The 285493-nt window shown below is 48.9% G+C and overlaps 4 protein-coding genes across 5 annotated transcripts; 1 reads left to right on the top strand and 3 right to left on the bottom strand.

The window, feature by feature from the left end:
* Positions 1–10262: 10262 nt before the first annotated feature.
* LOC149350740 (uncharacterized) lies at positions 10263–11320 on the bottom strand. The gene has a single exon (XM_089575563.1). The coding sequence runs from the start codon at positions 10962–10964 to the stop codon at positions 10263–10265; it is 702 nt and encodes a 233-aa protein (XP_089431689.1). The 5' UTR covers positions 10965–11320.
* A 6635-nt stretch (positions 11321–17955) lies between these two features.
* LOC149350739 (uncharacterized) lies at positions 17956–55446 on the bottom strand. Its single transcript, XM_089575561.1, has 8 exons — positions 54871–55446; positions 50249–50374; positions 49735–49933; positions 48896–48954; positions 46001–46362; positions 43639–43699; positions 37172–37350; positions 17956–19026 (listed from the first exon to the last, which is right to left on the bottom strand). The coding sequence occupies exons 1-8, from the start codon at positions 55444–55446 to the stop codon at positions 18756–18758; spliced, it is 1833 nt and encodes a 610-aa protein (XP_089431687.1). The 3' UTR covers positions 17956–18755.
* Positions 55447–95691: 40245 nt separating this feature from the next.
* Asciz (ASCIZ zinc finger protein) lies at positions 95692–101804 on the bottom strand. Its single transcript, XM_089579858.1, has 3 exons — positions 101517–101804; positions 99863–100080; positions 95692–97612 (listed from the first exon to the last, which is right to left on the bottom strand). The coding sequence occupies exons 1-3, from the start codon at positions 101637–101639 to the stop codon at positions 96271–96273; spliced, it is 1683 nt and encodes a 560-aa protein (XP_089435984.1). The 5' UTR covers positions 101640–101804; the 3' UTR covers positions 95692–96270.
* Positions 101805–102277: 473 nt separating this feature from the next.
* On the top strand, positions 102278–276847 carry spir (spire type actin nucleation factor). Of its 2 annotated transcripts, XM_089579856.1 has the most exons (16): positions 102278–102618; positions 168688–168722; positions 202489–202779; positions 203750–203875; positions 204063–204140; positions 210428–210589; positions 214514–214600; positions 219919–220045; positions 264897–265000; positions 266188–266311; positions 269165–269349; positions 271318–271455; positions 271567–271668; positions 272351–272466; positions 274488–274915; positions 275781–276847. In XM_089579856.1, the coding sequence occupies exons 1-16, from the start codon at positions 102360–102362 to the stop codon at positions 275807–275809; spliced, it is 2391 nt and encodes a 796-aa protein (XP_089435982.1). In that variant the 5' UTR covers positions 102278–102359; the 3' UTR covers positions 275810–276847. The 2 variants fall into 2 exon arrangements, with proteins under 2 accessions (XP_089435982.1, XP_089435981.1); XM_089579855.1 differs by having other exon boundaries at positions 274488–276847.
* The last annotated feature ends 8646 nt before the right edge of the window (positions 276848–285493 follow it).

Genomic DNA, 285493 nt, shown 5'->3' with positions numbered 1-285493 from the left:
ACGGACGCTCACTTTGGAACGTGTCTTACGAATTAGTCGAGGCACGCCAAATATTTCAGGGTCCGCGAATATTACGATTAAATCTGCAGAGCACCTGTCACCCGCCGGCCGAATCCCGTAGCCCAGTGGGTAACCACGCCAAACTACGTAACGAAAAGGACGGCCGTTAGCCAAACTGAAGAATGACAACACGCGTGGCGCTTGAACGCAGCAAGACGGCTGACAGTAAAATGTTCAGTGGTGCTCATAGAGGCAGTTTGGTAAAGCATAGAGGTTTTAGGAAAGCACTGACCAAACTATAAGGGTGATGACGGCGCCAGCCGTCCCGGTTAGCTCAGTTGATAGAGCTACTGCTATGGTGAAGCGCTGGTTCCTGGTTCGAACTCCTGACGAGGACAAATTTTTCTAAGTATGAGGTTTCTGGGGAAGCTGTATAGCTTTCCTTTGTAGCCGTATGGCTGCGCTTGGGTGGATACCAATAAGAAACTACTGCCTTTTTACAAATCTGCTACACCTTGGGGAATTCCCCTAAACATTTCATCAGAACCAACGCTGATGTGCACCGGCCAACTAGAAGATAGCGTGACACTGCACGTTTCTACAATTGCATGGTCGCACCTTCTCTAAATAATCATATTCCGAAAGGTGAGCTCGGAATGTGAGCACGGCCTCCTGGCGGGTTGGTCGAGTAGCCACTGAATAAAAGGTTGTTGATTAGACGAACATGCAGATGCCGGCGGATGGCGGCAGACGCTTTGTCCATCGGGCGGATTTGTGCCCTAAAAATAACGCATGAATACGGCGGTAGTAAGACCCCCGGCTGACGGCTGTCGCAACAGAATGCCCGGCCATTATCGCTGTGCATGCGCATGCCATCCAATATAATGCCCTAGGTAAAATCGTGTGCAATATAATTGCAGGCAGCTTGCAAAGCTACCGCCACGCCATTGCTGATGTGAAGTACATCCGCGGGAGGAAAGCCAAGCGCATTGACCGCGTTCGCTTGTGTACCACCGCATCGTTCTCACATCGTAAATTTGTTTTCCCCAGCATTTGCCCAGTAACAGAAGTTACATTTGTTGAAGCTTTAATGTGGCCCAAACCTGAACGATGCTATACTGCATTTGCTGTGTGGTTGGATGACCAGAACATGAGGAAATCCTACGCAAATATGCTAAAAAAAGGTATGCAGGTTCTACACAGTGATAGTACAGCACAGATGGAATGAGAGAATATGAATTTGAAACGGTGTCAGGTAGGAGAAAAAAAATTCTCTGCGTTATTTACTGCGTACTCTCGAGAAGTATTCAGAAAGTTATCTAGATCTAGCTATAAGATTTAATAGAGAACATTTTGTTAACCTCTATATGGTAGATCACATTGCCCTACTAAATGATCCAGACGATTAACCGCAGCTCATGCTTCAGAGTCTGAGCAGAAGGAGTAACGGTAGGCTTAAAATTAACAAGAATAAAAAACAATATTTAGTAGTCTACACTCTTAGAAGTAAAGTAGTGCTGAGATCGCCTTTTGGGTAGAGTGTACGCTTGTCCCATATTTCACTAATCTTCCCAGAGTCGCCGCACTCCTGCTAAACCAGGGTGGAGTGCACGCCCTCTGCAGGAGTGGATGTACTACTCCATCTATTACGAAACTTTTGAAAACGAAACTGCAGCTCAGCGGGGAATCCAATCGCTTTACCTTCTCGCGTGAGCCGGGCGTGCTATCACTTGGATATCGCTTCCTTTCCCTTATTGCCGGACTTCCGCAAATACTTGTTACAGAACATACAGAAAAAGAACAGTAAAGAAAACTGGTAGCTCTCATGGGACTGACATCGCAGTTTTACAACTATTTATGGTCCATCAAGGGATCTACCCTCGACAGTCACTGCGGCACAAGCACTACAGTCGGATACAACTCAAGAATGCAGCGGCGAATGCTCTCAGAGGAGGTTCTCTAGCCAATGGCCTCGACCGGTTCTCATGACGTTGCGGTTAATCCCCAAGCGTGAAATTGCAATCGGCTGGCAGGTTCCTCCATGAAATGGAACTAACCGCGATGTCATGACAATTCGTCTATGCCGTGCCTAAGGACATAAAACTAAATATTTTGGCTTATAGCGACAGAGCTATAATTGTTTCGCAGAAATTCCGGCAGTTACAAGACGGTCTCTCCACATGCACGTAAGTGCATGCTTTCGTTGAATTGTACTCATTGAGAACAATAGCTCAGGTTTACCACTTTTTTCGGCTGCTCAAACGGAGGCTACATTCATCGGACTCAGCGACGAACCTGTTTTGCGTGAGATGCGGGTCAAAGGCGACCCTAAAGCTCCGCTGCATTACAGCAGCGAAGAAAATAAACATCATCCAACTCCCTTTGGACATGCAGAGAGTGCACTGGGGTGACGCCACCAGAGATCAAATTGCCCAAATATTTGATATTTTCAATATTCTTAATGATTTTATATATTATACGCGCATTATTCAGTAGGCCAACAGTGAATTTCGTTTTGTGAAAATGTAATATTCCGGGGAAAAAAAATATGAACGACGCAACAGCAGAAGCAGCGTTTTCGCGCACAGCTCAATTTCGAAACTTTGCAGTGACGTAAGAATCAAGATATTAAAGTCATGATGTATATATATATATATTGCTGCTAAAAGTACAGGTGAGAAAGAATAAGTCAGGCTTGTTTCCGCTATTGTGGGAAATTTGCCGATTCCTTTAAAAACGGTAGTAGGGTTTTAACGTAGTTAAACCGAGTATACGAGCGAAAGCGTATGATCAGCCTCGTTGGCTCCTGGTTTTGCATGGCTGGGTCATCGGAACATCTGGCGACGATATTACTTCGATAGTAGTAATATTTGATGGAGACGACGTGCAGTGCTCAGCGCGAGGGAGTGTTGCTGTTGAACACTAGGCGTGATCGGCTGCGGCGATGGTACAGTGCTCTCGTCCACAAGCCAGCGAAGCCGATCTGTTTGCGCCGCCACGGCTTCGAAACCCAGGCGTAGCAATATTTATTTTCTTTATTTATTCAAGGTCGGGCTTCAGCTATGAAACAGCTTTTGCAAGTTTGGTCGGGAAGCAGAGCTTTCGCAATAAAAATATCTAAAACGGCACAAGTCTCCATACCCAACATTTCTGGACAAACCATTTTTGAGCGACAAACCGTTTATGAACGAGATTTTCTCGTGTAATGTACGATTTAACTATAACAATCAATATATCCGCAGATCACCCGACGGCAGTCTTGCATTTTTTTTTTCCATTAACGTTTTTGCTATCGTCAAAAGCGTTCCCCATTGGTTTCCTATGCGAGTCTTAACTGTTCGATGCGATCGAAGGAAACACTTTAAAAGAAAGCTTTTGCTACATATCAGAAGAATGGACCATTACCTTCAATTACAATTTTCCAATTTTCAAAATTTTTATGCGAGAATGTTGGACATAATAACTTCTTTATTTCCAATGATGGAGGAGACTGCAGATAAAAGTCGCTTTAGAGACAAGCGTCTTGATAAGGCAAGCAACGATTGCGCAGGAAACAGACACACATAGCAATTGACATCATATGAAATACGAACAAAAATGAAGACAAAAAAACGAAAATTGCATTAAAAATGCTTTTCAGTTACGTAAGAAAGGATGAGTGACAAAAAGTTCACGCAATGCGCGTACACGAGATGTATACAAATCAAGAACTGATTTTTGAAGAGTATTTAAAAGTGTTGATAGTTTGTATGATATTTTCTGGGTAGAATAATTGGTTCGCGGAGTGACCACATTCCACTGTTCCGTGTATCTTGTGACGTAAGAATGTGTGTTCGCGGTAAGATTAGATAATTCATGAATAAAATTTGATTTTTCTTTTACCTCCCGCTTGGAAGCTTTACTTAACTTGTAATTAGAAAGGTTAAGCACGGGTATTATATTTGTTTTCGAAATAAGTCCGATGGGTGGGCATTGTAAGGTAAGTTAAATAGTGCTCGAACAAATTTTTGCAACGGCTTGCAACGCGCCCGATGTAAACCAACTGAGGTTTTCGCTTTATAGTAAATTAATGAAACATTACACAGAACATCCAATTTGCACAAAGATTCGGTGTACTTTGTTCTTTTGAACGACATGTAATGGCATCTATTTCAAGCACCACTGAGCTCGCGCTGCTTCAAGAACTGAGCTCCTGCCACACCTCTTGCGTTGCAGCTCATACTGAGCGCGACAGTACCTTTTCAAGATTCGTACGTGATGTGGTACCCAAACGAGCAGACAGTAACATAGCGTAGAAACAAACAGGATGTTATTAAGAAGAACCTTTATTCTGTAAGGTAAAAGAGCGCTCAGGCGTATCACCATACCAACTGCACGAGATAATGAGGCATTTTTGTATATAGTAGTGAATTTAAAAAATCAAAGAAAAATTCATCCATAATTTTTATTAAACATTTAGAAATATGTCTCTAGAATGAGGAGATAAGGAATACGTAAAACATGCTGCATTATGTTCTTAGAAAGTCGCTCTTCAGACGGTGCAAGTGAAAATGCATACAGCCCGTAGTCGAATGTATTGTTGTGTGAATGTGCACAGCAATGTGAACAAAATCTCAACTCTGCTAACAAGATAATAGTGTTCAGAGGAAAGCCTGTTACAAATGTTTGGATTTAAGAGGACAAGCCAACCACAGACTGAATCATATACCTTTGTTGCACTGTGGAATTCTTATTGTTCGCTGCAGTGTGCGCAAACAGTTCGTTAACCCATGAACTGCCAGGCACACTGACTTCTTCTGCTCACACGCTTTCTGATTACCTAAGCACTTCTCTTTCTAGTGTCAAAATCAAGGTCAGGGCTCGGCTACTCACTACCTGGTACACATTACTCATTGCACAAAACGAATAAAGCTTTCCAAAAAAAAAAAAGAACAGAGCAGGTTCCTTACATAAAACTTCTGTAACCTCAGACATGATTTCCCACAGCCCAAAACACTAAGTTTAAACACAGCACATTACAAAAAAAAAACGCAATGCTCGTGTTTGAGGCGTGCATGGCGAGCCGGAACTCAGCTGGGCTCCAGTGCACAGCGGGGGATCTGTGAATGCAAGTGGCCACAACCATTTCAGTCAATCCAAGCAATGAGGAAATGGGTTCATATTAAAGATGGCCTCAGCCTCGACAGGTCGATGGTCACATCGATACTGCAGGAATCTCAGAAACGTCGGCATTGCAGAGCCAACCACCATGCAGCAGTGTGTAGCACATTTCAAGGAATTAAACTAAGCCTTGTTAGTGTTGTTTGGAACATGTGAAGGAATAGTTCTGTCCCAACGATGAAACAAATGTGATCTGATAAATGTCTCGGGAAACTTAGCTCTTCACTGAGGAAGGTATGATTATGAATCTGTGTATGAGCAAATAAATTTAGGCACGTGGAAATTGCAAGAAGGACTGAGAAAATCTTGGAAGCATGCTACATTGCTGGCACATAAATTCTTGTAGGCCCACCAGTGCTGACACTCAGCAGGCAAATAATAATGTTCGTAGCAGACAGTCACAGACAAATGAAAGTATCAGATGAACTTTGTGGGAATCCTGGCTTCCCGCCGTTGCCTTTGCGCGGCTGTTGCCGGCTTCTCGCGTTTTCTCCTCTTTACCTTGCTCCCGCCTCAGGCGGCGGAGAGGCGGCTAGGTGACTAATCACTGTAATTTGGCCACAGTTCCGCCCCGGCTCCCCAAGGACCTTTGCCATTGGAGCCTTTTGGCGGGCAATCGGGACCCGCTTGGGCGGCCGTGCGCCGCGCGACCGTCCGAGCGGAGCCCAGAGAGAGATCCCTCCGAGACAGCGTAAGGTGCGTACGCCACTGTTTATCTGAGCCGGCCTTTGCCGTTCGGACCAGTGCATACTCGAGCTCGCCAGCAAGGGTCCTCTGACCTGCAGCGGCTCGAGCCTGTCCAGCGGGGTCCAGCGAGCTCCCACAGGCGTACCTTGCGTTGATTGCCCACTCTCTCTCGCGACCGGCCCAACGGTCGACATGAGAGAGAGATCACAGCACTTCCGCGGGGGCATTCTCCTGCAGCGGCGTGTTAGCGGCGCGCAATGCTCTAGTCGCTTCGTGCGCACAATGTGCATGGATGACATCTTCTGAAAGCTGCGAGAATGCCTCATCAAACTAACTGGTGCAGCTGACACCAGGAAGCGCTGCTGAACAACTGCTCGACGCTGATAAAAACGAGTTGGCAACAGCTCTGCAACAAAAGCATAAAAAATCACTAAATCCAATTTTGTGCCTTTGATCTCCCAATCCAAAGGAACTGCTAGCAACACCACCAACGACAGAGACAGGGCGAGTAGCTGATTGAATTGGAGCAGTTTAGTAGCTAAGTGGTAGATGTCATGGCCCATGATGTGCTTATCACTGCATTTCTCTGATGACAGCGGAAACCAAGATAACGCTTCAATTTGGAGATCCACAGCGTGTAGATCAGCATTTGCCGAATACTGATTTAACACCGCTATGCAAAAAAAAAAAAATTATCGGAAGGGCTTCAGATTCAGAATAACTTTATTGTTTCAACCGGCCCCCCTACCTACCCTCTCCGGCACGGCACGCAGGCCTCCGGGAGAGGAGTAGCGGGTTTATTTACTTGACGCTGCAGCTGCCAGTTGGGTCAGTTCCTTTTGCACCCTAGAATCTGGGCTCCTTAATGCTTCATTCCGTACTCGAACATCTTCATACTTGATTTTTCCTGGAGCTTTTTCGCATTTTAAGATGATGTGATCCATGTCAGCCACTCCTCCGCAAAAGATGCATTGTTCTTCTTGGCTTAGTGCTTTTTCTTCTTTTTCTTTTTGGGTTTGGTCTATGCCCTTCATATTTCTCAAAATTTTATTTTGTTTTTAGTTATGACTCAATATGAGTAACTTGCTCTGCCGACAATTTTGATTGGGAACCAAAGTGTCCATATCATAGTGGCGCGAGTGGCTACTTACTTTGAGAAGCAAAAGTACGTGGCATCACATCAAGTGATATACTCATGAAATAGAGGCATGTGAGTTGGCACACATTAGGGCATTGCACACTGTGAGACAGACGTAACGAAATTGTGGCGATGATTCTGGAAAGTATTTCGAGTTCGTCTGGTGATACCATGCTACAACCCAAACCGAAACTTACTCCTCTGGCGCTTCTCACCATCATACAGAGGAAGTTGTTTTGAGGCACCAGTTCTTCGTAACACAGATATTATTTAGTGCGCGCGCGCGCACAGACACACACACACACACGCGCGCACGCACGCACGCACGCACACACACACACACACACACACACACACACACACGCACACGCACACACACACACACACACACACACACACACACACACACACACACACACACACACACACACACACGCACGCACGCACGCACGCATACACCGATGACGCTTCCAAAGTGACATTCGCACTGCGCACGATGTTTTCATCCAGGTTACCTGTGCCTCTGGCACACGGTCGTAACCCGAGCACCCATCATCACACAAGACGCAGAAGGCTGGCGACGCTGCTGTTGTCGCGACAGAAAACAGTCCGACGGCCGTGACGCCAAGATTGTGTCACGTTGCACTCACGGCAGTTTTCAAGCACAGTACATGCACACACGAACCGCGATCAAAATCGGTAACTGATACGTAGCAGAAACGATGTCGTGCGCTCGCCTCGGTCGCGATCGCTCCAACCATCGCAACGGACGCGACCAGCTGCGCAGTGCCAAGAACGTGGTCGAACGGTGATGGCAGAAGCTGTGTGACAACCCTCTGATGCACTCGCGGTAAGACAGGACGTACTACGTCCGCCGCTATGGACGAGGGTGGCCCTTGTGAACACTCTCAATGTTCGCTTACACTACTCATAATTACCCCCGAAAGCAGCACATTGGACAGCCGTCGTCGTAGCTCAGTTGATAGAGCGCCGGACGCGAAATTCGGAGGTTGTGGGTTCGGACCCTGCCGGTGGCATATGGTTGTTTTTTCTCCCGCTTTTATTAATCTCCCATTGATATAAAATTACAAAATAAAAAAGGGCACCCCCTATGCCCTTTAGTTTCGGTGGATCTTCGCTTCCGTCATGTATGCCATAACGAGCACCTTATTTCCTTTCACTTGTATGCTCTATGACTGCAAGATGTGCGATTTCTATGACTGTGAGGGATGCGTTCTTCTCTCAAAGCGGAATCCGCACACGGACGCCGCAGCTTTGGGGGTGTAAATTACGAAAAGTACTTGTAGGTGGTCGTGTTGGTGCATATGTAGGAACAACATAGGAGAGCAAATATACGAACACGGGCCTAGTAAGGGAACGGGACGTCAGAGGGACAAGCGACCTGTTCCCTCCCTTCGTCCGTGTTCGTACTTTTGCGCTTCTATATCCTTCCTAAATTATGACAGTCCGGGGGAGCGCGAAGCGCGGAGCAAGTTCCGAGCGGAGCGCGTGGTCCCGGCTGCATGTTCATCTCCTTTTTGTTGTGGCTGTCATTTTCATTTGGAAATGTGTAACTATGGCCGCAAGGGAAAAAGGTGGCTTCGCCAAATGCAGCCGGTGCTTGCGGGCAAACAACTTCGCGGGCACCGGCGTACCACTGATTGGCTCAATTTTGAAGGAAAACAAAGCGAGTGGCTCACAGAAGCTCGCCTCTGTGTGCCACTCTGCTCAAGTTGTTTTTACCGGTGCAACATGAACCAAGTGTTCTAAGATGTAGCCTAGACAGTACATGCAACGTGCCGCGGGATCACTGAATCATCGGAAAGCTCTTAGGACTTCGAGGCAACCACAATCTCCGCAAGGAAGGAAGTGGCAGAAACAGCGGTTTGGCCTGTCCAGGCTCAAAAATATTGACACCATTCTATTTCAAACTCAGCTGTATGTATTCCTGTTTTTCCCCTGCAACAATGTCTTCGGGCGCTGGAGAAACGAACAATTAATTAATCTGTGGCAAATTTTATATTGATAGTAGCATATCAGACTTTTTTCGAGATCCTTACACCATAAAGATACTCCATTGTAGTCATCATCTCTCGGAAGTCAACGACGTATGTCGTCGTATGTGAAAATGAGGACTGGCGTATTTACCTGCTTGACAGCGAGAATGTTATTCGGCTGGAACGTGAGGTGGGCGTTCCTCATAATGCTCCATGCGCGCAAGTGCAGTTTTGCGGGGTGTATCTGGGTCATGGACAGAAGCGCTCCGTGCCGAAACCGAAAATTCTCTCAGTAAGATAAAAAATTTCCCTATTTCAGGTCCGTTTTCCCTGTGGCAGCTTGACAGCTCCATCAATTTAAAAAAAGTGAGACAATTTTGGCTTTTATAATTTTCTAAAACTCAGTAAAAGCTATCGTTTCGCCAGATTTTGCAGTCAGTTGAACTCACGGCGTAAGATTATATTTAGGTGCTGACATTCCACCCGATCGCCTGACCAGATCTTAATTTTGAGGCTCTTACTGCTTCTTTTGAACGCGGACAGATGGCGCCAAACCATGTGGGCTTGTTCGCAGTCACCCAATGCATCGAAATGGCTGAAAGTGAAGAACGACTACTGTGAATGGCGTTTTTAGTCATCAAAGGGGGCTTGCGACAATGTAAACCACGCCCTGTTATGGCAAGTTTTGGAAAAAGAGGGTGTAGATTGTGAAACAATATGATAACAACGTAGCTTTGAACTGGCAGAAAATGGGAGGTGCAGAAAGAGTTGAGGTGAAGAAGGTACTTAGGCAAGGTTCTCCTTTATCGCCACTCCTATTTATGCTCTACATAAGGGAGATTTAACGGAAGGAAGAAACGAGCGAATTAGGCTTTACTGTGTCATGGCGGCGGAGGGGTCAACGTGATACAAGCCGCATACCGCGATTGATATACGCCGATGACATCGTTCCTCTAGCAGACGGCACGAGAGGCCTGCAAGACTTCGCAGACATTGGCGGAAAAGAGGCGGAGGCTCTAGGACTAAGATTTAGCGCTGAAAAATAGGGCATCATGGTTTATAATGATGAGCCTGAAGCGTACAAGTATCTTGGTATAGGGATAAAGATGGCAGAGACTACGTGCGAGACCAAAGGGAGCAAGTTATAAAGAAAGCAGCAACTCAGCTGTCATGAAGAGGAGCGCTCTGGGGATATAGCCAATACGAAGTTATTTGGGGATTCTGGAAAGACGCAATGGTGCCGGCCTTGACGTTTGCAAACGCTGTAGTGTGCTTGGGATCTAACACAAATTCGGCACTTGAAATAAAGCAGAGGACAGTCGGTTCGGCTGCTGCGAACGCGGTAACTGCGTTTCTGAGCGGCATGGCATCCGATGTTTTTCGACCTTTTGAACGCTCGCAGCCGATGACTGCAGCTCAAGTGAGTATTTCGTGGCTTCTTCGATACTGTTTGCAACAGCCAGTGCACGTTCAAGAGTGAGCGAAGTGCCTTCAAGCAGTAAGCGTTCCCGAAGAACAGGGTTGCACGTTTTCGCTACAAGTTGGTCACGAATAAAATCGTCAGCCTGCTTACCGAAGTCGCAACTTAATGCCAGCTCACGCAACGCCGTGACGAACGCTGTTGCAGTCTCCCCGGGCAGTTGGGTGCGTTGTCCGAACCGATGCCGCTCCACGACGACGTTCGTTTCAGAAGTGAAGTAAGCGTCCAACGCAGCCACAGCTGCATCGTACTCGTCGCTCGTACCGCTTCCTTCCTTTCCTTCTGTAGGCGGCGTCGACGATTTCTCCTCGGGCAACGCGTAGTACAAGCGTTGGCCTTCCACACCCAAACAGTGCAGCAGCAAAGCTTTACGGCGCGCAGGTGGGTGAGCGTCGCTCCCGGACGCCAGGAGATAGTTCTTGAAAAGGCGGTGCCACTGCGTACAAGGAATGGCGGGCTTCCCGGGCGTCGGCAGGAACTCGGGCGGTTGATGCAGGCTCATTGCTTCCGCGTTCGGTTACTTCACCACTCGTCGCCAACTGTTGTATCCCTTACCGTTGGGGAACTGCCCGGCCCGACTGCGCCGGAGCAGCCGGAGCACCACCACGTCAAGCCCCCGCCACGTACTTCGACCAACCCTTTATTCACAGTTCATGATGAATATATATACAGATGTACGAGTCAGCTGACCAGATAGGGCGCGTGCCTATCTATTTCAGTAATTAAAAGTTTTCACCACCACCACCAGTCGGTAGGCTTGCGTTGGGGCACATGGAAACACTACTAATGAAGCAGTTCAAGGTGATATGGGGTGGTGAATATTCGAAGCGCGTGAGGCAAAAAGTAAGGTGCAGTATTAAGAACAGTTGAAGCATATGAATTAGAAGCGATGGGCAGCAAAAATTTTCAGGTTCTTATACTGGTGCAGTATCGATACTATATGGAAGCGAAAGCTCGCTAATAAATACAAATGTCAAATCGATAGTAAGACCTCCTTGAAGCAGAAAGTACGACCCTCAGAAAATACTCACTGGCAAAAGAAAATGGTGAATAAGCCGACGTTGGAGTTCTATAGGACGGCTAAATCTAAGATTAAAATGGAAAACTTTTTACAATTCCAAAGGGAGTAGGCCAGGGCTGGGTGCTTGAGGACGAAGTGACACGGGCAAAAATTTGACGCAACGGATGGCGGTTGCTGTTGCTGCTTTCAAGACTGGAAAACGATAGAACATATTTTTATCCAGTGTAAGACCCTCCAACCCACCGTACTCGATGCGGCTGAAGGAATCCGCGAAGCAATAGAGTTTCCGGATAACCAGGAGTTGCACAATTTTCAAAATGTAGAAACAAGTAAGAGGCGGCCAGATTGAGGAGGTCAAGCAAATTTTGAAATGGGGAGATAATTGCCAGTTAATCTGAAGATCTTGAGGACGCTAGGAATTAATAGGTAGAGATTTGTCACCACCCCGATACAAAGGGGAGGATAATAATTTTGCGTCCGCCTGCCTGCCTGTGCCTGCCTGTGCCTGCCTGTGCCTGCCTGTGCCTGCCTGTTTTCGCCACGACAAGCGAATTTTCCCGCATCACCATCTGCCACTGGAAACACCGTTGGAAATTTGCAAGGGCGTTATACATTTCTCCATGCTAGGCCTTTTTGCGGACAGAAGCCTCAGAACTCACTCAAGGCACCACCGAAGCGCGCGACCTATTTGGGTATGCCAAGGTAGATATCTCGGATTGAGCGCGGCGCGGCCGCAATTTCCGGCACAATTGGCGCCTAAAGCGGAAACTTAATGATAATGATTATTAAGAACTGGTTCCTCAAAGTCCTCAATAAAGAATTTATTCGCAGGGAAGTTTTTTTTATAACTCGCAAGACAAGAGGTAAGAAACAAGAGGTCGTGTGCCGGTAGTGATTTGGCCATTTGCAAGGTGCTGAGAATCCACGCTTGTTCGAGTTCTTCACCGATATCGCGCACTGCACAAATACCTAAGAAAATTCACAAGAGCTTTATAAATTTCTTCTTGCGAGGCCTCTTTGCCAACAGAAGCCTCAGAGCTGACTCGAGGCGCCAATCGAAGAGCGGGACCCATTTGGGCACTTAAAGGTAGATATCTCGGTTTCAGCACGGCATGAGCGCTCTTTGCGGCTAAATTGACGGCTAAAGCAGAAACAAAAGAGCGATAAAAATTAGGAATTGGCTCTTCACTGTCCTCAGTTAGCAGCTATTCCCAGGGAAGCCTCACTTTCACAGGGAAGCACTTGACGCGCTCGAATAATTGGGGCACGTGAGGGAAGTACAACTTTACGGCACAAAGGTCAGCTGCGGGGCAAACAAAACATTAACAAAGATGAGGGAATCTGTGTCTTGTTTGCTGTAGTTGCGAATAACTGCTCTCCAAGGCCCTGAAATGGGGATTCGAGCACTTCTCACACGGTCAAGATGGTGGGCAAAGGGCTGTACGCTGAAGGTAATGTCTCAGTAATCTCGCGCTCCTCTGCTCTCGGAATAAACCATGACTTGACGTTCCTTTCGAATGTGCGTTTACGGACATTTATTTGAGGGCAGTTTTTCGACGTCGAATTTGCCAGATTTCGACGTTATCAACAGTCATATCACCGATGATGTGCGATATGCAATCCCTCTAGTACGTCGTAACCGAAAGCTGTCCCATTCACCCACCTCACAAAATCAGCGTTGCCAAGGGGCCCCCGAGCTGACAGACGAGAGCACAAGAATGTGGGCGTGTTGAGTAAAATGCCGAAGACTTGTGTTGGGGGCGGCAAACATTTTGGCTGAGCATTGTAGTGCCGGCGCCCACATTTCGCTGGCTGGCCTCTCTGGAAACTAGCGCTGCGCGCTCGCCGTCGCTCAAAGCAGGCCCAGACTCTCTCGGACATGTCGCGACGTGCAGCGTGACTCATCCCGCCACGCCGGCGCCGACACGGACCCTTCCTCCTTCCCTCCTCTCCGTCGGTGCGAACTCCTCCGACGCTCGTCGGCCGTCGCCTCTCGGCCATTCTTCCAATTTGAACGGTAGCCAGTGCCCTGGCCTGATTGGAGGATTTGAACTGCTGGCTGCCGTAACGGACACGGGCGGCTATAAAAGCGGAGCCGCGCTGAACCCGCGCAGCAGACGGGCAGCAGAAGAGCCATCACGCCGGAGCTACGCTCGCCGCCGGGGCCGCCCTTCTTCTTTGTGCTAGCCCGTGGTGCTCTTGACCCTTGTATCATGTAAAAGCCCTTGTACATACTGTACATAAAAGTCATTTGCCTCACCGTCGCCTCGACCGTTTCCTGGCTGGGATGCCCAGTCCCAACAGCATGTAACGCCCAATTTTCGCATTCTCTTTATTCCTGTAAAGGGTGCCGTGCCGCAGCAGTGATCATAGTGCAAGTGAGCCAACTTTACCAGTGTGTCAGAAATATGCGTCTCAAGATTGGAGTGCGGTTTTCGTTGTTAATAGGTTCCTTCATCATTCAAAGGGAGAAAAATGCGAACATAAATACAACGCAAACCAGGACGCTGTCAAAGTAAAGAGGAACGCAGTGGTATGCAGTGACGCAACCAAGACTGTGACGCTACCATCTGTGGCATAGCGTTCCGTGTTGTGTCACACGATTTCCCTTTGCATTTAGCTTACATGTGCTAGTCCAGTTGGAGGTTAGCTTGCGACAGGGATTCCAACCGACGGCATATGCGTCTTCAATTGTATGCCTCCCCAGGTTTTACCACTTCCCTTAAGGCGCGGTTGAGACGTGAGACAGTCACAGAGCCATTTTCTTTCCTAAAAAACCAATTTTAATATTAAAATTGCGACGCAACTGTTTGTCGTACACCATTGCGGGTGGTGTCATACGGTTTCTCGTTCTATATTGCATACGTTTCTTAGCCAGGTTAGAAGCCAGCTCGCGAGAGGTATCTGAACCGAGTGTCCGGGCGTTTCACTCGGACCTTTATGGAATTAAGCTTCCAATTGTAGAATCAGCGTACGGAAGCGCGTCTTCGTTTCATTTCCCAGTGTTTGGCAACCTGCGTCCAGGTCGAACACCCACGATGAAGCTCTAATGATTTTCCCTTCACAGCACGTAAGCAGCCTTAAGAGCCCTCTGAAATTTTTTTTTGCCACACCCATCATCATCATCAGCTTGACTACGCCCACTGCAGGGTAAAGAACTCTCGCATGTCTCTAAAGTTAGCCCTGTCCGTTGCCAGCTGCGGCCACAGTACCCCCGCAAGCTTCTTAATCTCATTCGCCCACTTGACTTTCTGCCGCCCCTGCTTCGCTTTCCTCCCCTTGGAATCCACTCCGATATCCTTAAAGGGCAGCTGCAGCACTTTGAGAATTTCGCGATATTCAAGGATTCAAATCTATATAGGCAGTAGGTAAATCATACCAAGTGTTTCTGCACTAGCGTTGAAAATAGATATCTGCTGTTACCTGTTCCTCCCCAGCTACTTTCCCCCTTTGCATTGCTCCTAAGGCTTTCTTTGTTCCTCTTTTGTTTCTGTCGGGATGTCCCATTGATGTGCTCTACTGCATCTCTTATTAACGTTCTGATTAGTTTGGCTACTGTGTAGGTTTGGGCGAAGCTCTCCGGCTACTTAAACTATCTTATTCATATTGCTCATGAAATTTCCCTCTTTGTCTCTTAGCGCATGCATCTGGTTTTTACGTATACTTAGATTTTTCTTCGCTGCTTTTAGTCTACGTCAATTCTTTAAAGCATGCTCGATTTTCTCTGTTAAACTTCCTTATGTCGGCTACCATGCACTTTGATAACTCAACAAGTTCTATTCTGTTCGTAACTTAGATGCTTTCATGCTTCGGCGTTTCTTAATCAGATTTTTGTCTCCTGAGATAGCTTGCCGGTATGCTCTCGGACCATCCTACCGGCTACTTCTGTGGTGCACTCCGTAATGACAGCCGGGAGGTTATTGTTCATTGTTTGAACATTAAGATCGTCTTCCTCAATTAGAGCCGAATAACTGTTCTGCACAAATATCCTGAATTCCTCTACTTTCCCTCTTTCCGTTAACTTGTGAATGGACTTCCGCTTCACTAGCTCCTTCTGTTCCCTCTTCAAGTCTAAGCTAATTCGAGACCTTACCATTCTGTGGTCGCTACAACGCACCTTTTCGATGACCTCCACATCCTGAACGATACGAGTGTAAGCGAATCGTTTGAAGTCTATCTCATTTTCAGTCTTCCCATTGGGGCTCTTCTACGTCCGTTTTCCTGCTCTCTACTCTGCGGAAGAAGGTATTCATTATTCATAAAATATTTCTCTCTGCTAACTATACTAATAACGCCCCCTGCTATTCCTGCAGCCTATGCCATAGCCGCCTACCGCCTGGTCTCCGGCCTGCTTCTTGCCTACCTTCGCATTGAAATCGCCAATAAGCACAGTATAGTGTGATTTTACTTTGTTCACTGCCGATATTCCACGTCTTCATACAAGGTTTCAACGATATGGTCGTCATGGCTGGATGTTAGCGCGTAGGCCTGCACCACCTTCAGCTTGTACCTCCTATTAAGCTTAATTACAATAGCTGGCACGCTCTCGTTAATACTATAGTCCTTTTTATCGGGCGAGGGAGTTGTCGAAAAGCCTCCTCTTTGTATTGTCGGAAACTGGTTCCACCGCCGCTTCCACCGTGCTAGCGCGAGGTGCTCACGACAGTCCAGTGAACAATATGGCAGCTCCCAGGGAGCCCTTATTGCAAAGGTCTATAGAACTACTCTCGTCTGTCCGCTAATCCACGATAGCACAGTACGTGCCCGCCATTTAGTACTGTATACGCCTCAACAGTCCTCCTAACCTCACTACGCCCTATGACATCCCATTTAATACCCGCTTGTTCTTCAAAAGCACTGCTAGGCTAGCCTCACTGGATAATGTTCTTGCTTTAAACGTTGCCCGGTTCAATTTCCGATGTCGGCTTATCCGGAGCCAGATATTTTTACCACCCTTCTCTGCGCTCAGGTCTGGCCGCCGTTTTGGCAAGTTGCTCCGCAGCCGCTGGGGACTGAGGGCTAATTGAGGGTTAATTAGTTTGTTCAAAGAAAGTTGTGACCAAGTGCTACACCAGGGTAGACAAATCCTGCTCCGGTGACGGAACACGTAGTGGTTCTGGTCACCGAGGTCGGGTCGCACCACAGGCCCGGTTGTGCGACCTCATCGACACGCTGAGTTTTTTTATTGCGAAATCAATACTACGCTCACTAACAGCCTTTCGCGTAACGGCGGCCGGTAGCCACGTTTGATCTTTAGAATGACCTCTGACGTAGCAACCGTCGCGGTGGACACCTGAACCGCACCGTACACGAAGGGAGGCAGTGGGAGTGAAAGAAGAAAGACGAAGAGGAGCCGTAGTGAAGAAAATGAAAATTCTATTTGAGGAAAAGAAATTACGCAGTAACTGTCTCGCATCTCTCGGTGGACACCCGTCATCCGTTTGCAGAGGAAGGGAGTAAGTGGGAGTGAAAGAAGGAACACAAAGAGGGCCCGTAGTGAAGAAAATGAATTAGAGCAAAGGAAATTACGCAGGAGGTTGCGCCGCTGCGCGGAGGAGTGGCCACAGTTGGCACGATTCTAGCGCAAGGACGGACACCGCGAGCACGGACGGACACCGCCAGCATGAGCCATTGAAGGCTTTCGCCTTAAAATGAATTAGAGGAAAGGAAATTACGTACAGGCGCTAGTGACGCTATAGCGTGACGTCATACCAGGAGTGATAGACGAGCTACGAACTCGGCTCGTTGGGTAACGGCGGCCGCTTGCCACGGCGCGCCGCGCTCTTCCCACTAGAGGCGCTGCGTATGCAGTATAAAAAACCTTCTTTCGCAACCTACCAGGCTTAACCAAAGCTAAGCCCCCGCCAATTTTTTTAACCCAGTGGAGAATTGCGGGGCACCGGGATTCGAACCTCGGTCCTCTTCCACGTAAGGCGGATGCTCTACCTCTTCCTTTTCATATTTTTGCAATAATAAACCACTACTACTACTTCCCTACAAACAAAGCTATATCTCAAAAAAAGCTGTATTGAATTAAAAACACTGGGTATAAACCACCTTCACGTGGCAATATTTTGAAGTAGATTTTTTCACGTGGCGCTTAATTGAAATACCTCGTAGGGTAGAGAGCGAGCTCCGTAGAGAGGTGGGGCGATCAGGACATGGGGCAGGGGGGGGGGGGGGGGGGGGGGGGGGTTACGTGCAGGGCTACCGCACCGGATGCCCTACACCCTAGTGAAGCCATTGCACATGCAGACTGCAACTTCGTGAAAAGTGTCCACTGTTCTATACGTTCGACGAACAATCAAACAAATATAAATTGAGGAGGCCACTTCAATATGCACAGTGCATTTTTTGAACTTTACTTCCTGGGACATCAGTGTGGTTTTTCAACAAAAGATTTGTCGCTCCTGGATAGCAGTCTCGATGAGATGAGGAGAGAGAGAAGGATGAGGGAAAACTTTGGGAATTATGTTACTTGATGGGTGAAGAAGAGATGTAACTGAGCGGTCATTTAAGTGATGAAGTAACTGGGCAGAAAACAGAACGCAGAAGACCATTGCTCCCACTGGCAAACGAACCTACATTTAAGTGCACCGCATTTAAAGCTACTTGTCACATGGACGGCCCAACTTTCTTCGTGGCTTCTGCTCGGGTTTTCTGCTTCAGTCCAAGGGCACCCCCCGCAGGGAATGTGAACCAGGCGAGCACAAACGAAGGGAAGGAGGGCGTGCTGTGCACTAGTACACGCAAAAGTTCTTGGTGCACTGTCTAAGGCGTTCAGTGAGGACAGTTGTCCGAGATAACAGTATTACTGTCAAAGCCTTCTCGGTGACGTAAGCTCGATTCAAAAGCACTGTTTATCCTGCCCGTCGTTGTGACGCTGCTGGTGCGCGCGAACTTCTCCGCGAGCAGTTTTTGTGGGTGATGGCAAAGGACGTGTTCCACAGTCATCCCTGTAGATAGAAACGCACAAGAAAGACTTATGCAAAAAAAACTCTTGGCCTTGAGGCATTACCGCAGCGCAATTAACACAGTCACATTAAGAAGAAACACTCGCACACTTGGACGAGTGCTGCACTCACAAACAATGTGTCGCTTCTATGCACTGTAGTAGTCAGTTTCATCCCCTTGTGAAAGTGACATTTTGAGTTAGTGCAATCCGATGTGTGTCTCCACACCGGCCATGGCAGCTCAAACTCGTGGCTGCAGTGATTCAACACCTGTTCCCGTCTTTCATTGCAGCGCTGCAGCGGCGCCTCGCATCAGTTCTCACAGCCGTTCCTCAAGCTCCTTCCGCCGAGTAGCTTCCTCCTGTAGCCTGGTAGAGAGAGTGCTCACTTCAGTGAGCGCATCCTGCGCAGCCTCTTCGGCTTCTTCGCGAGCTTTTCTCTCGTCGGCCACCCTTTTCTCCGCGTCTTCGAGCAAACGACGAAGGTATTGAACTTCACTCTCTCGCGCAAAGTCCGCATCGAGACGCTGGCTACAGGCCCCCAAGTGCTCCTCGGAATCTTCTTTCGGGGTCTCTGAATGGCTTGTTTGCCTGAGAAGAAACGAAGTGTACACATTAGAGGACACCTCGAAACAGCTACTTGCAATAAAGCCTGCGTCCAGGGCTGTCTGCAGTTGTGGCTAAGGAAATCAATGTCCTGCATCAGGATGAGTGAATGAAATGTAAGAAAGGGTAGTAAAAATATGCAAAATGTACTGCAGTTAAAATTCCCGATGCCCATTGCAAAACGGAAAATTTAGTGTCAGTCTGAATGTCAATTCACGCTATAGTAACTTGCAGGGAGTAAAAATGAAGGCTGGCGCCTAATCTCTCATGCGAGCGTACGGCAAGCTATAGTTCAGACCGACGTTAAGCCGTAAGCAAAAAATACAATTTAAACGCAGCCATTTTATAGCATTAGTAAATACGCACTGCGAGGACGTCTCTAAAATTCAGAGTTGACTGAATTAAGGACTCTGATAGTTTTTCACCGGACGAAATGGTAGAGTGCTACTGGTTTCTCTTGACTTATAACAATTAGTTGAATTAATTCTTAGTTCGACGCAAACTCGTCTGCCGAGAGGAATTATAGCATATTTATTTATTTATTTATTTATTTATTTATTTATTTATTTATTTATTTATTTATTTGTTCATTTGTTCATTTATTTATTTATTTATTTATTGATGAAATACTGCGGACATTTTGTATCTCCAAGCATGAGAGGAAAAAATACATAAATGAATACAAGCGATCGTCATCTTCAGAAAACACCATACTACATAAAACAGAAAAAAAAATGGCTGAGGCTTAGCTTGGTTAAGCCTGGAGAATGCGAAGCATCATCGTGTCGCGTAATTTGGAGGCGCACAACTACAGCCACGGCGCGAGGTGGGCCCCCGTTTCTCCACTGTCGTGACGTCATCGTGTCACGTGGTGTGGCGTCATCGTGTCACGTGATTTGGAGGCGCACAACCACAGCGACGGCGCGAGGTGGGCCCCCGTTTCTCCACTGTCGTGACGTCATCGTGTCACGTGGTGTGACGTCATGTATCACGTGATTTGGAGGCGCACAACCACAGCGACGGCGCGAGATGGGCCCCCGTTTCTCCACTGTTGTGACGTCATCGTGTCACGTGGTGTGACGTCATGTATCACGTGATTTGGAGGCGCATAACCACGGTGAAGGGCTGAAGTGGTAGCTAAAGTAGTATGCTTCGCATAAAAACAGCAAGTGCATCTGTAGAATCCATACAGCCGTACGGAATAACACGGCAAATAGACACTACAATATTATACAATACGAAAATTTTCAGGGGGCACTTTGGTGATCTAAATTGCGATGATGCGAAAACCTTTCCTGTGGCGCTGTCGAGCGTCCTTACGCTAGACAGGGAGAACTGCATAAGCGATGGCAGGAAATCGGCGGAGCATATTGGTTAGCACGCTCGGCTATGGAACGGAAGGAGGTGGTTCAATTCTCGCCGTGCACAAGATTTTAAGATTTTTTTGCCGATTAATGACCAGTTAGTCATGACTTGTGACTAGTAATGACTAGTTATGACTCACTACAGATGTAATGGACGGACGGACAGAGTGATGTCGCGAGTATGAGCCATTATAAGCTTTCGCCATAAAACCGCCACGGTGGCTCAGTGGTTATGGCACTCGGCTGCTGACCCGAAAGACGCGGGTTCGATCCTGGCCGCGGAGGTCGAATTTCGATGGAGGGGAAATTCTAGAGGCCCTGAATTGTGCGATGTGAGTGCACGTTAAAGATCCCCAGGTGGACGAAATTCCCGGAGCCCTTCACTACGGCGTCCCTCATAGCCTGAGTCGCTTTTGGACGTTAAAACTCCCATAAACCAATACACAATACAATGACCCATAAAATGCAAAAACGGGCACTCGCCAAGAATGCCGAACAAAAACTAAAAAGATGCACAGACGTTTCGGCGCCGCTACGGCTGCCTTGTTCACAATGAGACGAAAAAAAAAACAGATGGCAGCTTGCACCACAGGGATGCAAACTTCGCTCTTTTTATGGGGGCATAAGTTTGGGCTTTGACAAAGCAACTTTGTACTTCAAAACAATGCATAAATTTACCTGATTAAGGTGCAAACATGAACCTTTCATGCTAGGCTGTGTTTATGCCATCCTAGCATGAAACTTGAACTTGAAGCACGAACTTACCCCTCTTAGAAAGAGGGACTGTTATACCTAGCTGGCATAGAGTTGCTATGTCAGTGCAAGTTTCTACTATTAGAAGCGTAACAGTTCAACTGTCTACAAGAGCATAAATAGTCAAGTCTCCAAGAAACAGCGTAACCTTAGCCCAAAAGAAGGTGTCAGCTAAGTGACTTACACTCCAAAAAGACTAAGATCACTTTTTTTTTTCTAGAGTGAGGGAACATAAAGGGTAGCTATCGTAGTAGGACCCAACTACCAAGAATTCGAAAGCCTTTTCCTCCAGAACTGCACGATACTGGAGGCAGAAGTGGCGGCGATAGCCCTGGCCATACAGCACGGAAATGCTACCGGCCAATCCTACGACATCGCGACCGACTCACAGGTAGCTTGTCGGCTCCTCTTTGCAGGCAGAATACATAAAAAATTGCTCCCTCTAGTCACGGGCCACCCCGAGTCAAGTACATCCATCAAGAAACAGATAACTTGGAGCCCCGCACACTCATGCTTGGAAGGGAATGCGATCGCGTTTGGCCTAGCTTGAGGTTACACAAAACCTATCTCATCCAACCATTCACTAATACAACCCATGTCCACAGTCTACAACACTAGACTCCACCACCAACGCCTCATGAGTCGTTTCCAACCACCACCTCACAAATAACTGACTGCACAAGAAGCTAGAGACTGGAGACAACTCCAGGCCTTCCCCAATCGACACAAATACAACATTATATTCCCAGAACCATACCGCCCCACCTGCCTATGGTGCGATAATCAGCCCACAGTCTACCATGTGACATGGGGGAGCATCGGACACAAGCCACCTCACCTCCGAACAACAAATGAACAGCCTCTCTGTCCAGCTCCGACCTTCAAGACCGACGCCAACTGGTTCGTCAGAGCCGGGAGGCAGCGATGGCCACAGCGGCCCCGACCTAAGAACTCCAACCACCCCTAAGACCTTCGAACCTTTCCTTCATTTCTGTACATAATAAATGTTTACTAATAGTACGCCCGTTCGCACGCCACTCTCCACGTGACTGCGTCTTTGGTTGTTTTTGTTTTCCTGCGCGCGGGAGAGAAGGCCCGAGGGGTCTGAAGACAGGAAAAGTCATGCAGGCCTAGGACAACACCCTCTGGAGAACTTAGGCCTTCTGGTTGTTCCTTCTCCTCCTCTTGAGCTATGTTCGCGAAAGAAGCTCACAGATTAGTTCCGTGCAGCACGTCCCGAAGCTACGAAGCGGCGCGCGGGTGTTCCAAATGTGGCAAGGAAGGTGCAGAAGTCCGAGAGGGGACGACGGCGACGACAATGTGATCAGTTCCAGAAAAACGTAAGACACCCTTTACAGCTTGGCATGCAGCGACATGCTTTCAAACGCACTTTTTTCTTCTGAACATTGACCGTTGTCATGCCGGGAAACCCGCCCGGATTCCAATTCTGCCGGCCGCTAACTTTCTCCTGCGAGCGTCCCTTTTGACAAGCCCTGGTGCTGCGCCGCAAGGCACGCGCCCTAACGCTCCCTGACAAGCCACGATGCTGCGCCGTACGGCAGCGGAGTCCTAGGAGAAGCATCTGCAAGCAACACGCCTGGACCTGTCGCAAGAGGCCAGACAGCGAGGCGCCAGATTCCTTCTCTCCCGGACGCCACCGCGCGCGGCAAAATTTGAAGCGGTTGGCCCGCGCGATCGCTGATTGGTCCTTTCGGACTGCCGTCGAGTGCTGCCTTTGGATTGGCCAGTTCTGAGGGGCCACCGTTCCTCAGGCTATAAAAGCCCCAACGCTGCAGCTTGGAGGTGTGTGACGGTGTGACCGAGTGACCGACCCACCGTGAGTCGAGTGCTGCTCACGAGTGGAGTCGGATGGTGTGACGTGCTGGTGTCTCGCTCATCGTCGCTGTGCGAGAACAGTCGCGTTGTGTAGCTCTCGGCCCCCGTGCCGATGTTGAAGTATATTATGTCCTGTACATAGTGTATAAAGCGTTTTCTTAGTCTCACCGACGCCTGACTCGGAGTCTTCGCTACCGCTAAGAGAGTTGGCAACGCTCAGTCACGAAACGGGTGGCGAGCGCAGCGGGACCACCTATATGGCACAACATTGGATGGCAGCTATGGGATCGACCGACATCAGCTACCTCGGCGCGGTGAGTGCCTGAAGTTTTCCTCAAACGCCAGACTTTCTCTAACACAGGTTATAGTAGCTTAGAGAAAGAATTGGTGTAGCATTGCGTTAACCTTGTGTGTTTCAAGCCTAGGAAGAGTGTTTTGAAAACCAAGGGATGCTGAAGGGGTAAACAAGGCAGTGTGTGAAATTCTTGCGCGTACCTAACTAGTAGCGATATAGTAGTGTACGGCAAGTAGTTTCTAAAAGGGCAAACAGCAAGAGGCAGTGTGAACGATGGAGAGTTACAAGGTTAAAGAACTTCTCCAAATTTGTGAGGAGTTGGGCATTGATTTGGGCTCAACAAAAAGAAAGAAAGCGATCCTTGAGGTCATGAGGACTGCGGACGTGACGGCTGAGGAGGCCGAAGAGGCCTGGGCTGATATCAATGAAAGGCGTGAACGGGAGGAAAAGAGAGAAAATGAACGTCGCGAGGAGGAGATGCGAGAGCGCCAGGCGCTTAGAGAGCACGAGGTTAAAATGAAAGAGCTGGAGCTCCGAAAAACCTCGCCAGCGCCCAGTCTTGCTTCTACGACGGTTCCCTCTAACGCTCCAAAAATACGCGACCAACTGCCGCCCTTTGTAGTCGGCGAGGATATGGCTAAATACCTCGTTAAATTTGAGCATGTGTGCGAACGGAATGACATTGAGCGATCCCTCTGGGCACAGAATCTGTTAGCCTTGCTTCCCGGGGAGGCATCTGACGTGATAACTTGCTTATCGAAAGAGGCGTTTGAGAGCTACAGTGATGTGAAGGAGGCGCTATTGCGAAAGTACAAACTGTCGCCCGAAGCTTTCCGGCAGAGGTTCCGGTATGCACAGAAGGGCAGGGAGTCACATGTTGACTTCGCGTTTCGTCTAAAAGCCGACCTGGTTGAATGGCTGAAAGGCGAAGAGGTTTACGACGACCGCGATAAAGTCGTCGAATGCATCGCGTTAGAACAGTTCTACCGTTGCATTGATGAGGATGTCAAGCTCTGGCTGCAAGATAGGCTAAAGGAGGTTAAGCTAGACAAGGCAGCAGAATTAGCTGGAGAGTATTACCTCCGCCGCAGCTTGCACAGCAGGGCAGTGCGTGTAGAAAAAGCAGATAAGAGAGACGGGTTTTCAAGGAAGCCCGACGAACGGAAGCAAATCAAGCGTCGCGAGTTTCGGAAAGACGAGTCCCTTACCAAAGAAACTGCGAAGGAAGGGCAGAATGCATCTCAGAATGCTAGCGATGGTCCCAAGCAGCGAAACGATGCGATGCGTTCTTTTGAAAAACGGAAGCCGTTAATCTGCTACAACTGCAAAAAGCAAGGGCACATCGCGGCGAACTGCCAAGAGAAAGTTGCTTTTGCAACGATACGGGAAACAAACAAAAACATGCGACTGTTGGAGCCATACATGCAGGAAATTAAAGTAAACGGCAAGAAGTGCAGAGCACTTCGGGACTCGGCAGCAACTATGGACGTCGTCCACCCGACGTCCATAGTCTTTCTTTCGTCTCCTCTAGTGACTTTACAGGAGAATGCGCTTGGATACGGCAAGTGGCCGAGGATGAGAGTGTCTGCTTACCGATCGCAGCGGTCATCATTGAAGGAGAGTTTGGAAAACTTAACACAGAAGCCGCTGTGTCTGCCGCCCTTCCGGAGCACTTTCCCTACCTGTTCTCAAATAGCTCGGAGCAGATGCTGAAGGATCAGGGCAAATCATTCTTTGCCGACGTGGCGTACATGGCCCTCACGCGATCCAAAGCGCGCCAACTGTCGAGGGAACTGGACTTTGAGTCGGTGAACGAACAGCCGTGCGGCACGCGGAGCGATCAAGGTAACTTGAGTGGCGGGCAGACACGGGAGATGCAGAGCTCGGAGACTGGCTTGGGAGAGCGTGGTTTGGACGAGACTGAGAGTGATACGTGCACTGCTAGCCGCGATCTAGACACGACGCCGCAGTTAGGCGACGCGGGCTCCATACTCGCTCCGGTTTCTGCCGGCTGGCAGGAGCTGGCCGCAGTTGAAAAGGAAACGCTCATTCGCGAGCAGCAGCAAGATTGCTCAATAGCCGATCTGATGAAGAGCGTCAAACTGGGAGTGGAGAAAAAGAGGGTTTCATTTTACGAGAGATCTGGCTTATTGTATCGCTGCTACACCGATAAGCAGGGACGCAAATATGAGCAGATTTTGATCCCTCGAAAATATCGCTGTCAGTTACTGGAACTCGCGCACGAAAATGCGTGGGCAGGGCATCTTGGCTTAAAAAAGACCAAGGCTAGATTGGCTCAGGAGTTTTATTGGCCGTATTGTTGGAAGGATGTCGAACAATTCGTGCGATCTTGCGAAACCTGCCAGAGAGTGGGCAAATCCACTGACAAGTGGAAGGCGCCGATGAAGTTAGTGCCAGTCATAGCAGAACTTTTTCGGCGACTGGTAATTGATATTGTAGGTCCTTTGCCAGAATCAACGAACGGGTGTAGGTATGTTCTGACGGCCCTGTGCGTCGCGACCAAGTTCCCGGAGGCGGTACCACTTAAGGAGCTAAATTCTTCCCAGGTCGTGGACGCTCTGCTCTCAATGTTCGCACGCGTCGGGTTCCCTTCTGAGATCCAGTGCGACAATGGCAGCGTCTTCACCAGCTGCCTAACTTCTACCTTTTTGGAAAGATGCGGCATTAAAGTGGTGCACAGTTCTATCCATCACCCGCAGTCTAATCCAGTAGAGCGAATGCATTCGGTGCTGAAGCGCATATTGAGAGCCCTGTGCTTTGAGCGTCACTGTGACTGGGAGGCCTGCATTCCCGCCGCTATGTTCGCCTTGAGGTCTGCTCCCCATGAGAGCACAGGTTTTAGCCCCGCGGAGCTCGTGTATGGCCGAAGCCTTAGAACTCCGCTGCGCATGTTGCGAGAGTGTTGGGAAGGCAGTGATGACGACGCAAATGTAGTCTCCTACGTCCTCGACCTTCTTCAGAGGCTCGGGAAAACAAAAGATATTGTAGAGAGGCACATGAAGGCGGCGCAAATCTTGTCAAAGGGATATTACGACAAGTCAGCAAAAAAACGCACCTTCGAAGTGGGTAGTCAAGTGATGTTGCTGCGTCCGTCGAAGAAAAACAAGCTCGAGGTTCACTGGGAAGGACCCGCGAGGGTTGTATCGAAGCTTTCCGATACCAACTACGAAGTGAAATTAGGGAGACGGCCCAACAAAATTTATCACAGCAACTTGATGAAGCCCTACATTCAGCGTCACGCGATTGTAAGCATGACGATAAATGCTGCCGATGAGGAAGGGGCGGAAATCCTGACGACAGCTGACATGAAAGATTGTGGTTTAGAGCTAATGTTGGAACAGCTGACTTTGGACGCGCGTCTAAGTACCACCCAAAAGGAGGATTTAAAGGGAATAGTTTCCGAGTTTAAGGAGGTTTTTTCGAACCGTCCCGGAAAGACCACGGTCTTAGAGCACGACATCGAGCTAACATCTGAGCAACCGATCCGCAGTAAACCGTATCGTTGTTCACCCGTGCAGAAAAAAATCATGGCTGAGGAGATTCAGCGCATGCGTGATTTGGGGGTTATAGTGCCAAGTGAGAGCGACTACACATCGCCCCTGATACTTGTTCAGGTTCCGGGAAAGGATCCGAGGCCATGCGTCGATTATCGGCGTCTGAACGCGATCACCCGAGATCAGACATATCCGATACCGAACCTAGAAGAAAGAGTGGAGACGGTGTCGAAGTCAAATTATATATCTACGCTAGACCTCGTGCGAGGCTATTGGCAAGTACCCCTTACGGAACGGGCTAGCCGTTGCGCCGCGTTCGTTTCCCCGTTCGGAACCTTCCGCCCACTCATGCTGAGCTTCGGACTTAAAAACGCGCCGTATTGTTTCTCTAGCCTGATGGACAGAGTGCTTCATGGTTTGGGCGAGTTTGCATTGCCATACCTCGACGATGTTGCCATCTTTTCGGACACTTGGGAAGAACATCTCGAGCACTTGCGAGTTGTATTGTGCAGGTTGAAAGAGGCAGGCCTCACTGTGAAACCAGCTAAATGTCACCTAGGTTGCGGTGAGGTGACTTATTTGGGCCATGTGGTGGGGCGCGGCCGGCGTAGACCTTCCGACATCAAGGTAGCCGCTATTGTAAACTATCCCCGGCCAACCACTAAGACGGATATAAGGGCTTTTTTAGGTTTAGCTGGATATTACCAACACTATGTGAGAGACTACTCTGACCTTGCCAGCCCGCTAACAGACGCGCTTCGAAAATCGGAGCCCGTTAAGGTGACGTGGGACTCGAAGAAAGAAAATGCGTTCCAAATGTTGAAACAAGCATTGAGCCATAAGCCGGTTCTAACGGCGCCAGACTTTTCGAAAGGTTTCATCATTCAATGTGACGCGAGTGATCGCGGAATGGGAGCGGTGCTATGCCAAGAAGAGGCTAGTGGTCATGAACGACCAATTTTGTATTTGAGTCGCAAACTAAGCTGTAGGGAAGAGGCATACAGCACCTCTGAAAAAGAGTGCGCCTGCCTTGTGTGGGCAGTTCAGAAGCTGGCTTGTTATGTCTCCGGTTCTAAGTTTGTTGTGGAAACGGACCATTGCCCTCTAACCTGGTTAAGTAACATGTCGTCTAAAAGCGGCCGTTTCCTGAGGTGGAGCATGACCCTCCAGCAGCACAATCTGGTTGTCCGCTATAAGAAGGGAAGGTTGAACGCGAACGCCGATGCTCTAAGTCGTGCATTCTAGGCCTCGCTTCTTTCAGTGACCTCCTCGTTACTTACCTTCTCTCGCTTTGCAGCAAACTATCATGTTCGAAGGAAGAAAGGGGCAAAAATGAATGACCTCATTTGCTTCCTCAGTAGTGTGTTTTCGGTCCAAGTGATTTCAAGGGGACCAATCTTATTTTCATTATTATTGTTGATTATTAAGTGCTCCTGCTATTTTGATGTGTTGATACTTTGCAAAATGGTTGTTTGAACCTTGTGTACCAGATCGTACACATGCCTCTTGTTGCAGCGGGAATAAATGGGGACATCAATTTAGTTTAGGTTAATTTGGATTATGGCTTCGTCTGGTGTTTGATGGGAGACAGAGGGCACTTGCTTGTGTTGGGTGTTGCCTTTTGCCGGTCGGTTTTGTAGTCTGCAGAACGACCAACCATGACCAGTGGCGAGAAGCAAGGGGATCGGAACGACCTCAGCGAAGCTGGTCGAGGTGCCTTGGCGACAACGAGGTCAACAGAGCTCCTGGCCTGCGAGTGGGACCTGGTGCTCGTGAAGTTACCTGGACTGGACGTGAACTTGGAAGAGCCTGACGAAGATGCGCGCCTGGCATCCGAGCCACGTGGAAGCAGCTCGTCTTCCCGGCGCCTTATCTGATGGCGGGGATGCTGTCATGCCGGGAAACCCGCCCGGATTCCAATTCTGCCGGCCGCTGACTTTCTCCTGCGAGCGTCCCTTTTGACAAGCCCTGGTGCTGCGCCGCAAGGCACGCGCCCTAACGCTCCCTGACAAGCCACGATGCTGCGCCGTACGGCAGCGGAGTCCTAGGAGAAGCATCTGCAAGCAACACGCCTGGACCTGTCGCAAGAGGTCAGACAGCGAGGCGCCAGATTCCTTCTCTCCCGGACGCCACCGCGCGCGGCAAAATTTGAAGCGGTTGGCCCGCGCGATCGCTGATTGGTCCTTTCGGACTGCCGTCGAGTGCTGCCTTTGGATTGGCCAGTTCTGAGGGGCCACCGTTCCTCAGGCTATAAAAGCCCCAACGCTGCAGCTTGGAGGTGTGTGACGGTGTGACCGAGTGACCGACCCACCGTGAGTCGAGTGCTGCTCACGAGTGGAGTCGGATGGTGTGACGTGCTGGTGTCTCGCTCATCGTCGCTGTGCGAGAACAGTCGCGTTGTGTAGCTCTCGGCCCCCGTGCCGATGTTGAAGTATATTATGTCCTGTACATAGTGTATAGCGTTTTCTTAGTCTCACCGACGCCTGACTCGGAGTCTTCGCTACCGCTAAGAGAGTTGGCAACGCTCAGTCACGAAACGGGTGGCGAGCGCAGCGGGACCACCTATATGGCACAACACCGTGCATGTGGAGTCCACGCCTCGTTCTGCGTTTGCGGTTGTGTGTCCGCCGAGATGACGTACTAGCTACGAAGCGGCGCGCGGGTGTTCCAAATGAGGCAAGGAAGGTGCAGAAGTCCCAGAGGGGACATGTCTTCACTGGAACGGAATGTGGGTTACGCTCACGCCTGATATGCCTAACAAGTGCTGCGTGCCCGATTTCCGGGGCAATTACAAATCGAGGCCCAAAAATCAGATTTTCAAGTCTCCACGGGATGAAGAAGCACAGAATGTATAGATTAGAGCGACACCACGAGCGAATTTCATTGGTAAGATGTTCGAAAGTTCTTCAAATACTTACCTTAGAAAAATACGATGCACATAAACTAAGCGCTGTATTAAAAAATGTGTCTTTAAACCGAGAAGCTTGTAAGAATTGCAAGGAGCGAATGCAGCCTTGCAAGAGGTAACTCCCTTGCCGAGTTACAGCTGTTAGTTAAACAAAAACTTAACTCCACTCTAGGTTTGCGAACTTCACTTCATTGAGGCCGACATCGGGCTTCCCACATCGACGAGCTTACAGGGCACACCACCACTGCACCGCTTTCGCACAGGCGCAATCCCTTCAAAGTTTCCATAATACTCAAAGCGATCTTTATAAGCCAAGCACCTCAAGGGATGACCCCGACTCGAAGCGCATGCGTCTTGAGGCTGCTGCTTTGATGAAAGGGCTTAAAGAGTCTGCTGAAGTATTCCGTAAAGAGCAGGAAGCAGAAAAGCTTCTAAACCTAGAAGACTTCACGGAACGTGTAGCAAGCAAGAAGTCTACATTCTGCAGCACGCTATTGAAGAAAATGATCGCCTTATTTTACTGTACATTACAGAAGACGAAGCACCATGCGTGCATAAAATATTCAGGTGCAGTAAACGCTGACCTTAGCATCACAGTTTACTTTGTAATCACGCCGATAACTTAAATGGGCACCAGTTCCTCCATTCCGACTGTAGCAAAACAGAAAGTGGTGATGGATCAACTTGTGAGCATTGAAAACAACAGAGCCGACCTTAGTCAAAATCCTAAATCCGCCAACGAAGATATTTGCAAGCAGATTCTTCCGTTTGCTATGTTGTAAATAAGTGGGCTGCGGAAGTGTATATATTTGCATTGAAAGCGAAATTATTCATATAGAACATAATTATGATTTTTTAAATACACTCGTCCCCCAAAACACTGCTTCGGAGTCGTCCGGGGAATGTTAAGAGGATAAAATAAAAGGGGGATGAAGATAAAAAGAACGACGCCAGAAACCACACTGCCTTTCTCTCTCACCCTGTTTTATGTTCCCACTCCTTTGCGGGAGTGCTTAGTCGGCGCTTACGCAGCTGTGAAGGTAATCGATTATATTTCATTTTTCACTATTGCTGAGCTCCATAAAACTTTAGGTAGAAAAATAAAGAGGGAATCATTTTAAAACATGGGTAAATTTATTTAAAGTAATGCATAAAGAAAAATGTTTACTGAGAAATACGAGAAAGTTCAACGCGATAGAGTTGGTGACGTCTGTTTGCAGCCAATGCCTCTAAACAAATGCCACGTAAAGTGCCTGTTCATCATTCCAGCGTTGTAATTGAAGAAAAAGTGTCGGATCAATGGAAGCTTATTGCTCTAAGGTGATCCCAGCAGCGATTCCTTCAACTCCGCCGTAAGTGGCAGCGACTGTGGGCCACGTTTCGTGACTTCACGGGAGTAGTGCACAGGCCTCCTCAAATTCTCTGTAATAAGATACAACTTAAAAAAAAAAACAGCAGTTGCTAACACTGGGCCGCGGTCCGCAGCGTCCTGTATTACTCCGCTGGCCAATCACAACGGTAAACGAAATCAGTTTTTTAATGTTAGACTATATCAAACCATCCAAGTATCAAAAGTTTCGAGCTTCTAACTTTTTTCTTGCGATTAGGCTCTTCTTTAGGGCACGGCGGAGGCGTTGGAACCATGCGGCTAACAAATCCGTTCCTGTTTTTTGTCCAGGCCGTGTTTTTCGTGAACGTGGAACCCGCATCAAAGGGGGCGTACCACGACAGCACTGGAAATTGGACCGACCATCGTGTTTCCGGCGTGATTTCTTCATCGGAATGCATCGCGAAGACCAAACTGATAGGACTGCGCAACTGGACACCACTACTGCATGCGCATCGCACGCCACCATCGACTACGTCACCAGTCACAGCACATAAAAGAGAAGCTTCTGCCCGGTTCGCGACCAGTGGGCACGGCGGAGGCGTTGGAACCATGCAGCTAACAAATCCGTTCCTGTTTTTTGTCCAGGTAAGAGACAAACAGCCTGTTTACTCTTACCGCAGTGACAATGTGTGCCTACTGCTTCTGCCGTGCCCACGGCCGTTAGTTACGCTCCTTACAGCAATGTATCATTGTTTTGTTGACGTGCTTGCTATGTGTGGTGACGTAGAACCAAACCCAGGTCCTTCGACACAGGAAATGCTGCAAACAATAATGGAAGATCTTAAACAGCTGAAACAAAATACAAGCTCTACTAACACGAGACTGTCTGCTATCGAAAAGAAGCTAGACGATATTTCCTCAACGCTTACTGACTACACCTCTAAAGTAGAATCACTGGAAAAAACTGTCGACAGTCTACTTATGAAAGTAGACGACCTAGAGAATAGAAGCAGGCGGAACAACCTAATTGTGTTTGGCGTTAAGGAAACCGAGGACGAAACGCCCCAAGACCTTGAGAACATGGTTTGCAAGGATGTTCTTCTGGACCGGTTGAAAATTTCGGATGTGGCTATTGAGCGTATCCATAGAATAGGGAAGCCAGCTGAGGACAAATGCAGACCAGTTATCTTTAAGCTAGTTGACGGGAGGGTCAAAGAGAGAATTCTCAAAAGCTGTAGAAATCTGAAAAACTCAGGCTATAGTATATCCGAGGACTTCTCCCCTCGCGTTCAGTCAATACGAAAGAAGCTTTGGGAAAGTGCGAAAGAGCAAAGGTTGAAAGAAGAGAAGGTCATGCTCAAGTTTGACAAAATTAAAATAAACGGCAAACTGTATCGATGGGACGACGCCCGCAATGAAAGAGTTCCCTGCGCTCCAAAGTGATGGTCTGTTTCCAAACTCGTGTCCGCACAAAGTAACACACAGAGCTCAGGAGCACTAAGAACACAGACATCCTTGAATTCCTTTTCCGTGCTTAACATTAATGCTAGAAGCATAGTAAATAAATTCGACGAACTTGAAAGCCTCCTCTTCACACACGATCCTGACGCTGCTGTTCTGACAGAAACATGGCTTCATGATGCAATTCCGAATGATGCAGTTATCACATCCGATCAATACGAAATCGTTCGTCGCGACCGCACTTCAAGAGGGGGCGGTGTCGCTATTGTGATAAAGAAAGGCATTGACTATACGCTGATACCGCATCACACCAACACTGAAATGGTTTGAATTGTTCTCCGTCTTCTTCAGCTTAGTCTTTTAATAGGTGTTATTTATCGACCACCGAATGCTGATACTTCTGTACTGGACAACTTGCACGACTTTTTAAATGAACATACAAAGCGCTATAGCCATGTTTTCGTATGCGGCGATTTTAACTTGGCAAACATCAACTGGGATTATCTGTGCGATCAAACTTTGTGTGCTAACTCGGATGCTTTGCTCAGCATTGCTTTCAACTATAACTTTGTTCAGAAACCTAGGCGCATTACAGAAAATACCAGTTCTCTTCTTGACCTAGTATTTATATCGGACCCTGTTAGTCAATTGGGCTTTTCGACAGATGTCTTTCCCGGAATATCAGACCATGAAGCGGTGCTCTTTAAAATCGAATTGCTGCGACCAGTAATTGTTCATCAGGCAGGAAAAGTGTTTCGCGACTTCAACAATGCTCAGGATGAAAGCGTTCTAGATCAGCTTGAACTTACGTATGAATCCTTTGCCAAAAAATACACTGATGGGCGTACAAGTGCGAACGACTTGTGGTTAGAATTCAAAAGTACGGTTCATCAATGTATCAACAAGTACGTGCCGCTTAAACATAAGAAGCTGAAAATGGCGTGTCCCTGGATAACACGCGAGATCATACAGTTAAAACGTCGCGTGAAGCGCTTATCAAGGTCAAGCAATACAGTTGGTGGTGCTTTGCCGGCTCTTCGGGCTGAACTGCGTTCAAAAATAAAATCTTCACGGTACCACTTTTTTAATGTCAAGATGCACAATTTTCTAAGAACTGACCCCCAAAAGTTCTGGAGGCATCTGTCACAGAAAAAAGACCCGGTTAACAAACTTCTCCTTAAAAACACAGTTGTTACCGACTCCCTCTGCTTAGCGACTGCCTTCAATGAGCACTTTTCTTCTGTATTCCTGAGTAACAGCAACTCAGTCTCCGAATCTCGAACTAGCCATTTCAATCTGCCAGACCTAATTATTAACGAGGAGGGTATTGTTTCGGCTCTATTGGAGTTGAACACAAAAAAATCCTCTGGACCAGACGATATCCCTAACGCTTTTCTGTACAGATATGCTGAGTGGTGCGCTAAATACCTTTTCATTATTTTTGCTGAAAGTCTCAGGACAGGAGAAATTCCAAACGATTGGAAAACAGCAAAGGTGGTACCCATTCACAAATCAGGAGACAAGCTTTGCGTGAAGAATTACAGGCCAATTTCTTTGTTATGTACGTCCAGTAAGGTATTAGAACATTTTATTTTCAAGCACATAAGTTCATTCCTAGAGGGAAGCGGTTTTTTTATTGAAAGCCAGCATGGGTTTCGGCAAGGCTTGTCGACAGTGACGCAGCTTATTCATATTACAAATGAAATTATGATGTCGCTAGACAATAATGGACAGGTAGATTTAATTTTCATTGACTTCGAAAAAGCGTTTGACCGGGTATCGCATGGCAATCTTTTGTTAAAAATAAGGTGGTGGTTAAATAATCGCAAGTAGTACAATGGTTAGATTCCTACCTTACACAGCGGCATCAGTTTGTTCAGATATCTGAATCTAATTCCACAAAAGCGCCAGTACTTTCAGGAGTTCCCCAGGGCTCAGTCCTTGGGCCGCTTCTCTTCCTTATTTATTTGAACGACCTGTCCTTCAACTCACGCATACGCTGTCGGTTCTTCGCCGACGACTGTGTTATATACCATAGTATCACATCAGTCGAAGACCAGGCACTCCTAACCGACTACTTAACAGCAGTTTCCAGCTGGTGTTGTACTTGGCAAATGGGTATAAACAGTTCAAAATGTGGAAAAATGACAGTAACACGAAAGAAACAACCGCTCCAATGCACATACAAAATCAATGGCCTTCCGATCAACTCAGTGACTCAGGTGAAATATCTTGGGGTAACCCTGACATCCAACCTGAACTGGAGCGTACACATCCAGTCCATTGTCTCAGCAGCGTCCAAAAAACTTCGGTTTTTAAAGCACCGCCTAAAGCATTGCACGAGCAAAACTAAACTGACAGCATACACATCACTTGTGCGTCCAGTGCTCGAATACGCCGACGCTGTATGGGATCCGCACACAAAAACGGATATAAAAATTCTTGAAGGCGTCCAGAGGAAAGCACTCCGGTTCATTTACCACGCTTATGGTCGGCAGGTCTCGGTATCTGATTTGCTCAACAGATCTGGGCTTCCCACGCTTGAATCCCGTCGAAAGCAGCACCGACTAAAAATGTTGTTCAATATCATACATAATAAAACAAAACTGAATTTTCAGAGTTACATGCAATACAACACAACACGCCCCACCCGTAACAAACACGACCGGACTATCTTGATGCCACGATGCCGAACAAAAGCATATTCTTGTTCCTTCTTTCCACGCACCATTTCCGAATGGAACCGACTGCCAAGCGATATCACCAACCTGGTATCTTCAGAATCTTTTTTGTCTGCTGTTTCGGCTCATGTATCGCAGTAGCGCGTCTAGTACACAGTGTATTTCGATTTCCTTGTTTTTATTCTGTTCACTTAGTCTGTTTGACGTCGGATGATTTGCCTGTACTTTTTTGCTTCCCGTTGGTCTTATTGAATTTTGTTCTCGTACTGTAATCGCCCTTTGTTGCTGTTATTTGGTTGTTACTACTTTGTAATTTTTCTTTTTTTTTTCTTTGTGCACTCCTGCCTTGACCGCCAAAGGGCAGTCGGCAGTATTTATGAAATAAATAAATAAAATAAATAAATAAATAAACAAGAAACGTTTAAGAAGCGGACCATTTTTATGTCGTGGAGGAATTCTGCGCGCGTAGGCTGCATATGGGCGGAGCTTCACTGCAGACTTAGGTGGTATCCGACTATAGCGGGTGTTGCCTAGGGGCCCGCATTTCATTTTTTTCTTTTTTGTTGTTGTTGTTCGGGGAGGAGGGGGGGGGGAGGTTCTGTCTTTCCAGCGCCTCGGCACGTGCGCGTGTGGGCAGCCAAGACAAAGCCAAAGCCCCCGTACCCAATTTATAGCCAGTTCACGTCCTGAAAAACGCAGTAAGACTGACGAGTTCACTCCGAAGAGACAGGCTCCGCTTGAGAGAGCGCTGCCAATTGGCTGTTATCTCATTCGATATGAGTCGGGCCTTTAAGCATCTGGTATGGAGCGTACACTATGTGTGTGACGTCACTGTCCCGTTTTTTCGACAGTTTTCGGTGCATCCGAACCATCAGATCCACTTCCGGCGTTTCGACCAATCAGGTGTGGCAGCTGTGGCCAATTGTGACGGTTTCGGTTATGACACAGTGTGAATACGAACTACAAACATGAAAGCTGATGAAAACTTTTGAAATCAAACTGCATACAGCGTAGTAAGCTGGGGAAAAGTCATAGAGACGACTTTTTGCAGTCTGACTGCCTACTGCCTAAAACGTGTCCGTATATGCCTATCGATACGCGATGATAAACCACGTGTTTCACGGAAGCCCTGCAGTAATGTTTAAAAATAGGCCTTTTTGCGTGTTGTAAAGGCGGCTCAGCGGTATAGTAATGCCAGTGTTGGCGGGCGTTAAAAAAATGTGAATCATGTTAATCAGCCAGCTGGCTAAACAAATTATAACAGTTACATTTTTAACTATTATAGATAAGCAGTTGGTCGCAATTAGCGATTTGTAGCTGATAATTAGCAATAGCCATGTTTGTTTTTAGAATTTCAATAACTCTATCCTCGGCGCTGTGGCGTAAGAAAATTCGGCCGTTTCTTGCGCAATTCGAACATCGCGTAAGCTCCGTCCGCGCTGCGCTGCTCGGCGCTGTTAACCTCTCCAGCCGAGGCGGAGAAGAAAAGGTCACGTGTCACACGCGCCCCTGAGTGTCGTTCAATGGAGGGCGGCGCTTTGCGCGCAACGCAGGCGCGTGACTTTCGAATTGCGCGAGAAATGGCCAAAATGTGTTGCGCCACAAAGCCGAGGGTAATCGCGTATTCAAAATTCAAAAATCTGATACGGCTGTTACTAATGGTCAGCTACACATCTCTTTGCGACCACGTGCCTGCTCATAAAAGTTATGTTAACTAATAGACTTTAATTGACCGCCTTACTGGTTAACATGATTCACCTCTTTTCTGACATCCACCAACAATCCAGAGGAAGCTATCTGTTTATCTCAAAAATTCTAGTTTTAAACTTAGTGAAGGGCTTCCTTGAAACGCCAGGTGTAATAAACATCACAGCCTCTCTCTCGGTTTGTTGCCCTGCCCTTGAAAAAAAAAAAAAGCAGCAACTCAAGCAACTGCTCAGAAGACCCACAAAAGAAGAAGAAAAGGGGGAGAGGATATAATGCTCACCGGTGGCAATCACCAAGGGCCCCTCCACCGCTGCGTGCATCTGCCCCTCCACCGCTGCGTGCATCTGAACCCTGTGAATGAACGGGTGCATCCACATCCGAAAAGAAAGCATCCGCTCCTTGAATGCGGCCACGGACGTCGGTCACGGAAGCCTCAGCGCAGCTGGGGCGACCGGAAAGCTGGAAAAGCAAGGAAGAAAAAGAAAATATCGTTCCACTTGTGAAACACATCAATGCCAAACCACAGTGATCGCTGACTCTTACTCTGGAAGGCAGAAGAAGTGCTAATTGAAGGAATTTTCTGCCACCATTGAAACGGGGAACAATTGAGTTTGTGCATTCATACAGAAACGGCGGTTCTGATCTGCTCTGAAAAACCAGAGATGCAAACATGGACGAATTGATCTAGAGGATCTTTCCAGTCCTGCCAGTATAAAAAAAAAAAAAAAAAAAACTCTAAACGTTTCCTTCGGATAAACACGTAGGATGAAACCATTACAAACATGACTATACGTTGTTGGCACTTTTTAATTGCATGGGTTAGTAACTCCTGTTAATCTCATCCTTACTACAGAAAGTTACCAATAACTCAACAATACCAGCGGCAAGTTTTTGCTATTGTCTTTCGGTAAGGCTGAACCAACCACTTGAACAAATCTCTTTATAACAAGACAGCCCGGAACTCAGCGCGCGAGCCTGAGAACACAGGCGAGCGATGATGACGATGGGTATGGACGGGTGAAAGAGGTGTAAGTTAGCGCACCACGCTCAGACAAATCCCCCACGGAGAGACAGACTTCCTGGCCGCGGTTTAGACAGGAGGGGGGTGGCGGGAGTTTGGTGTCATGCGCGAGACGTGCCACGACCTCTTGTGAGCGTCGACGACAACCGGGCGACGCTGTGCGTGGGCACAACGATGTAGTTCACGGGAGATGTTTGTTGGAGTTCCGTGCAAGGTCCAGTGAAGTGGTGGAGAAACTTCTCGCACACGACAGGGATGCAGACGGGTGTCCAGAGGAGAGCTTCATCACTCGGATAAAAGGATACGAAGCGGTGGTGCTGGTCAAACAGCATTTGCGCTCTTCCTGAGCGACTTCAGGGTTGACGCGGGCAAGTTAGCGACAATGGGCCATATGAGAAGCAAACTGGTCGCCCAGAGATGTAGTCGGAGAGGCGAGAGCAGAGAAGAAGGTGGTATCGATGACCGAGGAAGTTTGACGGCCATAAACAAGAAATAAAGGACAGTAACCAGTAGTGCGCTGAACTGCTTAAATTTAGGCAAATGTGACGAAAGGCAAAATGTTGTCCCAGTTCTTATGATGAGGACATGCCTATGTCGGACAACGTGCAGTAAAAGCGCTCGATGAGGACATTGGTCTGAGGACGATAGCTAGAGGTTGTCTTGTGGACAGTGTTGGCGGCGCGGAGGACCTCCTCAAGGACTTGAGAAAGAAATGCTGCCCCACGGTCACTGACCAGAATATGGGGAGCACCATGGTGCTAGATATCTTGCGCAGGAAAAAGTCTGCGACTTCACAAGGGGCACAGGAGGGAAAAAGGGCGGTTCCAGTGTACTGCATTAGATGGTCAGTAACGGTGACAACTCAACGGTGGCCGGCTACCCTGAGAAGTAGGCGATGAAACAAGTCAATGACGACTGTGTCAAGAGGCACAGATGGGCAAGGAAGAGGTTGCAGGGGGCCAACAAGAAGAAATGTTGACCGCTGACGATGCTGGCAGGACGCACAGGACGATATGTATTTGGCGACGCTGGTACAAACTCCGGGACAGAAGTAGCAGCCTTTGATACGGTCGTACATTTTGTGGTGGCCTAAATGACCGGCACTGGCGTCGTCGTAGAAAGCCTCCAAAACTAAGGCGAAAAGAGCGAGGTACAACGGGAACCAACCGGTGACCCGTAGGGTGGTAAGTGTAGCGGTGAGTGTTCCGGGCTGAAATCGAAACATGCGGAGCTGATGTCGCAAGCGACTGTTGGGTGCCGCTGACTGATCGCGGAGACGAGCAGTGATCGTGCGGAAGTGGGGATCAGTCGGTTGCAGGGACCGGCAATGTTCAGTGGAGCCATAGCGACGGGTGCAACATCCAGATGATCATCAGAAAGCTGTCGTGAAGGGTAGAGTGTAGGGGAGGCCGCAGGTGGAGTTGCGGGAGCTGAAGACAACGGGAAGCGAGAATGGGGTCTGAGAGTCGAGGGGTTTTTTATGCCATATTTGAAGGTGATAGCGATATACGTAGCACCCTGCGGCATAAGACGGCCTGATAAGTTATTTAACGACGTCAGCCAACCGAGCGCGTGATGATCTGTGACCATGGTGAAGTGGCGGCCGATATTTAGGGCCGAAACTTTTGGATTGACCAAATAACGGCAAGACATTCTTGTTCCGTAATTGTGTAGCTGCGCTCAGCTGCAGTCAGCGAACGGCTGGCGTATGCCACAACCTGTTCTTGAGAGACAGTGTTGAGTTACAAAAGAACCGCGCCAATGTCATGTCCACTGGCGTCAATGTGAAGAATGGCGCACGCTGCTATATCAAAATGGCGCATCGCAGGCGTTGAAGTGAGCGCCTGCTAGAGGATTTGGAAGGCCTGCTCACACTCATGGGACCCCACGTATAGCGCTTCAGAAGCCAAGAGGTCGAGTAGCGGGGCTGCAGTGCAGGCAAGGCTCAGGATAAAACGACGGAAGTTTACGACACCATGCCAAGGGAGCCGCGGAATTCCTTCTGGCTGGCAAAGTGGCGCTTCTTGGTATTTAACTGAAGACCGGTTTAGGCAGGGCACGTGAGAACTTCAGTGAGACGGTGCAAGTGCTGGGCGAACTCAGTGTATGTGAGCCGGCGCTTCCAAGGCTTAAGCGTGAGTCCGGCGTTCAGGAGAGCTTGAGCTTCAAGGCGCACCAGATGGTCAGCAAAAGTGCTTGCGAAGATGACAACGTCATCCAGATACACGAGACACGTCTGCCACTTCAGCCCGGCCAGCACAGCATCCATGAATCGTTGACATCTCGCGGGCGCTGTACACAGGCCAAACGGCATGACCTTAAACTCGTAGAGGCCATCCGGTGTTATAAATGCGGTCTTCTCTCGGTCGCGCTCATCAACTTCAATCTGTCAGTATCCAGTCTTCAAGTCTATGGACGAAAAATACCGGGTATGACGGAGACGGTAGAGGAAGTCATCGATGCGAGGCAGCGAATACACTTCCTTCTTTGTCCCCTTATTGAGTCGCCTGTAGTCTACGCAAAATCGAAGTGTTCCGTCTTTATTCTTGACCAGTACTGCAGGTGCGGCCCACGGGTTGTTGGATGGCTGGATGACGTCGTCGTTTATCATTTCGCGCAGTTGCTTCTAAACGCGGTGCGGCGGTGGGCAAATCAGGTGCGTTGCGGCGTCGACAAAAGAGATTTAGAATAGGGGGCCTCAAGGCTTGGGGACCCCAGAGAAATAGCGGGCCCCAGGGCTACATACGAGTGCGCCGGTGAGTTTTAGAATACGGGTCTCCCTTACGCAGCGGGGCCAGGCTTCCGTTTATTGATTGCAGCGCAAGGCAAACCAAAAAGATACTTTTAAAAGAGATTTCAAAATATGCTTTTATTTCTTCATCAGAAACTGTTATTATTGCAGACACACGATTTAAGAGAAAAAAAAATATAAGAAACGTGTGTTTTTACTGACGCGGGAAACCCCATTTGAACGTTCCGCTAAGTCACCTTCATGGCGACCAAACAATGCGTTCTCGCTAAGCCTAGCAGCTCTGTAAATACGGAAGCGATATGAAAATTAGGCGCATTTCATCGCTTAAGTTTTGTGGTGCGGGCATCTTCAGACAAAGCGAGAGCTTTGTCCGCGTTTCGTTTGGTGTGAACTTAATACACCGAGTAGCGGCAACAACGAATCGGTGGTGCAGCGAGAGGCCCCGTTTCGACGGGCGCCGCCAATGTAAAGCCGCGTTGCGGCACACGATTGTTTCAACCTCGCGCCCTTTCTGACGTCCAACGACGCGTACTCGCTAAGCATAGCAGCTCTGGAAGCACGGCAGCAATCTGAAAATATGGGGTGATTTATCGCTAAAATTTTGCAGTTCAGACAAGTTCAGACAAAGCGAAAGCTTCCTGCAGCTTTAGTTTGCTGTTAACATGTGGCACAGCGTAGCGGCGACGACGAATCGGTGGTGAAGCGAGAAGCCTCGCATCGACGGCTACCGCCATGTTGCCTGAACGTAGAGCCTTGTTGGGGCGCACGCTATTTCGGTGGTGCAGACGAAATCCCAGCGATGTCATCACTGGTTGACCTCAATGTGGTGGCAGTTTTCCCGAAAACACTCAACGAAATTTTGAGCAACCATTAGTCATTCATGCATACTGTATTCGGATGGTGTCATAGCATTTCTACTTGCATACAGCTTACATGTTTCAGTTAATTAGAGGCTAGCTTGCGACAGGGGTTCAGACCAATGACATGTGCACTTTCAATTGCACGCTTTGTAATAGCGTACGCGCTCACGTTAACCCAACACGCAAGCCGGGCCTTGCGTTCTGCTCATGTGCACTTCGACGCCCCAAACTTCTTAGGGACCCCAAGGGTTGGAGCACCCTATTCGAAAACTCCCTAGATTCTGTGCTTGGCGACGAGCGTCTGGCGAACTCGGGATGTCGTCGCGAAACATTCGGGGTACCCATGCAAAAGAGAAAGCAGGTCGCAAGTTTGGAAAGGCTCAAGGTTGGGATCGATGTCCAGGAGCAACATTGTAGGGTCTCGTGACCCGGGCGGGGCCTCCTCCTCTGGCAGCGCAACAGCTTCGCGAAGGGCGCTAAATTCATCCATTTCGGTTATATACTAGCTACCCATCCCGTCAGGTGCTGGGGCTCGTTCCTGAAGTTCGTCACGAAGATGTTGGCACGCCCACGTTGAACAGTTGCGATGCCTCGCGCAACACCGATTGGCCCTAGTGAGTAGCATCAGGAGACTTCCTTCCAGAACGCCTTAGCCATACGCGGTTGTATCGGCTCTGACCGGCAGGAAAACTGCCGACAACGGCGGAAAGTGAACATGGTCGGCATAAACATTCAGCGTAGCCCGGGAGGCCCGGGAAGGTAATGGCGATGAAGAACGTGCGTGGAGGGTCAACCTGTTCCGCCCGACATCGATTACGGCGAAATATACGCGAAAGTAGTGTGACGTTCCGTGCGTGAGCTACCAGGGCCCATACCTTCGGCGGAATTTTCTCTGTGCTCAACCGTGAACAATCAACAAGGCCGACAACCTCGCGACGACCATGGGAAGTGGGATGCTTGGAATGCCCCTCCGAGCCTCAGCGGATTAGTGTAGCAGGAATGTCTAGGGCCATTGTCAGCAGTAACCCCAGCGAAATTCCTTGAGCGGAGGTGACCACTATAGCGGCGAAGGCCGGGGACGCGCCGGAGGTATTGTCCGAGCGACCACAGCAAAGGCGCCGGCGGGAGGGAAAGCCAGCCCAATTAGGCATGCCTGGCCGTACAAGGACAAGATAAAAAAAGCTGCCGGCGGGAGACAAACGACATTCCAACGAGGGATGTCGGGGATGCCGCAGGGCGCCGCCGTTGAAAGGAGGAAGAAAGAAACATTCCAGTCGGGAAGACAAGAGATCGGGCGTGGCCGGCGGAGCAGATATAGCTGGCGAGTGCGGACGAAAGGCACGCAGAGGACGAGATCGTTCACGAAAAAGGGTCCTTCAGCGCCGAAGCCGGACGGCGCGCAGCTTCTGCCAGCCACCGACGGATCGCAACTCCGGAGACCATCCATCGCCCCCATGACGGCGTCGCCACGTAAGCTCGGACACCCCAGCCTCTGATGTACCATGTATAATTATTGATTACATCATTTTGTTTAAACTGAGCCATACGGTGTCTTCTTGCCTCTCCGTCCCGTGTGGACCTGCGCATTATGTGGGGTCGTCACAGTAGGAAAATAATATACATTCTTGAAAAATACATTCATGAAGGTATGAAAATAGAATGACGTGCCGCCGGCGACATCCAAACTTATCCGCAAGTAACATATGGTGCCCTAGGAACTAAGCTAGTGCGGCGGGTGTCTCACCTACTTTGGAGTGCATTTATGCTACGCATAACTTAAACGCGTGTGCTTACCACTGCAACCCCGCGACCATGTCGGGGTTGGCTAAGCATCGATTGCGAGGCCGCGCACATTGGACATGCAGCGAGTGTCACAAAAACTATAAGCTGTTGTGACCGGTACATAGGAGCATAAATTCCCATTTTTTCACAAACGATAGACGCAAGATCTACGCGCACACGCAGACGGCACGCGTTAATAAAGAGCCTCGATGTCGCAGCTCAAGCTTACGTGAGACCGAGGCCGAAATAATCCAGCATGCCACTTGTACCAGTCGCCGACCTCATCTCTCACAATGAGGTTGTTCGAGGCTGAGCCACGCGCGGCTACCTACCTGCTCTTCTTCGTCATCTCCGCCAGGGTCTTCCTCCTCAGCACCCGCGCGCGCCAGACCACTGCGAAGAGAGAGAGCAGACGCCGTTCACAGGCGGACACGCAGACGCGCAGACGCTGTCACGTACCAAACACTGAAGAAACAATGAGGCAGCCCCAGAATAGCGCACGCATGCTTATGTACGCAAAACGCAACAGTTGTACGAAAAAAAATCAGCATAGTGGCGCCACCTGGTTTCTAGAACGGAAACCTTTTTGTCCACAAACCGACGCTACTCTTCGGCCTCGGAGCGGCAGAATCGTCACTCGAAATTAAAAAAAAAAAAGAAAGCAAATGTGCTGCTCATGGCTTTTGCAGTGGGTGAGACGAGGCATAATGAAAGCCCGATACCTCATTGATGACCAGTGAACAATGTGAGCTTGGAAAGTAACAATGACGAATTCACTCCGAAGCGAGGGATCCTGCTTCGAAGTGCGCCGCCATACTGGAAAAGCTGCGTACTCAGAACTGGCGCACGCTAAACTCTGGAAATAGCGAACGTGACGCGAGCGTACGTTATGGCTCGATTTAAAATAGCGTTTGGCGCTTCCGCACTTTAAAGGACGCCATACAATATGTCTATATGCCCATTTCGTACCATGGCACTACATTCCACAGCGTCAGAACGTCGGCTCTGCAATTATTGCAGCCTTGGTGCCGCTACGACTAACTACTGAGATGGAGAATGCTGGAAGTATTGCACTTCAGATGAAGAGTACAGGCTTCCCATTCATCACAGGCTACAGGGAATGGTCGTTGAAGGCGAGGGGGAAAAAAATTCAGGGGGCACTTTGACTGTCTAAAGTGCGTAGAGGCGAAAGCGTTCTCCGCACCCCTTTCGCTGCTTCTGTGGCACTGGCGGCGTCACATATAATTGAGTACTAATTCTTAAGTGATGACAAATCACTAATTAATGGTTAATTACAGATTAATGCCTGAATACTAATTAACTGCTAATTAATGACGCTTAAGCTTCGCCTTTAGGAGTGGAACCCGACAGCGTGTTGTAGCGCCGCCAGGGAGTCCACGGAACGGCACCACCCGTTCGGCGCGATGCCTTGCCCTTTGAACGCAACGCTTTTTGAGGAAAAGAAATGGCGCAGTAATCCTCCGTCATCTCGGTGGACACCTGAACCGCACCGTAGAGGAAGGGAGGAAGTGGGAGTGAAAGAAGACAAAGAGGGCCCGTAATGAAGAAAATGAAAATTGTATTTGAGGAAAGGAAATTACGCAGGAAGTGTCTCACATATCTCGGTGGACACCAGTCAAAATTCAGGGGGGCACTTTTTTCACCTAAAGTGTGGTCACTGATGTGTGGTTAAGATGTTAAGCTTCGCCTCTAAGAGCGGAACGCGACAGCGTCTTGCAACGCTGCCAGGGAGTCCATAGAACGCCATCGCCCATTCGTTTCTACGCCTCGCTCGTCGGTAAATTGGTTTTTTGAGGAAAGGAAATGTATGTCTGTCATATCTCGGTGGACACCTAAACCTCGCCGGAAGGGAAGGGAGGAGGATGGGTGTGAGCGAAGACACCGTATTCACTAGACGCGCCTTTGTTCATTCGAAACCTTCGAGCTGGCATGGCGGAGTGGATAGCACGATCGTCTCGCACTCCGAAGACCCGGGTTCGATTCCCGAGCTCGACGAATTTCCTACTCGGTTTTATTTATTTATATGGCCTGACTAGGAAAGTTAATTAGGGTAATTGGGCAATTAAGCAATCAACTAAGCTCAGTCTCACTTACTTGGGGAATCACTATACGATCCCTTCAATTGGTTGCATGGTTACTAGCCAACGTACAATTAGCCCCGTTTGCAATTCGCGCACTGTGACGTCACGACCAATTGAAAAGCGTGACATTTCTGTCGACAACTGCTGCTTACAACGATGAGACATTAAAGGCTTTCGCCTTAAAAAAGCCAGGACTAGGTATCACAGAAAAAGGCTTTGTCCATTTCTTTTCCAGCATAGAAATGTTGCTCCAATCAAATAAGGGAGCAAGTGATTGGAAGGAAGGCTGTGAGCTTGGAAACGGCAACCACACAGTGGTGGGCGCGGTATTTATCTTGTTCGTTTTGGTTCAGACTACGTTTTCGATGTGGTGTGCACGGCGCGGCTTCATTTGTACATATTGTATGAGCCAGAGGTGCTAAGCATGCAGCACACAGGGCGAGATCAGAAAATGATGTGACCTAAAAAATCAACAGCCTCTCAGAAGTTTCGTCTTGAGTGCTGCGAAGGTATAACGACTGCTCTCCATTAGGAACGGAGTTCCAGCAAACCACGCACTTAACAAGGGTGCGCGAAAAAATGAAATCCTTACACGGGTCGCAGAAGGCGCTGCGTGTTGGCGAGCTCCCGCTCCAGCGCAGCGACGGTCTCGAACAGCTCTTCCGTTTCAGCTGGGTTCAGTGCGCCCTTGCATGCGCCGGCTTCCGGCGGGCAGTCTGGGTCGCTGTCGTCGCTTCCCCTCCCGCGGTTCATCCACACCGTGGTGAGGCGGCGAGCTGCCCGGCGGCAGCGCTCCTCGCGCGGCACCACCGGCACCGGCGGCAGCTGCGCCTCGCTCAGGGACGTGGCCGAGAATTTCAGCGCCTTAAGCGACTCCTCGAAAGTGGACAAAGCGGGCGAGATATTTGTGAGCAGGGCCACTGCTGCGCCCGACGCGAAGAACGGCTGCGTCACCTGCAGACACACCGGGAGCGGCAACCCGATGATTCATTGTACCACCCACCTCGGCCAAATTAAGCTGAATAGAAAAGCTCAGCGCAGAAGTACGGAACTGTCTTATATAATGAGCTGTCGAGGATCTTATATATAAGCTATCACGGATAAAGGCACAACTTTTAGGCATATATCTGAGGTGTGGAAGACTAGCCAGCGATAAGCGCAGCTGCCTCCGTTTGTCTGATTGTGCTGGACTAAAAGCTGCTTGTAGCGTATCGCGGAGTTGATGCATATCACAATTAGCAATGGCAACACCGGGCTTTCTGACGAAGTGAGGCCTTTACCTTTTTAGGGTCTCGCTTGGTGCGATGAGGGTGAGGGAGAGTAAAGGTGGTGGGGTGAAGGTGAGGGAGGGTGAGGGCGAGGGTGGAAGACCCGGTCTCTACTCCACTGCAGCTTTTGTTGGTAATGCACAGCCAAAGATATAAAGCGAAATGCACCCTCTCAGAGATCCCAACGTTGATGAATACATTCCCTGGTTGTACTTATCATTTTTATCTTAAAACATATTAGTCTTAGTAATACTTGTTGCTTATGGCGTATTTCTAACATGGCTGCAAATTCAACGCTTGAGCGCCAAGGGAAAGACAGCTTTAGTAGAACGTTCTTGCGGGCTAGTTGGTTCATTTGAATAAGGGTAGTAGGTTTGCGCGAATAGACATGGGCAGTAGACATGGGAACGAAAAAGACTGCACTCATGGTGTCGTTTTCGACCCTATGTCTGCTGTCTTTGTCTTATTCGCGCAGTCTATACCTTACGAAAGATAGCTTCTTTAGTTAGTGTTTGAATTTTCTACGCTTACATCCGTCGTGGGTGTGAGACACCTTGGCCCGGCTCAAGGCGTCTGTTCTCCCCACTGAGTGCACCGTGTCTTAAGGAAGAATAAAATGTATTCATGGAATGACACAAGTGTGCAGAAGGTAACGCAATTCCGGTGTACCCTGTCGCGGAGCTGTACGTAGGGATTACGAGCCATAAGTGTGACAAAATACAGCGATGTGGTTGTTTATTACTTATCTGATGGTGTTGCCCACGCGGCGCCATGGCCTCGCGATGTGTACGCGAACGTTCTTTTGCTGTGAGGCGGCTTCTCTTCTTAAGACGCAATATGCTAAGATGAAGGAAGCGTTCCAGTTTGAACGCTCTCGGTGAAGCACGCATTCTCCACTGGGGCCAATTGGTTTCAAGTTTCAAAGAAACGGCATAAGCAAGCCCGGTACGCTTCGCTATATTTAAGCAAAGCATCATGCCCACGTGCGTGTGCGAATGGAAGGGAAATACTGAGGAGGAGACCCAGTGGGTGGTCCGAGCGACACTGCGTGAACGTCAAGCGCGCATTGATGAAGAGATCCGTGGGAAACGACGGTCAGTGCTCGTCCCATTCCCTCATACTGTGTTCGTATTTGTTTGTGTCCTGTGTCTTTCCTGAATATGCACCAACATGCCCAGCTACAAGTTCTTCTCGGTCATTACAACGTCGCGAAAACTTTTTTGGCCACGTCTGCCCCGATCAGACGACGCAACTTTAGACGAAAGTTAAAGATCTGCATGGCTTTAAAAGTTCCAGCCCTTCGCGGCGAGGGTGGAGCGCCTCGCATTGCGGTTACGTTTGTTCGACGGCAGCGCCGCCAATCCGGTCGCTTCGGATAAAACGTCGCGCCATTCGGTCCTTTGAGTGGGAGCTGTGCGTACGTGCGATTGACTACGAAGTATACATAGAAAAATTACTCTTTGAATATAATTTGATTACAAATTAAGTGCTTGAAATCGCAAAAATGTAATTAGGTTATAAATTATAACACAAATTACTGCATGCAAACAATGTTATTACGCTAGACGCTCGGAGGTTTCGTCTGCAAAATATTTCGGCCCACATACTGCTATTACGAGGACCCTTTTAATTTGCAAGTATCTGATTAATGTTTTATTGGTGCATGCTGTCCTTATTCTGTCGTACAATTAGTGCTTGTAATTATCGCCGTAACTGCTTCTGCGTTGAGTTCTAAATACTGTTGGCGTATGTTATTATTCCCTTTTGTACACAGGGCTACCAATGGGGTGACTAATTTTCGCGGTGCTTACAGGTACCAACGAGATACGAGGTGCTTACAGGTACCAACGAGATACGATAATTTTAGAGCACACGTTTGCATCCAGCGCATGCCAAAATAGCCGGAGAGTGATATTTCGGGGCGTAACACGTAACTGTGCCGTTGTTTGGCGTGTTTTATGCTTTTATCACTCAGTATTATCAGCACATGTTGGCAATGAGGAAAGTTAACTCGAATTTTACAAATGCTGAATGTTAGGGTAAGGGTCGACGAACTGAAGCGAGAGCAATGGTGGAACAGAAAAATTTTGAAAAAAAAAGAGAATGAGGGCGACGGAGAGTGGAGCCTTTAATTGCGAGGGTGAGGGGAAAGGAAAAAATGAGGGCATTTTACCAATTCTGAACACTAGTGCTACGACTCGAAAACGCATTCTCTTCACAGCCACGCAGCCGATGTGTAGCTGTGCAAAGTAAGCGTACGCAGCTCCCCCCTTCCTGGCTGCGACAAACACTCAAAACGTCAAACAGGTCAAACAGAGCTCTGGAAATACGTTCACAGTCCTCGGAGGAGCAGCACTAGGGGAATTTTCTCTGAAATGGGAAAGTGAGGCACCCTAAACTCATCTCCACTGCATCTCCAAGCATCTCCTCCTAGCATTTCCACCATGCTGGAGGTCATCCGGGGTCAGGGCTCGGCGAGGCATGTGCAGCTGATACACGACCCTCGGCCAGCGTTCTGTCCCCGTGCTCTGTCTACCATAGCTTTTTTTTATTTTTCATAATACTTGCTCTCTGTGCATCCCTCGAACAGACGGGCTTGACGTCCCGCCTGTTCTCCACCAGGTAGTTATACGTGCAGTGACTGAACGCTAAGCGTGTGCTACCTTGGACCACGATCAGCTGGACGCCCCCACTCCAGCTGTTCTGTGCATTGTGTCGTGCGCGTGTGTGTGTACTGCGCTCAACCAGAACATCACGCGCGCGCGACCTGTACAGTGGTGAGCAGCCTTGTCTAGAGCGCTTGAGCAGTGCGCACTTCGTAACAAAAACCGAAATTAGAGAGCAGCCCCTCATTACAGGGCAAAGTTTTCGTGCCTGCTTTGTTTACGAGGCTATCTGGCGCTACTTCCGTGCAAGCGTTGCAGCTGGACCCTAGAGGCTGCCACAAAATCTGGATTTGTTTGCAAGGAAGTGCACCGCCCGAGCGCTCTAGACAAGGCTGCTCACCACTGTACATATGTCAATATGTTAATATGTAGGTAGACTTATTACACTTTACCTCCCCCTCTGTCCTTCTTCTCCTTCTGCTTCTGCTTCTTCTCCTTCTGCTTCTTCTCCTTCTGCTTCTTCTCCTTCTGCTTCTTCTCCTTCTGCTTCTTCTCCTTCTGCTTCTTCTCCTTCTGCTTCTTCTCCTTCTGCTTCTTCTCCTTCTGCTTCTTCTCCTTCTGCTTCTTCTCCTTCTGCTTCTCCTCCTCCTTCTTCTCCTCCTCCTTCTTCTCCTCCTCCTTCTTCTCCTCCTCCTTCTTCTCCTCCTCCTTCTTCTCCTCCTCCTTCTTCTCCTCCTCCTTCTTCTCCTCCTCCTTCTTCTCCTTCTCCTCCTTCTCCTCCTTCTCCTTCTCCTCCTTCTCCTTCTTCTCCTTCTTCTCCTTCTTCTCCTTCTTCTCCTTCTCCTTCTTCTCCTTCTTCTCCTTCTTCTCCTTCTTCTCCTTCTTCTCCTTCTTCTCCTTCTTCTTCTTCTTCTTCTTCTTCTTCTTCTTCTTCTTCTTCTCCTTTTCCTTTTCCTTTTCCTTTTTCTTTTTCTTTTTCTTTTTCTTTTTCTTCGTTTTCTTCGTTTTCTTCGTTTTCTTCTTCTTTTTCTTCTTTTTCTTCTTTCTCTTCTTTCTCTTCTTTTTCTTCTTTTTCTTCTTTTTCTTCTTTTTCTTCTTTTTCTTTTTCTTCTTCTTCTTCTTCTTCTCCTTCTTCTTCTTCTTCTTGCGTTAACGACTGTAGCGTCATCTCGAGTAAGGAAACTGACCAACGATGGCACTTTGTTTTAAGTGGTACGCACGGCTCGTCCTGACGCAGGAGGAGCGAGATTTGCAGGGCTCTGTGACATTTTAAGGGTTTGTCGCAGACAGGTGAGGGGTTGGCACATACGCTTCCACTAGAGTGTTGCAAAGCACATTACTCTTCTGCAGAGTCCCCCATTTAGCGCAGAGCAAGAAATCAGCAGCGTACGCCGCAGTTATATTCCTCAGCTATTTCTCCGACAGCACACACTAACCCCGTGTCGCTAAAAAAATGCCAGAAGGTCAGCGCCCGATATTTCTTTTGAGGCGGCCGACTGGAACTAGAAGACTTGAGGCAAGTTTGAACGACTTAGAGTGGAGAAACCGGAAGCTAAATCTAGAAATTCACGGTGTTGGTGTTTCTAAGAATTAAAATTTGCTTCTAAAAGTAAACTCTGTTGCCAGTTTGATTGAGGTTCCTGCACTTGCTGAAACAGACGTCGCCGCTATTCACCGCCTCCCATACAAACCTGGAAAAATACCAGGTATAATTGTTCGGTATATCAGGTAATCTATCAGAGACCAATGGCTGAATAACCGATCTAAACTAAAAAAAAGAGAAAACTAACCTGTTCATCCAAGAAAACATGACCAGTCAAAGCCGGCAACTGCTTCGAGAGGCTAAGGATTGGCCCAAACAAAACGAGTCCAAGTACGTGTGGCACAGGAACGGAAAAACCTTGCTGCGCAAAGCCGACGGTGACTCCGTGGTAGTAGTGCGTCACAGGTCAGACCTTCCAACCTAAGCCTGCTCACTATAGACCATGTCAAGATTAATTTTTCTTAAAAATGGCTAGTCAGAGTCATATTCTCCCAAACGAGTTAAACACCTTTGTCTCGAGGCACCATGCTGTTTCACTGAAATGCCTTCACCTAAACGTTCGCTCGCTCTACAGCAAAGAAACCGACATAAATGACTTCATCACTGGTTTTAATTTTTTGTTTGATGCAGTCATGCTTAGTGAAACTTGGTGCAGGGATGACAGCGAGCTGCCCAATTTTCCGTCCTACCAGTCATACAGTGTGAATCGAACAAATCGTCGGGGCGGTGGTGTAATGCTGTTGTTAAGAGAACATGTGAACTGCGAGTTGCTTTCCGACTTTTGTATCTGATGTGATGATTTTGAAATTATAACAGATTGCGTGAATGACTATACGTTTTCTGTTTGCTACAGACCACCACATGGAAACCTTTCTAGCTTCTTTTCTTTTTATGAACAGCTGTTGTCATTTACTTCGGAAACTGGTAATTACTTGGTGTCTGCCGGGGATTTCAATATTGACATGTTGACCACCTCTGCACCGAAAAGGCATATGCTAACCATTTTAACCTCAAACGGATATGAAAATGTCATCCGTGCGCCAACTAGGATCACAACCGAAAGCGAAACACTGCTTGATCTGTCTATCACAAATGCCGATTCAACAAACGCTGCTAGTGGTGTAATATCATACGACCTAAGTGACCACCTTCCAATATTTTTTCTGTTAAGGAAACAATTTTATAGCAAACAAAAAGCATCAGTACGTTTCCCTCCAGACACAGACTGGTTTAGATAGTTTCAGAGCTGAGTTACAGCGTTGTGATATTAAGGAAATTCTGGAAACAGATAACGTAGAAATCGCGTACAGCAAGCTTATTGATGAGATATCTCGAATATATAAGCGCCATTTTCCAGAACAGAAGTTTAAACTGGGTAAAAAAATAAGAAAGCCATGGATAACTCCGGAATTGTTAAAACAAATAAATTGTAAAAATGCACGCTACCACAAATTTATTAAGACCAAGGATCTAAGCGTATTAAAGGAATATAAATCATTGAGAAACAAACTGAACAAAAAATTAAAAGTGCATAGGAAATTCTATTTTCATGCCGAATTTGAAAGCTGCTCGAATAAACCTCATATTTTATGGCAGAAGCTAAATACCCTCTTGAATCGTAGCAGGTCACCTCCGCGTGTAGAAAAGCTACTTCTTGGTGGCAAAGAAATATCGGGCAGTGCTCAAGCAAATACGTTTAACGATTATTTTGTGGGCTACTCCAATGGCTGTGCATCGACTGATACTACTGCCTGATAGAAATCAATTTTCACTTTTTTTCGCCCTTTTACGGAACTTGAGGTACAGTCAGTTTTCCTTTCACTTAAAATAGCTCAAGTTGCGACGTAAAAGGCATGCAGGTCCGGCCAATCAAATATGTGCTCGATATTCTTTCTCCGTATCTCACTTGTATTTTTATTATGTCTTTGGCGAGCGCTATCTTTCCGAGGAGGAAGCAGATTGCAAGAGTTTCGGTCCTGTTTAAGAAAGGTGACGTAAACGATATAAAAAATTAAAGGCCTATTTCCATTTTACCGGTGCTATCTAAGGGATTATAGAAGCTAATACATATGCAAATGTCTAATTTTTTCGATAAGCATGATCTTATTTCCTCTGCCCAGTTTGGATTTAGAAAACGCCGATCAGCGGAATTAGCACTACTTGAGCAAAAAGAATTTATTCTGTCGCAGTTTGACAACAAGAATTTTGTGCTCGGTCTTTACATAGATTTCACTAAAGCATTTGATTGCATCCATCATTCCATATTACTTGAAAAGCTTGAGACTTACGGCGTTCGAGGACACAGCCAAAATCTCATAAAATCGTACCTAGATCATCGCCATCAATATGTGCAAATAGAGAACTGCCGTTCAGATTTGAAACAAATCAACAGAGGTGTTCTTCAAGGCAGTATTCTTGGCCCGTTCCTTTTTATAGTCTATATAAATGACTTAGTTCATATCTACAGAGATACAAAATACATTTTATACGCTGATGACGCTAGTATATTTTTTTCATCACCTGAACCTAGTAGCCTTCAGAATAAAACCAACTCTGCTCTAAGATCTCTTCATAAAAGGTCCGCAGCAAACAGTCTACAAATTAATGCAAAGAAGACAAAAGCTGTAATTTTCAGGCCGAAATCGAGGCAAATAAACAGCAGTCTCATCAGCCTTCTTTACTAGAAAGCAAAATCGAAATAGAGAGTAGCGTTAAAATACTTCGAGTTATCTTCACACAGAATATGCTTTGGGATGCGCACATTGAATCTGTTTCAGGGAAGCTATCTCGTGTTCTTGGTGTGACGGCGCGACACAGAGCTATATTACCTTTCAATATAAAGCTTCTTATTTACAATACTCTCTTTTTTTCTTCTTTGTATTATTGTGTATTGGTATGGGGTACAGAGGTGTTCTTCAAGGCAGTATTCTTGGCCCGTTCCTTTTTATAGTCTATATAAATGACTTAGTTCATATCTACAGAGATACAAAATACATTTTATACGCTGATGACGCTAGTATATTTTTTTCATCACCTGAACCTAGTAGCCTTCAGAATAAAACCAACTCTGCTCTAAGATCTCTTCATAAAAGGTCCGCAGCAAACAGTCTACAAATTAATACAAAGAAGACAAAAGCTGTAATTTTCAGGCCGAAATCGAAGCAAATAAACAGCAGTCTCATCAGCCTTCTTTACTAGAAAGAAAAATCGAAATAGAGAGTAGCGTTAAAATACTTCGAGTTATCTTCACACAGAATATGCTTTGGGATGCGCACATTGAATCTGTTTCAGGGAAGCTATCTCGTGTTCTTGGTGTGACGGCGCGACACAGAGCTATATTACCTTTCAATATAAAGCTTCTTATTTACAATACTCTCTTTTTTTCTTCTTTGTATTATTGTGTATTGGTATGGGGTACCACGACACGTATAAATCTTGAAAGAATACGTATACTGCAAAAAAAATTCTTCGAGCACTCTTTAATGTACTGTATAATTCCCATACTTCAGAGCTATTTTCGAAAGCAAACATAATACGCGCGTTTAATCTTTATAAGTCTGGCGTTCAAACGGGAGGTGAAAGAAAATCTCAAGTTTTTTCATGAATTATCTGATCTCGATAAAAAGACACATTCCTACACCACCCGTTACACAGAACCGAGGAAGGTGGTCACTGCGCGTGCAAATTATTCTAGGCAAAAAGTGTCATACACACTGCCAACCCTTTTAAATTCATTCCACAAATCAGGTATAGATTTTCATACAATTTCTGTACGAACTATACACGCAAACATTTCATTAACAATCCTTGCTTACAATAACAACTAAAAGTGTCATCTTGCCTTTTGTTATGTTTACCTCTTGAGACTATCAAGTGTGCGTGCATTAATTTTGAATATTGTGCTTTCTGCGAGTTTTTTGTTGTTGTTGTTGTTCTATCGCTGCCTGCTTTGTAGGGAGGCTGCGGGCTTCAGTCAAGTCGCTTGTTGTCAAGCGGCTTTTATCCGCAGTCTCCCCCATCATTGATGGAAATAAAGAAGTTATACCTGCGTCAACTTGTTGTCTCGGAAAGGCACAGGCCCCTTCTTAGTCGTGTCCTTGGCCCTCATGGCTTCCAGGCAGCGGCTCAGCACCATCAGGGAGGCGTTTATGCAGCCGGCCTCACGCAGCCGCTGCCCGCCAGGGGCAGCTTTTTCCGGCTTCTCCGAAGAAGCCAGGTCCACAAAGGTGAACACAGTCACATCCCCTGACGGCGGGTCATCGCTGCCGGTTGCTGAAGATGTCACAAGGCGCATTGTTATCACAATGTGGCTCCTGCTGAGCCTCCGTCCCAGCGCCACCTCGGCGACAGTTTGGTTCCTCCTGGCGACACAGATCAAGCGATAAGCTTCGTCTGCTGAGTGAACGGGGACCTCGACAAGCCCCCGCACAAAGACCCGCTTGAGGGCGTCCTCCCCAAGCTTAAGCTGCGCGCGGGGCTTGCCTGGTTCCCTCCTTGCCTCCCGGAACGGCAGGAGGAGATCGAAGATCCCGTCGTTGTACACCTCAAACGACGATATCCATATCATGGCCTGCGTGAAGAATGCCTTGGTCAAAATTCGGCACTGCGCTACACCGCGCATTACAGCCCAGCACCGCCCAGGTTCACACCAGCGTGTCGAGGAGATTGCGCGACTCTGCTCCACTCGCGACGGGCGTGTCACCCCCGCAACCAAACGTGATTTTGCGGGTGAGGAGCGGGGAACCCTTGTAGCGCCTCTCCCCTTGGCGTCCGCTCTCCCGCGCTGCCACTTCGATCGAATCGTGCCAACATCCTCTAAAGATAGAGTTACCATATACAGTAACTCTATCTAAAGATGATCGTGCTCCCTTCATGGCGATGTCAGCGAAGAAGAATGAACAAAACTGCGATCTCTTTCTAAGCTTCATGTTTTTTTTTTTCTCACGGTCCTACTTCAATTAGGCAGGGGGAGAGGGGGGGGGGGGCTGCTTCAACATCGAAACTGAATTTTCTTTATGGCGCCATTCAGTGCCTCTTCGGAAAACTCCATGACAGAAGCGCAATTCTCCAGATAAAAAAAAAGAAAACGAACTGCGTCTGCAGCACATGTAAGTGCACGTGCCGCCACTGAAGCCTACATGCGTGAACACGACCGCCTAGATCGGTCCCGCGCAGGTAAGCGGGCGCTCACAACGGCTTAAATTTCCCGATGTGGCAAGAATCAGTCACGTGTGTCATTTAATGCTGTGCCGTTGATTGGCTGAGTAGTTCTGCGACATGATGTCGCGTTGCAATAAATCGGTCGCCGAGCGACTGAACCAAACAGTCGTTGGCGATTACTTAGGGTCCCCTCTGTAATTAACCTCGCTATCCTCTCCCTGTCCCTTTTACTGCCACAAGCCTCAGCTCGCGTGCTTAAGATATTTTCCTCCCGTTTCTTGCTTGTTTTCACAAACCACTGTTACTGCCTGTCAGGGGTTCCCCCACCATGACGAATAGGTTTGATTATGCCGCGCGACCTCCGCGACTCGCCAGAGTGAATGTTCCTTAAAGGGCTGTGAAATTCGTTCTGAGAAAGTAGGTAAACCTGCTCAATCCCTACATTGTGTTGTCATGAAAACGAGCCGAATAATGCACTTCCACATGCAGCAGAGAACCCACAAACGCACGCGAAAGCTACAGGCGAGCTCTTTCCAGCGACTCTCATATTCGCGCCCTCATCCATTGGTTAGACGCTTTCAGACGTCACACAAGTACCATGGCCGCAGCTAGTCAGCTGCGTCGCTTCGCCAGGTCAGAAAGCTCCCCCCCCCCCCCCCCCCCCCCACACACACCCGGGGAATTCCCGCGCGCTTCGGGAGCCGGCGGTGGGGCGGAGCGGATGGGTCCGGCGGATGAGCGCCTACTTTTCAGCGTGCAAAAAGCTGACGAGAGAAGAGGAATACGCGCGAAAGCGTCGAAGTTCAAATTTTCACTACAGACAACTCGACCAGGTGTAAGAAACGCCAGCCAGTTTCGATTTCAACTACTTCAGCGCCCCTGATGACTGAAAGAGACCTAATGCTAAAAAAAAAAAGAATAAATCCTGGACAAGCAAGCAGCGCCGCAGGCCGCGGCGGTGGCCGAGATAAGAAAAAAAAAAAAAAAGCGGCGGCGGCTTAGTTATCTGAGGCACATGGAGACGAAGCGTTTTTGTTATCGCCGGCGGTGGTTCGAATTCTGCCTAGAGATGAGTTCTTTTCTGCTGGATACCGATGCCATATAACGATACGACTTGGCTTTCCTCCGGCCGCTATGGGATGAATGGGCGCCGATGTTTGTATTGGCTGGACAGTGTCATATATGGAAGTCTCCTACCCCTGACTCCGCTTCTACAAAACGCACCAAAAAAGTTTTGCTGGAGGATATTCGTGAAGCGGCGTCGTTTAACATCCCAGGCATACTGTACGTTCATTGAGTGCCATTTTCAGAGCCCCTTTAAAGTGCGGTAAGATCGTAAGCGGTGGGGCGCATTTTCCTGTCTGTACGCCAGCATTGGGTAGAAGGAGCTTTCGGGCTACTTCCCTTACGTCGAACTGCGCAATCAAGACGGAGACAAGATGATAGAAAGACCTGCGCATGTGATGTACTTTCTTCGTGTCTATCTGGTCTGTGTTCCCCGCTTATTTGCGCACTTATTTGGGCAATGAGAGAGCGCGAACGTTTTCTCATGAATATGTCAGTGGTGGCGACCGCAGCTCAATTTAAAGTTACAGTCAGCAGCTGTCTTTTAAATGTTCTTTTAAATGCATATGAACAAAAATAACCAGCTTGTTATATACTGTGTTTGCACGATTTTAACCCGCATCTTTTTTTCAAATCAAATAGGTGTTCAGATTGTTAGAACTGCATTCAGAAACCAGGTATTTTTCTGATTTGTGAACGCAAAATATACCTTAGCGTTTCAATTGCGGGCGCGTTAGGATCGTGCAAATACGGCATATATGGAGCAAGCTACACTCCATGCTCGACAACTGCTTGCTCCAGCTGCATGAAATTACGCTGACAGGTTCCTTTGCACGAAGCTGCAGAGAGCAGTCAGCCGCCTTCGGCACCGTCCGACCGATTAGTTGTGGATATATTGCGTAATACATTGTGTGCATCCTGCTACATCGGCAGCGAGATCAGGGTTAAAAGAGTAGAGACCTAAATTTTGGGTGCGTGTTTTCCTGCTTGTAACATGCGTAACTCGTTAGTGTACATTGATTATCACGTGGTATTCATTTATGAGCGCTTATTAATTTATAATTGGAATTCCCTCTCATGCAAATTCGGTTTCAACAGTCGAATTATGGATGAGACGTCGAAGTTGCATACAGGGTACGCGAGGCATTAAAAAACTGTGCTATAATCTCTGCTTTGTTGTTTTAATTCACAACAACGCTAAAGCCTGCCTGCTTCAAAATCTAGAATGACAACGAATGAAGAAGCAGCAATTCTATTGCTGTTTTTCCATGCCTCACGTAACCTATGCGGAACTTGACGTCACAGAGCTGTTGAAACCGAAACAGAACAAGAGAGAAAAATTCTATGATAAATTATTTAGCGGTTGCAGGCGAATACCGGCGACTTGGCGATCTATGCATAGTAATGTCTTACCCATCACTGAGAAGAAAACACGCCACCAAAATTAGGTGTCAATACTCAGTGAGTATTAGAACTGACTGAAGTTCTGAATTCGCTGTCTAGTATAGCGACGATAGCGCTTATGTTCTACGTGCACGCGCGCGCCCATCACACAGGCAATGAGTACACAGCTGCATGCAGTATTCGGTATTAATTGGGCTGTCCGTAACTTGTGCCCAGCATCAAGACTTCCGCTGCGCTATTCCTCTAGCGCACGGTATGCTCTTCTATCGCTTTTTATTTACAAGTGAGGCGCTGTTGGCATGTAGCCCTGCAGTAGGTGTAGTACGGATTAGTCTTCAGTTTTTTTTTTTCCTTTCATGCGAGGGGTCGACGAGTACTGATTACACCGTATGCGCACTTGTGCGACGGCCACCAGCAGACGTACCTTCTTTTCGCGGTCACCAGGGCTGTTAGTAAGAAGAGACTCCAGTGGGTCCCTCTGGTTTTCAAGTTCGAAAGCGCCGAATCCTTGCACCGAAAGCGCTGCTCTCTCCTGAAGCAGTGTGCGCTTCCTGGCGAGGATTTCAGCTTCTTCATCCTCGGTCAATGTGGCCGTTTCGTCAAAGTGTAGCGGTCGTACTCCGCCAGCGCGGCTTATCTGCGCGACGAAATGAACATCATACAAGTGGAGAGATCTTTCGCCACGCACGAACAGAAAAGGAGAAGATAGAAGACTTTAGCAAGTCCATGGTTTCAGCGTGCAACTATCATGAATCCCACATGATAAAGTGTTGCACGTAGTAATAAAGTTGTTTTTAACTGTGGCACATATTGAATCAGAAAGTACAGAAATGACAGCGATGAATATTCACGGGCTCTTGTTTTGTAACAGTAAATCTCGAACATGCATTTGCATGCTGGCGCATCTAATGTGACGCACACATTTTCCTAGTTATTCTAGAATGATACACTAATTAAGAGAGCTAGTTTGTTTCGAGGAACAACGTGTAATAATATTTTCAAAAAAACTGTGTGTGTGTGTGTGTGTGTGTGTGTGTGTGTGTGTGTGTGTGTGTGTGTGTGTGTGTGTGTGTGTGTGTGTGTGTGTGTGTGTGTGTGTGTGTGTGTGTGTGTGTGTGTGTGTGTGTGTGTGTGTGTGTGTGTGTGTGTGTGTGTGTGTGTGTGTGTGTGTGTGTGTGTGTGTGTGTGTGTGTGTGTGTGTGTGTGTGTGTGTGTGTGTGTGTGTGTGTGTGTGTGTGTGTGTGTGTGTGTGTGTGTGTGTGTGTGTGTGTGTGTGTGTGTGTGTGTGTGTGTGTGTGTGTGTGTGTGTGTGTGTGTGTGTGTGTGTGTGTGTGTGTGTGTGTGTGTGTGTGTGTGTGTGTGTGTGTGTGTGTGTGTGTGTGTGTGTGTGTGTGTGTGTGTGTGTGTGTGTGTGTGTGTGTGTGTGTGTGTGTGTGTGTGTGTGTGTGTGTGTGTGTGTGTGTGTGTGTGTGTGTGTGTGTGTGTGTGTGTGTGTGTGTGTGTGTGTGTGTGTGTGTGTGTGTGTGTGTGTGTGTGTGTGTGTGTGTGTGTGTGTGTGTGTGTGTGTGTGTGTGTGTGTGTGTGTGTGTGTGTGTGTGTGTGTGTGTGTGTGTGTGTGTGTGTGTGTGTGTGTGTGTGTGTGTGTGTGTGTGTGTGTGTGTGTGTGTGTGTGTGTGTGTGTGTGTGTGTGTGTGTGTGTGTGTGTGTGTGTGTGTGTGTGTGTGTGTGTGTGTGTGTGTGTGTGTGTGTGTGTGTGCGCGCGCGCGTGCGTGTGCGTGTGCGTGTGCGTGTGTGTGTGTGTGTGTGTGTGTGCGCGCGCGTGCGTGCGTGTGCTAATACAAAAATAAAAAAGTCAGCAATTACTTCGCCTCAGTCGATCTGTTGGTGGTGAGGTTCGATCTCCGCTGCTCACTGAATACACTCAAATAATGTTTAATCACGTTAGGAATTAACTTTGAATCTGTTTCAGATCGTGTGGAATGACGTTTCTAATCTTAGCACCCGTAAACTGCAGTCCCGCAGCACTGCACTCCAAGAAACAATGAAACTGTATGACGCAATGCTTATAGCCTGACGGGGAGAAAAAGATAAAATGAATGCATGAAAGGGATGGCTGTGTTGAGTGACGTCATGAATAATGGCAGCCGTTCTGAGTTAGCTGAAGAGATTAAATGGCGGAATTTCTTACGAAACAGCTATATTATTATTATTATTTATTGTACCCTCAGGGCCCGAAGGCATTACAGAGGGGAGTGGGGATACATAAAAATTCAGCCTAAAGAGCAACAAAAGGTGAGAAAACAAAATAAACCAGGAATACATGACAAAGTGAAAACACAGGAATGCAATGAGATTAGAAATGCAGTGGGGATACATTAAAACAGTGTGTAAAGAGTGAAAGGTAATTTTTATACAGTAATAAACGAGACATACTCAGAAAGAAACATTAAGGACTTTACGAAATGCAATATTATCAGAAATACCTGCGATGTCTTGGGGAAGGTGATTCCAGCTGACTGAAGTTCGTGGTATGAATGAGTCATGAAAACATTTGGTGTGACAAGATGGGATTCCAACTTTATGACGGTGATCAACGCGTGCCGATTTGTACCATGGTATTGAAAGTAACTTAGGTTTGAGAAAGCTGTTGTGGTAAATTTTATGAAAAAGGCACAATGAGGTTATTGATCTGCGGTGGGAAAGAGGTGGTAGGGACAAACTTGATTTCATGGCGGTTACACTGGTTGTTCGGTGATAATTAGAAGGAATGAAACGGCATGCGCGGCTCTGCACAGCTTCCAAATCTGAAACGAGTGAATCGATGTCAGGGCTCCAGACAGATGCAGCATATTCTAACTTGGACCGTACCAATGTTTTATAAAGCAAGAATTTTATTGAACTAGATGAACGTGAGAAATTTCTGCGAAGGTACCCAATCATGCGATCAGCGTTATTTATTATGTATTCCACGTGAGTTTTCCAAGACAGGTTACAAGAAATGTAAACACCCAGATATTTATAGGATAACTCTGTTTCGAGAGACACGTTGTTAATGTGATAAGAAGAAGGGGCATTAGAGAGACGAGAAATGCGCACATGTTTACACTTATTAATGTTTAGTTGCATGTTCCAAATAAAACACCAGTCAAGTACCTTGTTAATATCGGATTGAAGAGAAGAGACATCATTACCATCTTTAATTTCGCGGTAAATAACACAGTAAATAGCAGTAAATAGCGGTAAATACCAAAAAGATTAATTGAAGAGGAAATGTTAGCCGGTAAGTCATTCATATAGATGAGAAAGAGGAGGGGCCCAAGGACTGACCCCTGAGGCACGCCGGAACGGACAGGCAAAGAATGAGAGTTTATATTGTTCGCTGTTACGAATTGTGAACGGTTAGAAAGAAAGCATTGTAGCCATGCAAGAACATTAGGGTATGTGTTAGGTTGGTTGGTTTATGGGGTTTAACGTCCCAAAGCGACTAAGGCTATGAGAGACGCCGTAGTGGAGGGCTCCGGAAATTTCGACCACCTGGGGTTCTTTAACGTGCACTGACATCGCACAGTACACGGGCCTCTAGAATTTCTCCTCCAAAGAAATTCAACCACCACGGCCGGGATCGTCCTTCGCAGTTAGAAACAGCAAGATTGATTTACTTTTGAAGTTTTTCAGTTGCAGGTCTGTAACTGCGATCCACTAAGACATGTGTCAGGTGCGAGCGTCTTACCTGCGCTTCATATACGCAAAAGAGAGTGCTCAAAATTCGCGGCACAATTCCTGGGTCTCTGTGGCTTCCGTGCAGGGTGTAAGTCTTTCCGGAAAGTGCGGGTCCGCATGCCAAGATGATCACGTGCTGGCGGCTGACGAAACTGCGGAGGGCTTCTGTCATAATTCCGGAGTACACCTCCTGCTGCGTGCTCTCTTGCGGGAAAACCTGGGCATGTGAATAGAGTTCTTGTTCACGCTATATCATCGTCTGCATGATCACAATAAAAAAGATGTACAGCTGTTGTTTCAAAATACAGCCCATGGTCTTTGTTTACAAGCCCTTAGCCCCACAGGATGTACTAAGCTTCGGAGGGGTGGGACGAGAGTTCCTCGGTTGCTTGGGAGATATTTTCATTGTTCACGATTCAAAATGAGCCACGCTGCGGGGAGAAGCGATCCTGGTGGGATGTATATTTTGGATGAAAGCTGTACGGCTCGACCGTTGCATGACAGCTGGGAAGAAATCTGTTGCAAGGCTAGCTTTTAATGATTGAAGAGTTATTTCTCCCATCAGCAAAAAAGCCGGCGTACGCCATCTATGGCGCGAAATTCGGAGGATACCAGAACATCTTTTGACCGCGGCACCGAATTTCATTTCGGTGCCGCGTCATCGTGGTGAATGCATCTGCGCATGACCACCATGCATTGCTTGGACCTGTGGATGAAGATTTTCGCCCTTGGCAGTGCCTGCGCCATCAGTCTAGGTCAACACGCGCAGATTACTGTGCACCGGTATCCAGGTGGCGACACAGTGCAGCCAATCTGTAAATGGGCCTCGCGCTGGCATCGCATTCACTGGCACGGCAGCATCAGAAGCATCCGGAAGAATGATCCGTTCCGGGTGCATGGTGTCCCATGAGTGATAGTGGTGAATAGATAATAAGCAAGGTCTTGTAACATAATAATGGGGTTGTGCATACAAACTATGGCAGGCACAATAAAAAGGATTTGTTACAAAGTACTGCTTCAGTCCGATACAGCTTAACTCTACAGTGAAGCTCCGCCCACATTCAGGACCACCACACAATATCTTGACGACAAAAATGTCCGTTGTTATAGCTTTTCTTTCTGCCTAAATAAGAAGCCAATTGCGGGACAAAATTTTGGGCTAGCCCCGCCGCGGTGGCTCAGTAGTTACGGCGCTCGGCTGCTGACCCGAAAGACGCGGGTTCGATCCCGGCCGCGGCGGCTGAATTTCTTGAAGGCGAAATTCTAGAGGCCTGTGTGCTGTGCGATGTCAGTGCACGTTAAAGAACCCCAGGTGGTCGAAATTTCCGGAGCCCTCCACTACGGCGTCTCCCATAGCCTCAGTCGCTTTGGGACGTTAAACCCCAGTAAACCAAACCAACCGAACCAAAATTTTGGGCTTAAAACTTTGAGGTCCCTGGCTTAAAACACAACATAAAAGCTAATTTTATTTGCTATTTGTGATTAGTTCGCGGAGTAATTCAGGACGCCGCGGACTTTGGCTCCCTGCCACCAACAGCTCTTTTTTATTAATTTTGTCCTATTGTAGATAATAAATAACTTTACTGTAAGAAAATGGCAAAACATTTCAGACGCAATACTTGAAATATATTTCTAATGTTCTTTTACAGCTATGAAAGAAACAATAACGTTTTCAACATTATATTCGAATAATGCTCGTTTTGAACGTTAATGTTAATGCTACAACATGGAACAGTTATATATACCATCTGACATACGACAGTTGCACAATAATCACTACAGACATGAAACTAATGCACATGATACAACGCATAACGATATTTGTTAATTTGTAAGATTAAAATAACGTTCCTATGCAACACGTAACATTACCGCAACTTACACAACAGTTTTATAGCATTTAATGTTTGGTACTACCTGGGCGCAGGTGCCAGTAGACTATATTCGTTGACCCAACACGGTGCGAGATGTGCTGGAAACATACTTTTTATATTACCTTACAATTGCGCAGCAACGTTGTGGTAATGTACAGCGTCACCAGCTATCTCTGGTGCCGCAAAACATCGCTCTCCTACGGCGAATTTCTTTCAAGCAGAAGGAGGAGTGCCAACGTGACGCTGATTACATGCTTAAAATTGAGTAAACAACCTTGCAAAAGTTAACATGCTACGTAGAAAACCAGCGAAAAGGACGCGTTCACAAGGAGGAGAAGTACACAGGACAACGCTGGAAACACAACAAACCAATGACGTCCTGCGGCGGAAGATCGTTTTTTATGCAGTGGGAATAAAACCGGGCTTTGCAGGAGAGGTAGGCGATGATGCTTCTTGAATACTATGCTTCCTTTCTGGGCATCTTCCTACATGTTCAGCCTCCATCAGACCATTGCCTTCTGCGTCAGCACCATCGCCTACCTCTCCTGCAAAGCCCGGTTTTATTCCCACTGCATAAAAAACGATCTTCCGCCGCAGGACGTCATTGGTTTGTTTGGTTTCCAGCGTTGTCCTGTGTACTTCTCCTCCTTGTGAACGCGTCCTTTTCGCTGGTTTTCTACATACCATGCACCAACTGGCCCAACAAGCTACGCTTCTTCAATATTAGCATGCTACGAAATGACGTAGTGAAATGCCGTCTAAATCACAGCAGAAGGGAAGTTGAGACTAGGAAACTTGACATCACAGTTCAGGCTTTTCAGGATCGACGCCATCAATGAGAGCGCCCAGGACATGTGGGGGTCTTGAGAGTACAATCAGCGAAAGATTCGAATTTGTTCATCAAGTATATTTTTGCACGGGCTGCACCTCGTGTTCTTTGCAGGCAAGCAGCGGATAAGCGGCTGACAGTGAAACAGCTTAGAGTGAAACAGTTCACCCATGCTAAAAACTCTAGCGCAGACTGGAAGGAATGTCGCCGGATGACAGCTGCTCTGGAATTCGTTCCAGCGTGCTACTGAAATGGGCAGACGTTAACACACGCAGGAACAGAGGGACTGCACCTTATAATATTTCAACAATAATACACAAAGTGATACACACAATGGAAACAGAAGCTTCACTCAGCTGCTGAAAAACCCTTAATGCTCAGCTACCAAAGCTGACGCAGTAAGCAACAGTCGAGAAGCAGGGGCCTGTCTACTTCCTTCGCCGAAGCCTCACCAAAGGTTCACAGCGCTTGGGCACCATACTCGAAAAAAGTATCTCAGATGCCGATATCATATATCCCCCAAAATTGTATTTCGGTTACCGATACAAGATACCGAACCAAAATTGATTTCCATTACAGATACCATAACAACAATTCTGGACAAAACGCAATTTTGAACGGCAAAGAGTTTATTAACGCTACTTTTTCACATATTGTAAGATTCCTCTATAACAATCACTATCTACGCAGATCTCCCATCGACAAGCTTGAATTTTTTTTTGCTTTTAATCTTTTTTCTAACGTCAAAAACGTTCCGAATTAGTCATTCCGTTCAATATTCCCATAACCGTACCCTACAATTACCCAATTCTCAATTTTTTTTTTCAGATTGAATACAGACTAGATTGTTTCTTTTTTACAGCAGTATACAGCAGTATAGCATCTGATATTGCAACTACACGAAACCCGACAACGTGTGCGTTAACTACTCGTATACGAACTGCTGCTGCTAACAAACAAGCCAAGGTAAACTTTGCGCCACTTTCGAGCTCACAGGAAGGCCACTTATGTCACCGAAAAATTATTGTAATCCTTCCACGCGAAGTAACATTCGCCGAAAAAAGATTTAAAATTACGCTGTGAAATCAACACCGAAAAAAGCCCGCCGAATTTTCAAAAAAAAAAAAAACGAAACTGAAAAATCCAACCCCTTGTCCTATACTACAAAATGGCATCGGTCTGCGTACGTTTTACAATCTGCGACTAAAGCACGAAAACCAATTGGGGAAAGAGTTGAAGTGATCTCCAATTTAGAACATACTGCAGAAACAGTTTTTTAAATTGTTTTACTTTGAATCCCCCCCCCCCTCTTTTTTTTCTATACGTACAGTGAGTGGGGAGATGCTGCCAAGAGCCTTTGAGCTTCCAAAGGTTAATCGCGAACACACATTGACCCGATGCCGATAGACTGTCTGTGAAAATCACCGTATGGCATCACCAGACCGCCAATGAGATCGATGGTCATTGACTCAACGGGCACTGAAAATACCCTTGTGACGGGTATCAGCGCAATGTAAAGGGGAGCATGTAAAGTTTAATCAAGGAAGTAATTACTCATTAACGTCTACCCGAGCGCAGCGACAGGTCCGGATAGATCGCTTGACTGAAAATTACTCCATCATGGGGAATTTCTCTGAGTACCAAATCGACTAACCAGGCCAAGCGGTGGACCCAGTTTGGGCACCGGACCCGAACGCATTTTCCTCGCCCGCGAAAAGTTGGGGAAAGTAGCGTAGCTCTTCTGTTGAGACCCTGGCTGCTTGCTAAGGCGGGGGACGCGAGGAAGGGTAGTCAGCTGGATTGCTCTTTGGATTAGAAATTTTAAGCGATAGCTGTGTAAGGGACTTTCGTTTGGGCAAACTGCTTTATGACCGCTGTTGATGTAATGTGTCTTTGCCCAAAAATTTCAGCGCATGCTTGCTGGCGAGAAGAGACTGCTGCCAAGGCGGTGTTCTCAGCCATGAGGGACATGCGGGCGGGGAATAGGCCCTGTTTGCGTCTGCGATCTTCAGTGTTCGACTCCTGATGCTCTCGGGAGCCTAACGTGTGCCCAGATTTCACTTTGCGAGGCTCTATACGTGACACGGCTTGTGAGCACGCCTCCGGAGCACTGAGGCAGCACGCAGTGCAGGACCCACCTTATGGAAACAAAAACACTTCGTCTTCTGGTGCTCTGTGGTGGTCGTGGTGGTAGCCACCGTCGTGTCGTCCAGTTTGTCGAAGGCAGGCTCCTTGTACGTAGCCCCGCCAATCCTTGGCCTAAGCCTGAGGTACATTTTGAGCGCGGCGCCTGTAAATAAATTGTTTCTCATTCACAGAATGGCAGAAAAGCGTGGCGAAACGAGACAGCAATGTGCGCATGCGAAATGCGAGAGATCATTCAAGAGACAGACGACAACGACAAGAGTCGCCCAACTCATCGTGAAGATACTTTCTCAGAAGCATGTTATAACTTTTGTGGTACACGCGAGTTTCTGCAAAAAAGAAACGGGGTGATATTTGCGCACGTTGGCGACAGAAATTTAAAAGGGACTGCTAAGTTTCAACAAATGAAAGGCGAATTCAGACTTGCCGAACAAATGTTAAAATGCCGGTATGGGGTATGGGGGTGGCGGAGTGGAGGGCTTCCGAATTGTTCAACCTGGGGTTCTTTAAAGTGCACTGACATCGCTCAGAACTCATTCGATTTTGCATCTCAACTCCATCCAAATGAGGCGTCCGTGGCCGAAACTCTATCCGGTGGACTTGCGCCCAGCAGCTGAACGGCAAATCTACAGCGGCGGGCGCCAATGGAAAGGTAACCGTACTTCTGCTGAATGGAAGCTCTTCTTGTAAAGCATAGGAGTGCATAGGAGACAAAATATCAAATCGAAGTCAGAAGTGCGGAGCAGTTTGCTTCAAATAATTATGTTTGTAACGTAGCGCGCCCCCAAATCTGATAAATTATACCGTATTCACGTAAGGGTGGGTAGCTTTTGCACAATGCAGCTAAATCTGCAATCAAATCTGCAGCCCAGGAGCATATGACAAGTACTGTATTTTTTTTCTTCGCTTTACATTGCGTTTTTAGTGCAGTAGGAGAATTCTGCCTAGGTTTCCAGTATCACTTCACTCCGAAGCTCACGCTTTACTGACAAAGAGCAAGCAGCTTGTGCCGCATGCCTAGTCTACCTTACAGGGGAACTCTCAAGAAAAAAGAACGTCCCTAGAAAAGTGAAGCTGACAAATATTCAAAAGCGAAGAAAGTGTGCATACTAATATGACCTGAAGCTACGATTGCTGAGGTTCCGCATTCGTACTGCTGCATCGGTCGTAGACGCACGACAGTTGCAGTTGTGCCCATGTCACACTCGACCACGTTCTCAAAAAAACAACCCCCCCCCCCCCCCCCCCACACACACACACACACACAAAAAAAAGAGAACGGCTAGAATGAGCAGCAGGAGACGACTTCTTTCCGTCGGACACCAATCCGTTAAAAGCCTGGGTGCGCTACTCCTTCAGGCTAGAGGTCTCCTTGCGTGTTGTGGGATACGCGTTTATCCCATTTCCTCTACCAGCCTGCGGCAAGCGTGTGAACGCTACAAGGCGACGTGCGCGAGCCACCAGGCAGCGGAGAAGGGCGCACCCGCGTGCCCTGCCGTTTCTGGATGCAACTGCGGCGGCACGCTGGCGCTCACGTGAGGATTGGGGAGACTAACACTGCATGCTTGAGGGGAGAGAAAGCGGTGCCGTAATCGGCGATGGATTAAAATGCGCTTATTGCGTGGGAGGAGAGCAAGGACCGCCGAGAAACACGCCTGCCCCTGACCACCACCCGTGAATCGTAGTACGACTGACGACTACGGTGGCCTTCCTGGCTTTGTTCTTTCTCAGAGACGTCTTCCCCCCGCGGGCTGTGAACAGTGTGACCCCCCCCCCCCCCCCCCCCCCCCCCCAATAGCGTACATGGAAGCATATCGTACACGGGATGCACTAGGTTCAATACCAGGTGTCCTGCGAGGAGTAACCTGGCTTTCACTGGTAGAAAGGATACTCACTAGGAAAACGGTAGAAAGGAAAAGTATTCTCGTCAATTACTCGCACTTAAAACAAGCTCACAGGCGCTTTCATCCCACATTTACTGCCATCCAAGTTTGTGGCTGGCAGGAAATAAATATGTTTGGCGTGGTATGCAAGCGCAATTTCTGAAAGTTCCGGCTGTCTACGAATCGTAAAACATTCGGTTTGATTTCACTGCAGTCATGGGAGTTGGCTGTGTGATTTCCACATCACAGCGAGCTGGCATTTTGTTTGGCGTCGTGATCAACATGCTTCAAGTGACACCCTTTTCGCGCAAGCGCCGAGTTTGGCAGAAGTACGGTGCTTGAAATTTCATGATGAGTGCCTAATTATATTTCCGAGGGAAAATAACGCGAGCACTGAAATTTTGAGTGTTCCGCTTAAGGGTCAGCGTGATTAAATGTTTTAAGTCCAGACAGCTTTAACTGAGCTGAAACAATTATTTTTTTACATGCCACCTAAACACTCGGCTACATGCCATGGCGGAGTGCTCGAGATGGATTTCAAAGTCCTGGACAGCTCAATACTCGGATGTTTATTCTCCAACAAAATGTTATCGCCACGACAAAGAATTGAACCGATGATGTGAACAGTACCCGAAAACCGCAGCCACGAATACCATTTGGCATGTTTTCAGGAAGTTCACAGCAAAACAGTGAAGAATTTGATCACGAAGAATGAATGGGTGACCGGGAAAAAAATGCACCACCGCACGACACAGAATTGAACATGTAGAGAAACATGGATGACGTCTGTGAGCCGTAATGCTCAGCAAGGACTACGTGATGTCAATGTACTATTCCCGTGTTCTAGGAAGGGAGTTTCGGAGGTTTTCACGCGTACGCGGTCACCATATTTGTAAGCCTGGGCTCTTGGTCGCAGTAAATGATAATATTGTTCTCCAGCGAGTCATCTTCCATGACATGACTGCTTTGTCACTCGTTAGGAGAGAAAATGTGGCGCAACAAATTCTGTATCCTTCTAATTCAACAGCTGCCCTTTTATAGGCAGAAGAAAATACGGATACTCACTCGCTGTCGCATAGGTCGTTTCGAGCACCGATGTCGCGCTCTCGGTTTCCTGTCTTCGCTGTAGTCTGCTGGACGACAGCGAAGACGTTTCTGCAGCCCAGCGCGACCGCTGGTTGCCCGGACCCTGGTGCAGGACGACAGTTCAGATTCCGCAGCGACATAGCACACTTGGCTCCACCAAAAGCACCACATCGGCCTCATGTACGAGCGACCAGAGAGAACAGCTCCCCAAAACTCATTACATTTACGCATGAAATATGTGCATATGCATGGTCACTGCAGCGACTACGAGGATACTAGAAGGCTTGAACGGAATAGCGCCAGTGAAGGAGGGAGGTGTGCTGAAGAAAGAACGTCTAAAATTCTCACCCTTCCCGGGGGTGTTGAGTGACACTGAGAGCTACCGAGAGCGCCCTGCCTCCCGCCCCTATAACAGGCACCATCTTGGCCGTCTGGGCAGCAACCTCATCAGACAGGAGGTGAATGCTGTAGTTTTCGTTAATGACGCCGCTTCGCCCGGAGTGTGTCTATTATACAGTCAACGCTGCAATTCTGCTTTTCACGGTCGCTGTTCCATTTTTACAGGGTCATTACAGTTACCTCTGCTGCAGGTCGTTGCTGTGTCTCATGCCTAAACGCAACTAAAACTAATGCCGATTACTGTGGATTAAAGTAGCCCGCTTCGAAATAACAGTGTCCCTTCTCATAAGAGGGTGCTACCCCTTTTGAAGACTTCAGGTCACCAGCTTATATTGCGAAAGGACCACTTCACTTTTGCGATGAAACCTTGGTTAGATAACTCTGTCCTCCTGGCAGAGGGCTATGACCATTGCACTGCGTGCTCCTGAAAAGGCACGTTAATAGTTCTCGTGCACATACATAACAGATATAGCCCCTATTGGTGCTTATTAGTCTTCATATCGAGGGAGAATCTTCATACCATCTTCCCTGAGAAACCGATTCCGGGCGAAGACTTTGCGAAGACCGCGCGAAGGAATGAGACAGTGAAAGCAGGAAGAGCCGCCAATTTTTCGTTATCGCGACTCACAGCAAGCAAACGAACGCGATTTCATCGTGAAGGGATGGCTGCCGCTTCGACGAGCCCATTAGGCTTCGAGTGCCTTCCAAGTCACTAGATAATTTCCGAAGTGGAAAGCGGCCAAGTGAAGCATGAGGAACGCGGCTCAGCCGTGACCCTGGCCGCGTATGGTCGAGGGGCGCGCAAAGCATGGAGCACTCCGCAGCCATGAGGGCCGGGACTGCCCGAACAACGCACTAAGCTCACCTGGGGGGCACGGGGTCGCGGAACAACGCCGGTAGTGGTCTCTTTCGTGGCCATTGTGGAACGCTGCCGTTCTTGCTGCCGGTGGGGAACAGGTCGGCCGGGAGCTCTCGACTGAGCACAGCACGCGCGTGCCGGAGCTCTTCTTTGCGCATGCTGTCGCGTGCCCGTGGGAGAAATACGACTATGATAGTGTCTGTCATGAACTGAACCTGAAATTCGGTAATAAAATTACGCAAGAAAACGCATACTTAGCTTATATGTGTGCTGAGGCCGTCAAGAAGAACTACAGAGAATGTTTGCTACATTCGAATCAGCGCGACAGTATGCATTTTTCCTACATAGAAGGCGACAATGGGTGAGCAGTGCCGCCGGACGGAGCAGATGGAAGTTGACGAAGACGACGCTCTACAATGCACAGCGCAAAATGTGGTGCAGTTTGAGGAGGCGCCTATTAGAAATTCCGTTTCGCCACCTGGGTCTGCCTGTGTCCACTGCGCTTGTTCTTTCCTTTGGCGCTTAATCGCTTGGACGAAGCAACAGGAGTGTTCGCAGGACTGTTCAAAATTTTCTTCTAGAAACGTAGCGACTATCATGCTGATTTTTTTAAATATTATTATTTCAATTAATTTTTATTGTTCTAACTTTCAAAATTTATTTCCTTATTTTCTTTCCGCTCTCTTTCAGTCAGTGCAAAAGTGAACCATTACATGCATTGCATTCGAGGAGGAGGAGGAAGACTTAATTTAATTATTAAATTAGTTAATTAATTACCCAAAGTGACTAATAGGGTAACCTTGCAGCATCGCTGGTGCTGTGCTGGTGCTGGTGCTTGGCTGTGAAATCATCTGTGGTTTCTTGGTGGTGCCTGCGTGCTCGTCACTGGTGAGGCCTTTCTACGTGGGGGGATTTTGCCAGGTCTAAGGATAGGTCTGTAGGCGTGGTAAATGCGCATTTGAGGGCGCGTTTGGCTCAGGTATGTCGCTGACCTCCCCGGGCGGAGGGTCGGCAGCCTGGTTTGCCAGCTTGCCAACCCAAAGCTTGCCGCTGGAATCTTTTAAGAAAAATGGAATTGACGTCATCCCTGTGGCTCTCGTACCGATCGGTGAGGGCGTGATCAAGATGAAAAGCTCTAAAATTCTTCAACAGGAGCTCAAGTCTCTAACCAAGCACTATTTACAGATCTCTGAGGTGCGACCGTTCGGTCGTAGAGGCATTGTCTGCAAGTCCTCTGACATTGCTTGCGCCACAGACCTGCTACAGTGCAAAATTTTTTACTCTTTGCCGGTGAAAGCCTTCATCCCGGAACAGCTCGCTTGCTCCAAAGGCATTGTTCGTGGCGTCGACCCAGCATCTTCCCCGCAGGAAATACTTGAAGAGTTTCAAGATGCAGGTGGGGGGGTTCTGGCTGTCTACAGGTGCAGTAGAGAAGTAAATGGTTCGCGCGTACCGACAGAATCAGTCATAACAACTTTTGCTGGCTCCTCCTGTCCTTCTGAGCTCAAGGTCTGGCCGATTGTGTACCGTGTGGACCCTCTGCAGCCCCGTCCTCTCCAATGTTCTAACTGCTGGCGATTCGGTCACAGTGGTAAAGCATGCAAATCAGCGACGCGCTGCCGCCTTTGTGGTCAAGGTCATTCAGCTGACAACTGCGCCTGTGATCAGCCCCTGTGTTGCCTCTGCAACTACAACCACCCAGTTGATGATGCCAACTGTTCGAAACGCGATGATGAGCAAAGCCTGTTAGATATAATCCAGGTGAAGCGATGCTCGAGAGCTGATGCTTATGCACATCTTGACCGCAAGAATAACTCATACGCTAGCCGTGCGCGATCTTCTGTTGGAGAACTCGAGTCTAATGTGACTGCTTCTAAGTGTCCACAGTAGAAAAGGCTCTTTCTGAGGTCGTCGAGCGAATGCTGAACACTTTTTCTGAGGCTTTATCGCAGCTAGTTGCAGGCAAATCTGCGCTTCCTCAATCATCTGTTCAGGCGGCGACGTCTGCATCTCTCCCAACTTGTGCTGCTAGTATTAGTCACTCCATGTCGCCTCCGGACGCATCCCAAGTCCCGCCTCCCACCACCGCCCCAGGCAGTGTGTCTAGCGCCGATGTTTGCACCACGGATGTTGAAATGCTATGCCCTACCCAGAAGCGTCGAGCTCCTTCCTCACCCTCGAAGACAGTTGCTCCGCAACCCAAAGCAAAGAAAGGACCTTCAAAAGTAATTCCCAAGTCTGATGTGCTGAAAGAGGCTGTTGCTGCCTCTTTCCTCAGTCAGTAACCATGGCGGGTCTCAAAGTTATTCAGTGGAATTGCCGCTCTCTACTTTCTTCCCTTCCAGATCTTGAACTACTTCTTCGTAAACATAATCCAGATATAGTTCTTTTGCAAGAAACGTGGCTCTCTCCACTTAAATCATTTTCAATGAAAAACTGCCGTGTTTTCCGAGTTGATCGCGTTACCGGCAGGGGCGGCGGGTTAGTAACTATGGTCTCTACCAAAATGTGTCACCGGGCCTCTATTTCGAACAAAATTATGCTCCCTGACTGTGAACTGTTGGCAGTCGACATCTCACTTCCACAGTGAGCAAAAGTTACTATTGCAAACGTCTACTTCCCTGTAGGCGCTCACAGGACAGACAGTTTGGATAGCTTACTTAGCAACGCAAACAGTATAGTCATCGCAGGAGATTTTAATTCGCACCACAGTACCTGGGGTAGTAGTTCAGACTCCTGCGGCCAGCTTCTTTGGTCATGGATGGCCACGCATGCAGTTCGCTGCTGCAATTCCGGAGCTGTAACCTTTATGCGAGGAGCTTACCGTTCAGTCATAGATTTAACATTAGTTACTCGTGGGGTTGGGGTATCTGCATGGTCAACAGAGGACTCGGGTACATCTAGTGACCACTTTCCAATAACTTTTAACATTCTAACGTCTCCCCTCAGAAAAAGTGGGGCGACAATGAAATTTGTAAATCACATTTCATACAAAAAAATTAATGTCTGCCTCACTTCCATCTATAGTTAGCTCGAGTCGAGCAGAAAGAGCTCAGCAGTCCTTTTCCTTTCTGCAAGATGCTGCCGAGCATTCTGTATTCTCTGTGTGCACTTCAGCTCCTGACAGACAGCCGTCTCCATGGTGGACGGAGGAGTGTGAGAAGGCATATCGTCGTCGCAAAGCTGCCTGGAAAAGCCTTTCCTATAATCAGAGCCCAGCTAATTGGATAAATTATAAGTTCTTCTCTGCATCTTTCAAACGAACTGTCAAAAAAGCCAAAGAGGAATATAATCAAAATTTAAATACGTATCTCTCAAGTCCCCAGAATAGGAAGGCTCTGTATAGGTTCATGGCGCGCAATAAGAACTCTCTGGCCGCCAACTGCACTAAGTCAATAGTGCTGTCTCCTCAGGAGGCTAAGAAAAACCTTGAACAAATCGCTCAGGGGCTGGCCTTGCGTTTTCAGATGCAGAAAATAGAACCATTACTCACACTCACCCCAAGCTCGGACTATACTGAGGTTGCTGTGTCGGAGCTCCTACCAATTGTTTCTTCGATGCATTCTGCTGCCCCTGGATCTGATGGGGTTACTGTGGGTATGTTGAAGATTTTAGAGCAAGACTTCACCACTCATCTTCTAGATATCGTCAACGCGTCATTGGAAAACACGTGGATTCCTCAGAGTTGGAAGATTGCGAAAATAATTTTGCTTTTGAAGAATGCAGAGAATGGATTCCAATTAGACAATATACGGCCAATTGCTTTAACCTCAAATTTAGTCAAGTTGATCGAAAGGGTAGTACATAATCGTCTCTCAAAGCACGTTAATGCCGTAAATGGCCTCAGCTCTGCGCAGATTGGCTTTCGTCGGGGATGTTCCATTTGGACCGCGCATGTGGATCTAGAAAGCCGAATCAGACTTTCGATGCGCAAGAGGGAAGTTTCGACCTTGGTGACACTTGATGTTGCTAAGGCTTATGACAGCGTGGAACACACGGTCCTTCTTAACAAACTTGCACGGCTACATCCACCGCACTACATTCATGCCTGGATTTGTGAACTTCTAAAAGACAGAATGTTCTTCTGTACAGACGGATCTTTCTGTTCTAATACCTATGTCAAATCCAGAGGTGTGCCGCAAGGATCTGTTCTGTCACCACTGCTTTTTAACATATTGGTTCGAGACATCCCCATTCATCCCAACATTACAGTATTTGTATACGCAGACGATATAGCTTTTTTCGCCTCAGAAAAGAATATTCATGCTCTTTACCAGTCTTTGCAGGCATACCTGACTGCTCTTGAAGATTGGTTGGACCAAATTAGTTTATCACTTAATGTCAACAAGGGTGGTGTGCTGGTATTTCCTCCAGACACCCCTTTGTACATCTCGCTACTCTACCGTACCACCCCAATTCCGCAGGTGGAATCGGTTAAACACCTAGGTATTATTTACGACCCAAGATTGGACTGGCGCCAGCATATTAAGAATAATGTTATTAAAGGCGAACGTGCTCTAGGCCGGCTGACACGGATAGGCAATAAAAATTTTGGCATGCGTCGCGACACCTTACTGTTACTCTATAAGGCTTATATGAGACCAATTCTGGAATTCGGCTGTGTCTTGTTCTCTGGCAGCGCAAACTATAAGCTGCAGCCTTTAGCCTTACTGGAAAGGCGTGCCCTACGGCTATGCCTAGGGCTCCCAAGATCGGCTTCCAATGCTCTCCTTTATCTGGAAGCCCGTATTCCCGATCTATATTCCCGCTTCCAACTACTCACGGTGCGTACTTTCCTCAGGTCCTTTGACCCGGCCCCCGGTGTTAATGCTCCCATTTTTCTATCCCACCCACACCTGTTTTTCTCTGCTCATTGGCCACGTTATCAGCTCCCGCAAGTTCGGTTTACGCAGAACCTGTTGGCCCCGCTTCAGGTCGATCTGACCTCCTTGCAATGAGTTGCTGAAACGCAGGCTGATCCCGTCTTCTGTTACGACCATATCTTTCCATCCCATGCAAAACACATGCTCGCAAATATCCTAAATATCCTATTTCTAGTTTATATCAATGACGTAGTATGTGCAGTTGGAAATTCTGTTAAACTGAAACTATTTGCGGATGATTGCCTCATTTATGCACCTGTCACATGTGAAGGAGATCAGATTAACATTAACCAAAACCTGCAGGCTTTTGCTCTTTGGTGTGAGAAATGGGAAATGAAAATCAACTTCAATAAGACCACATTTACCCATATAACTAACAAACGAAATATAATTTCTTTTCAGTACAGTATTGCAGGTCACGATTTGGTTAATGTTAGTACATTCAAGTATCTGGGGGTGTCAATTTCTCACAACCTAAGTTGGCACAATCATGTCGAAAATGTTTGTGCGGTGGCACATAGAAAACTGTGTTTTCTAAGAGGAAAGTTGGGGAGAGCAACGAAAGATGTCAAACTTTTAGCATACAAATCCCTCATCCGGCCTTCCCTAGAATATGCATCTGTAGTATGGTCTCCTCGGCAGAAGATTCTTTCAACGGAAATAGAAAAGATTCAAAGACGTGCAGCGAGATTTATTTGTTCAAAATACAGGAAAACAGATTCGGTAACGGAGATGTTAAACTCATGTAGTCTAGAAACATTAGAAAAAAGACGTAAAAGGCAGAGATTAAAAATACTTTACCAAATCATTCACGGAGAAATTAACATCAATAAAGAAAAATATCTGCAGCCTCCAGGTAGACTAAGCTCCCGCCTTAACCACCACAAAGCAATTCGGCCATACTTGACACGAACTAACGTCTTTCGCTGCTCATTCTTTCCGGATGCTATTGAGCACTGGAATAAACTGCCCGCTCACGTTGCTGAGTCTACAGGTGTAGCGGCATTCTTGAATGCACTTGGGGATTCCGTCTAGGCATGGGATTCTTGTAGATGGGCGCGTAACTGATTGTCCAATATTGCTTTTTGTATAGCAGGTGGTTCTACAGTGGTGTGAACTGTGTTGCGTTTCAATGCTCTCTTGTATTGTATGCTCAAAGAAGCTTGTTCATTCATGGTTATATGTGCATTTCTTTGTCTCTTCACTTTCCCTCCCTGTAATGACCCTCAAATGAGGGTTGACAGTATTCATAAATAAAATAAATAAATGGTCTTCTGGCTGAGCACTTACAGCATTTTCCTCATCATGCTGTTCTCTCCACCGATGCTTCCGGGTGCTGTGAGAAGGCGGCAATTGGGATATATTCACAGGATCTGGCTTTCAGCTATTCCGTTCGTATCCCGGATTACACTTCTGTATTCTTTGCAGAGTTTTTGGCACTCGGTTTGGCTCTTCTTAAAATTCCGACGCATGTAGCACAGGTGCTTATCCTTGCAGACTGCCTTTCAGTTTTAGTCGCTCTCCTCTCTATTGATGCGTTCCCTTAGGTTTTTTGTTCCGCGCACAGTAAGGGAGGTCCGCTTTGTCTGGGTACCTGGTCATTCGGGAATCTATTTCAACGAGGTGGTCGATTTATTGGCAAGGTCAGCTCTCACTGCCCCTGTAATATATCCCGTACCGCACCTTATTATGTTGAAGACCTCCCGTTTCCAGCGGTTCCAACATATCTCAGCCAGCTTGGGTGATCCGCTGCTGAATACCGTGGACTTTCAACATTTAAAGTTCCCATGGAATGTTCGATCATGTAAGACAAGGCGGTGTGAAGTGTCCATGACGCTTCTGCGATGCAGAATCCCCCACCTCAACTTGTACTTATGCAGATGCGGGTTCGCTACGAGTAACCTTTGTAACACATGCGGAGAAGTTGAAACAATTCACCATTATCTCCTCTCTTGCCGGCGGTTCGCATTTCAGAGAAAACAGTATTTGGAAGACCCTATTTCGAGGTTAGGACTCCCTTTGTCTTTACCAGTTCTGCTCTCGTTTGGTGCGAGCGCCACGGGATTCTCGCTAAGCACTATTTGAGGCTACCTTCATGATTACATCATTGCAACTGGGCGCTTACCCTGTTAAATACATATAAAATTCCACTGAATGTCCAAAAGCGTATTTTTTTTCCTGATGTATCTAATTTGCTTATTATTAAACATTTCTAACAATTCATACATATTTTCTGATTTCAAACATTCTACTATTTTACTTAGCTTTTTTCCCGCACTCATACCTCCTTGGCATTCACCACCGTACCTTGGCCAATCCCACCGCGTGGGTATGTGCCATTTTCATATGGTGAAGAAGAAGAAGAAGATATGGCGCGGCAGCCACCTCGAATTTGCACAAAAAGCCATCGTCCCATCTTCGATCTCCCAGCTAACAGGTCCCCTGTCGTTGCGTCGTCCAAGCTGTCAGCCTATACCCTATTACTACTCCCTTTCCTCTATAAATGCTCCTCTTTCGATCAGTTCCCCGCCTGTGTCTTGGCCACTCCCCCTTAGTGGGTATATGCCATTTTATTTGAGGCCAACCAACCAACCGACCAGTTTATCACGTCGAGGCGTGTTCGGCTGCGGCGATAGTCTGTTATTTGCGTTGTATCTTGAACCCTTGTGCCCTACTATCATGAGGTCCCAAGCTATTAGAGGATTTTCACTTGATCAGTCGGAAATTAGACTTTGGCCTACGATGATGACGCCACCCTTTTCTGTTCTGATAAAAAGGGTGTGCTTGAAGCATTGTACTTAGCACCCTTTTCTGGGACGTCTCTAGCGCGGCTCTAAATTTGGAAAAAGCTAAAGGATTCTGGTTGGGTTACTGGGGTACGAAACATATAGTTTTGATCGCATAAGATGAAAATCTCCTACAGTATTTTGGGGATCCTCTTCATCAGGTCCAGAATAACGGGTCTTATTGGGAGTCACAAATTCTCTCTGTGACGACTCAAACGCCGCCGCGGATAGGTCGGGAGCTCTCGATTCTTTCTTGGGAACAAGCACGCAACATCTTCTTGGTTTCAAAGCTTCTCTCCGCGATGCAAGTGATGCACTGTGCGAGGAAGAATGTACAAGCGCTGCACAGATTATTCGCGACCTTTGTTTGGTGCTCTCAATGGAAGCCTATGCTTGGAAACAATTTGTTTCTTTTTCTCGAGTGACGTGGAGTAGGCTTCGTTCTCTTCTTTGTTCACCAGCTCGTTTCAGTTTTTCTTCTTCCAAGCTGCAAACCATCCCTTTCTGCTAGCAGTGCTGGGAAGGCGACTGAGTTGTCATCTGCCTTATCTGTTGGTTTTGACTGTTATGCCCGTGAGGAAGCTTTCCGGGGTTTCCTGAAGGAGGTTGCTGATACCTTTGAATTCCTGACTGTTCGCTTCTCATTGCAATATTTATTCGATGCGTCAAGAAGGCAGATGACAGAAGTACTAATAGAATCTCTATAGGAGCCGGACGGCCGTTATATGGCGCCACCGTCGCGTCAGCGTAACAGCGCCGCCCGTGGCGAAGCGCTCGTCAGATGAATTAGGAGGGAACGGAGTAGCCGGTTGCGCTCGGCGAGAATGGCTCTACCCGTCCTTCTGCGGTGAGGCTTCCAAAGCTTAAAAAATGGCCCGCAGTTTTTTCAATCAGCTCATCTCTAAAAAAGAAGAACCTTTACGTGGCGTGAGGGTGTGGTCACGCACATATTCAGTAAGTGCATGCCACAGACAAAGCTGAATGCGCCAAGCTAGGATGTGGACCTGGAAGTAAGTGCAACTTAATTCCTTCGGGTAACCGCTGTAATACACAAAGCGGATTTTACACGCCGTATTACTGCCTGTATAGAGTTGGATGCACCAGGGAACATAATTGCAGCAAAATGACCTTGCAAAGTTTGAGTGGACGACGGATGCAAGCATTCTGCGGCGCTCGCATACGCCGTTGATAAAGAAACTGCGTCGTCCACGAGCGCCAGTCGAGGTTGGTGGGCGGCTTCTGAGAATATTTACCGGAAAGGGAAAAGGCTGAGCTCATGGGACGATGGTACACCAGGCCATAGCGTCGACCAAACTGCTTGCCAGCGCCTTATCGCCGCGCGGAGCGGTGAAGCCAGCGAGAATAACCGCGTGCTCACAAGTTTTACGACACAGCGACTGTCCTGTCGTCTGCTGGCTCTTCCCACTATCGTTACACAACCCCGGCCACGTTCCCCCCCTCACCCCCGGCTGGTGACAGCGGCGTCATGGGAAAGAAAGAGAGCAGCGAACGACAGGGGGGGCAAATCTTTGATAACGTTCGATAGGGGCATGTCGCTAGCTTTTACCTAGCCGCAAATTTTATTGCGCTCGCACATTCGGTGACAACGAAGCTACGGTTGTGCATAAATTGCAGTCGCCCAGTCGAAGTTCTCCCGCTAGTATACGAGCAAGAAGAATGCCCCCACGCATCACGGAAGAAACGCGGCTGCGTATTGTAGTACTGGCGACAGCAGAGAAACCTCAAAGGGTGATAGCTAGGGAAGTTGGACTGAGGAAGGCAACAGTTAATAGGACTATTCAGTCCTTTCGTGATGAAGGTTGCACTGGGGACGCGGTCAGGTGTTTAAAACGCAAGACAACCCCAGTGCAAGATATGACCATCGTTGCTGTAGCTGCTGCAGATCCCTTCATGACTGCGGGCCAGATAAAAGGCATTGTCGGCTTGGACACAAGTGACGAGCTTGTGCGAAAACGGCTTCATGAAGTAGGCCTCACGAACAGGTGCGCGGCCCAAAGGTCATTGCTTTCGGCCGCCAGCAAGGCAGAAAGGCTGCGGTTTGCGCGCGAGCGTCTCCAATGAACAGTGGACGACTGGGGTCAAGTCGCATTCACCGACCAGTTGACATTTTGTACCCAATGGGACAAAAAGCAAAGAGTCCATCGTCCAGCGGGCGCAAGGTATGCAGTGCACGGTTTGTGTGTGTAAAGAATGCCCAGTGTGGACTTTCCGCTCAGTTTCTTGTTACTCAAACGTATGTTACACAGATGCGCAAAAGCGCTTACTGTCTTCGCAAGAAATTAACTGAGCAGCTTTTTTTCTTCTGTGTAACCCCTAAGTTTTGACTTGAAATTGCACTGAGAATGTAGTATTATTCCCAGATATTAACACCAGCTGTTTTTACTTTGTATAGGTATGGCCCTTACTACACCCAGGCCGTGAAAGGAAGTGGCCGCAGGAGTGTTAATGTCTGGGGAGTCGTCACCAAGGATGGACTCGGGCCCATCTATCTGATTCCCGGACGTTTCAGCTCGGACGCATATATTGAATTTATTGAGCACAAGCTCTTTCCCCTCGTGCTTGGTGGCCCTTTCAGGGACGGTTTTTGTTTACCTTCAACATGACCGCTCCCCTATTTATACTTCCCGATCTCTGAAGGCTTACTTAGAGGACGTCGGCGTCATGACGCTGCCTGGCCACCCCAAGGACCCGACCTCAACATAAGTGAGAATGTTTGGAGAGTAATGAAGAGCAACCTCTCAAGAATGGGTCTGCACCATGCGACTCCCGACGAACTCTGGGAAGCCGTCAAGGGGGTTTGTGAATTGCTCAATGCCGACATAGACCTCGTGCCTGCTCTATATGACTCACTACCCCGACGCATGGCTGGAGTTGTTGAGTCTCATGGAGATTTCCTGGCTTGGGGCCACGGCACTGCTCACGAAATGCCTCGCCACTCACCGTTCCTGCTGTTCCAGGTGCTGCTGCTCACCGGCTATCACCTGCCTGTTTCACCGACTTGCCGACCGGTTCCGCAATCTTGCGGCGCTAGCTGGTTTCTGGACGGCTGCGGCTGCTCATCCGATCATCTGTGCGCACCCCTGCCGATTTTGGACACTTTCGACGGTCGGGCCTGACAACATGCTACATTATCAGCTGACGAGGACACCTACATAAAGCACTCGGATTTCACCGCCCCCTTGGGCCACGGCACTGCTCACGAAATGCCTCGCCACTCACCGTTCCTGCTGTTCCAGGTGCTGCTGCTCACCGGCTATCACCTGCCTGTTTCACCGACTTGCCGACCGGTTCCGCAATCTTGCGGCGCTAGCTGGTTTCTGGACGGCTGCGGCTGCTCATCCGATCATCTGTGCGCACCCCTGCCGATTTTGGACACTTTCGACGGTCGGGCCTGGCAACATGCTACATTATCAGCTGACGAGGACACCTACATAAAGCACTCGGATTTCACCGCCCCCTTGGGCCACGGCACTGCTCACGAAATGCCTCGCCACTCACCGTTCCTGCTGTTCCAGGTTGGTTATTACGAGTGTTCTTGTTACCGCGATGATGTCTGTCTTGTAGAAGTGTCGTGGCCACCCCATATTCTGAAACGTTTCCGCTCGGCGGCAGTGTACATTTGGCGCATTTTGGTCCTGGGTGGGGACGTTGAAACAAACCCAGGCCCTATGACGAAGGGCCAAGAGGAAAAGCTAGAACTGGTATATGAAACTGTTCAAAGGCTTGAGATGAACCACACGTATATCCTCGAAAGTGTTCACAAGATTCTTACAATTCATATTGGCTTGCAAAATGAAATGAAGACTTTAAACGATCGTGTGCATGAACTTGAACTTAAAATCGAGTCTATTCCAGTTCTTCAAAGTGACTTACAGTCTTTAGCTACCCGTGTGAAGGAACTGGAACTTAAAAAACAGTCAGTGCCTACCACAGTATCTGCCACGAGTTGTACACACGATGTATCCAACATTCAAGTAAAACTTGACGACCTGGAAAATCGTTCCCGCCGGTCTAACATTCTTTTTTATGGTGTTCAGGACACTGATGAGTCTGAAACTTGGGAAGACTCTGAGCGTCTTGTGAACGAATTCTGTTCTAGCAAACTTGGTATCACGTTGTCTTCCTTAGCCCGTGCTCACCGCATAGGCCGTTTTTCTCAGGAAAAAAAGAGACCCATTATTGCAAAGCTGTTCAACGAAAAAGAAGTCGAAACGCTTATGAGTAAGGGCTATAAACTTAAAAATACCGATTTCAGCATTTCGCGTGATTACTCGAAAACGGTTCGTGAGAAACGCAGCCAACTGTGGAAGTATGCCAAATCAGTAAAAAAAGAAGGTGACAAGGTCCGTTTGTCTTTTGATAAACTGCTTATCAATGGTGTCTCGTATTTCTGGGATGATCAAACCAGTAGCGCAGTGCGCGTGTCCCTTGCCTGACGCATCCCTTCCAGTTCTCGTAAAGTGGCTGGCAAACCACCCGTGCGGCCAAACGCGCAGCGTTGCTCCAATTACGATGTCAGTTTTCTGTACACTAACATAAGGAGTGTTCTTTCTAAAAACGTAGCTCTTTCTTCTTTAATTGATTCATGCTGCTCCTCGGTCATCGCGCTTACCGAGACTTGGTTAAATGACATGGTTCCTGATGATGTCGTTTTCGCCTGTGACTCCGAATTCAACATATTTCGTTGTGACCGCACGGGCCGTAGAGGTGGCGGTGTCCTTCTGGCTGTCAATAAAGTGCTCACTGCTGTGCCTATCGAGGTCACGTCGTACATAGAATCGGTATGGGTTCGGTTTAGTTGTGGTCCCACGGTCGCCATCATTGGCGTCATTTACCGCCCTCCGGACATGAATTCTTCATTCGCAAGTCAGTTTTCTAATTTACTAAGCGATCTTACTTGTCGTTTCCCGAATTCAAGCTTACTTTTACTTGGTGACTTTAACTTTCCGGCTATTAACTGGTCGTCATTAACAGCTCCTGCCAATGATCCCGAAGCTCAGGCTTTCCTCCAGTCCTGTCTAGATTTCTCTTTGGAACAACTTATTTCTGAACCTACGCGTCGTTCCGCCACTACAGCCAATATTCTCGATCTTATCTTGACAAGTGATCCTTACCTTTGCTCCAACATTGCGCTCCTAGAAGGCCTTTCCGACCATTCCATAATCACGGGTAAGCTGAATTTTGTGCCCCATAAAAAGGTAGCTCGTACTAAACAAATAAGGTGCTACAACCGAGCAAACTTCGGCGAAATCAACGCTCAGTTGTCAGTCTTTGCTGATCATTTTCTTCGCGATTTTTCGTCACGCTCCGTGGAAACGAACTGGAACCTGTTCAGCGTGAAACTTGCTACTCTCATTGACAGATTCATACCCGTCATCAGTATCCCTTGCACTAACACAGCGCCTTGGTTTAATAGGCATCTACGTCGCCTTAATAACAAGAAAAAGCGCCTTTACAGACAAGCCGACAAGAACAGACACTCCGAATCTTGGCAACGGTACAAACTATGTGATAAGGAATATCAGTCTGAGCTGATATCTGCACGTAGGCACTTCTTCACACACGATCTACCGGCAATGCTAACAAACAATCCACGGAAGTTCTGGCAGATAATAAACCCCGCTAATCATCCTGACATTACTCTTACCAACGCGGAAGGCAGCAGTGTTCCAGTGGCCGAATGCGCCGAACTTTTCAATAACGCATTCACATCCGTTTTTACCCGTGAAGATCTCCCTCTACCTCCTATTTCTGTCAGCACTTCTAATACATCAATGGCCGAAATATTTATCAGTGAGACCGGTATCTTATCCTTACTAGGGAAGCTTAAAACATCAGCATCAGATCACCTTGGCTTTAATAACAAAATACTCAAAAATTCATCTGATGGTATTCATCGCATCTTGTCCGCTATTTTTTCACAATCTCTATCATCAGGCGTGATTCCGCTGGACTGGCGCCTAGCAAAAGTTGTGCCAATTTTCAAGTCTGGCGATCGTACCTCACCACTAAATTACCGACCCATTTCATTAACTAGCACTGTTTGCAAACTTCTTGAACACGTAATTCACTCGCAGGTAATTAACTATCTTGAAGAACATAACATTATCTTTAAATATCAACATGGGTTCCGTAAAGGCTACTCATGCGAAACGCAACTTGCCGGATTCATTCAAGACATACATTCATCGATTGATGCTGGCATTCAAGTAGACTCCATATTTCTTGATTTTTCTAAAGCTTTCGACAGAGTACCTCACAACCGGTTATTAATGAAACTAGCACTGCTTAATATTCACCCTCTTGTCATTGCATGGGTTAAAGATTTTCTCTTTTCCAGGTCTCAATTTACAACTGTCAATAACCACAATTCGTCTTTCAGCCAAGTACACTCTGGCGTCCCACAGGGAAGTGTGCTTGGCCCCTTACTTTTCCTAATTTTTATCAACGATTTACCAGATTCCATTTCTTCCCATATCAGACTTTTTGCTGATGATTGTGTAATTTATCGCAAAATTTTTTCTAACACCGATTGCCAATCCCTTCAATCTGACCTGGATTCAGTAACAGCATGGTGCTCAACCTGGCTTATGCAACTTAATCATTCAAAAACTAAATTGATGTCTTTTACTAACCGAAAGTCTCGAATTCAAACAGCATACTCCTTAAATAATAGCTCACTCGAGCTAGTCACCATGTATAAGTACTTAGGACTTCACCTTCATTCAGACTTAGCATGGAACCACCATATTAACCTTATGCTTGCATCTGCTAATCGGTCATTAGGTCTCTTAAAACATAACCTAAAGCATGCTCCTCCTCACCTCCGTGCTCATGCCTATACCACTCTAATTCGACCTAAAATTGAATATGCCTCGGCTATTTGGGACCCTTACCAATCTTACCTAATAAATAACATTGAATCATTGCAGAACCGCGCCGTTCGTTTTATTTACTCCGATTATTCACGTAACACCAGCGTCACAGCCTTAAAGAAACGCGCAGGTCTCCAGGATTTATGTCTCCGCCGTAAAATTGCACGACTATCACTTTTTCATAAACTTTTTATCATCATCCATCACTTCATAACGACTTTTTTTCTTTGCCTCCTTCGATTTTTGACCGCCGCGATCATCCCTTTAAAGTTAGACGTTTCACGTGCAGAACATTTATCTATGCGCATTCATTCTTACCACGCACAATATCTGACTGGAACACTCTGCCTTCATATATCGCAACCACCACTGATCCTGATAAATATTTTAAACTTATATCTTCAATAACTACTGCTTAACTCTTCGCATACATTGTTATTTTATTTGTTCATGGCTTCCTTTTTTGCAGGGTTTGTTACTAAAAAGATTCATTGTATTAGTGTTCTGTTTGTATAGTTTTAATCCTGCACTAATCTTCGTTCTTTGCCGCGCTGCCATTCTTTTGATTCTTTTGCTTACTTATATGTCATGCAAAGTGTCTTATTTGTGCTTTTTTTTATTCTTTTGCTTGTCATCCAAAGTGTCTTATTTGTGCTTTTGTTGTTTGTTTTATATTTGTGGTTTTTTTGTTTTTTTTATTCTGTTCAATTGCCTGTGCTCCCCCCCCCCCCCCCTATGTAATGCCCTCTCGAGGGCCTTTAGGGGTATTCTGTATAAATAAATAAATAAATAAATAAATAAATAAATAAATAAATAAATACTGACTACGTACTGAGGGCGCACTTGCACGCACGCGCGCTGAAGCGCGCACGCAAGCGTCACTGCATGCAAGGTGTAGAAAGTGCCTCAAGAAACAGTGCCTGACTGTGCACCAACATCCAACGAGGCGCCTTCTTTTTCGTTTAAAAACGAAGAATTTGTCTTGTTTTGCTTGTTTTGTTAATCCTTTTCCAGCGTATGCACAGTCATGCAATAATGCTCGCCAAAAAATGCAGTCTAGTTTCACCTGTTTCTGCAATCTCTGTTCGGCCTAGAATTTGCGCACTCAGCAACCGTGGCAGGGGTTGTGTAGCGATAGTTGGAAGAGCCAGCAGACGACAATCGCTGTGGAGGAAAACTTGTGAGCACGCGGTTATTCTCGCTGGCTTCACCGCTCCGCCCCGCGATAAGGCGTTGGCAAGCAGTTTGTTCGACGCTCGCGCGGTACTGTTAAAAAATTGGCCCGGTGTACATAACCTTATAACTTACGACAGAATCGAGGCGAGTTTCCCGGCAATTCAAGTGTGTTCTATACAGCCATCGGAATGCGTTTCGAGAATAAACACCGCTTGACAGTAAACAATTTCTTCATGCAGTGATTTATGGCTGAATTGGAGGAGTGAAGCGTGGTGCCAAACTTCTCTTGCTGTTCCTTGATCAAAAATTTCAAGGGTGCACTCGAGTCGGCTTAGGATAGTAATGCATTTCTCTTACTGGCTGCTGCCGATTATGTTGCTGCGTGTTCGTTACTTTTTGCCATTTCTAAGTCGTGTTTTCGCTCTGGCTTCGGTTCTACCACATCCCAACAGGTCGGTCCCATTGCTAGAGCGTCTAGTAAGCACACCAAACTACTAAACAATTAACTAGTCACTTTAGGCAATTAATTAACTAATTCAATAATTAACTTAGCAGTTCGATGAAATTACCGGTGAATGTAATAAGTAATTCACTAATTGGGCTTATTGTTTCGGTAAATAATTTAACTACCTAATTAACCATTTTGGTGACCACTGAATGTAATGCGACTTAATTGTTTATTTAATTAAATCAGTAATTAACCTGTTCAAGGTTTGAATAAATTACCGCTTAATTTATTAAGTAAATCATAAATTTAACTAATTGATTACTTCGCCGAGTCAAGTATTTACCCTTCTAATTAATCATCTTATTGACAGAATTATTCGTGCATTATGACTAAATGTTTATTCAATCAACTATTTTATTAATCCGATAATGGATGATTGACAGTTGATGCGGACACGCTCTGACGACACACACTGCCGACACGCTCTGATGGCATGTCCTGTGCACGCCACTCATGAGACAAAAGATGCTTTCGCATTCGTAATGCGTGGAGGTCCTCTACTAGGTTCCGAAGGGTTTCCCTCAGTTCCACAACCGAATGGTGCGATCGCGATTTTTGTTGCAAAGTTTTGAGACAAAGTTTTGAGACTTCCTCGAGAACTGAGCTCTTGAGGACCTAGCGTGCACATACTTGGAACTATTTACCGCGGGGAAAACAAAAACCGGAGCTTGTATTTTAATCAGTCAGCGTTTCTCAAGCAAACGTGATATATTGTATTTAAGCCTGCATGCAAAATGCGATGCCAAAATCGAGGAAAAATGAATCGGCTTAGAACCACCCGACGAGTTTGCGTAGCTGTCAGGGAAGCCAAACACAAGACGTCTGCTTAGACTTCGTTTCACCGGACATATGCACGCACAACACCAGCTAAATTAAGACCACCGAAACAAACTCCACAGAAACCAACGCCAGACTGCGCATTCCAATGCGCCGTCTGGCACCGGCCCAGTCCGGCGACGAGGGAAGCGCTGATAGGCGGCGCCACCCGTCCAGCTGTCCGGTCCCTGTACCCTGTACCCGTGTATCGGCAGCCTTAGCTTGGCTTGATGGATTTCAGTGTACTGAAGCGAGCTCTGCGAATGGATATTCAATCAGCTGCAAAAGAATTTTTCTTAACTGTACACTTCAACTCTGCCCGTCAGGGCCTGGCTTCGCGCCAACGGGATTTTTGTGTCATGATCGGTGAACTGTCGCCTGTGCGGCCAACCAGAAAAATACGCGTGGACTCTTAGCTTTTGCAGGTCGCTACGTATCACTCCGCCGATGGCAGACCGGCAAGCCACCACGGGACTGATAGGTTGAAAGGTTGGTTGACTCCTCCTGGCGTCTTCGGTGAATTCAAAAAACGGCAGGAGCCGGGACGTTTAATCCGCTTTTAATTAGGGTAATCGGCCGCACAGGAAAATAATTCGAAGTTTCTAAGAATGCTCGGAACGTGTAGATCGAATTACAGCAGTAAAAAGACGAGCTCATATTCCTCTTTTGTGCAGCTTTAAGCGCGCGAATATACCATACAGCTGACCCAACAGAACTGGACGCAGCTTTGCATTTTACTCAAGGGCACACTAGGCACAGCGCAAACTTGGCACCTCCGTAGCTTGACTGACCCCCGCAAAGCTAAACAAGTCATTAACAGAACCCTACAGCAAACTGCACACAAGTTTCCCGGCACTGGTCAGGATATCATCCAAGCCCTCTATGGCAAGTACGTCGGCTATACTCATTCCCTCATGTACCCTGAAATACTAAGAAGAACTGAACTCAGGTTTGGACGCCCCTATCACTCCAGAAGTCTTTGCGGCCTCAAGGGCATCACACAGAAACACCATCCCTAGAGCCGATTGAGTCACCAACGCTGTGATTCGCAGTCCAGCCTGGCACACATTTATGGCCTGGTGGATATATCTCAACAAGACTTATGGGTGAAAGAGCAGGCACCGGAGGATCATCACTATCACCAAGACAAGGAAGCGCACAGCCCTTGATAACTTACGCCCCGTCTCCCCCATGTCTCTCATAACCTAGCTCGAGCGCTAATGAACCGAGTGGGTCCTTCCCATCCTCAGCTCATATTTCTTCCGTCCACATACCGGTTGTTCCACCCAAGATGTTGAGACGATTCCACATACTGCGCGGGTACACACAGGCCGGAGAGGCAAAGGGACAGCGTTAGACTGAGTTGGAACAAAATAGATGTATTCAGGAATTATACATTGTCGATTGTTGGTGCTGGCGTCTTCGTCGCGAGGAACGGAGGGGCTGCGGAATTTATTGTTTGTTCGCTCAGGGGAAGCTTTCCGCGATGGCTGGGGAGCTTGGGGCACCGGAGGACCGGTTTGCCAGCGGGGTAGTCTCAGGCCTTGCTTGTCACTCACTGACCAGATCCTTCGTCCCAGGCTGGAGCGTCGCCCTCCCCTCAGCGCCGCCGCCTGCAGCATTCCCCGGTCTTCCCAGGACCTCCCGCCGTCTTGGCTCTTTTCCTTATTGCCGGTGTCTTTGTCCCTCTTGCGTGGCGTGCTGCGGCTGTTGCGTCGCTGAACGCGGGCCACCAAGTCCGAAAGGAGGGGAGGACAGAAGGAGCTGCGGTTTTTCCCTGCCGGCTCTCTAAATGGGCCAGTTTGCTTCAAATCGATCACCGCCAGCTCCCTTGAACGCTTGTCGGCGTGAGAATACAAATGGGGGTCAGGCTGTCGGCATTCCGATACCTAATGAGCGTGGGCCCCCGACACCCGACAATTCCTGGTGTCACACAGTGCCTTGCTGAAGCGCTTCCATGTTCCCACAAAGGCAAGATTCCGCCGGAGATAGCGGCCTCCATAGAGGCGCACGGCAGTCACACTCGCTCACCCACCGAAAAAATGTTCTCCGAACATTTGAGTTATATATATTCAAGCCGTTTTGAGTAGCTTCGCAACAGTACGATGCTTCCGAAAGCACGCATTTATTTATTTAGTACCTGCATCGCCTACATGGCATTACAGCAAGGAGGCTTACGCTAAAAAATGTGAGTGCACAATGAACATGATACACCAACAAATCATGCACACAGACATTGCTAAATTAAGCTCTCAACGCTTGGGAAAATGGTTCGTTTGACGAGATTGAGGCAATTTCAGGCGATAAAGCATTCCACTGACGAATTGTTCGGACAAAAACCGAATGACTCGCACAACACCATGCCCCGGCAGTCATAACGGGGCGTCTCCTAGAGGAGCACTGAACTTCTTGCAGAGATAGAGGCATGAAATCCAACAACCAAGCCTCTCCCACGGATGCTATAGTCCAAACTGGACGAGATAAATATTAGCACGTTTACAAAGAAGCTCCCGTGGAGGCAAAACGCAAAGGCGCCCTTGTGTTGCGCGATGTGAGAGCACGTTAAAGATCCCCAGGTGGTCTAAATTATTCCGGAGTCCTACACTACGGCACCTCTTTCGCTCTGTCTTCTTTCACTCCCCCCCCCCCTTCTCCGTTCCCTTATGGCACGATTCGAGTGTCCGCCGTTAATTGAGACAATTACTGCGTCATTTCCTTTCCTCAAAAATAAAAAACCCTTTCAGCACGATTATAGCACAATAACAAGGAAAAAGGGGGGGGGGGGGGGGGGGGGGGGGGGAGCGAGCCTAGCGAAAAGAAGCCAGGTATCTTATAGAACAGTGCATGCTCTCCTATCAAGGTCTACTTCGCGAAAACAAAGCTATAACTGGCCACTCCAGTGTCTTAGCAAATGAACATTGCTATTAGTTGCAGTATAATACAGAGGTAACCATTTCCCAACTCTGCTTGGTAGATGCGATTAGTCCGATTTATGTCTCCGATTTCGAAGCGGGTATCGGCATTCACAAGTCGCCTCTGTGAACCTTCGTGTGCGTTGGGACTCGGCGGTGCTTGTGGCAGGGGCCTCTCCGTGCGTTACTTGCACGGCAACCTTCCGCGCTTCGTGTTCCAGCAATGCATGAAGTAGATCAGGTGGCATTCCTGCCATAACCTCTGGCCTCTGGCGAACAAATGCAGGAGAGGGCGTTTCTTGCGAACTATCTGCGCACTCCACCTCAATTCCGTCCGCATCTGAACCTAGGCTTTCACCTCGCTCATTTGGTGAATACTGAGCTGGTGCCCACTTGAAAGGATTTGCATGCATCGTGGTCATACGTCGGTTCACGTCTCGGATTTTCAAGGTTACTGGAGTAAGCATCTCGACGACCTCACATGGTCCTTTCCACTTCGTCTTGAGCTTCTTAGCTAACCCTGTCATCCCCCTTGGCAGTTCTCGATGTACACGCTGTATTGGCTTGTGGCTGGTGCGCAAAGGTTTTCATGCAGCTCTTCAGCTACTCGTGGCAAGTCTCCACAAAACCTTTGTAGAAGCCCGTCATAACCATCTTGAAGATGTAGCCAACTGCCCGTAGAGAACAGGTTCGAGAAGTGGCTTGCGAAGATCGTGCAGATGTCGGACGTGGTTCTGCTTTGTGTGCCGTCTGGGAGTGTCACGAAAGGCACAGTAGCGGGAGCGAATTCCTCTGCCGTGCCTGCGCGTACGTGTCGCAGAACAGCCGGGTCTGATATAGGCCGCCCGAGCTGGTGTGCGCGACTAGCTGCCCGTGATGACTGGCAGAGTAACACGTGGTAGCGTGCTTTAAGTAGGCACAGGTAATCGCACTCGAGACATCGTTGGGCGCTGAAACACACTGCTAAGGGCAGACAGTCGTGGTGTGCTTTTATAAGCATTTTTGCACGAAATCAATCAAAGGAGGCGCGTCGGCCATGACGTAGCCTTTTATTTCTTGTTCATAATTGATTCGAACGCTTCTGGGGAAGGTGTGACTGGCCATACGATAGGCCATTTCAAATGTTGGCCAGAAAATATTCGTTGCAGTATGCTTGCCAATATCTAAGAATCGGGCCAGACCACTCTGCTCCACACACACACACAAAAAAGGAGCAAAAAAAGGTTAACAGAGGTATTTTTAGTACAACTGCAGGCCACACATTGCCACGTTCTGCGTGCCATAATCGTCTTATCATCGCTAGCAGCCGCTGACACGCAATCAGCTGCCGTTTCGCAGCAACGTTAGCGACGCGGGAGTGCCAGCAGTTAACGGAACCGCGGCGCCCTTTCCACTTTGTTTCGTACAGCGGCCGCCGCATTTCGCACGCGCGGGCACGCGCTCCTGTGTTCCTGCTCATATTGCTCACGATAGTACACTTGTGCTGCCTGTGCTGTCAGGGGGGCATAGCCTAGTCAGGCCCCATCCGGGCCTTTTGAGTAAATTGTCTCAAATAAAACAGAAAGAAAGAAAGAAAGAAAGAAAGAAAGAAAGAAAGAAAGAAAGAAAGAAAGAAAGAAAGAAAGAAAGAAAGAAAGAAAGAAAGAAAGAAAGAAAGAAAGAAAGAAAGAAAGAAAGAAAGAAAGAAAGAAACACCGCACTAACAGTTCTTGATTGTTATGAAGGAAGCTTTTGTGGTCGGAGAAATAGAAGGATATATGCTCGACTTGCTGCACTAATGCGCCTGGTTCTCAAAGACGAGGTCTGCGCAAGTATTTCGCGAGGCTGTCACAGCTGTGGGAGGCGTTACGAGCGAGAGGAACGGGATGTTCTCCCGCATAAGTGGTAAGAAATTCCTTTTTGTCTTTATACCTACATTAACGTCCCCACTCACCCTGCCACCCTGGCAGGTGGCAGTTAATGGTTGACCGCGAGAGTTCGCTCACCGTTGTCAGGGCTCACTCATGCAGCCCACATCTCTGTCATCACCCCACGTAAAGCGCGATTCAGGCGTCCACTGACCCAGGGAGCCAGTTATGCGCACTTCCTTTCCTTAAAATGATCGGAGCGTAAAGTGTTGTGAAGGCCTATGCCAATGAACGCAACGAACGCCGACGGCCTATGGCTTCTGCGCCGCGTTTCTGGCACAACGTTGTCAAAGCCAACGCATGCGGCGCTCACCTCACTACCGCCATGTAGCTTAATGAGGTCCACTGTTCCAAGAGGGCAGTTATGCGCCTTCCCTCTGGTTCAGGTGTACACCGAGTCTGTGAGACAGATACTGCCCATTTCCTTTCCTCAAAAACCAATTTACCAATTTTACCCACTGCTTTCCAAGCTCCCGCTCCATTGGTTTCGCAGCTTAAAGGGAGTCCACTGCTGGTTACAACGGACAACGACGACGACGCGAAACGCACAAACGGGCGTCATTGAGCTGCGCTCTAAAATGTGGCCTGGCCTCTCACTTCATTTTCAAGGCTATTCTTTAAAACGAAATATACAAGCAGAAAGACGTGCGATGCAAGAAAAGAATGCAGTATTTTTTACCTACCCTGTCCCCTTAAATATTTGCGCTTGTATTGTATTACATCAAAGACGAAAACTGCTTACTTTGTTCAGGCTTTTGACCAATTTCATTTAGCAATGGTCTCCAAATCTAAAGTAGTCCAGTCCGTATATATCGAATTAATGGTGATATCTAACAGTCAGAACATCCTCTTGAAAATCCCATGCAAAAGTATAGTACTGCTCAAGTTTATCGAACTCGAGTTCAGCGGAACTTTCAATATATCGAACCGCACGCCGTGCCCCTGCAACTGCAGCTTCTCCCAGTGGCACTCTTCGATCCCTTTTCGCGCGCGGACATGGGCTGGCTGCGCAGCCTTGAGCACTTGATGGCAGCTCTAGCGCCGGAAATCCCAAAAGAAGGTACCCAAAAGAAACCGAACTTATTTTTGTTTGAACTTATTTGTTCACATTTTAAGCACAGACCTTCAATCTCCTTCAAAGTATTCTCCACTTGCAATGATACTCTTGTCGAATCTTTCATTCCACTTTTCAAAACATTGTTTAAATTCATCTTTTGTGATGCTTGACAGTGCCTCCGTCGTTTTTTTCTTCACCTCAGCAACATACGCGAAATGCTTTCCATTCATCTATCTTTTCATTCTAGGAAACAAAGAAAGTAGCACGGGGCAAGGTCGGATGGTGAGTATGAGGGTTGAGGAACAGGGGTCATGCCATTTTTGGTCCAAAATTGTCGTAGAGACAGGGCTGTGTGAGCAGGGGCATTGCCATGATGGAAAAACCAGTCACCCGACTGCCACAAATCAGGTCGCTTCCACTGCACACTGTTGCCCAATCTTTTCAAAACATCCAAGTAGAAAGCCAGGTTAACTGTCTGACCTGCGGAACAAATTCTGAATGGACGACTCCTCTCACGTCGAAAAACAAATCAGCATTGTTTTGAGGTTTGGCTTCACCTGACGAGCTTTCTTAAGGCGAGGTGAATTTGAAGTTTTCCATTGGCATGATTGTTGCTTTGATTCAGGATTTCATTCAGGAACACTTCAGTTGTCCCCACAGCATCGTCCTTGTACGTCTTTCTTAATATTTTAAGAGTTTCCGTTCCACTTTTTCCGAGCAAAAATCAGAATGTCACCGGCGCACGCTGTTCACGAAAATCAGCCATTGCAAAAACGACATTCACACAAAACAGTCGTCACTCTAAAACTCTGCCTAAACTAGTCTGACCTCCTTCAACGACGGCACTCGGCTTACTGACTCTGGAATGTTCGTTCTATGCGCTCCTAGTGGCAAAACGCGGTACCACATAAGCTTTGCCGACCAAAAAAATTAGTTCGGATTCTTTTGGGTACCCCCTCGTATGACGTGCGCCTGAGGGTGGCCTTCGGTTTCGTACTCATTTTCCATGCCACATCGCGGTCATGCGGTGAAGCCAACCTAAAACTAGCGTGCCTCGCTGCCCAAAGCACTGCGCAAAAGAATTGTAGCGAAACAGCAAGGAGACTACCCTGTTTATAGTGTACTGGTAACAGGATTAGACATCTTGTGATTTGCAGTGGCTAATGTATTCTTGCTTCTAGGCTTCGCTTCCCCATTTTTTTACATATGCAACTCTATATTGAAATATTTCACAATTCTTTTCTGTGGGGTTCGACTGTAAATTAAATAGGGCCTCAACTTACAAGGATTAAACGGTACACAGAGAATAGAAAAGTGTAGGAAAGCCAGAAACTTCATACCTGCAAGTAAAATCTGCTGCACATGGCATTTCCATTCAAGGCATCCAAGTTTCACATTTAAAGCTACACAGCGTTATGAGACTGTCAAATGAAAAGCTGCACTCTGCATGCCCAAAGTTGAGAGATTAGTGGCAATGAGAAAAGAGACAGCATCCCATAGATAATGGTGAATATCACGCTTCACTGGCAACACTTTGGGTTTATTTTTGTTCCAAGGCCAACAGATTTTTCATACACACAGTCTGTTTCTTGATGAAAATGTGCATAAACATGTATTCAAAGGACACTGGATATCACTGGCACTGGATCTACATTCATTTAGAACACTGACCAGATTGGCACCAATGCAAGAGGTAGCAAAACATCAAAACACTATTATATTTGGGTCCTCTTGGCTATTCCTGAAGCTGTAAACTGCTGATCCAACCACATAACTTTAATCCATTTTGTGACATGTCCATCACTTAGGAAATGCACTCAACTCTTACGTTTCCTGCTTAGTGCAGTCCCAATTAAGGTGAGCATTTTGACTGCTGAAAGCATTATCAGGTTGGAATGAATGCTCATGCGAGATTATGTGGGTGAAGAGAAAAAATAAGCAGTCCACATGACTTCTACTTCAAGAAATGTGAACAAACTAGGTATTACAAAGCTGCCATATTCTGCTGGCACCTTCCTAATGAGTAAGAAAAATAAAAACCAAGGTTACCATTACAAGAAATTGAAAACAATATAAGTTATTAAATTAATCCACTAGTTTGTGTCTGCATGTTGCTGCAGCCCTTAGAATTTTCTACACCTGGTTTCAAGCAGTGCCACGGGCATAGAAGTTGATAGTCTCCAATCTGAGATTCTGCATCTTTTTTCATGGTGAAATCCGGTTCCACAACAAGGTCATCCAAACTGAAATCAAGGTGATCCCACGGTGTCTGTGTCTCAATATCTACACTCTCAAAATCACAAAACAAAAACCCAGATGTCTGAGTTTCCATGTGAAAGACATCAGTGCCCTCAAAAGACACATCTTCATTAGTTTGAGTTTCATTGTGTGAACAAGATGGAAAGTCAGTCTGGGCTGCTGTTTGCTGCATGTTTCCAATGAGAAGGCTATCAAATAGGTCATCTGTTTGCGTCTCAGACGACAAAATATGGCCAACATCATGCAAACTATCCTCCAAGCTACCAGCCACCCCAGGCTCACAAATGGGAGCTAAAACAGGCAACATACCCGGCTTTGGAGAAATCACACCTAATCCTTGCTCAAGTGGAACTGCTGGAAGGCCTATTTGAGAAAAGTTTTCCCTTGGGCCATCTAAAAAGAGGGAGCGGGAAGACGGGTAAGAATTACAGAGGTCTTTCAGGAGGGCATCAGAGTCAAGTGTCTGTGTGGCTGAAGAACTCCTGGAGAAAATGTCCATCCACTCCTTGTAGGGTGTTGCACAACCATTGAAGAGTATCTGGTCAAGGTCACTCCACAGTTCATTTGTTGCTATTTCCTTGTCCAGTTTTCGTGGCTCAGGTCTAACGATAAGACGCTTAGCACGTGCCTTTTCAGCTCTGCCCACAGCACTCTCAATTGTTTGTGTTTGGATGCTGCACCGATGTCGTGCTTTCTTGCTCACTCCTTTGGATAACAACGGCTGGATGCCAGTATGGTGAACACCAGACTCGTAGGTTTGTGTGTGGACCGCTGTCTTCATGGCTCTAGAGCGTTTGCTCGATTTGAGTGGAAGGTTTACAAGTTCTGATGCATCCTTAGTAGAGCCTTCCATACTGCAAGCCTGAATGCATGAATCCTTGGTATGTCTGCACTTGCATGACACATTAGTTTGGGAACTTTGATGCACTTTCTCAACAGACAGACTGCCTGAGGGGGTGTCTAGTCCACAGGAAGATGGGTCACCTACAGGGCTTGCCTTGGGAATAATGCTTCGCCATTGTGACGGCCCCTTTGCTTGGCTCAGTGCAAGATTGTCCTTTGAATCACTGCTCTTTTCCTTTGGACTCTGGATGACTATGATAACTTGTGTTGCCACAGGCAGAATGATTGGTTGCAATGACTGGCTGGAAGGCTGTTTGCGTCTGGAAAAGATGATAAAAAATGCTGTAAAATGTCAACCTCAAAAACAGCCCCTAGAAAATGCAAGATCACAATACACACAGTATATGCACAGAAAAGTGTTATTACTACTAGTAGCAGTAGTAATAGTAGTAATAATCACAATAATAATCCTAGTAATAATAATATTCTCTTCTCGAAACATTGGAAAGCACACTGAGGCTTTCTCCTTGGCCTTCCTCCTCAAAGTTAAGACCCCACTTAAACCCCACCAGTGATGAATGCTTCGCCCAAATGAAGAGAAGCCCTCCTGTCAAAATGTTGGCAAGTACCCCGAGGCTTTCTCCTCCCTTGTTCACTTTGTTAGCATCTCTAATTGTAGCATGTTTTACTGGCCATGTACTAGCATTCAGCGACAGGTCATACACTGTCAACAGCTTAACTATGTGGGATGCAGAAGTGTCCACTAGTGATGAACTCTTTCACTACCGCAGAAAAATGGACGATTTGCAGTGTACCAAAAGGAAAATTTTTTCCACAAGAAGTAAAAAAGCCAGCGCATAGTGCAATGCAAGAAAGTGTAGCTTATTAGTTACACTTCTGAATAAAACAAACAGCATAGTCGTGTGTGCAAAAGTACTTGAAAATTTATTCGTGAAATATGCCAAAAACACGAAAAAAGTATACAGCAAAAACAAAAATCACCGGCTGCACTAAGCCAGAACTTGATCAGAGGAAAACCGGAATATGCAAACTGTTGCATATGTTTATAGCTGTCATTCTTCCCAGTTTCAGCAATGAGGAAAATTATTGCACTTTCCATGGCTGGCCAAGCCAGGGGTCATGGCTGTGGTGCCACTGTGAAAAACAATCAGGTGAAGATGTGAAGCAGAGGTAGACTTGACTGGTGCTTCACATAAAGTTTGATCTTTGTTCCTGTTTTGTTCTCTGATAGCAGAGCTCGCAATTTCTTCTTTCTTCCATTTTTTTCGGTCGGTGACAAATGAATTCTATCAGAGGATTGGGGTCGTGGACTTCTTTTACCTCATCATACCCGAAGATTTGTTGAATGAGCTGCTCCCTGAAAGCCAGCTGATCGAATCTGGCAATTTAGGAAAGCTCTAGAACATCAGGATGGATGAAGTTTCATTGATGTGGTTCAAAAGCCAGGACACTTTCTAAGTCTTGCCAATAGATGCTACCGCCACTGAATCTTCCGGGTTCGTTACGTGCAAAAAAAAAAAAGCAAAAACCAATTTCGGGAAATAATTTATGACAGCAGAAGGCCAGAATAGATTACTCCGGCATTCCAATAGAGATATACTAGTGGCAGGTCAACAATTCTTATATGAAGATTCCAATGAACTTCAGCATCTCCAACGGATTCACCTCTTCCCATGAGCCGCCACGCCCAGCGTATGTTTGCCTGTCCAAAATCTTCATCCATGCATACTTGTTAGTGTTTTCGCCCACGGTATTCATCACTTCCGCCGTGAAGAACATCAAGAAAAAGTCGAGAGGTCGACCGAATCGCCGAGCGCCGCTCCGCAGCGATGAGCCGATATGGACACCTGGCTGCCGCCTTGGTTGAAAAACGTGTTGCGACCTTGAGCATTTGGCAAACTGTCTTCGCCATACGTTGTGACGACCCTGAAGCACAAAAATAGACCACTGTCATCAATTACGAATCGCATGCACCGCAGAAAACACAGAGTGAACGAAAACAGAACTTACATGCAAGTACGCGCTGATGTTCCAGGCCCCTGAGACGAAGTCTCGCTGTCGAAACTGAAATCCGACGTTGGTAAGTCGTCTGACTCGTAACCGCTGATTTCTTCGCAAAAAAAAAAAAAAAACGAAACCGGCCGCTCGGTGTCGGCTTTCGCTTTCGAGGAGCGCGCAGCGATGCGGACGCCATTTTCGCCGGCTGACACTGCTGCGGCCGTTCAAAGTTTTATTCTTCAGGGCGCCCCCTCATGTAAAAACACTAAAACAGAAACTGCAATCAAAAGAACAGCTGTTGAGCACACAAGTTAGATGGCGCAGCACGTCTACGACACTCCGAAGTGAGCTTTATGCGCGGGCGCTTTGAATCGCTCAAATGTGAACGATGGCCGATGGCGCGGTAGCGAAAGAGTTAAGGTAGTTTTATTCATCTCTTTCAATTATTCAGCGCACCCCAATAGTAATGAATATAACGGACAGCAAGAATGGATATTGCATGCTTCCAAACCGGCACTTAAAGATAGGACAATTTAACAGTTGACACTGACTTGCATGCATCGCCTCGTTTCAGCTCAAACGGCAGTGTGTGAGAGCGGCGCCTTGCATGTGTCAGCAGGGCCTCCCTGTTCCGGTAGCTTGCTCCGCAAGAGCAACGCCAAGACGTTCCACAGGTTGCCTCATGGTGTTTAGACAGCCACTCCGCTCCAAACCTTTTTCCGCATTTGGAACATGAATACTTCTTCTCGGCATGAACCTTGATGAAATGCTGAAAAAAGAAAAAAAAAACATGTTTGTGAAAAACAACAACAAATAAATGGATATACAAGAAGTAATGACTGCCACGAGGTCGAAGTGCTTGCGCATGTGCACTCACACTAGACCGTTCATTGCTGTTGGCGCGGCTTGCACTCTTCGTCACTCTGTACGTATCAGTAAACGTTTACAGTGTTTGCTGGGAGTAAGAATGGACACAGTCGGTGTCTCAAATGAAAATTACTTACTAAAGGCAACTCAAGGCACTTGTAATCTTCAGGGTGGTTGCAGCATAACTAGAACGAGGACAAAGAAAGGAACCTCTTCTTCCTGGTTCTACGAAAATCTGCTACATCCACCCTGAAGTATGAACCAACTAGCTCAATTAACCACCCTTTTCAAGTGGACTTGCAAAGACGCTAACGACGAACAGGAAACCTTCATCTGAAGCAATGAGCTGCAGTTTTCAGTCGCTAGCACTCTTTTCGTTAAAATACATCGCGGGTGACTCATTCGCTTTTAGTCCAGTTTGGTCTGAGCTCACATGTTGTCATCAAAGCAAGTGCAATCTGCAATATCAAGCTTCATTCACTCGCACGGCAGAGGCCCGCGACCAGAGAACGTAAATATTCAGTGACTGGCCTCAGAGGTGAAACGAATGATCTATTCAAGGAGTCTCAATCGAGTGCAAGCACTGGAGACTCGAGAGATACTGGCAAGTCGAACGCTTGGACGAAAAGCACCCCCGAGCCGCCGCGGTGGCTCAGTGGTTATGGCGCTCGGCCGCTGACCCGAAAGACGCGGGTTCGATCCCAGCCACAGCGGTCGAAGGCCCGTGTACTGTGAGATGTCAGTGCACGTTAAACGCACCCCCGACCCGCCTCGGTGGCAGTGCTTATGGCGCTCGGCTGCTGACCCGAAAGACGCGGGTTCGATCCCCGCCGCGGCGGTCGAATTCTAGAGGCCCGTGCACTGTGCGATGTCAACGGTAGCAGTAAAGGTGGTGGAATCACGGCGCGAGAATCGGAAAAACATACATTAGCCACTTTGCACCGGCAGCGATTGATGGCAAAACCGTTCCGTTCGCCAGGCGACCGAGAGGCAGTGTAGGCTCTCTAGTGTGCCGCGAAATCAGCATCACCATACACGACGGTCACAGACTCACATACAGACAACGGACTATTCTACAGAAGCTTGATATTAAAACTCGAGGCTAAATGACACTTGCGTGTGCAATATGCAATATGCAATATGAGCGCTAACAGGCCAGCGGTTCAGCCAGAAATAGGATACTCTCTTCCTGAAGTCAGCACCATTCGGTGCGTTGGAATCTAATACGTAACGAGCCATAAAAGATGCCGCTTTGTTTTTTAACATGATTTCGCTTGCGGGCGCACAAATACAAAAAAGTACAAAAAATCCGACAACATGACGTTTCGTTTATCGTACCTGCGTTAGAAGCTTCTGAGACGTGAACAGCTTAGGCTGCCCGTCCCGCGAACAGCAACTGGCCACAGTGCAGCAGAACCTCTTCCGGGCGTTGGGCAGCTGCGGTTCTGTCTTCTTTTTCATGGCTGAACCACAATTGAACGCCCACTCTCATTTATAGACGAATAACTCAGGTAGCCACACAGTAATTTACCGGACAGTAAACGAAACATTCGCGACTACGTATCGTCACAGCTACCAGCAACTATCGTGCTACAGCTACTACAGCCCTATCGTCGTCGTCGTATTCTAGGCACTATATCGTCGTTTCATGCACTTTGGCGCCACCTACCAGTGAAAAAACGCAATTCGGAGCCTAACTTTCATTTTCTTCGTAAGATGGCAGCGCGTTAGCAAATGCAATATTGCGAAGAAATAAAAGTTAGTTAGTGGTGCTACAGGAACACGTCGTAAAAACTCAGATAGTATATTGTATTATTGTAGCACATAGTTACAAGGACAAGTCGTGCTGATTCTATGGCAAAGTTAATGACATGAGCTTTCGTTGCGAAACCGAAACTCAGTAGTCACAACTGGCTTTCTAGTTATTTTTGCTACCTAGAATTGAATACACGATATTCGTTCGAATCAGCACTTCTGAAGTGTTTATTGTTTTTGGATTGCAGTAGTCGAAGCAATGGTTTAATTAGCGCGCGGAGAGCTCTGCCATGCGCGAGAAACTGAAGTGCTAGCAAACGACTGCCGCGCACCTGGCGGCGCGAGCGTGTCTCGCGTTTGCAGTCAGCCGCTGCCAGCCGTCGCAGCTGCAGGTCAGCTTTCGGCGGTATTCATTCAGAACGAAATATGGCGTCGGAGGATGCAGAAGCGCCGAAGTGTGATCTTGAAGGCGATGGCTGTGTCCGCTTGTCGTCGATCCTTGAAGCCTTCGCTGCGCCCATCCGCGAGGAACAGGCCTGGGCCATGTGCTACCAGACTTCAAAGTGCATGTGCAAGGAGTGGATGGCGGACAACCGCGGATGTTATTGCCTGACAGACACCAGTCAGCTGAGGATCCACAAGGATGGCAGCGTACACAGTACAACGGTGCGCGATTTGGGTCCGGGTAAGCGACAGCTTTGCGACGTTATTTCTAAAAAAAGCTTTATTCATCTCATTATATTAGCACCCCTGCGCGCTATGCTAATGGACAATGTTAGTGACACCGTCTGTGGTCTTTTTATAGCCGTTTTTTAGATATCGATCGGATTCTCCTGCAAATAGAAAGTGGAGTGGCGGCTCGCTCTTATTCTTCTTGTGATGGCCTGCCGATGACTTTTACGTGCCAGTTTCGTCGCCTTTTATCATGCAGTGTTTGTCACTTAATTTACCACTGCGCAGTACTTTTTTGCGCGCAAAACATCAAGCCCAGGTTGAGATGCCGCATCCTACGCGTACGACTCTTCATCCATTGATGCCAAAGACACGAGCGCACATCTCTCAGTCTTTGAAGCTCGGTTGCTTTTCAGTCTCGGCCTGCGCTTGTCTGGGGTATATCAAAGCTGCAGATCCATCATCTCAATGCTCCGGCTGCCCGCTGTTTATGCATTGAAGTTATTTCCGCGAACGTAGTGTGTGTGCGCGCGTGTCGGAGCCCACAAAATGCGGAGGAGGCACTCTGAGCCCACGTTCAGCATGGCTCCTCTTCGTTCCTTGCATTTTTCAGTGCTCACGCCGTCACTTAAGCGCAGTTGAATTCCACGGTTGTGTGTAGCGGCTAACTGCTGTTGACAAAATTCGCCACAACATTTAGGCACCAACCATTGTAATAGCGCAAGGGGATGTTAACGGGTTTCCGTTTCAGCTCTCTTTTCAGTTCAATCAGTAGCTGCACGTCAACGCTTTCGATGCGGACGAAAAAGTCACTGTGCTTTTTGTTGATTTTTAATAACCGCGCGGATGACTGAGCACGGTAAGGATTGCGCGATTCGGTCAAGCACAAATTATTGCTTTAATGTGGCATATTTTCGGTTCTTCCTTCGGGACGCTGAGCTAAATGGAAAAAAGTTTTTGCATAGTGTCATAGTTTCTATTTGTACAGCCTGCATTTCTGCATGCCGAGGAAGTCATTGCGCCGTAAGCACAGCGGAATATTAACGATAGTTTCGCGACTAGAACTGGATCACGGCACTCGAGGCATTGAGGATTATGGTCCTTTTGGAATTCTGCTGTCGTCAGCACGCCTCTCTAGAACGTTGGAACGCCGCCATCTCGCACAAAAGAAGAGAAATTTTTAAGCATATATATGTTTCTAGAGACAATGCTTGCGCTGGAGCGAAGCTGCGTAGACATACAATTTGTCCTGGTAATTGCGCTGTATCAGCAATAAATGAGCGGCGTAGATTTCAGTTTCTGCCGCAGCACACCGCTCCAGCGCTCTAGACAGGCGTGCTGACATGCAGCTTTCGGTATTCCTCGGGTTGCTGCACAGATTACTGTAGCTTGGTTTCCCGCGTAGCTGGTCGCCTAAGCCATTGAGATCAGCCGTGAATATTCCTCATACCACCTTCTTTATCGCAATATTGGATACACTGTTTTTTTTTTTTTAATGTGAAAATGAATCTGTGCCTTCATTCCGCCATGCACTATTCAAAGCTGTTTATTTACACCTGTTGCGTCAGCTGTCAGTGGCGCGCAACGAGGAATCGAAGCGATGTTTTGCTGTGAGATTAATCACAGTGGGACTTGCGGTGCAGTTGAATTGTTTTGGACTTTTCGGCGCGAATCACGGCCGTGTGCCGTCAGTGTGCTGCGTGGCGGGGCAGCACACAGCGCCCGGCGGCCCTGCTGGTCGCGATTCGTGACCAAGGCGTAGCCATCCAAGGCAACGCCGAGCAGCGTTCGCCGGCGGCCGAGCGAGCCTTCCGGGTTTGCCGAATGCTGCGCGCGAAGGTCGGTCACGCGTCGATCGATTCCCGCGGTCTTCCGTATTCGGCCACGTTTTCGGGCGCGCTTATATCGAGCCACCTTGGCCGCCGCGGGCAGACGAGCCCCTGGGCGCGCCTTCGCGGTGGGTGGCCCAGTTTCTCGGGATGCCTGGTGCCGTGTCGCTGAAATTCAGGCTCTTCGCCCGCGGTTCCTTCCTTGCCAGGGTGATGCACGCCTGCATCGGACCAGTCGAACGGCCAGATGAGCGAAATCTGGCCGCGGAACCAGCTTCTCGCATGTGCTCGTTGAAAGTAATGAGGTACTATACTGCAGTTCATTGCTGCGCTGAGGAGTAACTAATTGATGCCGACGAGAAGTAGTGGAAATATCTAACTCTTCCACCCCCACCCCTCTTGCCCCCGCTCTTTCCTTGTTAGCCGACGGTAAGTTGGTTGGAACAGAAATGCAGTTTTCTGCTGGGCGAACCGTGCATGGCACCGCCTTGTCGAACGCTGTGCCCTACTACCTGTCACCTCCCTCCGTTTTCGATGGCGGTGGTGTCGTCTTCTGTAGACGCTGTTTTGTATCCTTCATTCACCGATCACCGGTGTTCTCGAACATTACAGCGCTGCTGCAACAGACAGGCTCCGTTGCCGCTGGCGGCAACAAGAGGGGCCTTGCAATGCGTCGCTTGCCAGCCGTTATCAGGCGGCGGCACCGAGCAATCCGCCGTTTGTGAGCGTGACACGCTTGTTGGCGCGCGTGCCGTGTTTTGAAAGGTGTGGGCCCGTAAAATACTTGCACGTTTGCTGCTGCTCCAAGATGGCCTTTCGCGTCAATGGAGTGGCGTGATCAGTTGCCTGGTGGCGTCGCTAATGGCGCCAAGGAACTGCCCTCCCGAACTGCGAGCTCACGACGACGCCAGCGTCGTTTCGTTGCGGTCTCTCGTACGGGTCGACAGTAGTGCTGAGTCATCGAGGCAGCCGGAACTGCGCCCCCGCGCCCGTGGGCGTAATCGAGAGCGGGCGCGTCCGCGAGCGCCGCGCTCGGAGAGGGCCCGTGCACAATCCGCATTACCCACGGTCGTCACAGCGAGCGAAAGGGCCCGCGGTGTCCGAGCTGCCTGTCAGCCTGGCGTGCTTAGCCCGGGAGACGTCCGAGCGCCGGGAGACACCCGTAGTCGTCCCTCGTTTCGCGCGCTCGCTCGCACCGCGAGACGACTTTCGCGACCACGGCGCAAACGGGTCGCTCTCTGCCGCCCTGCTTCAGTTTGGCGGGGATGTGACGCTCGTGAAACTCAGGAACACTTTGCTTGCAGGCGCGAGAGCCATGGTATCGCCGTTTTTGATGAGGTTGCAATTAGCTTGCTACTGAGAACTCGGGGTGGATCCTGCGTCGGAGTGGGAGGGAGAAAACGCCACCACAGATGTACAGGCATACATAAAGCAGATAATTTGGAAAAAGGCGAAAATAAGGTGCACGCAATAACACGTCTAGACAGAATGCCAGTGAGACTTGTCCTCGATCAAGAAAACAATCCTAACCCTTTGAGGCTCTGCTGGTCCTTTCGATCGAAATTGAATATCCCCCCCCCCCCCCTTCAAGAAAGACAGTTCATTAGCTTTGCAATGGAAAACATCAAGGCGTAATTTTTTGCATGTGTGTAAGATTGGAATACGAGGCCTTATCAAATAAACACCGGAGGTGTAATCACTTCGTTTCGGTGATGCACAGGACAATCGTAATTTATTACTATACCGACGGCAAAATATGTATGCATGAAAAGGCGACGCGCTACCAAGCTCAATGTTTTGTGAAGTAATATTTACTTTGTTCGCTATTTCGCATTAAAAACGACTCTGCGATATGAACGATGGTAAATTCGCCTGAAACAAAAAAAAATTACTGCTAGGTGTAGCGCGCTTTGAAAATAACTACTGCGAGTTGGCTGTATTCATTAATTGTGTACCACCTTTCCCAAAGGTAATTGATCAACAGGTTTTGCTTCTTAACCGTGTAGCAGGGCACTTAGGGCAGCCGTTAAATAAATCTGTATAAGGTAAAGGTAACCAATGTCCTCACCTTTTGATCTGTAGGAGAAGGGGCTGCACAGTACGGGTGAGAAGTAAACCCCTTCGCTCAGTTATATTTGACAAAGGGGCCTTAGAACTGAAGAGATCCACCGAGCAAGGGTACAGTCAATCTGATACAGGAGGGAGGTGAGAGGTAAAACGAAGTTCTGCTAGGCCTTTCACAGTGGCGTTGGTCTTGCATACAGTTAGGCGAACAGTGAAAGACCAATTAGAGTTATGGACCTAAGAGATGCGGGAAATGCATGGCAGGTAGTGCTTAGTCACTGAATGGAAGGAGGTTATTGTTTTGCCACATTATGTATTCGAAATTCTGCAACAGAGGAACGACAACTGTGGCTATCATGCCATGACACTGAAGAGCGAATCACAGCGGGAGCTGTAACGGCACATTTCTGAGGGCGTTACTAGCGACGCGAAACTGTCTTTATAATAAATGTTGAGAGCACCGAAGTCGCGTCTGAGAAAGATTCTTTCAAATCGACCCGAATGTCATTTGTCGAGCCCGGGAAATACGTTTATAGTAAGTCACCGTTCAGAAAACGTTTCTCAGAATTGATGTACGAAATTACAGCGCTCCAATTGCGATATCACGGCCGGATGGGGCACAGGTCGAACATCTCCTTTCGTTGGTGAGGCCTAACACTTTGCGACTTCGTCCATGGCGACACCCAGCTTCCTGCACAAGTTTTGTGAACGCGGAAACAATAGAAAAGCCAGCTGGTTGCAGATTGCTGATGGGGTAAACGTTTTCGTGATTTTGATTCTCTGAAATCTTGTGCGGGCACCTGTAACACTGCCCGCTAAGTGACAAAGTACCCTCAAGTATTTTTTTGTTTTATTTTCTCGGACTGAACAGTTGTTCTTCTAAGGGCCGTTTCACATGCTGCAACTAGAACGAAAATAGTCGGCCTAGTCGGCGACGCCGCAGTGCGATTTTCTCTCAGTGCTTTCACATGCAACGCGTACCCAGCGAATTCGGTCGGAGGGACACGCAAGGTTGCTCGATGTTCGCATAGGCAACCCACGATTAAACGCGTCAGAAACGCTGCGCGGATTGTGTTGGTTATGTTATGACCAGCGTGTTTTTAGATGCAAGGCAATATTTCGTATGTTTTGATTAGAATAAACAGTTTTGCTTACGCCGCGGGAACAGCTCCCACGTGACCCCACGCCGAGACGGCGCGTGACGTGACGTCACGTCACGCGCCGTCTCAGCGCTGCCCATTGGTCAGTCGCAGAGCGAACACAGCGACGCTGCGACTGGATTCCAACCGGACGGAACTTGGTCGCAGGCCCTCTGCGGCTAGACCGACGGCCCTCCCCAGTCGCAGACCGACAGAATTCGCAGCGTCGCAGGCGAGAATCGCATGCATGTGAAACGGCCCTAAGATAGCTTGGAACTGTCAGGCTTTCGCTGTGAGCCTCTTGTGGCCGGAATGAGCGTCTGACCGCCGTTTCGTTGGTCATGAGAGCGTCCATGGCCCACTGCCTCCGTGGAACTGCGGGAATTTCTCCTGCGCCAAATGTCCTCAGTAGTCGAATACAACTCAAGGATGAAGTCCCCTCAAAGGAGCCCCCTCCAACCAATGGCGTCAGCCTATTGCCATGACGTCGCGGTCGACCGCATTGCACCTGCGAGTAGCACTTCGAGCGCGGCCGCTCTCGCAGATAGTTCCTAAGTACTCTGTTCCCGGAGAGACGACAGATGTTTGGTTGCCACATTATGTGGCAACAAAAAGGACTGACTTATTTTCGAACAGGATTAGCGTGTTAAGAAAATACAATACACTTCGCCGCTCCCTGCAAGTTGCGGCGACGGTCTGCGCCGAGCGGCATGCTTCAAGCATTGATAGCCAAGGGCGTTTTCTGCATTATGCTCACGCCTTCACCGCACCTCCCCGGCACGCACAGCGGCCGCTGTTAACGACCCACCGTGTGGCACGTTATTGCAGATCACCGTGGCGAGTTGCATATATCGATTCCCAGTCATATTTGCTATAAGTGTGTATCGATTTGCGTGCTCATGTTGCGATACCATACGCTACTGGCCTCGATGTTGAAATTGTAAATAAGCATTAATTGAAATTATCCTGCTTGCACTGCCGATAAGCTCTTCCGGTATTTGTTATATCGGAATGGCAAGAGTAGGCGCACTGCTTGTGTGCCAACGCCAATTACATACGTTAGATCGGGCTATAGAAAAAGAAGAAAAATAATGCGCCCAGTCCAAGTCCAGGGCTTTTTTTGTCTGATAAGAGCGGCGTATATTTACCGAAAATGTGGCGTAAAATGCAGGCATAAAAAATTATCTCCCGCTGCCTAGCGCACCCCGTATTGAATCGCTGTTGAACAGACAACGCGATTGACCCAGTCAACAGCGGCGGTCTCCTAGACTGCGTTGAACGATGACGCGGTAGTCGAAACGCCAGAGCGATCGTTGTCACCCTGCACGCAAATCACTCCGCACAACACACAAACAAGGCTTTCCATCGAATTCCACCTTGGGTACGGATGAACGGCATCTAACGTCCGACTACGAGTGTAATCTGGCTGGCTTAGCCGACGGGCGGACACGACCATTTTGATAAAAGTCTGTGAGCACCGTAAGCGCGAAGGAACACTTTTTTTTTTCGCTTTTAATTTTTTTTTTCCCCGCGAGCGCCACGAGGTCATGCCGTAGAGGTTATGCTATTAGTAGCAGGGGGCAACAGCCGCTTTATTCCTGAGTTCTATCCGACTATCATAGCTCCGCGCATCAGACAGAAGAGCCGCCGCGGTGGCTGAGTGGTTATGGCGCTCGGCTGTTGACTCGAAAGACGCGGGTTCGATCCCGGCCACTTGGCGGTCGCATTTCGATGGAAGCGAAATGGCTGAGGTCCGTGTACTGTGCGATGTCAGTGCGCGTTAAAGAACCCCAGGTGGTCGAAATTTCCGGAGCCCTCCACTACGGCGTCCCTCACAGCCAAACCAAACCATAAACCAAGCAACAGGCATGCAGAGGGAGCGCGGCAGCCCTTCTTTGCTATGCTGCGGACATTCTTGCGCGCTGTGACATAGGCATCCTCCGAACTGAGAGTTTAAGGCAGTCCAGGATGTAACAATACCGAATACGGAGCACATTTAGGCAATCGAGCTCCGCTCACGCCTTGCCTGTAGGAAAAAGTGGGTGGCAATTAATGCATATCCTGGCAAATGTCGCTGGTGCTCATTGGCATGTGTTCTTTCGCATTTGCAGAAGAAACTTCTCCGCCTCCTTACGTAACGCGTGAGAATAATAATAAAGAATTGGCAGTGGTTTAGCTCTGGTTAAACCTGGAGGATTGCGAAAGCAACGAGGAGAGAGAGAGGGGGGCGATGGAGAGCGCGCGGCAGTGGCGGCGGCCCCGGCACGCTAGCTATGCGCTGCTACTGCGCATGCATGCGTCGCTACTGCGCATGCGCAACTGGCGAGCGCGACGGCGGCATTTCTGAGTCACCCGCGCACCGACGGCGGCGGCGCGCCAGTAGCAGTAGTAGTAGTAGAACTTTATTTTCCACCGATGTAGGAGGCCCCCTACTCCCCGCCCCTGGCGCGCAGGCTCAATGGGCGGGGGCCGGTGCTTCCGCGACTAAAGACAGGCGAAGGTACAGTGTTTCTTCGCGGCTTCCGTCGCCAGGCGGATGACTCGTTGCTGTTCGGCGGGGGACGCGCTTCGCAGCAAGGCCTCCCAGGCATCTCTACTTTTAAAGTTCTTCCTGACGCCTGGGGAGTCAGGACATTGCCAGATTATATGATCAAGAGTGCCCCTTTCTCCGCAGACAGCTGTGCGCCGTGTGACGTCGCTGCTGCTCGCGCATGCGCAGTATGGCCTTTCCTCAGCTCCGCGAAATGGCTCGGCTACTCGCGTAGTGTTGCTCTCGCAACAAAAGAAAACACCTGAAGCGACAGTACATGAGTTGCGTTCTTCCACAGGACAAGAGAAGGCCATTGCTTTTTGCGGTGATAACGGCCGCAAGATGCTTTGCGGTAAAATAGAAAAAAAAACTCTAGAGAGCACTTAAGCTCCGCCTTAAAGGTATGACGCGATACCGATAATGGTTTAATGCCGATATATGCGGAATTGGTCATTCTTGACTGTAGGTCCTCACAACACTCCTGGCGTAGTGGGCGGTGGCAGGTGCTGCCACCGGTGGGGTTTGTGAGACCCAGGCTGCTCTTCCCGTGCAAACTCTCGCGACCAGTCATACATTGGACTGCCACTTACCACGGTGGGCAGGTTGTGATGACGCCGCAAGGTGACGAGACCTAGGCGGTCCGCCTAGTTTGCCGGAGAGGCTGGTTGCTCCGGCTGCGAGGCTTCAGACGGTCGCTGACGCCGGACAGTTTTTTTCTGACATCGATGTGCTAACGTTCTCGCGTTAAAACCTCTACATATTCGGGGGTTGAGCGCATGGGGACATGTGTAACTGCGGCGCTCACGGTTCGTATTAGTTGATACCTTTCTGCAGGGTTGCATCTCTTCACTAAAGCTCCACGTTATACGCTTACGTTCTTCCTTTTTGTTTTCCTCTCTTGTGGCTGTCGTGTGCAATTTTTTATATTAAAGCACTCACCTAGAAATGCACGTGGTCGCTATAGTTGGCGCTCCATTCGAAGCCTACGCAAAAGAGCAAGCAGAGAAACGACGCAAGCGTTGGGGCTCATCAGTGCGTGGAGTTTTTTGCGTCATTTGTGACCGGTACAGGTCAAACAGCTCTTGTGACAGATATCTTTAATAATAGGCGTTTCCAGCTTTTAAGCTTCTTCAGAGCCTCTTGCAAGGGGCGTTCTAGAAAAAAAAATATATGGCTTTGGAGATTGGGTTGTCACATTGTGTCGTTGAGGTGTTGGGGTTGGGATGCATGTGTTGTCGGGGCCGCGTAAGTCACGTTCGTTCGCTGAGCTCTTGAGACATAATTTGCAGCCGCTTTACTATGTGGTGGTAGGGGCTTGCAGGGTCCGTATCGAGCATTCGAGGCGCGCCGAGTGACGGAAAAACCTTTGTGTATGGCTGGTCGAAATTCCCTTTTGTTTTGCTAAGAATTATTAGGTTATCGTATTACATTTAATTATATTGAAGTTTACACTAGAGTTTATAAGGAAGGACGAGAAGGAGCGAGCGCCTTGGCGGAATAAACGGCTGTGCACGAGCGAAGAAGGGATAATGTCTATATATCAAAAAAAAAAAAATAGAGCTCACTTCGCGCCTGTTCGACGTGTGCGTGGACGGGCGAAATCGTTCGTGCGGCCAACAGGCTGTGGTTTCAGTTGAAGCGTGCGCTGGCGCCAAACGACTTCGCGGGCGGAGGGAACGGCGCTCCCTCCTTGCGATTGCGCCAGCGCGTGGCTGCGAATGCGAGCACACTATCATCGCACCCGCGTACTGCTGCTTTGCAGTGAGATTCTTCTCTCTTTCTCTCTTCTACCTGCGGCGTCATCTAGTTTGTCCCTTGGGCTCTGCTTTATACCGTGATCTTTTCGGGAGAGAGCATCGCCAGTCGCTCCGGAGCAGTTTTGCCTTTTTTTTTTCTTTCTTTCTCGAAGACACTGCCACTGGGATCGCCTCGGGCCAGTCAATACACTGTTCGGATTTTGCCCGACGAATGCGTTCGTATCACGCACCGTCGCTGCCCCGAGAGGCGTCCTTGTGCGAGCTCGAGATTTGCGCCCAGATTCCGTCGAGCGAGCGCGCCCGCCGTAATAAATCTAGGCGTGCGGCTGTGCGCTAAAGAGCTGCCGCTTCCCGACGGTGCACCACGTGCGCCGCGCAAGAGAATATGTTTCGAGGGTGTCCACAAATCGGGGCCCGCGGCGCGACCCTGGCGCCTCACCCGAGCTGTGCCTCTCGCGTGCTGTCGGCCGAAGCGCGCGGAAAGCGTCGGTGGGCCGAACTTACGAGCCTTCTCCGATCGCGGCGGCCCTGCCTCTCTGGTTGTGCGTTGGATGCGAAGTGGGTCGCGCGGCAAAACGGCACCTGTCCGCTCGTCCTTGGAATTGATTGGAAGGGCGCCGCACGTAACACGCGACCTCTCCTCGCCTGCGCAGAACAAAGGGAGCAGGTGCGGGAGTGCCACTCGCTCACGGGGACGTCCTCGCTCCGTGCAAGCCCGCCGTTTTGCGAATGTCTCGACACTACTCCGTTTATTATCAAATCGGGCGCCGTATTATCTTACGTGACTGGAGACTGTGCGAGTAGAGGTCGCACGTTTGCCGCTGCCGATTTCATTGTGCCGCGACCCCAGCAGCTGAGGGATTCTGGCTGCAGCGTCTCCTCCGCGTGCGAGCCGGGAGGGTCCCCCACTGCGGCGCGGTTCTCGACTCCGTGGGAGAAGCGCCGCTGTCTCGGTTTTTCGCGCGGCGACCCGGGTGCGGCCGGATCGTGCGAAACGCGCGCTATCGGCGCTGCTGCCCCGTGGCCGGACCGCCGATCTAATCGTGCAAACGAGGCGTTGTGCGTGTGTCCGCAGACTGTGGTCCCTTTGTCGCGCGCGCCCCGCGCGAGTCCCCGGGAGTCTTTATGGCGTCCGCGTATTTCGGCCTGGCAGCATCTGGGACGCGAAAGCTCCGATGAGACTTTGCTCCGCCGCTATCGTGGGCGTAGGTTGGGAGTCCGCTGTCCGATGGACTCCCTGTGAACTGGCCCGCGCCCCTTTCGGGCATTGGTGCCGTTTTACGCGGACAACCGTAGTGCGCGCTGTGGGTCGCAGCGGCAGTAGCCACGCTTGGCACGCGCCTCAGTAGCGTCTGTTCGGTGCAGGGCTAGAGAGAAGTCCCCAGGCTACCGTAGTCTTCGTGGGTGTCGTATGTGACACCGCTACACGACTACAAAGCAGACGCTGTCGCCTGGGGATTTCTGACCTACTCTGCACATGCTTCTTCGGAGTACGAGACGGGAGAACCGCAGCGCTTGTCTTCGTCACAGCAGCCGGTCCCGAAGTGCCCTCGTGGTCCATCATGGGGGGCGGTGGTTCCGGCTGGCTCCGTGGCACGCGAAAGTGCCGTTGGCATTGTCTGGTGTCGGCCCCCGTGCCGATGACCGGCGCTGGGAGCGCACCTTAGAGATGGAAATTGCGCGCCTTTCTCCGGCCATAACAAGATCGGGCTTTTGTGGCGGCATTTAGGCGCCATTATTCGGCGGGGCCATTGAGCGCCCGCGAGGCGTTCAACTCTAGCCGCTCTTGGCCTTTGTCTGGCGCCGTGGGACGGCGGTAGCCTCTTTTTCCTGCTGCCAAACGCGGGGCTCCTCATTTAGGTCGGCTTGGGTGGGTATCTCGCCGGGGACACACGGTGGCATGACCCCTGTGCTGATGGGGGGGGGGGGGGGGGGGGGCACCATCCTTCGCAGCGAGGAAAGTGCACGACGAGGATCCCACACGTACGCGCGCCTGGAGGGAACCTGCGGCGTGGTCTGTAGTGCAGGTTCAACTTCGCCCTGTTTATCAGTATCTCGTTCGTCCGTCATCATCCTGTGGTTTGCGGCGTCGCTTGCGGTGTCCTCGAACATTTCCCAGGCCGAACGCGACGACATATCGAAATATGGCATCCAAGGCGCGCTGCGTGGAGAGCTCGCGGAATAACTCCGTAAAAGAAAGCGAAAAAATGTGGACAGCGAGAGCCGGAAGCTTGCCCGCCTCTTGACGCAGTGTGCAATGTTCTTTTCTGAATGCGGGCGCACGGTTGATGGCGTCGCGGTCACCTCTGCATCGGCGGCGCGAACCCTGCACGTTATCGCGCGCGCAGAATCTTCACGCATGTCGGAGCTCCGTGGTGGCCGGCGCCGTTGCCGGGGCCCGCTCGCTTCCGGAAGCAGTGCGCGTCGCCGCCGCCACCGGCCGGCTGTTTGCGCACGTGGCCGCCGCGTGCATGGCAGCGTTGTTCGGCGGGTCTGCGCTTCCGGTGGCCCTCGGGCGCCGGCCGCGGACGGGGCCACTGGGCCAGAGGCGTGCTGGCCGCCGATGCTTGGGGCCGGTCGCCGCGCCAGTGGCCGCCCTTTCTCCGGCGGCTCCCGCGTTCCGCCGGTGACCGGCCAGTGCGACGCCCGCGGCAGAGGCCCCGGCTATTACGGGACACTGCGCGTCTAGCCCTCAGACGCCCTCCCGTGTGACTCTCGCGAGTGGGGAGAGCCACGAGTGCGGTTATCATGGATCGATCAGAGTCTCTCGGCGGGCAAAGAAAGCGACCTGTGTGCTCAGTCTGTTCCTGTCGCGCGATTGGGCCTAGGGCTTGCAGCCGGGGCGCGCTTTCTGCCGACCGAAAGAAGACGCCCCTGTGACCTCGACCCTTTGCGAGTGCGCGAGGGAGTTCGCATCGCCAGTTCCTCCACTGCGGAGGAACGAAAATGGCCACTGTAGGCGCTTTCTTTTGCTGCTGTACGTTGGTCGGCTTCGTTGTTGTGCGCCAGGCTGCTAGTCGCGGGGAATCCCATTATGCATTACGGAGTAGTTTTTTGCGTTCTCCGTGCGCTCGTTCCTGTAGTCGCGGCACGTCACTTGGCTCTCGAGTGTTCATTATGTCGTTGTGATGGTGCACGTTTTAAACGCCATTTGCGTCTACAGTCTTCGTGCGTAGTCAAGGAGGGACGCGTCACTTTTGGTGGCTGTGCGCATGCTCCGTGCGAATGTTAAGGCTCGTTGCTCGGTCGAGACCTAACGTAGTGCAATTAGCAGGCACGTCGGCAAATGGGGAAACCTCGGCGCCTCGTATTGACCCGCTGGTACATGCGACCTTAAAGGAGCTTAGACACCAAATTCTTGCTTGTGTGTCTTCTTCTTTCAAACGATGCGTTAGACAATAATGTACATGGATCACTGTGTGGTATTCGCCTACGACCGCTAAATAATTAATGATTTAATTTCTTCTCTCGTGCCGTTTCGGTTTCATCAATCGGACGATGCCTTGTGGCGTGTAGGTGGCCCTTAGGTCACACGAGGCACGAAAATAAACAGCAATATAACTGCTGATACGTCGTTTGTTGTCATTCCAGCTCTTGTAGCAGGCTGGTTTAAGTGTTGTAGTGAATTAAAACTACGTATCAGCGTTTATATTGCAGGTTTTTTCGTGCCTTGCGGGACCTAAAGGTCAACTACACGTCTCAGCCATCGTTCGGTTGATGAAACCGAAACAGCACGAGAGAAGAAATTCAATCGATAACTGTTTAGCGGCCGTACGCAAATGCCACGCGGTGATTCGTGCATTGTGACGTCTGACGCATAATTTAAAAGAAGATAACGCAGCTAAAATGAGGTGTTCAAAGACCTTTAACACGAATACCCGAGCGCGTGGCTAGGGAAGCTTGGTACTGGCATTAGCGGTGCGGAGCGTCGGCCACGCTCGGGTGACCCGCTAACGTCAGCCGCCGCAGACATGCCGTGAAACATGGTCTCGGATCCAGCGGCAAACGCTCCGCGAAGCCCAAGCCACGCGCTCGAGCATTGTTAGCGGGCGGCAGTGCAGCCCCAAGAGCACCCGTTTCCGTCTTTCCTTATCTGCCCATGTGTGTTGGAAAAAATGAGCGCGTTACTTATTCGTGTGAATGCACAGCACACGTCAACACCGATGTTCGGCGCCCTTGCAACAGAGTAAGCAGTGCACTGGCGACAGTCGCTCACGTCGGCGCGTTTAGGAAGATGGTGCGAAAGAGGACGCTGCTCCTTCCGCCGTCAGCTCGTTGTTTCAGAGACGGCTCGCATTGCCTTCCCAGTGGGCTCCGTGCGCGCGGGGGGCCGATCGACGCCGCCCGCTTCCCTCCGTCCACGTGCCTGTCGACGGAAAATGGGGAAGTTTCGCGAGGGCGGAGGACACCTCGTTGCGAGCGGGAAAAAGAAACGACAGTCTGTGTGGCGCAAATGTGGGACTATGTTGACGACCCCCGCGGGGCGACCGCTGTCCGCCGCCCCGAGCGTCGGGTGTTCCTCCTTCTCGCGTCGCCATTCCGCGGGGAGAGAGACGGGGGCGCATGACGCGTCGGAGGACAAAGAGAATTTCTTTTTCTGGGGGCGATCGGCTGCTTCGCGGCCTTCCCGTCGATGCCGCTCTGGGCACCGCTGTGTGTGGTGGCTTTTGTATCTCTCGCACTCTTGTACACTAGTTTCTGGTGACTCCAAGTGGTCCTTGAAATGGCGACGTCATTCTTCCGCCGCTCGCTAAATTTTAATGCGAGTTCGTCCCCGGATTTATCTGCCAGCTGACGCCTGTTCTTGGTTCTGCCGTGAACAGCGGTTGCCCAGGCCTTGCCCATCACCGAGAAAAGGTGGCGTAAAAAGTAAACTTCATTTCAAATTCTCGAAAAAGCGAAGTGTGCCACCATGCAGGAAAATGAGCATTTGTCAGGAGTTTTGCTAGCCGTCACGTGCGCCTAATTTGGAGGAGAGAGACGGAGGGTGCGCGACATTAGGAGAAACTGGCCACTTGGCTTGGAAGCGCCACTGCGAGTCTGAAAAATGGCCGCTGCTCCCCGCTGCTGCTCTGCTACTTTCACGCGCCACGGGAGTCACGGCTGAGCCCGCCGCACCGCGGTTGGCATAAATAGAAGTGCGGCCGTGCGAACCTAGTCAGCCGCCTCGCTCCGCTGGGGATCCGAGTTTTTTCCTGAGTTTGGGCGTGCGGCGCCGCATGTGTTTCATTGTTGGCGATGCCTGTGGGAAAGCACTTTCGGCTCGTCTCTCTTTTCGCGGAAGCCGACTTTGTTTTTGACTTCATTTGCCGCACCGTCCTCATTTAGAAGGCGCGAAGAACCGTTGGCAGCGGATCCCGCTGCCACCGTGCAGTGCGCACGTCGGACATGTCTCGCAGCGACGCTGTAGAAATAAAAATAAAAAAAAGCACGAGGCGTTCTCGGCGCTTGGCGTTGCGCGACTTTTGAGTGGGAAATGTGGTCGGACTTCCGTACGGAACGCAGTGACCAGAGATGGCACCGAAATCGGTGCGAGTGGTCGTCACTCAGATATATAGCGGAGAGAAAGCGTTCCTGACAGAGAGGTGAAGCGCGACCGCGCTGTTGCAACCTCTCTGAAGTCGTTCGTACTTCCAACTGCGTCATTGTGTTGACCCTGTGCACGAGCTTTTTTGCCGACACAGCAGGAATGAATGGATGAGTCTTTGTTTAGGGAAGGGCGGTACACTGCCGCCAGCGAAAAGCGGTTGCCTGAATGGGCTGCTCAGACCCAGCTATTCTGTGTGCCGCAGCTTTTCTTAATGCTTGCAAGCATGGGCGCCTCACACCTTGGTAATGGAATTGACTTGCATAGACGGGATGAGCTGAGCTTGTTAGCCCGTGAGTGAAAAGCAAACAAAGAAAATTATTGGCGCACTGTTGCCTTTGTGTGATGCGCCCGTGATTCGGGAGGAGGAACCACACACGAAATTTATGACCAACAACAAATTTGAATGAGACAGCGTCTGGACGCCACTGCGGTGGTCCGGTGCTTGGAGTTGGCAGCTGCGATGACGCTTGACCCACGGCGCGCTGCGTACGGTGACGGACAGAACTCGAGTCCGATCTTCGCTCGGTGCACAGTGTTGTCGCGGGAGACGGGGCTGGGTCGGCCTCCCCTGGCGGTGTCGCTCGCTCTTCTGTCCCACCGGCCTTGTGCTCGGGTGCTCCCTCCTTTTCTTGTTCTCCGACTCCTCGGCTTCCCCGCCAACGGGCGCCGGTGTAGCCGCCGTCGGTGCCTCGTCCCCGCGCGTCGTTCGTCAACCCCGCTTTCGGGACAAAGGGCTGTCAGGGGAATTTCAGAGGGGTCGGTGAGTGCCGTCCCCGCACGCAGTGCAAAACTTGCCGTTCCGGCTGTGAGCAGCTGTCCTAATTGCAGTAGTTTTGCGAATTTCGACTCGGAGGTGTCTGACGCACTCACTTCTGCGATAGTCTTTGTTGCGTCTACGTAGTATCGTGCAAGGAGGCCTTTTTGCTTATGCGGTACCACCGTGGCGAGTTTTTGAAGACCATCTCGAGTCGGGAAGACAGCTTTCTCCGTCATCGCACACCTCATGTATTTGGCAGTTACAGTGCTGATGCCCGGTGGACATTGGGTCCTTTTCTTTACCCGCTTAAGTTCTGCAAGGCCGTGCGCCGTAATTTGAGCAGCCTGTCTAGATTTTAGTTTGGCCCCGACACACCTCTTTAAATTGTTGACACCTAACCTAACCTGCTCACCGTAAGCACGGCTGACCACTGTGTGGTCTTCTGGCGTGCTTCAGGCGCCATTTCGTTTCCTCTCCTTTTTATTTTTTTTATTTTTCCCCGTGCGTGGTCGCGCGCTGAAGATATGTCTGTTTCTTTGAATGTTCGGCGCCTTGTGCAAAGCCGACAAGCGGGTGTGACCGTGCCCGCGAGCTTCGGTGCTCGCTGTTGGTGTGCTGGACGGCAGCAGAAAAATGTGGAGCGGTTTAAACTACGCATTCTCAGCTGCGTGTGACTCGTGCGCTTTCCCTCGTCGGTATGTGCGCCTCTGCGCAGCTGCGAAGTTATGCGCTGTTGTTCGTATACGGCGAGAGACGGGCAGTCGCGAGCCCCTCGCTCTTTCTGCAGAGGTCAGCTGATCGGTGCTGCGTAGTTTCCCATATTCTGCTCTCGCCTGCTTTCATTCGTAAATCGGATCAAGCGCTTTCGAGATTCCCGAACTCTGTTGAATTCTGTTGGTTTTTATTGAACTGATGCTGGGCAAACTCAGTTGGCGTCGGAAAGTTCCGTCATCTCGCGCGAAGCTCCTCTTGGCGCCGCCGTCGCCAGAGTAAAGCTTGGGAGTTCAGCCTAAAAAAGCAATGTTTTTTCATTGAAGTCTTCTCGGTTGGTTCTGAAATGAATTGCGCTGTTTTGGACAAGCTACAGTAGCTCTCGTGCACTTTTGGGCTAGCACCTGTCTGGTGTGGCTGGCGACATTGGCATTATGCTTATTGCAGTTTATTTTCGCGACCGAGCTGTATTTCTCTTTTTTTTTTAAGTGTTAGGAAACAGGGCTAACTGGACGACAAAACGCGCGTCGACTCGCAGCCGAAGGTTTAATTAATGGAATGTCAGGCCTGCTAGTACTGGCTGGCTGGCTACGCGGTCCGACGCAGTGTCCGTCTAGATGCGTCCGAAGCAGTATGCTGCAGTGTACAAATGTCGACGAGTTAGTTTACCTTGTCGATGCTGCATGCTGGAAACGCTTACGTCCGGCGCGGTAGAAGAGGAGGGAAACTCGGCGTCTGCATCAGCTGAAGTAGGCAGCGTCGTCGTCGGCTTCGTTTGCATATAATGGCGTTGCTGTTGCCGCTACACGACCAGTTTCCGTCGCGGTAGACGTTTTTAGATCCGGATCGAGGAGCTGCTGTGGCTTCCCTCGTGGTCAGGGAACATTCGGATGCAAACTAGTAAGTGTTGCTGGCACAGTATTGGGGTGACTTTTGGTATGTGAGCACTAAGTGCCTCGCTAGTGAAAAAGCCATCTTGTCTGGGGACGAAGCCTCGGAACACAAATAAACTAAAATGGAGCACTATACGGTGTGCGAGTGGATTTAGAATCCGGGGCGGCGCGAACAGGTATACGCTTTGTTGGCCACCGCATTAGGCCGCTGCGCCATCGCCGCGGCCGGACATCCCGCGTGCTAAGCCTCTCGGGCTGTGCTTTGCACGTCGTCGTCTTCATTAGCTTCCACCTGTGCGCAGTGGATACAAAAGCCGAAAACGAAGTGAACTACAAAGTGCTTGCGCACCGAATTCGCATTTGGACTAAGTACCTCGCTAGCGAAAAGGCCGTCTTGTCTGGGGGTTAATTAACGAAAGAGCCACCTGTCGCAGTTGACAGGTGGCAAAATAGGTGGCAGAGACAAAAGGCTCAAATATAACGAAAAACCGGGACATAACGAAAGACTTTGATGTGCTCCTCATTGCTACTTAAGCAGAGCCGGAAGAGCTCGTGCTTTCGCATTTTCTCCGCGTCAATAAAATTGATTACCCTAAATTTAACCCGCGATTTAACCTCGACAGCATGGTCACCAAGATTAACGAAGATATATACACAAAGTTAAGCAAAGTGAATGTGTTAGCGCACGCATGGGCGCCCAAAAGGGGGGGTAAGGGGGGGGGGGGGGGTTGCCCCCCCCCCCCCCCCCTTCCCCTGTGTGAGCCACGGCCTGTGTTGTGAGACTGCTTGACACCGTGCGGGTCATGTGAGTGGTGACCCGCCTGTGTTGCGGCGGAGACTGGTTTAGTTGTGAAGCTTGGTTCCGCAATTATCGTCGCATTAAGAAAATTCCTCGTATACGGCTGTCCCACCCATGCATGCACTGCAGTGTCCCGCAGACGGGCCTGGGACAGTCGAGAGCGTCGTCGGGGTTCGCCGGCTGCTCCGTGCGTAACTGCGAGAGATGCTGCAAAACCGTGTTTGGTCGGAATCATCGTTTCTTTAGATTCACGTGACAGAGGGTATCGCACCTGCGTGTCCCGACTGGCTATGGCGGAGCGCGGCAGAGTGATGAGCGTATGATCGCACGAAAACCGCGGATGGAACGAGGAAAACCTCTGGATTCGCCGCATTCCGCGCAGACGGATCCTTTCGGCGGGCCTTTTTCTTTACCTGGCCTTTGTGCGTTCGCTGCCACGCTCGGCCGGCCCGGCTGCCTTTTGTGCCCGAAGCTGACGAAACGGCGCGGGGCTCCGATTGACCGCGGCCTGCGCGATCGGCGGCGTTGTGCGGCTGCGCCGAATGATTCCCGCGCCTGAGTGGCCGCCCCCCCTCTCTCTCGCCGTCTTTTTGTTGCCTCGCCGAGCTGATGGATCGCGGGCCGTCGAGGAAAGAAAACAGCCCGTGGAAAACAATGGCAGTGCCCGATCGGATGCCCCGCCACCGATAGGGTTCGCCGCACGCAGCCGGATGCGCCTTCCCGGATCCATCCATTCGCCGCATCCGCGGCTCCGGGACTCAGCTTCGCTCACGGGCCCGTCGGACGCTCGCTGTCGGCCGTTCGCATTCCGAAGAGAAGACGGAAACGCCGCCATCTCGCCCGTTTTTGAAGCTCGCGATTGGTTGCTTTTCTCTGTTCGGTCGGGACCCGCGTACCGTGTTTAAGCGATGTGCTGCCCGGCGAAGCGTCGTCCCGTGGCGCTGACCTTGGGCGGCCGGGCCGGTCCCTCCGGTGGCGGCGCCCCCTGCGGGGGGAGGCCCCCTGCATGCGTAATGACCGTCTGCAGCACGCTGACCGTGGCAGCGGGTCAGGCCCGTCTCACCAGCTGTCCCTTCCGCATTGGGTTCCGCAATCGCCGGCCACCGGCGGCGCTAATAAGTGTCCACGGTCTGGCCCATTGCACTTTCGACGCCTACCCGTATCTGGGTCGCACCGGTAGGGCGCTCGTTGACTGCACCAGCGGAGGACCCATGGGCACGGGCGTAGTCTTGACGCCGCGTGTCGGGTCTGGAGCGTCGCGGTTGGAGGCGGCGTGTCGCGTGCCGGCAGCCGCTTTCAGGCTCGTCAAGCGGACCGTGCACTTGTGTGATCGCGGCTCGTGACAAGAGCGCTGAATGCGGCTTTGTCGGGGCTCAAAGGCGCGCGCACAATGCCCGAGGGGCGGCGCTACGACGCGCTCCCCTTATCGGGCCGCTGCATTGTTGCCAATCCCTGGCGATAAAGCCAAATTGGGGCGCGCCACAAGGGGCGCCTCAGAGGCACGGACACTGGGCCGCCGTTGAGGCTCTCTCTCGGGCCGATAGCGAGCCTCTGCTCATTGTCGATGCGACGTGTCGGCTCCGTCCGGAGGAAGGTGACGGCGCCCACGCGCGACCCCTCGAAACAGAAAGCGCGGCCGCCGCCGCCAAGAAGCGGGTCATCCCAAAGAACGCCGCGAAAGCTCGCGTGGCGTGTCCGTGCGCGCCACCGGAGCAGCCGCGGCCTGGATGGCGATACTACCTGCGCGGCTGATAATTTCGGACACGTTATGACCGGTGCTGCGCCCTCTTTCCAGGGCGTGGGATGAATGGAGGCGCCCAGTGCGCGCGCTTTTAGAGGAGGCAGATGACCGTTGCATAAATACCCTCTTCTCCTGGCCGTTTTACGAGGCCTCGCAGTAACTGCATGGGAGCGGGCGGTGGACTTGGCGCTGCTGCCATTATTTTCGAGCTGCTCCAAGTATGCACGGGGGCGCGATATTCATCGACAGTCTTGTGCCCGACTCTGGGACGTCGGCGCCTCGGCTGTAGACAGTGTTCGTAGTCTTGTATAGGAACAGTTACTTCAGTCGTGTATGTTTGCGTGCAGTTACTTCATTGTACTACACTGCAGTCCCGTTTGCCAGAAATTGTGACGAAGCAAAACGGGAGGGTCGGTGCCCCGCGCGATGTAATTTTGCCAGTTTGAAATGCAGCCGCACTCGCTGTCTCGTGTTGCCTGTTGCTCTTTTTCGTGCACGTCTCGTTCCTTAGTCAGCACTGTGAGTACGTGGCCTTGCAGGACACTGGGCTAAGGCGGGGCTTTCTGCTCGTAGCAGGCATTCTACACGACGAGAGACGTGTGCGTGACTCATAGCGTTCGTTGTCTGAGCGCTGCCCAGTCGCGCGGATTCTCGTGCCTCGAAATAGGTGCGAGTTCTGCTCAAAGCATCTTCCTGCGCACGCTTTCGAAATTCACTGCAGGGGGGAAACCGAGCTCTTGCAAGTTTGTGGATTGGCCCTCGTGGGAACCCCTGTTGTGTCCCTACTTGAAATGACGGCGACGCAATCTGCGTAAGCGCCACACCCCCGTGGACAGTAGGCAACTCGCATGTACAGGGTCCGTCAAAAGTTCCAAGGCCACAGGGTCTGCTTTCGAGCGGCGTATACTGCCACTTACGGTAGCATCACAAACATCAAGGTTCTCAGAGGTGAGAATAGTACTTCTACTATCCTCTACAGAGATTTTTGGCTCCAGGGGTGTCGTAGCTGCCCAACTATAGCGCTCTAAAGTAGACCCTGTGGCCTGGGAACTTTTGGACGACCCTGTACTTGCATGCTGCAGGATGAGCGCTTCATAATTTGCCATCAAGCTTGCACGTATAGTTTCTGATTGGAGGAAATGCGTGATATTTCGGTGAAAACCAGTCGTGCCCGGAAGGAGACGTGGCGGCGTTTGGCCGAATGTCGCCAGGACAATCAGTGTTTCTCCTTGACTTCACTTGGCCAATTCGAGTGTCGCTTCTGTTATTTCGTCGCATGTGTCCCGCTTCCGGCCGAGTGTACTCGTGACGCTTTCGTCCCAAAATGCCGCTTCTGTCCTGGTCACACGGACTGAGCCGCGGTGGCTTAGTCCCTCCCCCCCCTTGGTAGTGGATCTTATTCCGCAGCCCTTCGCTGCGGCAGCTCCTTCTCTTTTTCTTCTTTCACTACCCCCTCCTTCATTCCTTCCCTCACTGTGCGTTTGAGGTGTCCACCGACTACTGCGGCATTTGCTGCGTCTTCCCCCCCCCCCCCCCCCCCCCAAAAAAAAAAAAAACAGTTTATGGAGGCAGGATGACGCATCGCCGGGTCGGTCGCGCAGCTATAGCGATCATTAATCGAATCTTAGAAGATGCGACGGCGACCGACTCGGCCTAACTTGCCGGGCAAGCGCACCTGCCCCATCTGCGCATTGGCGACGGGCGGTATGCGCTTGCACTTCATGCTCACTGTGCTGCTGTTCTCGCCGGAGTGCGTGGTGGAGAGTCGCCGATATCTCCCCAGCTGTGAACACACCGTGACAGCCCTCCTGCTCGAGTAACCTAGATAGCTGCGCTCTTCAAAGAGCAGTCGGACGTTCTCAAAAGGGGTAGGCGCGACGAGTGCGTCCGTGCCTAATGAGACGACGCGGCGAATCTGTCGTTTCGACAGCGGCGGGCACGCGCCTCGCGTTTCGCCGCTCCGGTTTTTCGGCTTGTGGTCCGGCGGAAAGGCGGCCGCTCGTGCGCGCGCATTTGCCACCAGGAAGCCCGTGTCCCGCGATAAGGCGGACGCCGTGAAAAGGCGCCGCTCTTTCTCGCCGGAATCGGTTAATCTTGCTCTCGCGGCGCGCACCCTTTGTCTTCTGCCCACAAAAGGGACGCGCAAGACGGGCCCCCGGCGACGACATTCCGCGCACAATGCGAGGCCAGGAATAATCGCTGCGCGCCGTGGGGACTCCTCGGGCGGCTGGCCACAGGCCGCCGACCCGGACTGCCACTGTCGCCAGTGCTGGTATATACGACGCTGGGCATCGGTTGCGTACAAAGCGCTTTGTTGCTTAGACCGCGTCGTCGTCAAGCGTGAGCGGGGCAGGACGGGGTGCCATCGCAAGGGGGCACGACCCCATGCCTGAAGCAAGCAGAGCGAAGGCGAGGCGTAGTCCCTGCAGCCCGCGCCTTCGATATCGCATGTCAGCTCCGCATCACCCGTTGCGTAATCTGCATTCATTTTTAACGCGAGAGCGTTAAGGAACCCGTGTTGCAGAAAAGTCGGCGTTGTCGTCGAGTCCGCCGATGCCGGGGCATCATTCGCCATTCAGCAGCTGTTTCGCGTTACGTAGCAGAGCGTAACCAATTCGTAATATTTAGAGCACTAGCCCTCAAGGCCAGCTTATGCGTAGTAGACCGGGCCTGTCAACATGAGGCGTCGCACATTAGTTTTAGGAGAGGAAACGCGCTTTCTTGTCCGGAATTTTGATCTTTCTTTAATGGGGGAATGTAGTAGAAGTGGAGGAGTTGCGCGGCCCTATATAACTGTCTCTCCTTCGGTGGAGGCGCAAACCGCGTCATGAGGGAAGAGATCGAGGAGGGAATGAAAAGGAACAAAAGAAGAGGGGTCACCGTAGTGGAGGGCTTGGGATAAATTTCGACCACCTGGGGTTCTTTAGCGTGCACCGACATCGCAAAGCACACGGGCGTCTTTTTGCGTTTCGCCTCCATAGAAACGCCGCGGCCGGGATTCAGCTATCGCGGGGTCGGCCGGAGTACTGGACTCAGCGAGGAAACGTTTGCAGGACTGTAGAAGCACGCTTGATTTATAATGTCGTTGTACATCATGGTCAGGCCCTTTCACTCCTTGCTGAATTGCTTCATGGCACAGTCCAGGTGTCTTCCTATAGTGAGGGACTGCTTCTGCTCTACTGATAACGCAGACGCGCACTCTCTGGCTTGAGCGCGATTGTACGCAGTCTCCGAAGTGCAAGGACCAGGACGCTCGTGTCGCGAGCTATGCTATGACTTGTGTCAGACACTCGGACGAAGGACGCGGCGCGTCAGCAAGTGGCCAGAATAATGCTGGACAAACAACTAGCACTGAACGCACAGGACTAATCGCAAATAACTTTGCGCGAGGATGCTGTTTGGTTTATGGGGGTGTAACGTCCCAAAGCGACTAAGGCTATGAGAGACGCCGTAGTGGAGGGCTCCGGAAATTTCGACCACCTGGGGTTCTTTGAAGTGCACTGACATCGCACAGAACGTGGGTCTCTAGAATTTATTACGCGAGGATGCAGGAGGATACAAGTAAAGTTGGTGTGTATACAGACAGGTGCACTGGCACAAACAGTAAAAAGCAAGGGAAGACAGAATTAAAGTTCAGGAATAGTTCGACCGAGAAAAGTTGTCTCACGTCCCGGTGTCACGGAGGCGAGCGTGGTTATAACGGCGAGGCGGTTGCATGCAGCAGGGTCGCGTACGAAGAACCGCGGACGATCAGTTCAGCGGGGGCACCCGAGAGACGGGGGAAACACCCCCCCCCCCCCACCACCACCACCATTGTTGGCGCGAATAAAAAGTCTCCCGATTTTTGACCCCGCGAGGTTGGCAGGTATGATGGACGCAAATCGTACCGGGTAGGGGCTCAGGATGTGTGCATGTCCTTCGGTTACGTGCGCTAGCGGCATTCGGCTGTGGATGTGCACCGCCTCACTTAGCTGTGTACCACGTTTGCGTGCAGTACATGTTAGCTTCACTGAGCTCCCGACTGTGCAGTGGGTGTCTCAGTGCATGTTATGGCAGAGTATACCTCCCTCGCTAGCGGCCTGGCTCGTGCTGCAGCATTGGTTTTTGTGTTTCCCGCTCGTGTTTGGCGCATTACGCCCTCATCTGTCGCTGCGCGGCCGTCCTCCGAGCACTGCTACTACGTCTGTGCTGAGCCTTGCGAACGATCTCCATTTTCGATCGGCGCTGCTCCTGCTTTCTTCGGTGAAGGGGAGGACTGCTACGCGGCGCTGCCAGAGCGCTTTCCGGGAGCGTGGTAAACGTATCCCTGGGTGCATGCCGGGCCCGTTCGCTATGACCGCCGAAGGGTTGATGCCATCGCGTGACGCAGGGGCCGGTTCGCGGCGGTGGTCCAGGGTCATTCGACGCGGCCGATTCCGGGTCGACGCCGAGAAAGGGACCGGTGAAGCTCAGTGTCGCGGATCATCGAGGGCGGGCGAAGAAGCCCCGAACAATGCGCCGTCCAGCCGGCCCGGCCCGTGATGGATGATTGTTTCGACCGGCCGTTCGGCTACCGACTGCGTTTTGGGGTCGCTGAGCTCGGCGCCGTTTATATGAGGATCCCCGGCTGCGCGATCGGCGGCCCTGAATTCCCTCTCGAGCGTCGTCAGCCGCGCGCATGTACACACACGCTGCCGCACCCTGTCGCGATTCCCGCGAGCTCCCATCAGAGCGCCGCCGCTGCACGCGTCGCTGGGCGCAGTAACAGCTGTCGGGCCGGTGCTTAGCGGCTCGCCGATTGGGAGCGGCCGTCAGTCGACGCCTGACGGAGAGAGCGCTGGCGTGCGTCCGTCACTCGGCTCTCCGTGACCTGCCCAGGGATAAGCTGTCGTCGAAACGAGCCGCTGCCAGAGATCTCGGCGGCTGAAAGGATCGCTTTGCCATGTGTGTCGTTGGATGCAGTTCACCCAGTGGCGCCGAGACCGAAAAATCCTGTAATGGGCGTCCAATATCCCCATTGCTAGCTTGCATCGTTAGAAATCTCGTTAACTTTTTTTTTTTTTTTTTGCGCGGAGGAACATTGGTGAGTGATCTTGAGTTTCCCAGTGGTGACCTTATAGTCCCCTGTTTCGGAAGTACGCTTTGCTTCAGTTCAGTGTAAAACGCGATGATGGTGATAGCAGCTTCTTTCGGAATTCAAGCTCTCGCAAGCGCTGCTAACGCGCCTCGGGTTCACTCGATACGCCATGCACACTGTCTATTGCGTTGATTACTCGCTCGTTTCATGGTGTGTAGCGAAACGGCGTTGAAAAGATATGCTTCACTCCTTTTCCATTGCGCTGGCCCAACTATACGGCGTCACCTTGAAGCTCGGAGCAACGCTCTTGTCATCCGCTTACAACGGGGTGTCCTCAGATCGTAAGGCGTAATGCTATGTTTTTGGTTTTTTTCGTTAACTAGACTAAGGTGCTTACATTTGTTTCATGGTAGCATTAATGGACTCCATCCAAAAAAAAAGTTGTAATCATGGAACGCAGTTATTTAAAGCTACCGCAATCATCTAGCTGTGTTTCAAATCGAGCTAATGCATGTGTGAGGGTAATCGGATGTCAGAAGGAAGAGGAAAGGCGCAGGAAGGGCAGCAATGGTGTCGTATTTGTTACATCCGGCCAATGTTCAGTGAAGACGGCCTTTTTTGTTTTGTTGTAGCCCTTGCATTCCCAGTGTGTCTCCCACGATTCTATAGAGTTTAGAGGCCAGTGCTCGGGCTACAGCGTTCGTGCACTGCCTCCTGCCCTCCGAGGGTGGAAGGACAGCCGCATCTGTTGTCCCCGCATGCAAGTGCCTGTGGCATCTGCAGTGCGGACTGCCGGCCGCCATTAGCGTGCCAGAAGCGCGGCGATGGGCGGCCGCCGCCGCCGACTCGGCGGCTGCGCGCGGGTTGGCGGCACAAATGCGCGCTATGGCGCCGGCGGCATGAATTTGGGCCGCCGAGCCCTTTGTGGGCTGCTGCCAGGTCGGCACCAGCTCGCGCCGACGCTCCGCGGCAGTTTCATGGCGCAGTTCGGGCCTCGTGACCCCGCGCCGGGTCAAGCAGCGGGGTCGCCCCGATGGCTGCACGGCTACCATGCACGCGCTGCTCGGGCGCCTCTGCCGTGGGGCGCAGGGTTGGCGTGCTGGGCTTCGAATATAAGGGTATTGCGACAGATGATAGGCGAAAATACAGACAGCCGCTGGCAAGGAAATGCATGCGGGTGGTCTCCCCTTGCAAAGTGTGGTCCTCACAGGCTTAGAAGGGAAAACCAACTACTCCCGGTAATTATTGACTACGAGATACGAAACTCTGCTGTGTGCCAAATGACGACTGTATGCTCCCTTTTCCGAAGTTTTGGTAGCAGAGGGTCTTTCGCTGGCGCCGAGAAGCCCTTGCAGAAGGAAACGGGAAATGTGTGTTAGGAAATCAGTGAGCATGCGTCGGCACTGAAGCACGAAATTTAGATGCGTATATGCTCGCAGAGCTGTTCAGCGCGCATATGTCGGCGAAATATCTATTCGCGTGCTCTGAACAGCAACAACAACAAAAACCACACTCGAAGCGGTACACATCAGCTGCCATAAATGCCTTCGATAATTCGGTACGATTGCGTATGTGACAGCCCTGAAACTCCTGTAATTTTGTGTGAACGTTGCTGCGGAGTCGTGGTTTGTCACTGGATGAAAAACTAGGCGCACAGTCAAACTTTAGTAGCCACCGCACGCGGCGAGCGCAGGGGATTTTCGCTGTCAGACGCTGCCCCATGATGCATAGATTTAGCCTAGCAGATTTAGCAAAGCGGAGGCGTATACCGGTTTGCCGGACACTGGCTGCGCATGCGCAGTGTCCACACCTGCCATTGCCACTGCCGCGGTGACTCAGTGGTTATTGCGCTCGGCTGCTGGCCCGAAAGACGCGCGTTTGATCCCGTCCGCGGAGGTGGAATTTCGATGGAGGCGAAATTCTAGAGGCCCGTGTACTGTGCTATGTCAGTGCACGTTAAAGAACTCTAGGCAGTCGAAATTTCCGGAGCCCTTCACTACGGCGTCCCCCTGTGCAGTTTTGGGACGTTAAATCCCCATAAACTATGAACTATACGTCTCCGCTTTGCTAAATCTAATTTTACCGCTGTCGTAGGGGTAACTACACTAACTAGGGCCGTACAGCGAATGCGGCTAGGCAAGCGCGGCGACGGTAGCGACGGCAACGCTTTACCGCATTGGTCTTGCGGACAAATCGTGGCCCGTTTGACGCGGATTCACGCAGGCGGGCCTTCCGGCAGCGCCTTTGACAAAGTCACGCGGCCAGAGCTCTTCGAGCCCAACAAACCTCGTCTTACTTGGCGGGTTCACGCGGCCGGGCCTTTCTTTCACAAGCGCAACTTGTTTACAGGTTCTGCAGTACAAATTCCAGACGAAAGGAAAATATATGTCGGAGCTATCAACATGTTGCCCGGCAGAAAAAGTTTATTTCAGGCTGGTGCCGTTTGCTCTTTGCATGCAAACGCCAGGCCGCGCTATTGGACGGCCTGCGCCTTTGCTGAAGCGTTGCGAAAGTTTGGTGCGGGCGACGCGATGAGCACGTAGCATTCTTATAACAGCTGGCACCGTAAATAAAGACAGGATCTAAGCAATTTCCGGGAATGAAAACTATTTTATGAATCGATCGTGCGTGTGTGCCAATTCTGCATTTTTTTTTTTTTTTTTAGGCGGTATGGATTGCCGTGTAGAGCCATTGCGGCATCCAGGTTGTGTTAGTTCGTTTCGCCTTATATGCTGCGTAGTGTAAAAACGGTTTGCGTCCAGCGCATTGTTACCGCAGTTTGAAAGTTGGCTCAGAGCGCGTGACAGGAAAACAACTGCTGCGCGGACTGTAGGGACTTTTAGCCGGGCAGTGTAGTCTGGGAGCATTCTTGGCCGTTTCCTCGTGATTTCAGTGGGCGTGTCTTAGATTTGAGTTGACGCATGCGAGGCTTCTTTCTTTACTTCGTAGTGGCTTTATTTTTAATGCCGGAAATCTGCTCACGGATTGTCTGTGCTGCACTTGGCACGCACTGCCTCGGCTGTCCTTTTGTTTCTGACCTGCTCCTTTCGCTAATCATGGGAGAGTCGTGTCGCTGATTGCTCTATTATGTGAACGGAATCGTTACATGGTGACGGCCGAAATAACTCGGTGTTCGCACCGAAAACCGTGGACGCCTTATCCGCTTTGTGTGTTTACCTCTGAAGCATTCCATGGAAGCTGTCGTTTTAAAGAAAGTAGCGGGCAGCGCAGCGGTTCCGCGCCGGAGCGGCCGGGGCGTGACAGCCTGCGGCGGCATCGCTTCCGGGCGGCGCGAAGGTCAGCGTGCATCGGTCGCTGCGCGGCCGGCCCCCGGTGACGCTTCGCTGGAGCGGCTTAATTTGAATGCCGGCCGCAGAGACAAAAGGCCGCCGGATTTCCCATCGTGCCAAGCACATGCACCCAACGCGTCGCCATTGCGCGTGTGCGGGTGAACGGGCTCGCTCTTTGTCAGGCTTAGTGGCGAAGGCCCGCGCTGCTCCGTACTGCCACATGGCATCGTTCGTGAGCGGGCGTCGGGAGCCTTCGCGACGCACGCGGTCTGGCTACTCCTTACGTTACCTTTGCCTCGCAGTGGTGTTTTTGAGGATGTTCGACTGCCATCGATGCGGCTTTCAACGTCCCGCGAAGGCTGGCACCGTTCATTGCCGTGGCCGCAGCCCGTCTCCGAGTCACGCCTCTTCGGCCGCCCCGTGTGTGACCCCTGTCGGCGCCCGATCGTTGGCGGCTCACGACGTTCGCCGCCGCAGTCTTTGCGTCCGCAGCTCTGGAACGACAGTTCCGTCAAGACTGCAAAATGGAAGGTTGCCCGCGGCGAGAATGGCCGGCCAAACTCTTTCCTGGTCGTTTCCGGGAAAGTCGTCCCCTCGGTCGCGCTCCTTTGAGGCTGCGCCGAGAGAAGAAGATTGTGGTCTCTTCTTTCTCCTTTTCTCTCGATCGGGGCAGCTGCTCTTCACAGCCCGAGGAGAGCGCGAATGTGCGGAGTGTTCCGGCTCATCCTTGCGGACCTGCACCCAGCCCGGCTTTTTCGTTTCTTCGCTCTTGTGCGGAGGGCCTGTTGTCGCAGTGCGGACCTTCCGAGTGCCGTTCCTGCCTTTAGAGGTTAAATTCTGGCTAAGGTCCTTATGCGCACCTAGATTTTTCGAACGCGGGGCCGAGAAACGTTACGATAGCCGTAACGAAAATGTTTCCAAAGGCTGCTTTAGAACCTGATGGTTCATTAATACTTGAGGAGGTATGCACTTGCCCACAGCCGCGCCGCGGCGCAGCAGTGTGACGCTTGTCCTCTATCACCCCTGCTGTTCCTTTGTTATAAATATGGTTTCGTTTGTTTTATTGGGGTTTAACGTTCCAAAGCGACTCAGGCTATGAGGGACGCCGTAGTGAAGGGCTCCGGAAATTTCGACCACCTGGGGTTCGTTAACGTGCACTGGCATCGCACAGTAGACGGGCCTCTAGAATTTCGCCTCCATTGAAATGCGACCATCGCGTCCAGGATCGAACCTTCGTCTTTCGGGTCAGCAGCCGAGCGCCGTAACCACTGAGCCAGCGCAGCGGGTAAATTATGTGATAAATATGTAAAGAAGGCTAAAAGAAAGCTATCTATGTTATTCAAATTAGGCGGAAAGGTGATATTAGCAGTGGCTCCCTGTTTTAATGTATGCGGACCATATTTTACTGTTAGCAGATAGCCAGGAAGATTTGCATACTCTGGTTAATTCTTGTGAAGTAGCTCTAGGGTTCATATTTGGCGGCATTAAGTCAGGTCTGATGATTTTCAACGCTTCAACTCATCAGGTGCTTACAATACAAGGCCATGAAATACCCAGAGTGGAAGAATACAATTATCTCGGTGTATGGGTAACAGAGCTACTGGAAAAGCACGAGCAGACTGTTAGGGCGAAGAGGGCGGAATCTAGGGGGCGGCGTCCTATACAGTAAAGAAAATGTCTACTTTGCCAAAAGGAAAAAAAAAAAGCATAGAACAAAGTTCCTCTGAAATGCAAATCCTGCAGTTCAAATTTGCAGTTTTCAAATAAAAATGTATGGAGCGTTGCGAAAAAAAAACGCGTCACGGAGGCCTACTTCACGAAGTGTAGCAATCGGCTGGCGCGATAAGTATGCTAACGTGACTTCAGTCTGGAAATGAGTAATCGTGTTCATTCGTTGTTCGGCATCGGTCTGGAGCACACGGGTGGATTCAGCACACGGATCGAGAAAGATGATCTTGGGAAAAATGTAGCGACGCGGATGTATTTGCTGGTGCACAAACAACAGGAATAAGTGGGTGCAAAGTGCTTGACGAACGACTTGAGCGTTCAAAGCTCCTTTACCGTTACAGGCAGTGGTGGCCTGTGCTTACTCCGAGTGTCGCCGTATGCACTGTACGCTGATTCATGCTTGGCTGTACTCTCGGTATCATGACTGGACATTTTAATTAATTGGGAAGCATTAGTCCCATAACTTAAAAAGCCTGCGGCTTGTGTGTGTACTCGCAGATTGGACAGAAAATCCCAGGGATGGCTAGAAAGATATGTGACGTCATCAAGCGGTCGTATGACGCGCACAGCAAGCCGAGCACCATCATTTAGGACAATCCTATACATGTAGTTCGTCTATATATACTGGCCACTAGCCGACCATGTGGCGCCAGTTTTCCCGACGTTCGATCGTACCAACATTGTGGCGCAACCGTTTGTCGTACAGCATTCCCGGTGGTGTCATACCATTTGCGTTGCATGTATACCTTGCATGTGCTAGTCAAGTTGGAGGCTAGCTTGCGATAGGGATTCGAACTGACGACATTTGCACCTTAAATTGTATACCTTCTTAGACTTTCCTATCAAAACTATGATGCGGGGGGGGGGGGGGGGGGGGGGGGGGGGACGTTATACATTGTGCCACCGGAAACGGCGGCGCGGCAGTAACATATACGTGGCAGCGACGTCTACGGCTTGCGTCCACGACATGCAGACTTTGCCAACCTCATCGCCGTGCAGTCTCCGAACGTTTGCGGTATGGTACGCAACCAATACCCAAACACGAACTCGTGGAAAAGAACTTTGATGCATGTACTGTACTAACATTACGCGTGGACAGTGCCCCCGGTGGTAGTAATGCTTTCACATTCCCACGCGTAATCAGTCTTAAGTGTCTCTGCCAAATTTTTTCTCTTTTTTCCTTTCTGGCGCCTTTATTATCTTTTTTTTTGGGGGGGGGGGGGGGGGGGGGGGATGAAGAAAACATGGATAAGCTAATCTTTGTAGCTGGCGAGATTATTTCGGGCGCAGTAATAACTGCAACCACCTCGTGGTCTTAGTTTTGAAAACTGCTCCATCTCTCTTTGTGGAGGCAGCGTCGAAGAGGGCTCAATCGGATATTGTCCAACTGCTCGCACCCTTGAGTTGAATAGGGGCTCCGGCAATTCCTCTTGTGAGAGGGAAAGCTAGTGCCATATTTCACCCCCCGTTCTCTCTCTCTTTTTTTTTTTTGATGGTTGCCGGGCTCCTGCTATGACAGAGTGAATTGGGAGAGCGGGTAGGAGGAGACGAGAGTAATACCCCTGCCACACGGCAAATTTAATGTCATTCCCATCGAATGACATTCGTTCAAAACGACATTAGTTTGCTGCCACACGAGAAAATCTAATGTCATTCGATGAAAACGACATTAGGTATCGAATGAGTTCCCTGAACACATTCGCCTGCGACGTCCGAGCTAATGTGTTCCCTCGACACCAGAGGCTTGGTGAGAATATACACCGAAAAACACGATTACAAAAACGTCACAAGCACTGTAATATTTCCGCGTCCCTACGATTGTGCTGTCGTTCATTTATGTATATAAAAATGCCAAATAGAATTGGAAAAAAATAAAACTCACTCTCGCTACCAGCCTTGCGTGGTTAACATTCACAACATGGCGACGCCCAGCTCACCCGCTTCGGGCCGAATACTGCGTCGCCGCTGCATTTTTCGACGCGATAGCTTGCTCTAAACGGTTGTATTCGCTTTTATTTTGTGCATTCTCATCCCTCCGTAACAATATAGGTTTGAAATATCAGCCGCTTTTGAGATAAATTTCAGAATTTTTGATGCTAGGCTTAACTATGCACGGCGTACACTGTCGTCATAGCAACGACCCCGAGCGAAGTATTTCTCCAACTTTGCACTAGAATCTACATTTTCATTTCATCCAATTGATTTACATTAAAAAAAAAAACAAAGCCTTCGAATGCATTCATTACTGCCGTTAATAAAAAAGAAAAACGTTTTTTCGGCACTGAGTTCAGGAGGTTTGACTCGCTATCGTCTAGATGGCGCCACAGTATGTTATGCTTCTCGCGCGCTACGCTAGTAACACCCAACCACCGTGCTCCCTACTAAAACTGTTGTGAGGAGGGGCGGCAGTGCGCGCAAGGTGCGCCTGTAGCATGCGCAAAGCTTTTGCGGACGCACAGCTAATACTGTCGAATTTCACCATAGAGAGCATTTCACAATATGACGTCCGCCATTTGCCTGCCGCCGCTGGCTGAGGTTTGGCTTGGCTTGGACTTATGGTGGATAGCAGTGATCAACACGTTATTGAAATCAACGTTTTTAGATCCCTCGCACAGCGCGCCTATCTAAATACGTTGATTAAAATGAGGATGAAGATTTTAGAATCGGTTTCCATTAGCAAAGCAATACTTTTTGCAACGTATTGAAGCATACATCGAAATTTTTGTATGCTGTACTCACTGTACTCTCTTTCTATCGCAATCGCCATCATTTGCAAATGACATTAGTTTTTGCCGTGTAGCAGCGCGCAGAAAAAATGACATTAAGTCGAACAAATGTCATTCGATGAGAATGACATTAAATTTGCCGTGTGGCAGGGGTATTAGAAGGTGACGGGCTCATTTTGGATACGGGCCTTTGCATGCAATGGCAATCCGGAGGAGGACTGCGCGTTACAAAAAAAAACCCGTTCAGAAAAGTTAGTGGCGTATGTTGATTGACCTTCGTGAGCGGAATGCAGTGGGGTTCTGTTTGTGGCATGGTTGATTTCATGGTTTCATGGCATGGTTGGCTTCTTTTACCGTCACCTTTCGCGTGCGCACCAAATTGGCACCACTGTGTACTTTTCCGTAGTGGCGTTCTGCAGCAAAATCATGGTAGGCAGGTGTCCAGTGGAACAGTTTTGCTAATTCGAAAGGTGGGCTGTTTGGCCAACGTTTTTTTTTTTTCTTGAGGTCGTTATTTCTCAACGGACGCGTGAAGGGCGCGGCGACCAAGAAAGGCATCTCTAAACTTACCTGTATGGCTATAACTGTGTCGCAGGATGATGATGATGATGGTGATGAAAACTTTATTTGTAACAAGGGAGTTTTGGACACGTCGGTCCTTGGGCCCCCCACGGCCCCACTGCACTAAAACGTTCATGTCCCGGAGGCTCATGACGCTGGCAGCCCGGCCGGTGGCGATGGCTTGCTTGGCCGGGTCCTCGGAGCGCAGCAATAAGCAGTGGAGGGAGCAAAACCATTTCAAAATTCCTTTTGTCCGCAGTAGTGCGCTGTTCTTTACTCGCTGCCGAAGCGGGAGTGAACGTGGTATTTCACTCTGCGCGCAACATGTACGGAATAAGTATACCTGTTGGAGAGAGTAAAGCAGCTGGTTTACTCCGGCCCTCCGGTTTATAACGTGCAAATTAACGGCGAACCGCCTGGCGCTAATCACATCTGGTGACAGTCATTAGTTGTGCTGGAATTTCGAACGCTCTTCCAGTTTGCTTGCGGTAAGTAGCCGTGCAGCTCTCTCTCTCTCTCGCTCTCTCTAGTGCGCGACAGCAGTATCCCCCACTCCGACAGTGCTAAATTGCTGAGTCCTCAGGACCCACCGCGTACTCTCTCCCCCCAAACTGCCGCAGTTCAGCCGAACTTGTCGAGTGGTGCGTTCTCTTTGCTCGTGCTGCTTGCCCACAAGGATCCCTTGTGCATTGTTCTTTCGATGCTTCATCTCTTTCAGAGAAGTGAACAAGCCACTCGTTTCTTTGAAGGGAAAGAAAAAGGCTCCAGTTTGCTCGAAAAAGATCCCACCTGATGGAGTGGCCTCGCACACTAGTCGCCGTGGTCTTCAGCATCCCTTTTGCAAATTTGGGGCAGAGACATCGAGGACGTTAGTTTGTCTAGCTGCTGTGGGCAAAAGGTGAACCAAATGCCAATCAATCGTATCTTGTTGGTGGGAAGCGATGGTCGACGGCTTCCCTTTGCAACATCGCCGAGGCCGCTGCTGGCGTAGCCGTTCTTAGGCGCATGTGTCTCACCTTGCAGTGAGGAAGCGAGGTTCTCGATGATGTTGAGTCGCAGTGCAATTTCCGGTTGTCAGGTGAATTTAAACTGCTTTAAGAATGCTATGTCAGCGTGTAATGAAGTACTGGACTCTGCAGGTGGTGCGAGTATGTTGGTACGATTTGCAGTCAAATGGTGCGGGGCATGCATTAGACGCCAAAAAGATGGCACGAGTTAAACTTTTTTTTTTTTTCGTGATTGTGCAGCACTTGATGGTAGCTCGTAGCCGTGAAGGTTCTTTCGGCACGTGCCTGCGTTAGACTGAGGGCGGGAAAAAGCGCTGTTGAGGCGCATTCGTGCGCCTTTGGCGACTAGTGGGCGTGCCCCTTACTTAGCGGCGCGGCCTTCGGTGCGACCCGTGGCGGCCGCCGCGCCGGGAGGAGGGAAACCTGGCGCCACTGTTTCGTCACGCGCGCGTGGGAATGGTACTTGGCACGGAAGGGGCTTCCTTTCATTTGCACCGTGTCACGCGGCCCTGCATTGTCACGACAGTGTCTGCGGTTATTTTCTTAAACCACACCGTGCGTGATCATGTCGTGGTCGGCAGAAGGATGAGCAACCTGGTGGCGCCGCCGCCTCCTCATTTCCGTCTCGGCCCGGCACGGACTGCCGAGAGCGAACAGCGCGTCATCTGCCCCGGCAGATGGTGGTCTTCCTCCCTCTGCAAATACATCTGGGGCCGCGATTGTTCTCCGGCGCTCTTTCCTGCAGGGCGCTCGGCCGCCGCGCATTTCGAGGCCATTGTGAGTGGTCACCGTGAGACGACTCCGGCGCTCATCCTCGGCCCCCCCGGTGTTCTCGTCTCGTGCGCGCGTCCCGTTTCTATAGTGCGCGCGCTGTCGATCGGTTGGTGTTTACGCTTCCCTGGTTTTTTACCAAGAGCCACGGTGGACGCCTGAGCCGTATACTTCGGAAAGAGGGCTCCTGCATAAAGCGATGCTCGAGTGGATCTAAAAAAAAATTCATGGACTTTGGAAGAATCAATCTTGTCTTGATCTATTTCTAACAGCCGGCGGCCTAGCATGTAGGAGGCGCGGGGTTGGATCCCCAGTGTCGCCGGGTACCCACCGGTGGTACAATGGGTACCAGCTTTCACCTGGTCTGGTGCTCGGCTTCATTGGAGTGAAATGCCCGGGAAATGGGTCTTTGATATCCCACCTTGAGTGGACGAAAACGCCTTGTGCCGTGGTGCTCTTCGGCCCCAGATGCCCTTGCGGCATTAAAATTCGTCATCACCGTCGTTTATATCTGTCAGTAGGGAACAATGGCGCAGAAAAGAAAAAAACTGGACACATGAGGATGTGTTTTTTTTTTTTTTTCCTTTCTTTGTTATCGCTCCCTTCCGGCTGTTAGAAAGATCCACTGAACCCTATATAGCTCAGTTTCAGCCTCTTGTTCCTTCGCAGTATTTTTCCAGGTGAACATGCCGATTGGAAATATAAACAAAAAATAAAGCTGGTGGAATCACAACCGTGACATTTTCGAACGAGCAAGAACGAACAATCATGCTGTACCATTTTCACTCTGGTCTCAGTCCTACTCCCTGACTTGTCAAGCAGGGTGTCGAACCGGAATTTTTTCGGGTTCGGTTCGGGTTCACGCCTTTCGGGTTCAGTTCCGGGTTCGGCTCCAGATGGCCATTCCGTTCCGGTTCGAACCGGTTCGGACCGTCTCGAACGGGTTCAAACGGGTTCAGGACAAAAAAAAATAGAACGCAGATGGGTTTCAGTCAACTTTGCTATGAGTTTTCTTTTTGCTGGCACATTGGTACGCAAAATAAAAAATGCTATGATTTGTTTACGAGAACATAAAACTGGGCTAGTTAAGGGTTAACGCTTAAACAGCGCAGTAAACAGGACAAAAGGAAGACTGGAGACGACACAGACGCTGACTACTGGTTATTACATTCTCAGAAAAGTATATGAAGGCACAGAACACAGTGAACAATAAAAAAAAACGGGAAAACAAAGATTAAAACTAAAAAAACCATACTGCGCATGCACATCATAATCGAATCATGGCATCTTTTTGAACGTAATTCGAAGACTATATTCCATAGTAGACGGCACTCTCCTATCTCCTGGACTTCACACAGTTGCCAAGAAAGCCTGGCTCCTTATCTATGAAATTGACAGATGGTGAAGCAACACGCTCATCTGCTTCCTTCCTGATCATAAAGGCCTCCACCATCCCCCTACAAATTCGATCAGGGTGATTAAACAGGATCCTTGTCTTTCTAAGTGGGGAAGCAATGAGCATTTGTTCGAACATCACTGATGGGTGAAAAAAGTAGCGGTGTCGTACAACTTGGCTTTGCATTCCAGCGAGTGCAACGATTGCTTCCCCCAGTAGATAAGACAAGTGTCCTGTTTAGTAACCCAGTTTGCATTTGTAGGGAGTTGGTCGAGGCCTATGGGATCAGGAAGGAAGTATATGAGTGTGTTGCATCGCCATCTATCAATTTGGTAGTTAATGAGTCAGGCTTTCTTGGCAATTGTGTGAGGTCCAGGAGATATAGGGAGTGCCGTCTACTATGGAGGATAGCCTTCGAAATTCGTTGAAAAAAACGTAATGACTCGACTGTGAAGTGCATGCGCAGTATGGTTTTTAAGTTTTATCCTTTGTTCTTCTGTTTTTTTGGCACTGTTCCCTGTGTCCTGCGCCTTTATATACTTTTCCCAGAATAAGATAACCAGTTGTTAGTCAGTGCTCGTGTCGTCTCCCGTCTTCCTTTTGCGGTGTTACTGAAGCTTGAAATAAAATGTTTAATGCGAGATGTTCTCACTTTACCCATTTTATTTATTGTCCGCAGCAAAAAGTCGAGTTTGCGGCAAAATCCGCAAAATGAAATGAAGTCGAAATTAATGAAAATCGGCTGTATACGCTATAATCCACCTTATGAGGTGTAAGGTGAAAAGTCGGTGGATTTTGCATCTACAAGACCCTCCTGCTCGAGCAGTTTGGGAGGCCCCGTAGCGCGAGTAATAGGTCTCCCTTGAAACTTGAGTCAATTGGGACTTTCTCGTACGCAGTGTACTTACGGGGCCCCAAAATTGCCGCCGCACGGGCCCTCTACGTTCCCGCGCCCTACTGAGAAACTAAACTGTCATGTATCGGCACCAACACACAGACGCCTTTCCGCCGCTCCGAAACCGACTTGCCATTCCCCCCCACTTTACTACATGGCAAAAAAAATGTGCGAAAATCCCTCCACCGCCCATCCGCCGCCCAACAAGAGCCTCGTGGGAGCACTGGCTCTCCCTAACATTCAGAACTTAACCAAACATATTCTATTTAAATCACCTATTCGACATCGCCTTTGTGACTCACGTTATATATCCCGAGAGCCCCTATAGTTCAAAAACAGCTAATCGTCGCTTCTCACTCTAGTACGGTAAAAAATTATGACATTGGCTTATTATGATGACGTCAACCTCTTTTCTTCTGATAAAAAGAGTATGATAAAAAAACACACGCTTGGATTAGTCGAAAACGCTTTGTTTTTGCACGGACACAAATTCGCAACTTCTTCGTTGCGACATTGAGCTGCAACATTCTTGCAACTGTAGCATTGTGCGAGGAAGAAGATATACTTGCACTACATAGAGTGTTTGTGAATTTTCCTGGGCGCTATCGAAGGCAACCTTTGCGTCAATAGAATTTTTTCCGCCCTTGATAGAGTGATAAGGAGTGGTTAATCTGGCGTGCACCATTTGTCCACCAACTTGTGTCAGGCATTTATTTTTAAAACTACAAACAACCCCTTTCTGGCAGCTTTGTGCTGATTCATTCGTTTTTCTCACTATTCGCTTTTACTTACCTGTACGGCCTCTCCACAAGGCAGGTGACAAATTTTTCCATCGGTCATTACTTCCTCTACCCCTACATCTACAGCCTTATCTAGACTTTCTTCATACTAGTGTATTAAAGCGAAGCCAGCGGATGTACAGTGGAGCCCACTTTAATGGCCGCAGATATAACGAACGTTCGCTTATTACGAGCGGGTGTAGTGCTACCGTGAAAATTTGCATAAGGGCAACGGAAATTCTTGTCAGATACAGCGAAAAACTCTGGCCACACAACTCGGTTATAACGAACGAGGTGGCGCTGTGAACTACGCCGAAGTTTTAGAGGTCGTTCTGCCGCTAAGCATCAGGTGAAATAGCACCTTTCAACCTTCACGACACCGTCCCGGAAAGAACACGTAAACCCAGAAATGGAATTAAAGGGCGGCGCTGCCGTGCGCTGCGCTAACCGGAAAGTCCGGCGTCCGGTAACACTGTAAACGGTAAAGTAAACATGGTAACGATGGCCTACCAGGACAATCATTACCTACGCGTTCGCCGGCTCGGCTAAACATCCCGAATGGAAGAAGCGCGGTGCGCGTGAGAAAGGGGCATCGTCGAAAACGAAGCAACTGACCATGGTCGCGGATCAACTAACAGCAGGGATTCGATAACTCTGAAATCCTTGCTGGCCATGCCAGTCACGTTGTATGCATAGCCTGCCCAGTCGTCTCCATCTTTTGCACCGCTACCATGTGCAGGCATTGTCATACAGCGGACAGTGCAACGGATGCATTCTGCGTCACAAGCGCTGCGCTACTTTGCCGCTGCATCAGCCTAAGAACGACAGAATAAGCTTGAAAACACGCGTGACCAGACGCATGCAGATTTCTGGCAACGCTTCGTTGATCCATAGCCGATCAGATGTTTCCTCGGATAACTACGTACCAGCGGACCACAAAATCGCAGAAGCGCCTGCTCTGACGGAGACGTTGAACACCAGGTGCGAGCTCTCCTTACTGCCAGAAATCTCAATTATGTGGCCGACCTGTCACCAGTTGCCATGCACAGTTCATCCATGATTAGTTATACCCCGTCCCTAAATTTGATAGCTGGCAGCAAGGTCTCGACGAGGATTAAATGACCGCCCTAGAAAGCCTGGAAAGAGCCGCACAGGCTCTGCTTTGCTTAAGTAGGCACGCATAACGCAGTTTTATAAGAAATAAACGCCACTTTTAGCGGCCTTAGTATATTTGGCTGTTGTACGAAGAATCCACTTGCTACGAACATCAGATATAACGAACGGAACCCGCGTGACCGTCAGGTTCGTTATAAGTGGGCTTGTCTGTAGTTTCAAACGGTCACAAAAACCTTTTTCACGCTTCAGACATGGACCTTATATGTTAGGGCGTACCTTCGCGCCAAAGGGACGTTTGTGCCGTGGTCAGTGCATTTGTACCTGTGCGAGCAACGAGAAACAATTTGAGCAATAAAATAATATTTTTGTCGTGATGATGTGTTCTTTTGGGACATACTTAAGCATTCTCTTAAAAAAAACCATTGATATCATACATTTCATTATAACATTTATGTCTGCGATGAATAACTCCGGAATTCCGTGCGAACTCTTCGTGTTCATATAACTGTTTAGCGCGTGGAAAACCGGCATGATGGATGAACACGCAGAACCGCCGCGTTCTACGAGGTCACTGTTCAGACGACCTTGCACTTTAACGCAGGAGGAATATGCTGCGCAAGTTCAACCTCCTGACTGTTTCCCCTTTCTTGACGTGTGCACCGTGTGGAATTTTCATGTGCGGGCGGAGAATGGGAGTTATGGTCAACCACCATCAACCACCTTTCAACGTTGTTTATTCCTCGCGCTAATATTTCATCTACTTGTGTGGAATGACGCAAAGAAAAGGAAGCATTCTCAATCGGTGCTTAAACGACTATAGACACCCTGTTTTATTGCGTGTTTTCTCCTTTTATATGATGCCATAGATATTATAATACATGGATCACCATGGGTATTCGCCCACTGCCACTAAATAATTTAGAAAATAATTTTATCTCTCTAGCTGCTTCGGTTTCATCAACCAAATGATGGCTGTGACGTGAGTTCAATATTAAGTCACGTGGGGCACGGGAAAACTAATACAAACGCTGATACGTTGTTTTGACTCATTATAGCACTTAAATCAGCCGGCTTCAAGACCTATAATTGCAACGAACGACATATCAGCAGTTATATTGCGGTTTTATTGCACCTCACGCGACCTAATTTCCACTACACGTCACAGCCATCGTTATGTTGGTGAAACCGAAACAGGGTGAAGAAGAAATTCAAATATAAATTATTTATTCTGTGTTGGTGAATACCACGCGGTGCTCCATGTACACCATTGTCTAACGCGTCGTTTGAAAGAAGAAAGCACGCAAGCAGAAATTTGGTGTCTATAGTACTTTGTTGAGTTAGAGCAGACCTAACAATTTGATTGAAGATTTACGCAAATATATAAAAGGGGAGGAATAATAGCTCAAGATTTCACATAAACCTGACGTATAAGTCTTTATAATTGGCGGTAGTACATTACAGAAGCGTCAATTAGGCTTCTTCCCAGGCACCAGACTTCATGTAAGTTTGCTGTCGCATATACTGGGTACCATTTTCGCATTTCCCAACACAGACAGCTGCGGCTCGGTAAATCTATGCGCTAAATCATCTCATTTTGTCCGAAAACAAGCAGTATGCCGGGATGCAAAAAAAAAGTGGGGCTGAACCTGGTCCCGAACCGGTTCGGAACGGTTCCTTTGAATCGTTCCGGTTCGGGTTCAGTTCCAAGATGGCGAAAAAAATATGGGTTCGGTTCGGTTCCGGTTCCGGGCGAAAATTCGGGTTCGGTTTCGGGTTCGGTTCCGGTTCGACACCCTGTTGTCAAGTGTCAACAGCATCTTGCGAATGAAGGTCCACCGAGGCGGACAGTCTGACAGCGCAAGTGAGGAACGCATTGGATGCTCTCGATCATCAGCCAGTTACGCAGTTGTTCCTGCCGTTGAAAATATTGTGCGAGTATAACCGTATAAAACAGAAAAGGCTTGTGGATACCTTGAATATTCGAAATATTAAGCATCCAACATGGGAAACTCCAAGCTTTTAGCACGGTTTCTCAGGAAACCAACGCGGATCCAATGCACATCGTCTAGCAGCCAACTGCTGAAGCCACCTGTTATTTCCCTGATCTCTCTCCTTGTGACATTTGCAAGCCCTTACCTCGTGGAAAACTATGATTTCAGGAATGAGGTCATTGCCGCCAGTAACGATGAATGCAGAAGTCAGAAAAGATTAATTTCGAAGCATGTTATGAAAATGAAATCTGTCACATAAAGAAGTGCATTGACATTAGCGGCAGTTCAGATTTCTTTCAGTATCTTATCAACCAAAGTCCACGAGCTTTTGAACTTGCTCTCTTCGCTTCGATATCTGCAGTCAACGATATGTCACTCTTCAGGTATGGAAGTCACTGGCATCCGCCGCAGTGGCTCAGTGGTTATGGCGCTCGGCTGCTGACTCGGAATACACGGGTTCGGTCGCGGCCACGGCGACCGCGTTTCGATGGAGGCGAACATCCAAAGGCCCGCGTACAGCTGTGCGATGTCAGTGCACTTTAAAGAACTCCAGATGGTCGAAATTAATCCGCAGCACTACAATACGGCGTCCCTCGTAGCCTGAGTATATCTTTGGGACGTTAAACTCCATAAACCAACCAACCTACCCAACCAAATTACTTGCTTCTGCGCTGTTGCCTGTCTGCACATGACGGTTGTGCGGCTGGGTTGTGTGCATTTCCGATTTTGTGTTTAGCAAAATCGAGGCGACGCTTGTTCAAGTTTTCTGTCATTCGTGCTAGCTTCGGCATTTTAAAGGAGACTGGCTTTATTTTCTGACACTTCCAGGCATCTTAAATGATGCCCACGATTCCCTGAGCGTCCCCGGGACCGCACGAGCTTAGTGTCCTGCTGCCAGAGGGGCTCGGGGTTTTACGCGAATAAGGTGCGGAAGAGGGTCGCTATTGTGCCACTGTGCGGTTTTCTACCACTGGAATGAGCTGGTCATTTGGTTTTCTTATTGCTCGCGATATCGCGAGTGCGGCTTTCTCTCTTTCTCGCCATTTAGTTCCGCCCAGCTGTCGCATGCCCCAAAATTACAATTTCCTGCATTCTCAGCACTCATTTCTTAGACTCCCACAAATCGGCTCCATAGTACTCCGTATACGACCGAGATTTTATGGAATGCCGGATTTGACAGCATCGAAGGTTGTCTGGTTCGTAGTTTTGGGTAGGCTATCGTCGCGATCTGATTTACGGCGGTTTAACGTCCCAAAGCGACTCGGGCTATGAGCGGCGCCGTAGTGAAGGGCTCCGGACAATTTCGACCGCCTGGGATCATGGCCCCCTCCATGCATACTTAAGACGATAGCTACTGCCCCAGCCACCCCTTAAAGCCGAGCCGGCTCCGGAACGTTGGGCTTCAAATTAATGTTTTTGATTGCATATATGTTAGTTTATTATAAGGTCCTTAAACGTGCACTAACATATCACAGTACACGGGCCTCTAGCATTTCGCCTCCATCGAAATTCTACTGCCGCGGCCGGGTTCGAACCCGCGTCTTTCGTGTCAGCAGCCGAGTGCCATAACCACTGAGCGACTGCCGCGGTTTTTATCGTCGCGATCTCTGCAGCGTTTGTAACCGTGGATACCCCGAGACAAATGCGGAATCCCTGTCTGGGTTTTTAACTGCCGCGCAAGTCCGCTCTCTACGCGTGTCCTCCTGCGTCGGGGGGCGCGTGCGGGGTCCGATCGTATTATGCGCAATGGACACGCAGACACAATTGCATTGCATACCCGAGAATCGCAGTGCGTGGGTTTGCCAGCGTGCGCCGCTGCGCGAGACGCGCGCACCGCGATGCATAGCAAGCGCACGCACCGAGAAAGTGGGGCTGCGGCGGGAAAGGGCGGGGGGGATCGCTCGCAGTGAAACAGAGCATGGCAGTGAGCGGCAGCAGCCGCATTCGTAACAACCGGCATCGGCCGACGAAAGAGGAAGAAAAGGCCCGATTATGAAGATTGGTTGCGTCGCTGCCGTGCGGGGGCCCCAAAAATAACCGCGTCCTTCCGATGCCGCAGCACTGACTCCCGGGAATGCCCCGCTGTCGCTGCTGTCCTGGCGGGGACGTCCCGCTTTCCGTGCCGCTCTCCGTCCGATCACGAACCACGCGCGCTGTCGCCGCTGGCCAGTGCGCCACGCACATAAGAAAGGCAACGTTACTGTCCGCGTTTAGTTTTCCGCGATCTCGGGACGGCCGCCTGGAGACGTTCGCCTCGTCTGCTTGTTTCTTTACCGGTGTCTGCGATTTATGTGCGCGACATAGTGCTGGGACCGTCCTCGTATATAGCGCGGCGCCACTCGGGCTCTCTGCTCACGCATGCCGGCCGGAACTTTCTCCAAAGCGGCCGAACGTGGGCGTTCACTCCTGGAGAGGGAACGATGTCAACTTTCTGGGCTTCGTCCGCACTTGTCTTCGGCACTGAGCGTTTTTGATCCGTCGGAGCGGTACAGGCGCCCCCTTTTTTTTTCGTCTTCCATGTGCTTGCCTGCAGAAGCGCTTGATGAGCCTGTCGTTCCACCGGCCGTCGCTTGCTTTTGTGCCTGCTTGAGTCCCCACTCGTCAGCTTAAGCACCTCGCATTAACAGGAGTATAGTACGGGTTGAAAGATCATGCAGTGCCGCCAGAATAACCGAATACTTTGAGTAACCTGTGTTACTTTTTTAGCATCTTGCGGCGTCGTGATTCCAGTTTTTCACCTGTTTCGTCAGTCCTCTGGAAAGTTTGACGATTCCTGCTATTTTGTCGATTCATCTGTGCCTAAAGCACCTCCTGTGTAGCGCGACTGCCACGTGTCGAATTCGTTTCATTAACTGGCAGAAAGCGGGCTCAACGTGTTTAATTTTTTTTTTAATACCGATGTTCCTTGTTTGTAGAAACAGTTTCGTTGCCAATTCGAAAAATGCCAGCGTGCATTTGAATCAGTCTTATAAAGGCTACCCGCTCTTTATCGAGCCCCACCGAATTATACCAAACAACTGCGTCGGCAGAGTATTGGTACGGTGGCCGTTCCCCCTTGCAGACCGACCAGCGTCTGCGCTTCGTGGCTGGTGCCGGTGGGTCTCGGAGGGCGACGACAGCGCACTTTCTCCCTCGGACATGTCCCTTTGCACCTCTCGGCCTAATGGGCGCCGGGGGCCTCCGTTGTCTCTCCCCGGGACCGATGCTTTGTCTTTCGAATCGAGCGACGCTCTTTGTGCGCGCAGCCTCCGGGCCGGCCTGGTTCGAGGAAGCCGAGAACAATGGTGGCCGTCGTGCGCGGAGATCTGCCTGCTGCTTGGCCGTCTTTGTTCTCCGCGCACGAAGCGCGCGCGCGCAAAATGCCCGCCAAATAAGGCCCGTCTTCTTCCCAGTCTTGCGACGTCGTCCCGGACGGACCGCGACGTACCTGTGACGAAAGGCCCGTTTGCGTGGGGCCCCCCTCTCCCGGCGGCGGGAGCTCCAGGCCGGGCCCGCGCCGTGCCGGGCGCGGCCCTCCTTTGTGGCAACCCTGCGGCGCTTTCTTTCTCGCCCTAATAACCTTGAAGAAAGCAAGCTCGGTTGCGCAATGCGGCCGAGATGAGCCGGATGCGCGCTTCCGCGGGCCTGCACGCCCGGCGCTAATGGTCCGATTTGAGCCCGGCGGTGATACGAAATGGCGGCGGGGGCGACCTGGGTTCCTCCCCGGGATCAAGGACGCGGCCTCGGGGCCCCGCTTCACCTAATCGTGGCCCCAGTGCTCTGCAGTCTTTGCGTCCGTAAATTGTCCCTCGCTCGCATCGGCACGCGGAATGTAGCACCCGCCATTCCGGAGGCCTGCTTAGCTGCCACACTGCAGTTCGATTGGAGGCGAACGTTTGCTTTTGTTTATACTCGAGTGGCGTCCGTAGCCGCGTGCAAATGGCGTGTCACGTCTGTGTGTGTCTCCTTTCGGGCGGCCTCGACATGTGCTGGATTTGTGCAACGCCTGCGCGCCGAATGGGACGTGTCCGGCGAAAGGAGGCGGCGCTGATGCGAGCCGCTCTCGTGTGGCCGATGGCCGCGCTTTGCGCGCGCCCCTCGTGTCACGACTGCGTTGTCTGCGGGCTGATTTATTCCCGGCCGATGGGGCGCGACGTGGCGAAGGCCGTGGCGTGCACGAACGTCGGGGCGCCAGCCATGCTTGGAGCGCGTGCGCCACGCGCATCCTCCACGCGCATCGGGCAGCTGCTGGCCGCACGCGTGCCGCGGCTCGGCCATTGGCTGGCGCTTGTTGCTTAGAATTCAGCGCAAAAAAAAAAAAAAAAACGGACAAGGGACGAAGTAAGGGACACAGACGTTCACGAGCGCTAACTACTGGCGCCCAGCGGAGGTCTAGTGTCGCGTAGTGCTTGCGTGCCACACCGACCCCTGATAACATGAGAGAACCGATAGTCGCATGGCAAATGCCGAGCCATCTTTTTCTGCGCTGAAGGTACTGTTGGGAAAGTGGTGCGCAATCTTCGAAAAAATTGCATTGTGCCGCGGCGCCTGGTGTTGAGGCGGCAGAAGTGGGACATCGTTTTCATCTGCAGGATTGCCAGTTTCCCCCTTCTGTTCTCACGCACTCTGCGCCCTCCAGCAGGCGCTAGAAATGGCCCCAATTAGTTGGTCCCCAGCGGCGAGGGTGATCGGTTTGGTTTGGTTGGTTTATGGGGTTTAACGTCCCCAAGCGACTAAGGCTATGAGAGACGCCGTAGTGGAGGGCTCCGGAAATTTCGACCACCTGGGGTTCTTTAACGTGCACTGACATCGCACAGCACACGGGCCTCTAGAATTTCTCCTCCAAAGAAATTCTAGCCGCCGCGGCCGGGATCGAACCCGCGTCTTTTGGGTCAGCAGCCGAGCACCTTAACCACTGAGCCACCGCGGCGGCATCGAGGGTGATCGCGTTTTCGAAGTTTTAAAGACTGATATGGCTGTCATTATCGGTCGGCTACAAACCTCTAATTGCAGTCGGGCGCCTGTCGTTAATATGTAGTTAAAAAAGTTAACTATTAGTATTTCATTAATTGCTTACTAGTTAACGTGATTCGCATGTATTTTGACGTCTGCCAACACTGGTATTCCAGTGCCACACGAAGGTTCTGTTTACCTCAGAAACTCTATTTTTAAAAATTAGTGGCCGGCTTCCTTGAAACACCTGGTATATGACCGCGGCGAGGCGAAAGGCCGGCAACGCGAGCAGCCTTTAATGGTATACTTTATCGACGTGTGTGTTCCAAAAGCGTTTCATTAAACCGTACTCCGAGAGTCTTAAATCAAAAACAGATCACGATTTATATATTATTAGAGCAATAACAAATTCGCCTGTAGCGATACTTAACGTCTCGCCTTTTTATTGAAAGAACGTTGATTTAATTGGGCCTTTACTATGTTACTTTGTAAAGCATTGATGTTCGCTCGCCCCGCCGCGGTGGCTCAGTGGTTATGGCGCTCGGCTGCTGACCCGAAAGACGCGGATTCGATCCCGGCCGCGGCGGCTGAATTTCGATGGAGGCGAAATTCTAGAGGCCTCTGTACTGTGCGATGTCAGCGCACGTTGAAGAACCCCCAGGTGGTCGAAATTTCCGGAGCCCTTCACTACGGCGTCCCCCATAGCCTGAGTCGCTTTGGGACGTTAAACCCTGATAAATCAAACCAAACCATTGACGTTCGCCCATCGGTCAAACGAAGAAAATGCTTCGTTTACCGTCGCAGTTATAATTCATATGGATTTCTCCCTTTAAATAGTATTGTCTGCATATAAGACAAATAGACGATTTTTGTTAAGATCGCAACATCACTGGCAGGCGCTCAACTTACGCGCAGCAGCTTAGCGATATCGCTGAGAAGAAAAATGCATCCGGCCATGCATCCGGCATCCACCCATGCGGCAGGTGGCGAACGGCTTGAAATTAAATTGAGGGCAGCGCAGTAACCCATGGGATGAAAGGGTCATCGTAACTTTTAGAGACAAAAATAGAGCACATTTAGTTAGGGAGCAAACTTTAGTTAGTGATATTGGAGCTGAAATCAATACGAGTATGAAATGGGCAAGGGAAGGGCATGTAATGCAAAGGGATAGCGGATGGTCCCTTGTGGTAACGGAGTGGATTACAAGACAGAGGAGTCGGCTGGGTGGATGAGATGATGTTTGCGGGGATAAGCTGGCGCGGGACACTGTTAATCGTTTTTAAGCGGGAGATAACTGCCCTGAAAGTAATCTGGCTGATGGTGATAATGCATGACAGACACCCGACAGGGTTGGGAACATATTGGTTCGGGCAGGTTGATGATCCTTGCGGACGCTTGTAGTGCAAAGGAAAGCGCGGACGAGCGCTGAGAAAACACCGCCTCGGCGGCGGCGTCATAATGGGAACGGCCTTCATTCGCTTTCTGTGAACACGGCGCTTGCGGGCTTTAGTAATCAAGGAGCTCGGAAAGAGTGGCAGCTTGTATGCAAAGCGGGAGGATGAATGCTAGTCCTCCTGTCAAACTCGCGTTGTGCCGTCTTTCTTCTGCGCTTTTGTTCAACAACTAGGCCGACAGCTGCGTCACGATGCCACACGCAATGCTCTGCTTGCGCCTTGGAAGAGCGATGTTCCTCCTCTGGCAAAAAGTATTGCGTGCGCAGTCGTACCAATTGTTTGTTTGTTTTTCTCGTCCCAAACGTGGCCGTCCTGCTGTTTGTATGAGCGCGACGCATCTCGCTCGTTATCCGATGACGTCAGAGAGGAGTGACCCTCGGCTGGTGGGTGTGCGCCCGTGTTGTGCCCGCTCGTCCTTTTCCGTACCAGGGCCGATCCGTAGTGTTCCGTACCCGCTATTTCCGGAACGCGGGCAAATTTTGTGATCGTGACGTAGACTGCCGTCCCATACGCCCCGCAGTTCCCACGCAGCGCGAACGTCATGGTCGGAGCAGCGTGCGCGGAAATGCTGCGCCGTGCGCGTGCATACGCCGCTGCGTTTGGCCCCCAAATGTGAACGCGGGATTTGCGTGCGCTGTTGCGTCGAGTGCGCTGAGCTGACTCCGAATACGCGATTTGAGTATACGTTGCGTGGCGGTCGTTAAGCCTCGGCCATTGTACCGCGCCGCCTGACGCCGTGGTTCGCCAAAAGGCGCACGCGCGTAGCTTTCGACCGGCTGCGGAATGGGCAGTCGCGCGTCGCTGCGGGGTTTCGCTTTCCCCCTTTCGTTGTTTTTGTTTCACTCTTTCTCCTCCGAGGGGCCGTTCCGCGGCTGGGTCGTCGGCTCGTTGCTTCTGCCTCCGCTTGTCTGCTTCTTTTTGCTTTCGCTCGTCAGTAAAGGAGACGGAGGAAATCAATTTGGAGCCACGAAGGGACACCGGGCTTGGTCGATCTTCGCGGGCGCGAGCCAGTCGTGCTTCAGCGTACGGGTTTTAGCAGCACTTAATGTTGCGCGCGCACCTTCACGGGTGCGTGCTTTATTGATTGGCTGGCGGTTATGCTGATTCTGAACTGGTTATAAGAGGTGTGAAAGTGTCCCAGCGGGATCTGTGGCCCCCGTAAAGTTAGAAGGGAGAGTGAGCCTGGAATCGTCCGTTTGCGATTACGCCGAAATTTTCTGAAGCGTCGATGTCAGTCTTGATCGCGTTGGGGCCTTTAACGAGTGTCGTCTTATAGGACTGGCTCCTAATGCGTTCCGAGGATGCTTTCGTTCCCCGTCAACTCACGGTACGGTTTTTTGTCGAACTGGCAACGTGTAATGGACGCGGTCTAGCCGGAGTATCGGAACTGCATCCAGGGCTCAGTTTCGAGCCAAAGCTTGACTAGAACCCGGTTCTTACAAAGGCTTGGGTCGTGAGTGACGCCTAGTACCGGGACCAGCGCGGCGCCAATTTGTGTCAGGGTTTGGACTTGGCTGCGGGGACTGTACGAGTGCGGGTCGCCCTCTATCGCCCTCCCGCTCCGCTACGAGCTCCGCCGTCGGTGGGCCGCTCAACCCTTCATGCACGGGTCTGCGGCTGCCTGCTGCGATGATTCCTCTATACAGTGGTGTCCATTACGCGGCCGCCGAAATGCGGTCACTATACGCACTGCGATCTCTTTTTTTCCTCCGCCCCGCTGTCTGCGCGCGCGCCAGTCGGCACCCAGATGGGTCTGCTGCACTGACCGGGCCAATGCGAAGCACTGTGTACCTGCGTCGCATGTCCCAGGGCTGCACAAGGTGCTTTCTTAATTTGAGCGGGCAGTATCGACAACAATGCGGAGTTGAGCACTTCTTCGTCGTGGAGTCCGCGTTTGCGAATGAAAGTCTCCGCGCGCAGTGACGCAGCGCGTACTTGGGCGGCGGCGTCCTTGGGGCGGTTCGCCGCCGTTTTTGGTGGGATTCTCCGTCGGCAGGCTGCCCGGGAGCGGCTCGTGGTGGCGTTCGATCTTCGCGAGCGGAGGCGCGTGCCGCCAAGGGCTCCCCGAGTGCTCCAGATTCGGACCGGTCTGTGTTAATGACGAATTTCACCGCGCACGCCGGTCGCCTTCCGCGTGTCCCCCGCCAGAGGGGAGGAGGGGTGCATCCATGCTCGCCGCTGCCCAGCGGTTCCAGAAGCTGCAGTTCCAGGAACGGCCGCTCCGTGCATATAACCTACTTGGGCCGCCCCTGGGCGCTTCCGGATGTCTGCGCCCCCCTCTTGTGACCCGGCGGAGCAGCTCCGAGGGCCTCCTCCGGTCGTCGCGTCGTTTGTGGGAAGCGTCAAAAGTAAAAGCAGAGTGGTTCCGCCTGCCGTATCGATTTGTGCGACGTTTGTCTCTGCCGGCCCTGTCCGCGCCGTAATTAGCGGCTGTGTACCGCGAGGCTGGTAAGAATAAACGTGCTTGGCCATATTTGCCAGCGTATTCCCGCTTATCTCAGTGTGCTCGCCTGTCGGAAGTGCTCTTTTCTACCTTTAACAGCGGCCCGCTTCGTAGCTGCTGGTGCGCGGCAATTTTTTCTGGGCGTAGCGCTCTCTACAACTAGCATGCTTATCTCGTTTAACTGGGCCGAGTGCAACGACAGATCGCGACCGTTACTTGGATGTTGCCACCGTTGAAAGTCTTGCGTCCAACGCTGCGTTCCTGCCCCCTTCCATTCCGTTACCTTATTTATTCTTTTGTTTTTTATCATTAACTTTTAGCTACCGTAAACGTAAAAACTGCGTCTTCGTCGTTTATAGTTATGGCCGCTTTGCTCATTTTACCGCATGCGAGAAAAGGGGGCGGGGCGTAAACTGTAAAATGTGGTGTTTAGCGTTCCGAAGCGACACGAATTGGCTATGAGGGACGCCGTCGTGTAGGGCTCCGGATTTAAATTTGGATACCATTGGGTTCTGTAACGTGTGCTGACATCACACGGAACACGAGCGTTTTTGTATTTCGCCTCTGTTGCCGGTATCGAACCCGCGAGCGTGGGATGAGCACCCGAACGCCAAATCCACTGAGCGTGCTTGAGAGAGCTTACTTCGTTTAAATAATCAAAGTTTGATCATAGCTGAGGAGTTCTACACTTACTTCATCTTTACCGTCATGCGTTCGGCCGTGGAAATGTCGCCCAGTGCTTGGTACTGCGCAGGTTGAGCCAATCAGGGCTCGTTTTACCTCGCTGGAAATTTACAAATCCGCCGGAAACTTATGTCCGGAAACTTTGTACGAAAGGTATCGCTGTGACGTGGAACATGTTTCAGCGAAACTGCCCGCCCTGCCGTACGTGAGCAACTTTGAAGGTTATGCTGATTAGTTAGCTAAGTAACTAGATTTTACTGACTGACCACTAAACCAGCACACTCTTGTTGTTAAGGCCAATGGCGAGTCCGTACCGCAGAGAAGACGATGTCGTCTCAGTTTTTGAAACGAACTGTCGTTTTCTCTAAAGCCCTTCAGCGCCAGGCAGTCTGGTGCTTTTTTCGGCACAAGACCGAAGCGCAGCGTGTGAGATGCGCTGCAAGTTGAGTGCAAACGTAGCGTCCGCTGGTGACGAGTACGTTGCTGTTCCAATTCGTACCGTCTGCGATGTATGTTACCGCAATTACACGCTTGCTTTCGCTTTGTCGCTCTCAAGAACATAGCTGACGGTCCTTTGTCTTGCATCCAGCAGCGAAGCGAAAGAAAGCGCATGCCGCGCTGTAGAATAGCGCGGACGGTTCAGTTAACCTGCGCTGCCCAAGTGGCGCGAAATTATTCCACTATAGGGGAGTACAAACTGGTGCCTTCAGTCGTTTGGGCCCCTACAAAGGCGAGAGCACATTCTGAACGATTAGATGCCCACGTCAGGCTGATAGCAACATTTACCTCACTTTCGTCGACATAGATCCAGATTGCTGACACATGCCACATTCGGCTTCGACTGAGCGCGGAAGCTCATGCCAGTAAGCTCGGGAAGGTGGCGCGGAAAAGCACTACGAGTGCTAGGCTGTGTGTTACGGCGCTGCAATCGACACGCGTCAACCTTTGGCGCGGGATTGCAACACGTGCACGAGCGCATGTTGCGTTTGTATTGAACTTCCAGCGTGCCTCACTCGCTGCGGTTCGGTTTTGTGCCGAAAAATAGCGTAGAGTTGTGCGAAAAGCACTTTTTCTGAATCGAATATGAATCGAATATTTTTACGAATATTAGCTACTTCGGCAAATATTGGTACAAAACGAATAATCGTGCTAAGAAGCGGCGCTGCGGTGCGGCGCTATAATTTATCGAGTTATGCATGTAGCAGTTACAAGACGTAACTCTGCTCTCCACTAGGCGGTACGCCGCATAAAGTGGAGTGTATTAGACGCATCGGAAAATATTAATTTGCTACTCATGGTGGCAGCGAATAAAGTAGCGCCGCATCTAGTGAGAGGGACGAGCTATGAACTCGGCGGCTAGCTATGAAGTCGCCATAGTCGTTAACAAGAGTATGCTAATTAAAAGTATTTAGTTTATTACATTTAATTAGCTGACCCATTAGCAAGATTTTCAAGCTTACTGACGTCCGCCAAGGCTGGCAGTTTTTTTCTAGAATATTTTTTTTTTCGAAAGTGTTCGCCGGAACAGCTGATTCTACCGCTAGAACCAATGTTGCGAAACGTCAGAATTTTCGTAATGAAGCTTTCGCTTGCGAGATGTCAAACGCGTACACGCCTCCCGAGCAGTAGCGTTTATTTCCCGTGAAATGTGGCTCCATTGGGCGCTTTTCGCCCGCGTTGGTTGGTAATGCGACACGCCTGCCCCTCCAGTATTCTCTACCCCCTTGCTTGAATTCGTTGTGCGTCGTGGACGTGGCCTCTCGTTCCGTGCAACTTCTTGTTGACACGATTGAACTGACTCTTGCTTTTGTTGTTTCGTGCTGGAGCTGCAAATAGCGACTGCACGTGTCATAGTCTAAGCGCGTGACGGCGTCGTCGCCCTGTCACCTCGCATCGGAGGCGCAGCTGGTCACCCATCCGCGTGCGTGCGTGACCTGTTCGGCGGCCCCTGTGCCCGGTGTCTCTGCGAGGCCGACAGAAAGTGCAGCCGCCTCGACCCAGCCGCGGATGGGGCGGGAAGCTTCCTTGGAGGAAATGCAGCTTTCACGTAGGCCGATTCCCTCGGAGGCGCAGTTTCTCTCGCGCTTATCTGGCACTCGGAAAGTGCTTCGTTTCGGCGAGCCGCGGGCGCCTTCGGGTGTCAATTAGCGGCGAGCATCGGGTGGGCACCAACGCGCATCGCCGCGCAAGTTTGCTTTTAGCGCGCGGTGCGGTTACTTCCGTCCGCGCAGCTTCCCTGTGGGTTTATGTAGTACGCGTATGCACGAGGCCACGTTTTGGGGCGTGCGAGGCGCGGCGTGGACGGGGAAAAAAACAACAAACAGACTGCACCGTTCTGTCCGTGCTGTCAATACACTGCGCAATAATGCGGTCAGGCTGGCCCGGGACGACGTCGCCGGCCTCGCCCTTGAGCCGCTCTTTTGTACGCAGTCACGCACGCCGTGTCGTCCAGGAAGTGGGCGCTGCGTGCGGATGCCTCCGGAACCACCGGCGGTCGCGGCCGAGCCAGCCAGCCCCCTTTCGGGGGAGTCCGGATGGAGGCGCGGGAGTCTGAGCCGCGTGGCTATTCCTCCCTCGGCAGGGCCCCTTCTTTCGGGGCCCCCTTCTGTAATGGATGCGCGATCGAGAAGCTATCAAGGTCAGTCAGACAAAGGTCGCAGCCCCCGCTCGCCTAATCCTTGCTCCCTGTGCCTCCCAAGGCGTCCCCGCTCGAGTTCGACGCGGTAGCGGCCACCGGTGGCAGGGTCCCTTCATCTCGGCGTCGCCAATCGCGCTGCTGTCCGCAGCAGCCGCCGCACTGGGCTCTCCACCATTAGCCCACTTCTCTGGCGGCGCCAAGGTCCGCGTCATTCCACATTCGACAGATGGCGATTATGCAAGCCCCGCCGAAGCGTTTGTTGTACCAAGTAGCAGAAACAAAGGGCGGCCTGCCGCCGCTGTGCGTGTTCTCTCTCCGCACTCTTTGCGCCGCTCGTGGGTGAGGGAAATATTGAGTGCATTTTGTTATGCATGTGTATAGGGCCCTCTGAGTGGGCGCTAGCTTCCTTGTTTTCGTTTGACGAATGAAAGGAACATTCGGAAAAGGAAATTTTGGTCACTCGCGGCTCAAGACTGATTCCTACGCCTTGTGGACCAACTTGGACGAAGCGTGCAGAGGCGCGCTAATGGGATCGGAAAGCTTGTTGTCGTGTAGACCTTTGCAAAAATTGCTACCTGGCGCGTCGTCGCGTTGATCCTTGGACAGTTGTGTGCACGTGTGGCTAGCACGGAGGGAGAGCTAGCTCGAGCTGGGATCGCGACAGTCGAGGGTACGTGTCTCTTTGCTGCCAGGTGTGAACAGTGCGAAAGGTCATCCGGCAAGCTCCGTCGCAAATGCGGTGCGGAAGTCAGGTCACGCGCTCCTTGTTAGCTCTTCCTTCTATAAATGCTCCCGTATCGTGCGAGGACGAGTGAGCTTGGATGTAATGTACGAGTATAGATGGCCATGTTAGCAAGACCTGCGTCTGGTTTGTGAGCACTCTGTGACGAGTGCTGTGTCAGTCACAATAGCCGCGGTGGCCCAGTGTTGGAAGACAGCGCCTGCCGTGGAGCAAGTTTTGGGACTCCGTTTTGATTCCTGATTGGTTGCCGAAGTTTGCGGGCAGGGTGATTTATTATGGCGTTTCCTAAAGCGGCTTTCCAGCCACCATCATTTGCGCGGGAGTACCGAGCCCGTGGCGGTTCAGATAGCCGGGCGAATGTGCTGCTCTTGCCTCGGCTGCTGGGTTCGCGGTGCTGCGATTTGCCTCTGTCGTCTGCTCGGGAGGAGGAGCGCCATGCAGCACGTGCTCGTTACTGCTAGTTTGGGCTGCCACTTTCCCCGCGCCATTAGTGCGGCCCCGCTCCTCAGCCCGCGTTCGAGCGCCCGGCGCGGTTCCCGACGATAGAGCGGCTCTCGTTTGACGGACGCAATTCGGTGGGCGCTCGGGAAATCGATCAGCTGTGGCCAAATGTTGCAGCCCCCGTATGTAGGCCAGCTCTGCGGGCGCGCGCTTTTTTCTCCCGTGGGTACCGCGGTGGCCGACCGTCCGAGCAGTAGTAGTTCCCCGGCCATTTTGAAACGCCGCAGCCGCCATTTAGGGCGCGACCGGAGCCCGCGATTGTGCGCCGGGGTCAGCGCGGATGAAGCGTGGCTTGGCCGGGTAATCTGATCGGACGCGCATTCGGAGTCCCGCGGCTCCGGGGCCGTGATTACACGGCGCCCGCCGATGGCCCGCCCCACGGGTGACGCGCCGTTTACGCGCGCCCCTGTCACGATGACGGCCGATCCTACCATTAGGGCTCGGCGTGACCTGAACACGAGCGGGGGGCCTCCCGCCGGAAGGGCGCTCTGCTCGTCACTGACACACCCGCGGCCCAACTACATTTAGAGGCGCAGCTGATCGCGCAAAAGGTGTTCCTACGTCGGGATGTCGTTGCCTTCGGCTGCAGCAGCTCACTGCGCGTTAGAGGCCTTGAACCAGGAATTGAGTTTAAACACTCGCTCTGCTCCTTGTGTAACGAAGACTCATTCGACGACGGCGGTCACTTTCCCCGGCGTCGCGCGCTGGACGTCCGAAGAAGGGGCCGCGTTGCGTGTCCGTCGGACGTGAAAACGGGCTCGATGGGCAACTCTGTTTCGCACGCTAACGTCGCGCCGGCCGGCCACTCGGAGAAAGCGCGCCATGGCGATCGGCGCCGTTTCTCTGGCTCCTTTGAGTGTGTGTCAGGGCAGGGCGTTGTTCGCTGCGCGCTGTCATGTCTGTCAAGGAGCCAAGCGGCGTTCGCCGGAGAGCTGTCACCGATCCATCAGCGGCAGGCAGGCAGGGGTCTGCGTGCGACTCGCGAAATTGAGTGCTGGCTTTTCTTTTGTCCGGGAATTGGTGCTGCAGGGTTGCGAATGTTGTAGGCTGTTGTGGGTAACTGGTGAGCTCAGGTCACGTTTACACGGGCACCGACGCCTGGATCAGTGTCTTTTGTTATCATTTTGGCGCTGTAGCACTTACAGGGGCCATTACCCGCATTCAGCCGTTGTGTGTTTGCCTGTCTGTTTGTCTGAAGCCTGCCCACCGGTCTAGGTGTGTGTGTGAGAGAGAGATCAACGCGGGTTGCAACCCAAGTCCTACCGATGCTAACACCTGCCATGGAAGGGCATTGGCGCATCGCTTGACCGTTGCACCGCTGCTTCAGTAGTGGTACGAGGACTCCCTGGGTTCCATCGATGTAAATGAGAGAGTTGTTGCAGTCTGGCCATTATCGCTGTCCGAACAACTCACATCCGAGCACTGGATCTGACCACCGGAGCCGAAGTGAAAACCGAATTCCTAGCGCACCCGATTCGCGTTACGCTTAATTGCGCAAATCGGCCATCATATTTAACGCGATAGCGTAAAGGCCCCGTTACCCAGAAAATCCGGCGTTGGCGTCGACGTTGTGAGCGAAAAATCCCCGGAGAAGCAATCTGGGTGGGCCACCTAGGTCACGTGACCTTGTGGTGTCTCCACAACCTGCCCATCGGATCGTGAGCAAACTGACCGCCGCGGCAGGTGGCGGTTAAATTAATGATTGGTCTGGAGAAGTTGCTTCGGAATAGCAACACAGGTCTCACAAGCCCCACCGGTGGCAGCACCTTTCATCGCTGGGTAGTAGCGCGTCGCTTAACCGCTGCACCACTGCATGAAGTTCAACTGCATATATCGCAGCCATCGTTCGATTGATGAAACCGAAGCCGAAACAGCATGACAAAAGAAATTCAATTGCAAATTATTTAGCGCTCGCAAACGAATACCACGGGTTGCTCCATGTATACGAGTGTCTAACGCATCACTTTAAAAGAAGCTTGCACTAAAATTAGGTTTCGATAGTCCTTTAAAGCGTAGCTTAAGTCTCGCCCTCCAATTTTTTTTTTCTTTCATCCGATGGGCGAGTCGGAACTCGAGGGCCGCATTCTGTGGCATTGCTGCAGAAGCTACGTGTGCGAGGTGACATGTGCCATGGTTTTAACATCCTCGGGAGCCAGCCACACAGGACTGGAAGCTGATGGCTCGCGTTTGTGCATATTTTCGCACCTTCGTTCGTCGCTTCGCCATTTTTGAAGGAGTGCTGCGCAGCAAGTATTAGTCGCCAAAGTAAATTCTTTTTTTTTTTTTTTTGCCACCTCCAGGTCTCTGCTGTGTGCTGTCTCCTTCTCAAAGGTGGACTAATTCAAGCGAAACTTGATCTTGAGGGCCCCTTTACGCTCTTTCGAGACGTAATTAAGTATTTAATGGAGCATCTATGTAGACGCCTCACTCCTACAGCGCTCAAGCTGCGGCGTTGAGGAGCGGGAATTTGGGGGTCGAGCTGACTACATTATTTGCTTGTCTGTTTTTTCTTATTTTCCCAGGCGGTTGCTTACAAGCATTAAAATTACGGAGGGTCAAGTACACAGCGGCTTTGTTTCTGCTAAACGCTTGTTCCTATTCTATTATGGTCAATTTCGCCCAAACGAAAGGGCGTTCCCCGCTCTTTTCGGGGCGCAACTTGGTCGCCTCCACTTTCCCTCCATTGAGAGAGTATATATATATACCGGGTGTCCCAGCTAACTTGAACCAAGGGTTTAAAAATGAAATATTGGGGTCAGGAGAGTGAAACTACCTGCATATTGGTGACAGGCATTTGGCGCACCACAGGAAATTTTTTGTATTGCAATTACTTAACTAGTAATTAAAATAATTTTTTTTAAATTTTTAATATTGACTTTAGACACTAAGTGTGATTCGCAAAGTTGGAGAGCACTTTCAGAAACCCCCATTCCATTATTCGCCATAAAGAAAACCTTACGTGTACCTCTTTTTTCGAGCTCGAAAGAAAGCCCGCGAAATACAAAAAAAAACCACGTGACGAGCGCATTCGCGCGCCGCGATCGTGCTGCTCTCAACCGTGCTTTCAGTGAACGAAATCAGCTCCGGTATTCATTCGGCGGCCCCGTTTCAGAGGCAGGCCGATATCTTGGTGGTGGTTTCTTCGGCCGTGTCAGCCAGTTCGCGCGTGACGGTGTAAATTGCAGCGAGTGCGCTGCGCTTTGCAGTCGCGATAAAGACTGCCAAGCTCGAAGTTTTCAAATGAGAGGAGTTTTATTTGCCAGTTGCAAAGAAAATAAAAGTGGCGGTTTATGGCTTGGCTGTGCGGCGATGACAGCCGTGGCATGCGGTTGTCCTGACTCCATTTCATTTCGGTTTCTTACCAATTATAAAAAGTGCTCGAATAGGTCACCTTGTGCGACGATACAGCTATGGCATCTTGTAACCAAATCAGCCGTTGCATTTCGTATGACAGCCTCAGGCATGTTTAAACAGACTTCCGTTATTTTGTCTTTAAGGTCTTGCGGTGTGGAAGTTGGTGTGCTGTACACCTTGTCCTTGATATGACCCCACAAAAAGTAGTCCAGAGGTGTCATATCAGGAGACCTGGCTGGCCAGTTCACGGGACCTAGTCGTCCTATCCATTTCTGCGGGAACGCTGCGTCGAGCCAGGTCCGAGCCTTGGCGCTGCTGTGCGCGGGGGCGCCATCGTGTTGAAACCACACATTTGTGGCCCTGGCGAGCGGTAGATCCGAAAGGAAGTCGTCAACGGGTCCTCTGAGGATATCATTGGTGTAGCGATCTGCTGTCAGCGTCTGGTCGAAAAACACAGGCCCGATCAAACTACCGTCGAAAAGTCCACACCAAACACTAAATGACCACTGGTACTGGTGCTGCGTCTGTAAAACCCAGTAGGGATTTGAATCGCTCCAGTAATGAGCATTGTGCAGGTTCACCTGTGAATTGCGCGAAAAACTAGCTTCGTCACTCCATATCACTTTGTTCAAAAAATCCGGGTCGTCCTGCATCTTTATCAGAATCCAATTAGCAAAATCGGTCCTGTTTTGGAAGTCCCGTGGCAACAGATTTTGATGAAGCTGTACGTGGTACGGATGCAGGCGGTGTTTGCGCAGTATTCGCCAAACTGATGACCTGGAGACTCCGGTATCCTCGCTCACGCTGCGCACGCTTGCTTGGGGTTCCAGAGCGAACAGCGATAAAATATGCGTCTCGAAGTCCTCGTCAAAAACAGGTGCTCTGTGTCGTGTGGACGTAAAACTGCCCATCCGTCGCAGCGTCTCGAAGGCACGCAGGATCGTTACTGAACTTGGCCGCCTGCCTGGGTGCCATTGTTGCATAAGGTCTGCAGCGCGCCTTCTGTTCCCATGACATGCACCTAGAGCCAGAACCATGTCTGCTTTCTCTTCATTTGTAAACGGCATGTCTGCAGTGCTAGTAATCACTACACCAAAGATTCAGTCTCGCATGAGAGTGGCATAAGAAGAGCACACGACAAACTGTGCTTCACCGCTGCTTCCAGCTTTCAAAATCCTCATTAGGAAACTGCAACACACAGCCGCCAACACCTCGCGGCGAAACATTATTCCCTGTATTTCTCTTTTGCTTCTGAGTGACAAAGCAGACTCGCCATCTCAGTATCTTATCAGATTGGGACTAAGTCGTCGTCGCCGGGTGCCAACTAGCTGACGCGGACGAAAAACCCCCGCCAAGATATCGGCCTGCCGCTGCAACGGGGCCGTCGAATAAAGGCCGGATCTGATTTCGTTCACTGAAAGCACGGTTGAGAGCAGCACGATCGCGACGCGCAAATGTGCTCGTCACGTGATTTTTTTTGTATTTCGCGGGCTTTCTTTCGAGCTCGGAAAAAGAGGTACACGTAAGGTTTTCTTTATGGCGAATAATGGAATGCGGGTTTCTGAAAGTGCTCTCCAACTTTGCGAATCACATTTAGTGTCTAAAGTCAATATTAAAAAATTTAAAAAAATTATCTTAATTACTAGTTAAGTAATTGCGATACAAAAAATTTCCCGTGGTGCGCCAAATGCCTATCACCAATATGCAGGTAGTTTCACTCTCCTGACTCCAATATTTCATTTTTAAACCCTTGGTTCAAGTTAGCTGGGACACCCGGTATATACAGGGTGTTTCACCTAAGACTTTCTGCAATTTTTAAAAATAAGCTATTTGAATTAGATGCGCGCTTTTTCTGGCATAGCATTGTCAGTGGTGTAGTACATCATAATGCAGCTAAGACGTGCTAACTAGCAGGCTTGTTAACAAATGTTTAATAGTTAACTTTTAAACTATTACCGTTGGGCTCCTTAATTATTGAGAGGCATGTAGCCCACAGTAAGTAATGTCCATATCCGTTTTTAGAATTTCGAGAACGCGATTATCCTCGGCGCTGTGGCCCAACAAATTTTGGCTATTTCGACGAGTTAGGTTCACTGGAGAGGTTGCTTTGCCTGCAAGCTTCTCAAACCGCATGTATTTTGGCGCGATGTAGGCGAAATTTGTAGGGCCACAGCGCCGAGGGTAATCGCGTTCTCGAAATTCTAAAAACGGATATGGACATTACTTGCGGTGGGCTGCATGCCTCTCAATAATTAAGGAGCCCAAAGGTAATAGTTTAAAAGTTAACTATTAAATATTGGTTAACAAGCCTGCTAGTTAGCACGTCTTAGTTGAATTATGATGTACTACACCACTGACAATGCTATGCAAGAAAAAGCGCGCATCTAATTCAAAAAGCTTATTTTTAAAAATTGCAGAAAGTCTTAGATGAAACACCCTGTATATATATATATATATATATATATATATATATATATATATATATATATATATATATAATCAATTAGCATTAAGCGATAACATATTCTGTAATATTCTAAATTGATCAACACCACAAATTAAATAAATAAATAAATAAATAAATAAAAAAATCCCCTGTGCCCCTTGGTTTCTGTGGCTGTTGGCTTCTGTCATATATATATATATATATATATATATATATATATGTATATTATATATATTTGGGGAGAAGGGGAACGGAAAATTTTTGCAACGGCGGAATCATGTTGCTGGAAAGCCGTTCGAAAGTCGTCTGCAGGAACTGCCTATTTGCTTCGCAAACACACCGGTCAGCGTAGTTTTCCCACTCCCTGCGGCGGCGGCCGTGCGATCCGAGCATTCGCCGGCGTGGAAGGCGGTCATCCCGATGGACGGCGGCTATCTTTAGCCCCGTTCTCCGGCGATCCTGTCGGGGGCACCTGCGCTGTCCACGGCCGGCGCTTTTCAAGTGCGCCAGGCTCGCGTCCACTTTCTCGCGGGGGAGGGAGTGCGCGAGCTGGGGGTTCGCGGGGAGGAATCGGTTTTACGCGCGCACTGCTGTCTCGCGAAGTGATTCACCCGCTGCGCGATTACGGGTCGTTCAGAAACTGGGACGTGCTCGGCCCGCGCGTCCCTGTTGCGCCGCCGTCGGCCGCTGCGCTGACTGGGCAGGGCACGTGCGTGCGACCCGTTAAGGCGCCATCGTGTTGTCACGCTCGTGTCGCACATTTTATCGCTTCCTTGCTCAGGCATTTGCCGCATCGGTATGCCAGCGACGCGGGAGGGCGTGCCATTCATTCCGCTGGCGAAGACTTCGTTTCAGCTTTTCCCCCGTGTAACGTAACCAGATTTCGCCTTTGCGTGCTTAGCCGCTGTGTGGCTGTGGTGCTAGGCGGCTGACCCGAAAGACGCGGGTTCGATCTCGGGCTAAATGCTATAGGCCCGTGTACTAGAGCACTGCACGGGCCTCAATCTTAGGCCCAAGCCCGGCCCGGGCCCGGGCCCGAGACCTGAAGCCCGAGCCCGGCCAAGGCCCGCTAAATTATCCTTCTAGCGAGCCCGGCCCGGCCCTTGTATCCCGGAGTGAAGCCCGGGCCCGACCCGACCCGTTTCACAGTAACGCTTGAAGTATACTGCTCACTCTGAGCAAGTAGTCTGCTACTAGACCAATGAGAAACTGGCCGACAAAGGTTCTGAAACCACAGTTTGGCTTGCAGAAAGTTGGTTCTTTTTAACCAGCAGAAAGAAGTGATTAAGAGTAATGCTCGCCAGGCCTGTCTTTTGGAGAGTGATCTCGTGTAGGTGCGCTAAGATAAACTCGGAAGTTCCGAGAGCCAAATAAAAAGGGCTGCACAAGCGCGTAATCGACTACTTTGCATTCCCTCATGATTTTAATCATTTATATTTTGCCGCCCTCGAAATATAAGCATTGAAGCTGCCCAGCAAGCAGTAGGATGACATTTTTTTTTGTGAACGCGATCTCACATGTTGAACTCATAGCCGAACTGGTCGCCTTTCAGCAGAAACGAAAAGCTAAAAGGCTCGAGTATTTCGCGATGTGTGTTTTGAAGACTATAAGCGTGCTAAACTAATATGTCCGTCCCGAATCCATTTCTAATAGCGTATAGGTACGTTTTGGGATGACGAACGATCAATGGCCAATTAAGGCCGGTTAAATATTACTCTTGCTGGTGGAGAATGAAACGCGCGAACCACGTGATAACTTACAGGGCAAAACACTTGTCATGTCATCCAGGCTGAAGAAGCGAGGAGGGATAGATGTGGTTATGAGATGAGATTTACAAATTCTCGCGAGCTTTTGTAGCTATTTCATTTACGAGACGTTCCGGTCAGCTGATCAAAAAAGAAAACCAAACGCGCTTTAGTTTGTGAATTTTCTAACATGAGAAAAATATAGCTATAAAATAAAAGCTATGTTTTTGGGGCTTAAGGGCCCAAGGGGAGTCAGGCTGTGAAAGACACCGAAGCAGAGGGCTCCGGATCATTTCGACCACCTGGGTTTCTTCAACGAGCAATGATACTACAAAGTACATGGCTGTCATGCTTGCCGCCTAAATATAAATGCGGCTGCCGAGGCTAGGAGCAAACTTTGGTTCCCCGGCTCAGTAATCAAGCGCCTTGACCACTAAGCCACCGCGGCATGGAAATAAGGACATAAATAAGTCAATGAATAAAGCTTAGTTTTTTTCTCAGCGCGTACTATAACCCATAGCTCATCCGTGTCGCTGCTCCAATGCCGCAGTTTTGTACTTCACTCTGCAATAGTGAATGAATAGTCGGACACTAGCCGTTTCTATACGGACCCAAGCCCGGCTCGGGTCCGCAGCTTTAAGCCCGAGCCCGGCCCGGGCCCGCAACTCCATGCCCGGGCTTTCGGGTTGGCCCGAGCCCGTGCAGTGCACTACCGTGTACTGTGCGATATCAGTGCACGTTAAGGAACTCCAGGCGGTCGAAATTATTCCGGAGCTCTTCATTACGGTGTCCCTCACCTAAGTCAAAGCTTACGGCTGGCTGCGCACGCGGGTTTTTCTTCGGCTCGTCCGTGGGTGGCGTCGCTTTGTCTCTGGGCGCAGGCTCCACCTGTGGGCGACGCCATTCGCGAGGGAACGCTGTGCGCGTGCGGTCGTCGTTCTTTCGCGAATGTGTCCACTGTCGCGCATGCCTGGGCTCGGCAGTGAGTGCGGGCCGGCGAAGGGCTCGCCCTGCCGCCGGTGGCGGAAGACGCGTGTTTCGACCCCCTCGCAGCCACGCACAGAGTTGAGAATTGCGTGTGGGGAACACTTATTACCCGCGGTGGTGCAGCGTGTAGAAGAGAACAAAGGGGAGGTCATTGCACATCCGTGCTGCGTTCACTGGGACGGCACCAACGAGATTCCGACTTGGGACGGTAGCGAGCTCCGCAGAGGGAGCCCCCGCGTCGATGCCGCCGCGACAGATGCGTCTTGCGTGCGTCCTTTCCCTCGGGCCAGCGCGGCGACGCACGCAATTCCTTCCATTTCAAAACCACTGCTTGGCGATTAGGGGGTGCGCTCTTGCTCCCCGCTTGGTCTGCCGCCGGCAAAGGAGCTTTCTCTGGCGTTCGCTGTTCCATGGAGTCGGGATGGAAGGAGGTGTATACGCCAAAAAAGCGGGGAAAAAGGACGCTACGGCAGCCACCTAAGATTGGTTGGGCAGACGAAATGCGCATGCGCTGAACGTAATGTACGCCTTGCGCCTTGGGTTAACGTTAGCGGCGAACGTTCGCACCGGCAGACCGGCAGCGAGCGCGGAGAGAGCGCCAACGTCATGATGGCGTAGGGGCGCCCTTCTAGGGTCGGCCGGCCCGCTAGCCATCGTAAATGAGCTAAAATGTGTTCTGGACGTAAATAATAAACGCTGGGATAGAGAAATTTGAAAAATGTACCATTTTGACTATCGTTGACCAATACCGAGTCGCTGGCAGCAGTAACAACTGTGATACAAGCAAATTTCTTGCCGCAGCCGCCTCGCTAGGGTGGCCATTCTAGCCACCTTAGCCTCGCAGCTGCCGCTGGCCTGCCGATATGGTGCGGCTTGCCTGGCGTGCGCTAGCTCCTTTGCTGAACGCGTCGGGCAAATTGGACGCATTTTGATATTATTATGAAATGATGCTGCTGACAGTAAAGCGATGTCAAGAGTATGCCTTTTAATTATAGCGCAGGCGACTTCTGAAGCGCCGTCCGCTGCGGCTTCGATGCTAAACATGCTAGCGATGACCAGGACAGCTAGGCAGTAGCGCAGTTCGTCGCCCAGCGCGCCCGCGGGCGACGCTGTTGCCGAAAGCTCGGTACTCACGTAGTCATGCTTTGTCGCTGCTCGATTATAGCACGCAGTCTTTCTGCTGTTTTGTATTTTCTGGTGCGAACGTAAAGTACAGTCTGCGTCACCTGTGTGTATACAGAGCTCGCAAAAATCAACACCACGTCACAATGCTCAAACTGAAGTAGAGCCACACAGACCTGCTATCAAGGCGGGCACGAGCACTTTGCCCAGAAACCGAGGGCTTCTTTCTAATCCCTATTGCGTTGTGCATGCTTCTCCAGCGCGCTGCGCAATGGTGACGCAGACTGTACACCCAGCCAAGCATTGCTGAGACATGGCAGGGGCTTGAGTCAGCGTGTGTCCCTGCTTGCTGTGCGCCGGGCCACAGTGTGTCTTTTTTGCCGCCTGACCCCACCAGGTCAGCAAACGTTTAGTGGCGTCCCAACCGCCGGACTGGCTATCTACTGTACGACCGCGTCTGTACATTTTAGCGCGATTTGAAGGTTATCGCTTTCGTTCTGGCTGAAACAGACCAACAGTATTTTTCTGGCATGACGGTCACGTAGACTGCCACGAACATGACAGTGCAGTATAGAGGAATCTTCGGCTAGCGAAGGTCGTGTATTTGTTGTAGCCATTTGAAGCGATAGCTTCACTGCTGGCAAAGCCGGGTATCGCCGTGTGTGCAACATCACGAGCATGACTGGCAGGTGGCGCCAATTAGAGAGCAACCTATGAGGCAGGTGGGCCACCTAGGTCACGTGACCTTGTGTGTCGTCACAACCTGGCCACCGCATAGCGAGCAAACTGCCCACCGTGGTAGGCGACCATTACATTAATGATTGGTCGCTCGGGAAGAGCAACATGGGCCACACAAAGCACACCGGCATAAGCGCCTGCCATCCAAGGGCAGTGGGCTATGAAGAGTATAAGGACTCCAGGGATCTACGAATGTATAAATAATGACCTTCTGCATATATGGGAATTACCCCAATACGCTATCGCGTCGTGCCCTTAAGGCGGAGCCTGTGTCCTCTTTTTTTGTTAAAATGAAGAGTGTTATAATACTTTAATCCCAATGGGTTCACTCTGAAGTGATCACCTTCAAATCGCGTTAGACTGTACATCACGAACCACCCTGGCTTCTCCGTGCCATCTCTGTGTCGACGTCTGCTAGCCACCATCGCCCGCGTCCCCCCCCCCCCCCCCCCCCACCCCCCCCCCCCACCCCCCTCATGCCTCTGAGGTCCCAGATATGATGATGTCTGATGTCCCGGGGGGAGGGTTAAAGGTGGGGCAAAGGCTCGACTCCTAGGCGAAAGCCAGCAGTGAGTCGAGCACCGCCCGCTGGCAGTTGGGCGATCTTCCAGGGGGCGGCCGGATAATGCGGCGTGCTTGGACTGCTGTTCGGGATAATTGTTGTGTGAGTGGTGTGTTGTTCGTGAGGTGGAAGAAGGGCTGAAGAAAAAAGGAACAATTAATGAAAATGAACACTTAAGCGTCATCTAGCTTCAGTAAAGAACGTACAAGGATCCACCGGTCGCACGGGAAAAGAAAAAATTCTGGGGAGTCACACACACTGTGCATTTTTCTTTGTTGCGATGTGGGAGGGGGGTAAAGCCATTGTCTCTGGTACCGCTTCGGACGCTATAATTCTTAAATTTTCATTGTTTTTTCTTTCATTTTCAGCGTTGCCTTTCGCTATGCACTGCGTGTAACCACGCAGTCTTCTTACATAAACAGCGAGCCGGCGGAAAGTAGCGCAACAGTGCGGTCGAGTGGTTGTGATAGCGGAGCCTGCTACGCTGCGATACGGTTTTCTTCTGTTTTTAGCGAAAGCTCGCGGCTCTCACGTGCGTGAGAGATGCCGGGCGTAGAAAGTGCCTCGTACTGCGACTAATTCTCTTCTTTGTCTCCTCTCTCTCGCAGCCTCCACAAGACCGATTGCAACGAGCGAGTACAAGGTGAGCCGGCAGGCGCCTTCGCTCCGCGGAGCGGAGGGTGTTTTGCGCAGAGGTCGTCGTTCCTTCTGTCCGTCGCCCCGCACGCGAAAGCGGAGCTGTCACAGTGGGCCTGCTGTTGTTGTTGCTTTTTCTGTTTGCGAAGGCGCTGTCAGTTCTGTCGTCGATGCCACGGGGAGCTCGAGTCGAGCCGTGGACTTGAGCTGCGGAGCTGTGTCGTGTTTACGCGCCGATATGCGCAGCAGCGACGATATGGCTTCGGCGGCGCGATATAGCACCCCCCCCCCCCCCCCCCCCCTTTTCTTTCACAGCGCATACGTTTGCTCTGCCTAGCTTCTGACAATGACGTGCATGAGTGGTGCTGGCCGGATGTGAACTGCCTCCCGACTTCCGTTGGTGAGCGTGGTAATTTAGTCTTTTTTTTTTCTTCGCAGCAACTGGTCTTCGCGCTGCAGGTGCCTAATCGCGTTTGGTAGTCGCTTCCATCGTCCGATCAGTTGGCTCATGCGATAAGGGCCCGACGTTAATTTCCTGCTCTGTTTCATCTCTGCGCCGATTTATTGGGGCAAATGCCCCGTACAGCCGTCTTTTATATTGCGCTTCAGTGAGCGTATATCTAAGATCTCGCGTCATGCATACACATTCGATATCAGTTCCAGTGAACTCATTAAGCGTCATTAATTAACTGCAGAAGAAGCGTCCCTTGCCACATAAATCGGCGGATCTGACGCGCCTATTTGATTCGTAATGCACATGCAGAGCCCCCCTTAGTGAATGCGCGCCCTCTTGCGGTCTATATTCCGTGCGTGCGCGCCACAACCGGGAGTAACGCGTTTCATGTTTTGTGCTTCCGGACACAGCGCTAGCGTAGTGCTTGTTTGCTTTGTAGGCCCACTCCGCTCGAGAAATGTCGCAGTCTAACAATGCATTGCGGTATAACGTCTGTGTGACATGCGAAGTGGATGTGCGCAGATGATGTGCACTAGTCGTCTGCTCGGAAAAATGCGAAACGTTATTTGATTGGGAAGCATATCACGGTCTCACTTTCTTCCTGCCTCATTTCAAAATGTTTCCATTTTGGAATGCCAACCTAACCTAACAGCTCCGTGCGTTGAACAACGGAGCTGTTCAACGCACGGAGCTGTTAGGTTAGGTTGGCAGTGGCGTAGCCAGAATTGTATTTCGGGGGGTGTTATACGCCGCCGGTAAGAAAAAATATAAAGAGAGCGTGTGCCCAAACCATCACTAAGATATATGACTAAGAAAAATGACTGAGATATATCTTATGAGAAAAGCCAACAGCTTTTTACTGCTTTGGTAAATCCGAAGGGTCAGTTGTTTCGTTCACTGTAATATCTACATAAAAATGCGAGTGCGCACAGGACTCCGAGGCCCTGATTCGTGAAGAACATATATCCTCTCGCGAAAAAAAAAAAAAAAAAAAACACTCGCACGAAAAATTGCGGCAAGTTAAAATATTTTCGTATGATATACAACAACACAAAAGCTTCTGACCTACAGCAAAGTCAGCAACTTCGAACGAATGGCATTTGTCAAACGTGAGCCTGCGCCCGGCCGCAGATGCGCTTTTTAAAAAAAAAGGAGCACTTTTTATTTTCGCGATAGTTTATGACCATTTGAGGACAATGCAAAGGATAAAAAAGTAGGCTGACGTGAAAAGGTATGTTTAATTGCATTAACTGTGCCTACAATTAAAATGAGCGTCATACGTCGAGTGATGGCGAAGAAGTGTGACTCTTTCAGCAATAAGTTCCGCTTCCTATTATAGAGCCGCGACAGCGTACATCAATCTTTTCGAGAATAAACCGACATTCTTCTTATTTTCGTTTTTTTTTTTACATTTTAATATAGCGATGCGGTGCGTAAATAGCATTGGCGAAAAAAACGCCGAAAGGAGGGGAGATTGGGGCGATGCAGCGCTTAGTTGGGAAATTCAGTGAGGAAAGTGGAGACGTAGGGAATCGCGGTGGACATACGATGCGCCCGTCCATGTCCTTTCTCGTCCGTGTCTTTTTTAGCGCAATTCCCTTCTTTAAATATGATGGATGCGTTGTAGAGACGAAGGCGAGCTGCTGTAACAGTGCTTGGTGAGGGCCACTTGATTTTTCTTCTTTAGTGTCCTTGGTGCGCTGCCGAAAAAATATAAGACCCGGCAGCTTAAAGAAAACAGCCGGGGTAAGCAACGTGCGAGGAGCAAGTGTTTCTCCACTTTGCTTGTCCCTACTAAACAAGTGTTTTTGCGGGAGTTCAAATGCAATGCAAAGGCCATGCAGAGCGGGCATTTACAGACGTCCGCTTGGTCGGGGGCAGATTTTGAGAAGATGCACTTTAGCAAAGAAATTAAGGGTGACGGAATTAAGGTTGATGGCAGTTTCGGAAAGGTCTCGGTTTCTTTATCAGTGGTTAACTGGTGCGAGGTGCGGTCACGCAGACGTTTAAACTCGCGGAGAAAAGGCTGTTGCAGCAAGTTTAAATGTCTGCTTCTCCGGCCTTCGGCCAGGCCGTCACCCTTGATGAAAAAATCGAGATGCTCTCCAAATGTCCCGTTGCCCCCCCCCCCCCCCCCCCCCCCCCCCCCCCCCCCCCCAGTTCCTTCTTTGGAGCGCGTCTTCCCTCGAGAATGTGCGCCGTGTTGCAGTTCCTTCAGGTGAGGAGGCGCTGTGCGCGCAAATATGCGCTGGCAACTCGGCCGTCCCGTGATAGCGTCCGAAGAGCAAGCGCTTCTGCGAGAGACTATTTGCACCAACAGGCGGCGTGGCTTCTGTGGTGCAGCGCCCTGATGTTCGGAGCGGTTCTGTTATCGCTTTAGCGACTCATCTCCCTAGCTTTGTTTTTCCTCCGCCCGATTTGCCCTCTGGGCATAATGTCGCCCGCGGCAACAGGCGGTCGTTCCTCCTGGATTGTGTGCTTGCAAGAGCGTCTTTTTGGTCTCTGTATGCTCGGAGAGCTCCTTTTTTGTTTTATGTTCGCGCGTGCATGCGTGTGGGTATAAGGGAAAGAGAGGAATCTTTTTTCCCACTGTTCTGCGAAGGTTGGGGGGGGGGGGGGGGGGGGGGGGGGGGGGGCTGCCACATGTGGAACGCTGTCAGTTGCTGTCGGCTGCACACCAGCCAGCCGCTTGCGTGACGCAAAATGGTGGGTAACGTATTGCTGCGGCTTGTTCGCTGGATACAGTGGCCGGAGACACGTGCCCACTGCGGCGGGAGGCACTCTCGCCTCCTTTGCGCCCCGATCACGCTGTTGTGTAGGTGAAAAGAGAGGAGAAATATCGACGTTGTGGAGAAGTGGCAAGCTGTGAGCGAAAAGCACAGTACGGTTGTGTGGCAGCGATCTGCAACTGCTGCCGCGATGACTTCCCGTGCAGCTATCTTTCTCTCGGAGATAAGCTGCAGGCGCGAAAGGGTTTTGTTCCGCATGGCCAAGCGCTGGAACGTTTCGCGGCCGGTGTAGTACGAGAACCCCTCTGGTCGTCGAGCCGCGACGGTGTTTCTTATGGTCCCGCATTTATGGGGCATTTATTTTTGTGTGTGGAGACGGCGCGGCGCGATAGTACGTGTCGCGTGCCCTTCTCCATTTTTCGGCTGTGCCTTCTGCGAGGACGGGGCCGCATTGTTGTTTTCACCCCGGCGAGGATATGGTCCGTATTCTGAGCCGACCGCTACGTGGTGGGAACTGTAGTCGTCGCCGGCCGCCGCGTTTGCGATACCGCCGCTGGTCGTGCCCGAATCCATCGGTGCTCGGATGGTCTCACGCGTTCTTTAGCCCTTCGTTATCAACGGGGGCAGCTTGGAGGCCAGTCGACGTGAGGGGCCGGCTGGCGCAAGATAGAATTTTTCGAAGCAGGGGACACGCGCCTCTTGAGTTTTTTTTTTTTTTCTTACTGCGCGGTTCACGTCTCGTTGGTTTGACCCTGGATCGAGCCGCGGTTTAGAACGTGCACTCAAGACTTTCCGGTGCGTGTGGAAGCTAGTGTGTGCAGTGGTGTGTCCTTCTTCCCCCTATGCGTCCCGCGGCCCCGCTTGCACGTGGAGATTAGTTTATTTAGCACGCGACGAGAGTAGCACTCAAGTATAAAATCGATTCGGCCGGCTTTCTTTTGTTTCAGGTTGAAACTCTAGTGTGCTTGACCTCGACTTTGCAGCGCGGCTTTGTTCTATAGACGCTAGGTAGTGCGGTTAGTAGACTGGGAGATGCAAGCTAAGAGGCTATAGCTTCGCAGCTTCGTATTTGATGAGTTTGTGCTGCTGGAATTACTCCGCACCTTTGCTCCGTCTTTCGCGGCTGTCCATTCATTCTCCTGCCCAGAAGCGTGCTTTGGACGAACAGTGCGACGGCAGCGCTTGCGTGGCGCCGACGCGCGGCACATTTGTCCACGTCCCACGCGTGCCTTTGCTAAGCGTGCAGTGATTGCGGTGCGTTTGCGCTGAGCATATCTCTGGCGTGTCGAGGAATGCAGCCGGCATGATGCATGACGCAGTGGCCCGCACAGCCCCGAAGCGCGGTCGCAGTGAAAGCCCTTTGCTGTCGTTGGGGTGTCGTTCCTGACTGGCAGCCCGTATCCGAATACGATGGAAGCCTGTCAGCGACATTATTTACGGCGTGCACGCGGCGGCCCAGTGTCGGCGTGACTCGTTGCACTTGCGTCGCCGATCGAGCCGCGGTTCGTGATTGCGGCGGGTGCGATGGGCGCCGTTTCCAGCGATGGGCGCGCGATGGCCGCGGAGGAAACCAGGCCGGCCTCGCCCCGCGCTGCCTGCCGCAGGTGTGGCCGGCGAATCATTCCGCGGAATGTGGAGCTCAGCCGAGGAGGGGGGAATGTGCCGTTAAGCGCTGCAGTGAGCTTTGCGAAACCGCCTTTTTCAGAGCGGCTTCATTTGAGCTGATCTGAGCATCGCGCCGGAGAGGCAGCGTGGCCCGCTTCTCGGAGCAGCCCGTCTTCTCCCGGGTAGCCTCAGTGTGCGGTCTTGTACCCGGCCGAGGTTTCGCAAATATTTGCCTTCCGGTGTCGGCTGTTCCCTCGGCTTTTTGTTCATGTGCCGCATGCTGGCGGAAGTGGGCCCTCCGTCGTTGTGTACTATACGAGGGGCGTAAAGCGGCGGTTGCCGGGGCTGCGCGTGTAGCCGTTCCTAGCAGCGCGAGGACACACCGGAGGCGCGTAGCGCGGAGTCTCGCCGACCATCGCCGGATCGTGCGCGACGAGGCGCGGCGAGCCTTGTTTTTGGGCCAGGCGGGCGTGGCCAACTGCCACTCGGGCTATCGATCACTCCGGCGTGGCGGCCACTTTCGCCACTGGCCTCCGCCGGACCAGCCTGCAGTCTCGCCGATGTGGCACTGCGGCCGGTCATCCCGTTGTCGGACTGCAGTATCCGCGCTGAGCGCACGAGTCGGCGACGCACGCAGAAATATCGTGCACATTGAACGATGTGGTGAAGGGTAATGCAGTGCGCTACCAAAATGACCGCTGGGTGGACACACAGGATCTGTCGGGAAGGTACATGAACAACGTAAATAAAAGTTGTTTGCGTTCACATAGAAGTATCTATAGTTCCCTCGTTCACGAGGTTCAGTACTCGGGCCGCGAGAGGAAGGCTTTGCGTCACGGACATAGTGTTTCCGCAGCAAGTTGCGTCAGATCTTTGATACGGATCTTTTTTTTTTTTCTGCGGCATTGATATCTGGGCAGACGCGTTGTCTTGACACAGCATTCGGAGCTTATCTGTCAAATCATCTGATCAAATGTACTGGCCGACCATAGTATATATTCGAGGTCCAACAACTTCTGTTCTAATGACAAAACGCGAGCGTATCGGGTACATTTGTAGGTCGTGCATTTTTCGTGAAGTCTCCAAGATTTCTCTAGCCTGCTTTTGGTAGTTCTTTTTTGTGCAAAGTTCACCGTAACCAAGAAATCCTGATTTGCATTGAACAGCGCAGTGAACTTTGAAACCATGGTGATCTTTAAACAGTAAAAAATAAAGGACTGAAGAGTGTAGCTCAGAGGAATTTTGCACACTTGACGAAATCTTCACGATCTACAAATTCGTGAACTATGTTTGCGTTTTGTTAGATTAGAAGCGATGAACCTATAATATGCGACATTGTTGTGATTTTCGGCCTCTTTTTAGAGCACCAGTTGGTAATAAGTAGCCACTGGAGCCAAAAACCACTCCTAAGACCACAGGATTAACATCTCTGCCAAATGCCTCAGAAGCATCTCTGTTTCTGGCACAGTATATTTTTTTTTTCACAAAACTTCGCAAAGGCAGGCAAGTCGAACTAAAGTACGGTTTTATGCTCTGTATTTTGCTCACTGCACATGTACCGACAGTAAGTAGTATTAATAATGCATACCATTGAAAATGAAATGCATCTTCTAACTTTTTTTCTAGCCCAACTGGGAGGGCCACAGCGATTGCGCAAACAGTGTCAAACACGGCCAGTGGCCGCCGACAGCGCGGGACCCACCTTAATGCGTAAATTCAGTTGGGGTTGGGCTATTTGGTTCTTATTGTTTAATAATTCGGCTGACGTTTTTTTTTTCGTTTATTTAACGCAGTTTTCGGAATGTTATTTTCTAAGGAGGAATTACCTTTTTTTTTTTCGGCGATATCATGTGGTACTTCTGTGAGGTCAAAAGGTCAAAGATCACCTGGAATGCCTGGTGACCTTTTTGTCAGCTCGATCATTCGATTTAGCAATGATTAACGCAAAATTGGTCGTACTTATAGCTGCGCTTGTAGAAAGAAGTGCCAACCCAAATAAAAAAAGGGAACGGACGTTATATGATGGAACAGTAAGACAAAAACGCAGGTGCGAGTTGATCAACTTCCAAAAGCTAGGCTTTCGTGTTAGCGTTGGATTTCTGCACTGTTTGGAGCGAGAGGCCGTGGCCTGCATGTTGACGACAGTGGCGGAACTGCCGCTTAACCATCGAGGTAGCCAGAGCATGACAGTTTTTCGTGGCGCTTGTGCATGGCTTCGCGTCCATCTCCTTACGTGCAGTGGAGGCGTATACTTAATAAGCAACTGCCCCGAGTGGATGAAGCATTTAACGGTTCTACGCTAGCAGGTACGTTTCGTGAAGAGGTGGAGTTACATATATTTTCATCGATGATGATGATGATCAATGCTGTTAATATCAAGTTCCGGTGGAGTCCCCTGTTGATTCTGTGATCCTTGGCACCACGCAGTGGTGGCCTTGTGGTTTGAGTACCCGCCTCACATGCGGGATGCGCGGGGTTCTATCCCCAGTGCCGCCGACTACAGGTGATACGATTGGATACAAGCTTTCCCCTGGCCTGGTGCTCGGCTTACTTAGGGTGATATGCTTCTGAAATCGGTCTTTGGCCCCACCTTGTGCAAAGAAAGATACCTTATGCCATGGCGCCCTCTGGCCAAAGCTGCCCTTGCACCATAACAATTTATCAGGCACCGACTAAACAGCTGCGCAGTTTATTTACAGCTCTAGCAGCGGCCAAGAGTAATGAAGGTAGAGGTCTCCCGGTGTCCTGTTTCTCAAGCGCGTTTGGGACTTTCATCTGGTGAGGACTGGATCGCATATGGATGCATTGCAGGGTTTCGTCACCCGTCAGTGCTTGTTGGCAGTCGAAAGTGTTTGGAGGTATGCCGACTTGTTGCACTTGAACGGCCTCACAATGCGGTGCAGGCAGAAAGCTTGCCACGTGTTTTACTGCAGTTTTCGTCCAGGGCCGCCTTGAGGATCATCATCATCTAACAGGTGCACTACGGGGCCCATAACAAAGAGGCTGATCTCCCACGCTGAACTTTTGGAATCGGTGCCTAGCATTGTCAGGGCATTATTCCCAAAGGCTTGGCGCACTGCGCGGCTTGATTCGGCGACCCCGATGGAGCCGTTCCGACGCCTTCCATTTATCTGCTCAAGCTGTGACTGCTTGACTGCTTTATCTGCTCAAGCTGTGACTGCTCAAGCTGTGACTGCTGTCAGGATGAAACACCCGTGTAATTTGTTACGGACTCACAGTCAGTGTTGCTGCTTCCAGCTCGGCATTTTTTTTCATATCGGTGTTCGCTTTTGTGTTCTGACGTCAAAAAACGGCAGCAACTTTTTTTGGTTACCTTGCTCAGGAGATAGATAGTCTGGGAGTTGTCCGCGAGATATCGCAAGGAATCTGTGGCCTGCGCATTTTCGGAATAAAATTACATTGTACCTGAAGAGTATTGGTAAACTATTTTCACTAGCATGTGAGCTTACAGCTGACGACGATTTGCGGTGTGCAGTCCGCGCTTCCTGCCTGCGACCGGAGGTAGTTTTACTTGCGAAACCGGAAGTGACGAAGCTTCGCGGCTCGCGAACTAGAAGGTTGAAACGGCGGGTCGCTCCATGGGATCCCGCGCGAAGTGCTCACGCGCGTGCACGAAGCTTGTTTATTGGGGATCACGTTACGCTGAATGTGTTTGAACTGGGTGGAATGGCTGCGATTTGAAAGCTTGAATTGAAAGACTGTTGTCTTTACGCTTTTTATTTCCGCGGAATTATGTCGGAACTTTAAATTCAACACCACAACTGCCCGTCTTATTGAACAAGTAAAACTAAAAACATTGCATTGGTCCTGCTTAGAGAATATAAGGACAAAAGCCTTCTGTTCTGATCCTGTAGCAGTCTTAATTGCGCTATACCGCTACTTGTATACTGCGCTCTGTTATTAACAAGACGTTTGCCAAGATAGGCACAAGCTTTTTGTTTTCCTTTTTCTTCTCTCTTGCTCGTCGACTGAGGTTATAGGTAATCTAGTTATGTACGAAAGCTGTCAAATTGCTTTTATTGTTATCACTGCTTAAATTCGTTATGTTCTTGCAGGTCTCCCGTACTGCCCCGCTTGGACATGTCCGCAGTATCATGTAAATACGGCGATATAGTCGTTCAAAGCACCTTTGAAGCGCCTTTATCAGAATGCTAGGCAGGATCTGTCTCGCTTTGTAAATGGCTTCCTCGGACAATTAGAATCGCAGTCTAGGTTGATGTTTCATATGTGGCAGGAAAGGTATTGCAGATGCGTTTTTATGTGAAAGCCATCCAAAAGCCATCCTCCCACGCTATGTTCGATGGTATACCTCCGAATGTATCGTTCTGGTTGGCCTGTTCTGTAGTGAGCCACTCAGCCACTTGCTTTGTGTGCCACGAGGTCACAAGCTCTCGCTTCGAGGCGTGAAGCCCCATTTACTCGTCATAGGTTTCAAAGGCTCTGTTCGCTCATCTTGTTAGCGCGTTTCGCCGAAGTGTGGCTTAGTTTCTCGCCTCACGCTCTCATCTAAAGGCAGTGACGATGGAATAGAGAGCTGGACGGTTTCTGTGTACCGCACAGTACTTGGAGCCTGCGGGTCCTGTTCCAGGGTCGCATGTCTGGGCTTGCATTTTTAGCTTGTGCAGTGACGTGTTTGTGGGTTTGTGGATCAGCCTTGTTAAATTTCGTTGGAGCGTTTGTAAGGCACGCACTCCCACAGGCCCCTTAGCCCTTTTGCTTGGGTGCGTTTCGTGCAAGCTCCCATTTCCATGCTTAAGCACGAATCGCGCTACGGCGGATTCATCGCATGGCGTCTAGTACGGAGGCGGTCCAGCAACACAAGGTAATACTCACGTAGACTTTCATCAGTCGTTGGTACCGTTAAACGGTACGTATACATATAAGGTATAGCCTTTGTCAAAAGTTTGGAGCCCAGGGGGTTTGTTTCTGAGCCACACTGTGTAGTTCGTAATGCATCTCCAGCGCTCCAGATTTCCTGAAGCTAAGATGATTTCTGGTCCTGCCTCCTCCAATGGGTAGGGCTGCCACGAATGCTTCAGGATTCCCACTACAAGGCTTAGAAGCAAACCCCCTGGGCTCTAAACTTCAGACAAAGACTGTACCTATACTCAGCTGGCATCCATACGTAGCGCTAAAATAATCATTCTGGCATTGTCCCTCCACAATCATTTTGGTGAAACATTTGTGGTCCTCCGCGGCAGTCGAGGAGACATAAAAGTGCCCGCCGGTGATTTCCACGAGCGAGTCAATGGGGTTGTTTAATCAGCGCACGCGTGGACGGGGACAAGACCTGATGAACGTATCGTTAGTGACCTGCACAAGAGTCCCTGTAAGACACCGGAGCCTATATGCACGATGTCTGATTTGCCAACGTCTTTAGAAGCTGAACTGCCCGTAGCATCCAAGAGGACAGTGCGCGCACACATAAGCTCGGTTAACAGCGCGAGCATTTTTGCGCATGCCTCGCGCGCCTATCGCGTTATCGATTGTGCGAGGGCGCCTCCACGTATCCGCGCTGTCTAGGGTGCAGAGTTCGTTAGCGACATTGGCTGTCGGCTCGAAATGGCTCCGCAGAACCAGTGCACCGCTCCGTGTAAGTGCGGTGTCCCCCGAGGGATCGGCGACCGGCAGAGGGTTGCGTGGCCGGGGCCCCAGCCCGGCGACGCGCGAGAAGATGTGTGCGCGACCCTGGCAGCAGCTGGCACCGCGTCGCCGGGCAGGCCAATTAGGCGGGGCCTGCCGCGGGTGTGCCACAATTCCGTATGCATCGCCCGCGGCGCGCTTCCGACCGGGCGCAGAGTTCACTGGCGGCCTTCCACGCTGGCCTCGTTTCGCTGCTGGTCGCCGCCGGTTTCGTTTACCCTCGCGGTATGCGGCAGCGCCCCTCCCGCTGCCCATAGGTGTAATGTCATTAGGCGCTCGACGACAGTAGCCGGAAGCTTCCGCTCGCCACTCTTCCGGAGGACTGTGGCATTCGAGCCGACCCGGGGGCACCCACGCGGCCGAGTGGGCCCGCCGTCCTCCCACCCGCGGAGGCGCCCTTGGTGGCCCGGTCCGAGCTCGTGTAGGAAGGCGCCCAACCTTGGCGTCCGCCGGCCGGCGGCTCCTTTTGACGCGAGATGACGCCCCGGTGTGGTGGCGGTGCTGTAATAGCGCGCGCCTCCGCAGCGGCTGCCGCGCCTCATCGCATGCGTGACCGCGGCGCCGCTTCGTGGGGTCCGGCACAACTGCGCAGCTGCATGCTTGGATCTGTCCTGTTTGGGAGAGAACAGGCTTCGTTCGCAGACAAGTCTGGAACACATCTTGTGGTCACTGGCGTATCTGTCAGGTCGCCTTGGCAATGAACTGTCCTGTATGGTAGGTTAGCGCAGGAAAGCGTGCTGTCCGCTTCTGAAAGCGCGAATGTTAACCGTCACCACCTAACGGCTGCAGTGATTAGCAGGCGCAAAATACCGTCGAGAGCACCTGCGCGCGCCTACGGCCGCCTCGTCTGGCGCTTCTCTCCGGCACTGGGGTCGCACCTTGTGTTTAGTGGAGGTGGTAGGAGAGCGGCCAGCTTACGGACTTGTCAGCACTGCCAAGCAGCCAAGTACGCTGTCTTCAAATTAAGCGCGTCTTCCTTTGGTGGCGCTGGTGGTCCTCCCTCTTCGAACTGTGGTCGTAAACTGAAAAATTCGCAGGATGGTCACGACTGTAACCCGAGATTCAGTGAGGTATTTTTCATTTCACGATATTTTGTGGTACTGAATTTCAGAGCAAAATGCACATATGGGTCATTCTATGCCAAACACACCAGAGCTTGTGCTCGACCCTTTCCTATTTCTTTCTCGGAATTTGTGGTTTTTTATTGATTTGCCAAAAGCAATTTCCCTTAATACCTCTCGGGAAAAAATTTCCCTGTCATGTGACAGCCCTGTGAATTTTGATGACTAGTGCAAAACGTGCTCTAACAAATTTTCGATAAAATTAGGTATTCTCTTTTCGCGCTGCAAATTTTTTTTATAAACGTTTCTTACGATTTTACGTTTATATCAGGCATCAATAAATTGCCAGTACAAAGTTTTTGTTGTTAATTTCGTTTTGTAGCACAGGGAGCCTAATTGTGAACTTTTATGTAAAGGTCGACGCGGCAGAGATTACCCGCCGCGGTGGCTCAGTGGTTAAGGCGCTCGCTTATTGAGCCGGAGTACCCGGGTTCGAATCCGAGTGCGGCGGCCGTGTTTCGATGGAGGCGAAACTCAAAAAGCCTGTTTCACATGCCAGCGAAAATGCTAGAGAATCATGTCGCCGCGGCGGAAAAACCTGTTCTGAGTCGTCGCTGCGACGAGCGGCGAGGTTTCAACAAGTTGGAAATTTTCGCTGCGACGCGCCGCTCAATCGCTCAGTCGCTTGCATGTGAACCGGCCTAAAGGCGTCAGTGTGCTGTGCGATGTCAGTGCACGTTAAAGATCCCCACCCAGGTGGTCAAAATTTTTCCGGAGGCTTCGTCTACGGCTCCTCTTCCTTTCTTTCACTCCATGCTTTATCCCTTCCCTTACGGTGCAATTCGGGTGTCCACCGAGATATGTGAGACAGTTACTGCGTCGTTTTCTTTCCTCAAAACCAATTTTAATGTTTTCATTTTCATTGATGACCCAATAAAAGTTTTAATCGGTTCTCCATAACATATAATACTTCGTAAAAATGTTTACACTAAGATTGAACCGAATAGTGTTTAAAAAAATGCTGAAGTTTCACAAAAGTGCGTTGTGCTGAGTATTCAGTGGAAAATTTCATACTGAGGTGGACCTGGCAAAAACGCAAAATGCGACCCAACTAATAGCCCATTTCATTCTAATTTCGCTCAGCAATTTTTATTGGAGTCTTTTTTTTTTTTAGTGGAGCAAAAAAAATTGTAGTGCGCCGCTCCATTGCATGTCTTAGTTGCCCCGTACTGACACTTCACTGCACAACACAGCCCCTGCGCTGCTAAAACTGCTGTCCTTCCGTACACTCACTCGTTCAGCCGTCGCTCGTCCGCTCTGAGCGTGGCCGGCATCATCGCTTCTCGCGCGCTGTGTTTACAAGGCCAGTGATATGCGAGGATGGAATCAAGTGACTCGAGGGGGAATCCAGCTACCCACAGCTACCCTCTGCTTTCTCTTTTTTCGCTTTACGCGGTGAAACAATCGCACCCAATATTTGACCCTTGCTCAATGGAGCAGTGCCGGCACCAGACGCTCTCTGGAAACTCAAGAGTCAAGAGTCCTTTTTTTTTTTTTGGTTTTAAGCCATCGGGGTCGTTGTCTTCAAGGATAAATACCGACCACAGAAAAGGCCAGTATGAGTGTTTCGCTACGTCGTTGACCCCCTCATTTTCGAGACGAAAAGGCACAGACTGCTCGAGAGACTGGGCAGCACCGTCACTACCTTGCTGTCGTGTTCCAGTTCCTGTCCCAATCGCCGGCAAAATCCTGAAGGTCAAACTGGCCCTTAAATCGCGACGGCCGTGTGTGCTGGCGCCGCGCTGTTCTCACTCTCTGAAGCGCTTTTGTACCTTATGCGTCGGCCCACTGGAAACTGTTCTAGTGGGGCACACTGACGGCGCCCCTCCGGATTCCCTGAAAGTGGAAGTGTGAATCCAATGGCCTGTACAGAGGGAAGTTCCGTCTATCGATTTTTTTGTTTCATGGCAGTTTCCTCGTGTGTGAACGCTGTGCATATTTTGTGATATGAGATACTCGGCCTCTCTGCTTCTGTAGAGCGTAATAATTCGCGCGTTTCGTTCGATTTTTCAGCTTCGGACTGGAGCCTGCTCTAAACCTCTTGCGGCCGTCACAATCTCTGCAGCGGTACTTTCAAGTGGGGAGAGGTGCAACGGGTTTCCTTTCAGGCAGAATTGGTCGCAGTATGGTTGCGTTGTGATATACTATATGATCGTGCCCTCTGCATTCTGGGGGCGCTCTTGCGGGCTAGCCAGCGTCAAGCTTCGTCTCTCCTTCCTTCCTCTCTTCTTTCCGTTTGAGGTGCCCTTAAGCTTCTGGTTTTAATGGGTGTCGTCGGCGGCGGCGACTTTATGAGCGAAAAATCCCCGGAGAAGCAATCTGGGTGGGCCACCTAGATCACGTGGCATTGTGGCGTCATCGCACCTTGCCCACCGGATTGTGGGCAAACTGACCACCGTGGCAGGTGGCAGTTAAATTAATGATTGGTCGCTAGAGGTTGCTAGGGATGGGCAACCTGGGTCGCACAGGCCCCACCGGGGGCAGCACCTGCCGGGGCAGTGGCGCATCACATCAGTGCTGCACCACTGCGCCAGGAGTGGCATGAGCATGTAAAGCTGAGAGTGACCAATTCCGCGCATATGGTCTTTAACCCAACAACCCCTCCAAGCTGCGCTGGTGTGCCTTCTGCCTGGTGTGCTGCCTGGTCTGAAAATCCCACTACTCAAGCGATATATGTAGTACCTAACTACAAGGGTGTGTTTGCGAATGTACCTCGTCAAGAACAATAGCAAAATTTGTCTGACATTTTTGTTAGTAAAACTAGTTAGTGACAACGATCGCTACTTTCTTGTAGAACCTCGGGATGCGACCTAGGAACGTTTTTGTGATAGTTGGTAGCTGTATGAAAATGTGTGTGGGATGGGCAATTATGGACGCTGCAATGGTAGGCTCCGGATTAATTTCGACCTCCTGGGGTTTCTCAACGCTCAGTGACATCGCACAGCGAACGGCCACCTTGCGTTTCGCCTCCATTGAAACGCGGCCACCGCGGCCGGGATTGAACCCGCATGTTCGGGTTCAGCAGTCGAGCACCTACCACTAAGCCACCGTAGCAGGGGTGAAATGTGTGTGTGTGTGTGTGTGTGTGTGTGTGTGTGTGTGTGTGTGTGTGTGTGTGTGTGTGTGTGTGTGTGTGTGTGTGTGTGTGTGTGTGTGTGTGTGTGTGTGTGTGTGTGTGTGTGTGTGTGTGTGTGTGTGTGTGTGTGTGTGTGTGTGTGTGTGTGTGTGTGTGTGTGTGTGTGTGTGTGTGTCTCTCTCTCTCTCTCTCTCTCTCTCTCTCTCTCTCTCTGTCTGGGGGGGGGGGGGGTTCGACTGCGTTCCTCGCGCAAGAGACGCCCCTTGTTGCGGTAGTCGTCTGCCGGGCGGCGACGCCATCCGGCGTGTGTAACACAGGGGGGTGGTGTGGGTGCCCTGCACTGTCGGCGTGACGTCAATCGTGGGCGGCCGTGCGTCACCGCGAGTCCCACTCCTCGCGTTCCGCCGGTGCCCCACGGCGCAATCAGTGTCAGCGGCGGCGGCGACGCATCTTATTAAACGCCGTGACAGACTCGGGAAGCGTGCACGCCTCGTGTCACGAGACCGGCTCCCGTGCGACGGCCTTTTGCTGTATAGCAGTGCGCACGCTCAGCTGCTCGAACATCGCTTGGGCGGAATGCGCTTCAAGCTGGCGTCTCCACAGCATCTGAGGGACGCCAGTGTTCCGTTCGCGTTTTGCAGCTGATGCAAGCGAGCTGCTTCATACTCACTACTTAATGTCAAGTTGTAGTGCGATGTCGTGTTTGAATTTATTTGTTGCCCGACTGCCTCGATTGTGTGTAGCCACGTTTTCTAAAATTAATGCGGGCTCTGCGGGCGCCTGAAGTAGCGGCTCGTTGCGACGACTCTCCAGGTCTGCAGAGGAGCTCAAGTCGCTGGAACCGTCTCTAAAACTGAGCGAGACATTCGGCTTCGTAGCTGGCCGCCCCGGAACGGCGCCCTTGCATTCGTGATCTCGCGCCTCGGAAGGGCCTCGATCCTTTATAGTGCGCTTTGCAAGCGGCTGGCGTCTCAGTGCGCAGAGCGCCGCCGATGAAAGCGCTTCTGTTTTATTTCACTGACGACTTCGCGAACAGCTGGGGGCTCCAGAAATGGCACGGGGTTGCTGCTTGGCGAACTTCCTTCACCATACTGGAGACCCGCCCTCATTGCATGCATGAATCCACCTCGAGCGTATTGGTTGTTGAGCCGTGCAAGGTGAGCAGACGTTCTTTTGCAAGGCCCAGCATCCGCCGCTGACTCGCTTGCTTTGGGCGTTCCGCTGGCCCGAGGTTGCGGGATCGACTCCTGGCCACGCGTTGGCCGCGTTTTGTTAGGGCGAAATGTAGTAACGCACGTGTTGTCAGTCCGTGAAAGAACGCCGGATGGTAGAAATTGACCCGGAGCCCTCCATTAGACAGCGTCCCTTCGGGTCATTAAAATACCATGCCGAAGTGATGTGTCGCGCTTTGCAGGCATCGTTGCAAAGTGCAATCCGGGCTTCGAACTGCGTCCAAGGGAGGGCTCGTTCTCACTCTTCACAGCAGTTCGTTACTGCCATCTGAAATCCACAAATGGCTCCATGTGCGTCGTACTTGGCGACTGGTTGCGTGCGTTTCGCAAATGGCAAGACTATAGGCCGCTGCCTTGAGCTGCGAGCTGGCTCTGAGGATGAGCGGGTTTTCGCTTAGTTGAGCCCAATAAGTGACTTGGCTGCAGACATAAATGCAACTTTATGTGCGGATAAAAAATGAATTTGTCCCTCGTTGCTTGATATACAGCTGTGGATAGGTTGCGCCCGGCCCCCTCGTATCTGATGTTCCGTTTTCCACCGTTGGGGGATTGTACCCGGTCACGCTACGTGTGAGCCTCTTTAAACACCCGGAGGCCCATATTCACTGACAGCGGTCGCACGTTCGGACTCGCTGTGCGCACGTGAGGTGCACTTTCGTTTTTGCCACCATCACGCGGGAAGTCGCCGGCTTCTTTTCCCCCGTGCCGACCGACTGAGCAGGGCTAGACGTGCGTGCGACTTTTCTGGCCTCTCGCTTTCATTGTCCGCGCCTTTAGCCTGCTTTTCTCGGTCGGCACTTGGACGGTGGTTACCTTGGTAGCCTGTCGTACTAAGTAGCGGCGGACTTTTCGTTTTTAGCGGAAAAAAACAACAACAAAAGAACGGTAGGGGTATACGCCGAATTCAATTTTCGAAGTTCGGTTTTAAGCGGAAAAGGTCAGCTTTATTTGCATGCACGCCACAGTTAACTGGCTACAAGTTGCACTCAGCTAAAGGAGTAAATTAACAAACACGGAGCTGGTTGTGCGTTTTGAGGCACTGCTTCACTACACTTACACTCGTCTGCAGACTGGGGTGCTCCGCCTCGTCGCCGTCTGCTGCCGAAGTGCTGTTCGCTTTCATCACCCACTTGGGCAGCTACTTAGCTCAGTAGGTCGCGGCAGTGCATGTTGGGACATGGCATCAATGATCATGCCTGATCATTGATGTTGTGTTGTGTGAGCGCAGTTTTCGTTTTCTTTCGGCAAATATTATCTCTTACAGATTAATTGATTAATCTGTCGGCGATATAATGTGGTATTCCTGTGCGGTTAAATGTTCGGTTAAATGTAGTAAGTGTGAAATGTTTGAAGCTTTGCTGCACGTAATAGCTAGCGCATTTATCTAGTATTCAACGTGTAGGACGGCTCAAAGGTCGTTCTTGAGAAATATTTCCATCAATGATTCAGAATTATGAAGTGAAATAAACGGTTTATATGAAAAAAAGATTATTTTTTTAAATTCCTGAAGGTTGTGCATATGTGGGTTAAAACCGAAATCTGAAAATTGAAATCGGCGTAGATTTATCTCGTTTTTTTTTTTTTCGTTCGAAACGGAAAAGTCCAACCACCAGAGTTATAAGCAACGCTGCGAGAATTTGGCGCTTCTGCCTGCGCACACCTTTTTTTTTTTTTTCGGTTGCTATATCCAGCAGTCTTGCGGAACTCTCGCTATCTGAATTCGTGCCCAGAACACGAGGTATACTTCTGCGCAGCCATTTTTCGCTATCTTTTTTTTTTTTTTTTCGCCCGCGCAATCCAAGGGCGGAGCGCGAGGGCCGGAGCTTCTCCCGATGCAGAGGGCTGCGGCGTCGTGTGTCTTTCGCCCACTGCGTTGGCCGTCACGCAGACAGCCAGCTGCCCAGACTGATGCTCGCCGTGTCGAGTCTCGCGAACCTCGGCTGCCCTGGCGTGTTTGAGTGACGCCTCTATCGGGCGCCTCTCGCGGAAACAGTGCCAAGGCTCGCCGAGGCACGCCGGCGTGGCTAAATCGCCGCCGGCCTGTCCGTCTCCGCCAGCCAGGGTCGAGGCTGCCTGAGCGTCCGGCGGATGCCCTCAGACGTCGCCGGCGTCATGGATGGTCTCCGCCATGTCGGCCAGCTTCGAACCCGCGGCCTGCTGCTCGCTACTGGTAGCGCGTCGAAGCGCCGAGCGCGAGGGATCGTGAGTGTGGCAGACTGGGAAATTTTCTCTGCCTGGAGGAAAGTGGGTCGGCCCCTTCCTCTATAGAGGGATTGAGGAAACCCCGGATCACTAGCCGGTTGGCAGATGCGCAGTTTTAAAGCGCAGGAGAGTGCGTTTGGATGCCTGCTTTCCAGTTTTATTTGTCTTGTTTGCATTTCATTGTGGGATTTCATAATATGCGGTGGGAGGAAGCGATGTGCGTTGCGGCGCTGCAGAAAATGCTGCACGTTCATCCGTATCGTTTTGTCTCGGGTGTGGCTGCTCCAATGACGGAGTCCGTTGATCGACGTACGACAATGCGCACTGTTGAGCCAGTCGTTTACATAGGGCACAGCTGGAAAGAGACGGAGGACGCACAACCACTTGTACCTCTTTTTGCTGCTGCGATGACGGGGCGCAATCATCGTCGTCGTGTGCGGCAACTTATGGTGGGGGGAGGGAGGGGCGCGGTACAGGTGTCACTTCTGCGCATCGGAAGGGAGCCAGGTGCGAGCTTTTCCGTCACAAATTCAGTGAGGTATGTTGGCGTTTTTGGTCTGATGCAGGCGAAGTGCTGAAACACCTGCGTGTTGTGCGATGTTAATGTGGAACCCTGCTATTTCTCTGTTTGCCCTGTTTTACTCCATCCTTTCCTTCCTGGCGCGGTTCGGGTGTCCGCCCTTTCCCAATGAAACAGTTTCATTTGCATGTTTAGCCGTGATGAAGGCTTTACAACGGTCCTTCTGATCGTAGTGGATGAAGGTTTTGCTCTAAGAATGCGCCCCTGCTGATTCGGTTCGACAAAGACTCCCTCCTGTAATGATGCCGTGACCGCGATGGTAGTGCTCGAAATAGCTGAAACGAATGAGCAGAAATGTTCATTTTGCTTATAATCGTGCTATCGTGCAGTGTGTAATTCCAACCCCCTGAATGAGGCGGCATAGTGCGCCAAACTTTGTGCAAAGACTGCGATTGACTTAATCTTTTATTTTTCTGTAATATCATGTTTAATAAACTTTATTGAGCTATATAGTGGCTCAGGTTTTCTTCCCAAATGTTATTTTGTGGCATGCAATCACTCTTAAACCCTTGTGATCCTACGTCGCTACGATAGCAATCTTCATTTCCTTGAGAACGTTCACTCCGGAGCGCTTTGGGGCGTCGGTTGTTCGCGGATTTATTCTGTATTCATTGTAATGCCAAGTCTGTTACAGTGGCCGTGGCTGGCTGCGTTTTGCCATCGGCGCTTTCGCCGAAGCCGCGGATGTTTCACTTGCCTTGAATCCCGGGAGCTGCGTGCTGGGCGGCGTTCCATGCATTTTCCAGTTTTTCGCTTTCTGCGCCCTAAAGCGTTTCCGCAGAGATCAGGGCATCCGATGTGCGGTGCGTGCGCTGCGTCTCTGATATATCCAGAGCAGTGATCGCGCGTCTACATGACTCGGCGTATCCCACGTGAGTTACTTTTATGCGTCGATGTGTTGTTCGACGGTGAAGCCAGTGGCGCGAGCTTTATAATGGAATTCCTCTGTCGCCATGTTTTGTGATTAGCGTTTGTTATCCAGTTGGTGTGTGAAACAGTGAGTAGCAGTTGTTGAGGGACGTTTTTCAAGTGAAGTTAGTGCGTCTTCTTGCGTTGTAACGCCGAGGCAGCGTATGTATACCTCCCGTTTGCTCCCCTTGCGCGTGTGCTTCTTTGCACTGTAAAGCTCAGATGAGTGCCCTCTTGAAATATCCTTCATCACTGCTGCTACGAGCGTCACCCGAGCCACCGGAAATAAGGGCGAGTGTCGGAGGCACGAATAGGTTTCCGTTGGAACCGTTCTTTCAGCGCGGACTGTCTGATTTGGCAGGCGATCGACGAGGATGTGATGCCATGCCTTTTGGACATTCACGCCGGTTTTCACCTTCGGATATCGGCTCTGGCGACGATAACGCGTAGGGAACTGTTCCATAAACAGTAGTCGGCCGGCGGGTCACAAGCATGTTGTTTATTCCGGTGGGAAGTTGTCCTTGGCAAAAAGCGGATTTGTGCGGCCGCCATCGAGCACACTACAAGACTAAGCTCCCAAGGGATGCTGTACACCGTAAGGCGCCCCTCTGTCATAATTCGCCGGAGTACGATCGACGTCATAAAGTTCTCATCAGGTCTTGGAGGCCAGTGCGGGATCAAGCGTCGTCACGAATGCGGTCGGTAGTGGGGCGGCGGCGTCCGTGGCTGTGCGGCTCGGAAGCGAGGACGCGTCAGTGGATGCATATGTGTCGGACGAAATTCCCTCGGCCGACGGTTCCGAGGATGGCCCGCTGACCTTGGTCGTAGAGAGGCGCACGCACGCCCACTTAGCGGCGGCCTTGTCATTCGCCGGCCGCGGATCGTCCCGAGCGCTGACCCTATCGAGCTGTCCGGCGGGATGCGATGGTCTTGACGGCCGCCAAGTTTTTGTAGTCCCTTGACAGCCCAGCCCATTGTGCGGCGCGCGTTTCGACTGGCCGCGATGTTTCCATTCCGGACGCCGCCTCGACCGCGTGAGATCGCGTGCCCGCGTCGGACGGCGCCCTGCTGACTCGCTTCCGCTCTGCTCTTCACCCGCCGGCTGACCGAAACCCAGCTTTCACTTGTCGCGCAAGGTTTTGGGCGAGGGACATTTTGTTGCTGGCATAGTCGTCGACTGCGGCTCTTGAACTAAGCGGTAAATGCCCTTCCTCCAACCAGTGGAGCCGTCGTCGTGACGTCGCGGTCCTTGCACCTGCTATAGTGGCCGCAGCAGGTGCAAGGCGGCTGACCGCGATGGACACGACAGTGTTGCGATGTCCTCCTCTGAGGGCATTTGCCGCTTCGTTCTTGGTGGTTTATTATCGCAAAAATACAAAGATGAAGGAAAAGATGTCAGCCGCGGCGGAAATACAGGGAGAAGAGAGGTTAGCAAAAATAAGTACAGAGGGGAGCGATGGCGAGAAAGGACAGGGGATAGCTTTGTACACTGTTTATTATTTATCGAACTAAGTTCCTTAACTCTTTCCCTACCGCAGGAAAAGGGAAATTTCAGGGTGGTGTGTATAAAATTTTTTATTCACTGATTAATTTTAATTCTTTCTTTTTTGCAGCGCGTCATTGTGTAGCTAATAAAATTTTCTTTGCAATGGTACAAAGAAAAAAAAAACGTATGCTGCTGCGAAATGACAATTTTCGAGGATTCGCACGAACAGCCGCAAAGAAAAAAATTAAACATATCCAGTCTGAAAATAGAATAAAAATATAGAATATGCTGTTTGTGCGTTGCCGTGCCAAAAATGAAGAGTTACAGAACTCATCATGCTGAACTTTCCGGTCAACAAAAATAAAAATTGTTCGCGCGTAGCAATTTGGTCTACTCCGCAGTGCAGCGCCAAGATGGCCCCGAGCTGTCTTGCATACAGCTGTGTCCTCTACGCTGCTGTGGCAGGGAATCGTCCAGAACATGTCCGGTACCTTCGGAGAGGCCCTGAAAGAAGTGAATCCTTGGCAATGGCGTAAACGAAAGTTACGGACAGGCACTTGTCGGTAGTCCGGGCGGAACAATTATTGCTGTCCTAACCAAAATAAGACGAATGGACGTCACCTTTTCGCACGAAGCTATCGTTTGCATCCACAGAGTCAAGTGTCGATGTTTCGAAATCGCGGTAACACTGTCGCTGCTGAGTAGGGCCAGTTGGAGAAGAGGACACCGCTTTGGGCGCCATGCTTGCGCGATCGCTTCGTGTTGGCAGATTTTGTGGGAAGTTTAAAAATACTCCCTTATATGGCTGACGAAAAAAAAAACCAATTCCAAAACTGAAAAAGACTTTTTTTTTTTTTCAGCCTATTTAATGGCATTACTTGTCCAGAAGTGGCCCGGATAGCTCGGCACGGGGGCATTTGCGCCATCGCTCAAATAGAAGAACCAATAAGTATGCAGGTAACGGGGACGGAAAAATAAAGAGCTTTAAGCGACAGGTGAAAAATACAAGGGTAAGAACTGGATTAACTCAGTGAAAAAAAAACAAAAAAAACAAGCAAACTCTAGGCATGTATAGAATATGAGAAGGCAGGAAGGAATCGATCTGTGATAAGTCAAGAGGCAGCGCCCCTATACTATATCGAAGCGATATCAGGGTTTCTTAGAACGCGAAGCTACAAAAAGAAATTTATCAAAACGACACATGTGCAGAGTGTGGTAAATCTGCAAAAACAACTTAACATACTTTTCTGAAATGTGGCAATATCCATCCGGATGTCGATACAGGCACGGTCGCTCACCCTGAGGCCCTATAGTTAAGAGATGTCAAATGTAGTGTGAATGCAGAATGTAGACATCAGCAAAAAGCGTCTGGAAAATCGGTGGCTCAAAAGCAGGGCAGTCGCTTAAAGATACAAGTTCTGGATTAAAAACTGACGAAGCCTAAAAGTCAATAGAATGTTTTTAAAGGGGTAGAGGGGCCAAAGTTTTCTGAGGGTATTGGTGCTTTCGAATGATGCGTGGACAGTAAACGTGAATCACCACGTGAAATTCGCCTACGCTCGGTGCCTAACTTAACTTATGAATTATTTTCCATGAATTTGCGGTTCCAGCAGTCGTAAGACGGTTGCTATGTCACAAGTGAGCACAAGATCACGTGAGGCGTACAAAAACTGCACTATAATTGTTCTTAGTTCAGTTGCTGCCGTTCCGACTTCTGTAGCAGCAGTACAGCTTGGAACGAAATTACAAACCCTTGTCTTTTGCAGAGGAGTGCAGTGTGTTCATTTCGCCGGCGTATTGTGCGCCAGAGATACCGTGAACGTAACGTAGATCGAGTGCTATATCGTGTTGATATTTTCGTGGCTCGGTGCCAGTCAGCGAGAACGTCGAACATGTCCTGCAGGACGGGCAAAGAAAAAAAAAAAAAAGCCGCGCGAATGTGCGCGAAAATATGTGTTGCCCTCTCCGCGAAGTTTGTGTCTGTTGTGGCTTCTTATTGAGGCTTCCCGTTGTGGCTTTTGAATGGTACTCTGCGCGATCGACGGGCAAAGTAGGCGTTCAGTGTCGCGAAGCTCCTTAAAAGCTAACAGCTGATGAAATAAAGGAACGAGCGAAACGGGCTCGACCGACGAAACAAACTAGACTGGGCATACAGAGGCAGCGAGGAGCGTTATCGCGGGGCCTCCTAATTAATGGGTCGCCAGCCTACCCTTAATACTCTGTGCATTATGTGCCATTGTCTTCGGCCGTTCCGCAATAAAGAGCCGGCACTAATGTTGATGACCTTTGAACCGCAATTTCGAGCCGCAAGTGGCCCATTACGTTCTGTGGGCGATATAGCAGCGACCGCCACGAATCTGGCCGCCGGCAGCAGCTCTGTGCGAACAAGCGGCCGCTGGTGGCGCTCTCGGCGTTTCGACACACCGCTCGGCCTGACCGGTGCGAGGGGAGAAGGCTGCGGAGGTGCGCGCTGGTCTCCGGCGTCGTTGGCATCGTTGTTATTCGCGCCGCGTGATGTCCTCCGGGCTATCTCGCGCATATGGGAGCAGCCCGGGCGACACGGGGGCTTAGCGGCGCGCCAGGAAAGTCTTTAGGGTTGAATATAAGCCAAGGCTCAATACTGTGTTGATGGCGCGTGGTTGCGACGGCTTTTCCGTTATTTCTTTTTTCTTTTCTTCTTATGGGAGGTCAGAAGCTGTGAGCTGCGTCGTCTGAACACCTACGCGGCCCTTACGTGTGGATCTATACCTGCTCTTGCAAACCGTATGTCGGCTCTTAGTGGTGTTTGGCGAGCTCATTATTGCTTTACCGGTCTTGCATTTCATATTCGTTTTTTTTTTTTAGCTGTTCCAACGCTGCTTTGGCACTTTTATTTTCTTCCCTCGTTTCTTTGTGGACTGCCTTTTAGAGAGCCTCTATCTATTCAGCCGAACAGAAGGCTATATAAAACGGCAGGTGTTTTATATTTATTATAACCACACTTTTCCAATAGTCCACACACCCTCCCCTCCGGCACACACACACTTGCTTGTTTTTTTTTAGGGAAGGGGGGGGGGGGAATGCTTGCCTCGGTTAAAGTGAGTTCGAACAAAAACTTCCCCGACTTCGTTGAGCACGAGATGTGGCTTGGGGGGTGCCTCAAATCTGCCGACCTACCACCTCAACTCGTATTCATTCGCAGTGTGGCGGTTGCGGTTTACGACGGTACTTCTCTGCGCGGCGGTATGCTCAGCGCGGAGTCACTGTGACCAGGAAAGTGGTGCCTCATGGGTGCCTGCTTCTGAATAGCGGCCAGCTCGCATGTTTCCGCATGGCCGCGCGCAGCAATTAGGCTCCGAGGGAGCGGACTTGCGTTGTGGCGGTGCTCCTGCAGCGCTTTTGAAGCCGCCGCCATGTTTTCAGGGCCACGTGTGAAAGCCGCACTTCAAATGCCGGTAATTAGCGTATGGTGGATGGCGGTCAAGGAGCGACCGCAGCAAGACAGTGCAACTCATTTCAGTGAATTGTCGAGATGTGCAGTTTTTTCTGATGGTGTTAAACGTGGCATCCGGAAAAAAAGTTCCTATATACGGCTGTGCCTGGACATCTCTGGACGTCCCGGCTTTTCGACGGTAAACATGCTAATCTTCAGGAATAAAGACAGTCCCTTGCCGGAAATCGAGACCTGCTGCTCAGACGACTAAATCGTTTTTATAAATTCTTTCCAGCGTGAAGTCGTGTGATGTCAGCAGCAGTCAGGCTGAATCCCGGCACACTTGTAGCGTTAGCGCGCCCCCCTCTGGTTCCCGCTGGCCCGCTCTTCGTCTCTGCAGTCGTCCGCGCGTCTGTGCTTCTCCGTAGCTATAGTCTGGCGACTTCGTTCTTCTGGTATTTGAGATTTAACGTCCCGAAGTAACACATGGGCTATGAGGAACGCCGTAGTGGAGGGCTCCAGATTCGTTTCGATCACCTGGGGTTCTTCAACGGGCACTGAAATCGCACATTATGCGGGCGCCTTATGTTTCGCCTCGATCCACCGGGCCGGGATAGAACCCGCATCCTCGGGATCAGCCATCGAGCATCCGAAGCACTGAGCCACTGCGCCGGGCCCATTAAATCATCAAAATGTGCATCCGACTAGCCAGCCCAGTTAGCTGATAGGGAGCGCTAACGTCGCACTCGGAGTTCCCGCACAGCAGCTCGTCTAGCCGGCGTTGATTAGCCGTGCGTTCTAAGCAAGCATCCGTGACCAACAGACGTTTAGCCGGCAGCTTTAACATGATGCCACATGATACATTTCGCGCTTCCTCGGTGCTGCTAAGTGGCAGGCCGCTGGCGCACCGCACGGCCCTTAGCTTGCTTTACTGTCCCTTTTTTGGCTCGCCTCGGCGGACGTGTTGCAGCTGAGCTATGTGCGCGCCCGGGGCGCACTTGGTATCACTTCCATCCGGAATGCACAGATTGTCTAGTACCGCGCGGCCTTGAACGCGACTTGCCGAGAGTCCACCCTTGGCTACTGAGCTGGCGCCGTTTGTACGGGCTATTCTGGATGAAACCTGCTCCTTGCGCTTTGCCGGTGATGTTCTGGGCGGCCCGCGCCACTGAGAGCGATCCCCTCCTTTTTCTCTCCGTCACCACTGCAGGCAGTATCCTTCGTTTTCCTTTTCTTCACGCAATCACGCGAGCGCTTAATCTCGCCTTCCCATCTCGGTTCGCGTCGGCGCTGCACCGCGCGCGCACTGTTTCCGTGAGGTGTCCAGAATGGCGGCGATTGCAGTCAAGGACGCCGGGTGACGATAAACAATGGTCGCTGCTTTTGTCGAGCCCGCTTTTTGGCGCGCGCTACAGGCCGCAGCCGCGTGTCCTGGCTGCCAATGCGTGCCGATTGGTACTCTCCATAGGGCCTGCAGGCTGCGGAGGAAGCGTGCGTGCGGCTGCCAGTGCGTTTCCGCACTTGAAACACCGCCGTGCTGCCGGGTTCGCTTTCTCCCGAGCCAAGTACATACGCCATGCGCACAGCATGCTTGCCAGCCTACGGACGCGATACCCCCAGCGCACGTGCCCATTGCGTGTGGTCGATCATGCCTAGTGCTGCGTCGCTGTCCAAAGGTCGCCTTTCACACCGCTCTCCTGAATGACTGAGCGGGTACGCGTAACTTTACGAGGAGTCCAAGGCCGTGCTGCCGTGGCTTGGCTCCCTCAAGTTCGATGTTGCTGTGAATTCGTAAAACGCGTAGACGCACTCGTGAAGTGAGCTTCTTGTTGGCCGCGGCTGCCGGCCTGTCCTGTATTCTGCGTGGGGCACTTAATCTTAACGGTAAGGGAAGACATGTGCTATTCGTTGCAGCTTCCTGTGTTCCCTGTCGGCGTAGAATGTACAGCCCCCGTCAAAAGTATACAGCTCAAGGGGCTTGCTTCTAAGCTGTCTAGCGGTGCTCCCTAGCGCATCAAGCAGCCCAAACCTTGGGAGGATTGAGTACGCGAAGCCGTTCGTCTTTCAAAAGGTTACGGTCGCCGAGGATGCATAACGAGGCATGCTGCAGGCCTCACAAGCAAACCCCTTGGGCTGTATACTTTTGACGGGGGTTGTACGACTACCGGGTGTGCATGCCTGCTTCGAGTTTCTTTGCGGGAGGCCATCAGCGCGGCCGCTCCGGATGTCCATTCAGTCCGTAAGCGGTTTGCTTCAGAAACCTCCTACACATATTGGTTTTCCTTATTTTGAGCAACATATATCTGCAACATGTAGGCAGGCCCCGTTTATGAGTCCTGGCTTCCCGCTTTACACGTCGTGCAGTTATGTTAGTCACAGGCCAGCTAAAATGCTTTAATCTGCCTTGCCATAGTCGGATACAACTCGATCAGAGGACCCCTTTCCGGCCAACAGCGTCGGCCTATTCTCATGTTAATTGGCTAGGTCTTGCCAGGATTCAAGACGGGTGCGTGTACTTGGTTTGTCTTTTACTCGCCCTTCGTTTTTGGTTTTGATGGAATCCAGAGAACAACTGATATCCATTCCTTCAGCGGCCTTCATGGGTAGTCTTGCCGCAACGATGTGGTTCATAAAATCCACACCGGCACTCGCACAATTTGCCGTCATTCGGGTTGTCAGGCGCGGGAGAAAGGCGACTGTCGTAAGAGGTTATTACAGCTGCGGCTTTACTGCAAGGCAATAACCGGGAGTAATCGAACGCTCAAACAGCGCGTGTGTATTCAGCGTCAGTAGTGGCAGCGTAATAAGAAAACTTGGCGGATATGGAAAGGAATATCAGCCCCAATTACTATGTCAGGAAGGTAGTAGCCCAGCTAGCCTTCCACAACTCCAAGCACGAACAGTCCGGATGCAACGTAACTCTGCTCGTAAACACATACACCCTCTCCCCCTGGCCCCTCCGAATAGCGACGAATGGCGCACCTCTCCTCCTTGCCGTACTTGCATCCCGGAATTAAATGTTCTTGGCTCGCGATGGGTGTTTCTGAATCTCGCGCGGCGTGCGAAGTGCGGCTCCTCGTCCTGAATGGACTTTTCCCACGCGCTAAACTTGCTATGGCGGTTGATTCGCTCTGGTAGCTCAGGAGGGAAGCGTCCATTCGAACGGAGGTTGCGAAAGCGCCGCTTTTCGAAGCGAAGGCCGTCTCACTAGTTCCGTCCAATGTTGTGCAGTGGAAGCCGTGTAGTGACGCTTCCGGAAGCTGGTGGCGCAGGCTCGTAGCTTCCAGAGCACTGCGCGGTACATGTGAGACGACAGTGGCTATCGGAAGAAGGCGCTGTAAGCTGGTGGCAGTTTATGGCAGCAGTGATTCTGCCGCTTGTTCTTTTCGGCTTATTGCTCTACTGTCCTGCTTGCTGAATCTGTGCAGTCATCTGTCTCTTTGGTGCCGCTTGACAAATGTGATAGACAAATGATAGGATGGTGAAATCAAGGAGTCATTTAGATGTAGTAGTGATTGGACTAATCCGAAACATTGCGAATTTGCAGCTTAGATTGAGCTTGTTTCACATGATGCACACTCCGCCATCTGTGCGCTTTGTGGGACTCAGATCTCGCAAGGCAACGTCGGGAGGCGTGATAAACCACGCGGAGAGCAGAAGGCATCGAACGACCGCGAAGTCTTTCTGCGGCACTGTAACAGTGTTTTTTGACCACTGGAAAGAGAAACTCCTGAGCTCTCCTACCTTCCTACGGCAGCCCTTCCGGGTAAAAATACCCATAAAAGCTACCATATTAAGACAGGGCCATGCCTGCTGTTCCGTCCACCAAATCCGTCCGCGCTAACACATGTAAACGGCCCATACGATGCTCCCGGAATCACTGTCTACAACTGCTACTTGGTGGGCGGATTTTAAATAAAACAGTGACCGAAAACTTGGAAAAATTTTGGGAACTAGACCGCGCAAGCGTTCTACGGATAGGGAGAACGAGCTATGTAGATTTATTTGGGATATGCAGTTCCTGTGTGGAGGAGCCGAATGAGCGACCAAAAGTTTCAAATTTTGATCGGCCCCACCCTGCAGGCCGTTATCGGCTTGTTTGTGGAAAAGTTGGCCATTTATGGCGGCTCATTGTTGGCGACCTACTTTCAGCCATTCTCAAGCCAATTGAAAATTGGGCCTAGCTCGGTAGCCGACCTTGGCCAGGTATGCCGAGCATTTATAGCACGTATAGTGGACATTCCCCGCATTTGGCCGTTGTGTGTTTGTTTGGCTGAAGCCTGCCCATCGGGTTGTGGGCAACCTGTCAGGGGTGCGTGTGTGCGTGCGTGCGTGCGTGCGCGCAGGGTGTTTCACCTAAGACTTTAGACAATTTTTTAAAATAGTCTTTTTGAGTTCTGGCATAGCATTGTCAGCGGTGTAGTACATCAGAATACAGCTAAGACATACTAACTAGCAGGACATTATTTTTCCCCCTGCCCTCGCGGCCAGGAGAAGCGACAAGTTCCCGCATTCTTCCACGAACGTAGCTGCACGGTCACGCACCCTGTCGACCAGCTCAGCTCATCTCGACACGCCTGTCAATAAGCAAGCATGCGATGCTTAACAAAGCAGAGGTCCCATCTGGATATTGTATTTCCCCACTCCTGACATGTTCTGCGCACTCTCCAATTTTTCGTGGGGGTCCCACTCCCTCTTTTCCTATCCATGCTTATTTCTTTATTTTTACTTGTATTTTTTTTTACTTCTATCTACTTATTTATGTCTCTCTATGCGTGTGCTTCGCTATATATATATTGGGGGGGCGCGGGGGGGGGGGGGGGGGGGTGAAGATCGGATGGATCCGGCAGAACATAAACGTAACTGAGTTGACAAACGTGGTAAAACTTTTCTAACGTTTCGGCCAGGGTCTGACCTTCGTCAGAGTGATATGGTCGGATTGATCATATCACTGTGACGAAGGCAAGACCCTAGCCGAAACGTTAGAATAAAGTTGTTTCTACTGTGTCCCAGGTAGCACCGAACATTAGAATAGTGTTATAAAAATGTTATGGTAGTTGGAGTAATGTTACATGTTCCATAGTAAGTTTACATTAACTTTAAAAATTAACATATAACGTTATAAGTTACATAGGAAACGTTACTTTCACATTCTAAACAAACGTTGTTTTAATATAATCTTCTAAATTTCATTATAATGTTAGAGTCGCAACTATAAAACAACATTGCAAATATATTTCGAGCACGGATTTCCAGACATTTTCTCACTTTTCTTGGAATAAAGATGTTTTTCAACTGACAGTACCTTGTAACCACATCTCTTAGATAGTACTCGCCATAGATTACATGAAGAGCTCCATTATTTTGTCACAAAACTTTAGTTATTACCCATTCCCCACTGTCACTCATGGGACATCCCGCAGTAGCGAGTATATAAGCTCGGCGGCATGATATCCGTTTGGAAGGTGAGTGAATACTGCTGTGCTGTGGTGTAGTGGAGAAGGTGTCGCTCCTGTTGTTGGTTCTTGCAAAGTGTTGTAAGTTGTGTGCCGTCACCACTGGCAGGCCTGCATGCTTGTGCGGGGCTGTTTCACCATTTTCGAGAATGTTGCATTTATGTTGTTTACATGTTTTATGAATGTTTGGGGAAGGTTATTCGAACATTTATGTAACATTACAAAAACATTAGAAGAAAAGGACATTGAAATAACATTTGAGCGTAACAAAAATGTAACATTATCGCAATGTTTCGGTGCTACCTGGGGTGTGAACTCAGTTGCGTTTATATATATATATATATATATATATATATATATATTATATATATATATATATATATATATATATATATATATATATATATATATATATATATATATATATATATATATATATATATTCTGTTCTTATAATCAGTTACCTTTAAGCGATAACATATTCAGTAATATTCTAAATCGAACAGCAAATAAATTAATTAGAAATCCCCTCTGTCCCTTCGTTGCTGTGGCTGTTGGCTTCTTTCACACACACACGCACGCACACACGCACACGCACGCACACACACACACACACACACACACACACACACACACTGCCTGACGAGGTAGCAGGCGAATGACAAACAATGCAAAACAATGGCCGCACAGCGCTAGCGCACCTAATTCGAATTTGGCCTAACTACGCATATCGACCATCAATTTTTTTTCGGCTTGGGATCACAGAAACCGGTGCTGTAGTCTGATACAACTGAAGTGTGCAGTGACCGCCGCTAATCATTCCTCCGTGACAGAAAGTAGTCCTCTGGGAGAGTTTATTTATTACCTAAATAAAAAGCTAACCGCCATACGAAACTATGCAATAAAAAAGGCTAGGGGTGTGCGAATATCAAATTTTTCGAATACGAATCGAATACGAATACTTGATTCCGAATATCGAATCGAATATCGAATAATCAAGGACAGATGCATTTAACCACTACAAAACATTTATTTGAGCACCCAAGAACATCACAGTTCAACTGTCGATGATTAAATGAACAAAAAAGGTGTGTGTGGCTGCACAAAAGGTATCAAAGTCTCGAACATTATTCTTAGAAGAGTGGAAATATCAGAGAGGATGGCTAGTACACAGCATTGGTTAAGGCTAGCTTGCCATCAGCACAAAAGCGCGTTGCTGGGATGAGCATAAAAGGTTGTCCTGAAGGAAAACCAGCTGCTCCACATGGTCAGGCAGATGTAGTTCCCTTCTAGCTGGAACGACTCCTCCAGCCACAGAAAATGTCCTCTCACTTGGCACTGACCTGGCACGTATTGTGAGGTACTTCGTGCACAGCTCTGACTATTGCAACTTCACAGGTATAGCCACAAAAAAGCTCACCAGCGCAGTTAGCTACGGCATGGCCCTTAGAAAAATTCGAAGGAAAAATTTTCCTTCATCTATGCGCATTGCTCTGGGCGCCGCCATGTTGTTATGTCTGTGTCGACAGGGCTTGCGGACCGAAATGAACGCCGGTGCTCACAATGAATATTCGGCTAGATACGAATATTCGCGTCGGGTCGAATATTCGAATACTGTAAAATTGTTTTTCTGTACCCACCCCTGTTACAATCCCTCTGGGGATTGACAGTATGTTTAAATAAAAATAAAAAAAACACGAATACTTGGATTTCGAATCGAATACGAATACTAAAAATATAATATTCGAAATATATTCGAAAATTTCGAATATTCGCACACCCCCTAAAAAAAAGCTATTTGCATGTGGCTCGTTTGATATAGTCAAACGTGAAAACCTGATTCCGTTTTCTGCCATGATTGGCCAGCTGAGTGATAGAGGACGCCGGATAAGTCATACAAGTACCTATGTGCATAGTAGATGACACTAAGGCGCACGTAGGAGCAAGAGAAATCCCTCCGAGTAGTCACTCCGTCGCTCCGAGGAGTTGTGGTTTTCGCATCGCACAGAGCTTGTCGCATTCGGTGACTAAGGTGCGTTTTCGGGGTCATAGGTACCTGTATTTAACACGTCTCCAGCTTATGCTTACAGAAATTTTTGCGTAGTTTGTGGAGTTGAGCAACTGTGAAGAAAGCTATGATTAGTTCCGTTTAGTCTTTGACACAGCGAGTGGTGCTCGACAAGTGCTATCCACGCCCTTGAATAAAGGTCACATACCCGCGTCATCGCCTGTCAGGTGGAGGGTGGCCAGTCCATGCCAGTAGCTCAGCCAGCTTCTCCGAAATTAGCGGAACGCGTGCACATCAGCTGAAACGTGTATTCAGTTAAAACCAATGCAAGCGCCCGTGGCACCACCTTCACCGTCAGTCAGTGTTTCCCTTTCTGGCTCCTACGAGGCTTCAAGCGCAAAGTGGTACCGTTTTCCCACCACAAAACCAGCCGTAAAAATATTCCCAGGTTGCACTGGACGCCCGCCGCACATTTTGCACATAGCTTTAGTGCGCCAGTGTGCGAGTCCTGCTAGAACCCTGCCTCGGCCGCATCCTCGCCGGGAGATTTGAGGGGGCCTCGGTTTGCTGCGTGGGGCATCGCCCTGACCAAATAAGGCCGCCTTGTGCGGAGGAGGGGGCACGGGAGCGGTGGCATCCGATCGGAACACACACTGCACAGGTCAAGTGGCCTCGCAGCCCCCGAAGCATGCCCCCTGTCAGAACAGGATTTCTCTCCAGCAGAACGCGCGCAGTTCGCCCGCTTTCTACCCCCCTTCCGTCCAGCAGCTTTCGAAATGCTCGGCGTATTCGCTCTTTTGTGTGTGTGTGTTCTTCCACTTGAACTGCGCACAAAGGAGCGGGCGCTGTGAAAACGCCGGGAAACCGCTGGAGAACCCCCGTAGCATGCAGCCGTTTCTTTTTTTTTTTTTTTCTATTCTCAACCACTGGACCCGTACGGAGCGCGATAGATATGCGCGGCTGCAGACCTTGTTCCGTTTCCACGAGCATTCCTCACTTGAAATGCCCCAGTAAGGGGCCTTCGTAAGGGCTGAAATATCTGGTGCCGCTTGCCCCAAAGAAGGCGGACATATGCTGCCTCAGTGGCATTATCCTACTGATCCTAAGATCGCGGGATCGGAACCCGTCGGCATTTCGATGGCGGCCAAATGCAAAAACGGTCGTGTGCTGTGTGGCGTCCCGGCCGGTCTAAATTAACCCGGAGCCTTCCACGCCGGCGTCCCTCGTAGCCACCCAAGTGTCCGTAAATGTTATTGGTGAAGTGATATGTTGGCGAAAAGGGGTGGGGGGGCACTTACGCCTCTAGCTTCGTTTTACGGCGACGACGGCGCTCAGCGAGAAGACTGCGACGTTGCGTTTTACTCACCCGTCTTCGGCTGTCTTAGTGACGCCAGTCGAAAGATACAACAGAAAATTTTCTGTCTTCACAACAGATTTTCTGTAATGTTTTTTCCCGTGAACTTTGTATACTGGTAACACATTTTTCCTTTAACTACAAAATTGCGTGTTGCCTTCAGAAAAATGCTTCAGTACTACAAGACTGTTGAAAAGTACTACAGAAAAAATACTATAAAACAGAAAAGTCGGTCGTTAAGACAAATTGATTGATTGATTGATTGATTGATTGAAAGTCCTTCATTTTGAGAGGAAGGCACGAGGCCACAATGGGGGGAAAGGGGGAAAGAATATTTTATATGTTTTTGACAGACGCTTCTGTCACTTCTGTCATTTTTTTTTTTCGACTTCATATGCATGCTGACGCGCGTGTGGCATGGAATTCGGCTTTTTTTTTTTTCGTACCTTGCGACCTCTTAGTGGAGGTGGTCTTTGTTTGCGCAGCTCGTCTGCAGCCTGGGCCTGGTACTGTTCCACGCGCTCGAGTACGGGCTCCGGCCGGACGAGGAGCATGTCTTGAGCCGCCCTTTCGAGATGCTGCTGGACCGCATGACGTCGGCCGACCCCGACCTCAGCTCTGACGCCGAGCTGAGCTCGGACGACGACTCTGGTGAAGAGGACTGCCACGACGAGGGCATCGAGAAGGACTCTGGCGAAGACGACCCCGGCGGCGGCGACGGCGGGGCCGGCAAGTCTCCGCATCGGGCGGGCCTCACGCTCGCCAAAGTGCTCGAGGTGCGTGCGAGACGCGTCGCTGACCGCGCTCACTTGCGCTGCTCAGGGGAGCGGCGTTGTTTAACGGTCACGCAGAAACGCTCTTGGCGGAGACAGTTGGCGCGGCTCCTTTGTTCGGTTCCACGTGTGACGTGCGCTCGTCATCGCGGGCAGACCGATGCTCGCGCTCTCACGACTTCGCCCTTGACCGCTTCGGAGACGGCGCGCTTCCGGCCGTTTCTTCGTTTACGGCGCACAGAGGGACCTTCTTATCGAGTCGTGACCGCAGGGCCCCTGCCGAGCACGTTTTGGTCAGCTCCGCGTGGGCCCGCACTGCGAGCGTCGACAATGCTCGCTCGCCGCGGCGCTGCTCATCACGGACGCGCTGGTGCTCGTCTTCTTGACGGGCGGGTGGCGCCAGAGCCGCAAGAGTGGCCAGCGTTGTCCCGCGGGTCGCCAACTGCGTGTCTCTCGTGCAGGCGTGCTCGCTCATGTCGGTCAACCGCACTTAAAAGGAAGAAACTGCTCGAGAATTACAGGAAACGCATGCACGTTGCCTTGTACGTGCTGTTGCAAGTGTTCCCGCCTTGCGCATTCTTCCTACCCGTAGGCTGCTTCGGATTTCTTCTATTTGACAGAGAAAAAGTGACTCTCGCTTCTAAGCTCAGTGCAGTTCAGAAAGCGTTATTTCGCCGAATCACCGCTCCCATTCAGACAGCTCTCGCTTCAGCCCTCGTGCCATGTGCAAAACTTGAAAGAATGTCACGCTTGACATGCGTTTTTTTTTTTTTTTAATTTTGAGGTCGTTATCGTTTTCTGTATAGATCGTTATCGTTTCCTTGTGTGACAAAAAAAAAATAAAGCCTACATAACTGATCATGCGGCACAATGTATGACTTCATATGACTGCTGGGCAGTGTGTTTATATAGAAAGATAATGCTGATTTGTTAGTTGTCTCTTCTGATAGCAGGTCTTGGTGTGCTTTTGCAGATGTGTGCATCTCATCTACAGAACCCATCACAGGCTGACATGCACTACAAGGCTGTTTGCAGGGCCCTGGTTGCAGAAGCCCTGGAACTGTCAACATTCCTGCAAAAAATATCTAGTGGAACCAAAGTAAGTGTTCACAGGGCAGTTTAGTGCAGTATAACAATAATGTGGTTTGTGACTAGATGGTGGTCACATGGAATCCAATTTTTGAAGAAGCCCTGTGTTGAATTCATATGTTTAAAGTTCAGAATGGTTTGCACATGGCCCATGTTCATGCGGGGGTCATAATAGTTTATTTTATTTTCTTTTACAGGAATTTATCAAGTGTCATCGCAGTGGTCCAGATACCTCAGATACCTCAGATCTCGACGGCTTACAGTTTCATGACTGGGTAATGGCTCCTTCATAAAATGTTTGCTATGTTGCGTGTAGCGATGCAGGCAAGCTGCCATTGGTAGCTTTACTGTGATGAAAAATATGAACCCACTTTCTCTTCTTTTCACTAGAGGAATAGTGAAATAGTTTTATTAGGATGGCTTTGTGTGATCCACAATCTACCTATATCTACCTGCATCCTGTGCAGGTTGATTATACGGCATGATGGACATTTTTTTCATGATAGAGTGGAACAAAAAGATCAGTAATTAATTCAACTGTTTAATTTTTGCTTTTAGAGTTCAAGATTATATTGAGAAATTGAAGACCTTCAACATGAAAGGTGAAACCAGTTTATAGAATTTCTGAATGAGCATCCTTCTTCAAGATATGGAGCTTACAAATACGCGTTTGACAGCTCGTTAAGTTGCCTTTCCTGCTTTACATATTTATAAAATGGCATTGCTACACGTGATATCGTCATAGGAATCACGTAAACTGCGTCTGTACATGATTCAATGGACTCCCATTTTATCATTGTGTAACGTGGGAAAGCCAACTGGAAAAGCTTTCAATGGCTAAAAGGTTGAGTGTTTGCTTCCCCGCATGTGTAATGTTACTTTGCAATATGAGATTGTTGCAGCTAGTTCCATTTTGTTCCTTATTTTACTTTTGTTCACGCTGTTTTATTTGTATGTGTTATTTTACCCTCTCCTGTATGAGCTTGAAGAACGCTTTTATTATTAATAAATGCAACTAATAAGTGTTTTTCACTTTTGATATCTCAAAGCACAATGCTGATTCAGAAATTTCAAAAACTATGCTCGCCTTCTATTTTGCTAGCCTTCAGTTTGCTGTATAACCTTGTGCCTAAAAGTTTTTCAGTTACTTTTAGTTAATTATTGGTCTTTTCATTGCATTATATCATGTAAATAATGTACACTTATGTATAAAATCAAACTATAAGACCGCAGTGAAGCATCTTTCACAGCTTTTAAAAGAAAATTCTGTATTGAATAATTTGAAATGCCAGTATAACAGTTTGGTCAGAGCAACGTGATGGCATGTAATAGGTCTAAATTGAACAAATAACTCTGCATTGGTCAAAATTTTCTTGAAGGTACAAACTGAATATTAAGCATGAGATATTTGCTTCCTTTGCTTTATTTTTATTTTTGTGCAACACATAGCTTAGTGTCTAGCATGTCTGATCCGGCATCTACTAGGTGCTAAATACAGTAAAGGATTTTTATCGACACTTATTCAATCAGTGGATGCACTTGTTTTTATGTATCCTATGCTGGAAGCCATGATCAGCTCATGATAGTGGTTGCATGCTGGCAAAAGTAAGGAACCGTAAACTGGTATGGCCCCAGCCAGTAGACCATAATTACACCGCTTTAGCATATCATAGCTTCCACTCGCGTTTCCACATGAAAAGCCAGTGAAGGATACTGACCTATAAAGTATACAGTGACAACAGTTCTTGTGGGGGAGCCACCGCGGTGGCTCACTGGTTATGGTGCTCGGCTGGTGACCGCGGGTTTTGATCCCAGCCGTGGCAGTCTCATTTTGATGAAGGTGAAATGCTAGAGGCCGATGTACTGTGTGATGTCAGTGTACATTAAAGAACCCCAGGCGGTTGAAATTATCCGAAACCCTCCATTACAGCATTACAGCAGATAAGCTTGGTTTAACGTGCTCTTGGTTGCTGTGAGGAACCAATAACAATAACGTTTTCATTCTGCTGTCTGTGCGTTTCATTTTATTTTAAAGCTCCCTTTATCACATTGCATGAAACACCCCGTTTATCTGTTGGACGTGTGTCTGTTTAGAATTGTGTGAACAGGGTGCCTGCCTATCTGGGAAACCAGAAAATATGAGGTCATTTGGGCGTTTTGAAGAGGTCGAACAGAAGGCAGGAAATTCTTACAGTTCTCCCAGTTTTTGGTGTTCCAGATGAACCCTAATGGATGCATGTTGGTTATGGCAGTTGTCATAGCAGCGGTTTCATTGTTTCAAGATAGCAGAGGCACAAGTGCTTTGACTGCATTTCATTTACCTTTGACAGGTGATTGACTTCACAGTCTGGGCAAGGTGGCAGTCATTCTTCAATACACGTCGCATCTAATTTTCCTCCTGCCGCACCTGAGTGCAGTCAAACATTACTGCTGCTCCCTCTTTGATCTTATCATACCACAACACTCCCAAAGCTGAAAATTTGTTCATGAACACTGGATAAAGAACAACACATCATAAGAGGTTTTTAGAATGGGTTGGTTATCCCACCTTGCTGTAAGCAGTGTATTTGATGTGCATTCTTTGCTCTAATAATAACTTGCCTAAGCAACTTATTGTGGTTAGTAACCCTGGTAATTACGGAAAGCATTTTCTTATTCAAGACTTTGATGGACATTTGTTTGCTGGAATTGTCAGTCTCGTAATATGAATTTGCGGTCACTGACCAGCTGACTGTCTTTTGTCCAGAAGCCATCATGCCTGGACAAGGTTCACCCTCCCCATACTAACACCCTTCCCACTTCACACCCTCCTCCCCCTCACGGGCCTTCCTCCTCGCAGTGAAGACCCCATTTGAACCCCGCCAATGATGAACACTTTGCCCAGACAAAGACCAGTCCTCTTGTCAAAACTTTCAAGAACCATCTGCCTGCGCTCTCTCTACCATTCGTCCAAATGGTTATAGTGTCGCTCAAAGTGGTGTAGAATTGTGAGAAGGGAATAATTACAGTCAACATCACCTTATTTCAGCTGTATTGCTACAGGAAAGGCCACAGGGTGGCTATTCTTGAATTACAAAGGCTTGAAAAGCTTTCTATTGTAATCACTGGGGTATCCTCAGATGGATGTTAAATGTAGTTGTTCTCTTGCTTGTAAGAGAATGGAAAGTTGGTGTTTTGCACTCATATGTAGGAAAAAGCAGCGTGTAGGGGGAGTAGGACACAAGAAAAGGAGTTGAGTGTGTGAGCATCTTTTCAACCTCTTTTCATGTGTCCTACACCTCCTAAGTGCTGTTTTTTCTTAAATATGAATTCCCTTGCTTGACTGCTGCTTCAGAAGAGATGCACAAGCCATCTTTGTTGTGTGTATTGGCTCTTTATCTGGCTTTCCGACATCACTTGTTTTGCAACATGGCCTTGATGTGGCAACAAGAGCTTGCAAAAGAAATGATGGGCATCTGAGGTATTTATATAGTCTTTAGAGTAATGTAGATGAGCGTGCATTTCTGATTAGCTCACATTTTATTCTCTGCAATAATGGCTTAGCTTGTACATGTATTGTGCGAGGAGTGGCATTATGCATAGGTATTTTCACACAATGCACAGACAAGCATGTGCACACCAAAGTTTGTTTCCATGGTCAACAGGATGGAGGTGTGAAGGCGATAAAAATCTTGAGCCTGTATTTGTTATTTCTAATGCTGTTTTGCTGTACCGATTGCTTTTAAATGCATGTAATGCATTTTTGATGACAGAGGAGCTGTGTGACAGAGAGCTTTAGCCTAGCATGTTCAGCGATGCACTGCCATGACTTGCCGTTTTTGAGGAGCCAGGCATGCGTGTGCTGCTTACCTGGTGCATGTGTAGGCACCCGATGCGTGCAGATAAGTCATCGAGTGAGCTAGCATAACACGACGCCCAATTAGCTAGTGTTGTCCACTGCCAGTCAGTGCATTGCAGAACTGACTGCACTCTATTCCAGGGCTCTTTGCCTAATCTGGCCTGAGTGTCTTTTGCACTGCTTTAAGTAGCATTAGTTGGCCCATCCTTCATACATAAATGTCAGGTTTGTAGGCAGAAGCCAAAAAAGTTACATCTTCAGCTTGCCAAGACAGCTTTTCAAACTGTAAATTAACACCGTTGCTGTGTCATAGGTTCACGAAGCTTGGTGTTTCTCTGAGTTTAAGTGCCTACTCCAGGCCTTCACTGTAGATGCATTGTATGCACAGGCAGCTTGGTGTTCTTTTAAGAATTAACTGAATATGTGGAACCAACCAAACCATTGCTGACGTCTGCAGAGTTGTATAGCCTTGCGTAGCCTGACATTCGTCTGATATGAGGCAGATGTGAAAAATAATCATTGTATAGTCCAGGTTGTACAGTCCAGTGCCACTTGTTGTGCTGGTGGCACTGTGCCATAAAGCACAGTTTCTTGAGTCATTCTTGTTGCAAATCAAACGTGGTTAGCAGTAGTTCCTTATACAGTTGACCAAAATATATTGAACCCGCATATTCCGAATTATTAGCTCTATCGAGTACCCAGATTATCCCCTTTAAAATCTTGTGTAAAAGTATAGGAAAGTAGCACTGCTTGACTGTGTGATATGCAGTCGAGCCCACTTATAACAGCCACAGATATAGCGAATGCTTGGTTATTACGATTGTGGGCGGTGCTACCGTAAAATTATGTATTAAGGCAATGACAACGCATCTCAGGTAGAACAAACAACTGTGGCCGCATCACTCAGTTATAGCGAACAAGGAGGCGCCTTAAAATTGCCCCCGCAATCGAAAAACTCACACTTCCAGCAAATGCGTAGCCCCAAGAGCTTCTCTCTTTCCCCGTGACACCACCCCAGAGAAAACATGACGACCCAAAAAAAGCAGTAAAAAAGGCAGCATTGAAACTTTAGATAACCGCTGGCTAAGCGCATGCCGATGGCCTGCAAGTCAATCGTCTCATCTGTGTCGGTCGGGCAAAATTTGTAAAGTAGAAGCGCGGTGGGCACGAGACAGGGGCAGCATCAAAAGTGAAGCTACACTGCACACGGTCAGGGATCAACCAACAATAGTGATTTGAAAAGTTGGTATGCCTTGCTGGAACAGCTGGTCATGTGGTATGTGACTACTGCCCAGTCAGCTGTCGACTTTTTCTGCTGTTACCATGTGCAGACAGTGCTCAGAAAACAAACGGTGCAGCTGATACATTCTGTGACAACGTGCACTACGCTAAGCTTTGTCGCTGCATGGGCCCAGGAATGACAGATGACACTGCGCGCTGCGCCCCGGAAAGTGGCGCTTCTCCTAACAGCATTCTAGGTGCACTTTCTGCGTGACTTTGTGCCCCGCGTGACGAGCTGAACTTGGGCTGTGCTTGAGGATGGCGTTTGGCCTTTTACAGGCATCTGCTAATATTCGATTCGATCCGAATGTTTGGTATTCGAAATCTCGAATTCGCTTTTGGTTCAGTATATCTCCTCTGGGATGGCACCGTGGCGTGCTTGCAACCAAAGCCACGTGCCTGCTCTCCCGCGTGTATGCCGTAGCCGATCCGCTCATGCTCGCGGCAACAGGTGCGAGCAGGTGGAAACACGGAGCCCAGATCTGTACCTGCCAGTTGTCCATGGTCGCACTACTCGTGGTGCACACATGCCATAACCTGCACGGCTGCGTGCATCGATGGAGAGGTTTAGCATAGCGCGAGCCACTTCCACGTGCAGCTAGTGTGCACACGCCAACGAGGCAGGCGTGCAAATGAGTGGCCGGCACCTGATGCCTGCTGGCATTGTCGTGACGATCTGCGCATGTGCAGTGGCTCCCCGAGGAAGCAGATCGCGCCATGCTAGATCTTTCTAATCAGAGGATGCACACCCTTGACTTTCGCAGAATGAGTCTGAGCTGACTGCAGCTGCCGCAGCCGCTTTTCTCTGGGTGAAATTTGCTAAACATGCGCTATGCCGGGAGCATGAAGGGAGCTAGCACGAGACACATGGAGATGGATGCCTCTTTACGATGCCGGCTGTATATGACTGTATATGTATATGAAACAGTGACAGTTCTACTGTATATGAAACATCGGAAAGCACATTTGTCACTGAATTATGGGAACATACAGGCGCAGTGCATCTTGTAACTACATGGCATTGGCTTCTGCTTGCCTTTTCATGAGTAGCAAAGACTGCAAGCGCCCATTTTCCTTGTCCATTGATATTCATGGTAGACTCACCAGTAACATTATAGTAAATGCTACAGGACCTTTCTGATAAAGCTTTCTCTCTAAAACGATGTTCATGTTGAAGTGAACATTGTGTTTTCCTGGTTGCCAAGACAAGGGTCATATGAAATTCTGATACTTGTGAAAATTGAGCTGTGAAGCTTTTATAGCCACCACTTTACCCAACTTGCCATAATATCTGTTGACTGCCATTATGCTTTTCATTTTCATGGTGTCAGGGAAATTTGATCGAATGAGTCAGAGATAACCGAAAGAAATTTAGCAATTTGAGTTACCAGTGTGGTAAAGTGTATTCCTGATTCCCCTGTGTATTTTACTTTTGCTTTGTAGGCTATGCTATGGATGCAGGTTATTCGGGAACTTCGACAGGGAGTCAAGCTGAAGAAAGTTGATGTTGAAACGCACCTGCACCCCGTAGAGTATGAGATGACACCTTATGAGATGTTGCTGGATGACATCCGATCGCAGAGGTACAAGCTCAACAAAGTCATGGTACGTTTGTCTTTTGTATAGTATTGGCTGTGGAAATATGCATTGTTGGCTGGGATTAATAATTAGAAATAGTTGTTTGTATATTAATACATGGAGAAACTGATATACTACAAATTTCTGTTCACTAATTGAGTCAGCCCTGTATAAATGTTAAGCACCTTAGTCTTTCTTTTCTTGAAAGGATCAAAATTTATGTAAATTATTTATGTGAAGGTTTGGTATAAAAGACCCTTTGAAAGCTTCTAGTTACGAAAATAGTCTTTCTAGAAAATGTGTAAGCATTGCTGAGAACTTTGAGTGCTATTTGCTCCACCTGCTGTCATTGACAATGATTCCAAGTGCCACTTTCTTTTGGAATGTAGCTGCGTACTCCTGAAGTGGCAATTCAAGACAAAGTGTTCACGCTGTAAGTGACTCTAAATTTTCCCATCTGAGTGGGCTGTAAAATAACGTCGGAAACGTTCGCAGTGCAGAGTGGTGCTGCAGAACGGCACCTTAGCATAGCGAGCTCTGCATTCTAAGGCAACACGACCTGCTCAACGCAGACTGGCTGCAGTGTGCAGGAAAATGGGCAGCTTGCTCTTCTCAAACACTGCCATGTCATCTTTGTGTCTTCCACATGCTGTCAGGTTCTGAGAATAGATGTTCTTGTAAGCAAGGGCAACAACTGTAGACATTGCTAATCGGGTGCTTTCCAGATTTTCAACTTGTTACTTTTTTTTCTTGTAGCCATTTAATGGCCCCTTTTATACACCTGAAGTTATTTACTTCAGACTGCAGGGTTTAAGAAGGAAGTGACAGAGAAGGTGAGATGTGGACTTACGTGAAATGGAATCAGCTTGTGTTTTGCGCAGGCCATTCAGAATTGATTTTGTGTACTTTAAAATATATGGAAGAAAATGTGAAGGCGTATTGCCACCCTTTCTGGGGATAGTCTCAACATTTTTCTGCATGAACAAGACAGTTAGCATTGAACTAAACATTGATATAATGGTATCAATTGATTTGCAAAACTAGAAGTATGAAAATTGTATGTTTTGTTTGCAGGTATTTACAGATATTGTCAGCAGCACTAGTTAGCAGATATATCTGTTAGCAAGCTTCACATGTTTGTGCATCTAAGAGAGAGGGAGGCCTGGGGTGGCTATTAGTGTTTTGTGTTGTGGCAGTATTGAAAGGGTTTCTAATGACTAGCGGACATGTTATTGTGGCAAAGTCACCTGTGATGTCATTGAGCTGAACGTTGCAAAGGCAGTGCAGCAGTGGTGTGTATTGCAGCGTGCTTTAGAAAGTGACATCCATGGTAGTTATCATATTTTAGAAGTGACAGGGGTATTGAAGAGTGCTATCGTATTTCATTTTGTTTATGAATGTTGTGAATGCTTATATATGTAGGCATGCAGGTAACATACTCAGACTGTGGTGCAACTCTGTGTTGAAGGGTTGTGCCTTGTAATTGATGTAAGTTGAAAAATTGAGAGCAGTCTGCACGCGATAAGATGCACACCTCACTGGCTTCCCTTTGTGCTCCTTTGTTTTGGAATGCACCATCGCACTCTAGTGTCCCTTTCACATGGCCACCTTGGACTAAAGAGATGTGAGGCTGGCAAGGGAGTCTGTCTGTAATGTAATGGAAATTGCTGTATCATAGCATGGTAGGAGCTTTTTGCTAGTGTACCAGGAGTTTTTTAGTCACTGTAATTGGCAAAAACAAGAAATGTAACACAGCTAAGGAAAAAGGCTAAAAAAAGTGATGCAGATAAACCATATCTGTAAAATATTCCTAAAATATTTTTGTACGGCGTTTGTACAAATGCAACAGAATAAATGAAAATTTGACAGTAAAAAAATTATAATTATTGCAACATGCTATCGTCGCTAGCAGTGCTGGCAGGAGTGTACCTTGGGTTGTTCAGACCAATTAATTGTAACATACGTCTCATGAAGCGCAATTCTTTGCGTGAAGCGTGGTCGTTAACCTGAGCAATGAGTCAGGCAGTGTGAGGACATGGTACACTATATTCACAGGCTGCTTTTGTCATGAAATCTTGGAGTGTCTTTTTGTCATGCTCATGTCGTGTTCAAACTTTATGTAATGCATTCTTGCAAGCCATGGTGCAGCTGATAGATGCTACCATCTGGACATGATGCGGACGTTTTGCATGTACATTTTTGTGCAAGAAATAGTCGGTCAAGAAAAGTAAGCGAAGGATAGTTTAAGTTGGTAAAAAAATTTACTCTCTACAATGCAAAAAATATGTATGCATAAGCAAATATTTATTTGGGAAAATATATACATAGATGTACAAAGAACCTCATTGATACGTTCCTGGATCATACGATTTAAGTGCTCATACATTCATAATTTTGTGAAATCAGAATTGTATGATACGTTTAGCGACGAACACAAGGTCCAGTAACGCATGAGGGGTCCGAACCTAGGGGCACGCACACTAGCGTAGCGGCAGTCAGTTGTCAGAGCAGCTTATTCACAGCACAAAACTGTAATGAGATGAAGCATTCGAAACTACACCTAAGCATGAACTTATGGGCAGGCGAGGGGCACACGACAGGAAGAGCAGAAGCACAGGGCAGTCATTTGCCAGAATGGCTTCTCCGCAATGCACAAGTAAGATTGGGCAAATCATCCATAAATGAGGACTATGCACTAACGACAGGCCAAGCTGGGGGCATGCGACATGTACCCTGCAGCTCGGCCCATGTGTGCAGTTAGCTGCTAGAGTGGGTTCTTTGCAGTGCATGAATGCAATGGGGCGAAGCATTTGAAACCGACAGCTGTGACAACAGACATCCAGGCTACTTTTCCCCTTGCTGTCGCCAAGCTGGATCTGTTGTGATGCTTTCACACTAAAGACAAAGCAAATGCGGATAGAAGCCCACAAGCACTGGAAATGCTCTTTAGCCTTTGTACCAACATGTGCTGATGAGCCTTTTTAGTAAACAAAGGTGTTAATATATGCTTGTGTACTTCATTTCCAAGTCATATTTTTCAGTATCTTAATGGCTTTGTATGATACGTTTTCCTGGTGATACACTTTTTTGCCGCATTTCTTAATCTTATCAGTGACGTTCTACTGTATGTGCTTGCACAGCATTGATGTAGCAAACACATAAAACAGGTGCAACAAAAATAGTGGTAAAAGAATGATGTACATCATGGTGGAAATTGTATGGCATTCATGGCATGAGAAATATTCCTGAAAGCACGGTACAAATGTTGTTGTATGTTGCTGGAAGTTAGGTTTTCCAGTTAGTTAGGTTAGGTTAGGTTAGGTTAGCAGTCATACTTTCCACTGAATAAGGATGCCTTTACTCAAGGCAGTATACTGACATGCACTGACATGCTGAGGTAACTATTGGGCATGGTAGGCCTTCTGTGTGTCGTCTTTTGTGATCACTCTGTTATGTTTGTGTTACTGTGTTGTGTTTTTTCAGGTCTCGGGTTAAGCAGTAAGAGCATAATGGAGTGTCATTGCTGTGGTCCAGTGTATTGCTTGTATGTCGCAACTTTTTGTGGTTGTTTGGGCACTACCTGAATAATTTTTTTAGCTCCTGTATTACTGTGCATCTTCGTTTACTCTATCTTCTCACCTAAAGAAGGGAAAGTGTTAAGCAGGTGAACAAAACTAGTTCCTCACAATTCAGGGTCCATTTAGAAATGCTATCTCAGGTTTTGTCCCATGTGTCATTGCTGTACGAGGTTTTTCTGAAGTGTAAATGGCAGGTTTTAAATGTGCACTCTGGCTTTTTGAATCTGTCATATACTTTTTGTCGGTGGTCTTGTTTCCTTTTACTCCTTGTCATCCGCCCATTACAATGCCTAGTGTTATATTCAAAGTTGTACTTCACTCTAATCAGTTGTACTTGGTTTTAAGAAATCGTGCCTTTCTTGTGCTTACACAGGTTAATGGTGATCTCCCACCTCGTGTGAAGAAAGATGCGCATGCATTAATTTTGGAATTTATCCGTTCTAGGCCTCCACTGTTTCCTGTAAGTATTGCGCTGCTCTTTGCTGAACTCCAGGTAAATGTATGCTAGAGTGCATACTCTGTTGAAAAATATTGCATGTGGCTGTTTGACAGGCCACATTGCGTTGCACATGAGTTAGTATGATATCCACTCTAGTGATTGAGAGCTCTCTTTTGTTGTTTCTGGTCTGCTGGGCTGAAGGATGGTTTACTGAGGTTGGGACATGTTAGAGGGCTGTTGTGACCTGAGGGCTTTCTAATTATTGTTCCATATTTTCAGTGCAGCAAACAAACAGGCACAAAGTAACACCTGTGTCACAAGACAAGTGTCATTTCCATCGAATTACATTAACGTAAATATTGGTTTTTCTGCACACTGTTGCTAGAAAGTAAAAAGTGTAAGTTAGATTATGTATATTCTTGGAACAACACGAATATCCGTAGTGTGACCGAATATTGACACTTGGGTGTAGTCATCACTTCTGACTTAAATTGGACTATGCATGTTCAAAGCATAGCTAGCAAAGCAATGAACAAGTTATTTTTCCTTAAAAGGGCCCTTCGTCATTCTATATCCGATACAAAACTTCTTGCTTTACTTCACTTTTATCCATCCGGTCATAGAATATGCTAACATAGCTTGGTTCCCCCACACTAAAAACAACGCTAAAACGCTCGAAATGGTCCAAAGGAAAGCCTTGCACTTTATCTTCAAGTGCTATGGCCGCATCCATTCAGCCACAGATCTTTTACGCACGGCAGGGCTTCACACGCTGACCAGCCGTGCCAAATTACATTGTCTAAAGTTTTCGTATTTGCTGCTTAATAATGCATTAAAGATGTCTCCTACAGACTTTGTTCGCATAAACACTACAAGAGGAACACGCCACAAGCATGCACTCAACCTTGAAGAATATTTCTGTCACAGTAATACTTTCCAATATTCTTTTTTTCCACAAGTTGTCCGAGATTGAAATTGCTTGCATCCATCAGTCACAGCCCAGCGCACCATAGACAAATTTATTACCCTCGCTGAGAGCTCTGTGCTTTCATTCCTCTCACCATAACCTTGTTCATAATCTTGTAATACTGTGCTCTTCTCAGTGTATTTATTGTACTCAAGTGCCATCAACAGTATTATGACACGATCGCTTTATTTATTATTGCCATGTGTATTGCATGTTTTGGCTTTATTTTCAACTCTTAAAAAAAAAAAAAAGTTAGCACTGAACCTGTAGTTGTATGTTTTGCCCTCTCCTATAAGAATCCCAAGAAGGAATTGACAGTATTCTGAAATAAATAAATAAATAAATAAATAAATAAATAAATAAATAAATAAATAAATAAATAAATAAATAAATAAATAAATAAATAACTAATGTCTTTTGGGAATGATGGCACTGATGTTAGGGAGCATTTATTCAATAAATATTGTCATTGCAAACAGTTGTTATTGATCATCTTATGTAATATCCTGTGCATTTTTTTCTTTTTAAATTGTTCACGTTTCACATTTCACTGCTACTAGCACTACTACTGCGCTTTGAGAACTTCCAGGAATTAAGCGTACTTGAACTACCCAGTGCTGCCGCAAAACACCATCCGCTGCCACCATGGTACAGCAATTTCACTGTATGTGATTACACCTTAAAGGGTAACTCCGAAGGATTTTCAAGCATTTTTGAGCTGACTATCGCATTATTTTTTTTGGACCCCTCTTCCTTAGTTCCAGTGAATAAATTTTCAAGAGGACGAGAAAAACACGTATATAATAGCAAGAAACCAGGAAACCAAAACTGAAAGTTGGTTTCAGCCAAGTATGACGTCTCATTAGACCAAAGTATGATGTCATAGATATTGTCGGGAAGCCTGTCATGTTTTCATTGACTGGCTAAACTGGTGACTAACTGACAGATTGGTTCATTAGCTGCCTAAAATGACCAACAACAAGCTCGAAAATTTTTCCCTTCAGTAAATGCAGAGCGATTGTCAATGGAAGTGCAGCTCGTGATGCCACACACGTAACATTGCTCGTAAGAATCTACTCGATTGAAGACACGAAATAGGAAAATTTTCAACTCATTTGCGCCAAAAGAAAGCATGAGGGCTGGGCACGATACCTCAAAAAAATATCTTCAATACCGATACCCAGTACTCTCCAAAATTTATTTCCAATACTGATACAAGACACAGAGCCGAAATCGATTTCTGATACATATACTCGATACTGTATCATTGATACTTAGGCACATCGCTGAAATCTCCAATAAAACTGGTAACGTGCATCATCCTTTTCTGACAGCGTGCTTGCCCCCGTGTGGAGGGAACCAGCCAGTTATGGGATTTTTTCTACCATTGATCTATGAAAGCTGTCCTAATGCAAAGAATCCCCGAAGGATGCACGAGGTTGAAGGAAACATAGAAAAAATCTGACAGCGGTATTCTAAGTAGTTCTTAAATAGTCCATTAAGCATGTAAGGCATGTCAGGCTGCGAGCATATAGCGTGCACTAGAAGTGCAAAAGTCAGTGCGGCAGCTACTGTTTGAAATACCGAGGTTTAAAAAAATTTGTAGTTACTGCTGATTTTAGAAAAGCAGAAAGGGGGAAAAAAAAGCACAGGAGGCATCTCTGTTACAAAAAAATAAGGATAAAGCAAAAAAATGAGAGGACAAGCTATTCCATTGTTAACTTTGAGTGGAGTATACTATGAGCGTTGTCATGACTGCAAACTATGTTGACACAGCCATGTAATAAGGCTGTATACATGTTTTGTTTAGTAGAGCCCTTCTAAATCACCTGCGAGTACAGCAGACATTCAGAATGCTTGACGCGGTGTAGTAAGATTGTTAGAACGTTTAGAACCTCGTGCGGCACATTGTAACCTGCTTTTTAAGTGCGCAGTACAGCTTATGTCTCAGGTTTGAAACAGAACATTTCTGAGTATATTTACCCAATCATTTTTCTACATGATGCTTCATATAAAAACAGTGACAGTAGCAACAAAAAGCTCGCCAAATACTTTAAAATGCAACTTATAAAAAATAGGCATATATAGTCAAAGTCGCTAGGAGGGCTTCTCGCAATTGAAGCAATCGCAGTCTGAGGCAAGTGGTGATCAAAGGCAATCAAACACCACAACGTCCATGCCTTCCACTTACATGTGGCCAGGCTGATTAAGTGGCAAACCGAACTGCCAACGGTCTTGTAGCTTCGGATCCTGGTGTGTCATCGTTTGCTGGAATGCATTGTAAATGCCTCTGTGTAATCCCACATTTCAGTGGGATGCTACTTTTACATCATTACTCTGTTTACTGTCATGTGTAAATACAGCCAGTTTAGCCTAAGTAAAATCTTGTTAAACTGAGCCTTTAATAGTAATACTTTTTCCTGGAAGACCTTGAATAAGTGTAGTAGGTTTGCATGAGTAGGAGTTTTTTGATTCGAAGTGAATAGTAATTTTTTGCGAATAATTTCAGAGTAAATATTTCAAATAGTTTTGGCATGCAAAGTTGTTGCATGAAAAAAAATATATATATATAGTGTGCATTGAAGCTTTGTCACACTCATTGAAGCTGTGTCGACCTTTCACAAAAGCAGACTTGAAGGAATTGGTGAGCGCTATAAAAAAACGGAAAAGGGACGAACACACAGGACGAAGCGCTTCGTCCTGTGTGTTTGTCCCTTTTCCGTGTTTTTATAGCGCTCACCAATTCCTTCAAGTATGTATTTCCAACTAGCCCCAGTAGTAGCTCTTTTCACAAAAGCAGGCATCTGAAATTTTGGGAGCTCACCTATTTGTCGAATCTGGGTGAGCTCGGCCAAGCCGCGGGTATTGCACGCCTTGTACTGGTGCCTGTTTCTGCCATGATTCATGTAGCTACATGTGTCAAAAAATGCCGACCCTTTGGAAAACTGGCCATCCGAAATTAGGGTAGTCGACCTGCATGCAAAGTCACCCTATATTTGCGGAGTCTGAGGTAGATTCAGCCAAGCTGCGGGTATCACGTGTCTCCTGCTGGTGCCCGTTTCCGCCAGCTCCACGTATATAAATTGGTGTTGCTGACGAAAATTCGAGCTGCGTGCTGTATACCAAGTCCACTTGAGTTAGTGGTTGCTTTCATGGGCAGCACGAGAGGAAATCTTCCAGTAGTCTTCAAAGAATGTGTCAGAGTGGGATCCGAAACTACAAGGCCACTGCCGCTTAATCAGTTAAGCTGCATGCAAGTGGAAGGCACGGATGTTCTGGTGTTTTATTGCCTTTGGTCACCGCTTGCCTCCGATTGCATGAGGCGCATTCTAGAAACCTTATTCACTTGAGACAAATACAATAGAATCTCGTTGATACGAATCTCACAGGATCTTAAAAAAAATTCGTATTGTTATGGCTAACGGAATTTATTTAATGCCACGCAGCCACTGCTCACTATTCATGACGTCGATGATGTGCGGGCCGCATGCCCACACTTGTTCGCGATGTCAGCAATGTGCGAGCCACGCAGCACCGCTCACTGCTCCCCATGCGTACAGTGTGACTAGTGATCGCGCAGTCGGCGATGTGCCGGCTGCGCGCCATCGCTCGCTGCTCGCAGTCCATATCACACGACTAGTGATTGTGGTGTCGGCGGTGTGCGGGCAGCGCTTAGTGCTTCAGGGTGCAGCTGCAGCTCATGCGTTTGTATAATCCGTAGTGGCACGAGAGAGTGTTCGGAACATATGAAATTCTTCACATTGTACACAACGCACTCCGGCTGGGGAATTTTACGAATTCGCATCATGCCGAAATTTGTATCAGCCTTGTTCATACCTTTGAGATTCAACTGTACTTTGAGGTTTGGAATATCAAACATTCGGATCAAATCGTATATCAAATGATTTTGCTATTCAACTGAATATTTGAAATTATTGAATGGTCACATAAGCCTAGAATGTAGTTTTGCAATGTTTAGCTAATCAGAATAAAGCTTTCATTTCATTGACTAAAGTGGCCATAGTTAGTATATTTGAGAGAATAAATGTAGAGCTGCCCTAAAGGTGACTTGATTACTAAACCAGTGTTCTGCTTACCTTCTACTAATTTTTCAGATATATGTAGGAATATTTATAATAGTGGCCTTCATGTACTAACGTGCCTATTTCATTACAGTATGTTTCAGTGGTGTCAATACAAAGGTACCCTTTTTTTGTCGTGAATGCCTAGTCAGCTTTGTTGTTGCGGTCACCATCATGTGTGCCCATTACTAGCTCAGGAACACCTAAACTTTTATTGTGCAGCCTAGACATGTGCATAGCAGGCTACACGCACAAGGCAAACTTATAAGGAAAATGTATTCTGCCACCAGGTTTCAAGGCGAAAACTGAAGCCTGCACCTCGCCGGGAGACGTCAGCGCATGACAGGCTCATGGCAGACATACGGCAACCACCAGTCCTTCGGCCAGTCAGGAAAAGGGCAACTGCAAGCGCCTGTGGTGAGTAGTGCCTTTCTTGCAAGTTGTGGTTCTGAATACCTTGTTGTTCTCAGTCACAAGACAGCTTATGCCTGTAGTGACACTCTCTTTTGGTGGCTTTTTTTTGGAGCACGTTGCCCTTGAGACTTCCTTTTTTATGCTTAGACTTTCTTCCATACTAAGATCACTTCTATGGATCATGCCACATTTCACAGAGCTTGTGGGAGCCCAGAATTTGGCTCAGCTTCTGTGACATGTCTCGGAACGTGTGGTTTTGCTTTTCTTTTCTTTTTTGAGAGTGAAAGCTGCTCAGTACTAAAAGTATACATCAAAGGTGACCTCTATAATTCTTAGTGAGTTATGCGAGCTACTTGAAGAATATTTTGATTGCTGTGTTGATTCTTGAATTGCACTGCACCTCTGATAGTTGTTTTAAGTGAGTAGTGGGGCTGCAAGATGAATACCCTCTCTACGCCGAAGTGTAATAGTGAAAGTGGAATGCTTGCCTAACACTTGATTCAGAACCATTCTCTATTGAATGTTAAGTTGCAAAAAAATCATCACAGAGAACAGAACACAAAACAGAAGAAGCGACCACTCGACATAGAAAAAAACGACCTCTCTCTGTTCCGTCCTTTGCACTGGTTTTTTTTCATTGAATTTGCAACTTGCCCAGTATGTTATTCTGTTGCCCACAACTGGTAAGTATCTGAACTCTGCTCAGCAGTCTTTACCATAAGCATTGGTGTAATTATGTGTTAATATATGTAGCTGTGGACACCTATTATGTAATTATAACTGGTCATCAGGTTATTCTTTTAGCGTGTGCTGCTGCTTGTGGGAATTACTTTCAAGTCTTGAAAGATATTTTGCTGCACCTCTGAAAGTTGTTATTGAACTTTGAATTGAATTTTGAGAAATTTGGGATTTTTATTCGTATCACAGGTAATACTTCATAATAATGCTACTGTTCTCACTATCACACCATTCATGGTTTCTTCTTATGCTCTGCATTTTTTTAACTGAAACCTTTTACATAACCTAGATTGTTGAAAAGTGAACAAGTAATTTTAAGTAAATGGTGAACAAACAATCTCATATATTTTAGGCAATCACCATCAACAATACTGCATCAGTCCTGTACCTGCAGCATATACAATTTTTTGTAAACTCTGGTCTATTTTACATAGGACAGCAGGTGTGCCATCACTAGGGAGGCAACTTTGTGTGCATTTGAGCGGAATACAGTCCAGTGTTCTGCACTTTCACTGCAGCTTTGTCTTACTGATATTTGTTTATGTCTGTGGCAGAAGCACAAGCAAGCTTGAAACAAAAGGCAACTTCTGAAGTCTCTCTTTAAGTGAATGATTTAATTGGGAAACTGGTGTTGTAATTAACTCATAAGCCATGCCTGTTACTCAATAGTTTCTATGGTAGCAGTCTTTGGTTCTAGATGCTTGATAAAGAAGCAGTTCCTGTCTATGACTGGATTTGCAAAAGCATAGGAATATTTTTTACCATGGGACTGGTGTTACCTGTCTCTGTAGTACTGAACTCTTTTTCCACCATAGGAAAAGTGGCCCTATTTTGTGAGTTGTTATTAATTTTTTTAAATCCAAAAACTGTGAGCATTATAATTTCTTGCAATACATCAAAATGAAGCCAGTGAAACACAATTTTTAATAATATAAGCTTCATTAAAATGTTCTATGTCTTATTATCAAATCTATTAGCAAAGTCAAGATTTTTGAATAAAATTTTAGCAAAACTTGCGAAGATATGCTTGTATCTGAAAATGAAAATTTTTAAATCAAAATTGGAATGTACGAAATGTGTGTGTATCCCAATAGCAAATATGTCTGAAAAAAAATCAAAGTTCTGGCCAGTACAGTTTTCCGGCTAGAAAACTATTACTTTAGGCCCTGTAATTGGGCATGCCTTTGGGCGAAACAGTCCAGCGAAACCTTCACAGCGCAAGCAGTATCAAATCCTGTCCAAACAGTGTGGAAACCCTACAAATGAGACGTATAATATTGCTAACGTCAGTGCCCTTTTTAAAACAGCCTCGAGAGTCTAGCAAAATGAGCCTAGATAAGAAACTAACAGAGGCTCAGCCACTGTGTGTTGAGCTGGCACGTTGGGTCTTCTATGCCCTCTGAACAAATGATGAGGCATCATCCTCAAAGTCACTGCTATCTAGACGATAGACAAATTCAACCATCGATGCAGCTGAATCACAAGATTTTGCTTTGTTTCAGGGTGTGTCCCACACTGGCAGAGGTAGTCATTCTCAGCTTCTGTGCTTAGTTGTTTTTATAAGCGGTTCAAAAATCGGCGTTATGCAGAAAAAAAAAAAACTAAACAGAAAATTAAACTTCATTTTCTAGCTTCAATGCAAATGGCACAGCATGTTCAAGAATGGTGCTGAAGCGTTTAAAATTGGTGTTCGCATCTATCAATAGCGGGCTAATGATGGTTAGTGGGTGCAGTACGGAACGAGATAAAAATTTTTAAGCATATAACTACGACAGCTTACTATAGTCAGTTACAACTCGAGAACGCAGCGGTGATGCCCCTCAAAGGAGGTCCTCCAGCCAATGGCATTCTCCAAGACACGGGCCTTTGTCGTCAGCTTCTTTTCAACCTCCCGTTAACCTCGTGTCACCCCTAGCCCGGTCAACCCACTCCCCACAGCGTTTTTCGTTGTTTGGGCTGAGTGCAGAAAGGTTAAGGGGGGAGGCTGCAAAGAGGTTGAGGACAAAGGCCTGTGTCTTGGACGACGCTATTGGCTGGAGGGCCTCCTTTGAGGAGCATTCATCGCCTCATTCTTGAGTTGTAACTGACTATAGCTTTGTCACGCCTCATGACTGTAATGCAGGAAAGCTGCCTTTACGAAATTAAAGCAGTTTCGAAGCGTTGTTTGTAACCGTTACAGAATGAAAAGTTGGGGTGAAATTTTATTTAATTTAGCATTGAAGGGGAATTTGTAACATCTTGTAAAATGAAATTCTAGTTCTGTAGCAGAGTCTTCATTGTTACAAATGTGGTTGTAGAATTGACCTATGGACCCCTTTCATAATTCGTTAAGTTGTCCCCACGTTGCCGTAATCATGGCATCACTGTTCATCAGTAAAACGAGGATGAAATGCTAAATTTTCATGTTACTTCTTCTTGGTTGTAACTGACTATAGCTTTGTCACGCCTCATGACTGTAATGCAGGAAAGCTGCCTTTACGAAATTAAAGCAGTTTCGAAGCGTTGTTTGTAACCGTTACAGAATGAAAAGTTGGGGTGAAATTTTATTTAATTTAGCATTGAAGGGGAATTTGTAACATCTTGTAAAATGAAATTCTAGTTCTGTAGCAGAGTCTTCATTGTTACAAATGTGGTTGTAGAATTGACCTATGGACCCCTTTCATAATTCGTTAAGTTGTCCCCACGTTGCCGTAATCATGGCATCACTGTTCATCAGTAAAACGAGGATGAAATGCTAAATTTTCATGTTACTTCTTCGTAGCTGCATGTAGGGGTTTCACAGGGACCATATGAACATGCAGCATTTACTCATAATTTGCGCACTTTTTTTTTTCTTAAGTTAGGGCTTCAAAAAAGGGGATGTGCCAATTACAGGGAGAGTTCGCAAACACATCCTAAAAAACCCTGCAAAGGTCATATATTGCCACCTAGATGTCAATCCACCTCCCCCCGCCCCAATCTCAAACCCTTCGCTGGTCAAAAAAATGGCAGCCGTTTTTAGTTAGGCCAAATGCAAATATGTTCGCTAGCAGGATGTGTCACGCAATTTTTGCATCGTTAAACATTATTATGCTGTTTGTAGTAGTGTTTCTTCTTTACAACAGGTGAGACACCTGTTTTATAAAAGCAGGTGGCTCACCGGCCACCTGCTTATATATATATTATACACACACATAGGGTATCCCAGCTAACTTGAGCAGTTCTTAATTTGACGAGGGAAGTTCATCTGGTGTGCATGTAAACCAAGGTGAAAAATGAGTGCCGTACTATTGACTGCTTCGAAGCTAGCTGCCAATTTTTGTTTGTGAGCCATCGATCCGTTGACCTCTGTTTTCCTCTTCGTGTTGTCCTTGCTTGGTGTTTTCCTGTCACTATGATGGTGTTAACAAGCTTCTCTGATGCGGTTACTCCACACTCCACTTTTTCTAGGTTCAGCGTAGTGGTTTCTTTCCAGCTGTTGTCAGGTAATATTCTGTGCATGCATGCACTTTGCTATAGTACTGATATAGGCTTGCATATGCATTCTCATAGTTTTTCTCACACTGAAAAGGATTTGAAGACCAGGCTGAGCTTAGTAACACAGTCCAGTACTCATCCAACATGCAGTAATTGGCAGTTAGTTTTGTAGTACTGAGTCAAAAGGAAAAAATTTATTAGTTTGTATTTGTACTGATCAGACAAATAGTGCCCTAATGTAATTAATGATTTTGCCTGACCATTTTACCGACCCTGAAAACTAGCGTGGGTAACCTAAATGTTTGCCAGCTATTCTCTAAGCCTATGCAGTTTAGTCTTGCTGTGTGGATTCGCAAAGGATAGCTCATTTAACCATTAAACTTCTCTTCTTCTTGGTACTACTTGAGCTCTTACAAGCATTTGTCTGCTTTTAAGATCTTTACTGACTATCGTAAAATGATATGGATATCATTGTCAAATTTTTTTTTCAATTGGCTTCTGTGTCATGATGTTTCAAGCAGTTGCGTAAAATGACTATGTTTGCTTAAGCTAGTGTTTATAGTAGTCCTTCTAAATGCATAGAGAATCATGTTTAAGGGAAGCTAAGTGCGCAAAAAAGGATGATCACAAGAGAAGAGACAGGACTGGACGTGATCATCCTTTTTGCACACTTACCTTCCCTTCGTCATGAACCAACTCTCCCAACAACGTATCCTGCTGAATCATGTTTAAAATAGCATGTACTGCCTGCTAATGTTGCAGATACATTTGGAGTGTGATGTGTAAATAAGTCTGAGGGGATGGGCTTCTGTAATGTTTAGTTATCACTCATCTTTTTCTTTCACTTCTAGATGTGAAATGGCCCGAAGCCAGCAAGTATTCTTTGAAAGTGCTCAAATAAACTAACGTGAACACAGCCCACAGCTTTTGGCATGCTAGTCTTCCTCCTGATTTTCAAATTTTTGAAGCAGAATCAAACCTCTCACAAGCATGAGACTGTTAAGTATACGTGGAATCTCAGATATATGGCACTAGATTATTATTTTTACTTATGCAGTCATGTGGGATTTTGAACAAAGGACTGGTTAGTGAAGTTTAAGCTGAACAAGTGATGCATTTTTTATGTTTTAGGTGTAATTAAAGGCCATGATGACAAGCCTAATGTGTATTCAAGATAGCTTAGCTGTAACTTTTAAAAATGCATTCTTTGCCTTCAAAAATGAGGAACGAAATCAAATGCAGTGTAATCTTCTGCCTCATCAAGTAATGATTTCTTTATTACGACCAGGTATCAATTTCTCGTTAAGCGTATCACTTCTGAACATATTGTCTTCTTGCTTGTAATTGGTAGAAAATGCTTAAGCAATGGACATCAATATTATTTATGCTTTTCCTTTGTTGAAGGTACCGACTACTGACAAAACATGTCACGATATTATGGTGAAAATGAAAAGATCTTGCCTTATAGTGTAAGAATCGAGCATTGTAATATCATAGAAGCAAACGTTTATAACTTTATTTTGGCGTTAAAATTCGTATAAAACAAGCTGAAGCGACATATTATGTTCAATAAAGCCTTGCCATTATCGCTGTATCTCACTAAGCGACTACGTCTCGATAAAATACTATACTTACCTATGCGTTGTTAAGCCCATCATGTTTTTTTCTTTCATAAGTGTTCTGTACACTATGTACAGTTGCGCCCTTTGATGAAAAGCGGCACTCGTTTTGAATTGCCAGTGAAGTGCTTTGAGTTTTTGTTGATAAATAGCACCACTGTGTTTTGCATTTCTTGGTTAAAGTGCTAACCATGGTCCGCTAAAATTCTCATCAATGAGGCTTATATCACCATGCCATAACAGCTTGGTATATGAAAACATAAAACTGGCACTAAATGCTGAAACTGTAATTACTGTGTGGCGGCTGGGACTACACTAGTGCGCAGTTGCTCTCATGCTTGCTGATCATGGTTTCCATCATCGGGATACACAAAAATGGCTGCATGCATGCATTGATAGAAAAATTACAAGTGAACTTCTTTTGCAGCCCTTCTAACAAAACCGTTGTATAATTGAGGACCTTGTACACAGTTTTTCAGTTACCAAAACTGGGTCCCTATAATTCATTTGTCAGTCCCTTTAAGTGTCAAATTATTTAGTGTCATGGTTGCTGGTAGGTTTCTAGAGAAGCACTCCGATCCTTTCTATTTATTTTCCGCCAAGGATAAATTCTTTAGTGTTTTGCGTGATTAAGGCTGTTCTCAGTAGGCTGTAGTTAAGCTATAGCAGCTGACAGGGGGTAACATTTTTAAAATTTATTTATTTATTTATTTCCTCAAAGGTCTCGGTTGAGACATTACATGAGGGAGTGGACGGTATCTGGCAAACAATGGTAAAAAATGTTAAGATGAAAGGCTGGCGACGCTCCGCTTGAATTCTAGTGGGTTGATGATAATGGCAACTTCGGTGGGCAGGTCATTCCAGTCAATATTACCGAGTACGAAGTTTTTAGAAATAACAATAAGCAGAAGCTTAAATTATACTACATAACTGAAGAAACAGCTACGCAGTTTTATAGCTTTTTGGCCATTGGCAATGATGCCAAAGGAAGTCAGTCATTATGGTGGACACAAGTGGGACTCAAGGTGCTCACTGTTTGGTTGAAGCAGCAGAAGCAGTTTGTGGCTCTCAGTTGCAACGGAAAGGGCAGTTGTGTAGTCACATTGTTTACACACCTGTGGCATCTGTTGGTTAAAAAGCCTGAGTAGTTTAACGACAGTTTTGTGAACTGCTTTTTCGAACTGAAAGCACAATTCACTTGGAAACAAAATTTTTGTGGCGGCAAAATCCATCATCATCCTGATTAAATACATTTGGAAATATTGTTCTCCTCATTAGCAAAAAGAACAAAGTTTTTTCCATTTGGTTTTCATCACTGGTATGCGCTACAGTTATTGTTCCAGAACTGGCATGAAGCCGTCAGTGTTGTAGCTGTTCCTGCAGTGTAGAAAGCCATGCAGCAAGAAATAGGATCACTCAATTAGGTGCGTTCAGTAACGACACACACTAGTTTTTCTTCATGCCTGGTCAAACAACACTTTGCATTGCAGCTGAGCAACAGATCCACTTCAGCTGCTTCAGCCATTCGGTGAGCGATCAATTTCTCTAGAAATTGCAGTTAAATTATGGGCCCAGGACAAAAAACACGAATCTATCTGAATTTTGGATTTTTGAAATAAAATGCTGATATTGTCAAACAAGTCAGTTTGTTACGCACAGCCTTTTTTGAATATGATGTCTAATATCTGTTGAGCCACGTACTTCCAGTGCGCGTCTAGACTGCATGAGCTGAAAATCCCACCGTTTTGCTATTTAATCGATAAATGTCAGCAACAAACTGTGCTGCAGATATAATTTCACCTCTTGCTCATTCTTTTTGAAGAAAACAAGCTTGTTCTGATTCGGTGGAAACTCCGCTGCCATGTATAAAAAACTGGTTAAGCTCTGATGTTGCTTTTTGTGAAGCCAAAAAGACACCCACCATATCTAGCCTTGTCAGCTTCTATTTTTTGCACGCTTGTTCTTTTTATGTTGTTTTCTGCGTGTACATCCTGCCCCTGCACCTGTTTACAAGGAAGGAGCTCACTAGCAGCAGCAGTGGCTATGTGTTTCTATAGCTTCTCTAGCTGGCTTGGCAAGGTAGCTCTCCTCATGATTTATACCTCACTTGTCGCTAAGCGTTCAGTGTACCTTACCTAGTCCTTCCTCCATGGCAGGTGTTCAGAGGGACTACGGAGAAATACTACGGAGGAATGTTTTTGTGCACTTTACAAGCAAAACAAACTTAACCCTTCTCATGGTTGTACGTGATACTGAGTTGTGTTTGACTGGTTTTTGAGCCTCTGTGGCCAGAGTGCTGACAAAACAACTTGTTTGGCTAGTTGGTTTCTGTATTTCATGGTTACACTGCAACAGGCGGGACACACAAGGAACGACAAAGCATGCAGAAGGCCAAAGCATGTAATTTTGTAATAACCTTGAATAGTGCAAACTTGCTGGTTTCATTCACACAATGCAAAGACGAACACTCGCAGCAATAAACTCTGTTGAAGTTGGGGCTTTGTGGTGTCTCCCCTCTTGTCCGTGTTCGTCTTTGCGCTGTGTGAATGAAAGCATGAAATACCAACTCGCCCAGCAACTGATTTTAAACTTGCTGGGATCTAGTATTTCCTACTGTGGCAGATGAGCTGCTGTCTAATGTCCAGTGGAATTGGCTTTCAGATATTGATAGCAATGATAAGTGTATGTTATATAGAATTCAGCGCAAAAAAACTGGACAAGGGACGAAGTAAGGGACACAGAGACGTTCATGAGCGCTAACTACCAACTGTTTATTCAAGGGCACCACGTACCCTTCGTGTTTTCAGCGCCCAACAAGCTGTCCAAGCTATGCCCTCGCATCGCTGGTTGTGCCGGCAGGGGCTGCAATAAAAAACATGGGATCGCCTACGCCAAATGTGCAATAGGTGTGGTGTACTGCATCCCCCTCTCATGTGGGGCTTCATACGTTGGCCAAACTGGCCGCTGTATTAATGACCGGCTACGGGAGCATGCCAAAAACATAGAAAATAACGACACTAATGTGAATCTTGTGCGGCACCTTGCTTCGTGTAAATGTAGGGCGGGATTAGAGAAGACCACGATTCTTGGCAAGAGCGGCAATGATAAGGCAAGGCTCGTTTTAGAATCTTATTATATCAGAAAGCTGTCCGAACATTGTGTCAGTGACACGTCTGTACACATATACTCAGCTGAACGTGCTTTTTTAGATTTGTTTTTTGATTAACTTGTTTTCTTGACGGATGTGCTTTTTCTGTACCTCTCTACGCGCATGCTCACCATTCCCTTCCTATATATCCCCTGTACTTCAGCATGAATAAACAGTTGGTAGTTAGCGCTCGTGAACGTCTCTGTGTCCCTTACTTCGTCCCTTGTCCGGTTTTTTTGCGCTGAATTCTATATAACATGCTTCACCAACTAGCCCGGCAGCTTGCTCTCCTGAACTTATCTGATAAGTGTATCATATTCTCACAGCGGGAAACAAAATTTTAAGGTGCCAAAAATATAAGAACAATTACTAGTTGGCCAGCTTTTACTCTGCTGTTGTCTTGCTTTCTTTTTTTTTTCTGTTTTTTTTCAGTCTCAGAATGCTTGGAGTGCTCAATTTTTGTGAGGGCTCTAAAGGGCTCTTCGTTGTGCACTAAGTTTTAATACTGTGCTAATGGACCTTGCAGCCTTGTTGCAAAGCTTCTTCTTCGGTATAAAAATGCAGAAATAGAGGAACATGTGGCAGCTCCACTGGGACATGCCATGCTGATTACTTCAAGACAGTATCATTGGTTGATACAATCATATATTGCTCATTTTTGTACTGAAAAAAATGATTACATACTCCTTCTAATAACTTTTCTATGTAACCGATGTGCACAGGTAATGTGAAGTTCTGGGATTTTCAGCTTCAGTGAATTGTTATTAATAGATGAGCTAGGAGACTGTAGTCTTTTAAACCTAATTTCTGAGTCATCGTACACATGATTAGATTAGGTGCAGGGCATTATTATGGTGTTGTGTTCACTGGCAAGTGTCTGCACAGGATCATAATAAATTAATCTTAGTCCCAGGAGCCCATTTATTAGTACTGTATCTGTTGGCTTCTCGGCATTTGGATTAGAACACTGCACATCAGAGCTTTGGTGTCGCCTGGACATTCACATGTTTACTTTGGAGCCCTTGCACTTTAATAAAGGTCACACCAAGTGACCAATGGGGTCCAGACTCCAGCTGTGCTATGACTGTATTATTTGATGGTAAATTTTTGCACCCTCTCGTTTAGTAGGCAACAACTAGGGTGATTAGTTAGAAGCTGGGCAGAGTTTGGGCAAGTCTTTTTTTTGGCTGGAATTGGAGAATAGTACTGCTTTGGGTCATAAGTGTGCAGGTTACTGTATAATACACTGAAGTGTGCATAGCTGGGCGGGCTGGTATTAGTAGTTCATCGTGAGCGGTACAGCGCGAAACAGACGAAAGGTAATTTAGAAGACTACAGCCCTCATCCATGTCATCTTCTACTTTGTCTTTTTTGTTTCGTGCTATACCACTCACGATGAGGCTATTGTGTGTGTCAGCAGAGTTCTTTGCAGCTCTAGCTGTGTCTCTAGGACATTGAATGCTCTTCACGGTGAGGGTGACAGTCCTGCTTACTTGTAATTCATTGGAGGAGCAGGGCACTTCAGCCCCATCATGGTGTTAAATAGCATGTCAGATCATAAATGCAGTGGCTGGGAAAGTTTTGGTAAAGATAGCGTATAGGAATCAAAGCATACCCGATGCGACAGTTGATGAAGCTCATAAAACTCCTGATGCCCTACAGTGAATACAACCAGCACATGACATGAAGTCAGCCCTGACAACATTCTTGTCACTGAAATGTACTGCAGTCTTTCCGGTGGTCTTGTCCAGAAGCCGTTTTGGTTGTGTACGGCTTTTCCTTTCAAATTGGTTTCTAAAAAAAGGGGAAAACACTTCTGGTCAGATTCTATCTTCTAATTTACAAACTTGTTTGTCTTGAAAATTGAAACGAAAAGTGGAAACTTTTAGCTATATAGTACTATAGCAAGTAGAGGAGGGAAGAAGAGATAAAAGGCGTAGAGAGCAGGGTGCTGTTTTATAGCAATTTAGATGTAATCGCAAAGCCAACCTTCTTGTTTTTGGGTGTATACTATGTCCAACTGTAACAACCTTGGCATTGTAATCATTTTTTGATTTACATCTGGCCACCTGTCTGTGACATTCTGTACAAATATTAAGTAAAACTGAGGTAGCAGCTAGGTTGTGTCGGTACCAGTGGCGATATGCTGTGGTTGATACTAATTTCCTTACGCTCCAGTTCTCTCTCTTAAGCTGCATGGGCTTTCATAATGCTGCAAATGCATTCCGCAATTTTATTAATTTATAGAGGAACTGTTTTTATGCATTGTGGCATTGGTACCTCTAAGGGTGAGGGTCAGTTCACATTACTGCTGACTTTGGCTTTCAGATTGTCAAATTTTATGTGAGGCCACAAAAGATGTCACAGTGATGTAAAACTACTCATACATCATTGGTGCATTGTTTTGCACCATAACCATAAAAACTAAAATTGTTCACTCTGTAAGTACTTTGTATAGCATGTGCACCAACTCATAACACTAAAACAGTAGGCAAACTATGGGCAAGTAAAATAATGTCTGACTGTGTTTTCCCAGATATCTGCCTTGACCTGCTCAAAGCTGCTAGCCACATGGTTAGAATTTGTTAGTCCTGCTGGCTTTTTTGTTTTAGCCTTGTTATGGTATATGGCTTCAAAATGCAATGTTAACACGGTACTGGTACTTATTACTCATGGAGGCTGCGGGACAGTATTATGCTGTAACCTTGTGTAGTAGGGCTTTAAATGCGTTGACTTCCCAAATAACTAATTATTTCCATTATTGGAGCATGATTTCTAACTGATCATTTAGCAAAAAGTGGATTGTACTTTCACTGTGTTTGTGCTTCGTAATATTTTACACTGTTAGCCGCCACAGTTATTTTCAGCTGATAATGTTCTGCAGGCCCTTTGGAGTCTGAGAAGAAACTTGCTAGAAGAGAGAGTTTTCCTTTGGGCCTGAGGGGATTGAAAGGAGAGGAGGAAGCATTATGGTCAGTGTTAGTCGGAATATAGAGATGAGTTTGTACTCAAACTGCACTTTTGCTCCTTAATGGATCCCCGTATTTCTCAGTTGGGCTGCAGGACGCAGTGAAGACACATATATAGAGGTGCACTAAAGAGGAATCTGAACTCGTCTTTTTACTGTGGGAACTCCGTCTGCACGTTCCGAGCATTCTTAGAAACTTCGAATTATTTTCCTGTGTGGCCGATTTCCCTAATTTAAATCGAATTAAACATACTGGCTCCCGCCTGAAGGTAGGAGGAGTCAACTAACAAGCGGAGTGCCTTTCAGGAAGTCGCGTGGCGGCTTCGCTTTTGCTTTTATTTTATGTTTTTAGGTTTCCGTGAATAAATGTATCCATTCAGAGACAACATAGCTGCAAATTAGGCCCACGGAAATAAAAATACGCGTGGACTCTTTGCTTTTGTCGATCGCTACGTATCACTCCGCCGATGGCAGAGCAGCAAGCCGATACGGGACTGGCTGAAAGCCACTCCATGCATTGGTTAACCAGCTCCTCCTACCGTCAGCAGTGAGTTCAAAACAAGGCAGGAGCCGGGATGTTTCATCCGATTCAAATTAGGGAAATCTGACGCACAGGAAAATAATTCGAAGTTTCTAAGAATGCTCGGATCATGGAGATCGAGTTCCCGTGGTAAAAAGATGAGTTCAGGTTCCTCCTTAGTGTACCTTTAACGTATTTGTTGAATCTTGTCTACCTTGTCTACTCAGGGAGTCTAATGTTGCTTTGTAATCAAACAACACAAGAATGAAATACATTTCAGTATTTCTTGGATCAGCATTTTGTGTCTCTGAAAGCAAGCCAAATTCATTGCAACATATGGTTGCATGATGTATCTTTTGCAATAGCAGTCAATTTTCATTTCTCTGCCCTGACTGTTTGCTGGGAATTTCTCAAATTGTCCAAAAATATTGGTTAGAAGGTTACTTGGCTCTCCTAGTATTTCCTGTACCATTGGAATGTTTCCATGTTTCTTTATTCAATGGTGTAGCTGTTCTTCATGCTCATTTTGTAAGCGAAGTAAAGAGAAATGGGTTCACCAGGCATGTACTTTAGATGGTAGATCAACGGCTGTGAAGCTGTGATTATAGTGACGTTTTTCAAATCAAAATATTATTTCCAAATGTTTAAACTGTCAGAGTCTCATGCATCCAGAAACGTCCAGCATAACAATATTTCAGTCAGGTGCACCATCCATTCATGTTAACCCTGTAATGCCCAGGCATTGAAAACATTGGATAAAAATTGAGCTTTCCAGGATTTCATCACTAATGTTGCCTTCATTGTAGAAAGTTAAACTGAAAAGATAATTACTGAAGAAGAAGATGATAAAAGCATAATTAAACTTGGCTAATTTTGATGATTTCTGAATGCCTTAGGACTACAAACCGCATGCAAATGCATAGGAGCAGACATTAAATCCAGAGAAAAATTCAAAACTCTTCCACTACATGCCAGTGCAGGCACCCGATTTCCCATTAGTGTTAGCTGTTTTATGAATCTATCTTGCAGCAGGCTTCCTGCATCTCTGGCAGCTGATACTGTGACCTTCTTGAAGTGCTTGGCAAATGGGTCTTTGGCCCCACCTTGAGTATAAGAAAGCACCTTGTGCCATGGCATTATTTGGCCACAGATGCCCCTGCACCATAAAAATCCATCATCACCACTATGACCTCTTTCAATAATGTCAGTGAAACTGCTTCTTCAATAATGTTTGCAATTCATGTAGTCCTGAAAGCTGAAATGAATATTATTCACACTTTTACACTCTGTACCACAGATCATATGAAGGAGATTACAGGGTCAACATAGATGTTCTGCCCATTCTACACCGGTTGGGCATCTTGTGGAGGCCCAACTTATGGCACTTTTGGCCTTGTGGTACTACATATGGCATTCACATGGTATGGAAGAGGCACATGGATTAAATCAAAACATTTGCTTTCAGACCAGCTGAGGCCTTCTGTATCTGTGCCAGTCAGTTTATTGCGAACCGAACCACAGTTAAATGTTACTGTTCATGCATGTTTTGACCACTCTTCTACTTTTGCTTTCAACCTGGAGCTTTTGAATGGGTGCCAGATCCAATAAATGAAATAAATTAACTCCATTTAACAAAATGAAGCCCAGAGCTCACCTGCTGATGATTTTATTGATTAAATGGGGAGCATTGGCTATGTTAATATCCCTGGTGCATGGTCTTGTTTTCCAGTGCTTCAGCGAGTCATATTCAAAGCAGACGCTGGCTACTTGCAGCTAGTAACTTAGTTTCATCCTTACGAAAAATCTTAAATTTTTTGACGGTCCGATTTGGGTTTCTTTACTGCGTGACTTTTTTGCACCGCCAGCGAAATGGCCGTCACCCCTATTTCTGACGGAAACCACTGCAGCATAACAGTGGAAGGCCAGTCTGGCGTGTTGCGCGGTCTAAATTGAGATGCTGTTGCGTCGGTGGATGTGTGTTAGCGCGGCGCGGCGGCAACGGAAGCCTCGGGCCAACTTGGGCGCCCTCGTGGGTGGCCACGGGCTGGGCGCGGCCCTGGGAGAGCGGCCTGCACTGCGTGGCGCCCACAGCGGCGCCTCCGTCCGCTAGCGCGTGTGCGGACGCTGCCCTTGACTTTGCCGCCCACACGGGGCCCGCGCCATTCGCCGCCGTGCCTCGAAGAAGATGGCTCGGGCAGGCAGTTCGCTGAGTAGCGGCGCAGCTGGCCTCGCCGGCCGTGACTCACGAAGGCCCCCTCGGCGTGGTCTGCGGGCGGGCCGCTAGCCGTCCCCGGCGAAAGTGCACTGCCGTCACTTTAGAGGCCGAACCTGCGTGGCCGTTGTGCGTGGAACGGTGGCGTCATTTTCGCGCTGGCGGAAAGGACTGTGTTTCGTGGCTGTTTTACTTGTTGGCACAGCCGGAAATATAGTGTGCAGCGGGATCGCGTTTATTTTTTTTTTAAGTTTTTCGCGCGTCGCCTAATAACCTGAGCTATGGAATCGTAAAAAAATGCTTGTAAGCATTATGTCAGGCAGCATATGACTCCGCAAGCAAGCTTCCCCACGCAGTTGTAGGGCCCCTGGTAACATAGCAGTGTAGTGTTAGTTCCCAAACCACTCTAATCGGTGGACTCCTGGGATCACTGAAAGCGGGACGTACTGGTGCTTTCCTTCTCTCTCTCCTCATCCCTGACCACGAGTCTGATGCGTTCTGGTAGCGTGAATTATTTGATTGGCTTTTCCGTGGCTTTTCCACGCCTCGGTCGGGCTGTGCGGAGAAGCCTGCTTGCGGTTTCTCGCGCTATGTCGCCGAGGTTATTGAATCGCATCCGCAGCTAGCTGCTCGGGATGTTAAAGTACCTTTATGCGATTTCATACCTGAATAGATAATAGCTTATCGCGCATTTTTATCAGTATTTTTTTTTCTTTTTTGCCAGTAGCTGCGGGAGGCTACTATTACTTGCAGAAGCAGCTTCTCGGAACGGAAGCGTTGCGCGAGGAATCTGCCGTGAGCGCAAGGTGCCCTCCCTTTGTTTCAAAGTCAAAAAGAAAGCATGTGTACGCAGGCAGCGCTTCGGTAAAGAAAAGCATAGTTTCGTATTGAGTGATCGGCTGGCACTCGAAAGCAGTTCCGCGCAAGTGGATTGCGCACCGTCAGGTAAGTTTAACACAGCGCACAGCTGGCGCAACGTTTTTCGGCCTTTGCAGAGCGCCCCCATCATTGTCTTCTGCCGCAAAAGGAGACGGCAGCAACTTCTGTTCCGCGGTCAAGCACTCTGTTTCCCTTTTGACGTGTCGCCTCACCAGTCGTGGTTTGCGCCTTTTTGATGGTGGACAAGCCTCTCCTACAGAAAGCAAAAGGGCGAAAGCCACGCTGTGCGCGAGTCAAGTCCTCGGGTACTTGACATGGCAGGGAGCTTTGTTATGAGAACGCTTAAGGGCTCAAAGGATAATGGCTATGCTGATGTAAAAGGCACCTTTCTAGACCTGAAGCATTAGCTACGACCACCCCCTTCCCCAACAGTGAATTTTTTTTTGCATGCTTTTTGGAGACAATCGGCTCAGCTAAGGAGAATCGCTTTTAACAAAGGAAGTTTTTTTTTTTTCATTTAGCTATTACTCGACGCTGCTCTGCTTTGGTTACTATTCCTACCGATCTCTTAATGTGTCAGTTTCCCTCCCTCCCCCCTAAAAGAAAAGTACACTCCGGTTGTGCGGGTAGTTCGTCTTCGTCATTATTGCGATCGCGAGCCGAGAGTGGCTACTCATCATGCTACTGGGGTCTTCATCTCTCACGTCATTTTTGTGATCGCGCAAGGAGAGAGTTTGGCTCCTAGTCATGCTGCTCTCGTCGTCTTCTGCCACCCGGTCCAGCAGCAAACAGTGCACCCCGAATATAAGTTTCAGAAAGATAATAGCGTTCATCTTCGTCGTTACTCTGATCGCGAGCCGAGAGTTTGGCTACTCGTACTGCTGTCCTCTTCATCTGCTACGTGGTCCAGCAGCAGAGGTACTCTCCGAGTACAGGGCAATTTGAAATTTCAGAAAGATTAATAGCTTCGTCTTCGTCATTTTCGTGATGCTGTTGTCTTCATCTGCCACGCGGTCCAGCGGCAAGAAGTACTCGCCGAATACAGGGCAATTTAGAATTTCAGAAAGATTAATAGCTTCGTTATTTTCCTGATGCTGTTGTCTTCATCTGCCACGTGGTCCAGCGGCAGAGAAGTACTCGCCGAATACAGGGTAATTTAGAATTTCAGAAAGATTAATAGCTTCGTCTTCGTCAATTTCCCGATGCTGTTGTCTTCATCTGCCACGAACATAGGGTGATTTAGATTTCCAGAAAGAATAATGGCGTTCTTCTTCGTCATATACGTGCCGACAGTTTGGCCTTTACTCATGCGGCTCTCCTCTTCATCTGCCGCGCGGTCCAGCGGCAAAGTACGCGCCGAATATAGGGCAGTTTAGATTTCCACAAAGAATAATGGCTTTCGTCTTCGTCATATTTGGGGTCGCGAGCTGCGAGTTTGGCCTTTACTCATGCGGCTCTCGTCTTCATCTGCCACGTGGTCCAGCGGCGAAGTGGTACGCGCCGAATATAGAGCAGTTTAGATTTCCACAAAGAATAATGGCGTTCGTCTTCGTCATATTTGCGGTCGCGAGCCGAGAGTTTGGCCTTTACTCATGCGGCTCTCGTCTTCATCTGCCACGTGGTCCAGCGGCAAAGAAGTACGCGCCGAATATAGGGAAGTTTAGATTTCCAGAAAGAATAATAGCGTTCGTCTTCGTCATATTCGTGGTCGCGAGCCGAGACTTTGGCCTTTACTAATGCTGCTCTCGTGTTCATCTGCCGCGGGGTCCAGCGGCAAAGTACGCGCCGAATATAGATTTCCAGAAATAATAATAGCGTTCGTCTTCGACATAATCGTGGTCGCGAGCCGACAGTTTGGCCTTTACTCATGCGGCTGTCGTCTTCATGTGCCACGTGGTCCAGCAGCAAAGAAGTACGCGCCGAATATAGGGCAGTTTAGATTTTTACAAAGAATAATGGCGTTCGGCTTCGTCATATTCGTGGTCGCGAGCCGAGACTTTGGCCTTTACTAATGCTGCTCTCGTGTTCATCTGCCGCGGGGTCCAGCGGCAAAGTACGCGCCGAATATAGATTTCCAGAAATAATAATAGCGTTCGTCTTCGACATAATCGTGGTCGCGAGCCGACAGTTTGGCCTTTACTCATGCTGCTCTCGTCTTTATCTGGCACGTGGTCCAGCGGCAAAGTACGCTCCGAATATAGGGTAATTTAGAATTTCAGAAGGAATAATAGCGTTCGTCTTCGTCATATTTGCGATCGCGAGCCGAGAGTTTGGCCTTTACTCATGCGGCTCTCGTCTTCATCTGCCACGTGGTCCAGCAGCAAAGTACGCTCCGAATATAGGGTAATTTAGAATTTCAGAAGGAATAATAGCGTTCGTCTTCGACATAATCGTGGTCGCGAGCCGAGAGTTTGGCCTTTACTCATGCGGCTCTCGTCTTCATCTGCCACGTGGTCCAGCAGCAAAGAAGTACGCGCCGAATATAGGGCAGTTTAGATTTTCACAAAGAATAATGGCGTTCGGCTTCGTCATATTTGCGGTCGCGAGCCGAGAGTTTGGCCTTTACTCATGCGGCTGTCGTCTTCATCTGCCACGTGGTCCAGCAGCAAAGAAGTACGCGCCGAATATAGAGCAGTTTAGATTTCCACAAAGAATAATGGCGTTCGTCTTCGTCATATTTGCGGTCGCGAGCCCCGAGTTTGGCCTTTACTCATGCTGCTCTCGTCTTTATCTGGCACGTGGTCCAGCGGCAAAGTACGCTCCGAATATAGGGTAATTTAGAATTTCAGAAGGAATAATAGCGTTCGTCTTCGTCATATTTGCGGTCGCGAGCCGAGAGTTTGGCCTTTACTCATGCGGCTCTCGTCTTCATCTGCCACGTGGTCCAGCAGCAAAGTACGCTCCGAATATAGGGTAATTTAGAATTTCGGAAGGAATAATAGCGTTCGTCTTCGTCATATTCGCGGTCGCGAGCCGAGAGTTTGGCCTTTACTCATGCGGCTCTCGTCTTCATCTGCCACGTGGTCCAGCAGCAAAGAAGTACGCGCCGAATATAGAGCAGTTTAGATTTCCACAAAGAATAATGGCGTTCGTCTTCGTCATATTTGCGGTCGCGAGCCGCGAGTTTGGCCTTTACTTATGCTGCTCTCGTCTTTATCTGGCACGTCAAAGTACGCTCCGAATATAGGGTAATTTAGAATTTAAGAAGGAATAATAGCGTTCGTCTTCGTCATATTTGCGGTCGCGAGCCGAGAGTTTGGCCTTTACTCATGCGGCTCTCGTCTTCATCTGCCACGTGGTCCAGCAGCAAAGTACGCTCCGAATATAGGGTAATTTAGAATTTCAGAAGGAATAATAGCGTTCGTCTTCGTCATATATGCGGTCGCGAACCGAGAGTTTGGCCTTTACTCATGCGGCTCTCGTCTTCATCTGCCACGTGGTCCAGCAGCAATGAAGTACGCGCCGAATATAGAGCAGTTTAGATTTCCACAAAGAATAATGGCGTTCGTCTTCGTCATATTTGCGGTCGCGAACCGCGAGTTTGGCCTTTACTCATGCTGCTCTCGTCTTTATCTGGCACGTGGTCCAGCGGCAAAGTACGCTCCGAATATAGGGTAATTTAGAATTTAAGAATGAATAATAGCGTTCGTCTTCGTCATATTTGCGGTCGCGAGCCGACAGTTTGGCCTTTACTCATGCGGCTCTCGTCTTCATCTGCACGTGGTCCAGCAGCAAAGTACGCTCCGAATATAGGGTAATTTAGAATTTCAGAAGGAATAATAGCGTTCGTATTCGTCATATTTGCGGTCGCGAGCCGAGAGTTTGGCCTTTACTCATGCGGCTCTCGTCTTCATCTGCCACGTGGTCCAGCAGCAAAGAAGTACGCGCCGAATATAGGGCAGTCTAGATTTTCACAAAGAATAATGGCGTTCGTCTTCGTCATATTTGCGGTCGCGAGCCGCGAGTTTGGCCTTTACTCATGCTGCTCTCGTCTTTATCTGGCACGTGGTCCAGCGGCAAAGTACGCTCCGAATATAGGGTAATTTAGAATTTAAGAAGGAATAATAGCGTTCGTCTTCGTCATATTTGCGGTCGCGAGCCGACAGTTTGGCCTTTACTCATGCGGCTCTCGTCTTCATCTGCTACGTGGTCCAGCAGCAAAGTACGCTCCGAATATAGGGTAATTTAGAATTTCAGAAGGAATAATAGCGTTCGTCTTCGTCATATTTGCGGTCGCGAGCCGAGAGTTTGGCCTTTACTCATGCGGCTCTCGTCTTCATCTGCCACGTGGTCCAGCAGCAAAGAAGTACGCGCCGAATATAGAGCAGTTTAGATTTCCACAAAGAATAATGGCGTTCGTCTTCGTCATATTTGCGGTCGCGAGCCGCGAGTTTGGCCTTTACTCATGCTGCTCTCGTCTTTATCTGGCACGTGGTCCAGCGGCAAAGTACGCTCCGAATATAGGGTAATTTAGAATTTCAGAAGGAATAATAGCGTTCGTCTTCGTCATATTTGCGGTCGCGAGCCGAGAGTTTGGCCTTTACTCATGCGGCTCTCGTCTTCATCTGCCACGTGGTCCAGCAGCAAAGTACGCTCCGAATATAGGGTAATTTAGAATTTCAGAAGGAATAATAGCGTTCGTCTTCGTCATATTTGCGGTCGCGAGCCGAGAGTTTGGCCTTTACTCATGCGGCTCTCGTCTTCATCTGCCACGTGGTCCAGCAGCAAAGTACGCTCCGAATATAGGGTAATTTAGAATTTCAGAAGGAATAATAGCGTTCGTCTTCGTCATATTTGCGGTCGCGAGCCGAGAGTTTGGCCTTTACTCATGCGGCTCTCGCCTTCATCTGCCACGTGGTCCAGCAGCAAAGAAGTACGCGCCGAATATAGAGCAGTTTAGATTTCCACAAAGAATAATGGCGTTCGTCTTCGTCATATTTGCGGTCGCGAGCCGCGAGTTTGGCCTTTACTCATGCTGCTCTCGTCTTTATCTGGCACGTGGTCCAGCGGCAAAGTACGCTCCGAATATAGGGTAATTTAGAATTTAAGAAGGAATAATAGCGTTCGTCTTCGTCATATTTGCGGTCGCGAGCCGAGAGTTTGGCCTTTACTCATGCGGCTGTCGTCTTCATCTGCCACGTGGTCCAGCAGCAAAGAAGTACGCGCCGAATATAGGGCAGTTTAGATTTTCACAAAGAATAATGGCGTTCGTCTTCGTCATATTTGCGGTCGCGAGCCGCGAGTTTGGCCTTTACTCATGCTGCTCTCGTCTTTATCTGGCACGTGGTCCAGCGGCAAAGTACGCTCCGAATATAGGGTAATTTAGAATTTAAGAAGGAATAATAGCGTTCGTCTTCGTCATATTTGCGGTCGCGAGCCGAGAGTTTGGCCTTTACTCATGCGGCTGTCGTCTTCATCTGCCACGTGGTCCAGCAGCAAAGAAGTACGCGCCGAATATAGGGCAGTTTAGATTTCCACAAAGAATAATGGCGTTCGTCTTCGTCATATTTGCGGTCGCGAGCCGCGAGTTTGGCCTTTACTCATGCTGCTCTCGTCTTTATCTGGCACGTGGTCCAGCGGCAAAGTACGCTCCGAATATAGGGTAATTTAGAATTTAAGAAGGAATAATAGCGTTCGTCTTCGTCATATTTGCGGTCGCGAGCCGAGAGTTTGGCCTTTACTCATGCGGCTCTCGTCTTCATCTGCACGTGGTCCAGCAGCAAAGTACGCTCCGAATATAGGGTAATTTAGAATTTAAGAAAGAATAATAGCGTTCGTCTTCGTCATATTTGCGGTCGCGAGCCGACAGTTTGGCCTTTACTCATGCGGCTCTCGTCTTCATCTGCACGTGGTCCAGCAGCAAAGTACGCTCCGAATATAGGGTAATTTAGAATTTAAGAAGGAATAATAGCGTTCGTCTTCGTCATATTTGCGGTCGCGAGCCGAGAGTTTGGCCTTTACTCATGCGGCTGTCGTCTTCATCTGCCACGTGGTCCAGCAGCAAAGAAGTACGCGCCGAATATAGAGCAGTTTAGATTTCCACAAAGAATAATGGCGTTCGTCTTCGTCATATTTGCGGTCGCGAGCCGCGAGTTTGGCCTTTACTCATGCTGCTCTCGTCTTTATCTGGCACGTGGTCCAGCGGCAAAGTACGCTCCGAATATAGGGTAATTTAGAATTTAAGAAGGAATAATAGCGTTCGTCTTCGTCATATTTGCGGTCGCGAGCCGAGAGTTTGGCCTTTACTCATGCGGCTGTCGTCTTCATCTGCCACGTGGTCCAGCAGCAAAGAAGTACGCGCCGAATATAGGGCAGTTTAGATTTTCACAAAGAATAATGGCGTTCGTCTTCGTCATATTTGCGGTCGCGAGCCGCGAGTTTGGCCTTTACTCATGCTGCTCTCGTCTTTATCTGGCACGTGGTCCAGCGGCAAAGTACGCTCCGAATATAGGGTAATTTAGAATTTAAGAAGGAATAATAGCGTTCGTCTTCGTCATATTTGCGGTCGCGAGCCGAGAGTTTGGCCTTTACTCATGCGGCTGTCGTCTTCATCTGCCACGTGGTCCAGCAGCAAAGAAGTACGCGCCGAATATAGGGCAGTTGAGATTTTCACAAAGAATTATGGCGTTCGTCTTCGTCATATTTGCGGTCGCGAGCCGAGCCACACGGCTAGCATCGCGCAAATTTAGCTTTTCGCGTACCTCCTGCATCTGTGGCAGCTTATACTTTTGCTTTCCTTTGATAAATATGTTGGAGAAGAACGTTATTTAGAGTGTGCGAGCCGTTCATGTAGACATGCGGGCAGAAATTAAAATTATTCGCTTTTTTTGCTCTGTATCTTATAGGTAACGTCGGGCATTATTGGGTTAAATACGTTTAAATAATATATAGTGTCCGTCTTCGTTACATCTATAATCGCGCGACACGGGGCTCTTCGATTCCTCATGTTGCCTATATTATTGAGATGTATTGTACCGCTCTCCATCTGTTATAAAGGCCGGTGACTGGAAGGTGCGTGCCGAATGCGAGACAGAGGTTCCAACAGAATGTGCGCTTGCATGTTTATTACAGAGTATGTATACCAAGAAAGATAGACACTGTTTTCTTGAAATGGAAAATGCCACGTGGCCATGGTGAAGGATTGGCCAAGTATCAGACGGCGACGTCCTAATGCTTTAAAAGGTCCTGCCTTCCCTTGTTTCTCCTGATTCTGCTGTATTCGTCGTGATCGCCTTTTTTCTCCTTTCCCTAGCTTCGCACTTGTTGGTGCGCGTGTCGCCGTGTCGCAAGCCCAGGTTACATGTATTTATAATGAGGCGAAGATTTGGTCGCTGACCAAGTCAGAAACAAACGAAAATGACGTGTCGGGTCCCGTATGACCCGTTGTTCACAATAAGACTGTCTCGGAAGAAGAGTTTGCTTATGTAGCTTTCAGGATCGGTCGTAATCTTTTCCCATTGATATGACGAAGTGTAGCTTGATTCTTCTTCAGTGTGTTTGGCGTCTTCTGGATGATTGACTATATGCAGTCTTGTTGCGGTGTTTTTTTTTGTGTTGCCCCGATTGTCGCCTCATCCCAGCCTATTTCGTGTCCGGTGGTCTGCGTCGTCTCTTGGGCCGTTGCGATTGGGCAGCGCACTTGGCTGTGACCAATGAAGTCCAACAGTTTGGAGGGTCCGTTCTTGTCGCTCATAGTTCAGCACCCGTTGCACGTAAGGAGGTGCCTCCGCATCCGATTCCGTGCAGCCCTTGGCATTTCCATTGCAGTGTGGCCGGGTTTCGTGCCCGTGGGAGACGTTCTCGGTGCTGAGAATGCGTATCAGCGCTTCCGGATGGCACTGCCAGCCCGCCTAGCGGCTGTGCCCTGCCGCGGGTGATGCAACCGGTGGCGCGCTTGTCCTGTGGCCGCGCACGCATGCGTGAAGCGGAAGCGCGCGCGTGCTCCACGGAGAAGCCGCCGGGCGTGCGCGAGAGGAGCAGCCCTCCTCGCCTTGGGCTTTCGCTTCCGCCGCGGAACTCGCGAATGCTAATCACCCCGTGCGCTCGACGCCAGACCGCTGGTCAGCCGAAACAGTCGCCGTCCGTTGGCTGCTGATGCGCAGTGCGCGGTTACGGCCCGGTGCCTTTAGACGAGTCATGGCGGCATCCGTGCCTGATTGGTAGCCATTGTGCGGTGCGTTGGTCACCAGTGGACATTTGTCGCTTATTCGTGGGGTCTCTTATTTGCGGCTTAACGATATCTCGGAGGCGGTGGAAGGCACAAGGGCAGGGAAGGATGGCACTTGCAGCTCGATCAGCAAGCTGTCTTCGCTGTTCTTGTTTCCAAGCAGCGCTGGTTTCATCTGCCGCAGGTTGCTAATGGCTTCCACTTCCGTGAAAACAATTTACAAAATCCGTAACAATTTTAGCTAACCAACTAGAAAAACAGAAGGAAATGTTCAGTAAGTTAATTGTGCTGGAAAAAGAGCGGTTTAAGCCAGTCCCTTTGTTTTTCCATAAAGGCCTATTCACACGACGGTCCGATCGCCCGCGGCCCGCGCACTACGTGTTTATGCGTCAGCACTTTGAGAGGCGCGCTGTCGACCCGCGGCCTGGTCAGCGCGCCTATCAATGTGCTGACGCGTGAACACGTGATGCGCGGGCGAATGGACCGTCGTGTGAATCGGCCTTAACCCTTTCAGGCGCTTTGTACACAATTGCGTGAGCGGCAAACTTACAGCTTTTTCTGAGAAAAATGGAGCACCTAACAGTGATTTCATTATTTCAGTCCAATTGAGCACCCTTCTTGTTGCAAATAAGTTGCAAATAAGTACGTCAAAATAGGCACCATTCTGTGAGCATGATCTGAATATCTTGTCCTGTAGCCGAATCTTGTCCTAAACGGCAGTGTAACGAGTGAGAGAAAAACGGTAAGAAAGATACAGTGCTATGTCGCCTGCATTTTCACCCTTCTCCGTGTTCTGGTTTGCTGATGAAGCGTCAGTTCATGAAGTCAGATGGGTTCATAGAGCGCTGCACGTCTCTCAAAGCTGCCCAAGTAGAAGGGGGGGGGGGGGGGGGGGGGTAATTCAGGTGTGTTTGACTCCAAAGCGAGATGCAGTACTTTCCCTCCTGGATTTACGTTCGGGCCTGCCGCACGAAGAGGGAGTATAGTGTGAATTCGCTCATGACGCTCAGGCGTTGAAGCAGCGAGGAGCTCCGCGTGGTGTGCCCGATAGGGGGTGGGACGCGGACGTCTCCGTCCGAGCCCTTTGCCTCCGACTGGTGGTTCGTCCTGATGGCACACGCGCGAAATGTAGGCCATAAGCCACTGTATACGCGGCAATGCACTCCGGGAACGCTGTCGCCCACCGAACGGTCCCTCGTATTGTTCGCAGAGAGAGCCGAGGACGGCCGTCGAGGGCCACCGCGGGATTGTGGAATCGGCACGTTTAATCTGAAGCTTGATCGGGGCAGCGTGGGACCGTATACGCGTTTTCCATGCGAGCCGCTAGCCGGCGGTGCGAAACGTTTGTTTGTTGCCCGCATGGAGCGCGCTTTCTCTCCTTCTTGGAAGAGCCCATCCTTTCTCGGTAAACTCATTCATCCGACCCTTGCACGTCGTCACTGGCGAAGCTGCGGTTCTCGCGTGAATTTGCGTCCTGGTAACGCCGCACGCCAGCTGAAATGCGGTGTGAAAAAAGCTTCGTAAAAGTTCCCCTTGTTAAAGAAATTAACTCAAGAGATGAGATGGATGTGTGGGCTGATTGGTCCGTGCTTGAGATCACCGGATGAACAGCGCAGGTAAGGCGCAGAGCTAAAGGTACAAATTTGGCGGTGACCCACGTCATGGATGATTGAAGGAACGGCGAATGCATACCCAATTTTGTGTCTTTAACAGAATTACATATTTGGCAAGCACAACTGCGAAAAAACCATGTGCGAAGCCGAATGAACGTTTATGGATGCAGGAATCGGCAGCCCTTAGGCTTACGACTGGCATGCTTAACTTATTATTTTTGTAAAGCTCATCTCGGTGTTTGTGAGAAGGCATTGAGGATCGTAAGGGAAGTCTGGGGCGCTGGTGGCAATTAACAGCGACGGGTGCGGCATCGACTCCCAATACAGCGCGCGTCCCCTTGTGTGGGATGTTCAGAGACCACCCGCTCATGTGCTAGTTTTCAGCGCCAATTCCTTTTGCTTCAACTAAAAAAAAAAAAAAAAGTGTATGTAGTGAAATTATTCCGGGAAAAGCTGTCATATAAATCCTGGCTGTAACAAAATTGTCCTGTTTACAATCTTTCACCTTTCCTTTTTCCCTCCCTCCCTCGGCAAGTTACAGCGACGATCTTACAGCGAGGAACTGCGTTCCTGATGTTGTCCAATTCCCCACTTTAACCTTTGCGCTGACTCTATGTATGCGCTGTCAGTGGCCATCATTGAGATAACCGCATGCTTTCACCTTATACGTGTGTCTCGGACTCCTGCGAGGATTTATGGAAGGCACCTGTAGAAGCTGCTGTAGTGCGTTTCCGCAACAGGACAGACGAGCCGAGGTTCGGCCGGGACCCGTCGCTCCACCTTGCTCCGGAAAGCTGGTCCCTCGGCTCCGCTGCCTCTCCCGCTGGTTGCAGGCTCCCCTCGCGATGAGTGGGTATCCCCTCTTCCGCGGCATCCCCTGTGGCGCAAGCGATGCGCGAGTCGCAGTGTGCCACGAGAGCGCTTTCTCGCGCGCAGTTGGCCTCTGGCACTGGGTCGCGTTGGGGGAACACCCGACCGCGGCGCCATTGTCAAGGCCGGCCCCGTGTGGGGCGCGCGTTTTGCATTTTCCCCCCGTTTCTGTGGTTGCGTGACGGGGCCCGCTTATCGCTGGGCCAGATGCGGGCGCCCGATGGCGGTCGCGCACTGTCCCCACCGAGGCTTGCCAGTGCAGTCACGTTTCGTCAGCTCCGTTCGTCCAGGGTCAGAGGCGGAGATTTCGCTTGACCCACATCGCGGCCGAATACGGCGGTCGCCGCAGGTCCGCGGCGTCGCGGGGACCTGCGGAGACCTCCTCTCCGCCGCCGGAGGGGGCAGCGGCGCAACGGGAGCGCCGCCGAGCAGCCGGCCGCAGACGCGCGCCGCCGCCGAAGCGTCCAGGTGTGCGGCTCCGACGTGCGTGCAGTGTGGGCCATGAAGGAGCGCGGCGCCGAGTCGGACGAGGACGTCGGCCTCGGGCTCGACTTCGAGGAGGATGACGACGAGTTCCGCAAGTGCATCGAAGATGACGTCCCAGGTGCGGCGACAGTCCCTTTGTGCCGGGCTGTGCGGGGAGCCTCTCTCGGTCTCGCCGGTGAGGCAGTGCGAAAAGGCAGACGAGGCTGCATACTCGGACCTGCGGTGCAGCTTGGTCAGCTTTTCGTTCAAAACCCCCGGCGTTCCGGATCGTAATGCTTGGTTTGGCGTTTTCTGAGCGCTTTCCTCCGAGACCTTTATTTTAACCGGCTGCTGCCTTTGTGAGTGCAGTGGTGATCGGACTTAAGAATGAGCATCGAATTAAGTGGGATGAGTATTCACATTCAGGAGTTTGATGTAAGGAAGTTCACTAATACGACTCATGCGACAGGCCTCTGCTGCATTTGGTAGAATCGATGTACAGGTAACCTGTTATCGGCGCATGACTACCATGAGGTCTTCACGGAAAGCGTATTCACCGTAATACCTCGTATTCCTTAGCATAGTCTTTGGTATATTATTATTGTTATTATTATTGATAACGTTCGAAAGCTTCCGGCAGTTTTTTTTTTTTTTAAATATCACCTGTTTGTTTCAGTTTTCTTGTCGTCAACCGATAGAGCAGTTGTTGACTTGCTAATTGATGCCGGGAGGAAAGTACTGAGGAAACATAAGCGCGTTTTTATCTTTGTCGATGCTATGCGGTAGTTGGAAAAAAAAGCGCCCTTCAGGCGTTAGCAGTCGTTCATTCCCCGTGTACTCTCGTACGTCTCCGCACCTCGCATTTTCGTTTTTCGAAAATAATGCGTCGCACTTGGACTACGACCCGAACGGCGCGCTGATAAGAATTAAACACCAAACGAGGTGCACTTTTGTCTCACGACGACCGATGTGGCTACTCTTCTATCTTTTCGATAACGCGACGTGCACGCAGCGTTTCTCACATTGCACGACAGCTTGGGAGATAACGATTATCGCCGCGAGACAGATATGTGCTCCCTTTCAGTGCTTTTCAGTGTGTGTTGCTGCCGCTGCTGCGAGGTCTTCGTTGCTTGTGCCATAGAGCGCATGAAGCCCTGGAAAGGGCGAGCTCTTCTGGCATCCTGAGCGTTCCCTTTCGTTCTGCTGTGTTGTGCTGAGTAATCCATGCGATCGATGAATGCAGTGCGCGCTGCGCCTCAGCTGCCCCGAGTGCGTGCTGTCTGATATTCGTCAAAGCTCTTGAGGGCCCTACGCGCTCGCAAAGACTTTGTTGAGCAGGTTCGCGGTGTGCACCGTGCATGCTGAACCGTGCTGAACTGTGTTGACCCCCCTCCCCACGGTAACGTAGACTGCATAAGGAGATAAGAAGCATTCTTGAATACGCGGGCTAGTTCCGCGTACTTCGCGAAGCAAGTATAGTATATGACAAAGGAAGACAGGGGATGACGTTGATGTCCCCGTTGCCCTAGGCTCTTTCTAGCTGATACACTGTATTTTCTTTGTGCGCCGAAGATATGGGACGCGAAAGATTCAGGTTCGATCCCGGCCGCGGCGGTCGCATTTCGATGGAGGCAAATTGCTAGGGACCTGTTGTCAGTGCGCGTTAGAGAACCCCAGGTAATCGCAATTATTCGGAGCCCTCCAATACGCCGTCCCTCAGAGTCATTTGGGACGTTAAACCCCATAAAACCAAACTAAACCAAAGATATGGTGGACCTGCCGCTTTGCGCGTTAACGTCAACTCCTTGCCCATGCTTGGGTGCACCGGGAAGAAAGTGGCTCTCGCTGCGTGCGTTTTGCGTCGCTGAGTTCGCGCGACAGATTTTCTCGCGCTCACTTCGTCGCGGCTGCTCTACATACAGCCGCTGCGCTGTCCACGTCTTGAGGCGGCGCGCTAGCGTAATGCAGCGTGCTTCATGTTTATGTGGTTTTAGTGGGGCCGTTTTATCTGGGAGTTTCTGATTTGCATAGTGTTCCACATATCCTGTATGCGGGAAGCTTTCAGTAACGAGTTGTTGCGCAACCCGAAAGTAGTCCACGCCCCACTTAACTCACGCGGGTGCCTGCCGCTAACGGCTTGCGATAAACGCGGGTAAACGTTTTCGATACGCGCAAATCGGGACGAAATCGCTTATTTCCTCTCGGACACTCGCGAGTAGTGCGCGCCCCGGAACTGCATATCCCTGTGTTGCGAAATTGACGTAGTTCGAGTTCCTGCTTGCCATTTCGATGTGTGCGGTAGCAGAAATTGGGGGAAGGTGCGGTCGGGTTCGCGTGTCGAGCGCTCTACATGTTTACACCGTCAACGTTGCTGTGTCGATACCAATGTCCGCTGTTCATGTTTGCACTGCTTGTCTCCGCAGACGGGGAAGCATGTCGCGTTGGAGCATATTGAGTAATGTATACTGTGCGTTGTATACAGCAGTGCGTGGCTATACCTCGAGCTGCTGCGACTTGGGCAGGGCCTGCCGTGCGTAGGGCGGTTTGCTCAGCTGGAGCAGCAGCTGTGCAACAGGGCGGCAAATGACTCATAAGCCTATAAACCGGAAACACTGCGGCGAACTGGCGTTGCAGCCTCCGCTGCACACCGTTCAGGATAGGCTTATCGGGCACTTGGACCGGACAATTCCTTCTTTGTCTCTTGATCTCTTTCTCGGTTCGTTTTTCCTCCCTTCGGTCGCATCCGCACGCCCATGTTCGCAGTTCCTTTCAGTCTCAGCATAGTGATGTCACCTCAGGAGTTTAGTGTCCCTCGGGAGCACTGATTTTGTTGACTGTGAAGCTTCGCCCCTGTGCCTTGCACCAGTCCTGCAGATGAACTCCATTCTTCGCTGATGGCTGCTGTACGGTGCTTCCGCGATTGTGGCGGCGCTGCTGCCCTGTGTGGCGGCAGGCAGCATCAGTTACCTATGGTGGCTTACTTCATCGTTGCTCAGAAACGTCGCGGCTCTGTCAGACTTTGCCCCGTGGGCCCTTACGCCGCGCTAACGTGTTTGTGCGGATGACACTACATGGGCTGTTTGCGTTTCACTGTAGCGAAGGGTAGCTGTTATGAACCTCTTACTCTTTCTTCTGGATCCCCTGACAACTTCTCTCCCAAGAGCATTTCATTGGCATCATTTTTGTGGTGGGTGGGGCAAAGGGCAGTGATAAATACGGCCCTCTTTGCTATCGTTGGGGCCTTGTACAGGGTGCCTACCGGTAAGACCCGTCAAACATAGGAATTTCGCTATTTCGGCGGTCCTGGAAAAAGGGAAAAAACGATGGATTCGCAGTACTCGTTCTGAGTCAGGTTCATTCAGCTGTTCCGATTTCGAAAGCTCCGAGCCGTCAGTTGCACGAGTGCGTCACTGTCGTCATGGAAACGACGCCTTGGTCCACGGCCGCAGGAGTTTCAACCGCAACCTAGCATTTCAGCGCCGTACGGGGCGCGTGTAAAGCTGAAAAATCTGCTAATGTGGAATTAAGAACTGTGAGTAATCGTGTTGACAGTGACTCAGGGTCAGAGGTTGTAGTAGTAGTAGTAAACATTTATTATGTACAGAAACAAAGGTTCAAAGGTATTGAGAGGTGGTTGGAGTCCTTAGTTCAGGGCCCCTAGCTGTGGCCGTCGCTGCCGCCCGGGCCTGACGAAGGGAAAGTTGGTGAAGCGTATGGGTGCATAACGCAAGAGAAACGTTCTCCTCCGTCGCTTCTCTCGCGTTGTGCACTTTTGACTGTGAACTGTGCAGTGAGTAGTAGACGCAACCTGGTAGTGCCGACTCGCAGCCCTTTGCCGGCAGCTCATAACGCCTCGCGAACGTTTCTGCTCCCGAAATCTTTCGCGTAGGCCCCGTCGCCAAATGACGTAGGTCTCGCAGGAGAGTATACTACAACGCGCAACGAGCAGCTGTTTTCGGTGCTGCTTTTTTTTTTTTCCTGTTTTTCTCGCGAAGACATCTTGAGTAACTAGAGTGGGGGGGGGGGGGGGGGGGGGGGGGGGGGGGGGGGGGGGGGGGGGGGGGACTCCGACGTTGCTCGTGTGCTGGCCATCCTCGTGGTGATGCACAAGTGTATTTCATACGTGCAAAGACGATGCTGGGTCTGTCGTCGTTTGCTTGTTTTTCATCCTCGCGAATGCCGCGCATACTAGGAAAAAGGACACATACGGACGTGATTTGCTCTCGGTGCTGTCCTCATGGCCTTCGTCGTGGCATGTATGGAGCTTCGCAAATGACGCTAACGTTCCCAACTCGCCCAGCATCGAATTCCGCCGCGTTCGCTGTTTTGTCACTTCGTTGCACTCGCAATACGGACGCGGTGCAGCACACCTCCGTGTGCTCGCCGTGGTGTCTGCTGGGCGCCCTTTGCCTTCAGAAAGCTGCATCGATGGCCTGGTGGCAGAGTTTCCGCATCGTGCGCGGAAGGTACCGCATTCGAACCCTGCTAATGCCGAGGACTTTCTGGCGGGTCCTAGCCTCTCTCGTCGCTGCATGTCCACTCGTTGCCTTTCGGCGGAACGGGCTGGCATCTCTGCATTATCATGAGCAACGTTTGGGCACCTTGCCGTTTCTCGGGAGTTGGTGCGTCCTCGCAGGTACAAAACAAATAGCCGTCGAATACAATTTCAGTAAATCAGTTTCATAGTTTGCATCGAGTCTTCATATTTTAGGGGTGGCGGTTGGGTATGCGTACTTCTGTACGCCACCTTTTTAAACAGTTATTAGTGGTTGGCTCAAAATAGAAAGGTTTACTTCCCCCTCTTGCTGATATTTTCGGCGTTCGTACCTGAGTAATATTCAGTGCAAGAGCGTCCGTGCCGGAGGTGTCGTCCTCAGTCTGCCAGCACGCGCCCAGACATCGCGCCGAGATCAGTTCGTGATGCATGCTGATTGGCCTCGTGTCCTTGCGAGTTCCCAGTTTCTGGCATAATTTGCGCGCCGGCCCGAGAAAAAAAAAAGAGAAAAAGGAAAAACCTCAGGGGCAGGGAAACCGGTGTGGAGGCGTGCGCTGGCTGGGTGTGCGTGATCGCCTTGCGAAGTGACGATCTCTCGGGGCGATATTTACCGGAATGTGGCGCGGGATCCTGTTTCCCTTCGTTCGCCGCTTTCCCCGTCGGATGCGGGGCCCTCGTTGACCCGCGCGACAGCCCGCACGCTCCGGGTCGACGTTTCTTTTTCGTTTACGAGCGGGCGTTATCCCCCCGCATCGCGTTCGCCCTGCAGCCGCCGCAGAAGTCGTGTCCCGCTTGGCGCCGTCCCCGCCGCGTTTTTGCGGTCGCCCTTTGGCGTCGTAAATGTGAGCGAGCGGGAGCCCTGACGCGTCGAGCGCCTGTCCTGCCTGGGGAGGGCGTCTCGTTTTGCGCCTCCGCAACGGCACACGCGCGAGCCTCTGCCGCGAAGGGCTCCTCCAACTCGATCCCGACACGCTCGGTGTATGGCCTGAGAATGCGCGCTGCGAATGCATCCTCGTCTGCGCGCGGTACCGGCCGACGCGCACAGCGTGAGCTATTGTTGTGGCGGTGTACTACAGCGAGCCCTCCGTGTACAGTTCATAATCCCGACAGCCGAGTCCGCTCCCTTTCCTCGAATGACGCCGTCGCATGCGCGTCTCAGCCTGTGGTATTTATAGCGTAAGGTGCTCGCCAGTGTTCGGCTGATGGCGCGGTTCTCTGCGCTCGGCGGTCCCTCGACGTCGTGGCGTACTGCCTCCTCCTCCCGGTGTGGGCGGAGGGCGAACAAAGCAGCGCGTGCGTCGCACTTCCTCGCTGCTGTAACGGTAATTGACGGACCTTGGTGTGCGCGGTGAAGGGTGCTTCGCTGGTTCTTCGCACTGCCCAGGCTTGATGCTTGCTGTACCTTCGAGCGTCGGTCGTGTTTCCATGTCGGCTTGCGTGAATTGAAAGCATGACGCGCACAAGGAGCAGCCCGTATTTAGTTCGCCTTTCAGTGTCGCCAGCGAAACTTGCGAAAAGGAAAGGGAAAGTAAAAAAAAAAAAACATCCGTGTCTCCAATTTCGTAGCATTGATTGTTTAAAAGGAGTGCTGCATGCCCTACTTGGCCGCATCCGGTGGCTTCAGCAGTATCGAGAACATCCATAATTCGTCCAGTATCGGCGGCCGTGGCTGGATGGATGGATGGAAAAAAACTTCATTTGCCACTTATTTGAGGTGTTCGTCACCCTTGCGGGTCACTTGGCGCCGTGATCGATCCTTGGTCCAGGATGCCGCACTTGACTGCTGCCATTGTGATGATGATGATGACCTCAGGCTTAATGGCACATACCCACGGCGGGGGATTGGCTATCGTGGCTCGGCGTACGAGAAATCGTTGCACTTCCTCGTCCTCGCTGGCCAGCAAGTGCTCCCACTGCGTCACAATTGGGTTGTCTATGCTTACTTGGGTCTAAGTCTGCCTTAGGGCAGGTTCATGTGATATGCTCTAGGGTCGGTTTACCTTCACACAATGCACATTCGTCTGCGTATTGTGTTGGGAACATCTCGTGTAGTTTCGGCTGAAAGACACCAGTGGCGGTCGGCAGTCGCCGCGCAAAAGCGCGCCTCTTGTCAGGTGGCGCTCTTTCCGAAGAGGACAAAGCGGCTCGCGGTCACCCGCGGCTCGCGCGCTTTCAGGCTGCTGGCCTCTTGCGCCTGGTGCAGCGCGGTCGCCGCTCCTGCCCCGGTCTCCTCGCTGACCCCAGTGAGTTCGCTCCTCATTAGAGCGGGTCTTTCTCTACCGCGATTACCGCGATCCCCGAGGGGCGCCGCCTCTTCCCTTGACAAAAGGACGAGCAGCGCCCGCGGTTACCGCCACCTCGTCCGCAGCAGCGGTCGCCCCTCGGCTTGACATTTGGCCCGCTAGGTCGCCCCACTGATCGGCGCTGGGTCAAACGCAGCCATTGCGGCTTTGTCCCTCGAGGTCGCCGGTTACTAAGCCGAAATTCTGCCTGCTCCCGCTCTCCGGCGCGCGCGTTTTTGCGCTGGCCGCAACTGCCAGCGACTTCGCGCTCATTTCTTTGGTCGTCTTTTTTTTTTCTGGCGTTCCCTCGTAGCCCCCGGAGACAAAATGCGTCGCGAAGCGGAGGAAAGCTGTCCCTACGCAGCGTTGGCTAGTCGCCGTGTGCTTCCATGGCCGGAGACAGCGCTTAGGAATCGCGCACTCCGGTTGAGGGCGCAGAAGCAGACTCCGCGGGCCGTGTCGCGTCGAGGAAATTCGCCGCTGCCTGTAGGCGCTGTCTGTGCCCACACACTTTGAGTGTAGGAAGCGTTCGCTTGGCTGCCCTTTTATTGCTGCTATTCCGCGCGCCAACTGCCGCCGTCGTTCAGCGGCGTGTCTGGCCTGTCGCGTCTATCTTCGGCGGCGATAGGAATAGGAAACGGAATGACCGGTCGTAATCGCGTTCCGTTAGTGACGGTGGAGATTAGTACCTTCAGGCTTTCCGGCTGACGCGTTAAACAGCTTCGATGGTGTCGCGAAGGAAAGTAGGAAGGATTGAGCGATATTAGTTTGTCGCCTATTTTGTGGTGAAGGTTCTTGCGCCTTGTCCCCGTCGCTATAGTTTCTGTAGCGGTGTTTACATGAACCCGGCAGAGCCGAGTTGAGTTGTCGGGTAGAAAACCGGTTACTGGGTTCATGTAAACGCCGCCGAGTCGGGTACTTAGTACACTGTAGTCGGGAGTCCACCGGACTCGACCCCTCGGAAGCAGGAGCCGATTTTACTACTCGTTCGGTCGCGCCGCGAAAGTTCACTCTTTCGTATCGAGTTCATGTAAGCAGACAGTGGCCAAGTTAGGCTGATCTTGCTCAGCTCGACCCCCTGACTCGACCCGCCGCTGTCGGGTTCACATAAACGAGGGTGGATGGAGCCTTGCATGCGCGCTGTATACGGTGAAAGAGCCGCTTCGGTAAGCGAGTCCTACCGTTTTAAGTTTTGTGGAAGCCGGTTCCTGCACGCCGTGCGGCTGCTGTTTGGCTTGGCAGTCTTTGAAAGCTCGGCTGGTGTAAAATTAAACCACGAGGATACGGAAGCAGTCGTCGACATTCAGTAGAGTTTGACCAGGCCTCTACTAACATTCTGTTGAAAGCTGGCGAATGTTTCTGTGGGGGTGCGTGAAGCATTGTTTGTTTGCTCACCTTCTTCCGAGAGCGGTTCGCCGGTCATTTATGCTTTTATTTCTTGACGATATGGAGACGTAACTGGTATTGAGGGTGAGCGCTGTGCAGCGACTGATTTACTTTATACGTCTTTTTTAAAATGTTAAGCTTAACGTTTAGCAGTGGGGAATTGAAAATAGCCGACATTTTCCTCACACGCAAACTTTTCCAAGACGCAAAAGCCGTTGCTCGCTTCGAATCCTTTCTGCGTTTTGTTTGAAGCAGCTCTGAACGTGGATCGATCGTCTTATGGGCCGCACGTTTAAGTGTATTTATTCTACTGAATTGATTCGTCCTCCTGGCCGCCACTGAGCGTTCCATAGACGTCGCGTATTTCACAACGGTAACCTGAGCAAGGTAGGAAACGGGAAACGACGATCACCGCGGCTGGCGCGGTAGCGAGTAGCACGAACTGTCGGCCGAAGGACTGTCTCCGCGAAGGCCGTAACGTCACCGCAGCGCATGGTCCGGAAAAAAACAGCGGCGATGTTTGCGACCGGAAGTCGCTGCCGGAAGCCTGACGGAACCCCGGTTGATCTCAGGGTCAGCCTCTGACGGTGTGTTTTGTAAACAATTAAATCGTCTGCGGCTCACCGTGTCGCACGCACAGGCCATGTGCGCAGCGTGCTGAAGAAAGCCTGTTTCGGAGAATCATCCGTCGGCGTTCTTTCAAGGCCCCCAGCGGTCGGCCCGAGGGGACACGGGAAGTGCGCGCGGAAGGCTGCCGCGCTACGCGTCCCGTTGGAGGCGCGCAATTTTCGCCCGATGACCGAGGAAGCGGCGGCCACTTCCGCCACTCGTCTTTTCCGGCAGCCAGAGGAGAAAGTGGTTCGCCCCGCTGTGATGGGGCCGCACGACGTCGTGCGTCGAAAGCGTGCTCTCTTTCTCGCTGCCGCGGGTTCCCGCCGTTGTTGACGCGAATACCCCGAGACGCGTGAGAGCACGGGGCACCTCTCGGGAAGCGACTGGAAAGAACGTAACCGAGGGCGACACAAAATTCACCCCTTCCGGCTGTTCCGCATCGCCGTTTGAGCGCATAAAGCGATGGCCCACTGCGCGGCGGGGCTTGCTTTCCATTCGTCATCGAGTGAGAGTCTGTATAGCGCCCGTGCAGTGCCTCACTGGGTTCCGTGGCGCCGGACGCTGCGGCCCCGATCTCCCTGGCGCGTGGCCGCCCGTCCTTCGCCACGCAGGCCATGATGCATATGCATGCGCGCTCTGGGCGCGCCGCCACGTAACAGCGGAAGCGCCCTGCTGGCGTCTGCTTCTCTGCCGGCTGGCTCTTGACGCCTGCGCGCGCTCACCTGGGACGAGACGGAAGACGAGCGATTCTAGCTTGATTGTCCCATGTACGCCAAGCGCTACTATTCCCGTGTGCGCTGCGGTGTCTTAGTGGTTACGGCGTTCGGCTGCTCAACCCAGGGATGCGGTATCGAATCCCGGCCGCGTTTCGTTTCGATTGAGGGGAAACGGTGTCAGTCCACGCTAAAGAATCCGCAAGCCCGGCATACGGTACATATTTCTGTGTGAAAGTGATTCCGAACAATTTCACCTGACCTTTGCAGCTGAGGGGGAGCGAGAGCTAGAAAGACCACCTGCAAGTCCCTCCTTTTTTCTTTTCGCCAATGTGGCAAAGGAGTCGCTAGTCGCAAATACTCTCTCACGGATAGAAATATCATTGCTAATATTTTTTATCATAGAACGCAGCTGCGAATCCCTTTCGAAGCAGGCCCTCCAGCCAATGGCGTCGACCGTTTGTCATGACGTCGCGATTAATCCTTCAGCCTGACATCGCGATTGGCTGGCAGGTGGCATCCTGGAATGGGATTGGTTTTTGGAAGCGTTTGCTGCGCTTTGACCGCGATGGTGCACCGATAACTTCCGAGCCCCTTCAGGCTCGCGCTCATCGGCGCCTGATTATCGAGGAGGATCGGAGCTATGGGAGGCGCTTTTCCGCCTTTCGTAATAGTTATAATGGCCATAAACATGGGGCGTATAAAGCTCAGCCGTTTCCGGTTGCTAGTTGAAGCGCGCCTTCCTGCATCCAGAATCGGCTGCGCCCGCCGTACGAGGAAGGGAAAGTCTCTGTGCGCCGGTTTCTGCCCCGTGGCAGCGAAACTGGCTGTCCTAATCTGCTGCGAGTGGGCGCATTAAGTTGTTAATTCCGCTTGCCGGGGGCGACAGTGTGTCGCGTACTGCGTTGCATTACAAAGAAGAACGCCGCCGCCTAAAACGAGCTGCGCAGGAGAACGTAGGCGAGCGAGAAGGAAGCATTCGTTTCGGAAGTGCCCGGCGAAATCGCGCCGACTCCGAGCGCGACGGAGTTTAGCGTTGACGCTTCCCGGCAGCTGCGTGCATGTCCCGCCCCCGCCGAAAGCTGTCCACGGTGCGCATGGCCCGCGGTGAAGCGAATCCGCCGCACGCGTGACGTAGCCCTCCCCCTTTCCTCACTCCTCCACTGCACCTGGCAGGTGTGGTGGCCGTGTGGTGTACGCCAACTGCACGCGGCAACGCCGCCGCGCGAAACGGCAGGCCTTTATCTAGTGGTCGCAGTAACAATTTTATTGCGGTGTTGTGAGGGAAAATGTTTTGACATCTGCTTTCTGTTCGTTTTGTACGATATAAGAAATTTCAGATCCAAGGTGTGCCCACAGCGCGTTTTGCACTGTTCCTTGTGTCCCACCGGGCGAGAACATGGACGAAACGGCGTAGCCATGCTGCTGATAACTTTTGTACACTCCACAGTCGCAACAGCAGAGTGTGGTGAGTCCAGCTCTGAGGAGAGCTGGACCCTCGAGACCAGAGCTGTAGACATGGCGCTTCGCCCGTAGTCCTGCTTGCCGAAGCAGCAACCTACCGCGACTGAGACGTCCGCGAAACGTCCTAAGAAGTAGATTAGTTGTGTACGAGCGGTTCAGGCCTAGTTCCAGCTCGCGTTTTGAAATGAAGAGCAGTTGCCCGCACTTGAGCTTTCTTCTCTGCTGTGTTCCTCGTTTTGGTAGTTCTTCATTTTGATACAGCAGGTGATTCAGCTAAGCTAAAGAGTTCGAAACTACTCATGGTCAACCTGATCTAGTGGTCTTTGCCAAAAATAGCCAGGCTGCATGATTTGCTTTGCAGTCGCATAGTGGAGCACTCACGCCCGTGAGGTGGAGAGCGCTTGTCCTAACCTTTCGAGACCTTTTGATGTTCAGGGAGGCCGTAAGGGCTCCAGTGTACTAGTGAGAAGCCAACCATGCAGCCTTTTGTTAGACTGATGGATACCTGAAACGGTGAAGAGCATAGCGTTCTTACAAACCTGTAAAATGAGCTGGACGACATTTTTGTGTAGTTAATGTACTGGCACCGTTGTTAACGAAGCCATGCGGGCGCTAGCTCTTCCGAGGACTATTATTTGACTGGGTAGCTTTGTGGAAACCAGATTTTTTTCGTTGCACCGTTCTATACTTGTTTGTATTAAAATTGTTTTTCTCTGCCGTGACGTCACGCACGACGAAGGAAGTTTTCGAATCAATTTTTCTTGGGCACTTCGTGCAAAGTGCGATGGCCTGTTGCCGCGAATCGCTGGCTTCCGCTGGGGATCTCCAGCGCTACACCTGAGGGTACAGGCCGCCAACAGCACGGCTGAGATCAACCATGGAGGTGTGGCAAGGCATAAAGGAAAATATGCGCCCGTAGTAGCAGGAAAATATTCGCCCCTCTGCAGCAGTTGTAGGCTTCAGCCGTTGGTTATTCAGGAACGAGAATAGCAGAGAGAGAACTCGGGCATTTTTATTTGCGTTTATCCTTTAGGAGCAATATTCTACGCCCCTGACATCCGAATGGCCGGGCGCGCTTACCGCGCGTGCGCCGCGCGACGGCCATTCTATCTTGTGTTCCCTTTAGCAGTGGACCGCTGTGTACAGAGCCTCTTAAGGCACTCCTCATGGCGCTGCTATCGGCAGGAAAACACAGGCCTCGGGTGTTATGTCTGCTTATGCCTCCCCCCGTGCCGCTCGAGGTCGCCCTGTGCGAATGGGCGTTCCGTCTGCGCGCGTGCCGGAAATTCAACGGCGATTGCGCAGTGCGCACAGCGGCCATTGTGCGGCGGCGGTAGTGTGACGAGCCCACCTTTGTCCGCGGCGATTGAGGGGGGAGAGAGCGTCGGTTATCGCAAAATTGCCGCGTTTGCCCTCGTCGCGTCGGACGTTGGTCTGACCCGACGGCGCTGATGCGGCAGTCACGAGCGCCGGCCGATCGACGGCGGAGCTGCGCCCTGCAGGTTTCGCTGCGCGGGATGCTCGGTAGCGCGCCACTTTCGCCTGGGATGCGTTCTGCCGATGTCTTTTGATTTCGAGCGAACCGGTTGCGGCATGCTGCGCGCATCTGTCGACCTCCATTGCATCGATCGTCCGTAATGACGCGCTGCTCCTCTCCTGGCGTCGGTCGGCCATTCGTTCCAGATTTCACTACGCAAATGCAAAATTTCTGTGGGCGGCCTAGCGATTGGCCCGCGGGACGTGGCCGTCGGCATGTGTCCGCGCAAAGCGGGCGAAAACTGGCCTCATGATTGGTGAATGCGGTCGAGAGGGGCGACATCTCGTGTAGCGGTTGTCGTCGGTGCAAACCCGCGGTTGGTCGCACGGGCACGTGGCTAAACTCTGCTGCATCCGTTCTGCTGCAGAGAAGCGTTTTGTGCACGCAGATGTTTCTGCACTCGTTCAGTAATGCCGATTTTCTAACTCTGGGTCCAGGGATTGAAATTAGGAGGAGCCCGCCGCGGCGGCTCAGTGGTTATGGTGCTCGGCTGCTGACCCGAAAGACGCGGGTTCGATCCCGACCGCGGCGGTTGAATTTCTATGGAGGCGAAATTCTAGAGGCCCGTGTACTGTGCGATGTCAGTGCACTTTAAAGACCCCCAGGTGGTCGAAATTTCCGGAGCCCTCCACTACGGTGCTTCTCATAGCCTGTCACTTTGAGACGTTAAACCCCATAAACCAAACCAACCAAACCTATACAAACCATAAAAAGGTGCAGACACAATTTATGGGTGTCCATTTTTCTGCCTTGAAAGAGACCTACGGGCCTATAATCATGTGTATTATGTATTGTATTTCTATTGTGTATTGTATTTGTATATGCTGAGGATCGCTTGAGGTCGAAAAAGATAGCTTTATCCGGCAGCGAATTTACGAAAATCTGTGGGTTTTCAGAAAGAAATTGCGGCGATATTTTTTTTTTTTTTTTTACAAAATGAAGTGGCACTTGAGCTTTTGAATTGACAGGCACAGTGGAAACGTCGGGGGGGTGTATCCACTGGGAACCCCTGCTCACGAGTGGCTGCGCGCTTCTTCCTCGTTAAGATATGGTTATGGGCGTTCTCAAAGTGCGGGGCAACGCGGCCACGGTGACTTACTGCGCGGCTCTTCTTTGTCCACGCCGTTGTCTCTGGTGGTCACGAATACCTCTGTCGCCGTGGCGACCCCGGCGGCCTCCGTGGGTCCAGCGGCGGGCCGTCCGAGATGTCCCAAAATAGCGCCCTTTAGGAGCCGCTGTTCCCCTTTGGCGGCGAACAATGGCGCGAGCGTGACGCTGTCGGCCCGTTGGCGAGTCACGACGCCGGCCAACGTGCGTCGTACTTTCTTCTTCGCTGGTCGGGATGACCGCACCAGCCGTACAAAGGGCCTTTCTCAGCCCGCTGCTGTGGGGTCTCCGTCGCGATGTGTCGAGCCCGCGGTCCACGTGCGCTAACACGCGAGCATCCGGAAGAGCGAGGCGCCGCCGATGCGTTGCCGTCATGCTCACCGGCTGCTGCTCTCGAGGGAATAACGCCGCTCATTATATTTCTCGCCGCCTTTGTGCTGCAGGCAGCTCCCGGTTTTCTTTCGCTCAGCGCTTCTCCCGTGCACGTCGTGAGCGTCGTGATGTTCCCATCTTGTGCAGAACGGCGCCCCCTTTCGCCGCTAACCAGGGACGGGGAAGCGCCCGCAGTAAGCGCAGTGGGGTGAGAATTACGGAGCTTGTCTGGCTCTCACGGAGCTGCAGCGGACGTGCTCCGCTGTAATGCGCCGCCGGCAACATCCAGCGTGTTTCGCCCTTGCCAGCACGTCACTTGGAGGCCGTATCCCATAGTTTTAGTCCACCTTCATGTGCGTGCGCCATCTGCACTATATAGTCGCATACAGTTCAAGAACGAAGCAGCAGGCTTCAAAGGAGACCCTCCAGCCAACGGTGCCGACCGATTGTCATGACGCCGCGGTTAATCCGATTTCCCTGCGATGTCACACTAGCAGGTCCTGCTTTGAGGAGTATTTACAGCTTAGTTCCGCAACCCGATCTGACGAATAACATTTAAGCTCGAAACTGACGCGCTGAAACCTGTCGACTTCGGTCGCTCCACTATGTTTTGTGGTCTTTTCTCTCGTTCAGTCAAATTACTGTCCATCGTTCATCAGACGTTGTGCCGTTCTGTTTGCTCACTCAATCGTTTGGTCCGGGTCATTGTTGCTTCCGTCAGTGTTGCTTCCGTCAAATTATTACCCGAGGCCATGTATACGGCAGCCGAAATAATCAGGATGCCATAGTGTTGAAGCCGTTGATATCCAAGAATTGAACCTCCTGTCCGTAACGAAAGAGAAAAGAAAGAAAGCCTTAGAAATACACAAGGGGGAAAGTGGTTGATGAAGATCGTGTATCTTGAGGTTTGAAGGCAGACTTACCTGTTCTGTGAGGACTTGGGAAGTTCGGTGCTCCTTGGACGTCTCAGCGGTCCAATTCGCAGGTGTCTACAGCTGGAGGCGCGCGCAGGTCGCCTTTATCGCCGCGTTGTGTGTGACAGTGCGTCTCAAACAAAGCTTGAGGCACAAGCCGTGTACAGGGGTAGTGGAATCGAGGGTTAGACCGGGTGCCGGGCCCCACCAGTTCTTATCGTCGGCCCGAGCCCTCTCTCGCTGCGCCTTCGTTTCCGTGTTCAGCACTTAGCGAGCCTTCGTGCTGTTGAAAAGAGTGAAATGACGAGCCGCGTCCTGTTGTGTGTGTAGCCTGCAGCTCCCGGCGCTCCCTCCACGTTGTGCCAGCGGCCGGACCACGCCTAGCGCCGTGAAGACGTGGCTGGCCCTGTTGGCCAGCGTGCGATCACTGCGCGCGCCCTTGGTTCCGTGGGCGCTGCATGCAACGCTTGGGAATCGGTGGGAAAGGCCCTGCTTGCCGCCCGTACACGACCGCGGCGATCGGCCGAGCCCACCCAAGGCCGGCAGCTCCTTCCGTGCGCGCGTAACGTGAAGCTGTTGGGTGTGGCCTGCCTGCTCCACTTTCGTTGCCGCCGGCGTCCTCGGTCGATCCGGAATCGCCGGTCGCGCGGCGCACCATCTCGGCTATGTTTTTGCTTTATCAAACAGCGTCCACATGTTTCCGGACGCCCGCCGAGAGTGTGTGGCGCCAGCACAAAAGCGCTCCTATCCCGCGCACTTATTTCCTTTCCATTTGAATGTGGTGCAGGCGATCTATGTATCGAAAGCGCGCTCGGTTCGTTCTCCCTCCCAAACCAAAATGGCGCGCGCGCATGGCCCCATAGCCTAGAAATCTGCGCATATGTTTGAATTTTCTTAATGGTATTGTGCCGAGACAAATTTGCCGTAGTTTCTCGAAGTGTATAGTATAGGGTTGTTGGGGCTGCTGGTAATATGGTTTTGTGGTCGGAATCACAAGTAGTCATACTTGCACAAGGTGGCACAGTGGTGCAGTTGTAGAACTTTTTGGCAAGTTAGTTGGTACATTATTTTGAAAAAATGTTGTGCACGAAAAAGATGAATACTGGAAAACAAAATGCTGGGGTTTAGCTTTGGTTAAACCTGGTAGGTTGCGTAAGCATCCATAGCGTTCCATTCGGGATCATCACCGGTTGTAGACGATTCGGTTTCGATAGAGGCGCGGTGCGCCCGCCTAGCAGCGTCTTGAGCGCTCCGCTTAGCAAGGCGCTGTTCGCGTTCTCCATCTGTCTCCGAAGCCCGTTGTCGTTTCGTGGCTTCGTCAAGCCGACGTAGCCTCCCTTTCTGTTTATCAGGCGGCATAACGACGGAGCCGGCAAGCGAGTGAACGCATTTTATACCTCCCCTCCCCCCACCCCCCACCCCCGTTCTCCAGCCTCCTCTCCACACTCCGCAGCTTGCGAGAGCGCGGCGAGGGCAGCGCCTCCACTCGGCAGCGGCGCGGCTACAGCTGTAGTGCGCCGCGCCTCGCGCCGTTCTTCTAAGTTAAACGTGCCTCGCGGCCGCCCCGACGCGAAGGGCTGAAACCTGTCGTAATATTGCTTACGCAATAAAAAACACAACAGGACAGAGGTGTGGTGCCTCTGTCCTGTTGTGTTTTTTCCTGTATTCTTTTTTAGCGCACAATATTTTTTCAAAAGTGGTGCAGTTGTGCCTCATTAATACAGACGCTTTGGTTCCTGAGCAAAAGTGTCCGTAAAGCAAATAGTGCATAATAACGGATCATAAAGAAAAAAAATTAAAAAAAAATCTTTATGATTAGATTGCTTCTGTATATAGTGGTAGGGTGGCGAGCAGTGAAGTGGAGAGAGGGCAACCTTGGAAGGTTGTGGTGCATTATTCTGCTTGCCATTTTTCTTAAAATCATATGGTGTAGGTTGAACGTTTGAAGTGCTTAGTCATCCATCAGACGCGTGATGGCACCTCTTGGTGTGATGAAGTATCTCCTACTACAACTATTCACATCTCAATTGAATTCTGTACTCACTCAGCTGACAGCTGCTATATGTGTTTTGCAACGTAGTGCATGGAGAGAATTTTTTAGCTGCCATTCATGCGGTGCGCCGAACGGTAAAGCACATCATCTGGGCACCTTGCGACTGTAAAGCATGACCCCCCCCCCACACACACACACACACACACACTAAAAAGGTAAAAAGGCCATTAATACAGCATTTGCACATTCACGGTGCCTTTTGCTGATGTTCTGCACTCAGAATATTTTTGTATTTTTTATATTTGACATATCTTCTAAGCAGTCATTTCGAATCTAAGGTGCCTTTATGGGCAAGACCTGAAAGATTCTTGCATTACAAAAACAGCAGTCAGTGAAACTGTTGTTCATCAGCTTACATATGTAAAATGATTGTTTGGTACCTAATGGTTCTCCCTAAGCCTGTACAGACAGTTGCCGTTTACATCTTTCCCAAACTTTAGTTTTCATGTTCACAGAATGCAGTGCTACGCGAGTTTTATGCCCTATGATGGCTCAATGGCTGTGGCATTATGTTGCTGACCATGAATTTGTGGGCTTGGCTCCTAACCACAGCAGCTACATTTCATCAGAGGCAAAATGCAAAATGTTTACATACCAGTATTTCATTGCACGTTATGACAGTTTTTCCATGTTGGTAGTGTAAAATCCTTCAGGGCGCAGTGTATGGGCTCATATTTTTCTGAATACACTTTGAAATTTGCCTCTGTTTCAGGCTGGTGTTGCAAGACAGATTTTGTTTGGTGCTGTCATAGTTATTGTCGACATGCCAGATATATCATGTGCAGCATTCAGGAATAACCTTACTGCCTTTACAGGAGGAATTAATACAAAGAAATTTGCACTTCTTTTCATCATGCCACCATGAGCATGATTGTATTTCTTTTTGTAAGAAACACTTTTTGTCATTTTGCCCAAGCTTTTGTTCTTTCTCTGTTCTTGTGAAAAGTGCTTTCTCTTTTCTGAAAAGTGCAGATTGTATTTGGATGGCTCGTTTCATAAATGGGCGAGGTAACACATTGGTAATTCTTGCTTAGGTCTAAAGTCGTTTTTTTCTTTATTTTTCTTAAAATTTCTCTGTGGTAGCATACCTATCAGTTGTTATGCTCTTAGTTTTATTAATTAGAACACACACAGCCTTTATATTCTTGTTGCCCGTTAAGTATATTAAGTTAAAGAAAAGCTCAGTGTACTTGTTAGTGTATTTCATTTTTATTAATGCCGAAGAAATGAAGTTGTACATTAATGGCCTTAACTTTTTCTTTAGTGGAGACGTCGCGGACAAGACTGGATGATTCAGATTCTACACCACAGCCTCGGAGGCGCCTTATAATGGCAGACATCTCCCTCCACCTTTCTTCAAGCTTCGATGTATGTGATGTGTTTTATACTTTTATTTGTTTTTAAAAACAAGAATGAATCATTCCCTACAAAAATGCATGCTGTTATTTATCTTCTTTTGCACCCTTTTCTGCCTAATGATATATTGCATCTGTGTCTGTCTGTCTTGGTGTGCAGTCATTAGATAGGTACACCGGCTATGGCACTGTTTTTTCTTGGTTTCCTAGATTAAGTTAGTCTGAGTATTGAGCTGCTACATGGCTAGGCCTTCAGGTAGCAGTGAGAGAGAAAACAGTTAATGCATATTAGGAGCTAGTTACCCTGTTAAATATGCAAATTAAGTTGATGAAACAAAAATTTAGAATATTGCAAGGACACTCTAAAAGCCCTGGCTGGTATAACACTTGCTGTTGATGTTTGCTTTGCTATTAATTAAAGGAGTATAGACACCTAATTTTTGTATCATGTTTTCTTCTCTACAATGATGTGGAAGACACTGCTATGCATGAGTCACCACGTGGTATTCGCCTACGACCACTAAATAATTTATAATCGAATTTTTCGGTCATGCTGTTTCGGTTTCAACAGCCGAACGATGGCTGTGACATTAAAGTGTGGTTATGTCACGTGAGGCATGGAAAAAGTCAATATAATCACTGCTGCATCATTTTAATTCACTACGGTGCTGAAGCCAGCCTTCCTCAAGAGCCGGAATGACAACGAATGTAGAAGCAGCTATTATATTGCAATTTTTTGATGCCTTACGTGACCTATAACCGCACTTTATTGTCACAGTCATCATTCAGCTGTTGAAACCGAAACCATAAAGAAATTCGATTAAAAATTATTTAACGGTCGTAGGAGAATACCACGTGGTAATTCATGTATAATAATGCCTTTCTTATCATTACAAAAAAAAAATGCACCCAAATGTTACTCGTCTATACTCCTTTATTAACTATTACTTTTAATTTCATTTGTGGGATATAAGCCTTACTTAAGAGCCACGTTGTCTTCAGCTTTAGGTTCCTTGCATTTAGTGTGGCTTTTTGTTTGTGCACCCTCTAATGCAAAATGTGTTAGCACACTAATTTATTTCAAGGCATTAGTTCACTCTAGAGCAACCACTTGCTGTAGCATTATGCCATGAACTTGATATCAGATTGCAGTAGCCAGAAGTTCATTCCCTGTGGTGTTTGGCTTTTGCCTTTTTCCAGGAGGATGACTTGGATGACACTCCTACATCTCCCGTGTTGGAGCAGCCACACTCATTGCCTGTGCAGCTTCGCCGAACACCCACGAGGCCAACAAAGCTGCAGTGGCAGCAGAAGCATAGCAGTGGTGTGTCTGATTGATACTTTGTAGAAGAGTTGAGTGAGAAGGTTTGGCATTTCAGTGGCTAGATTATTTATGCATATTTTTTGGTGCTTGGGGCAGGAACAAGAACAGCAAGGGGCAGCGCTTTACTTTGCCAAGGCTGAATGGAGTCAACAACTCCAGTGCATGCATGTGCTTGGAAAAATGCTTGACGATGCCTGCCAAGGAGACATATGTTCATGCTGAAAATTTAATTTGGTTTGTGAGAGAGTCAAGGGGTGGCCACATGGTCACCTGATTTTGTAATGCAAAGGCAATAATGTAGATATTTGTGGCTATTCATGCTCCCTGGAGAATATCTCGTAAGGACAACTTCTGACTCTGTTCTTACAGAGCACTCAGTGCTGTTCAGTTGGCAAGCAAGTTAACATATATTTTATTATTAAGGTGTTGTTTAGGGAACTTTGCTTTCAGCTGAAACCCGGTTTTACCTGATTCTTCCACTCTGAACAGATTTCCTAAAAATGGGGTTAAAATTGATTTCTGTGCAAAAAGTCACCTTCTATAGAGGATGTAGTTTTCCAGTGCACAAAGCTCAAGATCCCACTTGAAAGTTAGCGGATATCTAGCGCTTGTTCCAGAGGAGTGTTTACAGTTAACTGGTGATCTAAAAACTCTTTTAATGCCTGTTAGTCAAGGCATGGCTAATTTTAAGACAAGTTTAACTATGTGTGTGTTAGAAGCGAAGGCAAGAACATGGGTACTGACCAGATGTCCTGTTGACATAATTGTACTAAGTACTACGCCACCAAGTAATTGTACCAAGTAATTGGTGCCAAGTACCAAGTAATTGTATGCTAATGACATCCTACTCGGAGTCTGTTATGCGTTTAAAATTGTCGCTGTGGTGTTGAATGAATGCTTTCATAGTGTACAATCAAAAGCAGGTAGGTCTTGCACGGATGCGGAAGTGTTGCGCAGAAGATGGTAATGTATGTGACAAAATAATTGCAGTAAGTGAACAAAAAAGGAACTAATTTACTAAACAATTTTTTAGTGTAGCCTGGAATTTGCAAATAGTTTATTAATACTGTATTTACTCAAATGTAACACAATTTTTGCCAAGAATAGCAGTGAACAGTCACTCCTTGCGTTATAATCAAATATTCACGTTGAAATCGAATATATTAAGCTGAGTGAAAAGCACTCTATGCCGTATTCATTCTCACGGTTGTTGCGTTGTGCAGATTAACCCCCAACTTTGGGAAACCAAAAAAAAATGCGGCATTGGTCAACCAACGGAAGCTATGAGCCACAAATACTGATCAACACATATCAGAGCAGCAGCCAAGCAGTCGTAAACTCCTTGCTGGAGAGCGTAGATTTGAAACATTGCCATGAGGAAATGCAATAGAATAGGTGCAACTTGAGGGCATCATAAAGGCCTTCGTTTCGTTCTCTGAAAGTTTGGCAGACTCCCTCAATGTTCGCAGCACCGCTGATGCCGCATACTAATGGTAGCAATCTGCTTTAAGACCACTCTCCACTTTTCTCATTATCGCTATCTTACATACTTTTCGGCAGCATAGAATTCGCTCAGCTTTCCGATGGCGGCGCGCAAGATGACAGCCCGGTTAAATGTTGCTATAAGAGCGGGCACTGACATTCGGTAGGCATGACTTGCCACTCAGTTAAGCGACTGGAAGAAGTTTCATTTTTATGACTAGGCTTCAAAGCGCATATTCGACGTGGTGACGTCTGATTATATTTTGTAATAAGGGAGTAATTACTCATTGACATCCACCCAAGCGCAGCCGAATGGCTACAAAGGAAAGCTATACAGCTTTGTAGCCGTTCGGCTGCGCGTGGGTGGATGTCAATGAGTAATTACTCCCTTTTTACAAATCTACTCCACCTTGGGGGATTCCCCTAAACATCTGACCAACACTGTTCCCACTTCGAGTTATTCATCAATTCGCTCTCACCCTACCATGCCGTCCCGGTTAGCTCAATTGGTAGAGCGACTGCTCCGGTGAAGCGGTGGTCCCAGGTTTGATCCCCAGACCAGGGCGAATTTTTCTTTGAGAGCGAAGTTTCTGAGAAAGCTGTATAGCTTTCCTTTGTAGCCGTATGGCTGCGCTTGGGTGGATGTCAATGAGTAATTACTCCCTTATTACAAATCTACTCCACCTTGGGGGATTCTCCTAAACATCTGACCAACACTGATTATATTTCGTATGGCTGTCTTGAAACAAAGAGCTCGTGGAAGCCATTGTTGAGATATTCTTGTTCGTAAACTTCTTGTCACCTTTCCTTATATTGCAGCATCGTTCCTCATGTTTCATTTTTTTTCCTTTGTGTACCCACAAGAGTCGGCCCCTCATGTTACAGTTGTTTCTCCACCCCCCCCCCCCCCACCCCCCCATTTCATGCCCACAAAGTCAACACTCGCTTTACAATCGCAGTCATGTTACATTCAGGTAAATACAGTAATGAGAAAAACAGCGACCATTTTATGCCCCACGCAAAATAACCCGAAAAAAATCCGATGTATGGAACTTTTTGCTGAATAACCCAATTTGTATTTGAATTCAAGCTTCATAAGTATCACCTGAATTTCACCCCCTAATTCTGGAAAAAAAAAAAACCTGAAAACGAAGGGCCCTAGGTATTGTTTACTGTGTGCCTCCAATGTTGTCTCCTACCATCCATTCACTGCGGATCTTGGAAGAAATCTCTGAGGCTGAGGTTTTGGCTTTTTCACAAGTTACACCAGGCATTGTAGTGTGCATTTATGGTGTATAGAGTGTATATGCGGTGGAATCAAAAGGTCCCCTAAGTTAGTGGCGAAAAAAATTCTCCATATTCCTTTTTCAGGAGATGGTGCTGATGTCACGACAACAGCAGTGTTAAAGCAGAAGCTAGAGAGGCGACATAGTATCACTGTTTGTGAATCACCATCGAGGGCGCCAAACACAAGCATCATACAAGATGGTGCTCGACGACCTGACAAGCTGTCACTTAGTGCTCGTCAAGAATCTGGAAAAGAAAACTGGACCACGGTATGAGACTGCCTGCTTTTAGTTTATTCAGGTTTAAAAAAGCTGTCTCCACTGTGTGGTTTCCCTGTCAAGTACTACAGAGATTTTAGTATTTGGCTGCCGCACTTCAAAAAATTGTACAAATATTTGTGCGCAAACTACTAGCCTAATCGAACGCCATCACTCTCAAGGTAGTATATTGTGGTCTACGTTCTTTGAGATGTAATTTAACATTGGTATTGCCAGCATTTTCTGAAATTAAGGAGAAACTGCTTTCGGCTGTGAGTGCACTTTTTGGAGAAGTGCGCCGAGCAGCTGATCTGACAGGCGGCTCCACCTGCCAGACAAAGAAGCAACCAAAAGACTGGCTCAGCGTTGCGCGTTTGTTTTGACTGTCACTGTCTCATTTTTGCGGTGTTTTAGTCAGGGGCGCTAGCAGAAGAAACAGCATATCCAAGGAACCACACAACTTGCTCACCCATCAAGCCAAGCCGCTGATTGAGTCTCCAACCAGCAAGGGGCACAGCTGTTTGTTTCAATTGCTCAGCTTGCCTTTCCAAAAGTTGTACCTGTGGGCAGCGCCAGTTTATGATTCATTACATGAAATCCAAGCAAGTGCTGATGTTAAATTACTTCTCAAAGAATGTAGACCATAATACGCCAATTTGTGACCGACGTTTGCTCTCAGATAAGCCAGGAGTTAGCGCGGAGGAATTTTTAAAAGTCTGGCATTCAAATACAGAAATCTCTATCATAGGCATGCTCAGCGGGGGGACAGGACGAAAATTTTGTAGCATATTGCTTCCTGCTACCCAGAAGACATGAACGGGCACTATAGTCGGATACAACTTGTCTGCAGTGAAGCTCCGGCCATATTCAGCCTCCGCGCACAGAATTCCTCCACGACGAAAAAGTAGTCCGCTGCTTAAACGCTTAATCTTACGTTAACAAGAAGCTTATGACAAGAAAAAAAAATTATGCGCTCTAGAATTTTTATTCACGAATTCTTTGATATAGTCAAACATTAAAAAGTTGATTTCATTTACAGTGGCGATTGGCCAGCGGAGTAATACAAGACGCCGCGGACCGCGGTCCAGTGTTAGCAACTGCTGTTTTTTTAAGTTGTATCCTACTATAACATGAACTCCACATCTTTTAAACGGGTCATGACACCCGATTTTGGCGCATAAGCTGTTTATTGCATCTTATTCCTTATTCCAAGCTACAAAGCTGCAAAATTTTAGCTCCATCAGTGCAGCAGGTACGTTACAATTGAATTTTTTCGTTTCTTCATGAACAGTTTGCTTGTCTGGCAACTATTGCAATTGCTGAAGGCATAAACTAACTCCCACACTTGCTGCTTTGTCTGCTGCATGTTTTGCGCAGTCTTCATGGCTGACAGACTGTGTACAGTGGGTGCTTCAAAGTTTCTTTTTTTCTGTGACGCTCCACTGATCTTGGCATTCCTACAGTACTCTGGAGCCAGTTATTATTAATTGAATTTGGGCATTTTTCTGAGGATCTGTGTGCCTGCATGCTTTATTTTCCTCTATCTTAGGCAGGAATGATGAGGACACACACAGATCCTCAGCACTTTTTGAAAGCCTTTGGGGTTCCCTGAGGCTAAAAAGATTGTGGAGCCCTAATCCAGGGCAGGAAGCATATTGTGTGCTGAAATGGCTGCTTTGTTTCTTAGTCAGAGTATACTTGCTGTACAGGTGCCCACAGAAGTTTTGAGAACACGAAAATTTCAACAAAGCCTAATTACTGGGCTGCCTAAGGTTGCAGCCATGAAGTGAAGTGTGTGCTTTGTAGTTCCCAGTGCGACCAGCACAATGCACCCCTCAGTGCTTGGTTGCACTTCTAGTCAGCGAGGAAATTGATGTTTTTCATGATTTCGGCATTCCGAAAACTTTTATGGGCACCTGTACCTGTGTGGGCATTCTTTAACATCACTTCAAAGCTCTAATCACCACTTTTCTTTTGCAGGCACAGTGGGAGAAGTCAATGGAGTGCCTTTCCCTGACTCTTGAGGAAGTAGTACACATCCGTAATGTTCTCACGAAAGCTGAATTGGAGTCTCTTCTCGCAAACAGGTCACTTTATGAAGACGTAGAAAAGCGAAAGGTGAGCTTACTGAACTTTGGTGTGCAGTAATAGCTGAACAAAAGCACTTCTGAGGTAATGGTTGTTCTTTTTATAGGTTTGTATTGCAAATAATGCTTTTGTCTTTTGCAGGTTTGTTTCACCTGCAAGAAGACTAAGTTCTCTTTCTTCAGGCCATGGGGAGTTAAATGCAAGCTTTGCGAGAGGACAATTTGTGACAAGTGCTCCACTAAGGTACCTGCAACATCCACTTGTACAGCTGAAGCTTGAAATTTATTCCAGCCACCATTTCTGCAAAAGATTGCTTGTGCTTGTGGCATTGAGATGATTGCATGAAGACATTGTATACTGAGCATGCAAACAGCAAAGCCATATTAAGTACTATTTTCATGAGCAAACTGGGCACTAGCAGTCTTGGATTGGTGGTTTATTTTCAAGTTTCTCTCAGTCTGAGTCATATTTACTTCCCCTTTCATAATGCACAGACCATGTGGGCTTTACGTGCACGGGATGCAGCTGCATCTGCTTCCTTTTCAGCACTTCATTGCCAGAATGCACACAGAAATCAATGGAAAACATCTGGCATTTTCTTTTTTATGTATTATGCATTTACTGTTGCTGTTTCACCTCACCCTGAACTGCTACCAACTCGCCCAAGTATTGATCATGCATCTAGCTACCTAGAGCTTGAACTGATGATGCAGATGATAAGCAATTTTGTTTTTTTAGTTAATTGTATAGTATATGTTTAATATGATCCCTTTTTCTCTTGTGACAAAGGAAAGTACATTTTGTACAGGTAACTTATAACAAAAAAGTACAAAATGGCGTTAGTGTTTGAGGTGAGCAGCAGTGATTGTCAAATGGCTGCCAGACTGAAAGTTGTGGCTCTAAAGTATGCGTAATTTTTTCACAGATGCATATTCCAACAGACAGATTTGACCGAATACCCGTGTACATGTTGTGCCCGACAGCAACTGAAGAAGACTCTCCAAATCACTCTCCACTTCCAGCAGCCTTTCAGTTTACGAGGTACGACTATGCCATTATTCAACTGATATGAGCTTTATTCAAGCCTTGTCTATAGTTCTGAACTATTTCAGATGCTTTGAGATTGCTGAAAATTTCATTTTTAAAGTAAAATTCTCAGACTTGGGGGTGTACCTTGCAAATGAGCTGGACATCAATATCTGAACTGTCTGCTGACCTTAATTGTCAAGTTCTTTGGAAGCTTGCCAAAGAAGGTTGTGTACTATCAGGCTGTAAGCAAATACAAATGCTGCCTCTGTACAAAGTGTGGCCTTTCACCTTTTTTGCTTAGCAGCGGAGAGCAACCAGCATGATTCACATTCTTATGAGAACGAAACGCATGTTCTTAGAAAAAAAGTTTATTGCACCTCTACCTCACGGTCCATTCATATGGTATCGTTTCCAGTGAATAGAACATGCATGTCCCCTCACACCTTGACACATTTCAGGCGACTGGGTTACGTGACTGCAGAAAAAATTTTTCCGCACAGTCACATACCGTATATACTTATGATCGCGATACTACAGTTGGCAGTGAGGCATGTATCTTATTTTCTGTTGTCCAGCCATCTCCAAAGTTAGTCTGAAAATATAGTGTGCACCTTATTGAAGCTTAGTGCATGTATACTTAGATGACAGTCTTGATGAGTTGTGTACCAATGTTGGTAGTAGAAGATGTAAAACTGCAAAAGTAAGAATAGTGTTCTGATCAACCTGCCTTTTGTGCTCGTGAGTTATAGCTTGCTCTCTCCCTTTAGAGGAAGTGTTAAAGCACATTAGTTCAACTTAAAAAAAAAAAAAAAGGAAGTGTGTATGTGAGTAAGTGCGTGGCACTAGGTGGCCTTTTGTAATGCATTTGCATATGACAAAGTAGTGTTCTAATAATGTGTGTTTGATGTGCAGATATTTACACTCTGGACACTCGTTAATTTGAACTGATGCTTGGGTCCCATCAGCATGAAATTATTGTCTGTTAGCTTTTTCTTTTTTTGATAAAAAATTTAAGGCACATGCATGTCGGAAAAGCATCATAAATGTAGGTTGCTAGAGCATGGTTTAGATGTTCAATCAATTTGTTCATCATAATCATGCAACCATTACAAAAAATTTATTTAGCGTGCCACTTCAGTGGGACACAGATACAGAGTGTGCACAGAGAAAGCGCAGTTTCCAAGCTATTTCGCTGTTCTGGCACCATTTCTGATTGGAGAATGGGGATTGATGCAGAGCAGAAGTCTTGAATTTTAATAAAAATGCTTTTTTAGATGATAACTACAAAAAGAGAGAAATTTAAGTTTATTGAAGCACTGGTGCACATGCAACAAGTGCACGTTATTTATGCAATATGCAATTTTTTAAGCATGCTTAGGGCACTCAGCAGAAACCTTTTGGAGGGGTGTGGGGGGATATTCTGGTTGGAAGCATTGTGATTGCATTTTCTAATACACGTCAGCACTGCTGCAGGGAGTACAGAGCGTTGCATTTTATTCGATGCAGATTATTTGAACCATTTAATTACACTATTAATCAGAACATGTTATTTAATTTTTCACAAATGTGCTTGAATGGCCTGGTCAGCTAACTTAGATTATCATTTACTGGTGTAAAAGCTTGGGCCCTAAACATAAGGGTAAAACATCTCTGTCAATATATTGGGTTTGGTTGAATTTTTTAAACTACTTTCTTTTAAAGTAGGTAATAGCATTGTGTTCAGCTTTATACATGTACTGTCAGGCTCAGTGTGAGTTGCGACACACAAGATGTGCAATGAGCTTAGTTCTGAAGGCAGTGCAAGCTCAGCAGTGCTGGAAATTTATGCATTTAGTGATTGATGCAAAGAACAAAGTAACAGAACATTTTGGCAAACTATGTGCTCTGTGTGAAGGCATATCAATTCATTACCAAGTGAAAACCTTAGTTTGTCCACTCCGGATGCGTTACAAGTCATATTGAGTGAAATAGTATATCATTGTGCTGTGTGAGAAGCAAGAGAAAGCATAAGTCCCTTCTTTATTTTTCACTAGTGGATCAGCACCATCGTCGCCTATCCTGGACAGGCCCACCTTCAACACCAAGCTTAATGTTGCTGTCTATGCACCACCAACGTCAACTCCACGGCCAAGAGTTGCAAAGCTCCGCCATGCATCATCAGTGTGCAGCCCAAGGATGGGTGGCTCAGAAGACACCACAAGCCAGGGGACACCTGTGCGCAGGCCGCCTCTTCTGCGTTCTCGCACTTTCCAGCATAAGGCCAGCTCCCCTCAGGAAGAGCGGCTGCGCGGCCCGCTTATGACTGTCTGCCGGGATTGCAAGGGGATGATACGACAAATCATCCTGGCTAGCAGGACCGACATGGCCAAGTCACAACGGAAGGCGTGCAAGCCGCCCTTGTGCCTTTCACCCGTGCTGCCTTCTCCCGCAGGCACGCCAGATGCCCCCATGGCTTCAGCAGGCAAGCGGCCTCTCTTTGTGAGGTGCCAGTGAGAATAGCTGAGCATTCCTGTAGCCCTTTTGCTTCGCTTCATCAGACAGGCCGCAAGGTTACAAAGCTTGCACATGTGTAAAGTCTGACCATGGCACAGAGGCCACGGCATGGGACAGGGAGTTGGATGTTATGTTTCAACGCTTGTCTGTGTCATAGACTTTGTGCATTGACTTGTACAGCTGATTGCACAAGACAGTGCAGGGGCTTTGAACTCATGCCATACATAAATATAAGGCAGCTACTAACTGGCCATGACCTTGCTATAATGTATAGCAGGAGTGTTGTTGCAGTGCTTGCCTTCAAAAATTGCATAGACTGGTTCATGTCTCGTCTCACCAGTGCAGAAGCACACTGGTGAGATCAAGCATTTTGGAGAAGCACCAGATGTTAGTGGCTGTGCATGCTTAAGTCACCATGAAAGGAACGAAATACTTCTCATGGTAGCAGCCCTCGCACCAAATGAGAATTTTTTGCATGGCTGCGCAAACACAGTAGCATTTCAAAACTCTGCATCTTTGCCTGCAGTAATGCCTGCCTGCTTAAAGAACACAGCTCTAGTTGCAGTTCCTCAGAATGCAGTCAAATATAGCCACCCCGTGTAAAAGCAGTGGCACATACACCAAGCACAGCAGATTTTAAGGCATTAGCTTCCTCGCAGGGAGAGTGGCTGGGCTGTTAGTTGTGATGAAAAAAAAAAGGATGGTCAACTGTGCATTTGCTTGACTTGGCAATCCTAGAAACAGTGCTGGTACACCTTCTCTTGCCTTCTAACATTTGCTTTCTCTAACCTTCCCTCTTCTGTTCTTCCTTTCCCCTTCTGTTCTTACTGCAGGTTGCCAGTCTGATCCAAGAGGCCATTAGAACGAGCTTCATGTGTGTGTTGGCATCTCAGGAAGTGTCCCACTAGTTTGTGTACCAGTGCTAGTAATGTAATGCATGTATGTTGCATTGCTGTTTCACAAGTCTGGGACATAAACTTATGCCAAATTGAACTAGTGTACATAGTTGCAATGACTAGAGCCCTCACATTGCAAGTGGCACCATGTAAATAGTTCCTTTGTCTGCAGATAAAGCAATACAAGTGTAATGTCTGCATGCTGAATACTGTGTGCACTTGCTGTACAGCAATTAGCAGCACGTCTTTTTGTCTTATGTATGTTTCCAACATCAGAGCTTTGATTTATTTAACATTTCAGAAATCTTGTAATTAGCATGGAACAGCTTTTCCTGGCATCCGCTGTGGTGGCTCTCAGTGGCTTTGGCGTTCGGCTATTGACACCGGGGTTGCGGGGTCGAGTCCCAGCTGCCGCGGCTGCATTTCAATGGAGGCGAAATGCAAAACCGCTCATGTGCTGTGCTATATTAGTGGCCGTTAAAGAACCTCAGTGGTCTAAATTAAACCGGAGCCCTCCACTGTGGCGGTCGCCATAGCCCATATGTCACTTTGGGATGTTAAGCCCCACATACCATACCACCGCTTTCTCTGGCATGCTTCATTTGGGCCTAGAAGGCTAGGCTGGTTAGTTTTTTTTTTTTTTATGAGTGATTGCCTCTTCTGGTACAAGTGGGACCCTAGGTCCTTGAATGGTGTGAAATATGGATGTGCTTTTATTTTGTACAGTTTTAAATAATTGATGTGACTGCATGTTGCACAAGTGTTGAATTTTAACAGATTTTATTATTTTCCGTGTCTGGAATTTTTCATGTGCTATGCTGGACACTGAAATTATGTTGGCTGTAGTAACCTCACCCTACAGAAATATATATTTATTTATACACCAAGATTTTCAATGAAGCACTTTTTTTTTGTCAGAGGATGTAAATACATGTATATTTAATGGGTTTACTATGCACAAATACCTGTTTGCTATGTCTGAAAATAAAAAGATAAGCCCTTAACATTGTTCTTTTTTTAATGCAGGCCTTTGTTCATGTAACTTGAAAGAAAAAATTTTGTACTGTAGTACTCAATAGGGGACTTCTTTTGAGGAGGGCATTGCCTTCACAGTCTTGTAATTGAATGCTCCTGTTCACTTGCTGGCCAATGAGAATGTCATTCGAGTCACACTATCCATGTAGGCCTCGCCCATGGAGTGTGATCTTGAAGTTGGCCCTTATGGGGCCGGAAGTGGGGGGAGAGGGCGAAGTGCAGTACAGCATTGTCACTTCATTCCAGAGAAGAGCAAAACAAAAGGAGAGGAAAGCCCACAGCAGGGGGGAAAAAAGTGAAGCTTTTGGGTTTTTTGCTTTTTTGTACAGTGGACTTGTAATTCAAACTCTCCTAGTTTGGACAACCAGTTTATTTCAACTGGCTGTAGTTAGCCAAATAAGTAAAATTTTTTACATCCATCTAGAGCACAAATATCGCCTCAGGGCACAGAGCAAACGCCGCTCTTGCCCGTGATTGGCTGAGAGCGTCGTGATGTCATCCATGGGATGATTCAGGTGGCTTGACAACTCTATTTAGGAAACTGGATTATTCAAGCAGTGTCAGCTATAGAAAACTAACCAACCACACTGTGGAATGCGTCAACAGCGAAGTGGTCTCCACATTTGCGCATGTAGGAAATGTCTATGTATGCTCTGCATAAGTGCATGTGCAGGTGACAGAAAAAAATTGAAATCTCATCGAAATGTTATTGTACTTGCATCTGCAAAATAGCCAGCGCACAGACTTCTTGTAACGCCTTTAAACATGGTCAAATTCAAATCACCCGGCATGCTTGCACGAGTCTCGCCAGGTAAAATTTGTTTCCTACTTGCATCTGACGGCTTTTTAAAACTAGCAACAGCTTACTACAGCACCATCCCACGGTGCTTAAGCTACGCATTCTTGCGCCGTAGTGTCGAAAAGGACTGGTTCCTGCCGCATCATGAAAGTAGGAAACAAGTTCGCAACGCCTGCAGCACTGAATTCCGCGAACCTACTCCCGCCAGCAAGCGTGCCGGATGAAGGCGGACTGGCAGTGCACCTCTCTGGATGTCGCTAGGCCTAGTTTGTTTTGCATCAAAGCCACAGTGGACGACTCTTTGGAATTGGTCAGCTCATGGTACCACACCCCCGTCTCATATTAAAAGGAAGATATGATCAATTGCAGTGACGCCTTAGCATAGGAGCTAGCGTGCGAGCGACTGGGCCGTGCTGGCAGCAGCTGCTATACGGCTGTGAACAGGAACTTGTTTGTATCACCACAGCGATCACACTGACCAGCAGCTCGGTACACGTCAGCAATTCTCAGAAGCATTAATTTTTGACATCCTTTCATCCCAGGCCATATTGTATTTTAGCATGCCTTTCAGACACTAGCACCAGGAATCAGCCGGAGAGAAAGTGTTGGCTTGGCACGGATGGCTTGCGGGAAACGCGGCAGCAGCGGCGGTGTACGGCGGTGGAAGCAGTGTGGCCATCGGACGGCGCGTCGGATGGCACTCTGCATTACACTGCGTTGTAAATAACTTAGAACTTTGCAAGCACAGCTCCATTCTGCCGATCGCCATGGCACTTCGTTTGTTACACCCAAGGGGCAGTTGATTGCCGTAACCGAGAACAGCATAACCGCCTCATGTGCCAGAAGTGACTGCAGCTTAGCATGGATGTTAACCAGCGGGAAAAAGGGAAAGGTTTTCAAACAAGTGAGAAAATAATGTAACCAAAAGAGAAATATTGATTCAAAAGCATACGATATGAAGGCAGTTTAGTTATGCTGCATACCACCGGTTCGTCTCGCAGAACGCTCGAACTGGAGAAAACAAACGGCATTGGCAGAAGATTGCGTTGATCCGTCATTCACGAAGCACTGAATGAAGCGGAGCAAGCAGGCGAAGCTGCACAGCTGAAGTGCAAGATGCCGGGCTAGTTGGTAATCCATGATGAAATAACAGCGCAAGGAACGGGACGAAAACACGAAGGAAGAAGACACAGACACGGGCGCTGTCTGTGTCTGTGTCTTCTTCCTTCGTGTTTTCGTCCCGTTCCTTGCGCTGTTATTTCATCATGGATTACCAACTAGCCCGGCATCTTGCACTTCTGAACTTCATCTCTTGTTCTTCGGGCTCTGTTAATTGTTTCACCTGTGAACCAAACTTTCTCCTCAGCGCCCGTGTCTGTGTCTTCTTCCTTCGTGTTTTCGTCCCGTTCCTTGCGCTGTTATTTCATCCTGCACAGCTGGCCTACTCTCCGCGGATGGCATCACTCTCCGCTTTTGCCTAGAGTTACTAAATAAGTACCTTATACAGTAACTCTACTTTTGCCGTCCCTGCACCTGGTGCTTCCGGAAGCAACGAGGGCATGAGGGCGTGTCGGCAGCGGGTTTTCAACAAGCGATTTCGGCTGTGTTTACGGATAGAATGGAGAAAATTTGACACATATGATTTACGAGGTCCCTTCTTCCCAACCACTGAAATTTGTGCAATTTGAAAACCATTTCAGCTTCCCTTTAATCCTCAGGTCGTCACTGTCTCATGATGAGAAATTATAGCGAATATACAGTACAAATTTACAAAATTAGTTTTTTATTCGAGGTCACCAAACAGTGTAAGTGAATCATCCTTCTCATGGCCTTGGTGTGTCCAGGATTCCGCAGGTTTTTGAACAACTAAGCACCGCCATCTTAGTATCACCATGAAGAGATGAGAGCTTCCGCTGTTTTCAGTGCCGTACTTCTCTCACCAAAAGCAAAAGGCGATAGACGATTGCTATCACTCTTTCCTTTAGCATTTCGTAATGGTAGTAGAGTGATTGTTTCTTGCGCCTGAGTCCCGAGACGAGTGCACTAAAGCTCTCGATTTTTTTGTATACACGTGCAATAGTTATGCAAGTTATTTTTGTAAGAAAAATTTTTGTATAAATATGCATGCTGGATTTCAACTTTTATTTCCATGAGCACTGGGCATCTAAAAGAACGAACGGAACAGAGGTTTGAGAGCATGCCGACATAAAGTAATTGTGCACATTCTTCATAATTATTAAATGCCCCAAGGATGTCTTTACGAGAGTGTTATGTTTGATTACTTGCATTAATTGCATTAAATTCAACTGCTGCTTATGACATATCTGCTTCCCACATTCCCATATGGAGTACACCACCAACCTCATTACCCACACGGAACACCAAACATCCTACTGAATGATCCTGTCAGCCTCCCACATGGCTCCACGTCACCACAGCTGGGCTCTGGTAGCCCTGATCTGGCTATGATCTGGCCAGAATACATGCCTAGAAATGTATAGCGGTTGATTAACCAGGAGATACAAAGCTGAAAAACACCAGCCTCAAAATGGCTGGGAAATTATAGATTGAAGCATGAATGAGACAATAACTGCAAATTTCTGTCCGAAGTTAAAAAAAAATGGAAGGGACAGATTGAATGAATCAATGTAATGCTACCAGCACTTGGAATCAAAATTCTCTTAAACCATGTTCTTATTTTAATGGCGGTTTCTATTTGTGCTTCTAAGTTTGTTGTTTTCTGTTTTACACCTGATCTTCATGCTGAAGAGTTAAAGTTCATGTTATTGCATTTTTCAGCACCAAGCTCTTGCTGCAAAATGCTCACCGCCATTAACCTCCACTATCATATTTAAAAATTTATTGTTATTGATATGATAAATTACAAAAAGAAATCCTACTCTAGACCACCATTATAATTATTGCACTTAGTAATGTTGCATAAGGCAACTTGTGACCACTGCATTTATTTTATCCTCCTCAAAAAATGTTTCAGAAACATTCATTTTTTTTCAAGCTTCACACTGCAAATTTTAAGCACAGTGTGTCGTCGTTACTCTCGCAGTAGTGTACATACGGACTAGGGATTATGCTGAAACACAAGGAGCTATCTGCATGAGTTTAAATGGTGAATTGGTGATTTAACCATCCTTTTCTACAAGCATGCACAAATCCACGCTGAGCATCTGCACGACTGACTGGATGTCATGTGCTCTAAGATGATGAACATATGGAAAATAAAATGTGGCAGGTCTGCTACCTGTCAGAAGTTTGCTTTTACTTTTGCTGCGCAAGAATTCAGGCTCCACCAACATCAAGGAAAACTGAGCAATGTTTGCTGCGCTATAGCATTGTTATCCAATGAAAAGTCTTACTGGGGAGGGAGATTTTTCAAGCATGGAAAGCAAAAAGTGTAACATTGAGTCTAGTCAGTGGGCTATGGTGGATAACAAATCAGTCTGTCGCTTCTTCTTGGCCAGTCAAGGCGAATTTGTTCTTTCACATTTAATGATAACTGCTAAAATGAAATGCAAAAGCCTATTGCATATGGTCACGACTTCTGGCTCAGACTAGCAAGCTGCAACATTACTATTTGAGTAGTGTGGATCTTATTGAAGAGAGAGAGAGAGCAAACCTTTAATATACAGATATAGAGGATGAGCCTACGCAGGTAGTGAATGCCGGCATCATCTTGGTCCGCGTCCCTAGACCGAGATGCCGCAAGATCCCGCCGCCTCGCTCGCTGGGCTCGCAAGGGCAGCTTGCGCCGTCATACTCGAGCACTCGAGGAAGAAGGTCTCCCAAGCCTCTATAGTGGGGGTGGGGTGGGAAGTGGGGACTGTGTTGACAGGCCCACCACACCATGTGGAATAGAGAACAGGGCTCGTCACAGTGTGAACACAAAGGATTCACTTTCGGGTCATAGCGAGCAGCCATAGCGGGACACCAGTAAGTGTTCGTCTGTAGCTGTTGTAGAATGCGTTCGTTTGCCTTTGACAGCACCTTTGCCTGCGGAGGGAAGCGGCGATGTCTGTTTCTGTAATCGTCTATAATTTCACGAAACCGCAGAAGCGGTCGGCTAGGCACATCGGCTGAGGAGGACGTGGAACTAGGTGTCCGGAGGATAAGTGCTTGGGCAGCCGCATTCATAGCTTCGTTTCCAGTGAGTCCCTGGTGGGCTAGCGCCCACACGATGCGTCTAGGCGTGGGTTCAGTGCCTCTAACGGCATTGTAGAGTATGTCATAGGCTGTCAAGGTTCATTCTACTAATGAAGCTCTTGAGAGGTGCTGAAAAGTACTTGGAAAGGCCATACTTTGGAAGAAATTTTGTGCACTATTAAGGGTGATGCTGAGAGCAGATAAATGACACTGTTGCCATACATAGCTAGATGGTGTTCTGGTGCAGGCACCATCATATCCACGGCAGTGAATGGTCCATAGCAGTTTAGCACGAATAATGGGCAATAGCATTGGATAACACAATGAACACATGCACTTTCAGCGATGCATGTCTATACAAGGGTAGACAAAACACAAGACCATTAAAAACCATAAAATTAATGCTGGTATCAATATTCCATTTGTCTTCCTGTATTTAAAATTAATGAAGTAGCATATCTGTCTGCAGCCTAATCCTTTCATGCCTGAAGGATTTCCCATCCAAAACGACTCCTGCCTCTGCTAAAAACTGCCAAGCAGCACACAGGAAGCAACCACGGTCATCTTTTCATATTTTCACTACTCGCACATCACGACTTATATGCATGAAATACAGGGTGGCAGTTAATGTTGGTTGCCAGCCTGAGTTGGTATTTACTAATTGCATGTCTGTCCCTCTGTTTTCGCTGCATGTTAGCATTGTTTAAGGTCAAGTAAAGGAGCTGAGCTCGTGTTAAGAAGAAATTCCCCTCTATTCCATTCTATTCCAAGAACAAATAAATAGCAGCGCAAGGAGACGAGGACTAGACGAGACAACAAGGACGGTGCTGAACTTGACTAACGTGGAAAATTGGGCATGTCTTGAACAAATAAAAGCAGCGCAAGGAGACGAGGACTAGACGAGACAGCACCGTCCTTGTTGTCTCGTCTAGTCCTCGTCTCCTTGCGCTGCTATTTATTTGTTCAAGACATGTACCTACACGCCCAATTTTCCACGTTATTCCAAGAAATTCCCCTGAAGGGGAATTTCTTGGAATAGAATGGAATCGGATGTGTAGACCTTTCCAACCTGGGTGTTGCCATATTGCTTGATGGGATGCTATGCACCTGGTGCAGACACTGTGGAAGTGATAGCATCAGGTGCTCACAGCAGTCGAGCAAACAATATGGCAATGCCCAGGTTGGAAAGGTCTACACATCCTAAAAAACACTTGCAGCAATAACAAGGGCATAGGCACAAGTTATGCACAGGCCTCATTGTGCTGCAGAGTCTTTGTGCAAGAATCCACAAGGTATGTCACAGAATATTAAGTTATCATGCATGAATCCTCTAATACAATGCACGCAGTTCTGGTCCCACATCACGTTGCCCTAGTTGATGATGAAACCTTGACATAAAAACTGTAGATCTTTTCCACCCTTGTCAGAACAAGCAAGAGCGCATGTAAGAATAAAAAGAAGTTTGTTAATTTTGCCAGAACATCCTGATTCGTTTGAGAAGTGCTGGTTTGTTGCTTGCAACACTTGCACAGTCAGTGGTGTCGGAATGCTGACCAAATTTACCATAGGACTTTCCAAACTTGTGAAGAATGTGGTGAAAACTTACTGTAAACAGTGGCACGCCAGTTCTACATAAACGTACGCAAGTACAAGGAACGTGCGGAAAAGATGGTAAGCTATGGGGAATGTAGTTAGCCATCATATGCATAGCGGTGACACCATGCTGATCGAGTTCACTGCAGCGTTTCCCAGACTTGTGAAAAGAAGGTGGTGTAACTTTTGTGCAGACAGTGCCAAACCACCTAAGCCTAATGAACATGCAAACCACTAGAGTCACACATGCAGCACTGAAGCTCAATCCAGTCTCGCACATGCTTTGGGACATTTCAGACCTGCAAGTGCCTGCTCACACACTTGTGAGTGGGCCCTTGGAGGAATGACTATGAACTTTGGTGCAACTGGACAGGATGAAGACTTGACAAGACAGACAACTTACATTCGAATAAAGCATGTCGTCAAAGACCCATTACTCTCTCAATGGAGAACAAAAAGAAGCTTGCGCATTCTGACGCTACAGAAAGTTTGCGAATGCAATCGCAAATTTTAAACAGACAAGGGTTATTTTCAAATTGTATCCACAAAGAGGTTGTAAAGCAAGCAGAATTAAGGCTATATTACAAATATATCGCATATCACAACGCGTACACACTAGGCAGAAAACCTATATTCTTGTACTTGCAGCGCACAGCATACACCCATTTGCTGTGCAAAGATCCGGAGCCCCCCCAGTGCGGCGCCTCTTTCACTTCCATCTCCATCCCTTACGGCACGATTTAGGAGTCCACCGACAGCACGGCAGTTGCTGCGCCGATCCTTTCGTCATAATGAGCATTTGCATTTGCCAAACAAGAAAATAAATGACATGCTAAAGCAATCCACTTTTTTAGTCTGGAGAGCTACTGAAATGATTTCCCACTGCCACTGATACAAACAGTATGTTCACTTTTGGTTAGACTACACCAGTTGCTTGGTTTGTTACCTGGGGCACACAGTCTGCAGCCGCACAGCTCCGAAAGCTATGCCACCCTTGTCACGTTGCGACACATCAAGAGAGTAGCATCAAAAGACAAGTTGAGTGGATACCCGATGCACAACATCTGTGGCAGAAAAAAAAACCTACATGATCTACTTGATAATAAAAGAATGCACAAACGAATGCAGAGGAGGCTACTGGAGTGGTCGTCATTCCATATGTACGTACATAATGTTTCCCATGCCTTAATAGCAAGTAGGTATGATGTTCCCCTATAGGTGTTTACCGCACCCCGAAAATTAGCTCTTTACCGCACCTTAAAATTACTGAGTCATTGCCATTAAATGAATAAAGATGTGAAGCAAGTTACTAACACGTGTGGAACTGCACACCAAGAAAAGTTCGTGGAATGTGGTACAGCTGTCCACGCGAATGACGGAAAGCGTGGCTTGGACTGCCGCCAGTGCCGCGAAGCGATAGTCGTCGGGTGCTAGACTACAGCTGCATGGCGATAGCTGGTGTGGATAGTCGCTTTGACTGCTTTTTCGCCTGTTGCGCGAATGCCACGATCGTTACGGGGTTTCACCGTGTTTTTCTTGCCGATGCTGCCTCGCACGCCCGGGCAGCGCGTTGCAGTTTTCTTATCGCGGGAACCCTAAATTGCGTGTTAAGTTAAGCTGCCTCAGCCCGCGCGCCTGGCCAGTTTGGTCCGAAGGCTGCCGATCTAACAAAATAATTTAATGACCAGTGTGGCGCGCTTTCCAGTTCACCCATATATACTGAAACTTCAGGCAACGCACACACTGCTCATAACATTTAATTTGTTAGATCGGCATGCAGACTTCGGACCAAACTCGCAATGCGCGCGAGCTGAGGCAGCATAGCACGCTATTTCGGGTTCCCGAGGCAAAAGAACTGCAACGCGCCCCGCCGTGGTGGCACAAGTGGTTACAGCGCTCTGTCACTGGAACTTTACGGCGTTCGGCTGCTGACCCGAAAGACGCGGGTTCGATCCCGGCCGCGGCGGCCGAATTTCGATGAAGGCGAAATTCTAGAGGCCCGTGTACTGTAAGATGTCAGTGCACGCTAAAGAACCCCAGGTGGTCGAAATTTCCGGAGCCCTTC

Source organism: Amblyomma mixtum, chromosome 3 (genome assembly GCF_055824585.1).
Source record: "Amblyomma mixtum isolate Tamu chromosome 3, ASM5582458v1, whole genome shotgun sequence".
NCBI lineage: Eukaryota > Metazoa > Arthropoda > Arachnida > Ixodida > Ixodidae > Amblyomma > Amblyomma mixtum.
Note: the sequence above shows the minus strand (reverse complement) of the source record. Positions and strands in the feature narration are given on the sequence as shown.

Bases quoted from the DNA above. Each gene is read 5' to 3' on its own strand.
- LOC149350740 (XM_089575563.1), bottom strand. From the start codon at position 10,964: ATGAGCCTGCATCAACCGCCCGAGTTCCTGCCGACGCCCGGGAAGCCC.
- LOC149350739 (XM_089575561.1), bottom strand. From the start codon at position 55,446: ATGCGCGGTGTAGCGCAGTGCCGAATTTTGACCAAGGCATTCTTCACG. The intron at 50,375-54,870 runs GTATAACTTCTT...AAGAAAAAGAAG, and splicing joins GAGACAACAAGTTGACGCAG to AAAAAGAAGAAAAAGAAGAA. The intron at 19,027-37,171 runs GTGAGCATTATA...GTTTCTTCTCAG, and splicing joins GCCCTTGGTGATTGCCACCG to GCAAACAAGCCATTCAGAGA.
- Asciz (XM_089579858.1), bottom strand. From the start codon at position 101,639: ATGAAAAAGAAGACAGAACCGCAGCTGCCCAACGCCCGGAAGAGGTTC. The intron at 100,081-101,516 runs GTACGATAAACG...TTCTTTTTTCAG, and splicing joins CTCAGAAGCTTCTAACGCAG to CATTTCATCAAGGTTCATGC. The intron at 97,613-99,862 runs GTCAGTGTCAAC...CATCTTTTCCAG, and splicing joins AAACGAGGCGATGCATGCAA to ACGCAAACAGCCTTCCAGCC.
- spir (XM_089579855.1), top strand. From the start codon at position 102,360: ATGGCGTCGGAGGATGCAGAAGCGCCGAAGTGTGATCTTGAAGGCGAT. The intron at 202,780-203,749 runs GTGCGTGCGAGA...GTGCTTTTGCAG, and splicing joins CGCTCGCCAAAGTGCTCGAG to ATGTGTGCATCTCATCTACA. The intron at 272,467-274,487 runs GTACGACTATGC...ATTTTTCACTAG, and splicing joins GCAGCCTTTCAGTTTACGAG to TGGATCAGCACCATCGTCGC.